General features: G+C 43.0%; 5 protein-coding genes across 13 annotated transcripts in view; 1 reads left to right on the top strand and 4 right to left on the bottom strand.

The window, feature by feature from the left end:
* The window catches only part of LOC137380089 (ERC protein 2), a 966,513-nt gene extending 947,486 nt beyond the window's left edge, over window positions 1-19,027 (bottom strand). For 2 of the 5 annotated variants that reach the window (XM_068051708.1, XM_068051713.1), the window contains exon 1: window positions 18,635-19,027. The gene's annotated coding sequence lies outside the window, so the exon portion shown is untranslated. Of the gene's footprint in view, window positions 1-17,698; window positions 17,741-17,999; window positions 18,080-18,634 lie in introns of those variants that run through there. The other 3 variants (XM_068051709.1, XM_068051711.1, XM_068051712.1) reach the window with 3 other exon arrangements.
* Window positions 19,028-54,630: 35,603 nt separating this feature from the next.
* LOC137380342 (protein FMC1 homolog) lies at window positions 54,631-54,939 on the bottom strand. The gene has a single exon (XM_068052270.1). It carries the CDS (start codon window positions 54,937-54,939, stop codon window positions 54,631-54,633), a length of 309 nt encoding a protein of 102 aa, XP_067908371.1.
* Window positions 54,940-66,937: 11,998 nt separating this feature from the next.
* On the top strand, window positions 66,938-158,782 carry ccdc66 (coiled-coil domain containing 66). 3 transcript variants are annotated; one of them, XM_068051705.1, is made up of 19 exons: window positions 66,938-67,062; window positions 76,791-76,855; window positions 79,494-79,519; window positions 81,071-81,500; window positions 82,433-82,634; window positions 88,781-88,899; window positions 113,230-113,372; window positions 117,112-117,291; window positions 118,459-118,590; window positions 121,785-122,056; window positions 126,328-126,412; window positions 128,238-128,399; window positions 129,652-129,796; window positions 129,929-130,054; window positions 134,000-134,511; window positions 139,844-139,902; window positions 156,126-156,379; window positions 156,853-156,980; window positions 158,003-158,782. In XM_068051705.1, exons 1-19 carry the CDS (start codon window positions 67,052-67,054, stop codon window positions 158,096-158,098), a joined length of 3,147 nt encoding a protein of 1,048 aa, XP_067907806.1. In that variant the 5' UTR covers window positions 66,938-67,051; the 3' UTR covers window positions 158,099-158,782. The 3 variants fall into 3 exon arrangements, with proteins under 3 accessions (XP_067907806.1, XP_067907808.1, XP_067907807.1); XM_068051707.1 differs by lacking the exon at window positions 76,791-76,855; XM_068051706.1 differs by lacking the exon at window positions 118,459-118,590.
* Window positions 158,783-163,002: 4,220 nt separating this feature from the next.
* On the bottom strand, window positions 163,003-236,557 carry LOC137380087 (protein TASOR-like). 3 transcript variants are annotated; one of them, XM_068051702.1, is made up of 23 exons: window positions 236,131-236,557; window positions 217,049-217,197; window positions 216,864-216,956; window positions 202,693-202,765; window positions 202,422-202,513; window positions 201,887-202,021; window positions 201,394-201,521; window positions 197,282-197,301; window positions 194,991-195,096; window positions 190,356-190,459; window positions 189,798-189,901; window positions 189,349-189,418; window positions 189,151-189,222; window positions 187,789-188,529; window positions 185,821-186,320; window positions 182,320-182,464; window positions 180,533-181,584; window positions 176,137-176,262; window positions 175,304-175,463; window positions 171,798-171,906; window positions 169,811-169,989; window positions 165,902-166,060; window positions 163,003-164,675 (listed from the first exon to the last, which is right to left on the bottom strand). In XM_068051702.1, exons 1-23 carry the CDS (start codon window positions 236,468-236,470, stop codon window positions 164,035-164,037), a joined length of 5,298 nt encoding a protein of 1,765 aa, XP_067907803.1. In that variant the 5' UTR covers window positions 236,471-236,557; the 3' UTR covers window positions 163,003-164,034. The 3 variants fall into 3 exon arrangements, with proteins under 3 accessions (XP_067907803.1, XP_067907805.1, XP_067907804.1); XM_068051704.1 differs by having other exon boundaries at window positions 180,533-181,542; XM_068051703.1 differs by having other exon boundaries at window positions 197,282-197,298.
* Window positions 236,558-259,190: 22,633 nt separating this feature from the next.
* On the bottom strand, window positions 259,191-259,841 carry LOC137380341 (putative nuclease HARBI1). Its single transcript, XM_068052269.1, has one exon. The coding sequence runs from the start codon at window positions 259,839-259,841 to the stop codon at window positions 259,191-259,193; it is 651 nt and encodes a 216-aa protein (XP_067908370.1).
* Window positions 259,842-288,358: the final 28,517 nt, after the last annotated feature.

Below are 288,358 nucleotides of genomic sequence, written 5' to 3'. Positions count from 1 at the left end.
GGAAAGGGCTCTGATGAGGAGCCACCATGTTGAATTGTGCCTTTCATATTGTCATGGAATGAGGTGATGATACTTAGTAGCTTTGGTGGACATCCGATCTTTTCTAGTAGTCTGAAGAGACCACGTCTGCTGACGAGGTCAAAGGCTTTGGTGAGATCAATGAAAGCAATGTAGAGGGGCATCTGCTGTTCACGGCATTTCTCCTGTATCTGACGAAGGGAGAACAGCATGTCAATAGTCGATCTCTCTGCACGAAAGCCACACTGTGCCTCAGGGTAGACGCGCTCGGCCAGCTTCTGGAGCCTGTTCAGAGCGACTCGAGCAAAGACTTTCCCCACTATGCTGAGCAGGGAGATTCCACGGTAGTTGTTGCAGTCACCGCGGTCACCTTTGTTTTTATAGAGGGTGATGATGTTGGCATCGCGCATGTCCTGGGGTACTGCTCCCTCGTCCCAGCACAGGCATAGCAGTTCATGTAGTGCTGAGAGTATAGCAGGCTTGGCACTCTTGATTATTTCAGGGGTAATGCTGTCCTTCCCAGGGGCTGTTCCGCTGGCTAGGGAATCAATGGCATCACTGAGTTCCGATTTGGTTGGCTGTATGTCCAGCTCATCCATGACTGGTAGAGGCTGGGCTGCATTGAGGGCAGTCTCAGTGACAGCATTCTCCCTGGAGTACAGTTCTAGGTAGTGCTCAACCCAGCGGTCCATCTGTTTGCGTTGGTCAGTGATTATGTCCCCCGATTTAGATTTGAGGGGGGTGATCTTCTTGATGGTTGGCCCAAGAGCTCTCTTCATGCCATCATACATTCCTCTGATGTTTCCGGTGTCTGAGGCCAGCTGAATATGACTGCATAGGTGTTGCCAGTAGTCGTTTGCGCAACGCCTAGCTGTTCTTTGTGCAGTACTTCTGGCTGCTTTAAGTGCTGCGGATGTTAACTCGCTGGGGGCTTTCTTGTAGTTCAAAAGTGCAATGCGCTTAGCGGCTATGACAGGTTCCAGCTCTTCATTATGAGATTGAAACCAGTCTGCATTTCTCTTCGCACTTTTGCCGTAGGTGGTCAAAGCTGACTCATAGATGGCGTCTCTGATGTGGGCCCACTTGGTCTCAGCATCCCCTGTGGGAGTGTTTTGAAGGGCTGTTACAAGTGAATTTAGAAATTTTTGTAACAGCTGTGGGTGAGAAATTCTGCTCGTGTTGATGCGCGGGCGGCCCTTCTGCTTGGAATGATGCAACTTCTTTGGTCTGAGTCTAACCTTGCTGCACACCAGGGAGTGGTCAGTGTCGCAGTCCGCACTGTGGAAGCTGCGTGTGATTTGAACACTGTTTAAGGCGGCTCGCCTTGTGACAATGAGGTCTAGCTGGTGCCAACGACGTGATCTTGGGTGCCTCCATGAAACCTGGTGACAGGGTTTAGTGTGAAAGAACGAGTTGGTGATGCAGAGGTTATGATAGGTACACAACTCAAGCAGTCTCTGCCCGTTCTCATTCATCCTTCCAACGCCATAGCGCCCAAGGCAGGAGGGCCATGAGTCATGGTCGGCCCCAACCCTGGCATTAAAGTCCCCCAGCAGGAATAGGTGTTCGGTGTTGGGGATGCTGCTAATGATGTTATGGAGTTGTTCATAGAACTGGTCTTTAGCTTCAGGTGCGGAACAGAGTGTTGGAGCATAGATGCTGAGTAGGTGTACTGGACCAGAGGTGGTGAGCAGTCGGATGGACAGTATGCGTTCCGAGCCATTTGAGGGAGGCTCTATCATGCTGAGCAAGGAGTTTCTGATGGCGAAGCCCACTCCATGCTGTCTTGGTTCTTCAGGATCCCTGCCCTGCCAGAAGAAGGTGTAGTCTTGCTCTGCTAGAGAGCCACTCGCGGGGAGGCGAGTCTCCTGAAGTGCTGCAATGTCCACATTGAGTCTACTGAGCTCGTTGTTAATGATGGCGGTCTTCCGAGAATCGTTGATTTGTGTAAGGTCTTCCGACAGGCCAGGACACATAGTTCTGACGTTCCAGCTTGCAAAGCGAAGGGCTGGTACCTTCTTTCCTTTTTTCATGTTGTTTGGTGCGGTGTATCAGTCCACCTTTCGGGCAATGACCCTGAGCTCCAAGCACCCATTGAAGCAGGCAGACTGTGGCGGGACAGAACCTTATTGACCGGGGGCTGCCCGGTTTGAGGCGGGCGGTAGCTGTCCAGTGAGGTGCAATGACCTCTCCCACCGACAAAGGCAACCCGTGGCGCCCAATTTCTACGCCAATTTATCTGGACTTATAACCCGTAACTGCTGCCTTCCGTGTTGTTTCAGTCGCTGTGAGGCAACTATGGAGTGACCTCTCCATGGCGCACGCCTGGGCAAATTTATGGAGGTTGAGAGTTGCCCAGTCGTCAAAACCCCCCTCTCGGCCTTTCTGGTGGGGTCCAAAGGAGTGCAGGACACGACGTTTGGCACCAGTATGGCTGCAGGAACTGCCGGAAACATGCCAAAGGTGACACATGACCGCCTACGGGGTTCCGCTCCGGATTTTCTGTTAGGGTTTACTCCCTTAGCCTTGGTCTCTCCCGAGACGCCCACAAGGCAGTGGGGTTGTTGGGGCCCCTACACAGGTGTAGGATGGTGCCGGTGGGAGGAGGGGATGCAAGGGGGAGGGGTAGAGGGAGGGGGTGGGGGGTGAAGATGGTGCGAGGGGGGGGCGGGCTGGGACGGGGTTGTGAGGGGGTGAGCTGAGAGGGTGGAGCAGGGAAGGGGACGGGGGTGGGGGGGGGTAAAGGGGGGGGAGGGGGGGTGGAATCTGGTGCAGGTAATAAGCCATTTCCTCAGTGCCCACCATCGACGTCCGGAAAGCTCATCCACGTCCTTCGGGAGGTGAAGCATCATTTGGCAGACTTAGAGGTGATTACATTTGCTAAGGGTTTTTTTTTTTTGCAGTGGTTTAAATAAAGGCATGCAGCATTGCCGACAGTGCGCTGCAGATGCTCTCCGAGCCATCTCCCGCGGGCGCTTTGAAGTTGCGGCCGGGGGGGCCGTTCGTGGATGTTTTGGGTGTTCGGGGCACCTTTTCTCAGGACTTCTCTCGGGTCCCGCAGCTCCTTCTTCACCTCAATGGACTTACCGCATGCCGTGGCTGCAGACACTCTGGACTGTGAAGACAGCAGGATCGGAGATTGAAGTATCGGCAGCTGTGCTCGTCAGTTTCATCCGGATCAATTTCATTGAGAAAACAAAGAGCAGGTGTGGCTGGGGGAGGGCAGTGGGCCCAGGTAACATACACTAAACTAACTGTTAACTTTTAGATAGGGCTAAAATGAACTGATTTAAAGAGCCAGGGGAATTTAAACAGTTTAAGAGGGCAGATTGGGGGAGAAAACGTTAGGGATGGGAGCAGATGGCCATGGATAGAGTTGAACAGCAAGGGAGCTTCCTAGGGAGCTTCCAGCACAGGAGCCATCTTGTAGTCCTAACAGTGATAGTATCTATAGGAGTGGCAAGGCCACGTGAGATGACAAGATTGATGGGGTAGTCATGTATGTGGGTAGGAGATTTTATATGGAGGAAAGGAGAGAGAGAGAGAGAGAAAGAAAAAGGAAAAAGGAGAAAGAAAGAAAGAAAGAGAAAAAGGAGAAAGAAAGAGAAAAAGGAGAAAGAAAGAGAAAAAGGAGAAAGAAAGAGAAAAAGGAGAAAGAGAGAAAAAAAGGAGAAAGAAAGAAAGAGAGAAAAAAAGGAGAAAGAAAGAAAGAGAGAAAAAAAGGAGAAAGAAAGAAAGAGAGAAAAAGGAGAAAGAAAGAAAGAGAGAAAAAGGAGAAAGAAAGAAAGAGAGAAAAAGGAGAAAGAAAGAAAGAGAGAAAAAGGAGAAAGAAAGAAAGAGAGAAAAAGGAGAAAGAAAGAAAGAGAGAAAAAGGAGAAAGAAAGAAAGAGAGAAAAAGGAGAAAGAAAGAAAGAGAGAAAAAGGAGAAAGAAAGAAAGAGAGAAAAAGGAGAAAGAAAGAAAGAGAGAAAAAGGAGAAAGAAAGAAAGAGAGAAAAAGGAGAAAGAAAGAAAGAGAGAAAAAGGAGAAAGAAAGAAAGAGAGAAAAAGGAGAAAGAAAGAAAGAGAGAAAAAGGAGAAAGAAAGAAAGAGAGAAAAAGGAGAAAGAAAGAAAGAGAGAAAAAGGAGAAAGAAAGAAAGAGAGAAAAAGGAGAAAGAAAGAAAGAGAGAAAAAGGAGAAAGAAAGAAAGAGAGAAAAAGGAGAAAGAAAGAAAGAGAGAAAAAGGAGAAAGAAAGAAAGAGAGAAAAAGGAGAAAGAAAGAAAGAGAGAAAAAGGAGAAAGAAAGAAAGAGAGAAAAAGGAGAAAGAAAGAAAGAGAGAAAAAGGAGAAAGAAAGAAAGAGAGAAAAAGGAGAAAGAAAGAAAGAGAGAAAAAGGAGAAAGAAAGAAAGAGAGAAAAAGGAGAAAGAGAGAGAAAGAAAAGAAAAGGCCCAAAATTCCAACAAAACCATGTATACACATGGTTTATCCAGTACAGAGCTGAGGGCAAACCCTGATCCTGTTATTCAAGCTTAGGTTAAGAAGTTTTGCCACCAAACGAATGAAAATTCCTGTACCAGCCTCCCAGTACATTTTGAAGCCAGCAAAGGATGGTTCGCAAGATTCAAGAACTGGCACGCCATTTCACAAGTTACTATAAGAGGAGAACAACAGTCTGCGGACGAGCCAGCCGCAATATCATTTCCCACCAAATTAAAAGAAGATTTTAGATGAAGGAGGATACAAAGAAAAAAAAACTACGACAAGACGGCCCTATACTACACAATGTTACCAGAGAAGACACTAGCGACAAGAAATGACAAAAACATCCTGATTTAAACAGATAAAAGACAAGGTTGACAGTCCTCCTTTTCCACACAAAACTGGTTTACACAAGTTGACTCCACTCATCATTGGAAAATTTGCCAAACCACGCTGCATCCATCATCTAAATCTAAAAATCACTACCATGTCAATACTCAAGTAGCATCAAAGCCTGGATGACTTCATCAATTTTCAAAGGCTGGTTCCATCATGAATTCGTACCAATTGTCAGAAAACATCTCGGACATATCAAACTACTGAAGGTGGCTAACTTGCTGTTGACAAGTGCCCTGCAAACCCACCCCTAGAGAACCTGGTAACAAAATTGGAACAAACATGTGTATCTGCTGAAAATCACAACTCCGAAAATTCAATCCCTTAACAAAGGCATCATATTCGACCTTCAAACGTAACTATTCGAAGAGAATTGACCAAGAGAATAGTAGACAGAAAGGCCGAAGTGACAGCTTGCCTGAAGAAACTCAACATGAATGACGGAATCAACATATGCGGCTGTGCCTGGCAAGAAGTGATAATCAACTGTATCAAAAATCCTGGAAACAAGCCCCGGATGCTGTATTTGAGATGGAAACCAACAGCAACTACAAGGAGGATTTCAAAGGCTTTACGGAGGAAGAAATACAAAAAAAGTGAGAATTGAATTGCGGATTCAATGCCCATGATCTCAACAAAAGCTGGTCCGTACTTGAAGCCGAGCTAGATACTGAAGACATCAATGCATGGCTGAATACCGATGACCAAAGAAACTGAGACGATGACAGATGAAATTTTGTCCAGTAACAGATCCAAACCCTCTAGACGTCCAGAGAGCTGAAGAGGATGATGACGAAACCACCACTGCCGAGAGCGAGCCACTTCCATTATCTCATACAGTCAGCCATTACCTGGAAGAATTGCTGAGATGGTAGGAAGCCAACGAAAAATCAATTGTTGCAAGTGAACTTCAGAACATCCTACATCTAGCAAAGACAGAGGCAAAAGGTAGATGTAAACAGTTAAAAATTACTGATTTCTTGAACACCTTCATCCTTTCAATAAATGGACTACGATTTGGTCTCAAAATATCTTTGTGCAATCCGTAGAAGCGAGAACTGACCATCTGTGGATTTAAAATAGTCTGATTGTATATGGATATCCACTTTTTTGTTACAAGAAATAAAATTTATTTGAATTAACAGTCTTCATTTTATTACCAGAAGTCTGTTTATATACATCAGATTAGTTAGTTTATCTGTTTAACGAGGCTGTTTTAAATCGGTTTATATGTAGCTCTGCATCATTCCGGCTATTGGCTTGGTACTTTTGAAAGGACCTCAGCACAATGTTGTCTCACTTATAATGTGGTTTCAAGATATCGTCCCCATGGACTGCATTATAGCAGGGCCCCAGTGTATAAACATTTTAAATTGCACTTGAAGAGGTGAAGACACAACTAAGATATTTGAATTTTTTCCATACCTGAGGAATATCCATCAGGCTCAGATGCTGTGCACATAAATCAATTAGGAATATCTTTTACATGTGTGCTTAAACATCTCCTCTCCCCAGTTCAATCTTAGCAAATTGCTCTGGTATTTGTACTCGCTTTCTCTGAACATGCAAATACTGTTCCATTCAGTGCCAGTGGGTTACACAAAAGGAATGGAATTATTTCATTTCTGCATACAGTTTATCTGGGGGAGGGGGGGTGGAGAAACATGGAGTTGAGGGTACAATCAGATCAACCATGATCTTATTGAGTGGTGCAGCAGGCTCGAGGGGCCAAGTGGCTTCCTGCTGCTTCAAATTTCTATGTTCGTATGTTCAAACTTTCACTAATGAAAACAGGAGTTTGTTTCGGCTATGTAACATAACGCACCACATTAGTGATTGCTTGTATTTACAAAAGCAACATGCTCAGAACTCAGAAGCCCTGTGAACACCAGTTATGAAGGTCTTCATATCAACTAGAAACAAAATCCAAGGGACACAGTAGAGGTCTAATACTCTACTGACCACTATTCAGATCAGGAACAAGCTAGTCTGAAACAAAGTCCAACATGTGGACAAAAGGCACAGAACACTTGAGGTTATTCCACTTTTAATTTTCACTCATAACATAGCTTAACTCTACAGTCAAATACCAACACTCAAGAACATAAAGGATGCAAGCGGAAACACAGTACTGAGATACAGATCTGCACAATGATTACCAACATATGAAAAAATGGTCATAGCCTGTCCATCATGAAGAAACTGTTCACACAGCTGTAAAATACCTCAAAAGAAAGAAAAGACTTGCATTTATGTAGCACCTTTCATGACTTCAGGAAGTCCAAAAGCACTTTACAGTCAATGAATTACTTTGTAAAGAGAAGTTCCACTTATGCAGTCAAGCAACTATGGTTAACACGAAGCAAGCTGGAGTGTAAAACTGATGGAAATGGCTTACACCATGCCAAGAAAAAATGGTAATCCAGCAGACTGGGAAAAATATAGAAAGCAACAAAAGACACACAAAGAAAATATTAAGAGCTGTAATAAGAGAAGACAAAAACTTTATTAGTGCTTATTAGAGCAAGAGAGTGATGAAGGAAGATGTGGACCCCTTAAAGACAGACATAGCTGATACTGTAATTGATAACAGGTAATGGCAGTTTTCATAAACAAGTACTTGTCCTCTATTGTGAAAAACCCCCACCCCCCAAAAAAAAAAATCACCAGCAATAGAAACAAGTAAATCAAGGGGAGGAACTTACTTTATTCAATATAAGTAACATAGTGCCAATGGAAAAAATAATGGGACGTAAAGTAGATAAATCTCCAAAACCTGATGACTTCCACCCTCGGGTATGAAAAGAGGTAGGTCAGAGAATTGCAGAAGTGTTAGTCATAATCTTCCAAAAGGTGTTTTGATTTTTTTTTGATTATTCGATCATCGGATGTGGGCATCGCTGGCTAGGCCAACATTTATTGCCCATCCCTAATTGCCCTTGAGAAGGTGGTGGTGAGCTGCCTTCTTGAACTGATGCAGTCCTTGGTGTTTAGGTACACCAACAGTGCTGTTAGGAAGGGAATTGCAGAATTTTGATTCAGTGACAGTAAAGGAACGGCGATATAGCTCCAAGTCAGGATGATGAGTGGCTTGGAGGGGAAATTGCAGGTGATGGTGTTCCCATACATCTGCTGCCCTTGTCCTTCTCAGTGGTAGAGGTCGCAGGTTTGGAAGGTGCTGTCAAAAGGAACCTTGGTGCGTTTCTGCAGTGCATCTTGTAGACGGTACACACTGCTGCCACTGTGCATTGGTGGCGAAGGGAGTGAATGTTGAAGGTGGTGGATGGGGTGCCAGTCAAGCTGGCTGCTTTGTCCTGGATGGTGTCGAGTTTCTTGAGTGTTGTTGAAGCTGCACCCATCCAGGCAAGCGAACAGTATTCCATCACATTCCTGACTTGTGCCTTGTAGATGCTGGAAAGGCATTGGGAAGACAGAAGGGGAGTTACTCACTGTAGAATTCCCAGCCTCTGACCTGCTCTTATAGCCACAGTACTTATGTGGCTGGTCCAGTTCAGTTTCTGGTCAATAGTAACCCCCAGGATGTTGATAGTGGGGGATTCAGCGATGGCAATACAATTGAATGTCAAGGGGAGATGGCTAGATTCTCTCTTGTTTTGAGCATTGCCTGGCAGTTGTGTGGCGCCAATGTTACTTGCCACTTATCAGCCCAAGCCTGGATGTTGTCCAGGTCTTGCTGCTTTGAGACATGGGCTGCTTCAGTATCTGAGGAGTCACGAATGGTGCTGAACATTGTGCAACCATCAGCGAACATCCCCACTTCTCACCTTATGATGGAGGGAAGGTCATTGATAAAGCAGCTGAAGATGGTTGGGCCTCAGACACTACCCTGAGGAACTCCTGCAGTGATGTCCTGGGACTGAGATGATTGACCTCCAACAACCACAGCCATCTTCCTTTGGGAATTGTATCGTTAGATTGGACATTTGCTAAAGGCACATCAATATTTAAGATGGATGGGAGAGAAACCAGGTAAATACAAGCCCATTAATTTATCAGCAGGAAAGCTACTGAATCGATCATTGAGGGTAGAGTTACTAAGCACTTGAACAAATATGAGCTGGTCAGAGAAAATTAACAAGGCTCTGTTAAGGGTAGGTCACATCTGATATTTTCCCCTACCAGAGAACATAAGGGGACATAAACTTGATATTAGAGTTGGACCATTCAAGAGTGAAATCAGGAAACTATTTTTCCACAGTGATAGAAATTTAGAACTCTCACTCCCAAAAGGCTGTGGATGCTAGGACAATAGGCACTTTGAAGAATGAGATATAGATTTTTGTTAGGTAAACGCATCAAGGGATATCAAGCAAAAGGTGGGAAAATGGGGTTGAGGCGCAGATCAGCCATGATCGAAGCCAATGGCAGAACAGGCCAAATGGGCTGAATTACCTACTCCTGTTCCTAAAATCTTTTCCCATTGCTATCAGTTTCCTTGTTTCCATTAACCTTTCAGCTGCTTTAATAGCAACTGCAGTTATTTTTAACAAAAAAATTTTTTAAATCACATACTACATAATATTCCTGTTCACATTTTATCCATCTTTGTACATGAAAGGATTCCTTACACAGCAAGCTCTTGATCACAACCATACTGCTAAGGAATATTTAGTGGAAGCCAGGCACCTCCCTCAGAGAAAGGATGATACAAAAATGTTAGCCAAACACCATGGAGCACTCATACAATCCTCCTAGTGACTGTTTGCACAGTGCTAATGGCACGGGTTTGAGTAGATAGATCTGCTCAATGCAGGCAGCCTAATGCATTTGGCCATACACACTGAACTAGCAGAGATATCCTTAGCAACACAAACATAGGCATATCAATTTTGCTGCTATAGAAACAGCAGCAGAACAGTGGAAAGAAAATGAACAGATTAAGATACATATGGCAGGAGATAGTGTTACAGTTAAGGAACACTGGATACAAGACTAAAATCCCTGGATACACCCCTTATCAGCAATTTTTCTGTGCCATGATGAGTTGATTTTGCTTCAAGATAGCAAACATGCAGTTGGTTCAATGTATCCTCTGTGCTGACTGAATCAAGTAAGGTCCTGGATTTCATCCTTTAACAATGAGAGCAATTGGTTTGCCAGTCAGTTCACAACAGGACTTAAAATCCCCAGGCTTTAAAATAATTTTAGACCACCTAAATGTCTTGCAAGGTATTTTTTCTCCCTCAATTGAAAGCAATAAATGAATCCGGGTTGGGGTTTCACAAACAAAAGCAGTCAGCTTGTAGTTTGGCCATTCTTCATCCAAGAACCTACACAGCAGCTATTAGCAGACAACTGAACGCGAGGCCACCACAGCAAAGCCCAATCCTGTCCTTACGCATGTACATATCCACAAACTTTCCAACACAAAATAGTAGATAGTAATAAAGGCTGGGAACATTGGTTGCCTCTTTATCTTTCTAACTGGAAGTACTGTGAATAATTGCAGTGCCCCAACCACTGACTCAGCCGAGATCAACTACATTTAGCCATGGAGGCCCAAGATGAACCCTAGAATTTTATTTGTCTTCATAGCTTAGTCACAGAGTAATTTACGGCACAGTAGGACACCATTCGGCCCATTAAGTCCATGCCAGCTTTCCACTGAGCTATGCGGTCAGTCCCACTCCCTGGCTCGATCCCCGTAGCCCGGCAAGTCTATTTCTCTCAGGTGGCCATCCAACTTCCTCTAAGTCATTGATTGTCTCCGCTTCCACCACCCTTGTGGACAGCGAGTTCCAGGTCATTCCCACCTGCTGCGTAAAAAAGTTCTTCATGTTCCCCCTGCATCTTTTGCCCAAAATTTTCAATCGGTGTTCCCAAGTCCTTGTACCATTAGTTAATGGGAACAGCTTTTCTTTGTCTAACTTATCTAAGCCTGTCATAATCTCATACACTTCTATTAAATCTCCCCTCAATCTCCTTTATTCTAAACGAGAACAAACCCACCTTTTCCAACCTAACCTTGTAACTAAAATCCTCCATCCCTGGAACCATTCTGGTAAATCTCTTCTGCACCCTCTCACAGACCCTCACATCCTTCCTAAAGCGTGGTGACCAAAACTGGATGCAATACTCCAGTTGGGGCCTAACCAGAGCTTTAGAGGTTCACCATAACTTCCCTAATTTTGTACTCAACGTCTCTATTTATGAAGCCCGAGATCCCATATGCTTTACTAACCACTCTCTCAATATGTCCTGCCACCTTCAAAGATTGTTGCACATGCACCCCCAGGTTCCTGTGTTCCCGCACACTCTTTAGAACAATGCCATTAAGTATATATTGCCTCTCCCTATTCCTTCTGCTAAAATGCATCACCTCACACTTGTCAGTATTAAATTCCATCTGCCACCTCTCTGCCCATTCTGCTAGTCTATGTATGTCCTATTGCAGGCAGTTCACATTATCCTCACTGTCTGCTACACCTCCAAGTTCAGTGGGGTCAGCAAATTCTGAGATTCTATACTCTATTCCAAGATCCATATGCAGTGGTCCTAGTACTGACCCTTGAGGAACACCATTGTCTATCACCCTCCAGTCGGAAAAACAACCATTTTCTATGACTCGCTGTTTTCTATCCATAAGCCAAATTTTTTTGATCCAATTGGACACTGATCCTCCTATTCCATGAGCTTCAATTTTCTTAACCCACTTTTTATGTGGTACCTTATCAAATGGTTTCCTAAAATCCATATAAACATCCACCACATTTCATTCATCAACCTTGTTACTTCATCAAAAAAATCAATTAGGCTTGTCCAGCATGCTCTGCCTTTTTCAAATCCATACTGACCATCCTTAATTAACTCAAACCTCTCGACATGTCTGTTGATATTTTCCCCGATTATATTTTCTAAAACCTTACCCACCACTGATGTTAAATTAACTGTCCTTATAAAATCATTTTCTGCTTTTACACACAACCGTCTGGGAAATCATTAGCTATCATTTCTGAATAACACACAAATAGAAGAATGTCAGGTAATTCTCCATGTGAGGGGCCAGTAAAATATATGTCAGTGGGCAAGTTACTTCACATCATTCTTACTCGCCTTCTATCGGTAACATAAAATCAAGACTATAAGCCAATCCAATCTCAGTTTGTGAATGGTTCCTGTTCAAGCCTACCACCTTTTTGCTGTTATTTCTTACCCCATCCTCTTCAGTGTCCCTCCACCGTGTAATATTTCTCCAAGAGGAAGATACACAATATGATCCTAGGCTTCCATTGATCCCACTTTGTAACCAGCAAAGGATGACTCATATTTAACGGACTTTTCCTCTTCCACTTTGAAAAATATGTTTCGCTTCCTTGCAGCATCTCTCGGACAACACAAAGTTCAGCTGGTGGTGGGAATAAATGCTTGCAAGTACAAATCTAGATGGTACAGTTTGATTATGCACCACCTGCATCCACAATTATTTATCACTTTATGCAGATGTCAATGGATTTGTCATTTGATACATTTTTATATGATTGTGTTTTCAGTGATATTCACAGAATCACAGAATAATACAGTGCAGAAGAGGCCCTTCGGCCCATGGAGTCTGCACCGATGCATTAAAACACCTGACCTGTCTACCTAATCCTATTTGCCAGCACTTGGCCCATAACCTTGAATGTTATGACGTGCCAAGTGCTCATCCAGGTACTTTTTAAAGGATGTGAGGCAACTTGCATCTACCACCCTTCCAGGCAGGGCATTCCAGACCGTCACCACCCTCTGGGTAAAAAGGTTCTTCCACAAGTCTCCCTTAAACCTCCCTCCCCTCACCTTAAACTTGTGACCCCTCGTAACTGACCCTTCAACTGAGGGGAACAGCTGCTCCCTATCCACCCTGTCCATGCCCCTCATAATCTTGTACACCTCGATCAGGTCACCCCTCAGTCTTCTCTGCTCCAGCGAAAACAACCCAAGCCTATCCAACCTCTCTTCATATCTTAAATGTTCCATCCCAGGCAACAGCCTGGTGAATCGCCTCTGCACCCCCTCCAGTGCAATCACATCCTTCCTATAATGTGGCGACCAGAATTGCACACAGTACTCCAGCTGTGGCCTTACCAAAGTTCTGTACAACTCCAACATGACCTCCCTGCTTTTGTAATCTATGCCTCGATTGATAAAGGCAAGTGTCCCATATGCCTTTTTCACCACCCTATTAACCTGCCCTTCTCCCTTCAGAGATCTACGGACAAACACGCCAAGGTCCCTTTGTTCCTCGGAACTTCCCAGTGTCAGGCCATTCATTGAATACTTCCGTGTCACATTACTCCTTCCAAAGTGTATCACCTCACACTTTTCAGCATTAAATTCCATCTGCCACTTTTCTGCCCATTTTACCATCCCGTCTATATCTTCCTGTAACCCAAGAAACTCCACCTCACTGTTAACCACATCTTTGTGTCATCCGCGAACTTACTGATCCTACCCCCCACATAGTCATCTATGTCGTTTATATAAATGACAAACAATAGAGGACCCAGCACAGATCCCTGTGGTACGCCACTGGACACTGGCTTCCAGTCACTAAAACAGCCGTCTGTCATCACTCTCTGTCTCCTACAGCTAAGCCAATTTTGAATCCACCTTATCAAGTTACCATGTATCCCATGTGCATTTGCTTTCTTGATAAGTCTCCCATGTGGGACCTTGTCAAAGGCTTTGCTGAAATCCATGTAAACTACATCAACTGCACTACCCTCATCTACACACCTGGTCACATGCTCAAAAAATTCAATAGAATTTATTAGGCATGACCTCCCTCTGACAAAGCTATGCTGACTATTCCTAATCAAATTTTGCCTCTCCAAATGGAGATAGATTCTCTCCTTCAGAATTTTCTCCAATAGTTTCCCTACCACTGACGTGAGACTCACTGGTCTGTATTTCCCTGGCTTATCTCTACAACCTTTCTTAAATAGTGGGACCACATTAGCTGTTCTCCAATCCTTTGGCACCTCCCCTGTGGCCAGAGAGGAATTAAAAATTAGGGTCAGAGCCCTGCAATCTCCACCCTCGCCTCCCACAGCATCCTGGGACACAAATCGTCCGGACCTAGAGATCTGTCCACTTTTAAGCCTTCCAAAACCTCCAATACCTTGTCACTCCCTATGACAATTTGCTCAAGAACCTCACAGTCTCTCTCTCTAAGTTCCATATCTACATCCTCATTCTCTTGGGTGAAGACAGATGTGAAGTATTCATTCAACACCCTACCAATGTCCTCTGGCTCCACCCACAAATTTCCCCCTTGGTCCCTAATGGGTCCTACTCTATCCCTGGTTATCCTCTTCCCATTGATATACTTATAGAATATCTTGGGATTTTCCCTACTTTTACCAGCCAGAGCTTTCTCATATCCCCTCTTTGCTCTCCTAATTGCTTTCTTAAGCTCCATCCTACACTTTCTGTATTCCACTAATGCTTCCATTGATTTGCTCTCCTTGTATTTGCTGAAAGCCTCTCTTCTCCTTCTCATCATATTCTGAATGTTTCTGGTTATCCATGGTTCTCTGGGCTTGTTGTTCCTACCTATTACCCTAGAAGGAACATGTTGGGCCTGTACCCTCCCCATTTCCTTTTTGAATGCCCCCCACTGCTCTTCTGTAGATTTCCCAACAAGTCACTCTTTCCAGTCTACCTTGGCCAGATCCTGCTTTATTTTACTAAAATTTGCTCTCCCCCAATCCAAAACCTTTTTTTGCAACTTGTCTATTTCTTTCTCCATAACAAGCTTAAATTGTACCATGTTATGGTCGCTATCACCAAAATGCTCCCCCACCAACACATCAACCACCTGTCCGGTTTCATTCCCCAGAATTAGGTCCAACACTGCACCCTCCCTTGTTGGATCCTCTAAATATTGAGCTAAAAAGTTCTCGTGTATACATTTTAAGAACTCCACTCCACCTCAGCCCTTAACACGATAACTATCCCAATTAATGTTGGGAAAGTTGAAATCACCTAATATAATGACTCGATTATTTTTACACATCTCTGCAAATTGCACACGTTTGCTCCTCAATTTCCCGCGGACTATCTGGGGGCCTATAATAAACAACTAGCAATGTGGCTGTCCCTTTTTTATTCCTAAACTCTACCCATAAAGCTTCATTTGATGCCCCCTCCAAGATATCATCTCTCCTTACTGCAGTAACTGACTCCTTAACTAATATTGCAATACCCCCTCCTCTTTTACCCCCTCCCCTGAAGATTCTATATCCCGGGATATTGAGCTGCCAATCCTGCCCCTCCCTCAACCATGTCTCTGTGATGGCTACTTTATCACAATTCCACGTGTCAATCATTGCCCTTAACTCATCCGTTTTACCTGCAATACTCCTGGCATTAAAGTAGAGGCCTTCCATCCTGGTCTTACTCCCTTGAAACTTACTTCCGCTGTATTACCTCTGACTTGTTTGCTTTCCTGTGCTTAGCTGTGTCCCTATTCTGCTAGGAGTCTGCGTCCCCTCCCCCTGCCAAATTAGTTTAAACTCCTCCCAACAGCACTAGCAAACCCAACAGCAAGGATGTTAGTCCCCCTCTGGTTCAGATGTAGATCGTCCCGCTTGTACAGGTCCCACCTTCCCCAGAAACGGTCCCAGTGGTCCAAGAATCTAAAGCCCTCCCTCCTGCACCAATTCTTAAGCCACGCATTCATCTGTGCTATTCTCCTATTTCTATACTCGCTAGCACGTGGCACTGGGAGTAATCCAGAGATTACAACTAGAGAGGTCCTGCTTTTTAGTCTACTGCCGAACTCCCTGAATTCTTGATGCAAGACCTCATCCCTCTTTTTACCTATGCCATTGGTACCAACATCTACCATGACCTCTGCCTTATCACCCTCCCCCTTCAGGATGCCCTGCAGCCATTCAGTGACATCCCGGACCCTGGCACCAGGGAGGCAACACATCATCCTGGAGTCACATTGATGGCCACAGTAGCACCTGTTCCCCAGATTATAGAATCCCCTATTACTATTGCTCTTCCTCTCTTTCCCCCTTCCTGTGCAGACAGACTGCTTACGGTGCCAGAAGCTTGGCTCTGTCCACACTCCCTGGAGGAACCAGCCTCATCAGCCTCCAAAATGGAATACCGATTTGCAAGCGGGACCCCAGGGGACTCCTGAACTACCTGCCTGTTTCTCTTGGACTGCCTGGTGGTCACCCATTCCCTTCCTTCAAGTCCCTTCAGCTGCAGTGTGACCACCTCTCTGTATGTGCTATCCACGATCCTCTCAGACTCGCGGATGCTCCACAGTATTTCCAGCCGCCGTTCCAGCTCTGAAACCAGAGCTTCCAGGAGCTGCAGCTGGATACACTTCCTGCACACATGCTGATCCCGGGGACTGGAAATGTTCCCGGATTCCCACATGCAGCAAGAGGAGCAACTGCCATGACTAAACCATGCCATGCCAACAAGCTCTCCTGCCATGACTAAACCCTTTAAATGTAAAACTATAGAAGATTATAATTTAAAAAAACAATTAAGTCTTGCTAAAACAATGACTTACAATTCAATACACTTTGAAAAATACCCACCAGGACTTACTCACCAGTCAGCTGTGCTCTTTGGAAGATCTCGGTTCCCCTCACTCTGAGGACAGGTAGGAAATGAAAGGAGCTCCTCGCTCCCTCCTCACCGAACTTCCTCAGTTACCAAACTTCCACTTTAGCACTCTAATGCAACCCAAGTCAGCACTCTAGTGCAAACAAATATTGCTTTATGAATTGGGAAGTTTTCATGGGCCAGAGTTAGTATTATTAATTTTCCAGCGTCATATACTTCTGCAGTTACTTATTTTTCAAAAAAAGCTAGCTCATCTTTTTCGTGCCTTGCAGCATTGTTTTAACAGAAGGTTCAAGTTGCGTGGCAAAAGTGAGAGCTCACCATTGCAATTTTCAGGAATATGTTGGGCTGTGACAGCAGTGCACACAATGTTGCCTTGGTTACAGATATATGTGGCGCTGTGTGGTAGATTTTATGCAAATATTTTCAAGTGAATTTTGAGCTTACCAGCAGTGGTGCGATGTTGATTATTATTTACCTTTTTGTACATGCTAGCCCCCAAAGTTAAAAATACTCCCAAGACAGTTAAGTACGAATTAGATACAAGGTACAGCTTCTTTTACTCAGTATGGCGCACAGCCCCACCTCTGGTATCCACAGCTTCAACAAGCTCTGAGCCAGGCTGGCAATTAGCACTAAATAATGGAAAGGTGTGTATTGTGGATTTGTGACTATGAACTGGAATGTGATTGATCGGGCTCATATTTTAGGGCTTTACAGCCATTAGAAAAAAAAGAGACTGATTCATTCTACCCATCTGGAGTGGATTCAAATTTGGATCCCAGTACATTAAAAAAAAACATACAATCCCAACAATGTAAACAACCTTAATTCAAATGTTTTTGGTATCACAGCTTATAAGATACTGCACTTGCAGCATTTAATTATGTGGCATATGTTATGCGGTGGGTCTCATGCCCATAATGTACCAGGTCTCAACTGAAGCAATGTCATTATGTACCAGTTACCTGGGCTGTTTAAAAATCAAGGAAATAACCTTTTTTAAACATAGAATTCTATGTCTGCGACCACTATCAATGATTCTCATGAGTGATGCAGTATGAACATCCAGACTCCCAATGACTGCCAGCCATTCTTGTGGCATCACAAGATATTCACATGCCTAAGAAAAAAAATCACGTCAGTGAAACACTTAATAAAAATAGACTTGGAAATATTTTTCACACCAAAATGTTACACAGCGACTCTTTTATACACGAGAAAGACTTACATATTTGATGTGACATCCCACATACCTAAAGGTACATTTGATAAAATACAAAGCGTCTTGATCGATTAAACGATATAGAAATGACAGTCCATAAATGTTACCCAAAAAAAAGCCTTCAATGGGTTCACGCCAATATTGTCTGGAATGCTTTTTTCAAAAAGAGAGGACTCACTCGAAACCCAGATTGCAGCCAAACTTAACATCGGCCCACCCCGACCTCGTCGATTGGTCAAAACAAACTAGATCTCTAATTTTTAACTTGCTGAATTGTCCATGAAACGTCAATCAAAATATCCCTCACCATCCATATGTAGAAGCAGCAGATTCCGCGGACCCATCAAACACCATACTAGGTAGAGAGGGCTGTGCCCAGGAAACCGCCTAGAAATCAATACGTTGATTAAACCTTAGTTTCTTTGAAGCAAATGTGTTTTTTTTTTCAAAAAGCAAGAGTGATTATAGCAATGGCGATCTCAAATACATTTTAAAAAGCACCGTGATGTCCAACCATTTATTCTGACAATGGGCGTTTGCTGGTTTCATTTTGACTTAGCAATGTACTGTACATCTAATATAAAAGGCATTTTGAGGCCTTCTGTTGAAAGAAAATACGCACTTAAACGTTGATAAATTTGTATTTAACACACCAGCAAAATGTCACGTTCCCGCTGCCTTGATTTACAAAAGATGTCTCGCCTTCCCTTGAAGCTGCAATAATGAAAGCCAGTCGCTCACCTCCAATCATTGCATCTGTCTCCTCACACTACAAGCCAAATTCAAAATGTAAAAACCCCACAGCTATGTGGCACACCAGGACTCTGCTGCTTAAAAGACACTCGGCAATAGCCGCATTGAACCCGAATGCGGTCATCCCCTTGAGAGAGAGAAAAAAACGAGCTCAAAATAAGAACCGGTTCTTCAGAGAATTCTTTTTACCTCGGGAATCCCTCCTCAGTCCTTCACCATTCAGCTTATCCCAGCCAGGCTTGACTTAACATTCCCAGCATTCTACACCTTCTCTACAATTGGCTGGAACGACACCATCCAGCCAGGAAATTTAAAGAGACAGTCACATTTCCACTTCAACACTTTCATTCTGACCTCGGTCTTTTTTATTTATTTTTACTATATTCATTCACGTTGTGCATTACTAATTGTACTTGCAGTTTTCTTACGGCCGCTATAGTTCTGATTCAGAGCAAACTGGCAGTAAAATTTGACAATATACTACCGTCTACTTGTTTTAAAATCGCATGTCTTCACAAGCTGCAGTCGCCTTTTATTCTCCCTGGTTGAAGTTTTGACACAGTTACAGGGCGTGGGTTGGCAGTGAAGTAGAGGTAGCGCTACAGTATTATACTCCACCCTAAGATATATTTCTGCTTTTCGAAAAAACAATTGAGAAAAATTCATTGCTACCCAATTTTAGTCACATTACTATTTTTAGTACCCACCCATTTCCCCTCGCCACCCACGGGAAAGCAGTATTACACTCAGCCTTAACAAATATTTGCATATTATTAATGACAAAATCTTTGTTCTCCAGTCAATTTTTTTGGCTTTCTGTATTTTTAGCACCCACTACTATGGTAAATGAGGATAGTGAGGGGGATGGGATTGCTACTTCTCCCAAGTCTGTCCATGGCAAAATGACAGAAACAAAATAGATCAAAGAAAATTTAACAGGAGCACTTGCTTTTCCTTTGTAGTGATTTATTTTTTTTGATCGCATGGATGTCCAACACACACAAAACGCCAGGCAAACGAATCTCAAAATCAAGCTACTGAGAAATCCACACCATTAAATATGTGTCCACTTGGCTCACTTGGTAGTACACTCACTTCTGTATCAAATAATTTGTGGGTTCAGAGCTTATTCCAGAGCTTTAGTGCATAATCCAGACTGATACTGCAGGACTGAGAGAGTCCCATGTTGTTAGAGCTGCTGTCCTATGACAGAGATGATATATTGAGGACCTGTCTTCTGTTCAAGTGGATGTTAAAGATCCCAAGATGCTATTTTAAAAAAAGATAAGGAAGTCCCAATGGTGTCCTGGCCAACATTCTTTCTTCAACCGACATCACCAAAAATAGTTTCACTGGTCATCCATTCCTTGTTGTTGTGACATTTGGACACATGCAAAAAGGTTGCTGTGTTCATGACATGCAAAAGTACCTGCACTTAAAAGTAACTCATTTTATGGAAAGTGATTTAGGACATCCTAAAAGACTTGAAACAGTTCTCTAAAATTGTAAGTTATTTTTATTATTCTTTCCTGGTGGAGGTATTTTCACCCTTCAAGTTTCCTTTGTTTTTTCCCCCCAGTCTATTCCTTTTTTTAAATTGGTGACACATTGGCATATTGTTCCAAAGGTACAGATTGCACCTCAGCCAAACCGTTCAAGAAAGAGACTAAACTATAGAGCCAAGATTTTCTATTTGGGTAAGTTCCCAAGTGGAATAATAGTGGGACACCATTAGCCCCACCACAGTTTCTGATGTCAGCCTAGTTTTAATAATCTGGTAAACCCCCATCAGTACCACTACCACTCATCATTTGGTATGGAGGGCTGGGCTGAGGCTATGACTGGGGCAGGAACTTGTATCTTGCTACAGAAATTAAAGGTCTGCATCAGCTGAAAAAGGCAGCAAGACAAAAAGCTAAAGATCTGCAAGAACACTTCCAGTTCCTGCCTCTCAACTGCTTTTGATCAATATTAACAAATTAAAAACACATCAGGTGTCAGCATTAAGATGTACTGAGACTGATTTGCACAGCCCTTGATAGTGTGGTCAGAACATAGGATCATAGGAGCATAGAAACACCACATGTTCTTGGAACCTGTGCACCAATTGTGTGTTCAGCCCATTAAAGGCCCCATTCTCAAGCAAAAGATCCCCATAATGCAAGAGGAACAGCTCCACAGGCTAAGTGACCAAATATAACTATTGGTGAGAACACTGTGCTGATGATTTAATGGACTCGTCCACTCTCACCTGCTCCAGTACCTCAAATACATTCCCATTTAACACATAATCAACATCAACTTTCCCATTGCCAAATTTCATAAACGTAAATATCTCCATACTAAATTTCAATTGAAATTGCCACTTTTCCACCCATTGATTGAGTTTGTCAAGATGTTTTTAAAGTTTTTTGCACTGATAGTCATCATTTGCCATTGTCCCCAATTTAATAACATCTGCAAATTTGGATACTTTGGACTCAATTCCTTCGGTTAAAGTTAACATCTTTGGATACTTACCCTTGCCATTGATTCCATTCCCCTCATTGTCTCAGGTTGAACCGGACTGTTTGCAATCTTGCATCCTATTTGATCCCAAGCTGAGCTTCTAAGCCCATATATTATTCATCACGAAAACCACCTACATCAATCTCTGTGACATTGTCACTAAAATTCTCATCCCTGCCTTTGCCATTTCCAGACTCAGTTTTTTTAATGCTTTGTAACGTCCTACAGCCCAATAAACTCATTCCCCCAGAACTCTCTCCTTCTCTGACACTACCTCTTGTGGTAGTCTCCCTCCCTCCATCCCTAACATTCACAGTCATGCCTTCAGCCATCTAAGTCCCACACTCGGAATTCCCTCTTTAAACCTCTTCACCTCTCCATTTCCCTCTCCTCCATTAAGGCCCTCCTTAAAATCCATCACTTTGGTCGTCCCTCCTAATATCTCCTTCCTTGTTTCAACATCCATATTTATCTGATTGCACCCCTATGAATTGCCTCAGGCTGTTTTTCTATGTCTAAGATGCTATATAAATGCAAATTGTAGTTGTTGTTTAAGGTTTGATTATCTTGTAGGACAACAAGTACTCTGTTCTTATTGAGACTCCTAATTATGGAATGATGGCTAGCTGTGAAGAGTAAGCATTTTATTTAAACCATGGAGTGTTTGGTGAGAAGAGGCTGCTCTTTGATGGGCTGAGAGCCCCAAAAAATGATCTTTCCATCTGCAAAGCTGTCCCAAATGTTGTATGATTGCTTTAAGACTGATATCCCTTTAAGAACTCAGTATGCTAATGAGCTAAGTACCAGGATGTAGTCATGTTTATGTTTAGAGATACAGCACTGAAATAGGCCCTTCGGCCCACCGAGTCTGTGCCAACCATCAGCTACCCATTTATACTAATCCTACACTAATCCCATATTCCTACCACATCCACACCTGTCCATATATTTCCCTACCACCTACCTATACTAGGGGAAATTTATAATGGCCAATTTACCTACCAACCTGCAAGTCTTTTGGCTTGTGGGAGGAAACCGGAGCACCCGGAGAAAACCCACGCAGACACAGGGAGAACTTGCAAACTCCACACAGGCAGTACCCAGAATTGAACCCGGGTCGCTGGAGCTGTGAGACTGCAGTGCTAACCACTGCGCCACTGTGACTAGAAGCCATAGTCTCTCTGCACAACAACACCTTGGACAAAGGTTCTGTATATAGTTTGCTCTGTGTTGCACATACTAGTTTAGCTCTGAATAAACCTTCTAGAGATCTTCGAGGAACTGGAATCCATGTACCTCATTGTGTTGCTTAAGATAACACAAAGAAATTCATGACACCAAATAGTTTTCTAGCAGCACAAGCCACTGGGCCTCCTTCATGTTCTTCAGAAGCCTGTCTTTTACCTCAGCAGTGTCATCATTAGGCTCCCTGGGATCATCCAGGACATTTATCATCAGTCACTTGCTGAAATAGATTACATGTTACTTAAACATGTGAGGGGATGCTTTGTGCATATTTCAGTGCAACCCTAAGCCTATTGAGGGACTGGAATATTACTTTAAGCATCCCAATGGTTTGTTCAAGTCTAATTCTTGTCTTAATGCATGCTTCATTGTAGTACTCCTCTGCATACTAATAGTTGTTAAAAGGAGCATCATGAGCCATGGGAGCAGCAGTTGTCCCTTGTTGCGCATCAATCATTCTGTTCTTGTCCCTACTGTTGAACTATAGCTAGACTGGTGAAGTGTAAAAGTATCATGACAGCTCCCAGCATATTGCACCTCGTTTTGATTTGACTCGCAGATTTCCCACCTCATTTGTTGAACTAATGGGGAAACTCACCCACTTTTAGGGTGCAATTTACAGTGGGCCTGCACTGGGATATTTACAATGGGAATGCACCTCTTAAAGGGAAATTGGATTCCCTTCTGGCTGATTTGGTTGTTTGAATGGCGGAGGAAGAAACTACTGTAAAATAAGTCGCAGGTGAGCCCCAAACTTTCTAAAGCCTTCCCTGTAGAAGAGGTGAAGCTAAGAAGGGACGTTCTACTTCCAACAAATGGCTGGAGGATTCCTAAACGTGTTCATGCAACAGGCCTGGAAAGAGATTGCTGAAATTGTCAGCTCAGGAGCATCACCCTTCGGACATGGATACAGTACACAGAGTGCTCCAGATACCTTGTATGTGTCGCAAAGGTGAGTGCAGCTTGTTACTTCTCCATATATGCCAAAAGCACATGGCAACAGTCCTTTTCCCCTTCCCCAGAACTCTCAAGAATTCCCTCCATCACATCCTTCACCAGCTATCAGAGATGCACATTGTACCACCTCTCAATATCATTCCAAATGTAACATTGTCTCTTTTTGCTCACTTCAAAGCAGCTACTCGCAGCGTTTTCTTGCTTGGTAGCCTTTCCAGAATCAACAACTTATCTCATGACTCCTTCTTTGCTTCACATTCCGGACACCTAGGCCTCAATGTTTATGGGTAGGTGGAGTGGTGTGGACCACGTGTTTGTAGCTGGGAAACCCGGAAAGGCTGGGAACATGGCTATGGGGATCGAGCAGGGGAGTGGGACTGACAGAATAGCTCTGTGAGAGCCAGCATTGACTCAATGGGCCGAAAGGCCTCCTTCTGTGCCATAAATGACTCTATGGAGGACCTGTCAAATTTAACGGCAGGACCTTATTTGCATTTTTTAAAACTCCGTTTCCCACCCAGCAGCCAGTCAGTGAGAAGTTGGCCAAGTGCCAGGCGGGAAAGCCAGCCGCAGAAGGCCACAGCCAAACACCTCTGGGGGCGCAGAGAAGATCGGGGCATGAGGGATGGGCACAGAGTGTAGCAGCGAGGAGGGAAGGAGAGATCACATGTGGAGATCACGGGGAGAGAATGCGGGTGGAGAGATTGTGAAGGGGAGTCCTAAAGATCACAGATGGGGTCGGCCAATTACGTGGCAGCGAGAGATCATGACAGGTTTGTTTGAGGGGTAAGAGGAGGCACTCCTGCTACTCCTGTTCCCTAAGCAGATCTTGAAAAGCCTTTACCTGCTGGATCTGGCAGCTCCTACCTCCGTTTAGTTGCTGGGCTTCCTGAGTCCTGGAAACCTGCTTACAACCGTTAAATTCAAATGGTTCTCAAAATCTGAGGAACAGAGCCTCATTTAAAAATTGTAATTACAGACCTGTCTCTCCAGAGCAGGTTACTCAGATGTCTCCAAACCCGCCATGGTTAAACCAGAAGTAGGCACGTTTGTGGCAGATTGGGAGTTATCATATTTTTAGCGATTTAATCCACCCCTCCACGCCCCACCCCAACAACCTTCTCCTGCCTGTTGTGGGAAAATTAAAATTATCCCAGTACTTTCCATTCAACACCTCCCCATCCTGCTTGCATCTTCTCCCTCTCAGCATGGAAGCAGAAGTTCCACACATGTGCACTCTCCTTTGTAGTAGCTACTCTTTAATTCACGCCCCCTCTTGCTGCAGGATAAAACGGCACACAATACAGGGGAAAGGAATAAGATCAGGAGAGGACAAGCTAATATTATGGCCCTCCAAGCTGGAGCAGCAAGCATTAGAAATCAGTGGTCCCTTGTTACCTGTGAAAATAGGAGATTTTGAAGCCAGGTCTCCCCTGGCCATGGTCCTTGATTGCTACTTGTACCGTTTCATGAATCTCATAAAAAGGCACAATCAAGCAAATTGACAACATCAGGCTGCATTGTGATGCTTATTATCTATTACTGGCCAGCCTCTCTGTTCCATCCTAACTATTGCCCCTCTTTTCTTTCCTCTAGGTCATTCCCAACAGCCAGAACCCGCAGAAGAAGACCCTTCAGTTAAAGAGAATCTCTAAGGAGGTGCAGTCAGACGTTCCCGTGCTCAGATTGACACCCTGACTGGGTTACAGAGTCAGTTAGAGGGGTCTGCAAATTGGAAGCCAAAGAAAATACAACCAAATCAAAGTGGAGGCCATACAGCAAACAGCCATACAGTGATGTTTGAAGGTTGAATTCTCCCTGGACTTGTTTTAAAAAGTGGATGTTACCAGCAGCAGCAATAGAATAATGATTAATTAACTCCAGGCAGGGCCTGATGGAAACTAGTATATGTTGTGTATATCAGTTATGCACACATAGATTCATATATGACACAGAAAAGGCCATTTAGCCCTTTCAGTCTATGCTGACTCTCCGCAGAGCAATCCAGTCAGTTACACTCCCCCCACTCAATCCCTGTAGCCCTGCAAGCTTATTTCCTTTAAGTGCCCGTTCAATTTCCTTTTGAAGTCATTGATTGTCTCTGCTTCCACCACCCTCATGGGCAGCGAGTTCTAGGTAATTACCACTTGCTGCATAAAAAAGTTCTTCTTCACATTCCCCCTGCATCTCTTGTCTCCTGGTCCTTGTATCATCAGTTAACAGGAACAGCTTTTCCTTGCCTAACTTCTCAAAGCCTGTCATAATCTTGTACACCTCGATCAAATTGCCCCTCAATCTCCTTTGTTCCAGGGAGAACAACCCTAGCTTTTCCAACCTAACCTTGTAACTAAAAGTCCTCATCCCTGGAACCATTCTGGTAAATCTCTCTGGCAACCTCACAAGGGCCCTCACATCCTTAGTTTTCCCATTACAGAGCATGGGTTTGACATGCACCCTGCCATTTCTAAGTTATCAAATTCAATGGAATCTGGAATGAAGCCCTCAAAAATAAATAGTGCAAAAAGAGCCTGAAATAGCTCTCTATTGGATGTTCCACCTACTTTTGTTGAATGGCAATCCAAGACATGTAACAAGACAGCCATTAATGGAGAATTTAGAAATGTTGTGGCAGTAGTTTGTTCCATGCTTAACTGAGCAATGGTCATTATATGGATTCATAGAACATAAAAACAAAGAGTCAGTCTCTTTAGTCTGTTCCACTATTCTATTAGATCATGGTTGATCTGTACCTCAACTCCATTTACCTACCTTTTTTCCATATCCTTTGACACGCGTACCTAACAAAAATCTATTGATTTCAGCCTTACTCAACATCCACAACCAACAGGAGGATTAAGATCCAGATTTCCACTACCCTTTGTGTGAAAAAATGCTTCCTCATTTCACTCCTAACTAGCTCTAATTCTAAAATGATGCCTCCTTATTCAGTAGCAAGCACGTAGCACCACAAGGACAGATGTTTGCTTATCATGTGAAGCTGATAGTGTAGCAGTTCAAGTATCTGTGCAAGTGGCTCCTGATGCACCATTGCAAGTTCGGTTCTTCTAAACACAGCGCATGATTTTGTTTCAGTAGTTGCTGGTCCCTCAGGCTTAAACATCAGAGGTAATGTAGCAGCAGAATCTCAAGGAGTGACCCAGAAGACCTTGCAGTGAGCCCCAGCACCTCCCATTTCCATTAGGTTTTCACCATGGAGTAGGACATGACCATACTAGCATAGGATGTACAAAGGAACAGCATTCTCGCAAATCACTATATACATTGGCCTAGAAAATCTACAGGACAGAGAGGTGCCCTCCTGTGCTGATACCAGTGCAGTTAGTGGATCATTCGAGGTATGCAAGGCAAGTGGATTTACACTTTAGGTGCTCAGAAGGAGATACTCTCCATATAAAGACCAAAACATTTGCACGAGCATATGTCTGACAAGATCTTCATGTGGAGACAACAATTTATCAAGAAGGCCATGACAGAACTGTATGGTCCATTGCAGCTTGAAATGACTTTGAGGACAATTATGGCAGTTGATGAGCTGACTACTGCCTTGGAATTTACTCTACTTCTCTATCATCCAAAAAATAGTGCAAAAGTCAGAGCTCTTGAGTACCAATAAGTTTAATTGCAGAGCTGCTGGTGAGGAAGTAAAGCTGCATGTTAGTTCAATATTTTTAATTAAGTTTAGGGCTATCGAGGACCCTCCCTCCATCATGATGGATCATTGAAAACACTTCAGTGGCAAATGCAATTTCTTTTTAATCATACTTAGCTAACTCCTTTATCGAATTGAGGGAGAGGTACAGGGAGACCATAAAGGAAGGAAGGTAATGAATGCTGAGAAACAATACAAAATATCCATTTAATTTGAAAGATCAAATGCCCCCATGACATACGCTCCTGCCATTTCTTCCCTGTAGTAGAAGGATAGCTTAAAGGGTGAGCAGATAGCCTTTAAAAGAAATTGCATTTATGTAGCGCCTTTCATGTCCTTAGGACATCCCAAAACACTTCATAGCCAAGGAACTATTTTTGAATTGTACTCATTGTTTTATATAGGGAAATGCAGCAGCTAATTTTCACGCAAAACGAGCCAACAAAGGCACTAACAACAGTTTGCATTTATGTAGTGCCTTTAACATAGTAAGACATCCCAAGGTGATTCACAGTAGCATAATCAGAGTTGACACTGAACCAAAGGAGGAGATATTATGACAGGTAAATAAAATCTATACACAGTGGTAGGTTTTAAGGAGCGGGAGGTGGAGAGTCAGAGAGGTTTAGGGAGATAAATGAACAGTTAATCTTGTTTGGTGGTGTTGATTGAAGGATAAAAGTTGGCCAGGATGGAGGCATGGGAGGGGATAAGGTACTCCTTGACCCTGATACACTCCCAGTGAATTATTCACTGTGGTCCAAGAGTGTCATGTTATTATCTAAATGAGGTAAATTTGCATTATAGTATGAAGTATAGTATAGTATGCAGCACTACAGGCATGTACAGTGACTGGAATGTCTTCCAATGCATCACAACCATATTATTGGCCCCATAGGCTGGATTTTAGCCTGGAGGCAAGTTCTGTACGGTTGCTGTTTTGAGGTTGAGAATCCCGGAAGAGCGGAATTTAACTGCAGAGCTCCTTTAAGCGGGGTGCCTACCTACAGGCAGCCTGAATGACAGGCTGAAGGCCTTTTGGGCAGAAATCCTGCTCTACAGGGCCAAAATTTATTTCAGCAGGTATGTGTATCGGGGGAGTGAGAAAGGAAATGGGAAGAGGAGACCAGATCGCACGAGGGTAGGCAGAGTGGGTGGGTGGAAAGGTGTCCCATGGTGGTCTGGAGGATCCTGATCACACAGCAGGGCAGTGTTGCATGATGGTCCAAGGGTCCCAATCATGTAGGAGGGTCAAATGATGGTGCAGGGTCTGGATGGTCAGGGGGACGTCTGATGGTGGTTGGGAGAGGGGAACAGACAGATCATGGGGCAGGGGTTTACATAGTAGTTTGGTGGGCTTGGAGGAAGAACTCCTGCTTCTAATGGCCCACATGCAGTGCTGTAAAGACACTTACCTCATGGATTCTCACTTTCTTTAAGCTTCCTAGTTTCCCAGGCCTGGGAAATCCAGCTGTTTGTGGTCATAAATAGAATGACTGTTAAAATGAATGCACATAGCCTCATTACAATATTTAAATGGCTAACCCGCTTCCATGAGTGGGTTAGTCAGCCTCTGTTAAAACGAGAAGTGAGCGGGTTCGAGGGTTCAATTCCTGTTGCAGACTTTTGCATTTTAATCTCTTACAAGGCCCCTACCTACCTGTTTTTGGGAGTTAAGATTCAGCCTGTAGTTTCGGTGCTGCCTGTCTAGAATACTGCTTTCATTACTGGAATAAAAACTATGACCTAGGATATGCTTATTAATGTGGACAAATCAACTTATTGATATAGCTTCATGGTTTAATTTCTGTTTTGATTAATGAGTATACAGTTGCAATGCTATTTTCAGCAATGAATGAGTTAAGCGTTAACTTAAGAATCCATTGAACTTCCAGCTGTTACTCTCCATTGGCAGACAAACAAAAGGAGTGACCTGATCTGCCTAAAACAGTACACACTAATATGTGTTAAAAGCTTATATCGCTTTTATGGCTGTTATCTACTAATGGTAATAATGAATATTGTATATGTTTCACGTTTGATTCAAGGACAGAAATCCAATTAAGGCACTTGGCTGTTTTTCATGTATTAATCAGCTGTTTCTCTGACTCCAGCTTATAAGACTGGAACGTATATCACAACTGATGGCTGCACAAATCCAATGCTTTAAACTTCAGGAAGCAGGTCTGTAAAAACAATTACTGCTGTAGAAAATGGTCTGGTTATACTCCTGGTCAGTTTATATCCTTCAGACCTATATTAAAAATGTACTTATGAAAGATTCAGCCAATCATCCTAGTGATAGTCAAAAAATGTCACCACCCCTTCCTCAATGACAAATCGCTTGGAATGACATGGCTGTTGGATTAACGTCTTGTTGCTGTTGGAGCCAAAATCATCTCTTTTGGTGCAACCGTTACATCTGGCAGAACCTCAGTTAGTTTGCTGGCCTGCCGCCAACTTTGTGGCAGCTGTTAGCAGAAAAGCAACAAAATAGGTGCATTGATTGACTTGGAGTGATTGATCTGGAGTGCCACGTTCAAGCTATGGATCACTACAATCAAAAACAAATTCACATTTCTGATCGAGTCAATACATATCCAAAATACTGTAGAAACGAAGAACATGTTCTAAACTAATCCTGCTGCTAATGACTGCAGTGTGTGATTGAACTGTCTTTTCTTTAGTGGAAGAAACCTTGATTAAAATAATACTGGGAGAAATTGATATTTTTCCAGAAGTAAGATGGGCACATTGTATACCAATTTCTGAGCGGAAGGTTCTGCACCCGACCTGTGCCACCAGTATGGCCTTGACCCATTGGTCCTCACTGTTTTCAGGTGCCTGAAAGTAGCGTTGGCCCAGTTTAAATATGCAAAGAAGGGTCCTACACCTATTTCAGGACCTTTCTACATTTCAGGGCCCTTCTGCAATATTCAGCAAAAACCAGACAGAGCATGCGCTGTACATGTGCGACTATTTTTTTCAGATCAATAACAGCCTACTTAACGATCCTTAAAGGGACCTCTGGAGACTGTAGAAAAAAGATTGTTTTTAACTTATATTTATGTGGAGCCAGGGGAGCAGAAAATTAATTATAACTTTGAAATTACATGATGTAATTTAAATAGGACCATTATTCAAAACTGCTTTATTGAAAAAGATGGTTTATGAATTTCTTAAATGTAATGGACTGCCTGAAAGGACTTTGTCACCAAATTTGAAGTATTTGGGCAGAGCAAGTCTCAGCAAGGATGAGGAATGCCCATGCCCACTCAACTGAAAGTGCATACTGTTGATCACCACGTTAAGTATTTATTGTAGCAAAGGATATGTCTACCATTGTAGAAACTTTTCTGATCTGTTAAAATATAGTTTCCAATTATTTTTACACTTATGTATTCTTATGGTTTCACATCTATAAATGTATCTTTGCAAGCCAATTTACCAGATAATAATTCCTGTTTAAAGAAGCTATGTGCCTACACTTCAGAATCTGCAAATTTGCATAAAAATTAATTATTGTGTTTGCTTCAATTACAAGTAATGTAGTTCTCCTGCCACTCTGCCTTAGATGTAATTTTGATTTGGGTAGATTGAGCAGTGAGTTTCTGCAATAGTCACAATAAACCCACTGACAGAGTGAAGAGAAGTTGGACAGGTTGATTGAGGGAATTAAGAAGCCAGTTCCCATTGATATGGGGACTAATTGACTTATATAATGGCTCAGACAGCTGAAAAAGGACAACCAGAGGAAACCAGAAAATTCTCACCCAGAAATCATGTGGGGCTTTCACAAACTATAAATCAATACTAATTGATAGTTTTATTTAGGGAAACTGCAAGAATGGCTGGTGAACAAAATTAAAATGTTACACAGGTGGATTACGGGATGCTCTTCTAAGGTTGGGTTAAGGCACAATGCTGATCAGTGTTGAGGGTTTTACCTTGCATTCTAACCTATGCTGAGCATGATTTTGACATTGGATGTGAACATAATAAAAGATTTCATTCCCAATATAGAGATCTCTACTGAACACAAAATTGTCACCTCCCTAAATCAAACATCTAATAAGGCTTATATAATCAATATGCTGAATTATTTTGTAACTCAGCTGGAATGAAAAACACTGCATAGTCTACAGATTTTTAATCTCTGAGGAAACATGAAATACATGTAATTAAGGGCTTCTCTTATGTCGTCTGTACTGTAATTATGAACTGGCAGAAAGTACTCTACGCTTGCGGTTATGAAACCTGTTTATTTGTGGAAGTCTCAAGGTACTCACTTTGCATAATGACGAGGAAGGGTTATTCAGAGGACACTTTAGAATCTTATCTTTATATCAGATAAAATGAATTGAAAATATCTGAAACAAAAATTCCAATCTGCAAAAGTACATATTCCTGCTGTTGTGAAATTATATTAGGATACAGTACCGAGTGAGCGTTTACATTTAGTTAGTTCATTAGATTTTCAGACCATTAAACAACAAAAAAGTTACATTTTAAACATGAAACTATTACCAAAAATATTTTCCCACAATAGCCTTTACTACAAAAGTAATACTTCTCTTACCGCAGAAAGGAAATGTCACAAACAAGGAAAAATGCACTATTTTGTTTTGTAGAAGTCATCCATATTTTTCTTCAAAAGTGTTTAGTGGTTATTTACCATAGGTAAATGAATTTCAATCTTTTAGTTCTACATCTTTTCCACAATGCAATATACTAGGAGATGCTCAAAAATTATGCCTTTAAAGTTAATAGGAAAGAATTAATTTGTGAATAATACAATGGACAGCCCTCACATTGGTTCTTTGTTTATGGTCATTACTTACAAGATTTTCATTAGTGCTATGCAGCATCTTTAACTGTATCAGTATCAATGAAAAATATAGTTCAGTACCCTTAAGAAATACTGGACTGAATTTCAAAGTGACAGTATGGTTCTCGATGGCGGCGAAATGCAGCCGGCTGACTGTGATCATTCGGTGGCCAGCCAATTAAGAACAGGGAGGCATGGGGTCCGTGCAATCAAGTGCCTGAGGCGGGGAAGGGGAAACTGATGGTGCCATCATCTGATACAAGGGCAGGTGCTGGTGCCATATTTAAAGGGTTGCAAGCCCTGCATTCACTTCTGCTGGATGGAAAGATAACTTTCCCGAGGGCACTCTACACCCCCTGGTCCTTGCTTACTGCCTGTGTTGCCCCGGACCTTGTCTGTTGTCTATGCCACCCCTGGACCTTGTCTGCTGCCTAACAGGCAAGGAGCTAATCATGAGCCTGCAGTGACCATGACTGAAGGATGACCCCACCTGGCCCCACTGTTTAGCGATGTCTCCCTGCAGGTTCTCCTACAGGCTGCAAGGGGAAGGTCCTCTGCCCAGCGACAGTAGGAGACCTGCCTGCCTGACCAAGCAAGCCTGGACAGAGATTGCGGAGGAGGTCAGCAGCCATGGAGTCACCCCCAGGACATGGATACAATGCAGAAAGCAGGTCAATAACTTCATCCAGGCTGCTAAGGTGAGAACTTCAAATACTTTGGACCCTTTGGGCAATGCATGTTTTTCAGTGAGAGGGAAGGTTTGGTTTTAAGGGAGTGGCTAACAAGACATGTGCATTGGGGAAGGGCAGCAGGACATGATGCCTGTGGCTGGGCAGCATCTCAGTGAGGGGTGCATGTCAGTCAATGTTAAACCCCACATAGTCCCTCAAGAGAGGCCGCATGCAGGAGGTATATGTATGCTCCCATCATGGACCGCTGGACTATCATCATCAGAGGTCTGGGGCTTGTCCCCCGGGATACTAACTTTGTTCATCGTTGTGTATGCAGGAGAAGACAGCCCACAAGAATGGCAGTGGAGTGCCGTTCCTGCATGTCCTAAGCCTGATGGAGGAGGAGGGCATGAAACTTGCAGGGCAACAAGGTGGCCACTCCACAGCTGATGGTAAGGCAGGGGAGCCTACCCAAGAGAGTGAGTGAGCGTCTCCTGGGGAACAAGGGTGTATCTGGTACTAACGAGCGATGCTCTACATGTGGTCAGCACTGTATCAATGGAGCTGCACAGTAGGGTGATTAGAATGTCATGTTGGGCAGACACGAACACTTCAATGTCTATGTTCTCTCATGCAAGTCAAACTGAACGACAAGAGCAAGGAGCTGGAGAGACTGGGGGACAGCCAGCCATGGCTGAGGATCAGCAGGGAGCCTCAGAGTGTGCACAGTCACATTATTCCCCCGCACTCTCCATCAGCACAGATACTCTAATGTCTGTGGGTATCCGATCACAGTTAAATTCAGCACACAATGTGTGAGCACCGCACCAACATGCCTGGGCAGCTGACAGAGGCTGCAACAGCCGAGGCCAAAGGCAGTTGGAGGATTGTGGGAGGCCAGGCCCATACTGAGCCCAGGTTGATGACATGCCTCTGGTGTCTCCAGTGTCATGGCAAATGCTGCAGCTGCAGCAAGAGGTAAGGCAACATCTGGCAGAGACGCCAGAGGCAACACGTACACAAGCACGGATGATGGAAGAGTCCATCCAGGCCTTGGGTGTGGCACTGTCTCTGTCAGTTCCACATTGAGCTTCCTCCATTGAGAGATTGGCGACTTTCATGGAGAGCCAGATCCAGCAGACCAGTCAGTGGCTGCCGGAGATACGCTCAGACCTGCACTCCATTGCTTTGTCCATGAGCCCCATGCGGTGGTGGCAAGGTGAGAGGGGGTGAGGCACCTGGAGTCCCTCTCAGGTCAGCAGTGGGGTACAAGTGTGCCTTATAAGTGAGGAGAAGTGGCTGCCTTCTGCATCTAGGGGCTCCTCTCAAGATGCTTCTGGTGTGGACAGCAGCTCCAAAGCCCCTCTGCCAGTGACGCCAGCACCTCCATCAGTCTCGAAAACAGAGGGAATCCCTACACCTGTGCAGGAGGCCCTCAGTGTGCCGGGGCCCTGCAGGCCTCAGGCAGCCAGAGGACAGCTACCAAGGTCATCCCAAGCCAGAGGGCAACAAGGTCAGTAGCTTGTCTCCACCTCAGTTGACCGCACAGGGGGAGCATCACGAAGGAGCACCTGGAAAAGATTTAAGAAGAGCATCTAGAGGCACTTAGGGATCACGGGTGAAGATGCAGTCGAGATGGATAGCAGTGCGTTTGATGTGACGCAGAATGGACAAATGATGTTCACTCACTACGTCTCCTTTCTGTTGTTGATGCCCTTTGGGAATTCATTTAAAACACTTCCTCCCAAGGAGCTGGAGTGAGAGACCAAGGCAAGAGTGCTTATGCATCGGTCTTACCACTGTGCGATGTACATCTGGGTGCGGCAATGCAGAAGAAAGGAGCCGACAACAGGGTTTACAAATAGGTAAGCCTTTATTGCTGTGGTTGTAAGGCTCAAAGGAAACATGAATTTATAAGGGCATTTCATGCCTCTCTTGAGCGTATCTCCTGGTGCCTTTCCTGCTGAGCCTGGGGCCCTTCATTTGACTCTGCCTGGGCAATATCCTCCTCCGCATCCTTATCATCGGAGGAGGCATTGTGATCCACGATATCTCACTGCTCAACATGTTCCCCCTCTGTTGTGCCAGATTGTGCAGAGTATGGAAGACCACCACGCTATCTGAGACCCTCACTGGGGCTCACTGAAGGACTCCGCTGGATTGATCTCAGCACCTGAATCTCATCTTCAGGAGATCAATGGCTTGCTCGATGGTTACTTGGGTTGACCCGAGGCAAGTGTTGTCCATCTCCTCTGCATCCGTGCGCAGGTTCCTCACAGGCATCAGTAACCATGTTCTCAGTGGATATCCCTGGTCTCCAAGGTGGGTGGGGGTGGGGGGAATGGAAAAGGTCTGGCATCCTGGCATGTGGCTGCTTCCCGGGAATCGTGCAAACACCTGTAGGATCAATTTGCGGTGGCTGCAGACCAGTTGTACATAGAGTGAGTGGAAGTTCTTCCTGTTGATGAAAGTAGCAGGCTGCTCTGCGGGTACCTTGATGGCCACATGCGTGCAGTCAATGACCCCCCTGCACATGGGGGAATCTCGCGATGGCCCTAAATCCTTTAGCCCTCTCAGCTTGACTGTTTGGATCAGTGCAGAAGAGTACAAAGCCGCTGGTCCTCCTGAACTGGGCTTTGATGACCTCCTTGATGCACCAATGTGCCACAGACTACAAGATTCCAAACATTTCTCCAGTGGATCCCTGCAATGATCTGGTGGCATAGAAGTTCAGTGCCATGATAACCTTCAGTGCCACTGGCATCAGGTGCCCACTAGGTTCCATGGGGCTCAGCTCATCCTGCATCATGGCACGTAGATCATTGACGGTATCCCTGGAGAGGCGCAGTCTTGGTGAACAGTACTTCCTTCCACTCTGACCGCTATTACTGAGAATGACAAGCAAAGTCATGGAAACACCATCATGTCCAAGTCACGCACCATCCTGACTTGAACATATATCGCCACTTCATTGTCACTGGTTCAATGTCCTGGAATTTCCTACCTTACACCATTATTGGAGTGCCATCGCCACAAGGACTGCTGAAGTTCAGGGAAAGGCCCTTTTCAGGACAACTGAGAATGGCCAATAAATGCACCCTTGCCAGCATCACTTACATCCTGAGAATAAATTTAAAAGTGCTTACATATTTCATAATATTGTTAAATTTGAGAATAAAATTGCCTTCTGTATCTTCATTAATGTTTTTATTCAGTAGTTTTTGGAACAGAGAGGTAGAGAGACAGGAAGGTTTAGGGGGAGAGATGAAGCTGTCCAACTACTCGGTCATAATAACCTACATCCCAGGAAGATATAATTTTAAAAAATGTACTATAAAATATGTGCCTCTCCACAGATATGCCTATCTTCATGTGGTGCCAGGAAATGCATATTGCGTGGAAGGTATATTGTTGAAAACTAAGTAAATTGACAGTTAAACTTCCCAGTGTTGATTCTCTCTGTCCTTTTATGTTACAGTATACAATAAACTGCCATGTTTAAGCCAGATCTTTTGTGAATTTTTAAATGAGTTTAGAATAACATAGATGGTTTGAGGAACAAAGTATGAAAAATGAATTAAACTATGCAGAATCAGGTAGTTTTTACTTCTGTTATTACAAATGGGTCTATTCTGTACAGATTAGTGCTCAAGACTGTTTATGAAATTACCACATAATTTCTTTGCCAGGATGAATTTTTTCACAGAGTCCATGATCTACATGTTTATGAATGTGAACATGAGTAATTATTTAATGTGAATTATTTCCAAATTATTTATGGAGAAGGCATTCATGATTTAAGGATGAGTCAAGTATGATACACAGCAGTATTCAGTTGCATTAACAAAGTTAATCTGCTCCTGTAATTTATAGGTCAAATGCCTGGGTGTTCACTTCATGTGAATCATTGTCCCTGTGGTGTAACTCAGACACTATAACAAGCTGCTTATGCACAATAGATTCAGATTTTATCTCTTGGAACTTCATTAGAGGAAGCTTGAAATAATACTGTGCACTAATTTATTCTTATAGGTTGTAACTAAGTCTACAAAGTCAAATTTGTGCTCATCAGCAGAAATGAATATCAAAGATACTCAAACTATTTTAGACAATATATGTAGAAATGGTTTTGGCAGCATTGATGACCTGATTGAACTTTTGAATAATTATTATCTACATTTTATCAATTTTTATTTGCGTTCTTAAAAATGAACATTCATACATAAATGTTTGAAGCTTATGGATATTTTAAATACAGGGTACCTGTGAGCGGAGTGTATAGATACGTCCAGGTTTCTGGAGATTACTGTGCTTATGCTTAAAACAATGTGAGTCAAGGGGTTGAGGCAACTTGTTTGGTCTTGGTTTCTGATAATTAATTCGTTCTAGGGACAAGGTGGTCAGGTGAAGGCCAGGCTAATGCAAGTTGTAATCATTGTCCTTCATGGTCAGTGAGTGGCTGGTTGTGCTAGAAGGCGATTTACAACTGCACTGGGTGAACATCCAGACTGCTTAGGATTTCTCCAGTTGCTGGCAGAGGCCAGACAACAGTCATTTTGATTGGGATATGCTTCAGCCATAGGTTGTGGTAAAAGCTACAACTTGCAAATTAGTGGGATTCACCTTCTTGCAGTTAATAGAGATTGTTATACTATCCTGCTCGTTGGGAAGCCCTTGTTCTCCAGAAAGCATTGATCAGCATTGTGGTTAAAAGGCCAGTCATAGTGGTGTGATCATCTGGACAGTTGTCTGGAATGACTCAGTGTAGGAGCATAACTGGAGTATCTGTAGGGAAGTGGTCTTTTGGCCGCACCTTTTCTGGTAGTGGTCTGATACGGAGGGATGTAATTTGTGGAGCTTCTATGGGATGTAATATGTATAATGTATGTTCTTGAGTTGGCCTTTGAGTGATTTTGTGCAGCTGGTGGTTTTCTGTCTGCATATCTTGTACCATTGTACCTCATTTAACTTTGAGGTGGATGTCATATCTAGGCTTCCAAGTGTTTGCTTGATTCAATGTAAAACTCTTGCCTCTGAGTCAGAGTTCATCTGTTCAAGAACCATTCTATGAACAAGGAATACTTTAGTGCAACTTTAGAAGGAATGCTATATTGTCTCTGAGGTGCCACCCTTCAGATGAGACATTAAACCGAGACTGCACCCTCCCATTCAAGTGCGCATAAAACACTAGCAGGAACTTCTTCTAGTATCCTGGCCAATATTCCTCCCTCAATGAACAGCACTAAAACAGATTATCTGGTAATTATCTCATTTGCTATTAGTAGGACCTTGTGTGCTAATTGGCTGCTGCATTTGCACATGAAACAACAGTGACCACATTTCAAAGTATGTCATTGGCCGTGAAGCATTCTGGGACATCCTTCCCTCAGGTAACTCTGTCCTATCTCTTTGGCCATGGAGCTGGTTATTGCAGGGTCCTGGGATATTGTCTCATCCAGAGATAGTGGCCTTCGTCAAGCAGTGAGAGACGGCATTTGTTTGGTATAAAAAGCATTATCTTCCCTGCGTGGCAGGGTTTAGTGATCTGTTTTTCTTCCTAGACTCTGATTTCACCTGAGGAAGTCCTCCTGAGAACTCCTGTTAAACGGTTTGAGGTGAAGCTTATGAACCCAATGGAATCTTCAGGGAGTCACAGTCATCTTCCTGGATGAGAGGGTTACAGTGTCAATTGTATACTTCTCTTGGTCTTTTCTGAGGGTCTGTAAATGGTAATATACACAAAGGGGTTGGTAGGGAGGTTCTGGTCTCCATTGTCAGCCATGGGGTTAACTTGGAGGCCATGAACCAAGCCATAATCACTTGGATTTGGCTGCCTAGCAGTAGTGCCTGAAGCTTGGGAGGACAAGTCACACATGCTGTCATAGAGCTAGGTATTAGTATTATCTCTTAATCATAAAGGACATTGCATCTGCTTATAGGAGAGACTTGAGACAAAATCAAGTGCAAACCTGAGATCTGTAAAACACATATTGACAGAATTAAGCAGAAAGTAGAACAACATTCATTACCTTTGGTAATGAAAAGACAAAGTCAATAACTCTATTGAGGAAGATGGACTGTAATATTGCTCATCCGTCTCTGCAAGAATAACAAGTTCTGTTTCATTACAACTATTCTACAACTTGTATCGTTAACAATACCTGATCTGTTCTGGAGTAAACAGTTGGCAAATAGAGCAGGCAAAGCTGTTAAAAGAGTAGGAATACTTAAGAAATCCTAACCCTTTGTGTCACTATTACCCACTTCAATAAACTTTAGAAAGCCAACATTTGCCTTTTGATGACATGTTGCAGCCATGCTTGCCAGGCTGCAGATAAAAAGCATCTTTTTTTTGCCCAGGAATCAGTACAGTCAAAAATTATTCACCAGTAAATTTGATAAAGGGGACCTGTTTCATGTCAGAACCCCTCCATTACAATATCGGCAGAGCCATCTCTCACAAATTGAGCATGCTGCATATTATTATTCTTTTCATTGTGGCATTGACCTGGGGAAAATATTAATTCAAATTAAGGAAAAATACTTGCTTTAGAGAAGGTGCAGAAAAGATTACGAGAATGGTTCCAGGGATGAGGGACTTCAGTTACGAGGATAGATTGGAGAAGCTGAGGTTGCTCTCCTTACAGAAGAGAAGGTTGAGAGGAGATTTTTGATAGAGGTGTTCAAGATCATGAGAGGTCTGGACAGAGTAGAGAGAGAAACTGTTCCCAGTGGTGGAAGGGTCGAGAACCAGAGGACACCAATATAAGGTGAATGGCAAAAGAACCGACAGCAATGTGAAGAAAATAGTTTTTACGCAGCAAATGGTTAGGATCTGGAACGCACTGTCTGAGAGTGTGATGGAGGCAGATTCAATCATAGATTTCAAAAGGGAATTGGTTAAAAACCTGGAGAGAAAAAATTTGCACAGCCACGAGAAAAGGGCTGGGTAGTGTGAGTAGTTGATTTGCTCTTGCAGAGAGCTGGTACAGACAGGATGGGTTGAAAGGCCTCGTTCTGTGCTGTAACCATTCTACGTTTCTATTCTATGTGATGATGCGGCTGAGTCATATGCATGCATGCACCATTACCCATAGCATGATTACATTGTTCTTGGTTCTGTAATCCATAATTTATTTTTGCATACGCTCTGCATAGTAATTTAAGTTTTAAAGTAGTCTCAAACTGAAGGATAAATGGCCCCAGTTTGATTTCCATCCTGATTTAAACCACCAATTTTTGGAAGTGTTGCAATAAATCTATCTAAAAGAAAATCTCAATGTTTGTTTAACCTGCAGTTATTCTACATTGCAACAATATTTAAATGCAACAATATTTAAATGTCTTAAATATTATCCAGAAAAATGCATAAAATATGATGAATCCAAATGAATTCCTTGAAAAGTGTTTTGATAATGAATGTTTTATGTTGCAGGAATTCTTTCCCACAGTCTGCCCTGCTCCTACTTTAGCATCATTAGCAAACTTTAATATCTTTCTTCTTATACCTATGTTAGCATTATTTAAGCTGAGGAAGTCCAAATGCAGATCCCTGAAGCACACCACTACTCACAAACTGTCGATCTAAAAAAAAACTATCTATCACTAGTCTTTATTTTCTGTCTCTTTCCATCTCTAAATGGCACCTTACTAAACACCTTCTGAAAATATAAATTGCAACAAAGATGGTTTCTGGACAGGCAGTTTCTTCATTGAATTTTTCTTCTTTACAACTCTATCCATGGTCATCCATTGCATCCTTTATTTTTTACCCCCTGCTCCAATCTCCTCTCCTCCACAGCTTAAGATCCCCTGGCCCTAACAGTGGGTGCATGTTAACCTAAACAACAAGTCCATGCTACAAATTTAAAGCTATCTATACAGAGTATATTGCATTTTCCATCCCCAAACCTGCTTGTTCTGTGTCTTTACAGTACTCCTTTCAATGTCTGGACTCTGCTCAAATTTGACTTCCCGAGCTTCTGGATTTCTCTGCTATCAGGATTACGCGACTCTACCAGACTATATTGGAAGACATGGCTGCTGTGACTTTGCTCTACTACTCAGTTGCTTCAAGTTTTAAGATAACCTTTTCTAGCTACCTGCTGCTGTTACATCCTGAGCTCCTGACTCCTAACTCTTGCTCCTCTGGAGCCCACAAAAATAATTCAAGACTGGCAAGTCTCCATTCTTCAATGGAACTGATTGGAATGGAACAATGGAAGCTGCGCTGCGGAGGCACCAACTAGTTCATACTTAAAATAACAATCTGTCCAATTTTGATCATTTAGTAAGGAATCTTGTTTGGAATTCAGTGGGCTGAATTTTAAGGGACTGTTGGAGATGGAAACAGAGGTGGCGGGGGGGCATAAAATAGCGATGGAAGACATTCTTTCCGGATTTTACTCTCGACAGATATTATGGGGGGCGGACTTTGCACATCCATGAGGCGAGAAGGCAATTAAGGTACTTAAAAGCCCAATAGAGAGCAATTTTATTCTCCGTTTTACATTTAAATGATGGCACATGGGAACCATGGGGCTTCAGGACCTTACCTGGTGAAAGGAGGTCAATGTTGGCTTCACTGGGAAGCCATCGGGTGAGGCAACGTGCATGTCAGCAAGGCTGGAGGAGGGAGGGCATCAGGAAATACTGTTAGGAGTGGGGGACAAGATGCTATCTCAGTGAGGGAGCCACACCAGGGTGCCATCGGGGCAGTGCCACCTCATTGGAGATGACTAGTGAGAGGAGGTGGGGGCCGTTCGCCGTGAAAGCCTTGCACTTAAGGTCATGGACCTCATTCACCCTGGTTTCGAGGTCTCCATTGAGCAGAAGGAGCAGCAGAGAGGGAGGGAGGCACATGTACTGGCAGGGGCACCACTGCAGTCTAGGGACACAGAGGAGGGCCAGCCTTGGGAATGAGAGGCTGGGGAAGAATGTAGAGGGGCACACCAGCATCCTCCTGCGCACAGAAGAAGCTACGCTCCAGAGAGGGTCTACCGGCTGAGGCTCAACTTCAGATGCCTGAGCAGCAGTGTTTTCTGTTGTTTTCACCAAGTGACCTTGGTGAGTTGCTGCAGTGCATCCTGTAGCTAGTACATATTACAACCACAGTGAGCCAGTGATGTAGGGGTTGCTATTGGGTCTAGTGGCAAGAGTACTGATCCAATACATTTATTTTCTTGGATGATGTTAGCTTCTTGAGGTTTGTTGCCTGTACACCCATCATGGCAATTGGTGAACATTTCATCACACTCCTAACCTGAGCTTTCTAAAAGGTGGAGCGGCTCTGAGGGGTCATATGGTGAGTCATTGCAGAGTGCTCACTGTTTGCTCTGTTTTTTTTATTTACAATGTTGATATGGCTGGTCCAGATAAGCTTCTAGTCAATGATGACCCCCAAGATGTTAGTGGTGGGGAACTCAGCGATGCTGATGTTATTGAAAGTCAAAGGGAGAGGGCTGGACTTCCTCACATTCAAAATGCCTGGCCCTTATTTCAGCTCCAGCCTAAATGCCATTGAAGTCCTGCTCTAGGCTAACATGAGCTGCATCATTGCTGGATGAGTTGTGAATGGAATTGAATGCTATGGAATCATCAGCAAATTGTCCTATGTCTAACCTAGGTTGCAGGGAAAGTCATTAATGAAACATTTGAAGATGGCTGGAATGAGGATGCTTCCCTGAGGAACTCCTGAGTGATGTCCTGGAGCGATGCTGATTGGTCTCCGACAACCATAATCATCTTCCTTTGTGTCAAGGTTTTCTCTTTAACACCCATAGACCTCAGTAATGCTAGAAACATATTTGGTTGAATGCTGCCTTGATGTCATGGGCTACTCTCACCTCTCTGTCAGAATTCAGCTCCTGTATCCATTTTTGAATCAAAACTGTGACGAGGTCTAGCGGCTAGTGGTTCTGACAGGAACTAAACTGGATGTTATGAGTAGGTGATTAGTGAATAAGTGTCATTTGATGGCACTATTGCTGAATCCTTCCATCATTTTACTGATGCTTAGGAGGAAGCTGCTAAGGTGGTAATTGGCTGGGTTAGATTTATCTTTTCTTCCTGAAATACTTGGATAATCTGCCACACTGTCAGTTAAATGCTATTGTCAGAAACTGCCTGCTTTTCTCTCCACTGTGTTTTTCTGTCTCTCTCTTTCAATCACACTTTATCTTTCTATTTGCCTCTCTTTGTCTGACACATATTAGGTATTGATGTATGTTGCATGTGTGCAAACCATTAGCATTGACCTTTTCCAACTGTCACTCCAGCACAGGCAAGGTAATTAGATAGCTTTAACATTCAACTGTTTTTTTTAAATGAACTGATATTGAATGAAAAATGTCTCCCCCCCTGCCCAGGGAATAATTTTAACCTAACCCATCCGGCAGGAACCTGACAGATTCAAATCAGCCACTTGTTCTCCATCCCATTTTTACTCTCCATTAAAATTATAAGCGATGGAACTAACACCAGTTTTAAGCTAGTGCACTGGATGACTACAGGGTGCCCTAATCAATATGACATACAGCACATACCCAGGGCTGAATTTTATTATCCTGCTGCCGATAGCAGTGGCAAGTGCGCAAAATGGCGGCAGTCCCACCTGTGACATCAACGGCTGCGCTGCCATGATTATGCGGCGGGCAATTATTTAGCATTATGGAGACAGCTGTTCCCCTACCCCCCACAATCATGTAGCGGAGGCAGAAGGGGACACACCGTTCACTGCATCACCTGATGTTGGAGCAGGTGCTGGCGCCATCTTTAAAAGGTTGACAGCCCTGCATATATCATCTCTATTGGACCTTTGGCATCCTTCAAAAGCTAAAGTAAACCTGTCTGGGCAAGGAAGTGTGTAAATATTGGTTCCGCAGGATGCCCGCGGTAGCTCCGTAGAATGGATTAATGTTGGTCTGACAACTTTTCAATAAGTGCGAGTCATCATTACCATACCAACACCATTTAAACTACCCTGTAATGCCCTCCCCCAACGAACACAACCTATACATTCTCAGAGTACCCCACCTTCAAACACAATTCTCTTACAGAGTTCCCTCCCTTCACACACAATCCACTTGCAGTGTTCCAACACCGACGCACCCCCCCCCCACTCCACCTTCAAACACAATCCACTTGCAGTGTTCCAACACAGCATTGAATCATGGTGAATGACATTCAAATGTACGTACGTAAAACATTTAAATGATGATGCCATCATGTTGGTACTTCGCCACCTCCGACAAAATCGGAAACGAGCATTATGGCGCCAAGTTCCATGGCAGATGGCTCTGCACGATTCTCTGGCCCTTCTGGCAATGATCCCGCCTTCAACATGAGCATAAAATCCAGCCCCCAGTGTGGATTGAGCACATATATATTACACATCATATTGGTTCCTGCAGTGCTTGTTTATCACCTGAATTTCTATGCCCAGATATTTTCATGACAGCACATTATTCTTTTTATTACCTGTGTGCATTATCAGAACTCCTGACTAGTTTAGTAAATAAATACATCATGCAATATGGTGCTGAACATATATTGGGTTATCTGATGTCACTTGGGTTGGTAGTTGGCCATTTGTCCAGCCAAATCATTTCATTACTGCTGCTGTGCTGGGAGGAACGTACACTGAGAAAGGACAGGATCCAGGTTAACTTCAAAGTCTCTCTTCCCTGCCCCCCACCTTCCCCACCAATCTGCCAACACTGACTGACTGGGCTTATACACGAAGCAGATAGGTAGGTACTGGAGAACTGCAGGCTGCAGTGCCTCTGCAATTACACCTCAGCATAAATCCCTTCTTTAAGAAATGTATGGGAAAACAATAAATAATTCTCATTCTTCTGAAGTTTAAAAATTTCCTTTGGGAGATCACCAAACAAGTGCAGTAATAGCACACAGGCTGTCATTCTCACTTTTAGAATTTACTGGTTGGATTTTTCTTTCTTGCCCAGATATATAACTTGCAGCTTTTATTTAATTACTGTTCTTTCTTTGTCTTTTTTTTCTTTTCTCCATCATTGCTGATAGCCTCCATACATCATTCTGCCCTGTAATTTATTTGTCAGGAGCTCCATTTACTGAGTGTCAATTTTTTCATGAGATCCAACAGCCAGGCTGTACAGCATCAAATCACATCACACACATGGCTGGAGAATTCAATTGTCAAGCACCAGTGGGGCTTGAACCATGAAGCAAATGTCCTAACTGATACATAAGTCTATGTAAATTCATTAAATACTGAAACACAGAAATATAAAAGGAAATTGCAATTTATCAGGAAGATGCTTTATTTTAAAGTACAGATTAACAAAATATCATCATAGTTCAGTTTGATTAGATGGAAAAGCTTGCACTTGTTTGCTTATTGTAAGTTAACATTATTCATATTGATGAATAGGAATATAAAAATTTACATAAGCTGGAATCTTATCCTATATTGTATTGTTGGATTTGTTGTACTGTCTTCTCGGTATTTTACTTCCTGTCTGACTGATTATAGCTGGTGCTAAATTCAGTATGCTGTGCACTTATTGACAATCAGTTGAGCTATAATAGATATAAAATAAAGCAGTCATCTCTAGAAGTAAATAAACTTTACATAAAGGTTAATATAGTATTGGTCTTGCAGGTGAATATTAAGCGAGCAATTCTTCATAAATAAATAGACTTAATGACAGGGCACATCATTTAGATCTCCTAGTTTGCATCTAGCTCTGATAAATCTATTACTGATATTTAAATCCACCTTCCTTGGATTTTTCTTCACATGTGCTGAAACATGTCGTAAACTGTCTTGTATTTAGGGTAAGAAGTCATATAAAGCCAGCCACAAGTGCCCATATCATGCACAGATCTTTTCATCTAGTCACACATTGGGTTGCCTTTTATCATGAATCTAGAAAAAGTGGGCATTGGTTTTTTGATCATTTTTGCAACAATCCATCTGTTGAGATTCAACAAGCCCTATCAATTTCAAGCAATTGTTGCAGTTTTGGGACCCCACAACAATGTGAAAGTCTTCGTCAGAAAGGCATATTCATTAATGCTTTACAATCTCTTGGGAAAGCCATCACATTGAAGATTTTGTTCCTCATGGTCATAGAGAGATACAGCACTGAAAAGGCCCTTTGGCCCACTGAGTCTGTGCCAACCAGCAACCACCCATTTATACTAATCCTACATTAATCCCATATTCCCTACCACATCCCCACCATTCTCCTACCACCTACCTCCACTAGGGGCAATTTACAATGGCCAGTTTACCTATCAACCTGCAAGTCTTTGGCTGTGGGAGCACCTGGCAGAAACCCACGTGGTCACAGGGAGAACTTGCAAACTCTTCACAGGCAGTACCCAGAACCGAACCCAGGTCGCTGGAGCTGTGAGGCTGCGGTGCTAACCACTGCGCCACTGTGCCGCCCTTCAAATTTCACCATCTGGTGAGATTCGTACCCATATCCCCAGAGCATTAGCCTGGGTTCTAGATTACTAGTCCAATGACATTACCACTACACCACTGCCTCCCCCTGTATCAGTCATACCATGCCTCAGAGTATTTCGACTGAGTTTCCATCATCAATGTTTTCTATTTGAAAATCTTAATGTCGTTCATGCTTCCTGCTGATCTGGCACTGCTTATTTATAAAGTGTACTGCACAGATTATGGCTTTCACAAACAATGGCTGGAAGTGTGCAAAAGTTGCATACCAGCTTCGCATTGTAATAGATCTATTTGTATCCAAGTCTGTACCTTTAAGGTCTCTTTGTGGTATTCTCTTTGGCCTCCTTATCTCGAGAGACAATGGATAAGCACCTGGGGGTGGTCAGTGGTTTGTGAAGCAGCGCCTGGAGTGGCTATAAAGGCCAATTCTAGAGTGACAGGCTCTTCCACAGGTGCTGCAGAGAAATTTGTTTGTCGGGGCTGTTACACAGTTGGCTCTCCCCTTGCGCCTCTGTCTTTTTTCCTGCCAACTACTTTGTGGTATTACATTGAACATATTTACAACAGGTACTAGTGTAGATACATATTGTAGATTTATCAGTTATTACTAAAGAATCATATAAGTTTACAACAAAGAAGGACGCCATTGTGTCAATTGTGGCCATGCTGGCTCTTTCTTCAAGAAATCCAAAACTAATTTTGTTGCTCTGCTCTCTCCCCATAGTCTTGTATCTTTCTCTATTTTGAATATTTATCCAAATTTCCCTTAACAACAACAACATGCATTTATATAGCACATTTAACATAGTAAAACTTCCCAAGGCACTTCACAGGAACATTATCAAACAAAATTTGACACTGAGCCACATAAGGAGACTTTAAGGCAGCTTGGTCAACCAGGTAGTTTTTAGGGAGTGTCTTAAAGGAAGAGAGAGAGGTAGAGAGGTGGCGTGCTTTAGGCAGGCAGTTCTAGAGCTTAGGACAGCTGCCAATGATGGAGAGAAGAAAACCAGGGGTGCATAAAAGGCCAGAATTGGAGGAGAGCACAGATCTTGGATGGTTGTAAGGTTGGAGCACTGGAGGAGGTTATAGAGAAAGGGAGAGGCAAGGCCATTAAGGAAAGAGGTTCTGCATAGTCAGTATGAGGAACTAGGCACCAAATTAAGAAGCAGAACCTCAAAGGTAATAATCTCTGGATTATTACCTGAGCCACGTGCAAATTGGCATTATAAAGATTAGAGAAATTAATGCGTGGCTCAAAGACTGGTGTGGAAGAAGTGGGGTCTGGTTCATGAGGCACTGGCACCAGTACTGGGGAAAGTGCTGGCTATACCATTGGGATGGTCTACAACTGAACCATGCTGGGGCTGGTGTTCTAGCGAGCCACATAACTGGGGAAGTATAGTGGGTTTTAAACTGAATAGTGGGGGCAAGGGATCAAATTTGGGAAGATATGGTAAATCAAGGAGTAGGGACAAGGCAAGAGCGAAAGGTATTAATATGGGAAATGATTAACAGACTGTGACAAGAAGGGACAGAGCGTACAAATCTAAGAGTAAATCAACAGATAAGGCTAGAGGTTACAAAAATAATAAAAGGACAAAACTAAAGGCTTTGTATCTGAATGCACATAGCATTTGAAACAAACAGATGAAATAAGAACACAAATAGAAATAAATAAGGACGCTTTGGTAGCCATTACAGCGACATTGCTGCAGGATGACATAGATTGGGACCTGAATATTGAAGGGTACATGGCATTTAAGAAGGACAGGAAGCTAGGAAAAGGTGGAGGGGAAGCTCTGTTAATTAATGATGGTATTAGCGCAGTAGAGAGGGATGACCTAAGTTCAGGAGATGAGGTTGTAGAAGCAGTTTCAATAGAGTTGAGAAATCATAAAGGCAAGAAGTCACTTGTGGGAGTGGTGTACAGGCCACCTAACATTAACCACACTGTAGGACGGGATATAAAGGAAAAAATAATGGCAGCTTGTCAGAAGAGTACAGCGATAATTATGGGAGATTTTAACCTACATATACACTAGAAAAATCAGATGGGCAGAGGTAGCCTAGATGAGGAGTACATAGAATGTTTTTGGGATAACTTCTTGGAACAATATGTTCTGGAGCCAACCAGAGAGCAGGCTATACTAGACCTGGTATTGTGCAACATGATAGGATTAATTAATGGCCTCATAGTTAAGGTGCCCCGAGTTAGCAGCAATCATAATATGATTAAATTTTACATTCAGTTTGAGGGAGAGAAGAGTGGGTCCAAGACTAGTATTTTAAACTTAAATAAAGGTAATTATGAGGGCATGAAAGCAGAGCTAGCTAAAGTGAACTGGCAAATCAGGTTCAGGGATAGGTCAATAGAGACGCAGTGGCAGATATTTAAAGGGATATTTCAGAATACACAGAATAGATACATTTCAACGAGAAAGAAAAATTCCAAGGGTGGGACCCGCCATCCGTGCTTAACTAAAACAGTTAAAGATAGTATCAAACTTAAAGAAAAAGCCTATAATTGCACAAAGATGGGAGGCAGGTCAGAAGATTGGATAGAATATAAAAAACAGGAAAGAATGACTAAAAGATTGATAAGGATGGTAAAATTAGAGTATGTGAGAAAGCTAGTTAGTTACAAGGGGTCATAAATTTAAGGTGAAGGGTGGGAGATATAAGGGGGATGTCAGGGGAAGGTTCTTTACCCAGAGAGTGGTCGAGGCATGGAATGCCTTGCCCGGGGAAGTTGTTGAGTCAGAAACTTTAGGGACTTTCAAAAGGCTTTTGGATAGGTATATGGATAAAGGAGAATGATGGGGTATAGATTAAATTGTCCTTGACAGAGGACAAAGGATCGGCACAACATTGTGGGCCGAAGGGCCTGTTCTGTGCTGTATGTTCTATGTTCTATGTTCTATGAAATATAAAAACAGATAGTAAGCATTTCTAGAGACATTTAAAAAAGAAAAGTTAACAAAGTGAGCATTGGTTCTATAGAAAGTGAGTCTGGGGAATTAATAATGGATAATAAGGAGATGGCAGATGAACTGAACAGATATTTTGCATCGGTCTTCACCAATGAGGATACAAGTAACATCCCAGTATTAGCTGTAAGTCAGGAAATGGAAGGGAGGGAGGAACTGAAGAAAATTACAATCACCAGGGAAGTGGTACTGAACTGTGGACTTGAAAGAGACTCCAGGATGGTATGTTGCCTCCCTGGTGCCAGGGTCAAGGATGTCACTGAACGGACAGGGGGCATTCTGAAGGGGGAGGGTGAACAGCCAGAGGTTGTGGTACACATCGGTACCAACAACATAGGCAGGAAGAGTGATGAGGTCCTGCAGAGGGAGTTTAGGGAGTTAGGTAGAAAGTTAAAAAACAGAACTCCTAGGGTTGTAATCTCGGGATTACTCCCTGTGCCACGTGCCAGTGAGGCTAGAAATAGGAAGATAGTGCAGCTAAACACGTGGCTGAACAGCTGGTGTAGGAGGGAGGGTTTCAGATATCTGGACCATTGGGATCTCTTCAGGGACAGATGGGACCTGTACAAGAAGGACGGGTTGCATCTAAACTGGAGGGGCACAAATATCCTGGCTGCGAGGTTTGCTAGCGTCACTCGGGAGGGTTTAAACTAGTGTGGCAGGGGGGTGGGAACCAGAGCAGTAGGACAGCAAGTGAAATAAATGAAGGGGAACTAGTAAATAAGGGCAGTAAGACTAAGAGGAAGAGCAGGCAGGGAGATGCTGCGGAGAACAGCGGGACTGGTGGTCTGAAGTGCACTTGTTTCAATGCAAGAAGTATAACAGGTAAGGCAGATGAACTTAGAGCTTGGATTGGTACTTGGAACTATGATGTTGTTGCTATTACAGAGACTTGGTTGAGGGAAGGACAGGATTGGCAGCTAAATGTTCCAGAATTTAGAAGCTTCAGGCGGGATAGAGGGGGATGTAAAAGGGGTGGGGGAGTTGCATTACTGGTTAAGGAGAATATCACAGCTGTACTGCAGGAGGACACCTCGGAGGGGTCATGCAGCGAGGCAATATGGGTGGAGCTCAGGAATAGGAAGGGTGCAGTCACGATGTTGGGGGTTTACTACAGGCCTCCCAACAGCCAGCGGGAGGTAGAGAAGCAGATATGTAGACAGATTTTGGAAAGATGTAAAGGTAACAGGGTTGTAGTGGTGGGTGATTTTAACTTCCCCTATATTGACTGGGACTCACTTAGTGCTAGGGGATTGGATGGGGCAGAATTTGTGAGGAGCATCCAGGAGGGCTTCTTGAAACAATACGTAGATAGTCCAACTAGGGATGGGGCCGTACTGGACCTGGTATTGGGGAATGAGCCCGGCCAGGTGGTCGAAGTTTCAGTAGGGGAGCATTTCAGGAACAGTGACCATAAGTTTTAAGGTACTTGTGGATAAGGATAAGAGTAGTCCTCGGGTGAAGGTGCTAAATTGGGGGAAGGCTAATTATAACAATATTAGGCAGGAACTGAAGAATTTAGATTGGGGGCGGCTGTTTGAGGGTAAATCAACATCTGACATGTGGGAGTCTTTCAAACGTCAGTTGATTAGAATCCAGGACCAGCATGTTCCTGTGAGGAAGAAGGATAAGTTTTGCACGTTTCGGGGACCTTGGATAACACGGGATATTGTGAGCCTCGTCAAAAAGAAAAAGGAAGCATTCGTAAGGGCTGGAAGGCTAGGAACAGACAAATCCCTTGAGGAATATAAAGACAGTAGGAAGGAACTCAAGCAAGGAGTCAGGAGGGCTAAAAGGGGTTATGAGAAGTCATTGGCAAACAGGATTAAGGAAAATCCCAAGGCTTTTTATAAGTATATAAAGAGCAAGAGGGTAACCAGGGAAAGGGTTGGCCCACTCAAGGACAGAGAAGGGAATCTATGTGTGGAGCCAGAGGAAATGGGTGAGGTACTAAATGAGTACTTTGCATCAGTATTCACCAAGGAGAAGGACTTGGTGGATGATGAGCCAAGGGAAGGGAGTGCAGATAGTGTCAGTCATCTCATTATCAAAAAGGAGGAGGTGTTGGGTGTCTTGCAAAGCATTAAGGTAGATATGTCCCCAGGGCCTGATGGAATCTACCCCAGAATACTGAGGGAGGCAAGGGAAGAAATTGCTGGGGCCTTGTCAGAAATCTTTGCATCCTCATTGGCTACTGGTGAGGTCCCAGAGGACTGGAGAATAGCCAATGTTGTTCCTTTGTTTAAGAAGGGTAGCAAGGATAATCCAGGAAATTATAGGCCGGTGAGCCTTACGTCAGTGGTAGAGAAATTATTAGAGAGGATTCTTCGGGACAGAATTTACTCCCATTTGGAAACAAATGGACTTATTAGCGACAGGCAGCAAGGTTTTGTGAAGGGGAGGTCGTGTCTCACTAATTTGATTGAATTTTTTGAGGAAGTGACAAAGATGATTGATGAAGGAAGGGCAGTGGATGTTATCTATATGGACTTCAGTAAAGCCTTTGACAAGGTCCCGCATGGCAGACTGGTACAAAAGGTGAAGTCACATGGGATCAGAGGGGAACTGGCAAGATGGATACAGAACTGGCTCGTTCATAGAAGACAGAGGGTAGCAGTGGAAGGGTGTTTTTCTGAATGGAGGGATGTGACGCACGGATCATTGCTGGGACCTTTGCTGTTTGTAGTATATATAAATGATTTGGAGGAAAATGTAGCTGGTCTGATTAGTAAGTTTGCGGACGACACAAAGGTTGGTGGAGTTGCGGACAGTGATGAGGATTGTCAGAGGATACAGCAGGATATAGATCGGTTGGAGACTTGGGCGGAGAAATGGCAGATGGAGTTTAATTCAGACAAATGTGAGGTAATGCATTTTGGAAGATCTAATGCAGGTGGGAAGTATACAGTAAATGGCAGAACCCTTAGGAGTATTTACAGGCAGAGAGATCTGGGCGTACAGATCCACAGGTCACTGAAAGTGGCAACGCAGGTGGATAAGGTAGTCAAGAAGGCATACGGCATGCTTGCCTTCATCGGTCGGGGCATAGAGTATAAAAATAGGCAAGTCATGCTGCAGCTGTACTGAACTTTAGTTCGGCCACACTTAGAATATTGCGTGCAATTCTGGTCGCCACACTACCAGAAGGACGTGGAGGCTTTGGCGAGGGTACAGAAGAGGTTTACCAGGATGTTGCCTGGTCTGGAGGGCATTAGCTATGAGGAGAGGTTGGAAAAACTCAGATTGTTTTCACTGGAACGACGGAGGTGGAGGGGCGACATGATAGAGGTTTACAAAGTTATGAGCAGCATGGACAGAGTGGATAGTCAGAAGCTTTTTCCCAGGGTGGAAGAGTCAGTTACTAGGGGACATAGGTTTAAGGTGCGAGGGGCAAAGTTTAGAGGGGATGTGCGAGGCAGGTTTTTTACACAGAGGGTGGTGAGTGCCTGGAACGTGTTGCCGGGGGAGGTGGTGGAAGCAGGTTCCATAGAGACATTTAAGAGGCATCTTGACAAATACAATTATAGGATGGGAATAGAGGGATATGGACCCCGGAAGTGCAGAAGGTTTTAGTTTAGGCAGGCATCAAGATCGGAACAGGCATGGAGGGCCGAATGGCCTGTTCCTGTGCTGTACTGTTCTTTGTTCTTTGTTCAAATTGTTGGAGCTACGGGCTGACAAGTCCCCAGGTCCTGATGGACTTCCTTCTAGGGTCTTTAGGGCGGCACAGTGGCGCAGTGGTTAGCACCGCAGCCTCACAGCTTCAGGGACCTGGGTTCGATTCCGGGTACTGCCTGTGTGGAGTTTGCAAGTTCTCCCTGTGTCTGCGTGGGTTTTCTCCGGGTGCTCCGGTTTCCTCCCACAAGCCAAAAGACTTGCAGGTTCATAGGTAAATTGGCCATTATAAATTGTCACTAGTATCGATAGGTGGTAGGGAAATATAGGGACAGGTGGGGATGTTTGGTAGGAATATGGGATTAGTGTAGGATTAGTATAAATGGGTGGTTGATGTTCGGCACAGACTCGGTGGGCCGAAGGGCCTGTTTCAGTGCTGTATCTCTAATCTAGTCTTGAAAGAAGCAGCTAGTGAGATAATTGATGTGTTAGCTTTAATTTTCCAAAACTCCCTAGATTCGAGTAAGGTTCTGTTAGATTGGAAAATAGCGAATGTAACTCCTTTATTCAAAAAGGGAGGGAGACATAAAGCAGGAATCTACAGGCCAGTTAGCTTAACATCTGTCTTAGGGAAAATGATAGAAGCTATTATTAAAGACTGTTTGACAGGGCATTTAGAAAAATTCAAGGTAATCAGGCAGCGTCAACATGGTTTTGTGAAAGGGAAATCATGTTTAACCAATTTATTGGAGTTCTTTGAGGGAGTTACATGTGCTGTGGATAAAGGGAAACCATTGGATGTATTGTACTTAGATTTCCAGAAGGCATTTGATAAGGTGCCACATCAAAGGTTATTGCAAAAAATAAAAGCACATGGTGTAGGGGGTAATATATTGGCATGGATAGAAGATTGGCTAGCTAACAGGAAGCAGAGAGTAGACATAAATGGGCCATTTTCTGGTTGGCAAGATGTAACAAGTGGTGTGCCACAGGGATCTGTGCCGGGACCTCAACTTTTTGCAACTTATGTAAATGACTTAGATGAAGGGACTGAAGGTATTGTTGCTAAATTTGCTGATGACACAAAGATAGGTAGGAAAGTAACTTTTGAAGAGGACAAAGGGATATAGATAGGTTAAGGGAGTGGGCAAAGACTTGGCAAATGAAGTATAATGTGGGATAGTGTGTAATTGTCCACTTTGGCAGGAAGAATAAAAAAGAAGCATATTATCTAAATGGCTACAAATTGCAGAGCTCTGAGATGCAGAGGGATCTGGGTGTCCTAGTGCATGAATCGTAAAAGGTTAGTATGCAGGTACAGCACATAATTAAGAAAGCTAATAGAATGTTATCGTTTATCGTGAAGGGAATTGAATACAAAAGTAGGGAGGTTATGCTTCATTTATACAGGGCATTGACGAGACCACATCTGGAGTACTGTGTACATTACTGGCCTCCTTATTTAAGGAAGGATGTAAATGCATTGGAGGCAGTACAGAGAAGGTTTACTAGACCAAAAGCTGGAATGGGCGGGCTATCTTATGAGGAACGATTGGACAGGCTAGGCTTGTATCTGCTGGAATTTAGAAGAGTAAGAGGTGACTTGATTGAAACATATAAGTTCCTGAGGGGTCTTGACAGGGTGGATGTGGAAAGGATGTTTCCCCTTGTGGGAGAATCTAGAACTGGGGGTCATTATTTAAAAATAAGGGGTTGCCCAATTTAGACAGAGATGAGGAGAAATATTTTCTCTCAGAGGGTCGTGAGTTTTTGGAATTCTCTTACAAAAAGGTGGTGGAAGCAGTCTTTGAATTTTTTTAGGCAGAGGTAGATAGATTCTTGATAAGCAAGGGGTGGAAGGTTTTCGGGGGTAGGTGGAAATGTGAAGTTATCAGTTCAGCCATGAACTTATTGATTGGCAGAACAGGCTGTAAGGGCCGAGTGGCCTACCCTTGCTTCTAATTCGTATGTTTATATCTTTTTTTAAAAATTGAATCTGCTTTTATTTACTTCATGAGCCATTAAGAAACTGAGAGCTCCACAGTGCACAAGAAACAATGACTTGCCACTGGTACATATCCACTTTGTCAGTGAGTAACACCACCACAGTAATTACAATAACTTTCTCATGAATATGATGCACTCCAGAAAGTGGGGCTACACAGAACAATGTGACAATGGATCCAGCAAGGCTCCTGGAAGTTCTCATTCCTTCTCACTTTTCCCATCCTCTGCCTCCAGGTTGCTATGGCAGTTTGAATCCGACAAGCTGTGCCACTTCATGGGGTGACCGTTCTCCCTTGCTGTGGTATTCTTGGTGTAGTGCCAGGTGCTGCCGGACACTCTGCAGCAGGCACATGTAGGTGGAGGCCTGGTGATAGAGCTCCTGCTGGGCACGGCACAGTTTTTCACTGGTAAACTGTTTTTTCCGGAATTGATCCATTATATATTTATAGGCGGTGGAGTCGCGGTAAAAGCGGCCCGGGCCCGGGCTTTGGCTCCTCAATTCCTTTAAAATTCCTCTCAACAGTTGCAGCGGAGACGCCGTCACCATCTTCAAACCCGGCCCGACCAATCAAATTCGTATGTTTGTATCATCTTGGTGAATGTATGTGGAATGTAGACGTGCTTCATGGCTTTAATGTCCTTTCTCTAAATGGAATGTCCAAAACTGTACACATTACTGTAATTGTGGCCTAACCAATATGTGGTTTAAATTCATCATTACTTCTTTATTCTTGTACTCTATGCTCCTATTTCTAAACTTTAAAATGTTATGTTGCACGAGTTCACCATTAGCATGCAAAAAAAAACTTTTAAAAATTCACTAATCATTTTTGGAGGAGTAGGAAACATTGGAACAACCCCAACTCTGAATAAGTAGTCCTTTAATGCTTCCTACCAACATTGCACACTTTTTATCTTATCTTTTTTCTTGCTAAAATTATTGAAAGAATACATGGCCAATTGTAGTTTAAATTGACTACTCCATCTTGAAGTGCAATTGTTGACACTGTGTAATTCAGATAACATTTTATGGTGCATTGCAATGAAATATTTATCTTTCTCTAGCCATAGTATTGCTGCCTACGTAAGCTACTTTAGCATTCCATTTCAGCAATTCTAGTTCATAAGGAGTCAGATGCTATCAAGTCAGCTACTGGCTGCATACTGTGTCTGTACTGACTAAAAGCAGACTAGAAGTGACATCTGTCTTGACATGATAAATCTTTCGTTATACAAGCTGAATCACTGAGCTATAATCTTAAACAGTACTTGCAGTGGATATTCAACACCAAGCTCTTATGAGGAAACCACTTCTATTGGTAGGCTATGTCAACAGATTTATGTTTCCAGTATTATTGTTTATGTTGCTGCTTGCTTTGCCGATGAAAAATGTATGCAAAATGCAATAAGGTGGTTACATAGGTAATATCACAGAACCTTTTCTCATTCAATGTTCTGATTGACATCAGTAACATTTATCAGTTGTGTTGAAATAGCTTTTCCCTGCATTAGATTGCAAGAATCATTCCCAGCGAATGTAGGTGTGAATCCTCCCACAGAATTGTGTGACTGTTAAAACTCCAGGTCGGATTTTTTTCATGCAGATTGAAAACTGCAATTACTGGTGAATGTACTTAAATTGAGATAATTGCCATCATTCAGACTCACTTGTAATTTAAGAAAAATTAAGTCTGAAACACATTGAATGGTTTTGCTGGACATGACAGGAAATATGTATAAGGGTAACATGTGTGGTGACAGTGGAGAATTCTTTTCAGAATATATCCAGGTATGTTTTTGAGATCAGTATTTTTATAGTCCAATAAGGAAAGAAGCTTTGCTGAATTTTGTCCTTGGAAATGAAATGGGTAAAAAGCTGATGTGAGAGTCAGGGAACCATTGGCAATGAGTGGTCACATAATAGAATATAAAAAGATAATGACGTCAAAGATAAGGGTGTTTTATTGGAAAAAATACAAATTTCAGTGACATAAAAAGGGATCTGGTCCAAATTAACTGGACAAAAAGTTAGAAAACATTCCAAAATCGGCAATGGGAAAACTTCAAATATAAGATTCAAAGTAAAAAATAAATATATTTCTTTCAGGCAAAGAGGAGGTGCAGAGAAATATAGAGCTCCTTAGATAAATAGAGATCAATATTAAACTGATATATTGATCTTAGAAATGAAGTAGTGGGATGAAAATGGAGATTGGAAGAGTTAAAAGGCATATGAAAATAGACTTGCAGAAAACATAAAAGAAAGCAATAATGGATTTATAAGCACATTAAAAAATACATTAACATTTAAAGTGAGGCCAAGACCACACAGGGAATAAGGAAGGCATCTAATTACAGAGGATGAAGGTCTGGTGGATATATGCTGCAGTCAAGCGAAACTTAGAAGGACTCCAAGTACAACTTCTAGAAAAATGTATAAAATTAAATACTTCCATGAATTTAGAAAAAAAACTGTTTCATGAAACAAATTGATTGGAATTGGAAGCAGAATTTTTGGGGGTTATTGATGAGCAAGTGTTTCTTGATGGTACTATTGATGACGCCTTCTGTTATTTGCTGATGACAGGAGCAGGCTGAGATGTCAGTAATTCGCCAGGTTAGATTTATCCTGCTTTTTGTGGATAGCACCAACCTGGGCAATCTTTCACATTGTTGGGTAGATATCAGTATCATAGCTGTACAGGAACAGTTTGGTAGGGAGGAGAGGGCATCTAGTTCCGGTGGGCAACAGTCCAGCTGGGATGTTGTCAGGGCCCATTTCCTTTGCTGTATCCAGTGCATTCAGTTTCTACTGAAGGGCATGTGGAATAATTCAGGAGTCAACTAAATCAATGGTGCTTCTACCATGCCATTCTTGGTGAAGTCCCCAACTAGAATATATTCCGTGACCATACTTCCCTCAATGCTTTCTCCAGGTGATCTTCAATATAGAGAAGTGCTGATTCATCAACTGATGACTTTTCATAACCTTTGAACAGGTTGCTTTGGGTTTGACAGTGCTAAATATTATCCATTCATAATGACTGGGAGGAAATGATTCTACAACACATCGCAAGTCACCCAGTCCAAATGGGATGCATCCTAGGTTGTTGAGGGAAGCTAGGGTGGAAATAGCAGAAGCTCCTACAACAATCTTTCAATCCTCCTTGGTTATGGGAGTGGTGCCAGAGGACTGAAAAATTGCAAATGTTACACTGCTGTTCAAAAAAGGGGAGGGGAATAAACCTGCTAACTACAGGCCAGACAGTCTAATATTAGTGGTGGGAAAATGACTAGAAATAATTGTAAAGGAAAAAAGGCATGAGTTAATAAGGGGCAGCCAGCATGGATTTGTTAAAGGCAGATCATGTCTGATTAATCTGACTGAGTTCTTTCATGAAGTAACTGAGAGGTTGCTGAAGGTAGGTTGGAAAAAGGACGCATGTGGCATTAAAAGGACAATGATAACTTGGGTACGTAATTGGCTATGGATAGGAGGTGTGGAGTAGCAGCGAAAGGGTGGATTTCTGACTGGAGAGAAAAATGCAGTGAGGTTTCCCCCAGAGGTTGCTATTAGGACCATTGCTTTTCTTGTTATATATAAATGACCTGGACTAGGGATGAGAAAGTAAAATTTCAAAGTTTGTGAAGGATACAAAACTTGGCAACGGAGTAAGTGAGCAGGAAAGTAGCAGACTTCAAGAGGACTTCGACAGACTGGTGAAATGGGCAGACACATGGTTGATGCAATTTAATGCAGACAAGTGTGAAATGATGCACTTGGAGAGAGTGAACACAGAGAGGCAGTATAATCTAAATGGTACTATTTTGAGGGACGAGCAAGAGCGGAGGGGCTTGGGGGTACATATTCACAACTTTTTGAAGGTGGCAGGGCAATTGATAAGGCTGCTAAGAAAGTGTATGGAACCATTGGCTTTGTAAATAGGGGTAATGAATATAAAAATGTTTACAAATCTCTGGTCAAGCCTCAGCTCAAGTATTGTGTACAATTCTGGGGGTGCACACTTTAGAAGGGATGTCAAGGCCTTGGAGAGGGTACAGAGGAAGTTTAGCAGGATGATACCAGGGATGAGGGACTTCAGTTATGTGAGGAGATTGAAGAAGCTGCAATTATTCTTCTTACAGCAAAGGAGGTTAAGAGGAGACCTAATAAGAGCTTTGCAAAATTATGAGGTTTTGATACAGCAGGTAGGGAGAAACAGTTTCCTTTAGCAAGAGTCGGTAATGAGAGATAATAGATGTAAAATAATTGGCAAAAGAAATAGAGGGGAAATGCTCTCAGATCTGGAACGCACAACCTGAAAGGGTGGTGGAATCAGATTTCATAAGAACTTTCAAAAGACATTTGGACTTGGTGAAGAATAATTTTCAGAGTTCTGGGTGGTGGTGGGAGGGTGCGAAAGCTCAGGTTTGGAACTAAATTGGACAGCTCTTTCAAACAATTGGCATAGGTCGGTGGAATGGCCTCCTTCTCTGATGTGAGATTCTATGGTAATCTAAGAACACAAAATGTAAAATATGTGACATTCTTGGTATACAATGTTTTTTTTTCAGCATGTGGCCTTTAATTAATTGGCTACCCTTGTTCTAAAAGCTGACCTCAAGTCTTCAGACACAAAGAATGGCAGTGGGTTTTAGTTCAGGCTCCATCATTTTTCTTGTCTAAAACAAAAATGGAGGTGAGTTTTAAACACACAGTTTCTACCAACACCTTGGAAAATCTCAACCAATAGATAATATATGGGTTAATGTGAGCTAGAATATTCTGATGCACCATTCTAATTTACTTATGATTACTAGTGTGAAAAGCTGCAACTTTTAGTATATGAAATAGTAGAAGTGTACAAGCAAGATAACAAGTCAGTACCTGCAAAGAATGGAGGAGAGAGAAGCATAGGTATCAGCTAGCAGGGTGGAGATGGCTGATCTATGTGACAGTGTAGAAAATCTAAGGCAAGGAAGTCAGCAGTTAAAAAATACAATACAATGAGCAAATCTGATTGGAGAAAAGGAAGATGCAATAGAGAATCCTAGGAGAGTAAGGAGGGCATCAAACTAAGTGCAAAAGAGTAGGAATGAGGAGAGAGATAAAGACAGACCGAGTATAAGTGTCCACTGGAGTGAAGAGTGCTTATGAGAGCCCCAGGCACAGGAAAGAAAGCAAGGCGGTGATTACCAAGTACTAAAGATCCTTGAGTGTGACAGAGGCAAAAAGACCAAAGTACCTGTTGTGGGCCCTGAGTGCAGAGACCTCCCGTGAGACTAAATAAGCCAGCCTAAACAGCTCTTCATGCCCAGGTAATTATTGCAGGGCAAAAGTGAAAAGTAGGAGAAACAAAAGAGAAATGGAGAGTTAAGTGGATAAGGGGAACAAGAGAACCAGAAATGGAACAGAAGACAAACATATGTGAAGGAGAAAAGCAAGAACAGTGAACAAGATTTTTATTAGCACTTAATATTAATTTTATTCTTCACTACTACAATGTGAGATGCTAAGTTCTTCAACAGGGCCCAGATTAAAACCATTGAAGAAGCACTGAACAAAGCAGTTTTCTATAAATTTATTGGTCAAGAATGAAAATTAGCTTGAGCCAGCCCAGAGTGAAGTCATGTGATCATTTAATTAGATTGCCTGTAAACAGGCCTCTAGTGTCCTTATCATGATTTTGTGGGTGGTTGTGCTTTTGTTTGAATGGATGCACTGGCAAAGCCCCTGCAGGCAGACCTGCTTGAACAACATGCTGTATTTAAAAAAAAATGCAAGGACTTTTCACGTTGTCGACTACTAAAGTCACCAGATAACCAGCTCCAAAACTGAATTCTGTTTAGAAACCAGGTGAGTCGCCAATTGAGGTACCAGATGGCTGTCGGTCTAAGAAAGATTTGCACTACCACATTGCATCCAGGGAGACAATGAAGTGGTGGTAATGTCACTAGACTAGTAAAATATCCTCTGGGGACACTGGTTCAAATCTTACCAAAGCAGCTGGTGGAATTCAATTAATTAAAAGCTAGTCTCAGTAATGATGCCAGGGTATATTATAATTATTATTGACTATCACAATTGTCATAAAAACCCATCTGGTTCACTAATGTTCCTTTAGGGAAGGAAATCTGTTGTCCTTACCTGGTCTGGCCTACATGTGACTCCAGACCCACAGCAATGTGGTTGACTCTCACTGCCCTCTGAAATGGCCGAGCAAGCCACTCAGTTCAAGGGCAATTAGGGATGCATGTTAAAGACAGGTGAGAGATCATTCCAGCTCTCCACTGACTGAAGACAGCCTTTTTTAAAAAAGTGTTTTTTTTTTAACCCTCTGAGCACTTTAATTATCAAGAACAGACAAATTACAGGTTTTCTCATAAGTTTAAAAAGATAAATGTTTATTATACAACACCCACTCACACTCGTACAGATACACACAGTCAAGAAAAGATAGAGAAACATGCATTAGGTCTGATGATTTGTAAAGAGGTCTCTGTTAAACTTTTTTTTCCCCCAGGTGAAGACTTGAAATAGTGCAGGCCTGTAATCTTTTTCCTTGTTCACAGAAGAAAGTCTTGGGAGGTTCAGGAAGACGGATGCGCTGCTGCAGACTGCTCATTACATTCCAACCAAAAGTCAAAGAACAAAGAACAGTACAGCACAGGAACAGGCCATTCGGCCCTCCAAGCCTGCGCCGATCTTGATGCCTGCCTAAACTAACACCTTCTGCACTTCCGGGGCCCATATCCCTCTATTCCCTTCCTATTCATATATTTGTCAAGATGTCTCTTAAACGTTGCTATCGTATCTGCTTCCACCACCTCCCCTGGCAGCAAGTTCCAGGCACTCACCACCCTCTGTGTAAAAAACCTGCCTCGCACATCCCCTCTAAACTTTGCCCCTCGCACCTTAAACCTATGTCCCCTAGTAACTGACTCTTCCACCCTGGGAAAAAGCTTCTGACTATCCACTCTGTCCATGCTGCTCATAACTTTGTAAACCTCTATCATGTCGCCCCTCCACCTCCATCGTTCCAGTGAAAACAATCTGAGCTTTTCCAACCTCTCCTCATAGCTAATGCCCTCCAGACCAGGCAACATCCTGGTAAACCTCCTCTGTACCCTCTCCAAAGCCTCCACGTCCTTCTGGTAGTGTGGCGACCAGAATTGCACGCAATATTCTAAGTGTGGCCTAACTAAAGTTCTGTACAGCTGCAACATGACTTGCCAATTTTTATACACTATGCCCCGACCGATGAAGGCAAGCATGCCATATGCCTTCTTGACTACCTTATCCACCTGCGTTGCCACTTTCAGTGACCTGTGGACCTGTACGCCCAGATCTCCCTGCCCGTCAATACTCCTAAGGGTTCTGCCATTTACTGTATACTTCCCACCTGCATTAGACCTTCCAAAATGCATTACCTCACATTTGTCCGGATTAAACTCCATCTGCCATTTCTCCGCCCAAGTCTCCAACCAATCTATATCCTGCTGTCCTCTGACAATCCTCATCATTATCCGCAACTCCATCAACCTTTGTGTCGTCCGCAAACTTACTAATCAGACCAGCTACATTTTCCTCCAAATCATTTATATATACTACAAACAGCAAAGGTCCCAGCACTGATCCCTGCGGAACACCACTAGTCACATTCCTCCATTCAGAAAAACACCCATCCACTGATACCCTCTGTCTTCTATGACCGAGCCAGTTCTGTATCCATCTTGCCAGCTCACCTCTGATCCCGTGTGACTTCATCTTTTGTACCAGTCTGCCATGCGGGACCTTGTCAAAGGCTTTACTGAAGTCCATATAGATAACATCCACTGCCCTTCCTTCATCAATCATCTTCGTCACTTCCTCAAAAAACTCAATCAAATTAGTAAGACACGACTTCCCCTTCACAAAACCATGCTGTCTCTCGCTAATAAGTTTGTTTGTTTCCAAATGGGAGTAAATCCTGTCCCGAATAATCCTCTCTAATAGTTTCCCTACCACTGACGTAAGGCTCACCGGCCTATAATTTCCTGGATTATCCTTGCCACCCTTCTTAAACAAAGGAACAACATTGGCTATTCTCCAGTCCTCTGGGACCTCACCTGTAACCAATGAGGATGCAAAGATTTCTGTCAAGGCCCCAGCAATTTCTACCCTTGCCTCCCTCAGTATTCTAGGGTAGATACCATCAGGCCCTGGGGACATATCTACCTTAATGCTTTGCAAGACACCCAACACCTCCTCCTTTTTGATAATGAGATGACTGAGACTATCTGCACTCCTTTCCCTAGGCTCATCATCCACCAAGTCCTTCTCATTTAGCACCTCGCCCATTTCCTCTGGCTCCACACATAGATGCCCATCTCTGTCCTTGAGTGGGCTAACTCTTTCCCTGGTTACCCTCTTGCTCTTTATATATGTATAAAAAGCCTTGGGATTTTCCTTAATCCTGTTTGCCAATGACTTTTCATGACCCCTTTTAGCCCTCCTAATTCCTTGCTTAAGTTCCTTCCTACTGTCTTTATATTCCTCAAGTGCTTCATCTGTTCCTAGCCTTCCAGCCCTTACAAATCCTTCCTTTTTCTTTTTGACTAGGCTCACAATATCCCGTGTTATCCAAGCTTCCCGAAACTTGCTAAACTTGTCTTTCTTCCTCACAGGAACATGCTGGTCCTGGATTCTAATCAACTGACGTTTGAAAGACTCCCACATGTCAGATGTTGATTTACCCTCAAACAGCCGCCCCCAATCTAAATTCTTCAGTTCCTGCCTAATATTGTTATAATTAGCCTTCCCCCAATTTAGCACCTTCACCCGAGGACTACTCTTATCCTTATCCACAAGTACCTTAAAACTTATGGAATTATGGTCACTGCTCCTGAAATGCTCCCCCACTGAAACTGGGCTCATTCCCCAATACCAGGTCCAGAATGGCCCCATCCCTAGTTGGACTATCTACATACTGTTTCAAGAAGCCCTCCTGGATGCTCCTTACAAATTCTGCCCCATCCAAGCCCCTAGCACTAAGTGAGTCCCAGTCAATACAGGGGAAGTTAAAATCACCCACCACTACAACCGTTACCTTTACATCTTTCCAAAATCTGTCTACATATCTGCTCCTCTACCTCCCGCTGGCTGTTGGGAGGCCTGTAGTAAACCCCCAACATCGTGACTGCACCCTTCCTATTCCTGAGCTCCACCCATATTGCCTCGCTGCATGACCCCTCCGAGGTGTCCTCCCGCAGTACAGCTGTGATATTCTCCTTAACCAGTAATGCAACTCCCCCACCCCTTTTACATCCCCCTCTATCCCGCCTGAAGCTTCTAAAGCCTGGAACATTTAGCTGCCAATCCTGCCCTTCCCTCAACCAAGTCTCTGTAATAGCAATAACATCATATTTCCAAGTTAATGGAGAAGTCCCAGTACAATTTCTCAGGTAGGGAGTTCAAGGCCAACTCCGGTCACTGCTTACATTTAGTTCAAAACTTGTGATCTTAGGCAGGATCCTTCCTCTTCCCTGGAATAGCTTTTTCACTTTTGAACTAATAACTGAATTAACCAACACTGATTCTGCTCCAAGTATTCCAGGGCCCGCTGCCATAATCCTTTCTCCTGATTGGTCAGTTTGAATCCAGACCGCTTTGGCGCACCTCAAGTCCATTTGGGTTTGTTTCATAAGTCCGTGATATAGTATATAATTTCTCCTTGCGTGAGTGTGACATGGGCAACAAATGCCGGCCTACCAGCAATGCCCACATCCCATCCTTTTTTTGAGGATGTTACTTGTAACATAAAGGGGAACCAGTGATGTGGTGTATTTAGATTTTCAGAAGGCTTTTGATAAGGTTCTACACAGCAGGTTCGGAAACAAAATTAGAGCACATGGGATTAGGGGTAATATACCGCAATGGATTGAGAATTGGTTAAGAGAGAGAGAGTAGGAATAAATGGGTCATTCTCTGGATGGCAGACTGTTACTAGTGGGATACTGCAAGGATCAGTGCTTAGCCACAGCTGTTTACAATCTATATAAATGATTTGGATATGGGGACCAATTGTAATATTTCCAAATTTGCAGATGACACAAAACTAGAAGGGAATGTAAGTTGTGAGGAGGATGCAAGGAAGCTTCATGGGGATTTGGACAGGCTAAGTGAATGGGCAAGAACATGGCAGATGGAATATAATGTGAAGTGTGAAGTGATCCACTTTGGCAGAAAAAACAGAAAGTACAGCACAGTATTTCTTAAATGGTGAGAGGTTGGGAAGTGTTGATGTCCAAAGAGACCTGGGTGTCCTTGTTCACGAGTCACTAAAAGCTAGTATGCAGGTGCAGCAAGCAATTAAGAAGGCAAATGGTATGTTGGCCTGCATTGCAAGGTGATTTTAGTACCGGAATTAAGATGTCTTGCTGCGGTTATATAAAGCATTGGTGAGACTGTATCTGGAGTATTGTGTACAGTTTTGGTCTCCTTATCTAAGGAAGGATATACTTGCCATAGAGGAAGTGCAACGGAGGTTCACCAGACTAATCCCTGGAATGGCTGGCTTGTCTTATGAGGAGAGACAGCAGAAACTGGGCCTGTATTCTCTACATTCGAAGAATGAGAGGTGATCTCATTGAAGCTTACAAAATTCTTACAGGGTGTGATAGGGTGCATGTGGATAGGATGTTTCCTCTGGCTGGAAAGTCTAGAACAAGGGACCTAGTCTCAGAATAAGGGGCAGGCCATTTAAGACAGATGAGGAAGAATTTCTTTTACTCAGAGGGTGGTGAATCTATGGAATTCTCTACCCAGAGGGCTGTGGAAGCTCAATCATTGAGCATGTTCAAGACAGAAATGAATAGATTTCTGAATACTAATGACAGAAAGGGATATGGGGATCGTGGGGAAAAATGGATGGATTAAAGTAGATGATCAGCCATGATTTGTTTGAATAGCTTACTCCTGCTCCTATTTCCCATGATCCTTTATGAACATACGAATTAGGAGCAGTGTGTGCCACTTGGCCCCTCAAGCCTGCTCCACCATTCAATAAGATCATGGCTGATCTGATTGTAACCTCGATTCCACATTCCTGCCTACCCCGATAACCTTTCACCCCCTTGCTTATCAAGAATATATCTACCTCTGCATTAAAAATATTTAAACACTCTGCTTCCACTGCCTTTTGAGGAAGAGAGTTCCAAAGACTCATGACCCTGAGAGAAAAAAATTCTCCTCATCTGTCTTATGTGGGCAACCCCTTATTTTTGAACAGTAACTCCTAGTTCTAGATTCTCCCAAATGGGGAAATATCTTTTCCACATCCACCCTGTCAAGACCCCTCAGGAATCTTATGTTTCAATCAAGTCACCTCTGAATCATCTAAACTCCAGTGGATACAAGTCTAGCCTGTCCAACCTTTCCTCATAAGACATGAAAGAATTAAAAAAAAGTTCTGGTCACCAGACATTAGGAAGGATGTGAAGGTCTATGAGAATATGCAGAGCGGGAAATGAACTTGCAAAGCTACTGGGGTAGAGCGGGGGAACGGGACTGACTGGATTGCTCACAAGAAAACTGGCATGGACTCGATGAGCAGTGCTGTTGTGACTCTGAGATGTTATAGCACCTTTCAGGACCACCGGAAGTTTCTTCACAGCTAATGAAGTGCAGTCAATGTTGTAATGTAGGAAACAGCAACCAATTTGCACATAGCAAGCACCCTCAAACAGCAATCTGATAACGACCAGATAATCTGTTCTTGTGATGTCGATTAAGGGATAAATACTGGCCATGACACCAGAGATAACTACCTTATTCTTTGAAATTGTGCCATGGGATCTTTTACCACCACCTGAAAACGTAGACGGGGCCCCAGTTTAACGTCTCTTCCGAAAGACCACACCTCTGACAAGTGCAGCACTTTCGCAGTACCGCACAGGAATGTCAGTCTAAATCTTTGTGTTCAAGTGCCCAAGGGCGGCACAGTGGCGCAGTCGTTAGCACCGCAGCCTCACATCTCCAGCGACCCGGGTTCAGTTCTGGGTACTGCCTGTGCAGAGTTTGCAAGTTCTCCCTGTGACCTTGTGGGTTTCCGCCGGGTGCTTCAGTTTCCTCCCACAGCCAAAGACTTGCAGGTTGATGGGTAAATTGGTCGTTGTAAATTGTCCCTAGTGTAGGTAGGTGGTAGGAAAATGGTGGGGATGTGGTAGGGAATATGGGGTTAATGTAGGATTAGTATAAATGGGTGGTTGTTGGTCGGCACAGACTCGGTGGGCCGAAGGGCCTGTTTCAGTGCTGTATCTCTAAATAAAATTTAAAAAAATAAAATAAAACACCGGCATAAGAGGGGAAACTACTACCAGCGATACTACTCGAAATTGTTAAAACTGTTCTTCGTGAGCGACAGCAGGAAGATTATCACCACTTTCACATGGACTACACACCGCCATCTCTGCCCATGCGTGTTTGAACATGGGAGTATCTAGGTTGCTGATTGGTAGGAATTGAGCAGAGGTCAGGACCAATCAAAGAGTCGCTTATTATGTGAGGCCAGTAACGAGATGCGGAGTTTGTGACGGGGCCGGGTTCACGATCTGGGGCTGAGGGAGGAGCCGCCGCTCCAATTGCCCTTTTCCCAAATAGCTCATATGACGATTGTGCCATGAATTTGGGGTAATTTGTGACTTTCTAATATCATGTTGCTTACCAATCAATAGCCCGCCTGTTGTAGAGATGTTCCGCCGGGCTTGAAGCCAGCGGCGACGGTTTTAAGGGGCGGTGCGAGGGGATGGGTTGAAGCCGAGGTTATTCTGTATACTGCTTATGAGGGAACAGATTTACTTAGTAAATCCAGCGTAATGAACTGGAGCGCGATATGCGACAGTATTGCAGCTGAAGGATCTGTTGATGAGCTTGTCTGTAAAAGAAGAAAGTAATCGCATTTATCACGTCCCAATGAATTACTTTTGGAGGGCAATTGCATTTTCGTAGTCAGTTTGTGCACAAAATCTTAACAGTACACAAGGAGGCTATTTGGCCTGTCGTGTCCGTGCCAGCTCTCTGCAAGCTCTTTCAATCAGTCCTACTCTCCTGCCCATTTCCTTTACCGTGCAATTTTTCTCCCTTTAGGTGCTTATCCAATTCCTTTTGAAAGTCGCAATTGAATCTGCGTCCACCACCTTCTCAGGCAGTGCATTATAGATCCTAACCACTCGCTGTGGCAAAAAAAAGTTTTTCCTCTTTGGTTCTTTTGACAAATGTTTTAAATTGTCATTATTTGGTTTTTGACCCTTCAGCCACTGGGAACAGTTTCTCTCTATGTAGTGTCTAGACCCCTCATGATTTTGAACACATCTATCAAATCTCCTCTCCTCCTTCTTTAAGGAGAACAGCCCCAACTGAAGTCCCTCATTGCTGGAAGCATTCTCAAGCTTTTTCTGTAAGCTCTCTAAATGTCATATCCTTCTTAAGGTGTGGTGCCTAGAATTGGACACAGTACTCTAGTTGAGGCTGAACCAGTGCTTTATAAAGGTTCCTCATAACTGCCTTGCTTTTGTGCCCTATGCCTCTATTTATTAAGTTTAGGATCCCATATGCCTTTTTAACCACTTTCTCAACCAGCCCTGCCACCTTCACTGTGCACATATACCCCCAGGTTTCTTTGTCCTTGCACTCCCTTTAGAATATGTACCCTTTATTTTATATTGCCTCTCCTTCCTACCAAAATGTATCACTTGGCACTTCTCTGCATTAGATTTTACCTGCCTCGTGTCCGCCCATTCCACCAGACTATGTCCTCCTGAAGTCTATTACCGTCCTCCTCACAGTTCACACTATTTCCAAGTTTTGTGTCATCTGTAAATTTTGAAATTGTCCCTTGTACACCCAAGCTTAGGCCATTAATGTATATCAGGAAAGGAAGTGGTCCTAGTACTGCCCCTCGGGGAACCTGGTTTATTTATTTATTTTAGTTAGAGATATAGTGCTGAAACAGGCCCTTCGGCCCACCGAGTCTGTGCCGACCAACAACCACCCATTTATACTAACCGTATAGTAATCCCATATTCCCTACCTACCAACACTAGGGGCAATTTACAATGGCCAATTTACCCATCACCTGAAAGTCTTTGGCTGTGGGAGGAAACCGGAGCATCCAGCGAAAACCCACGCGGTCACAGGGAGAACTTGCAAACTCTGCACAGGCAGTACCCAGAATGAGGGTAAAGCGGTGGATGTGGTGTATATGGATTTCAGTAAGGCGTTTGATAAGGTTCCCCACGGTAGGCTATTGCAGAAAATATGGAAGTATGGGGTTGAAGGTGATTTAGAGCTTTGGATCAGAAATTGGCTAGCTGAAAGAAGACAGAGGGTGGTGGTTGATGGCAAATGTTCATCCTGGAGTTTAGTTACTAGTGGTGTACCGCAAGGATCTGTTTTGGGGCCATTGCTGTTTGTCATTTTTATAAATGACCTGGAAGAGGGTGTAGAAGGGTGGGTTAGTAAATTTGCAGATGACACGAAGGTCGGTGGAGTTGTGGATAGTGCCGAAGGATGTTGTAGGGTACAGAGGGACATAGATAGGCTGCAGAGCTGGGCTGAGAGATGGCAAATGGAGTTTAATGCGGAAAAGTGTGAGGTGATTCACTTTGGAAGGAGTAGCAGGAATGCAGAGTACTGGGCTAATGGGAAGATTCTTGGTAGTGTAGATGAGCAGAGAGATCTTGGTGTCCAGGTACATAAATCCCTGAAAGTTGCTACCCAGGTTAATAGGGCTGTTAAGGAGGCATATGGTGTGTTAGCTTTTATTAGTAGGGGGATCGAGTTTTGGAGCCACGAGGTCATGCTGCAGCTGTACAAAACTCTGGTGAGGCCGCACCTGGAGTATTGCGTGCAGTTCTGGTCACCGCATTATAGGAAGGATGTGGAAGCTTTGGAAAGGGTGCAGAGGAGATTTACTAGGATGTTGCCTGGTATGGAGGGAAGGTCTTATGAGGAAAGGCTGAGGGACTTGAGGTTGTTTTCGTTGGAGAGGAGGAGAGGTGACTTAATAGAGACATATAAGATAATCAGAGGGTTAGATAGGGTGGATAGTGAGAGTCTTTTTCCTCAGATGGTGATGGCAAACACGAGGGGACATAGCTTTAAGTTGAGGGGTGATAGATATAGGACAGATGTTAGAGGTAGTTTCTTTACTCAGAGAGTAGTAGGGGCATGGAACGCCCTGCCTGCAACAGTAGTAGACTCGCCAACTTTAAGGGCATTTAAGTGGTCATTGGATAGACATCTGGATGAAAATGGAATAGTGTAGGTCCGATGGTTTCACAGGTCGGCGCAACATCGAGGGCCGAAGGGCCTGTACTGCGCTGCAATGTTCTTAAAAAAAAAACCCGGGTCCCTGGAGCTGTGAGGCTGCGGTGCTAACCACTGCGCCACTGATTGTATACCTTCCTTCAGTCCAAAAAACAGCAGTTCACCACTGCTGTCTGTTTCCTGTCACTCAGCCAACTTCATATCTGTGCTGTCACTTTCCCTTTTATTCCAGGGGCTTTAACTTTGCTAATAGCCTATTATGTGGCACTTTTATCAAATGCTTTTTGTAAGTCCATGTACAGCACATCAACTGTAATGCCCTCATCAGCCCTTTCTGTTACCTCATCAAAAAACACAATCAAATTAGTTAAACGTGATTTGCCTTTATCAAATCTTTGCTGGCTTTTCTTAATTAATCCACATTTTTCCAAGTGAATGTTAATTTTATTCCAGATTATAGTTTCTAAAAGCTTGTCCACCACCAAGGTTAAACTGACCAGCCTGTAGTTGCTGGGTTTGTCCATGCATGCTATTTTGAATAAGGGTGTAACATTTGCAATTCTCCAGTCCTCTGGCGCCACTCCTGTATTTAAGGAGGATCAGAAGATTATGGTTAGTATCTCAGCAATTTCCACCCTTATGTCTCTCAGTGTCTGAGGAGGTATCTGATCCGGTCCTAGTGACTTATCAACTTTTAAGTACAGCCAGCCTTTCTAATACCTCCTCTTAATCAAATTTTAGTCCATTCAGTCTCTCAATTACCTCCTCTTTCAATATGACTTTGGCAGCATCTTCTTCCTTGGTAAAGACAGATGCAAAATACTTAGTACCTCAGCCACCCCCTCTGCCTCGATCCGTAGATGCCCTTTCTTATTCCTAATTGGCCCCATCCCTCCTTTTTATACCCTTTTACTATTTATATATCTATAAAAGACTTTGGATTCCCTTTTATGTTGGTTGTCAGTCTCTTCTCATACTCCTGCCTTTGCTTTGATTTTTTTTTTCACTTCTTCTCTTGACCTTTCTATATTCAGCCTGGTTCTCACTTGAATTATCAACCTGACATCTGTCAAATTACCCCTTTTTCTGCTTCATCTTACTCTCTATCTTTTTCGTCATCCAGGGAGCTCTGGCTTTGGTTGCCTCATCTTTCCCCCTCATCGGAATGTACCTTGATGATATCTCTGAACCATCACTCCGTTAAAGGAAGTCCATTGTTTCGTTACAGTCTTACTTGACAATCTTTGATTCCAGTTTACCTGGGACATCAGTTTTTAGCCCTCTGAAATTGTCCACAGGGGTCAGTGCTGGCACTTCAACTATTTACGATCCATATTAATGACTTGGATGAAGGGGCTGAGTGTATTGTAGCCAAATTTGTGGACAATACAAAGATAGATAGGAAAGCAAGTTGTGAGGAGGACACAAAGTGTCTGCAAAGATTTATAAATAGATTAAGTGATTGGGCAAAATTTGGCAGATGGCGTACAATGTCACAAAATATGAGGTTGTCCACTTTGGCAGAAAGAATAGAAAAGCAGAATAATATTTACATGGACAACAACTGCGGAATGCTGTGGTGCAGAGGGATCTGGGTGTCCTTGAACATGAATCACAAGAAGTTCGCAGGCAGGTACAGCAAGTAATTAGGAAGGCAAATGGAATGTTGGCACTTATTACAAGAGGGATGGAGCATAAATATAGGGAAGTCTTGCTACAACTGTACAGGGCATTGGTGAGACTGCACCTAGAGTGCTGGGTACAGTTCTGGTCTTACTTGAGGATATACTTGCATTCAAAGCAGTTCAGAGAAGGTTCAATTGGCTGATTCCTGGGATGAAGGAGTTTAGAAGAATGCGAGGTAGTCTTATTGAAACATATAAGATTCTGAGGGGACTTGACGGGGTAGATGCTGAGAGAATGTTTTCCCTTGTGGGGGTATCTAGAACTTGGGAGCACATTTCAAAATAAGGGATCTCCCATTTAAGATCAAAATCAGGACAAATTTCTTCTCTGAGGATCGTTAATCTTTGGTATTCTCTTCCCCAGAGAGCATTGGAGGCTGGGTCATTGAATACATTTAAGACTGAGTTAGATTTTTGATTTACAAGGGAGTCGAGGGTTATTGTGCGCAGGCAGGAAAGTGCAGTTAAGGCTACAGTCAGATTAGCCATGATCTTATTGAATGGCAAAGCAGGCTGGAGGGGCTGAATTGCCTACTCCTGTTCCTATTTCTTATGGCCCTCCTCCAGTTAAGTATTTTTACACTAGATTTCTCCTTGTCCTTTTCTATGGCTAACTTAAATCTTATAACACCATGGTCACTATCCTCTAAATGTTGTCCCCTGTCCCGCCATAGGGGTTCCACCTCTCCCAAAACCTGTCCCAATGTCTTAACCCTTCTCTCCTGCACCATCTTTCCATCCATACATTCATCTTCTCTATTCTATTTCTTTTACCCTGCTTTTCTTTTACTCCACTTCCGCTCCTCCTGGTCTCTGGCTTGCTCTGCGGCCTTGTCTTTTATCCTGGTCCGCTCTCACTCAGCTCCCACCTCTTCTGATCTCACTCCCACCCCTCCTGGTCTTGCACTGACAACATCTTATTAACAGTGAGATAAATGGACAATTATTTTTATTTGGTGTCTTTGTAGATACTAGTAGGATTCTTTGCACATCAAACAATGTAAATGTTCTGCGGAATTGGCAGGGCCTTGAAATATCATCCAAAAGTGACCACCTCACGCATTCCCTCAGTATTGCATTGAGTGTTATCCTAGCTAATGTGCTCAAGTCTTGGAATAGGACTTGAATCTACTGCCCTAAGATTCAACTAAGAGAACGATCGACTGAGCCATGTTGACACATGGGAGGAGTGGCAAAGTATTTTTTCGACACTTTGGCGAGGTCTAATTTGGATTGCACTATATGGATACTGGTGTAGGACAGATATTATTTGCCTGATGAAAGTGCCATCTGAATTTTGGAAACCAATGGGGTCTGAGTTAGTCGTCAGAAAGAAATAAAAACACTATGTGCTTGAAATTATTCTTTCCAATGATTGGTACAAATGCTTAGTGAACTTAGCAAAATTATTACTTCTGCTGTTTTCCCCAGCGGTTATAGGTTATTTAAAAGAAATGGGTTAACCAATCTGCTGGAATAGTAAAGAAAGAAATTTTAGACATTGGCATTTGTACCAATTATCAAGGCCACTATCTTTAGAATTATTTATTTTTTGATCTACTGGATGTCTTTCCATGCTTAAGAATAGCTAAACAAAGCTGCTGAGAAAACTACACAGGAAGAAATCTGTATGCACTGTGTGGAACAGCATGCATGGCTGCAGCATTTATTTCATGTCTTCAACATTTATTTCATGTCTTCAACATCAAGAATGCTTGCAAGCATGACATGAAGGCCCTAAGTGTCAACTATCGCACCTGGGAGTCACTTGCTGTTGAAAGAGGGAAATGGCCACACATCCTGTGGACTGGTGTGCATTACCATGATGCTCAGTTGGTACAGCTGCTTGGCAACAGGCACCAATGTCAAAAATTCAGTGTTACTTGTCAGCTTCACGTACAGTACTTATGGCAGATCCTGCCTCACAAGGATTGGCCTTCACAGCCATCAGCAAAGGTGCACCAAGAGAAGACCCCTCCCAAGATGCCGACCAAGATCTTGAATTCAGCTTTTTTTGTCCATGTTTGGGCCAAGGCTGTAATGAGGTCAGGAGCTGAGTGGCCCTGACGGAATCCAAACTGAGCATCAGTGAGCGAGTTATTGCTGAGTAAGTGCCGCTTAATAGCCCTGTCGACAACATCTTCCATCACTTTGCTGATGATCGAGAGTAAACTGATGGGGTGGTAATTGGCCGGTTTGGATTTGTTTTGCTTTTTGTGTACAGGACATACCTGGGCAATTTTCCACATTGTCGGGTAGATGCCAGTGTTGTAGCTGTACTGGAGCAGCTTGGCTAGGGGTGCGGCCAGTTCTGGAGCACGTCTTCAGTACTATTGTCAGAATGTTGTTAGGGCTCATAGCCTTTGCAGTGTCCAGTACCTTCAGCCGTTTCTTGATATGACATGGAGTGAATCCAGTTGGCTGAATCCAGCACCTGTGATGCTGGGGACCTCGGGAGGAGGCTGCGATGGATTATCTACTTCGCACTTCTGGCTGAAGATGGTTGCCAATGCTTCAGCCTTGTCTTTTGCACTGATGTGCTGGGCTCCCCCATCATTGAGCATGGGGATATTTGTGGAGCCGCCTCCTGTTAGTTGTTTAATTGTTCACCACCATTCACGACTGGATGTGGCAGGACTGCAGAGCTTGGGTCTGGTCTGTTGGTTGTGGGATTGCTTAGCTCTATCAGATGCTGCTTCCGCTGTTTGGCGTGCATGTAGTCCTGTGTTGTTGTTTCATTTTTAGGTGCATCCACAACCCTCTGGGGTAGAAAATTCCAAAGATTCACAACTCTTTCAGTGAAGAAGTTTCTCTTCATCTCAGTCCTAAATGATCACCCCCTTATCCTGACACTCTGCCCTCATATTCTAGATTCCTCAGCCAGGTGAAACAACTTCTTTGTTTAGCCTGCCAAGCCCCTTTAGAATCTTGTATGTTTCAATGAGAGAGTATAGGCACAATTTACTCAGGTTTGTCCAGTGATAAAAGCCTTTTGTCCCAGGAACCAATCTAGTGAACCTTCGCTGTTCTGCCAGTGCAAGTATAGCCTTCCTTAAATATGGTGATGCAAAACTGTACACAGTACTCCAGGTGTGATCTTAACAAAGCCCTGTACAATTATAGCAAGACTTCCTCATTCTTGTACTCCAATCACCTTGAAATGAAGGCCAACATGCCATTTGCCTTCCTAATTGGTAGCGGTATCTGCAGGCTGACTTTCTGTATGAGTACATCCAAGTCTCTCTGAACATCATTTAGAAATGTCACACCTTTTTAAAAAAAAAAATCTGTTTTTTTGTTCTTCGGACCAAAGTGAGTAACCTCACATTATGGTCCATCTGTCACATTGTTGCTCATTCATTTAACCTATCTATATCTCTTTGGAGCATCTGTGTCATCCTCACAGCTAACATTCCCACCTAGCTTTGAATTGTCAGCAAACTTAGGTACATTATTCTGTCTCTTTGTCTAAATCATTAGTATAGATTGTAAAAAGCAGAGGCCCCAGTACTGATCTTGCAGCACTCCAAGTTACAGCCTGCCAACTTGAAAATGCCTCGTTTATCCCTATGCTCTGCTTCCTGTCCGTTAACCAATCCTCCATCCATGCAACTCCATGCACTCTTATCTTGTGTATTAGCCTTTTGTGTGGCACCTTATTGAAGGCATTTTGGAAATCCAAGTATACTATATCTACTTGTTGCATCCTCAAAAAACTCGAATAAATTTGTCAAGCATGATTTCCCTTTTGTAAAACATGTTGACCTTGTCTGATCATACTATGATTTTCTAAGTGCATTGTTAAGACTTCCTTAATAGATTCTAGCATTTCCTGACAACTGATGTCAGGCAGTTGGCATGTAGTTCCCTGTTTTCTCTCTCCTTCCTTTCTTTAATCAAAATGATTCCTGACAACGCTGGCCGCCACTGATGTCATCAGGCTGTGCCACAGTGCGCACGTGCGCAGACTGTCTCCTGCTCTCTGCGCATGCGCTGCGTTCCGGCTTGCCAGTACTGGTTAGTGCATGTGCCGATGACGTCATCGCGTGACGTGTGCATCGTCGGGACAGTTGAGAAGTAGGGGAGAAAGCGGCTGCATGGGGGATCTGCATCTGGAGGAAACGGCTGGATGGAGGGGGCCGGAAGCGAGAGGCCGTAGACCTTGGTGTCGCCTTATTGAAGGCATTTTGGAAATCCAAGTATACTATATCTACTTGTTGCATCCTCAAAAAACTCTCTCTGGCTCTCTGGCTGCTCCGCTCCCCCAACCCCCACCCCCGCCCCGCTGCTCTCTCTGGCTGTTCCCCCACCACCGGCCCGCTTGCTCGCCCACTCCCCGGCCGCTCCGCTCTCCCCAGGCCCACTCCACTCCCTCCCATCCCCGGCCCGTTCACTCGCCCTCCGCTCCGCTCCACCCCCCCCACCCCCTCTTCCCCAGCCCGCTCCACCCTCCCTCCCTGGCCCGCTCACTCACACTCTCACTTCGCCATTGTGTGCTGCCATGTGTTGGTTAGGTTGCCTCCGTGTGATTATTTGAGCAGCGCCATCTTTAGTCCTGGCAGCTGCCTAAAGTCGCAGACTGTGACGTTTTAGTGGCACATGCTGCATTTGTGCATGTGCCACGGCAGCGCCACCTAGCGGTAGTGTTGTCAGCAAATGCAGCCTTCTTTAATAGCGATGTTACATTTGCTAACTTCCAAACAGCTGGGACTGTTGCGGAATCTAATGAATTTTGGAAAATCATAACCAGTACATCCACTATCTCTGCAGCTACCTCTTTTAGAACCCTGGGATGTAGGCCATCAGGTCCTGGGGATTTGTCAGCTTTTAGTCCATTAAGTTTTTCCAGTACTTTTTCTCAGCTGATATTAATTACCTTAAGTTCCTCACTCCCCTTGGTTACCCTCTATTTCTGGTATATAACTTTTGTCTTCTACTGTGAAGACCAACACAAAATATTTGTTCATCGCTGCCATGGGAAATGAGGAAATGGTCATTTTTCCTGTCTTTGCCTCTAAGGGGCCAACATTTATTTTAGTTATTCTTATTATATACTTGTAAAAGCTCTTACAATCTGTTTTTGTATTTCTGGCTAGTTTACTCTTATATTTCTTTTTATCAGCTTTTTGGTTGCCTTTTGCTGGTTTCTAAGACTACATATTTTAAACAAAAGTCATGCCTTCATTGTGCACACTTTAATTTAAAGACTAGATTTTGGAGTTGTGGCTCCTTACACTCTATACCAGCTTTACAAAATGTAATTGCAGAAAGTATGCAAAAGACCTTTGTATCAACCTGGATGATATTTCCGTGTAAGTAACTATTTTCAAAGAACATATTCTAAATAAGGGCAGCTTTGGTAGATGTGCTTTGTTATGCATACTAACAATTTATGCTTGCTTGTAGGGATGGTTTGAAGCTTGAAAGACAGTTTTTGAATGGAAAGCCTAAGTTAATTTTAGCACCTTATGGTAAGTGTTAATTTAGTAATTGGTTTTGTATTGTACACTGTTCACCCATAATACAAGTCACTGTTTTGGTTACATAAAGGCCATATTTTCCTTGCTGAAATAGGATAATCGTATTTTATTCTAGTCCTCCCCTGTGTTGTTTATGACATGTTTGCACTGTATTTAATTTTCCAGATCCAGACTTCACTTCTATCTTCTTAAAAATGGTAGAATTTGATCTCAGCCGTAAGGTTCCACCTGTTCATTGCCATGTAGATTTCTGAAGGCAAAGTGGGTGGGGGGTGCGGAAAGCATCCTGGGAGAGTTAACTGATAAATTTTGAAATCGGGCCATCTGTGGGAGAACTGTGTTCTATTATATACTATGCACGTCTAGTTTAAACTGTTAAGTTTTTAGACTTTTACTACAGATATTTTTCTTGGGTTCAGCATCTCATCCTACTTCTGTCGACAAGCTCTTGTTCCATATACCAGGAACATTTTAAATGGGTTGTTATTGGTGTTGATGACTGGGAAGAAAAAGATAGGTGACTGCATCTGAACAGGTATCTGAGGGAGGACCCAAACTACTCAATTCAAATAAAAGTATCCTATGGGCGCTAATCTTGTACTAATCTGAGCGTACATGATAACATTCACAGTCTTCTTGGCATTCCCTGATGGATGTCTGGCATGACGCTTGCTGCTGACAAAAATAAAAGGCAGATTACCTGAAAAAGGACAGAACAATGCAGAAATTTCATATAATACATTGTTTTTAAAGGAATTGATTTCAAGTCTCTAATCTCCATTCAAACGAGTTATAAATTCAGATGGCTTGGCATGTAAAGCCCTGAATGAAATCACAAGATAATCCAGTCCCAGTTACTCATTTTCTGTGGGAAGAACTTGCAACTTTAGGCAGTAGTGGATGGGTGGCTGATTATACACACTGCCAGAAGTCAGTGGAAAAGAAAATCGAGCGGGCCATACAATGTTTGGCAAATTTGTTACCGCCTATTTTATTATCTCGCTGTCATTGGAAAATCTGCCCCATTGGGGTCAATTTTAACTGTTGGACAGTCAGTGGAACCTGTCAGCTGGCCTGATAGACCTCAACTATTTTGAGGGCCAAACTTCTCTCATATGGTGGGCGGGCACCAAATGAATGCCCTGCTGCAGCTCCAGGCCGGCAAAGTATCAGGATAGCACATTATCATCAAGGCAGATCCGGGGGTTTGTGGGGGAGGGGAGTAGGCAAAGTGCGGCAGAGCAGAACAGAAGTTAACCCAATGTGGCAGTGGCCCATATTACTTTTGTGGAGCTACAAGGAGCATTCCTGCTCCTCCTAGTCCCACAAAATAGTTAAAAATGTTATTTTTTGGTGTCCTTTTGACTAGACTGCCAGGTGAAACTGGGCAAAGCGTGCATAGCACACACTCCACCCAAAATGGCAGTTGCTGTTCTAAGTACATCATTGGACCCCACTTTGCATAGTAAAGGGGCCTATTGATTGAATCAGGCAAGAGTTCTGGTGCCTAGTGATACGCCTTTCTGATAATGGCGTCAGTCAAATACAGAGCGGGACTGTAGAGGTAAGCTTTTCCCTGCCATTATAGTGGTACTACTACTCTGTTTCCACCTAATGGTGACAGTAAAGCATGTCCTTTATGTAACTTAATCGTTACTGTTGCTAAATACTATAGTACAACCTAAAGTCTTCTATTTCATGGTTTTATTTCGCTTTGTGGGTGGCAACATTTCCACTGAGGCACCAAATTTGTCAATTTAGTAAAAACGAGACATTGTTCAAAAGCCCATTTACAACTATTTTGTGACATCTGAAGCTATACTCGGAAAGACGTATTCTTTAGTCCTTGTTGTAGTGTTTTCACCTGTCAAAATTTTGATTGGAGGCAGGAAACAGACACTTTAGGGTGGATTTTAACCCTCCCACAAGTGGGATTGGTACTGCTTTTTCATGGTGCATTCCATGTGTATTCCTGCACCCCTCCCCCCCCCCCATCATTTTTAATGGCCTGAATACCAGAGAAATGGCATTGTAAATTAGATGGAAATATTACCTGCTGATGGCTTCATTTGGTGTACACACTGTTTTAGCAGCGGGTCAGACTCAGGCTCATACAGTCTCCAGCCTAACAGTGAAAGCTGGTGGCAGCAAGGATCCAGGCCACAGAAGGTCAGGTAAATGGGTTTTAATTTTTTTTTTAAAGGCTCCTTTTGGGCCATAGGAGCAGGTATGCTGCTCTTAGTCCCACATGAATACCTTGGGCAGCCCCTGTCCTGGGCTAATCCACCCACCCATGATCACGGCCATGCCAACCTGTACACCTGCCATTTGACAGTGATGCCATTCTTAACAATTACGTCCTCGTACCACCAATTGCTGATGTGTTAAATTTGACCCTTTTCTGTATGCAACCTTCCCCTCTCTATGGTTTCTCTTCTGAAGAAATGTAATTCAGAGGAAAAAAAACACTTTTTCATTTTTGAGAAACTAAGGAGAACGGCCAAGCCACATAGTACAGTATGCTACCACAATTGAAAAGAGTAATCAGTTACAATAGAATATATTTAAGCTGAAAACTGATCCTTCTTACTGTTACACAGTTTTCATGGTTGGTCTAATCTTATTACAGATGCTTCATCAAAAGGTGCTGAAAGGGTAAGTAATCCAAATTCATTTGTCTATTGAACATCAGAAAAGATCTACAGTTACAACATTCCATCCCCTCGCCATTGATGACAAAGATCGGGCTATGACTACCACCCACTCGGTTATGACAGAATTTTAACTATATCTCAGCTGAAGCAAAATTTGGACCCCATATGTTACTTCTCTCCTGCCCCTGCCCGCCCCCACCCCTGCCACCACCCTGGAAGTCAAAATAAGGTGCTGATCCTGCTGAATCTGAAAAAAGTACTCCCATGCCACTCCCCTCTCAGACAAACTGACAAATCCTACCTCTTGCTGATGCAACAGTTTCCCCCTTGCTGTGCTTATCATTCTATGATTCTCGAGCTGAGGTTGTCACTTTCCGACAGTCCCTCCCATTTAACGAAGAAACCTCCAAGATGAGAAACATTCGCACACAGGAACCCCAACCCCGCACCACCGCTAATGCAAAAGTCACCCATCAGAATTCCTCATATGAATAAATATGGGAAGCATCCAGCAGCACCATATGGCCCAACTGAATCAGATGTCAACTCCCATCTCTCCTCCTTTCCCCTCTTGCTTCTCCTCCCAGTTCCCTCCACCTTCCTCTTTCCCTGTCCCTCTCTTCAGTTTCCACCTCTCTCCCCCTTCTCTCTCTCTTGCCCTTCATTGTTTTAAGAAACTTAATAAAAGTGTTTTGGGAAATACACAGATTGCTTTTGTTGGTCATGGGCTTATGAGTATAAATGACAAAACCTCGGCGGTGATTCAGGAATTTTAAATTATGAAGAAAGTTGAAATGAAGTTGGGTTTATTTTTAGAAGAAATGTTGAGGTCACTGAATTGAAGTTACCAGATTTTGAAGAAAAGTTGACCATGTTAATCCAGGTAAATGGTACAAAAGTAGGAACCTAAAACAAGTAGCTCAGCAGAATGTTTGCACAGAGGGATCTTGTGGAATATGTTACCATGGAAAAATTTTGAAACAGGCAATATATACGATGGAGATGAGGAGAATCTTTCTCTCAGAGGGTTGTTAGTCTGTGGAATTCTCTTCCCCAGAAAGCAGTGGAGGCTGGGTCATTGAATTTATTCAAGACCGAGTTAGATTTTTGATGGACAAGGGAATCGAGGGTTATTGCGGACAGAGAGTAAAGAGTTGAGACCACAACCAGATCAGCCATGATCTTATCAAATGGCGGAGCAGGCTCGAAGGGCCAAATGGCGTACTACTGCTCCTAAGTCCCAGACCTATGTGTTTAAAAGGCAATTAAGTGTGTTTTTAGAGTGAATAGATTGAAGGATATGGTGAAGAGGTGGTTAATTGTGTAGCGATTGGAACCAGTAGCTAGTTTTTAGACATTAGTTGAACTGCATATAATTTTCAAGCGTTTTTATTTCTGAAATGTGATATCTCTTCTTGATGGGCTTATCGAAGAAAATATAAGCTGTAACCTGACGACATTCTACAATGCCATATCTGAAAGCATTTTTAAACTTTGGATAAAAAGGAGCATATTAATACCATATCTGCTCACAGTTTTAAATATTTGTCAGATAAAGTACAAGAGCAGAAAAACACATCTGCAGACATCTAAACAAGTTTTACGTGAAGTTCCTTCAACCCATGAAAGTAATTCTAAGACTGAGAAGCCTTTATTGAAACATTCTGTGATGAACACTATCCTTACATCTGGGAAAGGAGAAAATGCAGAACGGTTGATTGCAGATAAAAAGACAGATAATAAAACCAAAGCCAATGGTGAAACAGCTCCTAAAAATTGTCAATCTGGAAACAAAACTACTGTGAAGAAACTTGTCATAACCAAGCAACAGCCATCAAAGAAACAAAAGATCTCCTCTGAGGTGTTAAAAGAGAGCTTGGTATGTCTGACCCAAGAGCAACTCCAGAAAATTTTAGCATCTATAAGTCAAGTGAATGAAAATTCCAATCAAAACCAGGAAAGAGTCGAAAGTACAAAACCAGGTAGGTGTCATGGAGTGCTCTCTACCCATAGCTTTGGAGTCAAATATGTAAACAACAATTTATATTCACTTGCAATTCTCTTCTGTATGCAGTGGCATTCACAGTTTTCCTCTGATGCTTCCCCAAAATGGCCATTCTTCACATGTGAACTTGGGCTTAGTATCAGCAGACTATTCAGTTGGGGGTGGGTAGGAAAGAAACGCTGCTAAACCTTATCCTGGTGTCTACACATCCTTTTGAAAAGGAGCCACTGGATGATTGATTAGGAGCAAGACCCCCCAGCTAATTGTGTTTACCCTACCTTCCAGTTGAGAGTCCAATTGCAACACCAAACAGTAACACTTTGGCTGAAATGAGGTAACTTGGCAAAAGCCTGGATAACATCTGCAATCCTTCTGATCAGTATCACACTATGACAGCTGTGAGCCATCCTTTTTAGAAGCTGATAATGTCACTTTACTGTCCAAAATGTAAGCATAACTGTTCAAGCAGATCTGAGAGGATTCCAGGTAGTCTCAGATTTCTGTAGTTTACTATCTTTGGTTGCACAAAGCATTTGATTGCACAGCAACAGGAATAATGTGCTAATCAGTCAATATAGTTCTGTTTTTGTTTGTGTAACTGATCAATTTGCAGAAGGTATCCCAGGAGTGTCAATGTTTGCAGGGGGTCCTCTTGCTCAACATTCTGAAAGCAGTGTTCTAAAGTGGGTTGCTGTTTTTCCCTGTAGCATAAGAAAGCATCAACATTAAAAAAAAAATTGTTGGACTTTTTGCCAAATGTAATATTTTCAAGAAAAAAGCAAAAAATATTTTTAAATGTGCTGATCGATCGCATTTATTTTTACCCAACTGAAGGAAGGAGAAGCAGTGCAACAAGGATAGGAAACAAAAGTTTTTGCTTTGAACTACTGATGTTTTGTTCCTTAATAGGTAAAGAAGTTAAAGAAGCTGAGGCCACATGCAAGGAACTTAAAAGGGAAGATAATGCAACCCTGCCAAATGGAGTTGGCTGTGCCAATAATGAGGCCTCACAGGGCAATAGTTCATCCAAAAAACCACAAACAACTAATATATCTGGAGAAAATGTTGAACAAGCAAACCCTCTGCAAATTGAAAAGACTGTGGCTGTTGGGTAGGTATTGGAAACAAAGCAATACAGTACCATATGACTATACTAAATCAAGTACCTCAATTCTAGTATCATAACCTGCAGTGTGAAGTTGTACAATTGGTCTGTATTGTGGTATATTACACATGTAAGGTCAGGTAGGGAGTTGATGATGGCATTGTTACAGTGAGTGACCTGTGCTATCAGTGCTGCTCTATAATTAGCAATTAGTAGCTCTACAACAACATAAGCTTGCATTTATGTAGCATCTTTAATGTATTTAAACATCCGAAGTCAATTCACAGGAGTGTTATCAAACAAAATTTCGCACTGAACCACATAAGGAGCTTGGTCAAAGAGGTAGGTTTTAAGGAGCGTCTTAAAGGAGGAGAGGGGGGCATAGACGATTACGGAGGGAATTCCAGAGCTTAGGGCCTTGGCTGCCATGCTGGATTGATTAAAATCAAGGATGTGCAAGAGGCCAGAACTGTATGAGCACAGGGATCTTGGAGGATTGTCGAGCCGGAGGAGGCTGCAGAGATAGGGAGGGATGCAGTTATGGAGTGATTTGAAAACTAGAATTCGAAAATTGCCCCAGTTGGCTAGTTCTCTGGGATTTATTTTTTCCTGCTTGCTTTAGAGAGCTGCCATCCCCTAAAATCCAACTGACATTACAGCAATTTGCATTTATATGGTATATTTATTCTAGAAAAGCTTGGTTGAAGAGAAATCCATAGAGTTTAGGAAACTAGTTCTAGATTTGGACTAAGATGACCGAAGACTTTTCTACCAATGGTGGAGCAGAGTGAGGGAAGCAAGGACACTTATGAGAGTAGTGTGCAAGGGTTGTGTGGCGTAGGAAACAATATAAAACTGGTGGTGGTTGTAATAGTAAAATATGCCAAGGCCATGGAAATATATATAGGCAAGGATGCACGATAGCTTATTGGCAATGGAATATTGGATGTTACAGGCTGTGTAGGTTAAGAGGCTGGTCAAGCTGCAAGAGGATTGAAACTTTTTATGTATTCTCAGAATTTCATTCTGTCATTGAATGAATTGAAGACCCATGTTTGCTATGTTAAGTGAAATCCATTGTGATTTGTCCCATTGGAATAAATGGAAATATGAAATTCAGAATGTTATTTTTGAGGTGCGCACCATGCTGAAAGCCTTTGTAAGCAATTAATATCGTGGCATATTTGAGTGCTTCTGTCCTCTAGTCTCTTATTCTCTTGAATGTGTTTATTCATCTCTCCTGTCTGTTGCCAAATTTACCATTTTTCATATGTGATGCTATGTGGTGAATTTTGGCTGTTCAACTGTAGAAATTTGATCTTGCGTACAACTTCCAACAAATATTGATTGTATAGTTATCGTGACTGGAAATCTTAACTGCTTTTTCTCCTCCCCTACATTTCTCCCCTCCCCCCGCCCCCTTCAGGAAATCAGGGCCACTGTGACTGCGGCTGGAGAGGAACCTGGAGTGGGAGGGGCCAGTTGTCGTAGTCCATGTGGGAACCAATGACATAGGTAGAACCAGAAATGATCTGCTTGGAGAATTTGAGGAGTTAGGGTCCAAACTATAATGCAGAACAATAAAGGTAATCATCTCCAGATTGTTACCTGAGCCACGTGCAAATTGGCACTGGGTCAAATAGATTGAGCCACGCATTTAGTTCTCTAAAGAGTGATGTGGGAGGAAGGGGTTTCGATTCTCGGGGCATTGGCATCAGTACTCAGGGAAGAGGGAGCTATTCCGTTGGGATGGGCTTCACTTGAACCGTGCTGGAACCAGTGTCCCGGCCAATTGCATAACTCGGTCTGTGGACAGGTCTTTAAACAAGCAAGGGAGGGGGAGGGTTTGGGTAAAAGGAAATTTAGAAATCCAAAGAGAGAGGTCAGGGCATCTGAGCAAGATAGTGATGTGGGTAACTTCCAACAGAATGGGACAGAGAGTTTTACAAAAATTGTACATTGGCAAATAAGGTCATCGCAGGGAATAGAGGTAAAAAAATGAAATTGAAGTTCCTTTATCTGAATGCAGAAAGCATCTGTAATAAGATAGATGAACTAGTGACAGGAATAGAGGTAAATGATGTAGATCTATTTGCCATTACCGAGACACAGTTACAAGGAGATCAAGGTTGGGAAATAAATATTCCAGGGTACACAATATTTCGGACAGACCGACAGAATGGCAAAGGAGGAGGGGTAGCCCTGATAGTAACAGATGGCATAAGGGCATTAATAAGAAGGGATCTGGCCTCAGAAGATCATGAAGTAGAATCAGTTTGGGTGGAAATTAGGAATAGCAGGAGTCAGAAAACACTGGTGGGAGGAATTTACAGGCCCCCTAACAGCAGTTATATTATTGGACAGCTCATTAAATGGGAAATTATTGGAGCATGTAAAAAAGGTAATGTATTAATTTTGGGGGACTTTAATCTGTAGATAGACTGGAACAATCAGATTGGCAACAGTGGTCCAGAAGATGAATTTGTAGAATGTTTTTGTAACAGTTTCTTGGAGCAATACGTTGTAGAACCAACTAGGGATAAAGCTATCTTCAATCTCGTATTGTGTAATGAAGCAAGGTTAATAAGCAATGTCATAGTAAAAGATCCACTGGGAAATAGTGATCATAACACCATTGACTTTCATGTTAAGTTTGAAGGTGACACATTTCATAATCACAAACAAGAATCTTAAATTTAAAGCTAATTACAAAGGTATGAGGGGAGAACTGGCTAAGGTTAATTGGGTAAATAGACTGGAAGGTATGGCGGTAAATGAACAGTGGGAAACAGTTAAAGAAACAAATCAGTGTTCAACAAAAGTACATTCCGTTCAAAATCAAAAACACGTCCAGAAAGACCCATCCGTGGCTCACTCAGCAAGTTAAGGAGGGTATTAGACAAAAAGAAGAGGCTTCCAATGTTGCAAAAAAAAGTAGCAAGTCTGAAGATTGGGAGTGTTTTAGAAACCAGCAAAGGACCACCAAAAAGTTGATCAAAAAATAGAATGAGAGTAAACTAGCCAACAATATAAAACCAGATTGTAAGAGCTTTTATAAGTACATAAAAAGGAAGAGAGTAGCTAAAGTAAACATTGGTCCCTTAGAAGCAGAGACAGGAGAAATCATCATGGGGAATGGGGAAATGGCAGAGGCATTGAACAAATATTTTGTGTCTGTCTTCACAGTAAAAGACATAAGTTCCATACCAGAAATAGGCAGTAACCTAGGTACTAAAAAGAGTGAGGAAATTAAGGATATTTATATCAGTCGTGAAAACGAATTGGAGAAACTTGAGGGATTAAAATCTGACATCCCTGGGACTAGATGGCCTACATCCTGTCGTTCAAAAAGAGATTGCCAGCACATCCACTATCTCTGCAACTATGATTTTCCAGAATTCCTTAGATTCAGGAATGGTCCCATCAGATTGGGAGTTGGCAAACGTTACACCACTTTTCAAGAAAGGAGTTAGAGGGAAAACAGGGAACTACAGGCCAGTTAGCCTAACATCCGTCGTTGGGAAGATGCTGGAAACTATTATTAAAGAAGTCTTAAAATTGCACGTGGAAAAGCATAGTATGAATAGAACAAGTCAGCATGGTTTTACTAAAGGGAGATCTTGTTTGACAAACTGAGTTTTTTGAGGATGTAACTAGTAGGGTAGATAAAGGGGAATCAGTAAATGTAGAATACCTGGATTTTCAAAAGGCATCCCATAAGGTGTCACATAAAAGATTAATAGGCAAGATAAGGGCTCATGGTGTTGGAGGTAATATATTAGCATGGATAGAGGATTGGTTAACAGGCAGGAAGCAGAGAGTGGGCATAAATGGGGCATTTTCAAGTTGGCAGGCAGTGAATAGTGGGGTGCTGCAAGGATCAGTGCTGGGGCCTCAGCTATTTACACTCTATATTAATGACTTGGATGAAGAGACAGAGTAATGTATCTAAGTTTGCTGATATAAATTAGGGTGGGAAGGTAAGCTGTGGGGAGGATGTAGAGAGGCTGCAAAGAGATATAGACAGGTTAAGCGAGTGGCCAACAAGATGGCAGATGGAATATAATGTAGGGAAGTGTGAAGTTGTTCACTTTGGTTATAAAAATAGAAAAGCAGACTTTTTTTAAAAGGTGTGAAATTGGTAAGTGTTGATGTTCAGAGAGACTTGGGTACTTGTACAAGGAACGCACAAAGTTAACGTGGGTGCAGCAGGCTATTAGGAAGGCAAATGGCATGTTGGCCCTTTATTGCAAGGGGATTGGAGTACAGGAGTAAAGAAGTCTTACTAAAATTGTACAGGGCTTTGGTGAGACCGTACCTGGAATACTGTGTACAGTTTTGGTCTCCACATTTAAGAAAGGGTATACTTGCACTGGAGGCAGTGCAGCGTATATTTACTAAATTGGTCCCTGGGATGAGAGGGTTGGCCTATGATGAGAGGCTGAGTAAATTGGGCCTATATTCTCTGAAGTTTTGAAGAATGAGAGGCGATCTAATTGAGACATACAAGATTCTGAAAGGGCTTGATAGGATAGAAGCTGAGAGATTGTTCCCACTGATCAAGGAATCTAGAACACGGAGACACAGTCTCAGGATAAAGGGCTAATCATTCATGACTGAGATGAGAAATTACTACACTCAAAAGGTTGTGAATCTTTGGAATTCTCTACCCCAGAGGGTTGTGGATGCTCCATCATTGAATACATTTAAGGCTGGGATATATAGATTTTTGGTCTCGCAAGGAATCGAGGATATGTGGAGCGGGCAGGAAAGTGGAATTGAAGCTCAAGATCAGCCATGATCGCATTGAATGGCGGAGCAGGCTCGATGGGCCATATGGTCTATTTCTGCTCCTATTTCTTGTGTTCTTGTGACTACTTGTTGTGCTTCACCGCTATCCAGAGTGAATGAGATAATTTATCTGAGATCATCCTGGTTTGCATGGCTGAGCCACTGGGGGAGTTGGGGACAGTAGGAATTGCACAGTGTTTTTGGGGGTTATGGTATTATTATGACGTCCAGTACTGGTTGAGCAGAGGTTTCCTCAAGTTTAAATATTAGGATGACTAAGGCCATTGTTTTCTATCCCTGTTCCAGACATCGTTCCCTGGCTGCTGACTCCATCCCTCGCCCTAGCACAGTCTGAGACTAAACTGGTCTGTTCGCAATCTTGGTGTCATATTTGACCTTGCATTGAGCTTCGACCACGTGTTTGTGCCATCATTAGGACCACCTGTTTCCACCTCCGTGTCACACCTATTTCGTCCCCGTCTTGGCTTATCTACTGCTGGGACCCTCATTCATGACTTTGTTGCCTCTGGACTTGGCTGTTCTGGCGCACTCCTGGCTGGTCTCCCACATTCTACCGTCTTTAGACCTGAGGTCATTCAAGGCTCTGCTACCTGTGTCTTGGCTCATGTTTGGTCCTGTTCACCTATTGCCCCTGTGCTCACTGACTTGCATTGGCCCTGGTCAAGCAACGTCTTTGATTTTAGAATTCTCATCCTTGTTTTTGGGTCCCGTCGTGTCCTCGCCCCTCCCTGTCTCTCCATCGGCCCCAGTGCATTCCAGGATGTCTGCACTCATCTAATTCTGGCCTCTTGAGCATCCTTGGATTTGGTTGCTCCAACATTGGTGGCCATGCCTTCGGTTTCCAGGACCCTGGGCTCTTGAGTCCTCACCTTGCTTTCCTCCTTTAAGACATTCTTTTTGGAACCTACCTCTTTGACCAAGTTGTTGGTCCTCTGACCTAATATCTATGTGGCTCTGTCTTTTATTTTATAATGCTCCTGTGAAGTGCCTTGGGACATTTTATTATGTTATCAACTTATATTTATATAGCGCTTTTATTTCTTGTTATCTCTCTCTCTGGTTGGAGATATTGACAAGCAATTTTTTTCTCCTTTTTGTAGCATTATCAGTTGAATGTTTTCCCTGTACATTATTCCCAAACTTTATACTTTGCTTGGATGTTTTGTGAATCATCTAAATTGCATGGCTTCTTTGGATTGAGTACAATTCGTCAATAGCATGTGATAAAACTGCCTTAACCCACAGAGACAATTGCATTGATTTTAGAATTGTATTTCAAGTTTATAATTCTTTAAAACAAGTCCAGAAAAAAATACTTCTGGTTCTTTTTATGTGAACAGCATTACTTTGAACAGTGCATCCAGCCAAGTCAGAGATGGTCTTTTCACGCTCCTTGGAGAACGAGAAAATGAAAAGGATCAGCTGGAAGCCAAGAGAATCCAATGGAAAAAAGAACTAGGTACTTGATATTCCATGTCTGGGGAAAAAATTGTTGCTTATTTAAAAAAAATAAAGGCCCGGATTCTGTATTGACTATAACTGAGAGGCCATCAGCTCTCACCGTTAATATGGAGTAAATCGGACAGAAACATCCAGCATCCCCACATGCACATTTAAATGCAAAAATGTGGAAGTTGGTGTCGGGGTTACCCTGCTCCTCCGCAGGCTGTGCTATAACTACTTTGTCGATCAACTTGACATTAAAATCCATGTAAAAACATGAATGTGTTGTACTTAGCCACTAAATCAGGCAGAGAAAGTTAGGAATGGAGCAATAGTGGTAAGTGAATTTATGACCCTGTGATAAGTCATAATTACTGCAACGCAACCTCTCTGGCACTGAGAATTTAATTTTACAAATGTGGAAACTTGATCCTTCAGAACTTAGTGTTGGAGATTTTAAAGTAAAAATTGAACAATTTTCCCACTTTTTTTCTGTCTTATCTCTCAATTTCATCTTTCTTTCTCCATCTCTCTTTTTTCTTTTCTGTACATGATTTTACATTGAATTAAACTTTAAATTTTTCTTCCTGGTTTAGACTCTGGGCCCTATTTTAATTCTGTGTTAAATGGGCATGCTTTAAATGAGTTTAAAGCTTGCCCTTTGTGTCTCTCTGCGGATTCCTCAATGTGGTTGGTTGAAGAGCCACACTGTTGCTTTCTTTGCTTACACAAGCCTCATATTTCTTGTTGAGGGCACCGCGCTAGATCAGACGTCTGATGACAGCAAGTTGCTGCTCAAAAGCCTGCGAAAATCATAAAAATTTTAGAACATGGATGGAGGATAGTCGGTCTATCTTGTCCAAGGCAGCCAACAATTATCCGTCCAACCTAATCCCCCTTTCTGGCTCTTGGTCTTTAGTCTTGTATGTTATGACACTTAAAGTGCATATCCAAGTACTTTTTAAATGTTACGAGGCTTTCTGCCTCTACCACCTTTTCGAACAGTGAGTGCCAGATTCCTACCACCCTCTGGGTGAAAAAAATTCCCCTCGAATCCCCTCTAAATCTCTTACCTCATACCCTAAATCTATGCCCCCTGGTTATGACATTTCATAATTTTATACACTTCAATTAGGTCTCCTTTCAGCCTCCTCTGTTGCAAAGAAAACAACCCTAGCCTGTCTAATCTTTCCTCATAACTAAACTTCTCCAGTCCAGGCTACATCCTTGTAAATCTTTTCTGTACCCTCTCTAATGCAAACACATCTTTCCCATAGTGCTGTGACCAGAAATGCATGCAGTACTCCGGCTGTGGCCTAATCGGTGTTTTATACAGTTGCAGAATAACCTCCCAGCTCTTATATTCTATGCCTCGGCTAATAAAGGCAAGTATTCCATATGCCTTCTGGACCACCTTATCTGCCTGTCCAGCCACCTTCAGGGATCTGTGGATATTCACTTCAAAGTCCCTCGGTTCCTCTGCACTTCTCCGTATCCTACCATTAATTGTGTGTTCCCTTGCCGTGTTATGATTCCCCAAATACATTACCTCACACTTTTCCGGATTGAACTCTATTTGCCACTGTTCTGCCTACCTGACTAGTCCATTGATATCTTCCTGCAGTCTACAGCTTTCTTCTATATTATCAACAACGCAGCCAATTTTTGTAATGTTTACACACTTCCTAATCATACGCCCTACATTCAAATCCAAGCCATTGAGCTATACCACAAAAAGCAAGGGACCTAGTACTGAGCCCTGCAGAACCCCACTGGAAGCAGCCTTCCAGTTATAAAAACAACCATCGACCATTACCCTTTGCTTCCTGCCTCTGACCACTTTTGGACTCAACTTGTCACTTTGTCTTGGATCCCATGGGCTTTTACTTTCGTGACCCATCTGCCATGTAGGACCTTATCAAAAGCCTTGCTAAAAAATTCATATAGACTACATCAAATGCAATACCCTCATTGACCCTCCTTGTTACCTCCTCAAAAAATTCAATCGTGTTAGTCAGACACGACCTTCTCTTAACAAATTCATGCTGACTGTCTTTGATTAAGTGTCTTTCTAAATGAAGATTTATCCTGTCCCTCAGAATTATTCCCCGTAATTTTCTCACCACTGAGGTTAGGCTGACTGGTCTGTAATTACTCAGTCTACCCCTTTCTTCCTTTTTAAACAATGGTAGAATGTCCTCCAGTCCTCTGGCACCACACCAATAGCCAGAGAGGATTGGAAAATGATGGTCAAAGCCTCTGCTATTCCTTCTCTTGCTTCCCTTAACAGTCTAGGATATATTTCATTAGAGCTTGGGGATTTAATCACTTTCAAAGATGTTGGGCTGGATTTTTTGAAGACAGTGGTCCTGGTGGCGAGCCAGAAGGCGGGGGAGACCCTGCCTTGGCCTTCCATTGGATTCCCATTGAAGTTACACGGTGGCCAGGCAATTAACTGTCCTCAGCACCTCAGTCCCTTTAAGGGTCGAGCTCCCACCTCCAAGAGCTGCTGGCCAATTGGAAGGCTGGCAGCTTTGCAGTACCAGCAGCACCACTGGCTGCAGGAGACCCTGCAGTACCAAAGAGTCTGGAGACCCTTGGAGAGGTGAATGGGGTCGGGGTCACTAGAGCCATTCAGGCAGGCCCCAGTGATAGAGTGGGGGAGGGGCTAGTGAGGGTGGGGCCGTCCTCCTGGGGGGAGGGGGGGTGTGGCATTCGCTTCCAGGGGTGCCCTGGATTGCTACCCAAAAGAGGGAACCCCCACCCCCTGACCATGCTTGGAGGTTGCCAGGTTTTATCTGGTGGTGTCTCCCTACAGCAGCGGGCCCCTCTGCCTTATGTTAAATGGAGGCGGGAAGATACCCTTTAGCGGCCCTTAGTTGGCCACTTAAGGGCCTCAATTGGCCTGGAGCGGAAAGGCCTTCTCGGCCTTCCCTGCCACAGACTAAATTGGAAGGTGTCGGGAAGGTTGTGGGCACTCTGCCCTCTGTCTTTCGATGCAGTTTTATGGCCCCCCCGGCCTCTGTTCCAATCCTGAGTGGGGCCATAAAATTCAGCACATTTAAATCTCTTAATTAAACTTCTCTCACTATGTTAATTTCATCTAATATTTCACACTCCTCCTCTCTGATTGCAATGTCTGTATCGTCCCACTCTTTGTTGAAAACAGATGCAAAGTATTCATTAAGAACCATACCAACATCCTCTGCCTCCACACATACATTACCTTATGTCCCTAATAGACCCTATTCTTTCTTTAGTTATCCTCTTGCTCTTTTAGTAATTTTTAAAAAAAATCTTTAGGTTTACATGATTTTACTTGCCAATATTTTTTCATGCCCTTTCCTTTGCTTTCTTAATTTCCTTTTTAATTTCACCCCTGCACTTTTTATACTCCTAGATTTTCTGCAGTATTGAACTCTCTGTATCTGTCCTAAGCTTCCCTTTTCTTTATCCTCTCCTTTTTAAGCCCCTTGACATCCAGGGGGCTCTGGATTTGTTGGTCCCATCCTTTTACTTTAAGGGAACTTACTTGCTCTAAACCCTCACAATGTATCTCTCCCTTGAATGCCTCGCACTAATCTGGCACTGATGTACCTTCAAGTAGCTGTTTCCAGTCACTTTAGCTTGGTCTACTTTTGTCCTTTTCTATAACTCCCATAAGTCAAACTGAATAATGATCACTTCCACCAACTGATACCTCTTCTACCTGTCCAGCTTCATTCCCTAAAACTAACTCCAGAACCATCCCCTCTCTTGTTGGGCTGCTACGTATGGGCTTAAAAATGTTCTCCTGAATGCATGTTAAGAATTTTCCTCCCTTTGTGCCTTTAACACTAAATCTATCTGAGTTACTATTAGGGTAGTTGAAATCCTCCACTATTACTGCCCTATAGCTTTTGCAGTTCTCAGAGATTTGCCTACATATGCACGGGCAACAGCCAGTGTGATGAAGGCTGAGCACTTTGCAAAATCAGGCCAATTATGTTTGATACTTCTTAAAAGAAATAAACTGTTCTAGTAAGCCTATGTACTGTAGGTGTGATTTTAGTTTACTTTGATAAGTTTATGATTGATTGCATTTAGTATATCGTAGAAGTCAGTGTGAAGTGAGGAAGAATTTTTAGATGAACAAAAAATGGTGGAGGTATTTAATAAGTACACTTTGCATCAAGTTATACTGATTAGATAAATCCTGAAGTGGTAGACAACAAGATGAACAATATTACGATGGATAAAAGAATATTTTTATACAAGTTAGTTAGGTTAAAGGAAGACAAAGCCCCAGGATCCAATGGAATACATCCTAGGACTCTGAGGGAGATGAAGGAGGAAATTGCTGAGGTCTTAGAAATGATATTTCAGGGCTCCATTGAGTGTGGCTGTCTGCCAGATGACCGGAGAGTGGCCAATGTACAAATTATCAAAAAGGAGGAGGTGTTGGGTGTCTTGCAAAGCATTAAGGTAGATAAGTCCCCAGGGCCTGATGGGATCTACGCTAGAATACTGAGGGAGGCAAGGGAAGAAATTGCTGGGGCCTTGACAGAAATCTTTGCATCCTCATTGGCTACAGGTGAGGTCCCAGAGGACTGGAGAATAGCCAATGTTGTGCCTTTGTTTAAGAAGGGTAGCAAGGATAATCCAGGAAATTATAGGCCGGTGAACCTTACGTCAGTGGTAGGGAAACTATTAGAGAGGATTATTCGGGACAGGATTTACTCCCATTTGGAAACAAACAAACTTATTAGCGAGAGACAGCATGGTTTTGTGAAGGGGAAGTCATATCTTACTAATTTGATTGAGTTTTTTGAGGAAGTGACGAAGATGATTGATGAAGGAAGGGCAGTGGATGTTATCTATATGGACTTCAGTAAAGCCTTTGACAAGGTCCCTCATGGCAGACTGGTACAAAAGATGAAGTCACACGGGATCAGAGGTGAGCTGGCAAGATGGATACAGAACTGGCTCGGTCATAGAAGACAGAGGGTATCAGTGGATGGGTGTTTTTCTGAATGGAGGGATGTGACTAGTGGTGTTCCGCAGGGATCAGTGCTGGGACCTTTTCTGTTTGTAGTATATATAAATGATTTGGAGGAAAATGTAGCTGGTCTGATTAGTAAGTTTGCGGACGACACACAAGTTGGTGGAGTTGCGGATAATGATGAGGATTGTCAGAGGATACAGCAGGATATAGATCGGTTGGAGACTTGGGCGGAGAAATGGCAGATGGAGTTTAATCCAGACAAATGTGAGGTAATGCATTTTGGAAGGTCTAATGCAGGTGGGAGGTATACAGTAAATGGCAGAACCCTTAGGAGTATTGACAGGCAGAGAGATCTGGGCGTACAGGTCCACAGGTCACTGAAAGTGGCAACGCAGGTGGATAAGGTAGTCAAGAAGGCATACGGCATGCTTGCCTTCATCGGTCGGGGCATAGAGTATAAAAATTGGCAAGTCATGTTGCAGCTGTACAGAACCTTAGTTAGGCCACACTTAGAATATTGCGTGCAATTCTGGTCGCCACACTACCAGAAGGACGTGGAGGCTTTGGAGAGGGTACAGAGGAGGTTTACCAGGATGTTGCCTGGTCTGGAGGGCATTAGCTATGAGGAGAGGTTGGAAAAACTCAGATTGTTTTCACTGGAACGACGGAGGTGGAGGGGCGACGTGATAGAGGTTTACAAAGTTATGAGCGGCATGGACAGAGTGGATAGTCAGAATCTTTTTCCCAGGGTGGAAGAGTCAGTTACTAGGGGACATAGGTTTAAGGTGTGAGGGGCAAAGTTTAGAGTGGATGTGCGAGGCAAGTTTTTTTTTTTACACAGAGGGTAGTGAGTGCCTGGAACTTGCTGCCAGGGGAGGTGGTGGAAGCAGATACGATAGCGACTTTTAAGAGACATCTTGACAAATATATGAATAGGAAGGGAATAGAGGGATATGGGCCCCGGAAGTGCAGAAGGTGTTAGTTTAGGCAGGCATCAAGATCGGCGCAGGCTTGGAGGGCCGAATGGCCTGTTCCTGTGCTGTACTGTTCTTTGTTCTATTACCATATATCTAGATGAAGACAAAGCAGAATCAGCCAGCACAAATTGAAAATTTGATCATGCTTCATAAACCTTGTAGAATTCTTTTGGGGAAACATGACAGTTTGGGGAAATGCAGTCATTGTAGTGTACTCATTATAGAAGTGCCTTGGGCAAGGTACCACATGATAGATTATTAGAGAAGATTAAATATTAGAGGGTGGATAGCAAGCTGGCTTAAAAATTGGTTTGAAGGATCACACAGAGAATAGAGTGAGGGGTAGCTTTTCAGAATGATTGGAAGTGGGTATTAGTGCCCACAGGCCTTAATCTGAGTCCAATTCTGTTCACTTTGTGTATCAATGATATGAATATCTGCTTAGAGGGAATGTGTTGAAATTTGCATATGATAGCAAAATACAGCATATAGTTAATTGTTTAGAAGCTGCAAAAGGATATTGATACCGTAATAGGCTAAAGTAGATGGAATTCACTGTTGGTAAGTGAGGTTGATAAATTGTGATTAATAAGAAAAAGTAATCTGAAAAGAAGTGGGCATGATACTGTGGAACAACAGAGGGAGTTGAGGGTACAGAACCACAGGACATTTAAATGACCTTATCAACTTGAAGTGCTGCCTTTTTTTAAAAAAAAGCTAAGGGAATTCCAGGTTTTATGATGTTTTTGAAAAAAAAAAGGTAAGTTGTATAAGGTATAAAATATATCAGCCTACATTGACCCTTATCACCTCAGTTAGAGTGCTGTGTGCCTAATTGTGGTCCGCGCTATTTGAAGAATAATGAGGCTTTCGTGGGGGTACACTGCAGATTTACTAGGATGCAAATACAAAAAAGGGTTTGCCAAATTGTGTCAATTTTCATTCTCACAACCCAGACTACAGGACAATATGGCAGAAATGTTTATGAAAGGATAGGGCACGGTAGATAGAAGCAGACTGTTTCGAATACTAGAGGGCATCTGGAACTAAGGATTATAAATACAGATTAAGTGTAAGAGAATTAGAATAGAGAACAGAGAGCCATAAAATGTTCTTCGCATAGGTATGTCATGACCAAGACCGGAGGAGTGCACTGTTAATTCAGTCCCACTTCTCCACTGGTCACAATATATATTTAAATTTTCTCACTTACCAAAACAGTCAATCAGATACTCTATTTGTCCCCAGAATAAAGCACACCAACCAGGTTTCTTTAATAAACAACTAAATTATCTGTATATTATAAGCCAAGTCTTAACCAATAATGAAGTAAAACATGCGCGCAAATGAAAATATTAAAGCCCCATATTTTATCCTAGCCCTCATACACAGACAGTCACATACACAACCGGTTAACCAGGAAAAAAAGGGATTTTTGTTTGCAGCTGTGACAAAGAAATAGAAGGAATTAAAAAAAAACTTAGACTGAAGAGAAGATATGGAAGTCCTTTGTTTTGGCAAGGTATCCCAAAGGTGAATAGGTGGCTGCCACTAGGAATCTTCCGAGAACAGTTCTTTCCAGGCAGTGTTGATGAACAGTCTGGGTAGGCTTTCAAGAAATGCAGCTACAGAAGGCTTCACATAGGTCTTACATCAGGTGTCCAGCAACAAAGGTTTCAATTCTCACACGTTCAATGTAAAATTCTTTCAAAGATGCAAAGTTTCTGCAAACATGCAAGATTTCTTCAAATACAGGAGGCTATAGTATATACAACTTGACATGGGATTTGCTTTTCAAGAGAAAAAGATGGGCTGGCTGGATCTTCTGTTCCCCTGGCAGGTCAATAATTAAACTCCAACTGCCTGTTTTTAGCCAAACCAGCTGGCTTTTTTTAAAACAGTTCAAAATGAAACCAAAACCTTTCCAGAAGCAAGTTCTATGACAGCCATAAATCCTGACGTGTCAATAAGCAAACAGCTCTTCAGGTCAAAATACAACCCCTGGCTGTGTTTACTTGAAATCAGATGCTTTCCAGTAAGATTTGTTTACTGTTCAACCTTCTGTTGACCTTTCTTTTAAGAAAAACACCCAAAGTTTAGCTTCTTCAGGATTCCAGCATCCATGAAATCTTTCAGTTTTTAAAAATATAGATTCTCAAGTTTTAACAAAAAATGGAACCCCTCGTAACAGCTATCACTGTGACACTTGTCATGCTAGGCCCCCACCTGCCAAGAATGAGGCATATGAATTTTGTCATGAGCATTGATTTTAAACTGTTACTGGAGATGAAGAAAGGACTTATTAAACAGATCAGCTGTGGCTGGAAAAGATATTTGCATATTAACAGACAGTGTTTGGAAGGACAAAGCAGCCATTTTCTGAAACATTCAGCCCACAATGGACTTTTGATCACTAGCCATTAAAGCTGGAGAGCTCGTGTTCCAGGTTGACTGCTAAGATGGCCGAATACACAAACTGATGTGGTCAAACCAGCTAGTCACATGACTAACCTGCTGGACAACCTGAGTTTTTTGAATTTGTATAAATGGTTTGGGCAGAAAGTCTGTTTGCTCCTGGACTGAGAAGATCTCTCTCCTGTCTGCCTGCTCCCATCTCTTTTTCACAAGCCTTTGAATCCACTGAAGACACATGCATCCCAAGAGAGAAAAGTGTCCTACAGCGAACAAGGTTTAAGAGTAATACTGGGCCCCAACGAAAAGCAAGATCTACCCACAATCAAGGACTCTACAGTGAGCTCGAAGAACCGTAATAAAAACTCTTCAGATATTGCCTCAAACCTTTCCACTTTTTTTCTTCTCTTTTCTGTTTCTATTTGCATGTGTGTATCGCGTATGCATGCTAGCGTGGGCCGTCGTGTATTCGTAGGTGTCAGCCAAATTAGAGTTTAAGTTTAATAAATTTCAACTTTTCTTCTTTAAACCTAAGAAAGCCTGTTTGTGCTGGTTTCTTTGCCTTGTAATTGGAAAGTGATGAACAAGGTGGAGCTAAAAACACTGTGTTTAAAATTAAACTTTGTTACGGTAAGACCAGGTGAAGGCTGAGAGGGATTCCTAGACACCTTTCTCACTTGGTCGTAACACATTGTACAAAATCATAGTGATTATATTATTGGACTATTAATTTATAGATCTGGACTAATGATCCAGAGATGTGAGTTCAAATCCCATCATGGCAGCCTAGGGATTTAAATCAGTTAATTAAATAAATTCTGAAACTAAAAGCTAGTATCAGTAATGAAATGACCATGAAACTACCAGATTATCATAAAATCCATTTTGTCCACTAATGTCCTTCAAGTAAGGAAATCTGTGGTGCTTGCCCAGTCAGGCCTATATGTGACTCCAGACCCACAGCAAAGTGGATGACTCTTAACTACCTACTGAAAAACAAGCCTTTCAGTTATGTCAAACCGCTACAAAAACAATAAGAAAATTGGATGGATTACCTGGCATCAACCTAGGTGCCGAAAATGACAAAGGCACCTCCAGCTCTCTCAACCTTGTAAAGTTGTCCTCTCTAACATCTGGGGCCTTGTGCCAAAATTGGGAGAGCTGTCCCTCAGACAGCCTGACAATCATACATACAATAACCTTTTAGTCAATGTTCCAGACTCATTCATCACCGGCCCTGGGTATGCCCCGTCCCACCAGACTCACCAGAAGTGGCAGCACAATGGTATACAGTTGGGAGATCGTGGTCCTGGGAGTCCTCAATATTGGCTCTGGACCTCCTGATGTCTCATGGCATCAGGTCAAACATGGATAAGGAGACCTCCTGCTAATGACCATCTGATGAATCAGTGCTCCTCCATGTTGAACGCCACTTGGAAGACATACTGGGAGTAGCAAGGGCACAGTGTAGTCTGGGTAGGGAACTTAAATGCCTACCATCAAGAGTGGCTCGGTAGCACCACTACTGACTGGAGAGAGGAGCGGACCAGCGGGAAGAACATGGAGTGGGGAGCAGTTAAATAAAGGCCGAGGATCGCGGCCCAGAGCACTTACCTTCTGGGAGAGCAGTGGAGAGGAGTCCAGGCACGCCAGAGTTTGAAAAGAAAGTGAACACTGACATCACAGGAAAGCTGCAAGGTGATTGGTTGGTGAGTAACTGCTGTTGAGGAGTATCTATAAATAGCTGGGTTAGTACATTACTGTTAGGGTGCTTGTGTAAATAGTTATAGTGTCTCAACAACTGGCATGCTAATAAAGAGTAAAAAATTAAGTAATAAGGAACAAGTGAGTGGTGAGTATTGTTTTCGAGTAAGTTTTATTTTAATTAGTGAACTGTATTGATTTTTAGTAGGATTTATCAGTACTAGTAAGGTTTTATTAATAATTCTAAGGTGTTGTAGTATTGGTAAGGTTTTTTTTTAAGCAGTAGAACAGAGTCAACTAATAAATAAAGGAATGGCAGGGGTGCTTCCACCTCGAGAGTGCACCTCCTGTGCTATGTGGAAGCTACAGGATATTTCCCATATCCTGGAGAACCATTTGTGCAGGAAGTGTTGTCAGTTGTGGCAGCTTGAGCTCCGGGTTTTGGAACTTGAGTGGCAGCTGGTGACACTGCAGTGCATTTGTGAGGATGAGAGCTATGTGGAAAGCACGTTTATAGATGTAGTCACCCCTCAGCTTAAGAATATGCAGGGAGAGAGAGAATGGGTGACCACCGGGCAGTCAAAAAGAATCAGACAGATGGTGCAGGAGACTCCTGAGTGCATCTCACTCTCTAACAGGTACTCAGTTCTGCATACTGAGGAAAGTGCATACTGCGGAGTGCAGCCAGAGTCAAGTCCATGGCATCATGGGTGGCTCAGCTGCGCAATAGGGTATCGGGAAGACTGGAAGATTCATAGCGATAGGTGATTCGATAGTCAGGGGAACAGACAGGTGTTTCTGTGGCCGTAGACATGAATCCAGGTTGGTGTGTTGCCTCCCTGTTGCCAAGGTCAAGGATGTCACTGAGCAGCTGCAGAGCATCCTGAAGGGGGAGTCGAACAGCCATCAGTCGTCCACATTGGAACCAACAGCATGGCTAGAAAGAGGGATGTGGTCCTGCAGTCAGAATTTAGGGAGCTAGGTGAGAAGTTAGCAAACAGGACCTCAAAATTAGTAATCTCTGGATTACTCCCAGTGCCACGCGCAAGTGAGTATAGAAATAGAAGGATAAGACAGATGAATGTGTGGCTGGAAAGATGGTGCAGGAGGTAGAGCTTTAGATTCCGGGGAGATGGGACCTGTACGGGCCAGACGGGTTGCACCTGAACAGAGCCAGGACGGAGTTCCTTGTGGGATGTTTTGCTAGTGCTGCTGGGGAAGGTAAGAAATTAGCAAGCGGGACCTCAAAAGTAGTAATCTCGGGATTACTCCCAGTGCTACATGCAAGTGAGTACAGGAATAGAAGGATAAGACAGATGAATGCGTGGCTGGAAAGATGGTGCAAGAGGGAGGGCTTTAGATTCCTGGGACATTGGGCCTGGCTCTGGGGGAGGTGGGACCTGTACAGGCCGGATGGGTTGCACCTGAACAGAACTGGGACTGAGTTCCTTGCGGGACATTTTGCTAATGCTGTTGGGGAGCGTTTAAACTAGCTTGGCAGTGGGATGGGGACCTGAGGGTAGACTCAGTTTGGACAAAATCAGAAATGAAAATGGAAGGCAGAAAATTAATGGATGAGTCTGGAAGACAGAGGAAACAAAGGTTAGAAATTTTAAAAAAAATGTTTGGTAGTGTTCAAGGGTATTTATTTCAATGCAAGGAGTATAACAAAGCAGATGAGCTGAAAACACAGACACCTGGCAGTGTGATATCATGGCTATTACAGAAACCTGCCTTCAGGAGGGACAGGAATGGCAGCTCAACGTTCTTGGTAATAGGGTTTTCAGACACGATCGTGGGGGGAGTGGGAATTTTGGTCAAGGAAACTATTACAGCTGTGAGGAGGGATGATATGTTGGAAGGTTCATCAAATGAGGCCATATGGATTGAGCTAAGGAGCAAAAAAGGGGCAATCATACTGCTGGGCGTGTACTATAGACCCCCAAACAGTCAGAGGGAGATAGAAGAGCAGATATGTAGGCAAAACTCTGAAAAGTGAAAGAACAATAGAGTAGCAATAGTACAGGATTTTAACTACCCCAATATTAACTGGGATAGTTTTAGTGTGAAAGGAATTCAGGGAGCAGTGTTTTTGAGGTGCATTCAGGCGAACCTTTTTGGCCAGTATGTGGCAAGTCCAACAAGAAAGGGCGCACTTTTAGACTTAATTTTAGGAAATGATGATGGGCAGTTGGAAGGAGTGGCAGTAGAAGAGTATTTTGATGGTAGTGATCATAATTCAGTCAGGTTTAACATAATTATGGAAAATGACAAGGATAGAACAGGAGTTAGAGTTCTCAATTGGGGCAAGGCCAATTTTACTAAGCTGAGGAGTGATTTAGTGAAAGTGGACTGGAAACAGCTACTTGAAGGTAAATCCGTGTCAGAGCAGTGGGAGGCATTCAAAGGGGAGATTCAAGGGGTTCAGAGTAAACATGTTCCCACAAAGAAAAAGGGTGAGACGGCCAAATCTACAACCCCATGGATGTCAAGAAGCCTACACTGTAAGTAAAGGCAGAAAAGGAAAGTTTATGTCCGATACCGAGAACTCAATACTATAGAAAGCCATGAGGAGTATAGAAAGTGGAGGGGTGAAATCAAAAAGGAAAGTCGGAAAGCAAAGAGAGGACATGAAAGAATATTGGCAAGCAAAATCAAGGTGAACCCAAAGATGTTTTATCAATACATTAAGAGTAAGAGGATAACTAAGGAAAGAGTAGGGCCCATAAAAGACCAAAAAAGTTACCTTTGTGTAGGGACGGAAGATGTTGGTATGGTTCTTAATGAATACTTTGTGTCTGTCTTCACAAAAGAGGGGGACAATGCAGATATTGTAGTTAAGGAGGAGTGTGAAGTATTGGATGTGATGAACCTAGGGAGAGAGGAAGTATTAATGGGATTAGCATCCTTGAAAGTTAATAAATCACCAGGGCCAGGTAAAATGTATCCTAGGCTGTTAAAAGAAGCAAGAGAGGAAATAGCAGAAGGTCTGACCATCATTTTCCAATCCTCACTGGATACAGGGATGTTACTGGAGGATTGGAGAACTGCTAACATCGTACCTCTGTTTAAAAAGGGAGCGAAGGATAGACTGAATAATTACAGACCAGTCAGTTTAACTTCAATAATGGGCAAATTATTGGAATCTATTCTGAGAGACAGGATAAATTGTCACTTAGAAAGACACAGGTTAATCAAAGGGAGTCAGCATGGATATGTTAAGGGAAATCTTGTTTGACCAACTTGATCAAATTATTTGAAGAAGTAACAAGGAAGATAGATGAGGGTAGTGTAGTTGATGTGGTCTACATGGATTTTAGCAAGGCTCCACAAGGTCCCACATGGCAGACTGGTTAAAAAAATAAAATCCCATGGGATCCAGGGAAATGCAGCAAGGTGGATACAAAATTGGCTCAGTGACAGGAAACAAAGGGTAATTGTTGACGGGTGTTTTAGTGTCTGGAGGGCTGTTTCCAGTGGCGTTCAGCAGGGCTCAGTACCGGGACCCCTGCTTTTTGTGGTATATAAACGATTTTTACGTAAATATAGGGGGCATGATCAAGAAGTTTGCAGACGACACAAAGATTGGCCGTGTGGTAGATAGTGAGGAGGATAGCTGGAGGCTGCAGGAAGATATTGATGGTCTGGTCAGATTGGCAGAAAAGTGGCAAATGGAATTCAACCTCGAGAAGTGTGAGGTGATGCATTTGGGGAAGTCAAACAAGGCAAAGGATTGCACGATTAATGGGAAAATACTGAGAAGTGTAGAGGAAGTGAGGTACCTTGGGGTGAAGGTCCACAGGTAGCAGGACAAGTCGATAAGGTGGTTAAGAAGGCACATGAAATACTTTCCTTTATTAGCTGAGGTATAGAATACAAGGGCAGGGAGGTTATGCAGGAACTGTATAACTCATTGTTTAGGCCACAACTTAAATACTGGGTGCAGTTCTGATCATCTCATTACAGAGAGGATGTAATTGCACTAGAGAGGGTACAGAGGAGATTTACGAGGATGTTGCCATGACTGGAAAAATGCAGTTACGAGGACAGATTGGATAAGCTGGGGTTGTTCTCCTTGGAACAGCGAAGGCTGAGGGGAGATCTGATTGAAATGTACAAAATTTTGAGGGGCCTGGATAGAGTGGAGGTGAAGGGTCTATTCACATTAGCAGAGGGGTTAGTGACGAGGGGGCATAGATTTAAAGTGATTGGTAGACAAATTAGAGGGGAGATGAGGAAAAACTTTTTCAGCCAGAGGGTGGTGATGGTCTGGAACTCACTGCCTGAAAGGATAGTTGAGGCAGAAACCCTCGACTCTTTCAGAAGGAGTATGGATATGCACCTCAAGTACAGTAATCTGCAGGGCTACGGACCAAATGCTGGAAGGTGGGATTAGAATAGGTGAATCGTTTTTCGGCCGGCATTGACACGATGGGCCAAGTGGCCTCTTTCTGTGCCTTAAACTTTCTATGATTCTATGACTGATCTGGCTGAGTCATGTAGGACATAGCTGCCAGACTGGGCCTGCAGCAGTTGGTGAGAGAATCAACAAGAGTGAAAAATCGATTTTAACCGTGTCCTCACCCACCTACCTGTCACAGATGCATCTGTCCATGACAATATTGGTATGAGTAGCCGCTGCACAGTCCCTGTGGAGACAAAGTTCCATCTTCACACTGAGGACAGCTACCATTGTGTTGTGTGGCACTACTACCATGCTAAATGGTACAGATTCAGAGCAGATCTAGCAGCTCAAAACTGAATCCATGAGATGCTGTGGGCCATCAGCCACTGCAGAATTGTAATCCACCACAATCTGAAATCTTGATGCCTGGCATACTCCTCAGTCTACCATTACCATCAAGCCAGGGGACTAACTCAGGCTTAATGAGAAGTGTAGAAGAGCATACCTGAAAATGAGGTGCCAACCTGGTAAAGCTACAAGACAGGACTACATGCATGTTAAATAGCAAAAGCAGAGCTATACGATCCCATAACCAATGCTTCCGATCAACGTTCTACAGCCCTGCCTCATTCAGTTATGAATGGTGGTGGGCAATTAAACAATAAACTAAAGGAGGGGGCTCCATGAGCTTCCCCATCCTCGATGATGGGGGAGCCCAGCATGTGAGTACAAAAAGCAAGGTTGAAGCATTTGCAGTCACCTTCAGCCAGAAGTGCCAAGTGGATGATCTATCTTTGCCTCCTGCTCAGGTTTCCACCATCACAGAAGCCAGTCTTTAGCCAATTAAATTCTCTTCTTGCGATACCAATAAGTGCTGAGCGGACTGGATACAGCAAAGGCCAATAACATTCTAACTAGTGCTGAAAACTTGTATTCCAAAACTAGCCACACCTCTATCCAAGCTGCTTCAATACAGCAACAGCATTGGCATATACTTGGCAAAGTGGAAAATTGCCCAGGTGTGTCCTAGTCATAAAAAGGACATTTTCAACCCAGCCAATTACTGTTCCATCAGCAAAGTGCTGTCAAGCGGCACTTACTCACCAGTAACCTCACTGATGCTCAGTTTGTGTTCCACCAGGACCACTCGGCTTCAGCTTTCTTCACAGCCTGAATTCCAGAGTGAGCTAAGAGTTACGACCCTTGGCACCAAGGCAGCATTTGATCAAGTGTGACATCAAGAAGCCTTAGTAAAATTGAAGTCAGTGGGAATCAGAGGGAAAGTCATATCTAGCACAGAGGAAGATGGTTATGGTTGTTGGAGGCTAATCATCTCCACTGCAGGAGTTCCTCAGGGCAGTGTTCTAGGCCCAAACATCTTCAGCTGCTTCATCAATGACTTTCCCTCCATCATATGGTCAGGTGGGGATGTTCGCTAATGATTGCAAAGTGTTCAGTACCATTCACAACTCCTCAGATAATGAAGCAACCCATGCTCGCATGGAACAAGGTGAGACAGGCTGATTACTGGCAAGTAACATTCATGTCGCACAGGTGCCAGGTAACAGCCATCTCCGACGTGAGAGAGTCTTAACTACTTCCCTTTGACTTTCAACTGCCTTACCATTGCCAAACCCCTCTGTATCAACATCCTTGGGGTTGCCATTGACCAGAAACTTAACTGGCTACAAGAGCAGCTCAGAGGCTGTAGCAAGTGACTCACTTGACTCCCCAAAACTTTTCCACCATCTACACTAACTGTGATTAAGAACCACTCTACCACTGCGTTAGTTTGACATACCCTCTTTTGCCCCATAACCTTAATAACTTTGGTTAACTAAAATCTGTCAATCTCCGTTTGAAATTTAACAATTGATCTAGCATCATTTGATCATTTGCAGAAGAGCGATCCAAACTTCTACCACTCTTCACATGAAGTGTTTCTTAATTTCACTCCTAAAAGGCCTGGCTCTAATTTTTAGACTACGCCCCTTAGTCCTAGACTCCTCAACCAGCAGAAGTAGTTTCCCTCTATTTATTCTATCTCTTCCTCTTAATATACTGAAAACTTTGATCAAATCACACCATAATTTTTAAATTCAAGGGAATATAACCCTTGTTTGTGTAATAATTCCTTGTAATTTAACTCTTGGAGTGCAGGTATCATTCTGGTAAATCTATCCTGTGCTCCCTCCAAGGCTGGTATTTCCTTCCTAATGTATGGTGCCCAAAACTGTTCATAATACTCCATGTGTGGTCTAACCAGGGCTTTGCATAGCTGAAGCATGACTTGTATTCTAGTCCTCTAAATATAAAGGCCGGCATTCCATTAGCCTTTTTGATTATTTCTGTACCTGTTCATAATATTTTAATGGTCTACGTACCTGGAGCTCCAAATCTTTTTGGACGTCCACTGTTGCTAGCTTTTCACCATTTAGAAAGTACCCTGTTCTATCTTTTTTAGGTCCAAAGGGGATGACCTTGCATTCGTCTATGTTGAAATCAATTTGCCACAGTTTTGCCTATTCACTTAATCTATCATTATCTCTTCATAATGTTACACTTCCATCTCTACTGCTTACTATATTTAAATAATGCCACCTATCTTTGTGGCATCAGCAAGTTAGGATATGTGACTTTATACCCTAACGTCGCAGTCATTAATAAATAGAGTACCCGCCCATTATCCGTACTCTGTATCCTGCCACTGTGGTAAACAATGAGAATTTTAAAGGAGAGACAAGACTGGGTCAATAATTTGCCTTCTCTTCGATGAGCTTCAACTTTATAACAGTTGCATATGAGGGACTTTATCAAATGCTTTCTGGAAGTCCATACAAATAACATCCTTAGACATTCCCCTGCACGCTACCTTAGTCACCTGTTCAAAAATTTCAATCAGATTCATCAGGCATGACCTACACTTTATAAATCCATGCTGGCTATCTCTGATCAGCTGAAAATTTTCAAGGTCACCCTATCCTTTAATTATAGTCTCTAGTAATTTCCTGACTACAGATGTTGGGCTAATTGGTCACAGAGTCATACAGCATAGAAACAGGCCTTTTGGCCCACCATGTCCATGCCGACCGGTCTATAATTCCCTGGTTTCCTTCTTTCACCTTTCTTAAATAATGCAGTGACGTGCAGTTTTCCAAATTGAGCGAACGTTTGCCGAATTGGAAGAACTTTGGAAGATTATGATTAGGACATCGGCAAAGTTCTCACCCATGTCCTTTAAAACCCTGGGGTGGAAATCATCTGGTCCTGGGGACCTGTCACTCTTTCGTGGTATTTTCTTCATTACTGTTATTTTGCTTATGCTAATTTAGGTGAGTCCCTGATCCTGATTCAATTATTAGTTTCCTTGGGATGTCTGGCATGCTGACCTCTTCCTCTACTGTAAATATTGGCCCAAAGTAATTATTCAGCATGTCTGTCATGTCCATATTTTCATTGACAATATCACCGTTAGCAGTTTTTATGAGGCCCATCTTGCTCCAGACCATCATCTATCCTAAAGTAACTGTAAAAATTTTTGTATTGATTTTGATATCCCTTGCAAGTTTCTTTTATAGCTCTTAATATCTGTTTTGTCACCTTTTGCTGTTCTTTGTCTCGTTCCCTGTCGCCAGGATCTGTGCCTTTTTTTTTTGCATTTTTCAATGCTTCTTTTAGTTTTGTTTTCCCTTAACTTTTTTTTGTCCTTGACTTTTTTTTGGCAAGTAGAGCTCTAGCCCCTTCGGGGTATAAACTGGTTCTGTATTACATTAAATTCTTTTTTGAACATCTCCCACTGATCATCTGTCATTTTATGCCTTAACAGATTTTCACAGTTTACTGTACACAGCCTCTGTCTCATCCCATTGAAGTCAGTCTTGCCTAAATATAGAATCTTAGTAGCTGTTTCCCGTTTCTCCCTTTCAAACACTGTTGAGTTCTCATCATATTATGGTCACTATTAGGTAAATATTCACACATTGCTAGGTTGTTAACTAAATCTGGCTCATCACTTATTACTAAATCTAATATGGTATACCCTCTTTTTGCCTCTAGGGTGTAATGTTGAAGAAAACTATCCTGATGCACTCATGCAATTCACTACCTTTCTGACGTGCTAGTCTACTTATTCCCAATCTACATGAAAGTTAAACTCCTTCATTAAAACCACTCTGCCTTTGTTGCATGCTTGTCTAATGTCTGAACTTGTACAATCAATCACTTCACAGCTGCTACCAGGGGTCCTATACACAACTCCCACTAGAGTTTTAAATACTTTTCCATTTCTTAATTCTACCCATAAATTCTCCACCGCCTACTTACCTCATTATATCTTCTCTTATCATCACAGTGATTTCATCCTTAATCAGAAAGACTTGCTCCTCCTCGTCTGCTATTTTCCGTGTCTCTCCTCCAGACCTTGTAACATGGTATGTTTAATTTCCAGTCATGACTGTCTTGCAGCTATGTCTCAGTAATGGCTACCATTTTTCTATCCTTTTAGTTTTATATTGCGCCTTGCCCCTTTTGTTGTCCATGGCTGTCTTTTTGGCAAGTAGAGCTCTTGCCTCTTTGGGGTATCAACTGGTTCTGTATTACATTAAGTTCTTTTTTTTTGAACATCTCCCACTGATCTTCTGTCGAAATTGAATTTGCACCTGCAATTCATTCAGTTTGATCCTTGTACTCGACAGTTGTATAAAGTATGCTTATTTGGGCTGTACACCCTAACCTGCACTTTCACATGTATTTCTTATTTCTCCCTCCTGGTTTAATTACTTTACATCTTTTAGCTTTCCTTTTACCTGTAGTGCCTAAGACACAATTTCTGACTGTTAGGCTACACTCTTCCCTTTTTGTTTTTTTTGGTACTATTATTTATACTACCTTTTGCCACCTGAGCTCTCCATTCCCCGTATTATTTAAAGTTGTGGCCCTAGTAACATGTGCCACTCCTTGGAAATAATTGCTAGCAGTGAACATATAGGGAGTATTGCATTTGTACATCTCATGTTGAAGAGAGGGAAAAATTGTGAATGGTTAGCTTCATTTCTCCTTCAATCAGAGCTGATCATCAGAGATATTGACCAAGTGGTATTAGAGCAATTTGTGACTGAGACTGTCCTGTTCAACTAGCTACAGGAGACTGAGTGGCGGCAAGAAGCAAAAGTAATAAATACAGGAAAATATCTGCTTTCTTGTGAGTAAGGCCCTTGCCATCCATGACCTTATTGCAGATGATCATATTGGCATCCAGACTTTGAAACCTAGTTTACAGGTGGCAATGCTTATCATCTTACTGAAGCCTCCCTGCATGGCTACACTTTCCATCATCTTCCCTGCCAAACCGTCTCTGTGGTGGAGTGACTTCTATTGTCAAGTCATGCCTTGGCCTTTTTTTTTATCCACTGCCATTCCCCACCCCCCATCATCAGTCCTTCGATACTCTCCCCTCCATGGGGCATCTCATTCTCTTATTGCCTTTTCTTTAACATTCTTGTTGACTAGAACTGCCCCTGAGCCTCAGCCTTGAGTTTCTCCCTGGGATATCTTCTCTCCATTCCTCGCTCAGCCTTTGCACCAAGTGACTCCTTACCATTTGTGATTTCATTCTCGATCGCTGCTCCTCTTGCCCTCTCTGTTCCAAATTTGCTGACCTCCTATCCTCCCTAAATCTCTTCCTCCATATAAACTCTTCTACACAGATTTGCGGCCAACCTTTCGACCTCACTTCCTTCTGCATCTTTCTCCTCTTCTAGTCACTTACAGTTACACTCTCAAGCTCCTTATTCGTTCAGGAGATGTGGGCGGTGCTGGCTCTGCCAGCATTTATTGCCCTTGAGAAGCTGGTGGTGAGCTGTCTTCTTGAACCACTGCAGTCCTTGCTACCTCCCTTTTCTCCTTTAAGATCCTCTTTAATAAACCCACCTCTTTTTCAAAGTGTTTAATCAACCCTCCTAATATCTTCTTTGCTCTATGTCCATTTTCATTTGTTTATGCTTCAGTGAAATGCATTGAGATGTTTTTCTACATTAACAGTACTATGTGGGGAAAGCCAACTTCAATGGGGTAAGAATGGAACTGGGGCGAATAAATTGGTGTCAGAGGTTGGCAGCAAAATGGTAGCTGAACAAGGGCAACCTTCAAAGAAGAGATAGTTTAAACACAGTGAAGGTATGTTTCCTGGAAGGGGAAAGGTATGGTAAACAAATCCAGAGCTCCCTGGATGGCAAATGAGGTAGAGATTAAGATGAAGAAGAAAAAGTGTGCTTTTGACAGATGCCAGGTCGAAACTACTCTAGAGAACCAGGCTGAATATAGAAGATCCAGAGGGGAAGTGAAAAAGCAAATACGAGAAGCAAAGAGAGAGCATGAAAAGAGACTGGCAGCTAACATTAAAGGGAATCCCAAAGTTTTCTATGGAAATATAAATAGTAAAAGGGTGGTAAAAGGAGGAGTGGGGCCAATTATAGACCATAAAGGGGATTTACGCATGAAGGCAGAGGGCATAGCTATTATATTAATAGATTATATTAATATAATATTATATTAATAGGGCATAGATATTAACCCAGGCAATGGTGAAAGAGGAGGTAATTCAGACACTAGAAGGGATTAAAATTGATAGGGAGGACATATTAGGCTGTATTTAAAGTGGATAAAGCACCAGGACCAGATGAGATGCATCCAAAGACACTGAGGGAAGTGAGGGTGGAAATCGCGGAGTCACTGGCCATAATTTTTCAGTCGTCTTTAGACTTGGGGGTGGTGCCAGAGGACTGGAGAACTGCAAATGCTACGCTCTTGTTCAAAAAAGGGTGTAAAGATAAGCCAAGCAACTACAGGCCAGTCAGTTTAACGTTGGTGGTGGGGAAATAATTTGGGACAAAATTCATAATCATGTGGACAAATGCGGGTTAATTAAAGAAAGCCAGCATGAATATCTGGAGCAAAAATCATGCTTAACTAACCTGCTGGAGTTTTTTGAGGCGGTAACCGAGAAGGTCGATGAGGGCAATGCAGTTAATGTGCTGTAAGACTCTCAAAAGGCGTTTGATACAGTGCCACACAACAATCTTGTGAGCAAAGTTGTAGCTCGTGGAATAAAAGGGACGGTAGCAACATGGATACGGAATTGGCTGAGTGACAAAACTTAAGAGTAGTGGTTAATGGATGTTTTTCAGGCTGGTGGAAGCTTTGTAGTGGAGTTCCCCAGGGGTAAGTGTTGGGACCCTTGTTTTTCCTGATATATATTTTAATGACCTAGCCCTTGGTGTACAGGACACAATTTCAAAGTTTGCAGATGATACGAAACTTGGAAGCATTGTGAACTGTGAGGAGGGTAGTGTAGAACTTCAAAAGGACATAGACAAGTTGGTGGAATGGACAGACAGGTGGGAGATGAAGTTCAATGCAGAGAAATTTGAAGTGATTCATTTTGGTAGGAAGAATGTGGAGAGACAATATAAAATAAAGGGTACAATTCTAAAGAGGGTGCAGGAGCAGAGGGACCTAGGTGTATAAAAGCAAAATACTGCGGATGCTGGAAATCTGAAATAAAAATAAGAAATGCTGGAAATACTCAGCGGGTCTGGCAGCATCTGTGGAGAGAGAAGCAGAGTTAACGTTTCAGGTCAGTGACCCTTCTTCAAAACTGGCAAATATTAGAAATGTGAAGGGTTATAAGCAAGTAAAGTGGGGTGGGGCAAGAGATAACAAAGGAGAAGGTGTAGATAGAACAAGGTCACAGAATAGCTGACCAGAAGGTCATGGAGCAAAGGCAAACAATATGTTAATGGTGTGTTGAAAGACAAAGCATTAGTACAGATAGGGTGTTAACGGACTGAAAATTGAACAGCCGCAAGTACAAACATGAAAAAAAAGTGGGTAAGCAAACTGAACAAACTAAGATGAAATAAAATAAATGCACAAAATGTATAAAAAAGAAAAAATAACTAAAAATAAAAGTAAAATAGGGGGCCCGTCATGCTCTGAAATTATTGAACTCAGTGTTCAGTCCGGCAGGCTGTAGTGTGCCTAATCGGTAAATGAGATGCTGTTCCTCGAGCTTGCGTTGATGTTCACTGGAACACTGCAGCAATCCCAGGACAGAGATGTGAGCATGAGAGCAGGGGGGAGTGTTGAAATGGCAAGCAACCGGAAGCTCAGGGTTCTGCTTGCGGACTGAGCAGAGGTGTTCCACAAAGCGGTCACCCAGTCTGCGTTTGGTCAGTGTAGAGGAGACCAAATTGTGAGCAGCGAATACAGTATACTACATTGAAAGAAGTACAAGTAAATCGCGGCTTCACCTGAAAGGAGTGTTTGGGGTCTGGGATAGTGAGGAGAGAGGAAGTAAATGGGCAGATATTACACCTCCTGCGATTGCAGGGGAAGGTGCCATGGGAAGGGGACGAGGTGGTAGGGGTGATGGAGGAGTGGACCAGGGTGTCGCGGAGGGAACGATCCCTTCGGAATGTTGACAGGGGAAGGGAGGGGAAGATGCGTTTGGTAGTGGCATCACGCTGGAGGTGGCGGAAATGGCGAAGGATGATCCTTTGGATATGGAGGCTGATGGGGTGGAAAGTGAGGACAAGGGGATCCCTGTCGTGGTTCTCGGAGGGAGGGGAAGGGGTGAGGGTAGAGGCGCGGGAAATGGGCCGGACACGGTTGAGGGCCCTGTCAACAACAGTGGGGGGGGGAATCCTCAGTTGAGGAAAAAGGAAGACATATCAGAAGCGCAACCTAGGATCTAGGTGTATATGTGCATAAGACATTGAAGGTGGCAGGACAGGTTGAGAGAGCGATTAATAAAGCATACAGTATCCTGGGCTTTTTTAATAGGGGCATAGAGTACAAGAGCAAGGAATTTATGTTGAACTTGTATAAGACACTAGTTTGGCCTCAGCTGGAGTATTGCATTCAGTTCTGGGTGCCACACTCTAGGGAAGATGTGAGAGCATTGGAGAGAGTACAGAAAAGATTAACGAGAATGATTCCGGGGTGAGGAACTTCAGTTATGAAGATACATGGGAGAAGTTGGGACTGCTTCCTTACAGAAGGGAAGGCTGAGAGGTGATTTGATAAAGGTATTTAAAATCATGAAGGGTCTGGACGGAGTAGATAGGGAGAAACTGTTCCCACTCACGAAAGAATCGAGACCGAGAGCACACTGATTTAAAGTAATTGGTAAGAGAAGCAAAAGTGACATGAGGAAAACGTTTTTCACATAGCGAGTGGTTAAGGTCTGGAATGCACTGTCTGAGTGTGGTGGAAGCAGGTTCAATTGAAGCATTCAAAAGGGAATTAAAATGTTCTATAAAAAGGAAGAATGTGCAGAGTTACAGGGAGAAGGCGGGGGAATGGCACGAAGTAAATTGCTCTTTCAGGGAGCCGGTGCGGACATGATGGGACTTCTGCACTGTAACAATTCTGTGAAATGAATGCATGTTGTTGAAATATTCTGGGAAGATGATTAGTGCCCTATAAAAGCAAAGCCTTTTTAACAAACTGCAGTTGTTTCATATTGTCACTTTTTTGCCTAACTTTTATCAAAGCTGGCTAGGAGTAAAATGACAGACTTTTGTGTTTGTGCTGTTTGGAGGTTGCAACTAAGACAGGTTGTTGGGATATTGTTTGGAGATTTAAATAGTGTCCATCGTGCTTGCACAAAAAAAGTTTAAATATTCTGTTTTCCACTACTACATCAACTGTCTTGAGCAAAAAAAATCATCTTTCTCTTTCAATCTTTAAAAAAAAAATGGAGACTGAACCTTGGTCAGAAAATTGATTTTCAAGATCAATCATGCTGCCAATATGGCTGTCAGACCTGATTGACAATTTTTTTTAATTATTGGAAATCTGCAGATGAACAGGTAGCTTTTAAGAAACTGTTAAAGAAAGATAACACAGCTTCAGAATTTTTGGAATGGAATCCATGGGGAAGGCCTGGTGCAGGGGCACCCCTGCAATCCAACACAGAGAAGATACTTGCAACATATGAAGCACAGGTAGGGGTTTAAAAAAAGTTTACTGCTTTTTTTCTCCTTTTACATACTTTCCCTGTTTGTTTCTCTCTCCTTGCCTGTTTTTTCTTGTTTTCTTTCTTTCCCTGATGAAAAGTAGGCAAATGTTTATTCTTTAATTAAATCTATAGTCTGGCTTAAGTTGCCATAGCATTGCTTGCTAATGTAGCTGTAGTTTTGTTTTGCAAATTGTTACAGAATTTCTATTTTTGTGGTAAAATGTGGGAATCTGTATTTTAAAAAACTAAAAAAAAAAGAATTTCATGCACATTGAAACATCTGGAGATAGCTGAACTTTATAGATGCTTTTAAAAGAAAAAAAAACAAGGTCAACAAGAGGTTCCTGGTTTTGACCAGTAAATAAATACTGGAAACCGGGTGCTTTCAAGTAAACCCCAGGGAGTTTTGACCTAAGAGCTACCCTTTAATGTGACAAGAGAGAATTTATGACTTAGCATGAGACTTGTTTGGAAAAATTAATTTCACTTTGAACTGTTAAAAGATGCTAGTTTTTGGACTAAAAGCAGGCAGTTGGAATCTGCATATGGACCTGCTAGGAGACGAGAGGAAAAAACCGGATAACTGTTAACCTCTCTTTTTGAATCCATGCTAGTGAAAAGCAAAAGCCTGTATGAAGTGGTACTGTTGACTCCTGCATTTTGGAAGAAATCCTGAATATTTACAGAAATCTTGCATCTTTAAAAGGTCTTTTACATCAAATGTGGGTGAGAACTATTACCTGTTGCTGCACGCCTGATGGAAGACCTATGTGATCCTATCTGATGATTATAGTTGAACCTATAAAATTCTAACAGGACTTGACAGGGTAGATGCAGGAAGGATGTTCCCGATGATGGGGGTGTCCAGAACCAGGGGTCATAGTCTAAGGTTACGGGGTAAACCTTTCAGGGCTGAGATGAGAAATTTCTTCACCCAGAGAGTGGTGAGCCTGTGGAATTCGCTACCACAGAAAGCAGTTGAGGCTAAATCATTGTTTGTTTTCAAGAAGGAGTTAGATCTAGCTCTTGGGTCTAAAGGGATCAAAGGGTATGAGGCGAAAGCAGGAACAGGTTACTGAGTTGGGTGATCAGTCATGATCATAATGAATGGTGGAGCAGGCTCGAAGGGCTGAATGGCCTACTCCTGCTTCTATTTTCTATGTTTCTATGAGTGCCCACCCGAAACTGACTGTTCAACAACCTCGCCTGGAAAGATTTCAGGTGGCATCCAACTATTCGACTTTGGTACACCTCGCCAAGCCAAAGGACTTCCTTCAAGATAATTGCAGTCTAAGTTTCTTTTTTATTCCTTCTATTTCTTTGTAACAGCTGTAAACAAAAATCCCTTTTTTTCCCAGTTAACTGGTTTTTGGATGTAAGTGCGGGAGGGCTAGGGGAAAAAATAAGGAGCTTTATTATCTCAATTCATATATATATTTACTTCATTATTGGTTACACTTGGGGTGTTGTAATGAATTTTTGTTTATTAAAGAAATTTGGTTAGTATGCTCTATTCTGGAGACAAATAGAGTATTTAATTGGCTGTTTCAGTTAGTGGGAAAATTTATTGATATACTGTGACCTGTGGACAAGTAGGACTGAACTAACAGTGCACTCCTCCCACTGTGGTCGTAACAAAATACACACATAGAGAAATGTTACTTTGCCCAATGTCTTTTAGTGTGATAAATAGGGAAAATATCTGAGATCAGGAAATGGATTTGAGCCATGATAATCTAGCAATAAAATAATTATCTGTTCAATCACAGTGAAAGAGGAACATTGCCTGAAATGTACTGTATGATCACAAAGTGTTATGACACTTTTTACTTCTCTCATCAAAGCATAAAATATTTCTGCTCCTGTATAGACCGTTGCTGAAAGTGCACTTGTTAGACATTAGGTGAGGACAGGCTTGATTGATGGTTCTCTAATGTTGAGTAACTCACTATGAAACGTAGCTGCTTGGGTGAGACACTGAGAAGGCCTTCGTCACTGTGGGTATTAGAGCATTGATTTTAAACCTTTACTATTAGTAACAGCATATGGAGGGTTAAAAACAGGTTTATACAGAAAATGACCAGGCAGTATGCAACTGCGAGAACCTAGACAAGTTGTCTGTATGGATGTTGATGGACTATGTAAATTAGTAATCATAAATCTACTACCTAACAGATAATAGAGAGCTTAATATGCTAAAGTTGACTGATTACAAACTCAGGTGTCTTTGATAACTTGCTGGTCATTGCTGGTATTCAAAGTACTCGGTAGTCAAGCAATGTAAAAAAAGAATGAACTTGCATTTGTATAGCATCTTTTACAACCTCAGGACATACCAAAGGATTTTATAAACACAATGCCACCCTCTGAGTGAAGAAATTCCTCCTCATCTCGGTCTTAAATGGCCTACCCCGTATTCTGAGATTATGTCCCCTGGTTTTAGACTCACCAGCCAGAGGAAACATCTTCTCTACACCCACCTTGTCATGCCCTGTAAGAATTTTGTAAGTTTCAATGAGATTACCTCTCATTCTTTGAAATTCTAGAAAATACAGGCCCAGTTTCCTCAATCTCTCCTCATAATACAATCCCGCCATCCCAGGGATTAGTCTGCCGAACTTCCGTTGCACTCCCTGTATGGCAAGTATATCTTTCTTTAGATAAGGAGACCAAAACTGTACATAATACTTCAGGTGCAGTCTCACGAAGATTCTATACAATTGCAGTTAGACATTTTTCCTTCTGTACTGAAATCCCCTTGTGATGAAGGCCAACATACCACTTGTCTTCCTAATTGCTTGCTGCACCTGCATGCCAGCTTTTAGTGACTCATGAACAAGGACACCCAGGTCCCTTTGGACAGCAACATTTCCCAACCTCTCACCATTTAAGAAATATTCTGTCTTTCTGTTTTTTCTACCGAAGTGGATAACTTCACATTTATTCACATTATATTCCATCTGCCATGTTCTTGTCCATTCACTTCGCCTGTCCAAGTCCACTTGAAGCCTCCTTACATCTTCCTCACAACTTACATTCCCACCTAGTTTTGTGTCATCAGCAAATTTGGAAATATTATGATTGGTCCCCACATCCAGATCATTTATATAGCTTGTGAACAGCTGTGGCCCTAACATTGATCCTTGCGATACTGCAGGAGTACCGTTTCATGTCGGTGACCTTTCATCAGATCCAGGAAACGTTAGCTCTGCTTCTCTCTCCATAGATGCTCCCAGACCTGAGTATTTCCAGCACTTTCTGTTTTTATTTTGAATTTCCAAGGTGGTACATTTTCTGTATAGTTGCCCAAATTCCAGATTTGTTTAGAAGTTTGAAATGTTTTTTGCAAAGGTTGTAAATTTTCAGAAAATTTCAAAAGCAATAAACTTAAACACACAAGATGGCACATAGTTAATTGTTGTTTAAGAAATAAAGTACCTTGTAATTGTCCTTTTCTGACTAATATATAGCTTTTTGATGATGCATTGAAAGCTTGCTCAGGATCTGAACAAGTGCCTGTAAAAGTTTCTCCATTGTGGAAACCTTTTTAGGTGGAAATATACTTGTCAAACATTTCTCTCAAATTGGGAAGGAATGTTTCTTTTTTTTTAGTCTTGTAGAACAATAACGCTATGACCTTTCTGGCATAATCCAGTATTATGCAGAAAATGCTGCTCTATGTTATAAGATTACAATGAACAGATTGTTGCCTCCTTTTTTCTTAGTCGCAAGCAACTTTACCAGCTGCATCTGGTCCATATACTGATCGTCGAGTGATTAGCACCGCCCCCACTGTGGCAAACACTGTGAATACAACTGTTCCTTCAAATGGTAACGTTGGTAAAGCTTCTAGTTTTAGTTCTCCAGATTTACCTGCTGCCATCCGTTCAGCCTTTGTCCTTGGGGTAAGTGGTACTGTTTCTCTTTATCCCCCTAATGTCACATGAGAAAAATAAAGATTCACTTACTGAAGAATTCTAATGGTGAAATGCACATTATTACTTGGGAAGCAACTAATTATCAATAACTAATTCTACCTATTGAGAATAGTTCATTTTATTGAGCTGAGCCAACAGAAAAATCTATTTGAGAAAGCATTTCTGTTGCTATGGAAGAGTGAAAATCTGACTTGCTTATGTGTTGAGCTTTTGATTAAGTACAACTGGTAGTCGAAGGTAATTATTTTTCTATCTTTACACTGTTCCCTTGGAGAGCTTTTAGGGGAAGGATTCACAGGCTGATTGACAGTCTGAGAGGCAGGTACAGGACCACTCCTTCCATGATCTTTATACTAGGTAGCCCGATATGAGTGGCTTATGAGCTCCCACAATCCATAAAATGGCAGGATTGGGGGCAGGGGATGGTTGGTGGGTGGGGGTGGGGGCATCCATTCTCACTCCCACTGGATGAGAGTATCCTGCAGAATGGCAACCCAGAATTCAGAGCCAGAGTGATGGTCTCCACTTGCCAGGACTGTTTGAAATGCGGGTTGAACCCTGCACCTTCTGACGCGGAGGCGGAAATACTACCATTAAGCCAGAAGCTTATTCCTTAGTTCAGTATATGAACAATGCAGTACCTTTATTTATCAAAGCTGCGTTGATGTCATAATGCTAAATTGCCATCAAATATAATGTATTTTATTACATTTATACCACAGTAAACCCACCAGTCTAAACTGGTATGAAAATTCACTGCTCTAGCCCAGGTTGCAGTTGTATATTTTATATTGATATATCAGGAATATGACTCCCTATATGGATATCTGGACTGATACCAATGTGCATCCTTTGATCCATCCTGCTTGTCTTTAGGCAACAACAGATGCTAGTTTTATGACTTAAAGTTGTTGCTGTAATGTATTTATACTGTGCCTACAGAATTGAACTTCAGTGACCTAAAATATGCACCAGTGCAACCATTGCAGAATGAGAGCCTATCTTTATCTATATCAATATAGTTTGATAATTTAACACAATTAGATCATATGTAGGATAATTTATGCATGTTTTTGAGTTAATTTAGCCTATGAGAGAGAGTATGATTTTTAAGTGCTTTTTGGTATCATGCAGGAATCTGCACCACTAGAGCATCCTTTCAGTGCAGTAAAACGCGAACAACAAAAAAAGTGGCTCCAAGAGCTGGATAAACAAAGAGAGGAAGAAAAAATTAGGAAGCTGCAAGAAAAGTTAAAATATTCAGAGGTATATCTTAATAAGCATAGTAATACATCTGGAAACAACTTGTCTATCCTTAACTATTAAGATATTTCTTGCTATGCTGCATTGTGGTCATACAATGCTACTTGTGTTTTATTTTACTTGCTGAAATGGAAAACATCTACTTAGACATGCCTACAGAACATACAGGTTTCATTTCTATTTGCTCCCAGTTCCTGAAGACTTAATATCCCCTTCGAAGTGTTATGCTTATTTATGCCACTGAGACTCCACATCAATGTCACAAATTACGTTGTGTGAGATTGCGATCATTGCTTACTGTCTCTCTTCAATCTCCTTGGTCTCTATGAAACCTTTGACACAGCCTTCATCCTTCTCCAGTATCTCCCTTCTTGCACACTACTGTGGCACGCATCTTTTCTGGTTCTGCTCATATTTGACTACAGGCATTACATTACCTCAAACAGCTTTTTCTTCCCTATCTGCACGGTGCCTTCTACCCTAGATCCCTGATTCCTCTCGTCTTCACATGCTATCCCTCAACAATATTACCTAGAAACATAAGACAGGGTTTTCCCAGCCCCAGGGTAGCGGGGTGGGGGCATGGACAGTCATAGCGGGGACCATGTCAGGATGGCTCCCAGACGCATTCCTGCTGTCAGGAAGTTTCCCAACGGCAGGACTGGATGCAAACGGGTTGACTGCCTCTGTTTGGCAGGCAGCCCATTCAAGTAATCAAGGCCCCTATTAGGGACAATTTTTCTGGTGGCAGAGCAACTCCCCGTCACATTGGGAGGCCACCATATTCATGGAGATAGCCTCATTGCTGCCATCAGTGCTGCAGGCTCCATGTTCCAAAGAGGGGGCTGCGGGCAGGCAAGGCTGCCCCCGCAACCCTATTGGATTGGGCCATCCGGAGGGACCTGCCTGCTGAGCTCCTCTATTTTTTATTTAATTTTAACGCTCTGAGGGCACCTCCATGTTGAAGCACCCTCTTGCTCCCAGAGCTGCCACAGCAGCGTCCACCTCTCCTGATGAGGCTGCTTAGGCTCTAGAGCTGTAGGCCCTCTTATTGGGCTGACGGCAGCATCAGAAGCACGCCTGATGCTGTTAATTGGATGGTAAGCCTGGAGATGGCCAATTAGGAAGCCGCCTCTGGTGAAATTGCTGAGCTGGTCCTGCTGCTGGTACGTGCAAGCTCAGGACCCCCATTTCGTCCTGACAGTGGGGTTCCAAAGCCTGTAGTAAAATTATGCCCATTGGGAGAGCTTCTGTATGTACACTGATGGCACCCAGCTGTATCTCCATATGCTCCACCAATCAAAGGCTGTTGCTAGCTTCTGTAACGGTCTTGCAACTATTAAACCTGGATTAACTAACATTTCTTTCACCTAATATAAGCAAAACTGCAGCCATCCTCATCAGTTAACACCAGCATCTGCCTTTCTCTGGCCTTGACTTCAGCCTTCTTGGCTTCTGTCGCAAACCATGTTGCCATGTGCAGAACCATAGTGTACTGTTCAATCCCAAGCTGAGCTTTCTTCCCCCAATTCCATTGTTAACCATACCACTTGTATCCACCGTTGCAACATTGCCTGCCGGTTACTGCTGAAGTTGTACTCCACAGCTATATTACTTTGAGTCTTAGCTTCTCTTAACATGCTTCTGCACCTTCACCCTCTCCAAGCCGAACTTGCTTCCTGTGCCTAGCTTGTTCTTGCTTTCACATTTTGTTATAGGCTTAACCCAACCTACTTTAGCAATTGGCTTCAGTTGTACATGCTTCAACACCTATCCATCTCACTTATTTAACCTGCTTACTCGTGGTTTCTACCACCTCCTGATCAACTAGTGGTGACTGCTGCTTAAGTGGTTCGGCCTCTGCCCTGTGGAGCTCCTTTCCTCTATCTTACCACCTTTCTCCATGCTTTGGAAAACCTTTAAAACTCTAACCTTTTGACCATCCATTCATCTCCATCTCTTCTCAGTTTTCTCTATTCATCTCTTGTATCTTGTCCTTTTTCCCCTAATGTAAAGCATTTTGAGACAGCTTTCAGTGTGAGAGGAATGCTATGGAGAAATAAATTGTTGCTGTTTCTTCCTAGTTTTTCTTAAGGCAGCTTTGTTGTATATTCAGCTCTGATTACTCAAGTGGCAAAATTCGATGGAGTATAAAATGATTTCCCAATTTACAAGCACAGTGTTTTTTTCTTTGCTTCCATTAGTGACCCATTTTATCAGTAAACTCATTCCTACTAATGCTTATTATTCCCATTTAGTATTTTCATGTTCAGATGGACTTTTTTGTTTTCAGGCAAATTTAAATGTATTGTCAGATATTCTTTAAAAAAAATTCAGGACACATCTGACTGCCTGAATTGGGTCCTTGGCATTTCTGAAGTGTTGATCTAAGTAATTCTGAATTCCTTACTTTATTCCTGAACCAACTCTCTAGGCACTGAGTTGCAATAAATTGCAACCACAAATGGGTACCAAAAGAAGAAAAAATATTATTTTGCTTTATAGAACAATAAGAGACCTTTGGGCATTTTTTCCTTTACACCAGTTGTATATAGTCCTACGTAAGCCACATTTGCAAACTCCGTAAGCTCCTCTCCTCTGCTTTAATGAAACTGTCATTGCTGATATCAAGAGTTGCTTACAGGATGCATGAAAATGAGAGTCTCCAATGCTGTCAGGTTCTGTAAAGGTCACCAGTGCCATTGATAGTGAGGGAAATACACATTTGCTGTCAACTGCATTTCTTTTAATATAAAACTGCCTTCAGAAGCCTTATTTTTTCAGACTGTAGAGTTGCTGCCTGGGGAGGGAAGTACAAATGGAAAGTCCATGTATGTTAATAATTTTATTTTGGGTTGAATATTGATTATAGTTCAACCGTGTGATATCAAATGCCCTTTGTGGCTCTCAAAATGCCTGTATGTCTTTAATACTGTAAAATTTCAGTGAATTATAAGATAAAGATAAGGATCCCTTTTGCATTTATTAATGAGGCTCCAACCTGAGTCAGATAGACACTTCGACTGCTTAAAAACAAGGCTCAGTTCAAATAGCAACATGCAGGAATCGAGTAGGAATAGGTGGTATGTCTTTACACAGCTATTTTGAGCGCCACCTCGATCCAGCTGGCTGGGGTGGGTTAAAATTTTTCCATTTCTTTCTAACTATCAATCATTGCATGTCTTCTGTTTTAATAGGGTGATGATCACAACAGATGGGCTATGCACTTTGATTCTTACCAGAAAAATCCTAATCAGCAGAGTCCAATTTCTGTGAACACTTGTGGATCAATACTGGAAAAATCATCTGAATCAGGGGATGGGCAGCAAAGTGCATTATCTGAATTGCAGCAATTTCCAACTCGGACTGTTCCTGCACTTAGTCATCGTAACTCCTCCACTGGAGAAAATACAGGGAGCATAGGTGTTGACACGGGATCTGATCTGTTGTCTAACACACAGAAGACCAGGTTAGGTTCAGTTGCGGTTCCTTCATATTTCAATGTAATTGAGGTAGATAGTGTTTAATTTTTCAAATAACTCCTCTTCTTAAGTCACATTCCATATAATGTACTTGGAATCAAATGAATTTTGATTTTTTTTTTGAGGGTGAAAACTGAGAAAAGAACTGTCGGCAGTTTTCAAATGTAGACAACACCTGTCCAAGAGTTCACAGGCAAATAAGGACTAAAATGTTTTGTGTATTTTGTCAAACCCATCTCAATTGCACACTTTGTAAATAAAAAGTAGCAGACATCTTTTTAAACATTTCATGATGCATGACAATTTTCTTATTTCCTCTTTTGAAATAATGACTTCTGGTGGGGCATCCATGGACAACAGCAATCATCTGGGACTTCTGGATTGCAATCAGGAGTTGGAACGCTGGCTGATGCCAGCTCAGAGGTGCTGATAATTATTGTTGTACCCTTATTTCCATCCCAACTGAGATCAGCTTAAGGCTCACTCATTAAGACCATGTTTTCAGTTGATGGGCTGGATCTAACTGACAAGATTTGGTTTGCAAGGGTCAGTAAATTATTTCTGTCCATTCACACCAGGATTTTAAAGTTGAACTGTTGAAGTGACATCGGCTTTTTGGGTAGGATTTTTATTTGGTTTTTGGATCAGAACACAGGGAAATATTATTATACAATTAGCTGAATCAGTGTTTCCATTATCCTGTAGGGGAAAAAAAGTATTTTGAAGAGTTTAGCAGAACTAGAAAATCCTTTAAAGAAGAGAGGGACCTGTAAAGCAGTTCCTACAGTACCAAATATCACGCCACCTTTAGAGGGCTGGGACGCCTAATTGCAGACTGCAGAGTTGAGTGCTGTTTGGCAAGTCTTTGTGAAATTAGTATTTGGGGTTGCCTTTCATGGCTTCAGTGGCACAAGATGAAAGATGACATTTGCTGGCAGTTTTTTCCTGCACCAACAGAAAGAAACTCTAGACAAAATAATAAAATAAACCCAATTTATTGTCCAGCAGTGGTTAACGCATGTGTGCTTAATGTTTTTTTTTAACCCATTACTTCATTACTTTCCTGGATTGTAAATGTTTTGGGTGTTCTACATCTTAATCTTCATCAGACTGTTCACAACGTTGTTGTCATATTGACCTGAGGTGAGTTTCCAAAAACACGCCATGCTAAGACAGCCTATTTTCACCTTTGTAACATTGCCCGACTCAGTCCCTGCCTCAGCTCATCTGCTGCTGAAAGCCTCATCCATGCCTTTGTTACCTTCAGACATGACTATTCCAGCACACTCCTAGCTGGCCTCCCACATTCTGCCCTCCATAAACTTGACGTCATCCAAAACTCTGCTGCCCATCTCTTTATTTGTGACAAATCCTGTCCACTTATAACTCCTGTGCTGCTACCTTAGATTGGCTCCCAGTCAAGCAACACCTTGATTTTAAAATTCTCATCCTTAGTTTCAAGTCCCTCCATGGTCTCATTCTTCTTTCTTTCTGTAATCTCCTCAGCCCCACAACCCTTCAAGATATCTTCACTCATCCATTTCTGGCCTCTTGAGCATCCCTGATTTTAATTTCTCCACCATTGGTGGCCATGCCTTCAGTTTCCTAGGGCCTAAGCTCTGGAATTTTCTTCCCAAACCCCTCCACCTCACTATCTCATTTCCTCCTTTAAGACACTCCTTAAAACCTATCTCTTTGACCAAGCTTTTGGTCACCAGTCCTAATATCTCTTTGTAGCTCAGTGCCAAATTTTGCTCCTGTGAAGCACCTCGACATTTTATTGCATGAAAGGTGCTATATAAATGCATGTTGTTGTTAATCTTGTACTCTTTCTAAGTTTTCTTCAGTGGCAAGAATAAGTGAGTTGGTTGGCTGCTGGGTTCAGTGGGAGCCTGCTGGGATTGAGATGGCCCTATATGTCCATGTGCCTGGCCACCATGTTTAAATGTTGCAATGGATAATCTTTTCTGTCTGTTTTTAGGCACATCTTTTGTCATTTGTGGATGTGGTTAGAAATTGTTTGTGTTAGAAGCAGCAGCCTAATTCATGCCAAACCAGCCATGCTCTGCTGCTGGGCACTGTTTTAGCATGACCAGTGACCCTATGTGTGTAGATCTCTGGGCAAGTATTAGGGAAGGGTAGTGTAGCTCTGCGTAATGGTTTTCTATCTGACCTCCAGCATGTTGAAACTGGCTAAAATAGCCTGTTGTACTTTGGAACTTAAGGATTATAGAAGCAGCTTGAGCATTCACGAGAGGTGTTCCAATGAGATTTAGGACCTTCATCATTGGGTGTAATTATGGTATGACCTTGGAGTTCACGTGATCCATAGAAGATTTTAGTTTTATTCAGTGGTCATCCGTAACTGCAGACATACTTTGCAGGGTAAACTCCAGAACTGCAAATAAATGTACAAATGAGTGCATATGAACTGGTTATATAGCAGTTTTTTATGCACTCCATCATGCATGTGAACACATGTATTTGCACCATATGCAACTACATTTTGTTAGAAATTTTTGGGTGCAGGTATTTTAAAATAGCAGTCTGCCAAGAGTTTCAATTGCAATTTGTGACCTCCTACTGAATGAGTATGCATCTGAAAAATTCAAATGGCTCTTAGGGACTCTGAGTGGGAGGAAGCACCTTGTGGTATGCAGACTCCACTGATTCATTTGGTATGATATAACGATGGGCAGCTTTGCTTTGATCTTGTCTGGGCTGCAGTTTTTGTACCATTTTGAATGGGGAATATATAATTATTCTTTTATGTCCTCCTCCCAGGCATTTTGGAGTTCACTGCGATAGGAGGGTGTTCTGCAGCTCCAAGAAGGATAAGTTCCCTGTGCCTCGCTTCTTCTTGCAGCATCTCTACAGCTGCATCAAGAAACTTTGATGTTTGGACTTGTTATTCCTCCATTCTGATATCTGAGTTTCAGCAAGTGTTGCAAATCTTTTTGTCACCAAAAACCCATTCCCACTAATTATAGAGTACATTATATATAGCTAGGGGAGGCGGTGGCATAGTGGTATTGTCACTGGACTAGTAATCCAGAGGCCTGGGCTAATGCTCTGGGGACATGAGTTCAAATCCCACCATGGCAGATGTTGAAATTTGAATCCAATTAATAAAAATCTGGTATTAAAAAGCTAGTCTAATGGTGACCACGAAACCATTGTCGATTGTTGTAAAAACCTGTCTGGTTCACTATTGTCCTTAAGGAAATCTGCCATCCTTATCTGGTCTGGCCTATATGCGGTTGACTCTTAAATGCCCTCTGAAATGGCCTAGCAAGTGACTCCGTTAAGGGCAGTTAGGGTTGGGCAATAAATGCTGCCCTAGCCAGCGACATCCCATGAACGAATAAAAAAAAAAAGTAAAACTGAGAGCGGCCACTCACCGACAGTTTGCACAGTGAATGTGTAATAAAACCTCTGTTCATTGAAGTTTTCTGTGTCTAATTCAGGCAGGCAGAATTCCCACTGCTGCAATTTTCAACTTAGAAAATTAGTCCAATTTGTATTTAATGACATTTTGCTTTTGTTTAGTGGTCAGTTGTTTGTGTCAACAGAAGCACTTTTCTATCTAGTTCCGATCTTTTCTAACCTTCTGTGAGGTATATCGGTTGTTGACCAGCAATGAGTTTGTAAGTCGTTTCAGAATGGAATGCATTTTAATTTGGCCCAGACAACAGCCTTTTCATTTCTAGGAAATAACGCAATAGTATTTTGACAAAATCCTGAAGCTACCTATGCCATTAAGTTTATTGTTCTAGGAATAGATCACAGACATTGGAATATGGTTCCATTCATAATGTTGACTCCTTGCAGCTTGAATTGGGGGGGGGGGGGGGGGGGGCGGAGGCATATGACCATTTTATCCCAAGTGCACCAAAATGCTGTTGCTCCTTTCTCTCCCACCCCACCACCCCTCAGCCCTGACATCAGCAAGTGGCAATACTGACAACAATAGAGAAATTGGCAACCAATAATATCCAACTTGGCCAACCAAAAGAACAACTATAATAGCACCAGTGAACTATGGTGAGCCAAAAGGGTTAAAATGTGATTGCAGATACTTACATCTTGAGGCAGTTATTTTTTATCAACTGGCAAAATATGTGACCTTTGGCACCCAATTGATAGTCAACTAATACATTTATCTGATGGTACATATTATTCATTCATTTTCCCAAGCTTTCAACATTACAGGTTCTACAGAGAATACTAGAAATTTTGCATTATTGTTACATTTCAGTTTTTTAAGATCCATGACTGCCTTATTGGACCCAGCACAGATTGAGGAAAGAGATTTACGTCGAAAGAAGCAACTAGAACACCAGGTAACCAGTATTATCCTTTTTAATAAGCAATGATCTCAGGCCAACAGAATTTAAATTGTACAATTTTTTATAGCTGATTTTTTTCTGCTATTTATAATTTATTGTCACAGTTTTTATTGTCAAATATCTTTTGCTCCTGTATAACATTAAGTTAAAGAATCCCATTTTATGGAATTGGGCAGGAATTCAGGAAAGGGCCTAGAAAGTGACATTGATGTCAAAAATTTCTAGCAGATTTCTCTCATTTTCTTCTTTGGTTTCTGCACCCATCTCCACATCCCAGTGACAAAACAATATGTGTTACAATCTCTGCATAAGTCTCTGGCCAGTATGTCAAAGAATCATAAAATCGCACCGCAGAGCGAGACCATTCAGCCCATCATGCCTATGCTCACCCTTTGAGTTATCCAATTAATCTCACCCTTCTGCTCTTTCCACATAGCCCTGCAAAGTTTTCCTTTTCCTGTGTGCGTGTGTGCGCGTCTGTGTATATTTTTTTTTTTATTCTGTTCATGGGATGTGAGCATTGCTGGCAAGGCCAGCATTTGTTGCCCATCCCTAATTGCCCTTGAAGATGGTGGTGAGCCGCTGCAGTCCATATGGTGGAAGTACGCCCTTAGTGCTGTTGGGGAGTTCCAGGATTTTGACTGTGCGACAGTGAAGGAACAGCGCATATAGTTACAAATCAGGATGGTGTGGGGCTTGGAGGGGAACTTGCAGGTGGTGGTGGTCCCATAAGTCTGCTGTCCTTGACCTTTTAGGTAGTAGAAGTCGCGTGTTTGGACGGCGCTGTCGAAGGAGGCTTGGTGAGTAGCTGCAGTGCGTCTTGTAGATGGGTACACACTGCTGCCACTGTGCGCCGGTGGTGGAGGGAACAAAACCTGAAGGTGGTATATGGAGTGCCAGTTAAGCCGTCTGCTTTGTCCTGGATGGCATTGAACTTCTTGAGTGTTGTTGGAACTGCACTTGTCCAGGCAAGTGGAGAGTATTCCATCACACTCCTGACTTGTGCCCTGCAGATGGTTTGGAGGGTATATATTCGATTCTCTTTTGAAAATTACCATTGAATCTACTTCCACCACCCTTTCAGCCAGTGCATTCCAGATCATAGCAACTCACTGCATAAAAACAGTTATCAACTCCCCTCTGGTTCTTTTGCCAATTATCTCAAAACTGTGTCTTCTGTTTACTGACCCACCCACCAATGGAAGCCAATTTTCTTTATCAAAATACCTCATAATTTTGAACACCTCCATTAAAACTATCCTTAACTTTCTCTGCTCTAAAGGGAACAATTCCAGCTTTCTAGTCACTCCACTTAACTGAATATGCTGCTGGCACATATCCTTGGACAATTTTCCCCTTTTCAAGCAGTTGAGCACATCACTTAAATCTGAAGAGATATTTCTCACTTTTACACATTATAGACCATATCTCCAAACTCACTGCTTGAACAACCTTGACATTCCTCCCACTTATGATAAGCTGAGTTTCTGGAGGTTGGTACGATAAAGACCTTGGATGCCTATCACAGTTATTTAAGTATGCGCTTTTCATTCCTGACACCAAGGAGCAAAAACCACATGGTTGCTCTCGAAAGTGCAAATAAAAGGAATTCTGGCAAAGAAGTAAAGGTTGAAATAAAAATATGAAAAATAAACTAAAATCTATTTTTCCTTCTATTTGAATAGAAAAAGGTATCATCACTCTTTACGTTCTTTGGAACTTGTGAAAACCTATGTAGTGATATTTAAAAGGAACAACAACAGAAGGTTACAATTTCTTATAACATGATAGCTAATTTTTTTTAAATCTTGTGTTCTAGAAAGCTATAGCTATTCAGGTGGAGGAGCGTCGCAGACAGAAGCAGCTAGAAGAGGAGCAGAAACGAAAAGAAGAACAGAAAGAGGAACTTCGTTTGGCAAAGGAGAGAGAAAGGTTGAGACAACAATATGAGGAAGAAACTCGGGCACAAAGGGAAAAAGAGGTAAGTGTTAACCATTTAATTTAATATTATGGGAGGAGCTACCGTTAAGTAATATCTATGGTACTTGGTGATTAAATGGTATTACTTGGCCTGCACCCAAATCGCTATTTTTCATTTAAATCTTTTTCGAGATATCATAGTGATCAATAATAATTACCTGCTGGTCTTGATTTTCTGACTTAAAATCAGATTGTTGTCTCAACGCTTAACTCAGTACTCAGTTTTTAAATGTTAGCTGGCTCAGTTGGTAGCATTCTTGGCTTGCTGTCCGTTGACTTTGGGTTCTAGCCCCATTCCATGACTTGAGCGTAAAATCTAGCTGAACGCATCAGTGCAGTCCTAAGACAGTACTGTATTTTCCTTAGGATGAGGTGTGGAACTAAGGCCCCGTTTACCTGTTCAGATGGAGGGAGTTCTTCCAGTGTTCTTCCTTACATTCTTCCCTTTAACAACACTACTAAAACAGATTAATGGGTCATTTACCTCATTTGTGCTGTATTTGCCTACAAAACAATGGTGACTGTACTTTAAAAGTAATTCACTGGCTGTGAAGGACTTTGAAATGTCCTGAGAATATGAAAAGCACAAAATACAACAAATTGTCTTTTGTTTGTAGTGCAAGAGACTCTGGGCAGTGGAAGGGCCACTTAAATGTTAAAGGACCAAAAAGCCTATATAATTGATTGAATAGGCTTAGTTGTGTTCAACTTTTGAAAAGCATTTTTAAAAAAAATAAGAATAGGCAGCAAAAAGGCCCCCAATCTCGCTATGCTGTGGAAGGCCTCCACCTATTGTAGCCTATTCTGGACCCATCCAGCTGGACATTGCGTAGAGGTCGGGGAGCCAACCTTAAAAAAAAAAATACAAATAGTCTGGATAGTGCATAAATTACCTGAGGTCAGGAATATAGCCTTATGGGACATGGAGCTCGCAATAGTGAAAAATCAAGGCTAAGATGTCCATTTATTTGCTTCTGTTGCTCTGGAAATAGTGCCCAAGGTCTTCCCTAGTGCTTTTCTATCACCAGCAATGTCTGAGATTGTACTTCCTATGTCAAAGTCCAAATCGATATGCATTGAAAAGTGCCACTATGTCTGAAGAATATATGTTTGCATTTTATTCATTGACAACAGAATGATTCTCAAACCAATTAATTTTGAATTTCTAGTTAAAACTTTAGAATAATGACTCCTTATTCATTGCAAGCAATACAAAAAAGAAATCTGGTCTGAAGGTATCTTTGGTCTTCTAGGAACTTCATAATCGTAAAACCAGTCTGCTTTATGAAACTGTGCAGAGGGCACAAGAGGAAGCACAAAGGCAGAAACAGGAACAGCGCATTAGAGAGTTGCTTCGCAAAGGACATGACATTTCAAATCTTCAGAAGAATGTAGAAGGCACGTAACAGATAATTGGCAGGTTTTAGAGTTTGTGGTTGTTACTATGCCATTGTTGAAGAATTTAGTAAATACCGTTCTCATCATTTTTTTCACTTCATGTTAATTGACAACATTATTTCTGACTGACAGGTCCTATAAGTCGTGTAAGCTCCTGTGCAGCACCTAATAGTCTTGCTTGTGAAGAGGTTAGTGAGGTACTGGGCCAAGTCTTGATGGCAAAGGACTCTCCTAGAAAAGACAGAGGCATCCAAACTGGTCAGTATTTGTTTAACAAAAAACTTGTCAGCAAATTTTATGAAACTGTAAGACTGCCTAAGTATGACTGTAATGTCATTTTGTAGGCTAAGCCTGGTCAGCTTACAAGAACACTGAATTTTTCTCTCATTAGCACTTCAACCCATTAATCTGCTATACCAATAGATGTGGAAATGTTACTTGCCAGTGAATTGCCAAGTGCAGTATGTTTATATACTGATCATTTTAAAGCAAAATTTTGCATTTTTGTGTTTGAGTTAAACATTGCAGTTAATAGTTCGCTGTACTTTATTGATCCCATTTTCCTATTCAACATGCATGAACAAGGATACATGGTTAATGTCAGGAGGAGCAACATAGAATCATAGAATAGTATAGCACAGAAGGAGACCATTTGGCCCATCAAGACTGCACCGGCTCTTTCGAAGAGCAATCCAGTCAGTTCTACTCCCTCGCTCTTTATATCTCTGCATTTTTTTTCTCCTTCAGGTATTTATCCAATTTCCTTTTGAAGACTACTTTTGAAACTGTATCCACCAACCCATCAGGCAGTACATTCCAAATCCTAACCACTCATTCTCTACATATAGCCTTGGGCTCTTGTCAGTCACCTTAACTCTGAGTCCTCTGGTTATCGACCCTTCGGCGTTGGAAACAGTTCTCTTTGTTTACTCTATCTAAACACTTCATGATTTTAAACATTTCTATCAAATTCATTCATCTACTCTGCTCTAAGGAGAACAACCCCAACTTAATTTCTACTTTATCCACTTAATTGTAACCCTCATCCCTGGACCCATTCTAGTAAATCTCTTCTGTACCCTCTCCAAAGCCTTTACATTCTTCTTAAAATGTGGTGTCCAGAATTAGACACAAAACCCCAGCTGATAGTAAAGAGGTATTAGGACAGGAACTTGGTCAAAGTGCTAGGTTTTAAGGAACACTTTTAAAGGTGAAGGGAGGGAGAGGCAGGGAGGCTTAGGGCCTAGGCAGCTGAAGGCACAGCCACCAATGGTGGAGCGATGAAAATCGGAGATACACAAAAGGCCAGAAATTATACTCTGCAACTTTAGCAGACAATCTTACAACACATTCCTATGATACTTCTCTGCTGTTTTAGCGCAGATTGTTAACCCATTTACGCATGTTGCTGCCGACAGCTAAAATAATGACCGGAGAAATGTCATCCATTATCATTGTGTGAAATAGTAGCATTTAGCAAAAACAAGTCTTCTGATGAAGCTACTGGCTGTACACTATTTCTTGCCTCTCCCTCCCCGTGGAAACATTTCTGATTGGAGTTGTTTTTAAGGTTTATAGAACAATGGTGCATAAATGGAGTTGAAGTACAGATCAGCCATGATGTGACTGAATGACAGAACAGGCTTGAAGGGGCTGAATGGCTTACTCCTGTTACTCTGCATGCACCAGAAACCAACACAGCACTGGCAAGAGGACTTTAATGAGATGCAATGAGAACTTGTTACTAGTGGTTACATTACAGAAGGAGGGGTGGGTAGGAGAAAGGTGAAGATTTAAGTAAATGTCAACATTCGAGATTAGGTCAGATAGATGGATGAAGGCATATAGAACAGGATGGGTAAAGTGATTCAAAGTCTTTGCTGACATGGAGGGAAAATACCAACCAAGACTGGTTGGGCTGAATGGCCAGTTGCTGTGTTGTAAGTACAGAAGTGACCAGACATTACTTCTATTAGTGAACAGATTTTAGCTATAGCGAGGATAATGGTATGATCACACTAATGTAAAAGTGCACCAATTGTTATAATTCCCTTCTTAAGTGCAAAGAAAATGATGTTCGTTTTCAGAATTTGAGAATTTAAGCGTTGGAAAATAGCAGGTGACTTATTTACATGCAACACAGTGTAAAGCAAGCAGTTCAGAAGCTGCACTGGGCATTCAATACTCCAGTTGTTATTTCGCATCTCATATAATTCTTTGTATTCCTACATGAACCTTCTAACTTAAATTTATCCGATCCCAACACTGGGTGGTGAGGAGCTCCCCTCCAGGAATAAGTTATTTTACTAAACGCCCATGTTGTAAAACAGACCAACTGCCACTTCAAAAATAAACACCACAACCTGAGCTGCACCTTTTACACAGCTGGGTCTCGCTGGACCTTCAAATCTTTCCATTATTTTCTTTTGAAATAGTGGGTTATTCCACGATGTTTCCTAAAAGATTATTTTTGTCTTTTTATATTGAATAGAAAGGATTAGCTGCAACCTACTGTGGAGTAGGTTTATACCCAATGCTGGGTTTGGCAAACTCCAAAGATATCAAGGCTGATCTGGCAGTATAGAACATTTTATCAATTGATCAGATTGAAAATGAGCAACCTTTTGTCTTAATGACATCTTGTACTATAATTGTCACCATCCTGAATAAAAGAACTCTTATTTCTGTAGTGCCTTTTGGAACTTTGGGACATCCCAAAGCGTTTCACTGCCAATGACGTCCCTCTTGAAGTTTAGTCACTGCCTTAGGAAAAGTGACACCTAACCCATGCCTTGCAAGATCCCACAAACAGCAATGTGGCAATGAGCAGACAGTACAATTTAAAAAAAATAAGTAATGTTGGTTTAGGGTCAAACTCTGACCAGGCCACTCATGAGAACCCCCTGCTTCTCAAACAGTGTAATGAGATTTCACTGGGACTAGGACCTACAAACCCCTGACAGAGGCGAGAACACCACCCATCGAGCCACAGCCAACACCAGTAAATCCATTAATCCCAATTGAATTCTTCACTAGTCACCGCATGGGCCAAATTATCTACAAAAATAACTACATGATTCCATTTATAGATGCACTGTGAAGCAAAAGCACATTCATTTTCAGATAGATATCCTGCAAGAGTGAAGGAAAAGAACGGAAAACTCAATTAACTTTCTGATGTAATGGCTGGATAACTAGTAATTCAGTGCTTCTCCAACAAAAATATGAAAAGATACCAATTAAACACATACATTTTTTGAAGTGAGACCTGTTTTATGACTAATTACTCCTCCCAGTAATTTAACTTTTGATGACAAATTGCCACAAAAATCCATGTTTGCAGAGTAGAATTCAAAAAGAAACTTAAAAAAAAAACCTGATCCACTTTACAGGATTATAAAAGTGACTTAATGTATGTTTGAATTACAAAAATCATTTTTAACATGACAAACTAGATTTACAGTAATATCTACAAGGAAACAGTACTATGAAATTCTGTCATAAAATCCTGTATGAATTTTATCTAATTGAAACATTGCCGTGAGTTCAAAATTTCAAGATCCTGTACATAGTTTGAAACAATACCTATATTTATCATAAGGTTGTGAAATCTCGCTTATGGAAGATAGATACCTGGAAAAACAATAACTGTAGTACACTTATGTTGCTAGTAACTGTTCCAAGTGAAATGGTATATAAAATAGCTTATCTACTTCCGGATTATTAAAAAGACTGCCAGAAATAGTGTGTGAAAACAGTGCTCAATGCCCTACTAGTGGAAATATAATTTTAAGGGTCATGTTTCATATTGTTAGGGAAGGTGATGTGGCAAAATATAACATCAGACAAGAAATCTAGCAGATTTGTACACTTGGTTGTATGATATTCAAGCAGAAATCAGACCTAGGTCTGAGGCTGTGAAAATGTCAGTTTCTGAACAATTAACAAATCAATTGTTTCACTAAATTACTTGCCCTGCATATTGGCTGTGTGGAAAGTACACATTTCAATAAAAAAAGTTGGCTTTGTAATTAAACTTTAAATTAGCATTTGTTTACTTCCTTTGCTTTGGTTCACTGCTTCTCTACAGTATCATTTATAATCCTCTTGTATTTCTTTCACAGTATGATTTTGTAACTATAGGAAATTCAATTTAAATGTTAGCTGAAGTTGAGAATTGCAACAATTTTTGTGTTTTTCCAGAGGATTTTGAGTTGATTGGGAAAGTTGAGTACAATGCGCAAGTTACTGATCACAGTGTAGTGTCTTACACACCAGAAAGAGTTGAAGAATACAACACTCCATCAAACACAAAGAAACCCAAAAAGAAGACAAGTGAAAAGATGGTGGTAACTGGAAAAGAAAATATTTCACTATATGATGACTCATACAATCAGTTTGCAAGAACGAAGAAAGGAAAAATTGAGAAACGTCCAGAATGGAATACAAACAAAACAAATAAAAGGTATGTCCCTGCTTCAGAACGATATCCTAAAGGGCTACAAAGAGAGAGAGAAGAGAAAAAAATGAGGAGACAGATGGAACTCTTGCAGTTGTTGGAAAAGAATGCTCCTGAGCATCGAGCCAAGAAAAAGCAGCCCTCAAAAGAGCCGGCAGCAGAGAGACTGCCTTCACCAGTGGTGCCAGCACTTCAGGCAAATGTTGGTGTGTCACCTCACCCTGTGGAAAAACGAGGACTATCTGTTCTGCAGAAGGTAATGAGGTCAATTTATGGCTATATAGCAACATGTTCAGTACAAGAGTGAGAAAATGCTCATTTTATTTACCCGTAGTATGGAAACTGGAGATCATTTCCATGCTTCTGCACTTGTGATTCGCAAAATATCTCATTTTAAAATGTTAAACCCTAATGTCTACTGGGTAAAAGTGATGCTTAATATGGAATTGAAACATATTGAAGGAAGTTCTTGGGTTGCACCCTTAACCTATACTGTGATGGCCAATCCAAGCCAGGATAGTTTTGGGATGCTGTTAGTGACATCCCTGTCCCCAGGCTAAGTTTGGGGGGTGGGCAGGGAATTGTATAGGGTTCCAGCTTTGGATTACTATCCAGTAGCTCCTACTGTTGAAAGGTTAGCTATTTTCCAGTATTCACTGTCCCAGCTCACAAATGAGGAACGGCCATTTGGTTAGTGCACCAGAGGGTTGCTGAACTCAACTTGAGTCACAGCTTTCTGGAGTGGAGGGGTGGGGGGAGAAAGTAAACATGATCTAAGCAACCATATTGTGGTTGATAGAGAAATTTGGCTGTTTCTCAAGCTACATGAGGTTTGTATGCAATCTTATTGCTACTGTGACTTACCATATATTAATTTTTCATAACACTTTATTCTTAATGAAAAGAAATACAATTATAACCACTCAATACTTCTGGATAACAAATAACTTCTGAAGGGTTTACCATGAAACCAAAGCTTATTTTTTATCATAAACTTACTCATTTTCTGAACGGCATTAGCTCTTTCGAGTCAAAGGAGTGCCACAGTTTATTTTTTTTAAAGAAGTGTTGAAATTCAGGCTGATTAGATTTAGTTGAACAGTAATGCTGAAGTCTAAATTCTGCCACTTAAAAAAATAAAAGGTATAATGTTTATTGGGAACTACATATGGTTGTCAGCATTACTATAGCTAATAAATGGAAAATGCTTCAAAGGTAGATAATGTTGGCAATGTAGCATTAAATGACAAATTGGAAACAATGGGGACAGTAGATAAAGTCATGTGAAAATTGAAGCAGTATTTTAGGTTTATCCTCAAATTAAGATTATAAAGTGATAGGATAGATAACATCAAACATAACCTACATAAATAGAAAGCAGCTTAAAAAATCATAATTATAATGTGCCATGTCTGCAATCCCCGCCCCCTCCCCCTCCCCTCCCGCCATGAGCAAGTCTGCACACCTCCATACTGAGCATGTTTTGGGCCATATCTCCTCCAATTCCTAGCTGGCCGTGTCACACCTCCACCCTGACTACTACTGCAAATTATCATCATTCACTGTTGGATATACCTCTCCTAACAACACCTCCTTCTCCATCCAATTTTTGTTCCAACCAACCCATTAGTTGCCAATCACTTAGATTTCTTCCCTCCCCCTCCCACTGACTACAGCTTCCCCTCACATGCTACTCCTACCCCCTACTGACTTCATTTTCCATTGAAACCTCCACCCCTATCCTGATCGCTGGTTGTCCTATCTCTCAATCCCCCTAGCTCCATTAATCATGCTGTTCCTCATCCTCCTCCTTCATCCCGATCTTTCTTTCTTGGCCCCCTACTCAATTTCTTGCCTTCCCTCTATTTCCATTGGCTCCAGTCTGTACTCTTTCCTTTCCCCCCAACCTCTCTCTGTTTCCCACCTTTGTTCAATTATCCCCTCACCCCCTAAATATGCTTGAATGAAATACTAGCTTCCTTCTTGACTCCCCATGTGCACCATGCAGGAGAGATTTATATATATGAATTGTGAGTGGTTGCAACATTCTAATGGTACTGTGCCTGTAGGTGATGCTGTGAAGGTCGCGTTCTGTGATACATTGGCCTGGTACTGCAACTGATTGCAGTGTTCTTTACTGGGCATTTACAATGTGAAGCTGGAGTGATATTATCAGGCTGTCCAAGCAGCGATCATGTTAAATCAGTGAATTTATATATGTGCCACTGGAACATACTTCTTAGGTGAAGGTAGAAGCTAAAATATTCTGGAAAAAAAGTTTTAGATAAAAAAAAAAGAAAAATTAGCTTAAAAAATCTACTAATTAATCATTTAACAGCACTCCATGATAGAATTATTTTTCATGGCAAGTTGTGTTGTTCATCAAATTTTATTAATTGCATGCAGTTAAAAACCCAGTTACATCTGATTGAACAAGGTGTAAATTTTTATGGGGTTTCGACCAGCAACAAGGGAACGGGAAAGTTGAAGTTCTGACTGATTTCATAATTTCCAGCTCTGGGGGAGTCCACAGCACAGCCTATGACGGAGTCCTGAGTGACAGACCGCAATGTCAGGATTTCCATATTAATCTGCGCATGCCCCACATCCTGAAATTGCAGTCAGTTTCAGAGGGGTAATGATAGCAAATGCTGACAGCTCGACATCAAGCCTCCCCCACAAAATCTGTCCCATTAAGTATGCTGGGACTCCATTAACATTATGTGAAAGTACCACCATATTGACACTGAACAATCCATTGTTTCCCAACTGCTTTAACATTTCAAGTCAAATTGCTTTACCTGTTGCTATCCTGTGGAATTTGTAATGAATTTTACTGTAAAGTTTTGCTTCCCAGTCATGAGTTGAAGATCACCTTCAGCCTGCAAGCAGCATCTAATGATTGGGCTGTCTGACAAAAGCATCTTCAAAGACAGGAGACAGAATGCTAAGAACCAAAACAAATCACTTCAGGACATGTACCAGCAACAAAGGCACTATTGTGTCCAAAAGTTTTGGAGGACTCTGAAGTTTACCAATTCTTTTATTTCTCCACATAACCTCTCCCACTCCCCACCTCCACCACCGCCTCCCAGGTTTGCATCCTAGATCCCAGTATAATTTTGAAGATCTGTCTTCACGGATACACTCACGTAGCTGGCAGATGAATGCTAGTGAACTATTCTGACATTGTGGTTTTCCAAGAGAGTTGTTGGCAGGGTCCACCACCAACCCACTTCCATTCCAAAACCCCAGGGCTGACACAATCATTCTTTAGGTAATCCAGGATCAAGAAGAGTAAAGCATACATCAACTAATCGGCGAATGGCCATTCGCCTTGCAGTATCCTCTTTCAGCAACTCCGCCATCGTTTATGAAGCTTTTTCTGTAAGCGCCCCTGTGGTATCAGTGTCGAATGTGGTAGGGCAACAGTGCAACAAGAATCTGTTACAATTCAACTTTAAACTACCCTGCTTGCACTAGCAGTCTTTTAGCAGCTAAAATAATTTTGGTTCTTCACTACCCCTTATTCCTTCCCCCCTCACCATCTCTGCCCCTTCCCTACTTTTGTATCCTTTTCCCTCTATTTCTTCCCTCCACCTTTCTTTCTATGCTATTTCTCAGTCCTCTCCCACTCTTTTTGCTCATGTTCTGCTTCCCACTCCCTTCTCTCACATTTCCATTATCCCTTATTGTCTAACACTGCTTGACCTGAAAAATTGGTCTTAATTACCTGTGTGCAACTCCATGGGAGATTGACTGGTAATATACTAAATCTGGTACATGACGCTTAAATTCCATTGAAAACTCTGTTAACCTGGTGTATGAGAAATTCCATTATATAAATGCCCATTTTTTCCTCTTTGATCAGTAGGCAGCACTGTGATGCGACTTTGAATGTTAGAGCTATCACATAATGCCTTCCTGTCACACAATCATTTGCTGTTGTACTGATAAGAAGAAAAAAAAAGTTGGTATGAAGTTGCAGGCTCTGACCACCAGATGGTTCCACTGTGCAGTCAATATTCTGCAACTGCTGCATATCATCAGGCTACTTTTCCTTAACCAAATAAGCATCAGGTGCTTTTTTTATATTTTAATTTCTTATTTTTTTCCCGAAAGTGTTTTTGTACCCCAAATGCCTCTTAGGCTATTGATGTGTTCTTTTTGATATGATGACCCAGCCGGAAGACAAGTTCTTTTCTATACTCTAATAAAAGCAAAATAAATAGTCGTTTGGTAGTGCAGAACTTGAGTATTGTTGAAAATAGAGACATGTTGTCGAAGCTTTTCGTCTTGCACTCATCAGGACAATCCGCAAGAATACCAATGTAAGGGAAAACAACAACTTTATACTGTATGAGAAGAGAGTGCTCATTGGTTGGCAAGTGAACTCTGATTGGTAGAGGCGTTGCCTTGGAGAGTGTATCAGTTTATAGTGACTGACAGTTAACTGCTAAGCTTTGTTTGAAATTTAAACCCCAGACAGCTTGACTGTGAATCCTCAAGGCATTGCCCTGAGGAATGAACCAGCGAATGGCTGTCATTTATTTTGTTTAGCCGAAACAGGCGCAGTGTTTGTACATGTCCTTTCTGTCTGCAAAGATCAGGGTCTTGTGTATTAATATATGTAGCTTCCAGTACGCACAAATGCACCACACTGCTAGCCCTACTGACTCTTCAATTGGTTGTCAGTGTAATTCTTAGCACACTGCAGATTATTTAGCAAATGTGATCCAATCGCGGAATCACATGTAATATTGGACCTGTGTTTTGAGTTTTGCACGCACGGCCTGGTTGGGTATGGCCTGTACCTTGCCTATTGCAAAGAGCGGAAGGGACATGTTTTTGATACGATCTGTCAGTCTTTGGGATGTACGGTTTATATACTTAGCATCATGCTGCCGTTGAAATTCATATATCACATTACTCATTAGTGAGATAGGCAAAACGTCTTTTTGGCTTGACGGCAGCATCCCGTTAGTGGCGAACACCACACGTGTTGCTACTGCATAGCAGCAGCATGAAACAGCTAGCTTTACCTGTTGCTTAAATCCCCAACAATTCACTTTTTCCCCGTTTCCCTCTTGCCCTCTTTGCTTCCACTCTTGCCCCCACCCTCTTGCAACCTCGTCCCCTCTTCCTCTTTCCATCTCCTTTCTAACTCTCCCATCTCCCCATCCCCCTCTCACTTTTTCTCTCCCTCTTTTTTCCCTCTCTCCTGCAATCTTTTCACTCTCTCCAGGATTCTGCAAGAAGCCAATTGGGTTCAGTGAAGAAATAGAGAACTTTGGGAGTTTTACAAATCATTGTAGCTGAGGGTGTAATAATGATGCATTCCTCTGCTATCTTCAAAATAAGTTCACGGGCTAGAGGGTGTATTTGATTATTCAGATGGAAATTTTGTTTAATAACTATGCTTGCAAATGTGTAAAGCATCATTTTCTACTTCACTGAATACTTTAAATGAAAATTGGATAAATCAGTTTTCCAGTATATTCTGTTTTTGAAAGTCCACACACATTCAAAAAAGGTATTTTCAAATTGTGCAAATAATTGTTTAACTTGATTGATAACTCTGTTTACAGGAAGACCCTGCCCTAAGAAGCAACTCAAACTGTGGATTACCTGCTGACAAAGGTTACAGGTTGGTTATGCTGAAGTTTTTGATTAGATTCGGAGAACAGTGTTTTTATTGAGTCGTGATTGAAAAACAGTGCTTGGAGCAAGAAGTAATTTAGTACAGAAAACATTGAGGGAAAAAAGTAGTCTGGTGTTTATTCCTTATTTCTCGAGACAGTAACACCTGTACAAATGGACATGCAAAAATCGGAGCTTATTGATGACAGTCTCAAATAACTTGCATTGTAATAGACACAAGCTGCACCTTGAAACCAAAGACCCTCACAAACTACAAAATGCAGACAGCCTTCAGTGCACCAAGTCTGTTTGCAACTTAAACCATCGGTCCTTTACCCAGCCCCCATAGTGGCAGAGAAAGCGCTCTATCTGTTGAATTGAATGCTATATCCCAGAGATAGCTATTAGGGATGATGGATAAATAACTCCCCATTCGACAAAAGCGGGAACTGCATCAGGCAACACCACATCTCACTTCATCAGTATGTCGGGTATTGATGAGCTGCTAGCAGTCCCCTATCCATCCCCCAGTATATGAAATATTAGCAGCTGCAGCACGTGGAGGGAGGGTGTCCTGGACAGGGGTCTGCAGGACATTAATCGCCCCAGTTTGGCTGGGACCTTTTCAGGCATTTTGGCCCTACAGCAGACACCTCACCATGTGCAGCCTGCCAGTGTAGCAGATTCCAGGATTAAAACATTCCTCAATGGAAAAGGACCCTGGGAAACCCAACAAACAGAAAATGAACTGAAATCAACCTGCTGGCAGAGCTCCAGAATTGGGCACAATCTGAGCTGAGGGTGAAAACAATAAAGTACAATGGAGGAGATACAACCAATCTCAGAATCTTTGGCTCATCTGGTCACTACATACAATGACCTTTTTGAAAATAAGGTAACCTGCAAATTACGGAGTTGCTTAGGTGTCCCTAATTTAGCACTTTCACTGCTATGGGTTTGAGTCCCAGGGTGGTTTTCCTTGTAGATAAGACTGGTGGTACCACTGCTGCGCGTGTCCTTTTTAAGGAAGAAAATGTACATGAAAGATTGTTTTTTAAAAAAATCAATTGACTGGGATTTGGATCTGTTCTGCAACATGTGGCGACTGCAGTGAGGGTATAACCCAAAGATTTGTTTCTATGATTTTCATTGCAGTGCAATCAAATTAGTGAAGTCTTTGGATAACTAGCACATACTTGGAGCCTGATTTGAACTCTCGATCAATTTTAGGCAGATAAGCTGCGGTGTAAGTTAGAAACTCTATTCCAGAGGAATGGAATTCAAAAGCAGAGAAGTTGTAGAACCTTGGTTAGACCACACTGAATACTGTGCACAGTTCTGGTTTGCATATTACAAAAAGGATATAGAAGCACTGGAGAAAGTGACAAAGATTTACAAAGATGGTACCAGAACTGAGAGGGTTCAACTATCAGGAAAGACCGAACATACTGGGGGTCTTTTCTCTAGAAAAGAGAAGACTGAGAGGTGACCTGATAGAGATTTTTAAAATTATGAAGGAGTTTCTCTTCTGTTTCCCCCTCCTATGTTTTCCGTCAATCTTTCCTTCCAATAATTTTCTATCTACCTTCTGCTCAAATGATGTGACAGAAATATTGTATCTTTCTCGTTTTATGTTTTCTCCAGCCATTTCCAGCACTTCATTAGTGTTTGTCTGTATAGGATATGCAGAATATCCTCCAATATGTCCACATCTCAAATGCATTTAGCTTATCAGTAGTCTCTTTGTTGTTCATATCTCCGAGACATATAACATAGATGACAAAATGTAGCACCTCAGCATTCTTTTCCAAAGATTCATGTTCAGTTTCTTTGATAACACGCCCTTCATTCTGATAAAGTTGGTCTTGGCTACCTCAATTCTCCTTTGGATCTCACAATCACACCTTCCATCATCTGATAATCTGCTCAAGGCATGTGAACCTTTTCACTTGTTCCGGGACTTGTCCATTTACTTCAATTTTCACTTCCATGGTTAGGTGTGTGCTGATCACCATTGTCTTGATCGTCTTCACATTCATTCTTAATCCATGTTCCACACTCCTTGCTTTCACTTTGTTCACAATTTCCTGTAATGCCTCTTCTGACTCTGCAATCAGTGCATTGTCATCTGCATATCTCAAGTTGTTGACGTTCAACCCACCAATGTTGCAACCTGGTAGATCTTCTATGTCTCTGAGGATAGCTTCACAATACCGGTTGAACAGTTTTGGGGACAGAACACATCTCTGGCGCACTCCTCTTTTGTTTGGGAAGCTGTCTGACAAGCTGCTATCAAATCTCAACACCGCTGATTTGATTCCAGTATAGATTCTGAATTATCCTTTTATAATTTCTGTCAATTTCTAGTTCGTTTAAGCACTCGCATTATTTTCGAATGGTAGGCTATCAAATACCTTCTCATAGTCTGTAAAGCGTATATACGCAGGTTTTTGCTCTTCCAGGTAACATTCAATGATGACTCTCAAGTTAAAGATGCCCTCTCTTGTTTCTTTCTTTGGTCTGAATCCTGACTATCATCTATCTCTGCTTCTATAGATTGGTCACTTCTTTCCAAAATGATGATCAGAATCATTTTCAACACATGGCTCATGAGGCTTCTTGTCCTGTGCTCTGAACTCTCTAGAGCTTTTGGTTTCTTTGAGAACTTAATGAACACTCACTGCATAAGATCCACAGGTATGAATCCTGTTCTGTAAATTTTGTTGCAGTGGTCTGTCAGTTTCCTAATGCTAACATCATTCAGGGCTTTCAGGCATTCTGTTGGTATCACATCAATTCCAGGTGCTTTTTTTGCTTTCATCTTTTTGATCATTGCACTGACTTCTGCCTCTATTATCTCTGGTCCTTCTCTTCCCTCTGATGGTACCAATTCACTTCTGTCTTCGTCATTACAGCTCTCTGTACTCCAGCCATCATTTCTCTACACTTTCCTTTTCAAAGAGAAGTTCACCTTCCTTGCTCCTTATACAGCCACTATTTGTAGTTATGTTCTTATGTCAGTGCTTTAACTTTCTCATTCAATGTTCTTGTATTGTCCCTATTCTCCAGTTCTTCTGTTTCCTTCTACCGCTTTTCATTGGCTGCTCTACGTGCTTTTCTTATCCGTTTTTCTATTTCATCATTTTCTTATTCGTTTTCCTTTGCTCCATCATATCTAGTATTTCATCAGTCATCCACTCTTGATGTTTCCTCCTCTCATTCTTCGGGACAATCTCCGTTATTGCATGTTTTATGTTCTGTTTCAACCTCTCCCAATACCTTTCTGTCATTTCCTTCTCATTAGGATCTTGTTCTGTCACTTCCTGAAGTAAAGTTTCATACTTATTAGTAATCTCCACAGCATACTTCATCACATCTTCCTCTACCAGTCTGTTTAGGTTGATCTTTCATGGGATTTCTTTACGGGATTTTCAGCTTAATCTTCATCTTCATTACAAGCAGGCAGGGCTCCTGACACTGGGTCGAGAAGGCAGGGAAACCCTGCCTTGGCCTTTTCGTGCTTCCCCCCGCGTGACCTTCTGTTGATTCAGAGGCAAAGTTTCTGGCATTGGGATCTCCCATCCCTATAAAGACGGGGATCCTGCCTCCAAGAGCTGTCAGCCAATCAGAGGGCTGGCAGCTCAGCAGTATCGGCAGCACTATTGCTTGTGGTGGCCACTGCTGGTACTGCAGAGGCCTTGGGGCCCAGGCCCAGCGCTGGAACTCTGGACCTCAGGTAAGTGAGGTGGGGTCGTCGGGGCCAGTCTGAAAGGCCCCGGCGAGGGGGATGGAAGGTGGGCTTGAAGTCCAAGGGGTGGAGGGTCCATGGAGATGGAGGCTTTGCCGGTGGGGGCCATCCGCGTTTCCTCCATGTTCCACAAGGTTGCCCACTTTAAGGGCCTCAATTGGCTTCTGGGCTGTCATTGGCCTATACCACCCCGGCAAAGTCACTTGGTGACGGAACAGCAGCGGGCCCACTCGTCATGATTCTATGGGCTCCCCCACCTCGGGCCCGTAAAATCCAGCCTGATATCTGCACCTGAGTAAGCGAAGGCATTTTTGATTTCTGTGCACATCTCCTGGACTCTTCCAGGTGTACAGTCTTCTTGGGTGTTGTTTGAAGAATGTATTCAAGATGACCAAGTTGTTTTCCTCACAGAGCTGTATCAGATGTTCACTTCTGCTGTTCTTCATTCCTAGTCCATAAGCTCCTACCACATTTTCACAACTCTCTCTGCCGACATTTGTGTTCAAATCGCCCATGACTATCAAGATGTCTGCAGTCTTCACATGCTTCAATGCTTTTTGCACCTCCTCATAGAATACTTCCACTTCTTGGTCACTGTGATCCTGCGTGGGCCCATACAGTTGTAAACTGTTTCCCTTTAAGTTTTGTCATAATCACTCTCTGATGTTGGCCAATATCCCTGCATGGTTCTTACTACCTTCTTAGTCTACATTATTCCAACTTCATTCTTATGTTCACTGACACCTGCTTTCCTATGTCTATTTTCCCAGATTCTGTCCATCTAAATTCTTGCAATCCTAAAATGTCGATGTTGAGTCTTAACATCACTTTCATGCAGTTGCCTAATTTATCACTGATAGAGTGTCCTCCCATTCCAAGCTCTGATTTTCAAGAGTTCTTGTCTGGGTTTGAGAGTAGCATCATCAGATGGTAGTCTTTCTTCCAAGTTTGGGCTGCCCTCGTCATTCACCAGGCTATTCCTTCTGCCAAGCAAGTCCTCCTCTTCCCTGTTCCTATTTGCAGGGGGCCTAGGTCTGCCTACATCACTACTGCTGTTTAAACTAGATTCCATGACTAACTATGGGTGATACTTGGTGAGTACCCTGACTCTTCCAAGGTAACTGGCCATTTGTCCTTAGGGGTCATGACTCTACTGTAGATGTGACACGCATTTTCATGTTACACCTTCTGAGCCATTGACTCTGAGTAGTGAGTTCTTCTGCTTCAACCGCCGGTCCAGGCTTCGTGCACTTGAAAAGGGTGACGCCTCTTGTACAGCATCTTGTCAAGTTGCTATTTCCCCTCATTTAGTCTAGCATGCCAGCCGAGGCGAGGTCCCAGGGTATGCCCACTGCTGTGCACTACCAGCTCCTTGGAGGCATAAGTGAGAGTTGCATAGCAGTGGGAGACCAGTGCTTGTTGTCCACACCCATGCTGTCATGGATGTGTGGCTGACAAGGGTATTTTTATTTATCTAGAGATACAGCACTGAAACAGGCCCTTCGGCCCATCGAGTCTGTGCCGACCAACAACCACCCATTTATACTAACCCTACAGTAATCCCATATTCCCTACCACTTACCTACACTAGGGGCAATTTAGAACAGCCAATTCACCTATCACCTGCAAGTCTTTGGCTGTGGGAGGAAACCGGAGCACCCGGCGAAAACCCACGCGGTAACAGGGAGAACTTGTAAACTCAACACAGGCAATACACAGAATCGAACCCTGGTCCCTGGAGCTGTGAGGCTGCGGTGCAAACCACTGCGCCACAAAGGGACTACTACTCACATACTACACCATACACCCTATAAATATAAGATAGTCATTAACTAATCGAACAAGTAATTCAAGATAAACTTCCTTACTCAGAGTGTTTAGAATGTGGAGTGATTGAAATGAATTTTGTAGATGTATTTGAGGGGTAGCTTGATTATGTGCATGAGGGAGAAAGGAAAAGAAGGATATGTTGATAGGCCGAGATGAAGTGCAGTGGGAGGAGGCTAGTGTGGAGTAGAGGCACTGGCATAGACCTATTGGGCTAAATGGACTGTTTCTATGCTGTGAAATTCTATGTATGTAAAACCCACCTGCTGCTCAGAGATGAGGCCCAAGCTCTTGAGCTTCATTTAAGTTCTGGCCGCTGACTTCCCGCCTGTTCTGGGCAGCGGTTGGTAAGTGATGGAAAATATTGTGGCCTGGAGGCTGCCTGCTTAGATGAAGCAAGTGTTGAGCTATCCTGCTAGGGCTGTCATAGAACCATAGAGAAATTACAGCACAGAAGGAGGCCATTCAGCCCATCGTGTCTGCCCCAGCCGAAAAAACTAGCTGCCCAAACTAATCCCACCTTCCAGCACCTGGTCCGTAGCCTTGCAGGTTACAGCACTTCATGTGCATGTCCAGGTACCTTTTAAAAGAATTGAGGGTTTCTGCCTCCACCACCATTCCTGGTAGTGAATTCGAGACACCCACCACTCTCTGGGTGAAAAAGTCTTTACTCATGTCCCCTCTAATTCTTCTACCAATCACCTTAAAACTGTGCCCCCTGGTAATTAACTTCTCCACTAGGGGAGACCGGTCCTTCCTCTATCTAGGCCTCTCATAATTTTGTACACTTCAATTAAGTCACATCTGTTCTAAGCAAAACAACCCTAGCCGATCCAATCTTTTCTCATAGCTGCAACTTTCAGGCCCCAGCAATGTTCTTGTAAATCTCCTCTGTACTCTCTCCAGAGCAATTATATCCTTCCTGTAATGTGGCGACCAGAACTGTACGCAATACTCCAGCTGTGGCCTAACCAGCCTTTTATACAGTTCCAGTATTACATCCCTGCTTTTGTATTCTATACCTCGGCTAATAAAGGAAAGTATTCCATATGCCTTCTTCACCAGTCTATCTACCTGTCCTGCCACCTTCAAGGACCTGTGGACATGCAGTCCAAGGTGTCTCACTTGTACCCCTCTCAATATTTTTAAAATTCATTTTCATGGGATGTGGGCATTGCTGGCCAGGCCAGCATTTATTGCCCATCCCTAATTGCCCTTGAAGGTGGTGGTGAGCTGCCTTCTTGAACCGCTGCAATCCATGTGGGGTAGGTATACCACAGTGCTATTAGAAAGGGAATTCCAGGGTTTTGACCCAGTGACCGTGAAGGGATGGTGTGTTGCTTGGAGAGAAACTTGCAATATCCTCCCGTTTATTGTGTATTCCCTTGCTTTGTTTGCCCTTCCTAAATGCATTACCTCACACTTTTCTGGATTGAATTCCATTTGTCACTTTACCGCCCACTCAGCCAAACCATTGATATAATTCTGGAGTCTACACCTATCTTCACTATCAACTACGTGGCCAATTTTTGTGTCATCAGCAAATTTCCCAATCCTGCCTCCCACATTTAAGTCCAAATCATTAATAAATACCACAAACAGCAAGGGACCCAACACTGAGCCTTGTGGAACGCCACTGGAAACCGCTTTCCATTCACAAAAACATCTGTCGACTACCACCCTATGTTTCCTGTCCCTAGGCCAATTTTGGATCCAACCTGCCACATTCCTGTGTATCCCATGGGCTTTCATTTTTCTGACCAGTTTGCCATGTCAAATGCCTTACTAAAATCCATGTAGAGCACATCCACTGCACTACGCTCATCAATCCTCCTTGTTCCTCAAAAAACTCAATCAAGTTAGTAAGATAGGACCTTCCCTTAACAAATCCATGCTGACTATCCCTGATTAATCCATGCCTTTCTAAGTAGCAGTTTATCCTGTCCCTCAGATTTGATTCTAATAATTTACCCACCACTGAGGTCAGACTGACTGGCCTATAATTATTTGGCCTATCCCTCGCATCCTTTTTAAACATGGGGCTTTTCTATTGGGAAGAGGGTTTGGAGTTGGCAGGGGAGACTGAGCTTTACTTGTAGAGCTGGGAGAGCAGTTGTGGTTTTCTTGGCCCCACAAGGAAAGCTTTTTTAAAAATGTAACAACTTAGCTTTTTGGGCCTCTTTTGGTCTTGATGCACTTCACCACTAGGTGGGTATTTACTGTGGCATCCCAGTCAGGGCAGCAAGTTAAAGTTGCCTTTGTAAAACCAGCCCTCCCAGTTTTGGGTGTGTGACCTCACCTGTTCAATTGAGCAGGTTAAAATTTTAATCTCAGCAGCACCAGGGTGGTTAAGTAACCTGTGCAATTTTAACTGCCCACCCACCTGATTTCAGCTGGGTAAGGAGGGCTACTAAGATCACCTCCTTGAAACCACTAATCTAAACAGTAGGAATAAAAGATTTCTAAAGTACTCCAACATTTTAAAAAATGATCTGGAATTCAAAATTTGTGAATGTTACTGAAATAAGAGGTGTAGTTAAGAGGGGAGGCAGTGGTATAGTGGCAATGTCATTAGTAAACCAGATCCTAGGCTAATGCTCTGGGGACATGGGTTTGAATCCCATCACAGCAGATGATGAAATTTGAAATCAATTAATAAATCTGGAATTAAAAAGATAGTCTAATGGTGACCATGAAACCATTGTCGATTGTTGTAATGCGATGTGGATAATTGTTATTTCACTAGGCCGATGCAACTTGAGTTTTCTCTGTCTATTTGTGTGCGTGTTTTGGTTGCGGTTCCAAACCTGAGCCCATCACTACTTCTTGCTCATGTTTACTTCATTTTTCTATACTCCTCCTGGAACTCTCTCTCCTGTTTCTTTAATTAGAATTAGAATATTACAGCGCAGTACAGGCCCTTCGGCCCTCGATGTTGCGCCGAGCTGTGAAACCATCTGACCTACACTATTCCATTTTCATCCATGTGTCTATCCAATGTCCACTTAAATGCCCTTAAAGTTGGCGAATCTACTACTGCTGCAGGCAGGGCATTCCACGCCCTTACTACTCTCTGAGTAAAGAAACTACCTCTCACATCTGTCCTATATCTATCACCCCTCAACTTGAAGCTATGTCCCCTCGTGTTTGCCATCACCATCCGAGGAAAAAGACGCTCACTATCCACCCTATCTAACCCTCTGATTATCTTATATGTCTCTATTAAGTCACCTCTCCTCCTCCTTCTCTCTAACGAAAACAACCTCAAGTCCCTCAGCCTTTCCTCGTAAGACCTTCCCTCCATACCAGGCAACATCCTAGTAAATCTCCTCTGCACCCTTTCCATAGCTTCCACATCCTTTCTATAATGCGGTGACCAGAACTGCACGCAATACTCCAGCTGCGGTCTCACCAGAGTTTTGTACAGCTGCAGCATGACCTCGTGGCTCCGAAACTCGACCCCCCTACTAATAAAAGCTAACACACCATATGCCTTCTTGACAGCCCTATTAACCTGGTTAGCAACCTTCAGTGATTTATGCACCTGGACACCAAGATCTCTCTGCTCATCTACACTAACAAGAATCTTCCCATTAGCCCAGTACTCTGCATTCCTGTTACTCCTTCCAAAGTGTATCACCTCACACTTTTCCGCATTAAACTCCATTTGCCATCTCTCAGCCCAGCTCTGCAGCCTATCTATGTCTCTCTGTACGCTACAACATCCTTCGGCACTATCCACAACTCCACCGACCTTAGTGTCATCTGCAAATTTACTAACCCACCCTTCTACACCCTCTTCCAGGTCATTTATAAAAATGACAAACAGCAATGGCCCCAAAACAGATCCTTGCGGTACACCACTAGTAACTAAACTCCAGGATGAACATTTGCCATCAACCACCACCCTCTGTCTTCTTTCAGCTAGCCAATTTCTGATCCAAAGCTCTAAATCACCTTCAACCCCATACTTCCGTATTTTCTGCAATAGCCTACCGTGGGGAACCTTATCAAACGCCTTACTGAAATCCATATACACCACATCCACTGCTTTACCCTCATCCACCTGTTTGGTCACCTTCTCATAAAACTCAATAAGGTTTGTGAGGCACGACCTACCCGTCACAAAACCGTGCTGACTATCTCTAATGTACTTATTCTTTTCAAGATGATTATAAATCCTGTCTCTTATAACCTTTTCCAACATTTTACCCACAACCGAAGTGAGGCTCACAGGTCTATAATTACCAGGGCTGTCTCTACTCCCCTTCTTGAACAAGGGGACAACATTTGCAATCCTCCAGTCTTCCGGCACTATTCCTGTCGACAATGACGACATAAAGATCAAGGACAAAGGCTCTGCAATCTCCTCCCTAGCTTCCCAGAGAATCCTAGGATAAATCCCATCTGGCCCAGGGGACTTATCTATTTTCACACTTTCCAAAATTGCTAACACCTCCTCCTTGTGAACCTCAATCCCATCTAGCCTCGTAGCCTGAATCTCAGTATTCTCAACAACATTTTCTTTCTCTACTGTAAATACTGACGCAAAATATTCATTTAACACTTCCCCTATCTCCTCTGATTCCACACACAACTTCCCACTACTATCCTTGATTGGCCCTAATCTAACTCTAGTCATTCTTTTATTCCTGATATACCTATAGAAAGCCTTAGGGTTTTCCCTGATCCGATCCACCAATGACTTCTCGTGTCCTCTCCTTGCTCTTCTTAGCTCTCCCTTTAGATCCTTCCTGGCTAGCTTGTAGCTCTCAAGCGCCCTAACTGAGCCTTCACGTCTCATCCTAACATAAGCCTTCTTCTTCCTCTTGACAAGCGCTTCAACTTCTTTAGTAAACCACGGCTCCCTCGCTCGACAACTTCCTCCCTGCCTGACAGGTACATACTTATCAAGGACACGCAGTAGCTGCTCCTTGAATAAGCTCCACATTTCGATTGTTCCCATCCCCTGCAGTTTCCTTCCCCATCCTACGCATCCTAAATCTTGCCTAATCGCATCATAATTTCCTTTCCCCCAGTTATAATTCTTGCCCTGAGGTATATACCTGTCCCTGCCCATCGCTAAGGTAAACCTAACCGAATTGTGATCACTGTCACCAAAGTGCTCACCTACATCTAAATCTAACACCTGGCCGGGTTCATTTCCCAGTACCAAATCCAATGTGGCATCGCCCCTGGTTGGCCTGTCTACATACTGTGTCAGAAAACCCTCCTGCACACACTGGACAAAAACTGACCCATCTAAAGTACTCGAACTATAGTATTTCCAGTCGATATTTGGAAAGTTAAAGTCCCCCATAACAACTACCCTGTTACTCTCACCCCTGTCGAGAATCATCTTCGCTATCCTTTCCTCTACATCTCTGGAACTATTCGGAGGTCTATAAAAGACTCCCAACAGGGTAACCTCACCTCTCCTGTTTCTAACCTCAGCCCATACTACCTCAGTAGACGAGTCCTCAAACGTCCTTTCTGTCGCTGTAATACTCTCCTTGATTAACAATGCCACACCCCCCCCTCTTTTACCATCTTCTCTGTTCTTACTGAAACATCTAAATCCCGGAATCTGCAACATCCATTCCTGCCCCTGCTCTACCCATGTCTCCGAAATGGCCACTACATCGAGATCCCAGGTACCAACCTATGCTGCAAGCTCACCCACCTTATTCCGGATGCTCCTGGCGTTGAAATAGACACACTTTAAACCAGGTTCTTGCTTGCCAGCGCCCTCTTGCTTCCTTGTAACCATATCCCTGACCTCACTACTCTCAACATCCTGTACACTGGCACTACAATTTGGGTTCCCATTCCCCTGCTGAATTAGTTTAAACCCCCCCGAAGAGCACTAGCAAACCTCCCCCCCAGGATATTGGTACCCCTCTGGTTCAGGTGAAGACCATCCTGTTTGTAGAGGTCCCACCTACCCCAGAAAGAGCCCCAATTATCCAGGAAACCAAATCCCTCCCTCCTGCACCATCCCTGCAGCCACGTGTTCAACTCCTCTCTCTCCCTATTCCTCGCTTCGCTAGCACGTGGCACGGGCAACAACCCAGAGATAACAATTCTGTTTGTTCTTGCTCTAAGCTTCCACCCTAGCTCCCTAAATTTCTGTCTTAAATCCCCATCTCTCTTCCTACCTATGTCGTTGGTGCCTATGTGGACCACGACTTGGGGCTGCTCCCCCTCCCCATTAAGGATCCCAAAAACACGATCCGAGACATCACGAACCCTGGCACCTGGGAGGCAACATACCAACCGTGAGTCTCTCTCGTTCCCACAGAACCTCCTATCTGTTCCCCTAACTATGGAGTCCCCAATGACTAATATTCTGCTCCTCTTCCCCCTTCCCTTCTGAGCAACAGGGACAGACTCTGTGCCAGATATCTGTACCCCATTGCTTACCCCTGGTAAGTCGTCCCCCGCAATTCTTTCATTACTTCCCCTGTTGGGTATTCTGCCTTCCCAAGTCCCTACCCCAACTCTTCAGTACTCATTGACCGTCCTGCTCTCCCGTAGCTGTCCCAGGTTTGACTTCCTCTTGGATAAGCCACAACTTCTCTCTGTGCTTCCTTTGGCATCCTCTGAATGGCCTATCAAAGCACTTGTTTCTGCTTCCTTACAAGCAACAATCCCAACTGCCCCATCCTAGTCTCTAGTTGACCTTCCTGCCCAGTGGGGACTAATCTCACCTTCCTGTTCAACCCATCCCTTTTAAATGTTGACCCTATGGACTCAACCAATGGATCAGCTATCACTGCCCCTCTCCCTATCTTCCTCCAGAATGTTTGTGCACTAGTGAACAACACCCTTGCCTTCCTTGAGCTTACTGTAGATGATTGAATCGACATCATGGCTTGATAGACACCTGGAGATGGTTGATGACATCTCTTCCCCTAAATGAAGCCTCCCCATCTGGCTATACCTTCCACCACTTGTCCTGCCCAGACCTTCACTATGGCAGTATGGCTTTTACACCAAATTGCATCTTGTGCTCCGAATCTTCTGACACATTCTCCTCCTTTTGATATCTCACTTTGCCCCACCCCTATTGTCTCTCATTTAAAATCCTTGTTCTCTAACTCCCATCTAAATATAAAAATTTTCTCGCTGAGATGTCTTCACTGCTTTCCTCCCTCAGCCTGTGCACCGAGTGACTTCTCCTACTCAATGATTTCAACCTCCATTTCAAATCATCATGGTCCCTCTCCTCTGAGTTCACTGTCCTCCTATCTTCTGTTAATCTCTCCCTCTATATAAACTCCACAACCCATATTCACAGCCATGCCATTAACCTTCCCATTTCACATGGTATCACTATCCCCATTTAGTCATTCGCAGCTAAGTCCATCATTGATCATTTTCTATGTTGCTCTGCTCCCACATCCCCATTTCCTTCTCAACCCTACTTCCTTCTGTGTCTGCCCCAGATGAAAACTCACTCCTAATTCACTTACAACTGCACTTCAAAAATTTCGACTGTCTAACCTTTGGTCCTGCATTCACTACAATGTTTCTGCAGCTGCCAATCTACTCAACTGCACCCTCACCTTTGCCCTACTACCCATTAAAACCATTACTCCCTCTCACTCTGACCATTCCCATTGGTATGACCCTCTTTGCTTGCTTAAGTTCAAGGGATACAGACGTGAACAGATATGGCAGACAACTGTTTTAACTACTCACTGATCTGGCTGGACCATGTAAAATACTTAGGTCCTTCTCTCCTCTACCAAAACTGCTCCTTATTCCAGGATAATCCTGGAATGCAAAAATAACCCCTTGCTGCTTTTCTGTACTTCAAACTACCTTCTTAAACTCCCCTCCAGGTCTTCTCTATCCTTGCCTCCAACAAAGGGCTCATGGACTTCTTTGTCACTAAGATTGAGACCATATGATCAGCTGCTTCTGTTGCTTCCCCTAGCCCACCAGGGCAAACTTCCTCTAAGGTCCCTCCCTCCCCTAACCCTGAACTCTCATCTCTCTATAATTGCTTTCCTATCTTCCCTCATCCCCCTCCCAGCTCATCTTGTCCAGGAGACCCACCACCTGCTTCCACAATCTTATTTCCACTAAACTGGTGACCACCTAACTTCCCTTCCTGGCTCCTTACCTGATATTAACTGTTCTCTCTCCTTCAAATCTAGTCATCACCACTCTTCTCAAAAAAAAAATTCCCTTGACACCACCATCCCAGCAAACTACTACCCCATTTCCAACTTCCCTTTCCTCTCCAAAGGCCTTCAATGTGCTGACACATCCCAAATCTGTGCCTGTTTGCCAGAACTCCCATGTTTGAATTCCTCCAATAAGGTTTCTGCCCCTCTCATAGTACTGAAATGACTCTTGTCAAAATCACAAATAACATCCTATGTGACTGTGATAAAGGTAAACTGCCCCTTTCATCCTTCTCAACCTGTCTGCAGCCTTTGCCACAGTTGCCGCACTTTGCCAGTGTTGTCACACCATCCTCCTCCAATGCATCTCTACCATTGTCTAGCTGTGTAGGAGTACACTCGCCTGGTTCCATTTTTGCCTTTCCTGTGATGGTCAGAGAATCACCCTGTAATGGCTTCCCTTTCCACTTCTGCACCTTTACCTGTGGTGGCCCCCAAATATTTATTCTTGGCGCCCTCCTAGTTCTCAACTATGTGCTGCCCATCGGCAAAGTCATCTGAAAGCAGTTTTTTTACCCATACGTACTTTGATGACATCCAGCTCTACCTCACCACCACCTCTCTCAATCCTTCCTCTGTCTCTAAATTGTCAGACTGCTTGTCCAACATTCAGTGCTGGATGAGCAGAAATTTCCTGCAACTAAATATTGGGAAGACCAAAGACATTGTCTTTAGTCCCCATCATAAGCTCTGTTCCCTAGCTGCCAACACCTTCTCCCCGGCAACTGTCTGAACCGAGCTGTTTGCTACCTTGGTGTCATATTTGGCCCTGATATGAGCTTCTGACCAAATAGCCGCACCATCAGTAAGACAGCCTATTTCCACCTCTGTAACAGCGCCAGACTCTGCCCCTGTCTCACTCCAACTGCTGCTGAAACCCTCATCTATACCTTGGTTATCGCTAGGCTTGATTATTCCAATGCACTCCTGACTGGCTTCCTACATTCCTGCTTAAACTTGAGGTAATCTACAACTCTGCTGCCTGTATCCTAACTCACAAGTCCTGTTCACCCATCACCCCCTTTGCTCATTGACCTACATTGGCTTCTGCTTAAGAAATGCCTTGGTTTTAAAATGGTCATATTTGTCTTGAGATCTCTCCATGGCCTCACCCCTCCCTATCTCTGTAATCTCCTCCAGCCCGACAACCCTCTGAGATATCTGCGCTGCTCCAATTCTGGCCTCTTGGCATCCCTGATTTTAATTATGATTCTACTCTATCATCGACAACCATGACTTCAGCTACTCTGGAATTTCCTCTCTGAACACCTCTTCCTATCTACTTTACTGCTTTCATGCTCCTTAAAACCTAACTCTTTGACTAAGCTTTTGGTCATCTGCCCTAATATCTCATGATTTGGCTCGGTGTCACATTTTATTCGGTAATGTTTCTGTGAAGTGACTTGGGACATTTTATTATGTTAAAGGTGCATGTTGTAGCTGATGTAAATCAATTACGGACAAAGAACAGGCAGATAGATTACAGAATTAGGGGGAGTTGAGTCAGAAAAGGGATCTTGCGTTATACTTGATGGACTGCTCAAGAAATCAAGCATTGGCAATTGTCAAAAAACAAATAGGATGTTAAGTTAGATTGCCAGAAGAATGGAAAGTCGATCAAAGAAGTAATCGTACTGTTAAATTGAGCATTGGTCCCAGTTATTTGTCCCACCTAGGGTATTCTGTGCAGTTTTGGAATGCACACTACCGAAAGGATGAGGCTCAGCTGGGATAGCTACAAAAAGGATTGGATCTGGGGATCTTGTTGGAAACTAGTCTAGAGCCTGAATATTATTTAGGTGTTCAAAATAATAAGACTCTGAGGTAGATCAACCAGAACTCTCTTCAATTGGCTTGTTTTTAACAGTAGAATGAGGGGGTGTTTGTTTGAACTGAGAAGTAATAGATTGAGACAGAATGTAAAGGAACATTACTTAGAGGGTAGTTAGTAAATTGTTGCATTATGCCTTCAGGATGAGGAAAGACCATCAGACCCATAAGCACTTATTGGTTATTGAGAGAGTTTACTGAGGGAGATTGTAGGGGCATGTAATTTAGATATTTGAAGGCAATATCAGGCAAGTACCGTGAGGAGAAAGACACTTGAGAAACACAACTGCTGGGATAGTAGAAAGGCACACTCGATGAACCTTTTTTTATCCTTGAAATTTCTACGTTTGTGCTAACTTGAGATAATCAGCTTTGCCTAAAATGCAATATGAATTCTAGTCCACATAATACTGAAGCTGTTCATGAAGGAACTGAACTTTATAATGTTGGGCTGATAGTAAAATATTTTCTATAGTTTAGCCTACAGTATTACATTTAAATCACATCCAAAGCAAATAATTACCATTTTACAGCAGAAGTTTTAAAAAGTACTAGAATGAATGAAAATAATTTTGCGAGCATAAATAATGTGACGAGAAATGGCGAATTAATAGTTTTTTTTTGCTGTAGGTGTGAATCTCCACCAGTTCCTGCACTGAGGAACAAACATCTCCAAATGGAGCAGACGGAGCTCCATACAGTTCAAAACGTGAATGCAGGTGAATGGTGCCAAAGGGCTCAATCTGCGAATGGATCAGATAATGTCAGACCACCATCATCAAATTTTGTTCCTTATGTGCGCACAGATGAGGTGTACCATTTGGATCCTGATGCCCCAATGTCAAGGCCTTCAACAAATGACCCACAGTACAAACATTGCAATGGTATTTATGCAGCCTTGTTTCTAATTTAGGAGTTCATTTAAAAAGTAGTAAACATATAGTACCGCCAGTCACCAGTTTACCACATACACCTCCTTTCTCAATTTGGATTGTACTTAAAACTGCTCCAGTTTGAAGTGCCTCTCTTGGCTTATTGTCCTGTAATTGTAATATTCTTTCATCAGATCCATTAAAATGTAAATAGTTCTGTCACAACTTGTAGTAAATTCTGAATCTCAGGACCAATTAAGCATTTCTAACAACCTCTGCACTAATGTAAAATTTTCTTTAGAATATGTTTAGAGGGTAAGTTTTGTAGATTCATATATACACAAAATGGTTGATTTCTATAGTAAGAATGCACTGCATTATTAAAACATTTTGTAAGGTAATGTGTGTGAATCTGGGAAACTGTACAAGTCCAGTTTTAACCAGGTAATATCCAAGCTTTATGTTGCATCCTTTTTTTTTTACAGTTGCCATACACCTGCAGCATCAAAGCTTTAGTTCGGACCATCCAAGAGATCCTCTTCTTAACCCTGATCTGGTGAGAAACAGGGAACGACAGCAGGCTATTCTCAAAGGGCTTTCAGAGCTTCGCCAGGTAAGACTCCATTCCATACATTAGATATTAATGTATCTGCATAAATTTTAAAAGTTATGTCTACTAACTTGCTATTTCAAGCAATCTTATTGCTCATCACAACTGTTGATTGCTTCCTGCCAAACCAAATGCAATGAATCAGATGTGATATGAGATCCAAATTAAGAGGATGTTGCTCCTTATCTGTGGCCAACCAGTTGTGGCTTCCCAGTCCTGACGTTTTTTATAATTACACTTGACACAAATGTCTGCGTCCCCACCTCCACCCTCCACATATTGTAACTTTCTCCCAGCCCTGGCATAAGCTCGTTTTCAGGCCTCGCAGGTCCCCTGTAGCCACAAATAAGCTGCAACATTTGATGGAGCTCCATAAAACAAAATAGCCTGGGCTATAACTCCGAACTGATATATAACTAATTTTAAACTGGAAGGCTCTTTTAAAATATGTGCGGTTGGTATTTTTTTTTATACTAAAACCATTGGTACTTGGTTATTCTTTTGAATTACGGTGACATTCACAAAGTACTGGAAGAGAAATTATACAACATAATATACCCAGTAATGGGATAAACCTGGGAAATGCTAGAAAATATAAAGCATGACATTTTTGAAAAGCCAAGGAAAAGGTCAGTTAACTTTGGCCAGGTTATGGCTGAATGGGTCAAGAGTGGGTGGCAATCTTGATCAAGAAGGTAACTGAAGTATGTCAGAGGACTGAGTGCAATAATGGGACTGATTGAATGTAACCTGCTAATGAAATAAGGGGTTTTGAAAAATAGAAATTTGCATCCTCAAATTGTAAGTCATTAATTAAGGGGATATGTTTAAGGGGAGAATGTAAACCTGGAAAATCACTTAAGAATGGTAGAGATGTGTTGATGCTATATTTTTGTTTGAAGACCAAAGTGACAATTCAAAGATGAAGGAGCACAAACATTGCAATGAAGAATTTGCATTTTAAATATTTAATATACAAAGACCACAAGTACAATTGCCTGAATCAATATTATTCTTTGTTTTAGGGTCTAATGCAGAAACAAAGGGAGTTGGAAACTGGCTTAACATCTAGTCCTGTACATCAAGATGACCAATATTGCGTACCTTCTCAACATTTATGATCAGTTAGCAGTACTTACACCTGCCTCCGCCACCCCACCCCACAGCAGCTAAATGATATCCTCAAACGAATCAAGCTGATGTTTATGAATGAAATAGTTAAAGCACTTTCATAGCACTAGGTATCCGAAGCCTGTTAGAAATTATTGTAGGCTGCTATTTTAGGTTTTTTGTTGGTTATCTACAAATTTTAAATACCAGAATATGCAAAAGATACATCCACCGTCCAGCAATACTCAGTTGTTGTATACAGAGTGATATGTAGAAAGTTGTATACTTTTTAGGATCACTACATAAAGAAACTTGCATTTACAAAGCACCTTGTTGAGCGTCTAGAATGTCCCAAAGTAGTCCACAATCAATCATTTACTTGGACAAATTGTGTCAATCTTTTGCAAGTTCCTGCATGCTGAACAGGAAGTTAGCCATTGTCATGCCACATCATTTACTGATGCAAATGACAGAGAGGCTGCTTCATTATTTGATGGCACTTGAGAGTTGCAGCTTCCAGGTAGTCTTTGGTTATGCTTTCCCAAGTTGAATAAAGTGGTGAGGGGCTGATGGAAACTGCTAAGTATATTACTCCCAAATATCTCTCACTCTTGTCAGGATGTGAGCAATGCTAGAAGGGTTGCATTTATTGCCCAATTTTCATTACCCTCAGAGGGGAGGGGAGGGGGGGGGGGGGGGGTGGTTGCTTTCTTGAACTGCTGTAGTTTGTGTTATGGTGCGCCTACAATGAAAGGTCACTGACCTGAAATGTTAACTGTTCCTCTCTCCACAGATGGTGCCTGACCTGCTAAGTATTTCTAGTACTTTCTATTTTTATTTAAGGGACTGAAGAGCTGGGAGATTATAAAAATGGCAGAGGCATATTTCACAAACATTATTCAATATAAGTACCTGTAATTTTGAGCTTTTTAAGGTACAACTATTAAATGTGTTGACAGCCTGTTTTATAAAAGGTTATATTTGAAGGGAACTTCAATTTGTGTGATTCAACTGCAAATGTTTTATTTATGTATAAGCATTGTTTTAACTGTTCAATGAAGCAGAGTGCAATAAATTGTGCTAATGATCTTTAAAACCACAGGACTTACAACTGTCTCTTTATAATATATAATCTATTTAGCATTTTTCTCTGGAGAAGGATCTGTCTTTCTCTTCCCCCTGCCTGCCCCCCCCCCTCCCCCTAGAATTATTGATGTGAATTGCATAGTCATTTCTTTTATATAATTTAGAAATTATATTGTCTGTCTTCTGTATGGCTAACTCATGAACCCATCTCTATACACTGTTTGGTGGAGAGGTATACTGAGGAGAGATTCCCATAATATCCATATTATAATCTGGCTGAAACTTGTTTTGAAAAAACGCTATCTGGAGGACGGTAATATTCTCTGCTGGTTCCTTTCAGTAGTCTTTAGCATCTGTCTTTTTCAACCTTAAGTTGAGTGATCATCTGAGAAGTGTGCCTGATCCAGGAAAGCTCCCAAAAGTGGCAAGGATTATAATCCACTACAGTTGAAGTTTGGAACTTTCTTCAAATGGCAATTGATGCTAGATAAGTTAATTTTAGATATTCAAAGGCAATAAGCGATATGGGGCAAAGGCGAGTATGTGGAATTTGGTTGATCTACAACCTTAACTTCACTGGATGGCAGAACAGGCTCATGGCAATGTAAATAGCCTACTCCTATGAAAGTCTCTAGCAGAAAACACAATATCCAAACTAACACTTCACCATAGCAAAGTGTAAAACTTGCAATGCTTTAGTGAATTGACATGGTTGTGATGTGAAAAATGTCCCATAGCATAAATCACAGCTCAAGTTAAGAGTTTTATTGCTGAGGAAACATCCAAAATGCATGTTGAAGGCTTACCTGCAGAGAAAGCAAACTGCTTTGTTGAAAAGCTGTTTTACATTCTGCAAGAAACAGATTCCATAAAGGTATGTAGCCCTTTGTGATGTGTTGCTTCAGTACCGTGCTCCATCTTCCTGTTTCTATTTAATCTGAAAATAAGTCTTAGCAAGCACTTTTGCCTTGAATATTTTATTTTCCTTTAGAAGCATCATGAAATCTGTTAATTAACTGGAATCAACTAGCTACCTGTTCAGGTTGAGGATCTGTCCCAAAAACAGAGGGCAACCATTACAGTAATTATTTACATACAGTTGCACAGCACAATCATGGTTGGATCAACATTGATTTATCTTATAGCCTTATACTTTTAATTACGATGGCTGGTTGGTCCCTCTTCTGTTGGTTGGGTGCTGTTCTTTTTGGAACAGCAGGAGTTCATTTAGCCCTGAGCCTGTTCTGTGACTTAAATCCATAGTACCTGCCTTTGCCCATATCCATTAACGTCTTTAGTATACAATTGGATGTGGTGCTGTAGAGGCCTCAAGAATTACTCTGGTCAAAGAAAGCTCCAGATCATCTACCATTTCCAGCAACTGGAATCAGTATTTATTTTTAGAGATACAGCACAAACAGGCCCTTCAGCCCATCGAGTCTGTGCTGACCAACAACCACCCATTTATCCTAACCCTACAGTAATCCCATATTCTCTACCACCTACCTACACTAGGGGCAATTTACCTATCACCTGCAAGTCTTTGGCTGTGGGAGGAAACCGGAGCACCCGGCGGAAACCCACATGGTCACAGGGAGAACTTGCAAACTCCACACAGGCAGTACCCAGAATCGAAACCGGGTCCCTGGAGCTGTGAGGCTGCAGTGCCACCCAACTATGTTGAGCAGCCCCTGGCCTAAATGGACTGAGGGTAGGGAAACTTCAATGTCAATCACTGCATGACTTCATAGTACCACCACTGACCGAGTCCTGAAGGACATAAGTAGCTGCAAGATTGCATCACATAGTATGGGAAATATGAGCATATAATCTGCTTGATCTCATCCTCCATCTTATCACATCTAGCCATCATAATATTAGAAGTCCTTAAGAAGATAAAGTCTCAGCTCACCTGTGAAGACAGTGCCACACTGCAGTGGGTAATGAATGAAACAGATTAAGGGCAGATTTAGCAGCCCAAAAACTAGGAATCCATGGAAGTTGTGCGAGACATATGTAGAATTGTAAACCATCAAATTTAACCTTACTCCTCCATCACCATCAAACCAACACTGATTGAGCATGAAGGGCGTGGCAGAAGTATTAGATATGCTTTAGAATGAAATATGAACCTGGTGAGGCTGTTAGAGGGGGCCATCTATACTAAATGGCAAAAACAGCAGCCTACAGTCAGTTGATCAGATCAAAATTATGTAGCCCTACCACATCTAGTAGAGAATGGCCATGGACAGTCATGTAACTAATAGAGCTTGAACTTCTTCATGCTGAATCATTGTGGAGCCTAGCATATGATTGCAAGAGACAGCTGAAAAGTTTGCAATTGTTTTCAACTTAAAGTGCCAAATAAATGATTTCACTCTGCTTCTGAGGCAAAAGGGTCCAGGTTCAAATTGCACTCCAAGACCCAAGCACAAAAATCAAGGCCGACATTCAAGTGCAGTACTGAGGGAAGCACTACCTGAGATGCTGTCTTTCAGATGAGACCTTATAACAAAAGCACTGTCTGCTCTCCCAGATGAATGTAAAAGATCCTATGGCACTATTTCAAAGAGCAGGGGAGTTTATCCCACAATCACATTACACACACACACACAAAAAAAATTTGTTGTTGGCAAATTGGCTGCCAAGTTTCCTACATTATAGTTTCTACATTTCAAAAGTACTTCAATACATCTGGTGGCCATGAAACCGGCTATATAAATGCAAGTCTTTCTTTCCTATCAGAGATACTACTGTGCAGCCAGTTTTGATCACACCACATCACCTTAAGTGGCTAAGTGCACTGACAGGAAAAGACTGGGTCCAGACAATGGCCATGATGTAGTGAAAAACTGTGCATTAGAGCTGATCAATTCCCTATCCAAGCTATTCCAGTAGAACTATGACACATACATCCCAACAATGTGGAAGACATATCTGGTCTTCCCTATCCAAAACAGCCCAACTCTAATCTGGCCATTTACTGCCCTATCCACCTCCTCCCAATCATCAGTAAAATTATAGCAGCATAAGTGGCATACTATAATAGCTTTCCAGTGCAGGTTCTGCCAAACCCATTGCTTCAGGACTGATTGTAACCTTGATATAGACAAGGATGCAAGATCTGAATGCCAGAAGAGGTGATGCTACCTACCCACAACATCAAGACAGCATTGAACCAAATATAGCACCAAGGAGTCTCAACACCGAAGTCAATGGACATCAAATGGAAAAAGGTGCAAAGGAAGATAGTTTGGTTGTCAGAGGCCAATTACATGACTTTACAGGAGGAGCTCCTCAGGGAAGTGTCCTCAGCCCAGCCAATTTCAACTGCTGCAATGACCTTCCCTGTCATACAGAATGGGACTGTTTTCTATCTGGTGTTCATCTCCATAAATAATCCAACAAATTGGTGGTAATTTTGTGCAATGAGACTCGGGTCGAAAACACATTTTGTAAAACTGAATAAAAAGTGAATGAATACTATGATACAATTCACAGGATCAGAATCCTGATCATAACTTTGAATTGCCATCATCCTTGATTTGGCACACACAAATGAACTTTCCAGTGCATTTTGGTAAATAATCCACTGGTGGTGAATTTAACAGACTAATTGAGTTTGGGTCCAAAGTGCTGCTTGAACAAATTCTAGGCTATTTGGAGTACTGCGAGTTAGAATTTATATTTCACTTGTGGTGAGCGTAAGTCTGATGGAGTCAGATTATCCTCTATGCAGCAGTCACTCCTCAAACCTATTTTGCCACAAACCACAAAGGCCAATAAAATTTCAAATTAGAGTTTAAAAAAAAAACTAGTTGGACAGGTTTAAATTTTTAATATACAACAGTATAAGAAAAACAATTTTACTCTCTATATATATATATATTTACAATACACACAAACATCCTCAAGTTAATTTTATGCAAGTGTTTTATTTAATGCTCGATTGAACAAGTGGCAAAAAAGGCTCTACACTTGAAAATGAGGTATATGAATATGTCTAGTTAACAAGCAGTCCAGTGTACTGCTGTAAGGCCATTAAATAAAACACTATTACCAGACAGCAACCACACAACTTGAATAATAAAAAAAAATTAACCAATGGTTCATGAAACATTTGTACAAAATAAATTAAATCTATATCAAAAGATTAACTGCAAGTCAGAAGTATTTCTTTGTGGCATTTTTCTGTAAAATTACAAATATCCTTTTAACCAAAAAGGTTAATCTAGATAAGTTTCAGATTTTTTTTAAACATAGATCAGGCTGCTAACATGAAATGGATCAAACAGCCAATAACCATTATACTTAAAAGTTTACACAAACTGATCTACATCAGTGTAACATGCTTCAAAGAAGTGCTTACAGTACAGTTGTACTGACGTTTACTCAGTTCCTCTTTTAAAAAATTATATGTATAAATGGACAGCAGTTACAACATAGCAGCTGTAGCCAAGATCCAGGTCTTTGCATAATTCTGACTGCCAGACCTGAATTTGCTGTTTTAAGAAAGAAAATGACTGAAAAACGTTTTTTAAAAAAGAAACGTTCAGAAACAAAAAACTGACTTTGAGCAAGTAAAAACAATTGTAGGACAAAAGTCCTAAATCATTTTAAGTAACAAACTGAAGGGACTATAGTTACCCGAACAGAAATGAAAACAAGTCACTATAACCAATATATACAGGGTATGCTTATGAATTAGCCCATGACAGAAGTCCTTTCAGCACCAAGCATAGGATGAGGAACAAACCCAGAAATGCAATGGTGTCTGGAAACATGAATCCAGTACAGTTCAAAGGTAAGCACCTGCATAAGTTTACAAAGTTCTCCATGAAAAAGACAGTAAAGTTGGATTTTAGTGATACCGCTGCTGATGTTGCTGCTGGTAAGACAGGCTTGGTGCACTGCCAGCATTCCAGGAATTTTCCCAGTTATTGTTATTATAAGCTAGGTTTTGACTGTATCCAGATGAATAGTAACTACTGGTGTCTTGATTATTCTGGTTCAGAGGAGGAATGTATGATTGCCCAATTCCACCCGTTAGGAAACTCTGATGAGTAATTACATTAAAGTTCCTGTGGTCTGATTTAGTGTGCAAATGTGAGTAGAATGAATTACTCTTGTATGTAAATCCTCCTTCTCCTTCTGAATCTTTACTACCTCCCTTGACCAGTTGCAAAGTGGAAGCAAGAACATTGTTTGAAGCCAGTTCAGAAGTTACATCTACTGATGGGGTGATTGGAACATCACCTGATGCCTGCTGTAAGGACTCCTCTGGATGGCGCAGAGTTCCTTCTGTTACCTGTAACTCAGTTTGTGAGCTATTAGCAACATTCAGATCTTCAGATTTCTCACTACAGATTTCTATCTGTGGTGAATTATCTTCAGAGTCCAATGACATATCTTCCTCTTCATTGTTTCCTTCATTTCTTCCCAAGTTTTCTGCATCAACACTTTCCACTTCTGCCAACTCCAATGAGTTGGAAAAAAATGTACCTAGCCATTAGAAATTACTGATGAAAACATGTCAAATCATTCAGAATAAAATTTAAACTGGAGGGGGATTAACATCAGTACCTCTTTAAAACAAAATTGCAACATTCTTCATTGGAAAAATTTTAATAGGTTATGCCAATACTACGAGAACCTAACTGAGCCAGTTACTAAATTACTTATTCTTTGTACATAACAATGCACCCTGCTGCTTTCTTTAGGTATACTGCATTCCACTTTTAACTCAGAAAGCAACCATATGGGACCAGTTTCACACTTTCACATTACAGAAACTGGCCTTTCCTGAAATTACAAGGCTATTAATTATGGGAAGCTGAACTCGTTTACTCTATGGACTGCGATGGACGGAGGAGGATCCACAAATCATCAGCTGGCTTTTTCCCAACAGTCAAGACTGTTTCAGCAATCATGTTAGTTCATTTAGGTCTGTTGCTTGATGAGGCTCAGAATTCCAATTATGGCAATTTCCATAATTAGGAAGTAAGTACCATTTAAACAAAAACTATTCTAAGAACCAGTCTTTTCTGGTTTAGATTATTCTAATAAACCAGAGGGGAAAAAACTTCCCACAGACAATTTTAAAGCTTTAGCAGCTTCATTCTACTGGGACCAAAATATTGTTTTTCAGATAAGTGCTGTCTTTCAAAGATTGTATGATGCAATGCTTTGAGATTAACTGTATCCCGGATGTTAAAAAACCTCACCTTTCTAAACTTTCCGCATATTTCATCTGTATGTGCAGGATTAGTCTTGGTTTTTCTCTATTCTAATTATTAAAGCGTATGTTTGTGGCATAAAGCTGAACATCCAATTCTAAGTGTGGTATGACTAGTGTAAAAGTTTTAGCTTTCGAAGTGAAAAATTTTCCATACAATTCATTGAAAACAATGTGCCCAGCATTCCCAGTTCTTTTCCAATATAGTTGATATAACCGAATGCAATTCATTGTATAGTTGTGTCCCACACTTCTTACCCGTGCAAAAAGATGCAAATGCACTACATGGTTGCTCAATTTCACATACAATGTAAATCTTTTTACTGCATCAGGTCTATGGCTTTCTTTACTTTTGTCCAGCAAACTCACGCAATTTAAATTCAGGTCATTTATGTAGATTAGAAGCAATACAGGTTCGAGCATTAACCTTGTGAGACGTCATTCAACACTTCCTTGTAGCATTAAAATAAATTTCCAGGCACATTTCACTTGCCTTGCAAGTTATCTTGAGATCCTAATCCTAGCAGTCGTTTATCTTCCATGCTTGAACTATGGTAGCCAATAATGTTACTAAATTTTTTCACAAGATCATCGATGCTGGCCACGACCACTCCACACTCTGAGTAATTGGAAAGAGGCTCCATATTTTTCTCTGGAAAAAAAATACCCCCAAATTACATTAATAAACAGTCTATATCAGGATTGTACAAACATTTCACGTGGGCGGCCACATTACAATTTTCATCTTACATGGGGAGCGGGGAGACAATTTTGGAAAGATAAAGGAATTAAAAGGTATATTATTAGTCAAAATAAATGTGCATTTATGTGAATAAGCTTTAAATGAGAAGATTAATTTACTGACTTACTTTCTCACCATGTTGGACACTGATTTAGTGAGACACCTAGCATTTTCTTGCTTGCACAAATAGTCATTGACTGCCCGCACACTTGTAGCGATGCAAAGTATTGAGACAGATATCCATCTGCAGGGGTGATCTCTGTGTTCTATCCCTCTTTCCCACACCCTCTCTGCCCCAGCAACCCCCTCTCCCCATCGCTCCCCTCCAACCCCCTCGCTCACCCCCACCCTCGTTTTACCCCCTCCTCCTCTCCTCGTTTCCCCCTCTCCCTCCCATCTCACGTTACCCCCCCTCCCTCCCTCCCGTTTCCCCCTCTCCCTCCCATCTCACGTTACCCCCCCTCCCTCCCTCCCGTTTCTCCCCCCCCTCTCGCGTTCCCCCCTCCCTCCCTCCCGTTTCTCCCCCCCCCTCTCGCGTTCCTCCCCCCCTTCTCGCGTTCCTCCCCCCCTCTCCCGTTCCTCCCCCCCCCTCTCGCGTCCCCCCCCCTCTCGCGTCCCTCCCCCCCTCTCGCGTTTCTCCCCCCCCCCTCCCGTTTCTCTCCCCCCCCCTCCCGTTTCTCTCCCTCCCCCTCCCGTTTCTCTCCCTCCCCCCCCTCCCGTTTCTCTCCCTCCCCCCCCTCCCGTTTCTCTCCCTCCCCCCCCTCCCGTTTCTCTCCCTCCCCCCCCTCCCGTTTCTCTCCCTCCCCCCCCTCCCGTTTCTCTCCCTCCCCCCCCTCCCGTTTCTCTCCCTCCCCCCCCTCCCGTTTCTCTCCCTCACCCCCCTCCCGTTTCTCTCCCTCCCCCCCCTCCCGTTTCTCTCCCTCCCTCCCCTCCCGTTTCTCTCCCTCCCTCCCGTTTCTCTCCCCCCCCCTCCCTCCCCTCCCTCCCCCGTTTCTCCCCCCCCCTCCCTCGTTTCTCCCCCCCCCCCTCCCTCCCTCCCCTCCCTCCCCCCCTCCCTCGTTTCTCCCCCCCCTCCCCCCCGTTTCTCCCCCCCCTCCCCCCCTCTCCCGTTTCTCCCCCCCCTCCCCCCCTCTCCCGTTTCTCCCCCCCTCTCCCGTTTCTCCCCCCCTCTCCCGTTTCTCCCCCCCTCTCCCCCGTTTCTCCCCCCCTCTCCCCCGTTTCTCCCCCCCTCCCTCCCCCCCTCTCCCCCGTTTCTCCCCCCCTCTTCTCCCCCCCTCTCCCGTTTCTCCCCCCCTCTCCCGTTTCTCCCCCCCTCTTCTCCCCCCCTCTCCCGTTTCTCCCCCTCTCCCGTTTCTCCCCCCCTCTTCTCCCCCCCTCTTCTCCCCCCCTCTCCCGTTTCTCCCCCCCTCTTCTCCCCCCCTCTCCCGTTTCTCCCCCCCTCTTCTCCCCCCCTCTCCCGTTTCTCCCCCCCTCCCTCCCCCCCTCTCCCGTTTCTCCCCCCCTCCCTCCCCCCCTCTCTCCCGTTTCTCCCCCCCTCCCTCCCCCCCTCTCTCCCGTTTCTCCCCCCCTCCCTCCCCCCCTCTCTCCCGTTTCTCCCCCCCTCCCTCCCCCCCTCTCTCCCGTTTCTCCCCCCCTCCCTCCCCCCCTCTCTCCCGTTTCTCCCCCCCTCCCTCCCCCCCTCTCTCCCGTTTCTCCCCCCCTCCCTCCCCCCCTCTCTCCCGTTTCTCCCCCCCTCCCTCCCCCCCTCTCTCCCGTTTCTCCCCCCCTCCCTCCCCCCCTCTCTCCCGTTTCTCCCCCCCTCCCTCCCCCCCTCTCCCGTTTCTCCCCCCCTCCCTCCCCCTCCCTCCCGTTTCTCCCCCCCTCCCTCCCCCCCTCTCCCGTTTCTCCCCCCCTCTCCCGTTTCTCCCCCCCCCCCCTCCCCTCGCGTTTCCCCCCCCCTCCCGTTTCTCCCCCCCTCCCCTCCCGTTTCTCCCCCCCTCCTCTCCCGTTTCTCCCCCCCTCTCCCGTTTCTCCCCCCCTCTCGCGTTTCTCCCCCCCTCTCGCGTTTCTCCCCCCCTCTCGCGTTTCTCCCCCCCTCTCGCGTTTCTCCCCCCCTCTCCCGTTTCTCCCCCCCTCTCCCGTTTCTCCCCCCCTCTCCCGTTTCTCCCCCCCTCTCCCGTTTCTCCCCCCCTCTCCCGTTTCTCCCCCCCTCTCCCGTTTCTCCCCCCCTCTCCCGTTTCTCCCCCCCTCTCCCGTTTCTCCCCCCCTCTCCCGTTTCTCCCCCCCTCTCGCGTTTCTCCCCCCCTCCCTCCCTCCCCCCCTCTCGCGTTTCTCCCTCCCTCCCCCCCTCTCGCGTTTCTCCCCCCCTCCCTCCCTCCCCCCCTCTCGCGTTTCTCCCCCCCTCTCGCGTTTCTCCCCCCCCTCCCCCCCTCTCGCGTTTCTCCCCCCCTCTCGCGTTTCTCCCCCCCCTCCCCCCCTCTCGCGTTTCTCCCCCCCCCTCCCCCCCTCTCGCGTTTCTCCCCCCCCCCTCCCCCCCTCTCGCGTTTCTCCCCCCCCCCTCCCCCCCTCTCGCGTTTCTCCCCCCCCCCTCCCCCCCTCTCGCGTTTCTCCCCCCCCCCTCCCCCCCTCTCGCGTTCCCCCCCCCCCCCCCTCGCGTTTCTCCCCCCCCCTCCCCCCCCCTCGCGTTTCTCCCCCCCCCTCCCCCCCCCTCGCGTTTCTCCCCCCCCCTCCCCCCCCCTCGCGTTTCTCCCCCCCCCTCCCCCCCTCTCGCGTTTCTCCCCCCCCCTCCCCCCCTCTCGCGTTTCTCCCCCCCCCTCCCCCCCTCTCGCGTTTCTCCCCCCCCCTCCCCCCCTCTCGCGTTTCTCCCCCCCCCCCCCCCCCCCCTCGCGTTTCTCCCCCCCCTCCCCCCCTCTCGCGTTTCTCCCCCCCTCCCCCGTTTCTCCCCCCCCCTCCCCCGTTTCTCTCCCCCCCTCCCCCGTTTCTCTCCCCCCCCTCCCCCGTTTCTCTCCCCCCCCTCCCCCGTTTCTCCCCCCCCCCTCCCGCGTTTCTCCCCCCCCCCTCCCGCGTTTCTCCCCCCCCCCTCCCGCGTTTCTCCCCCCCCCTCCCGCGTTTCTCCCCCCCCCCCCCCGCGTTTCTCCCCCCCCTCCCGCGTTTCTCCCCCCCCTCCCCCGTTTCTCCCCCCCCTCCCCCGTTTCTCCCCCCCCTCCCCCGTTTCTCCCCCCCCTCCCCCCCTCTCGCGTTTCTCCCCCCCCTCCCTCCCTCTCGCGTTTCTCCCCCCCCTCCCTCCCTCCCTCCCTCTCGCGTTTCTCCAGCCCCCCTCTCTCCCTCCCCCCCCCTCTCGCGTTTCTCCCTCCCCCCCCCTCTCGCGTTTCTCCCCCCCTCCCTCCCCCTCGCGTTTCTCCAGCCCCCCTCTCCCGTTTCTCCCCCCCCTCCCGCCCGTTTCTCCCCCCCCTCCCGCCCGTTTCTCCCCCCCCCCACCCTCTCTCTCTCGTTCAGCAGCTGTCAAATTGACAGAGCGATGTTTTTAAAAAGGTCAGTCTGCAAGACGACAAGGAAATTTTCCATCTCCAATTGTGGGGCCCTGGCGACGATCAGGAACAGCCCCAGGTACAGTTTGGGAATATATATATATACACACACACACACAAAAGGTAAAAATTATAGCTGGAATTCAATACTCACCTGTCAGGAACACTGCATGTCTGCGCTGTATGGTCTGAGCTTGAAGTTTGATTAAACAGTCTAATTCAATAGTGTTTCTTGATCTGGAGTCACAATCATGGTAAGATAGAACTTCCACTAAATTACACTTCTGATACTTATTCACAAGTGATAGAATATTGAAGGCTGCTGTATTTGTCCTGTAATAACATGTAAACAAAAATACTGGTAATTCATAATACATAGTAAAAAAGCTAAGTACCATTGTAGTTTGAACACCTTGAAATCAGTTCACACTGACAAGTGAACCATGCAGGAAGTTATACTGACAGACTCTTAAGTTGCATCTTCAGTTTCAGTATTGTGTGTTCTATACATCCACTACTTTGTTGGGGCAAAGGAAAAATATTGCTTTAAAAATTTCTAGTCCCATTTGGCGTTTGGTAATTTTTACTTGTGTACTAAAGCCTGGCTCGGGTATAAAATTAAAACCCGACCCGGGCCCCACCCGACCACAGCCAACCCGAGCCCGAGCCCTTTAATTTTTTTTGGCGTCCGAACCGACACAAATCTCCTTCATCTGTTCCAGCAGCTAACTATTCCTGCAGCTGGAGTTGTGGGGAATCATAGGTAAGCCTGATCCCATGACTGCCCAGAAGCAGTGTCCAGCCCGACCCGACCCAAACCAGACATACGTAGTCAGGTCTAGTCGGTTTCGAGTCAGGTAGCCAGGCTTTATCGTGTACCAATAATTCTGCACTACATCACAAGTTAAAAAGCATGAACACAACATTATTCCTTTCAGGATCTTCGAAGACAAAATGTCATGTCAACTGTAGCAATTACATGTCAATTGTGAAAGAGACATAAGCTGTTTCTTTATATAGCCAGTTTTGCATTCAAATCTGTTTGGTTATATATTGCAATATTCTTCTACTTTATAATCAAGGCATTTTAACATAAATGATATACTATTGGACCTCCCACCATTAACCATAGGATAGTTGTCTCTCTTGCATGTTTTTATTTTGAAGCTTCTCTATATGCTCGTCTAACTGTACATCTCGTTTTCTGTTATCTGCACTATTTCCTTGTTTATTTTTGTATTTTAATGCCTTTTTAATTTTCCTGTGTCAGTGTCCTTTAGGTTGGGAGGTAGTTGGTAGCATTGTGGTAGTAGGCATGACATTTGAAGGTTTGGAAAACATCTGGCTAGGGACTACAGGCTGCTAAGTTGTGTATACTTCACAGGCTGGGGAGGGATCCAACCCAGAGTCTCAATTTTATGATGGTGAACCGGGGTAACAAGTCAAGGATTAAAAGAAGGTGGCAAGAAGAAAAACACAGGCAAGGAAGGGCAGATGCTTAAGGAGGAAATGAAGGAGATGTCAGGTGGAGAGGTAATAGGAGGGATAGCAGGAATATTAAACTATCTTGCAGTTGCAGATTTTGGGCAAGACCCAGTTACTTAAACTTGTGGTTTAAACAACAGAGATTTCTACCACAGAATATTTTCCCTTTTATAATTTGGAAGTGGCTCTCGAGCCTTTACTGGGAATCCACTTGTGAAGCGAGGGGGTGCAGGATTCCCCAACTGGCCTCTCTGGAATATCTGGGAAAGCCCCATTAAAAATTAACACGACTCTTTCTCCAATAATCTAAGGAAGCCTCATCCACTTACATTTCAAAAACCAAGAAACAGTGCTATGCTATTGGTGGCTTAAGCGAGGCCATGAAGGGCTATCGGGCTTAGAGAGAAGCAGGGTAATTTGTTCAAACAACCAGTCAAGGTGAGAAGGAAAGAGTCAACCCACACAGAAGCAAAGCACGGGAACATGAGAATTCTGTAGGAAGTGGTCACATAAATTTCAATGGTGCACATGATCTGTGTAATAATAATATAGACATATTTACTAAAAGTCAAATTTCATCAATATTTAACCATGGCATTTGAAATATTATTCTGCTTTGTTATTGTTCAACAGTATGAACTGAGACACAAACTAACCTTGCCAGCTCCTTTAACTTTTTGTGTATTTTGCAGTGAACTTTCCAGACCCACTTGCTTTCAGGAGTGCTCAAATCTTTAAGGAAGTCCAGGAATATCTGAAGTTTTTCTGGAAAAAAAGTGTTATATTGTTAAACGGAACAGGTTAAAATGTCAACCCTATCATTTGAACTTAGCACAACAGAGCAAGAGGATTCAGATTCTCAAGCCATGCCATCTTGAACCTTGAAAGCTGAGGTGGAGAGGGAAGGAGAGTGAAGGGAGGGAGGAACTGAACCATGCCATTCATTTTAAAACTTCCTATTGTTAATTTTACTTGGTTTTGCCGAGTGTTTTCTGAAGTCTTTACAAGCATCATTCATAATTCTTCATTTTCTAATTTAAAACTAGGATATTGCCTAAACTATGGCACCTAATACTATATTCCAACCATGTTAGACATAAAACAAAACTCAAGTGATTAGAACTGGCAGTACTGTCCTTTAGGGAAGGAAATCTGCCGTCCTTACCTGGTCTGGCCTACACGTGACTCCAGACCCACAGCAATGTGGTTGACTTTTAAATGCCCTCTGAAATGGCCTAGCAAGCCACTCAGTTGTATCAAACCGCTACGAAGTCCAAGAAAAGAAATGAAACCGGACGAACCATCCGGCATCGACCTAGACACTGGAAACGACAATGGCAAAGCTAGCCCTGTCGATCCTGCAAAGTCCTCCTTACTAACATCTGGGGGCTTGTGCCAAAATTGGGAGAGCTGTCCCACAGACTAGTCAAGCAACAGCCTGACACAGTCACACTCACAGAATCATACCGTACAATGTCCCAGATACCAAAATCATCCCTGTGTATACCCTGTCCCACCGGTAGGACAGACTGTGGTATACAGTTGGGAGGGAGTTGTCCTGGGAATCAACATTGACTCTGGACCCCATGAAGTCTCATGGCATCAGGTCAAACATGGGTGAGGAACCCTCCTGATTACCTCCTACCGCCCCCCACAACCACCACCATCACCCCTCCACACTTCGGCTGATGAATCAGTGCTTCTCCATGTTGAACACCAACTGGAAGCACTACTGACGGTAGCAAGAATTCAAAATGCACTCTGGGTGGGGGACTTCAATGTCCATTACCAAGAGTGGCTCAGTAGCACCACTACTGACCAAGCTAGCCGAGTCATAAAGGACATAACCACTAGACTGGGTAAGGGAACCAAGAGGGAAAAACCTACTTGATCTCATCCTCACTAATCTACCTGTTACAGATGCATCTGTCCATGACAGTATTTGTCGGAGCGACTACCTCACAGTCCTTGTGGAGACGAAGTCCCATCTACACACGGAGGGTACCCGTCATCGTGTTGTGTGGCACTACTATCGTACAAAATTAGATAGATTTCTAAGAGATCTCGCAACTCAAAACTGGGCATCCATGAGGCACTGAAGGCCATCAGCAGCAGCAGAATTGTATTCGACCACAATCTGTAACCTCAACCAGTTATATCCCCCGCTCTAGCAATACTATCAAGCCGGGGTACCAATCCTGGTTCAATGCAGAGTGCAGGAGGGCATGCCAGGAGCAGCATCAGGCATATCCAAAAACGAGGTTCAGCCCGGTGAAGCTACAACACAGGACTACATGCATGCCAAACAGCGGAAGCAGCATGCGAAAAGCAGGACTAACGGATCAAATCTAAGTTCTGCTGTCCTGCCACATCCAGTCGTGAACGGTGATGGACAGTTAAACAACTAACAGGAGGAGGAGGCTCCACAAACATCCCCATCCTCAACTATGGGGGAGCCCAGCACATCAGTGCAAAAGACAAGGCTGAAGCATTTAATGAGTGGATGATCCATCTCTGCCTCCTCCTGAGATCCCCAGCATCACAGATGCCAGTTTTCAGCCAGGTGGATTAATTCCACATGATATCAATGGCTGAAGGCACTGGATACTGTAAAGGCTATGGGCCCTGACAACATTCCAGCAATAGTACTGAAGATTTGTGCTGCAGAACTAGCTGCACCCCTAGCCAAGCTGTTCCAGTACAGCTACAACACTGGCATTTACCTGGCAATGTGGAAAATTGCCCAGGTATGTCCTGTGCACAAAAAGCAGGATAAATCCAACCCGGCCAATTACCACCTTATCAGTCTACTCTCAACCATCAGTAAAGTGACGGGTGGGTTCGTCGACAATGCTATCAAGCAGCACTTGCTCAGCAATAATCTGCTCACTGATGCTCAGTTTGGGTTCCACCAGGGCCACTTAGCTCCTGACCTCATTACAGCCTTGGTCCAAATATGGACAGAAGAGTTGAATTCCAGAGGTGAGGAGAGAGTGACTGCCCTTGACATCAAGGGAGCATTTGACGGAGTATGGCATTCAGGAGCCCTAGCAAAACTGAGGTCAATGGTAATCAGTGGGAAAACTCTCTGCTGGTTGGAGTCATACCTAACACAAAGGAAGATGGCTGTGGTTGTTGGAGGTCAATCATCTTAGTCCCAGGACATCACTGCAGGAGTTCCTCAGGGTAATGCCCTAGGCCCAATCATCAATTACCTTCCCTCCACAAGGTGCGAAGTGGGGATGTTCGCTGATAATTGCACAATGTCCAACACCATTCACGACTCCTCAGATAGTGAAGCAGCCCGTGCCCATATGCATCAAGACCTGGACAGCATCCAGGCTTGGGCTGATAAGTGGCAAGTAACATTCGTGCAACACAAGTGCCAGGCATTGACCATCTCTAACAAGAGAGAATCTAACCATCTCCTCTTGATGTTCAATGGCACTACCATCGCTGAATCTCCCACTAACAACATCCTGGGGGTTACCATTGACCAGAAACAGAACTAGACTTGCCACATAAATGTTGTGACTACAAGAGCAGTTCAGAGGCTGGGAATTCTGTGGCGAGTAACTCACCTCCTGCCTCCCCAATGCCTGTCTACCATCTACAAAGCACAAGTCAAGAGTGCGGTGGAATACTGTCCACTTGCCTAGATGGGTGCAGCTCCAACACTCAAGAAGCTCGACACCATGCAGGACAAAGCAGCCTGCTCGACTAGCACCCCATCCACCATCTTCAAAATTCACTCCCTTCACCACCGAGACACAGTGGCAGCAGTTTGTACCATCTACAAGATGCACTGCAGCAACTCACCAAGGCTCCTTGGACAGCACTTTCCAAACCTACGACCTCTACCAGCTTGAAGATCAAAGGCAGCAGAGACATGTGAACACCACCACCTGCAAGTTCCCCACCATTCTGACTTGGAACTGTATCACTGTTCCTTCACTGTCACTGGGTCAAAATCCTGGAACTCCCTTCCTAACAGGGTGTAGGTACACCAACAGTACTAAGGACTGCAGCAGTTCAGGGAGGCAGCTTACCACCACCTTCTCATGGGCAATTGGGGGGTGGGCAATAAATCTAGCCTAGCCAGCGATGCCCACATCCCATGAACAATTTTAAAAAAATACTGAGCTGTAGCAGACCAACTTACCGACGGTAATACACTCTGGATTCAGGACGGTTTCATCTGACACCATAAATCCACCAGACACAAACAGTTCATTGTATGTGTGGTTCTGTACATCATCCAAACTATCTACTCCAGCAAAACTGACACGAGACAACTTCTTTAAAGAGGTCAAGGATGGGACCTGCAATTAAATTAAACCTTTCAAAGTACCTCTCACAAATACTTCCATATTCACAAACCTAAAGGCAAATTAGCAATAACCCTAGTTATAATGTAAATGCAGCCTAAATCTGGTATCAGGGCCAGAATGGACACTGGGACAAAGTGAATGAGATTCACTACAAGGGAGAGTTTCAACATGCTTCATTCCAGAGTTAGGTTGGGCTTTATCTTTGGACTAACACTGCACAAATATAGCACCTGTGTGAAACAGAAACTGCTTTACATCAATGCTAAACTCTACTTAAAAACAGAAGTGCATGTAAAAACACCTTCCTCAGACTACAAATACTACAAAAGTGCCTTTAGTAATGTGTGTGAATAAAGTGAGTCTGTTTGCTAATTCCAGGAAGTTCCATTCAAATGTTGTTCACGTTTTTAAAAAATGCTTAATTTGCATCAAAATGTATATCAAAAGCATGACACTATTTAGACATATACCTCAAATCTACAGTAAATTACTTTTTTGTAGAACTAAGTTTGGAAATTTAAAATTTAGAAATTCCCAGTATTACATTTTTCTTTGTACATTTCCCCAGATAACTGATCACAATTTACATCTGGTTGCACTTCTTCAGTGAGTAGAAAATACCAGCAATTAACTGAAAAAGATTTTTGAAGAGGGATTTCTTCACCTTATGAATGTGAGATGCAATGTCTTCATTTTGAATAATAATCAGTAATTTATCCATAGAACAGTCTTTTCTTTTCAAAAACTCCTCTGGATGACACTCCTTATTACCCAATCCGGTCAAATATTCCTGTATGTTTCAGAATGAAGGAATTATTCACAAATTGTGTCACAGTTCGGAACACATTAAAGTAAAATTCTATTGCAAACAAACCTTATGAGCCTATGCCCTCCCCATCATTTTTCCACTTCCTCTGGCTCTGTTCAGTATTATCTCATACTAACACCAGGGTACTTGCCACATTGACTGGGGATACAATTAGTAAATTGGACTTCTCACATCTCCTTACTAGTATCAGCTGATTACAATATTAAGCAGAAGGATGCACACACGTTAAAAAAGTGAACATTTGTAAAATGTTAGAAAGTTATAATATCCCTACACCTATGCTCATAAATCAAACAAGCAAGAACAGGTCTAACAGAAGAACATCCTCAATCATTAAAAATTGAGATGGAGCATGCATGAAGCAACTTATTTCCCATGCCATGTCATTTTGGTGACCGAAGTTCCTCAAATTCCTTCCAACTCCAATAATCATTCCCCAAATGAGAACATGTATGAGTGAGTAATTGGAAGAATTTACAGACTCCCCACGTCGCTTCTCTTCAGGAAACACTTTGCAGCTGCCTGCATTGCCCAGACAGCCTGGAGAAGATCAGCAGCTTGTGGGGAAGGATGTGATTTCCAACAGCACAGCAGCTTAGTGCATTGCAATATGACATCAGTAGATTGAGATAGTATACAGAGACATGACTCACAGCTACAGGAATGTTATGCTTCAGTGTAACTAACCTTCTATTTGCAAAATACAGAAATTCAAGTGATTTTAATACAAACAATTGTTAAAGAATCTTGGGTATTTCAACAGGTATTACTATAAAGAGAACATCTTATAATTTAAACTAAACAAATTAAACTGTAGAACAACCAGTCCAGTTGCTTCTCACTAAGTTGTTAGGTGCAAGCTGCAGCACCGCACATCTTGTGAACCTGCCAACCTAAATTCTAAGTTTCACTGGAATGTAGTTAGCCTTTTACATGGAGCAATCTGAAATAATGGTACAAATTGTTGTTTACTGAGATGAGTGTCAGTGGTAGCTGTGCTAACGCTAAGATTTCAGCAAAGTGTCAGATTTTCATACATTTCAACTCTGAACAACCTGCAGTAATTTAGAATTGGTAGATTAGCCATGATCGTATTGAATGGCAGAACAGGCTGAAGGGGCTGTGTGGTCTATTCCGGCTCTTATTTCTTATGCTGTTATGTATAGTATTTAGAAGAGAAGTACAAATAACTTACAATTATATGGAGGCTTTACATAGCAAAATAAATGTTTCCAAGGAACATCTGTAGCCATTCAACGCCTTGAGCCCATTCTGCCACTCAATTAGATCACGGCTGGTCAGTTACCTTAACTCCATTTACCTGTCCTTCCATATCCCTTAATGTCCTAACTAACGAAAATCTATCAATCTCAGTTTTGAAGTTTTCAACTGACTCAGTATCCAGACTTCTAGGGGAAAGAGAACAGATTCCCATTACCTGGTATATAGAAAAAGTACTTCCAGATTTAATTCCTGAATGGCCGAGCTTTAATTTTAAAAAGATTGTCTCCCTTTATCCTGGAATCCCCCAAAGAAAATAGCCCCTCTGTATCTACCCTATCTAATCTGTTCATGATTTTAACACCTTAAATTGCCCCTCAACTATCTAAACTCATGGTTCCTCACTTCATTTAAAATCCTCATTCTCTACTGCCCACCCAGGAATGATAAAAATGTAGTCACCAAGATACCTTCACTGTTTTCGTCCCTCAGCCTCTGCACAGAACAATGTCTCATTGTGATTTCAATCTCCATCTCAACTGATCATGCTCTCTCTAGAGCTCTCCTTCCATGTACACTCCTCAACCCATATTCATGGCCAACACCTTAACCCTGCCATCACATGTGGCCTTGCTACTCCCATTGTATCAGTTATGGCCATCTTTGATCACTTTTCTGTATCACTCTCCACCCACATCCTCAATCCGTGCCCCTGCTTTACCTCCTTCTGTGTCCACCCCAGGGAAAAAAACAACTATCCTCCAATTAACTTATAAACGCACTTTCAAAATTCCAACTGTCGAGCCTTTGGCCCTGTTTGCTAGAGCATTTCTGCAGCTACTGATTTGCACAACCCTACCCTCACCTCCACCTCTGATGTATGGGTCCCCAATAAACCATTACTCTCTTGCTCACCCTGGTTATTCCCCTGGCATGGCCCTCATCTCTGCTCCCTTAAGTCCCAGGAACACAGATTTGATTGGATATGGCAGACAACTGGTTAGCCATTCACCACTGTCTGCTAAAACTGCTTACTATTCCAGGATCATCCTGGAAAGCAAAGATAACCCCCAGCTTCTTTTCTCTACTGCAGAACATCTTAAACCCTCTTCCACCTGTCTTCTCCACTCTCACCAACAATAAGCATGAGATACTCGTGGTCTTTGTCAATGAGACCAACCCTTCAGCTGCCTCAGCTGCTTCCCTCCCTTCCACTAGGCCAAACTTCCTCTAAACCTTCTCCCCACCAGCCCCCAGCCCTGAACTTGCATCTTTTTCTGGTTTTCCCTCATTTCCTCTTATGCCCTCTGAGGGTTTGTCCACAATATACCCACCTCCTGCTCCCTTGACCTCATTCCCAACAAACTGACCATCCAACTTAACTTCCTGCTCCCCATGTTAGCTGATGCTAATGGTTCTCTCTCTTCAGGTACTGTCCCCCTATCCTTTAAACCTGCACTCATCACACCCTACACAAAAAAAACTCTGACCACACTGACCTTGCAAACTACTACCCCATCTCCAACCTCCCTTTCCTCCCCAAAGTCCTTGAACGGGTTGTCACCTTCCAAGTCCGTGCCCATCTCTCCCGAAACCCCATGCTTAAATCCCTCCACTCAGGTTTCTGCTCCTGCCACCATAATTAAACGGCTTGAATCAAAGTCACAAATGGCATCTTATGTGACAGTCACAGAGATCAACTGTTCCTCCTTGTCCTTCTCAACTTGTATATAGCCTTTGCATTGTTGACACCATTCTCCCCCAATGCCTCTCTGCTGTCAATCAGCTAGATGGGACTGCTCTTGCCTGGTTCCATTTTTATCTAGTCGTAACCAATGTATCATTTGCAATGGCTTCTCTTCCCACTTTCACAGTTACCTCTGGTGTCCCCCAAGGATCTATCATTGGCCCCTTCTATTTCTCATCTCCATTCTGCCCCTCTGCGACTTCAAAAACAATTAGTTTTCAAATGTATGCTGTCGACACACAGCTCTACCTCACCACTTCTACTCCCCCACTGTTGCTAAATTATCAGACTGCTTGGCTGACATCCAGTAACAGAGAAGCAGAAATTTCCTCCAATTATATATCAGGAAGACTGAAGCCATTGCCTTCGGTTTCCGTTACAAACTCAATTCCCTAGCTACTGGTACCATCCTCTCCCTGGCAACTGTATGAGACTAAATCAAATTGCTCACAACCTTGGTGTTATATTTGAGCTTCTGACCATATGTCTGCATCATCACCAAAAGTGGTTGTTTCCAGCTTTAACATCATCCAATCCCAGCCCTGCCTCAGCTCATCTACCAAATGAAACCCTCATCCACGCTTTTGTTACCTCTGGTCATGAATATTCCAATGCACTTCTGGCCAGCCTCCCACATTCTACCCTCTGTAAACATGAGGTCATCCAAAGCACTGCTGCCCATGTCCCTACCTGCACCAAACCTGTTCACCCATCGCTGACTTACAATGGCTCCCAATCGTGCAATGCCTCAATTTTAAACTTCTCATCCTGGTTTTTAAATCCCTCCAGAGCCTCACACCTTCCTATCTCTGTAATCCCCTCCAGTTGCACAACCCTCCAAGATATCTGCACTCATCTAATTCTGGCCTCTTGAGCATCCCCAATTTTAACTGTTCCACTATGGCAGCCAAACCTTCAACTATCTAGGCCCCAAACTCTGGAATTCCCTACCTAAATCTCTCCCTCTCTCCCTATATATATATATTGCTACTGTATGGGAATATAAACCAAGTATATGCAACTAGTCCTTATAATTTAACCCTCCTAAATGCTGTATCATTCAGGTGATCCTACATTGCAATACTCCAGATCGGGTCAGACCAAAAGCTCTTTACAACTCTGTATACCCATGATAGAAAGAGACAAATTCTTCCTGTGAGACATAGGACAACCTAGAATTTTTAAGATTGTTAACCTCCTGGTTTACTGAAAACATGAGAACCAATTTCAGTTCAATGTGACATTATTTGAGTGTTATTGTACCTTTATTTCTGCACAGACAGACGTCTTCTCCATCTCATAAATGTAAAACTTCACTGTGTTCTTCTGGACATCCTTAATAATTTCAACTAAGCTGCAGAAGACTTCAGGATTTAACTGCTGAATTAAGTTGGTTAAACATGGTTGTGCTCCAGGAAGCCCCACAGTTCCACTAGGTTCTTGCAATGGATGCACTATCTTCTGTTGGTTCCCAAAGCTTGGGGTTTGCTCCGGTAACAAGCTTTTTTCTTCCCCTACTGAAGCTGTGCAATCTGAATCAACTGAGCTAAAAGTAAAACTAGTTTGTCCAGAGGTTTGTTGTGATTGCACTATAGTCTCAGATAGGGTAGCACCAGTTTTGGAAACCTTTTCTAGTCCCAGAGTCTTTTCACAGGGAATCGGTTCTTCATACACAGAGTTGTTACAGTGGTTAGACTCTTCTGTTGTACACACTAAGGTATTTAACTGAGAACCCATGGGTGGGAATGGCTCTTCTATGATGCTACTGCAGGTTGCAATCTTATTTTGTATTCTCTGAGCTAGTTCTGGAGATGATGGATAAAGATGCAAATTTGTACGAGACAAACTAGAGCATGCATCAGCAATTACACAGTTCATCCTCTTCCGCAATTTATTTATATAACTCTGGACAGGGACTTGGTGTGACTGGACATTTGAATACCTGGAAAGTGCCGGAACCTTTTGTGGTGCAGAAAATATTGGCCTTTTGTTGTCAGGACCATATCGGACTTTTTCCTTCTTAAGCAATTGCTTCATTTTGTCTGAGAATTTGCTGTACTCCAATAGAACTGTATTTTCAATTGCTGAGGTTGAATCACCTTTCAAATCAAACAGATGGCCATTGGTCTCATCAGTTGCAAAATAGTGCTGGAAATCCTTAGTATATTCCTTTAAAATGCTGCCTGCTCCAGTGTCGGAATCAGAAGGCGACTGATAATGATTAATGTTCGACTGACGATTTATGACCCGTGGATCATCAGGACATGAATCCTCTGGTGGTAAATAGAACAGTTGTTCAATCCGTGATTTCATATCTACAAATGAAGACAACTATTATCGCACATTCTATAATCTAGGCACACCAGGTGTTCTAGTAACTTATATGGTTTGGCGTTAATCATTGTGTCATTCGATCAGAATACCAACAGCGCAGATCACAACTTTAAAATCAACATTTCAGTGAATTTATGCTGGAAGAGGAGACGGCATCTTCTCTGAAGGGGTGTCAATGTTTCTTTGGAAGTTCTCAATTAATTCATGCAGCACCTGAGAACCTTCTCACTTGCTCAAAACCTTTGCTGCAGTGCAATTCCAGTAAATTTTAAAGAAAGCCCCAATGATAAACAGCATGGCAGTGTGTAATTTTTGATAAACCAGTTAGAGTCAGAGGAGAAGCACATTATCTTCATAACACGACTCCACGTTTTTAAACGAGCTCAAAACAATGAATTCCATCATAAGACGCTGGAACACTAATTTTAGTCAATCACCAGGAGGCAGATTATGTTAATTCTTACAATCTATCAGCCATAAGAAGTTAAATGCCTTCAAGAAGGGAGAAGAGAAAAATTGTTATAAAGTGAGAAAGTTCATAGGATAATCAAGCAGCTTGGAAAGCTGGGGAGAAATCAGAAAATTTGAATGGCATCCACTTTAAAAGAAAATCAGAACTCCTTTCCCCCACGTTAAACATTTAATAACTTTTAAGTATGAAGCGGTGAACACAATCACTATATAGTTTCACAAATATTAATTAGACAAAGTCTTACCAGTTATGGGAATAAGTTTCCAGTTAATTTCACTATCACTGGTACAATCCGAGGTGGTCATCTTCTTGCTGTACAGCTGATCAAGGGAGGCATTTGTACATGGACTACAACTTAGGGCACTGCCTATACTTCCTGTGCTCTGCTCCTTAACGACAGACAGATGAGCATAAGAACAAATTCAGCAATCTGAATAAATTTTGACACCACATTACCGTATTTTCTCTGTTCTGTAGGAGTTGATTCTTTTCCAGATGAGCTCAATATTCCACTCTAGCAATTTAGCAGCTCATCTTTCTTCAGAAGGCGACTTAAATAGTTATGGCCATGCAAAGATCCCACTTATTCTCAATTTGTTGTTATAGGTTGAACTAATTACCCATCACTACATATGTACACCTTGATTCGACTAATGTGAACATGTCCCTAAAAGGAGTATGGAAAGACAAAGCCAAGGTGGCTGACTAGTCAATTACGAAGGCAAATTAGACACGAACAAAACATTTTCATTGATTATTTTCCTGTGAACTAAACAATTTTTAAGATATACATTACACACAATTGAAAGAAAACAAAACTACAATTAGAGCAACTAAAAGTCACTGAAGAGGATAGTAGACAACCATACTAGCAAGGGTAAAAGCTTTTTTTTTAAAGCTACATTAACAGACTTATGTTTTGTAAGAACTGCATAGGGGTACTGAATGCTTCCCAGGTAGAGGATTGAATGGAGCCACAGGAAGTGGCAAGAGACAGCTAGTGAAGCTCGAGGAACAGCACCTCATCTTCCGATTAGACACTCCACAGCCGATTGGAATCGGAATTTAACAACTTCGACTGCCATTTTGATTTTTTTTTTTTAAAAACCACATGCCAGCCTTAAACTTGTTTTTCAGGTTTTTGCTTTCAGACAGCTGTGCATTATGTTGCCATTAAAGCTCTCTCTAGACAAATTATTTGTCTTTTACTACGGCTATTACTACTCTCTTTGCCTTTTATCACATGACATCTGTCATTTAATCTCTCCTGCCCTCCACCCTACCACAGACCTTCCCTTTTGTTGTTCTTCACCCCTCCCCCTCATCCCCACCATTTTCACTTGCTCAAAGCCTACTACATTTCCAACCGTTGCCAATTCGAAAGGCCACAGACCTGAAACGTTAACGGTTTCTCTCTCCACAGATGCTGCCAGACCGGTTGTATATTTGCAGCATTTTGTTTTTATTTCAGATTCCCAGCATCCACAATATTTTGCTTTTGCATTAAATGTTACAAAGGTTTCCATTCTTTTTTGTTAAAATTTGAGAATTTATATTTTAAAACTGAAAAGAGATTCCATAGATGCTGGAACTGTAAACTGTTACTGGAAGGTTTGGACTGAGAAAGGAACTGTAAACAGTTACTGGAAGACATCTGTTTTCAAAGAACCCATCAGGGGTTGTTTTAACTTGGAGATGTTTGCAGAGAAGTGACAAGCCAAGATTTATAGAGGTCATAAGACTGGACTTCTGGAACGCTTTTGTTTCAATTTGAACTGTTAAAAAAGGACATTTGGCGTTTCTGCCTGGACAGAAGAAAAACAGCTCATCTTTCTCTTGAAAATAAATCTTGCATCAAGGGATTCCTATTTCCTCCTGTATTTGAAGAAAGCCTGCACGTTTTAAGAACTTGCATGCCAAATGTGTGGAACTGAAACCCTTGTTGCCGCACTCCTGCTGTAAAACCTATGTGGAGCCTTCAGTAGCTGCAACTCTTGGAAAGCCTACTGGACGGCACAGTGGTTAGCACCGCAGCCTCACAGCTCCAGCGACCCGGTTTGATTCTGGGTACTGCCTGTGCGGAGTTTGCAAGTTCTCCCTGTGACCACATGGGTTTCCGCCGGGTGCTCTGGTTTCCTCCCAAATCCAAAGGCTTGCAGGTTGATAGGTAAATTGGCCATTGTAAATTGCCCCTAGTGTAGGTAGGTGGTAGGGGAATTGAGGAGATGTGGTAGGAATATGGGATTAATGTAGGATTAGTATAAATGGGTGGTTATTGAAAAGATGGCCCTGCCATAGTAATTTGAATGATTTTTTTTTGAAGTCACTGGATTGGTGGATCAGGGTTGACACATTGTCTACCTGAATTATCAAAAAAAAATTAAAATGTTACTTGAAATAGGTTACTCCACAAGAAAAAATCTTGTGGAATTAGTGAGAAGCTGCTACAATGGATTAACTGGTTGCATACTTGTAGGCAGCAAGTTATCAATGGCCGTGGATCTGCTTCGAGACCAGTTTGCTGTGATAAAGCCTTCACTGTTTACTATCTATTAAATGACGCAAATGATGTTGAGGAATAATTTCCAACTTTGTGCAAATGTTAGAACTGTGGACCAGATGTCGCTCAGTGTCAAGATTGGTTAGCATGTACAGCTCGCCTCAATCCAGTTCCCCTAATGTTTCTGGAAATTGGCACCTATGGTTGTCTCTGGAATGAGATTGTTCAGCTATCTGATAATAGGACTACATACATGCTGGCTACTGGTCTATCAGTGGTGGTAGTACTGGCAGTAATTTGAAGGATTAAATCACACAAAAAGATTATGCAAGTGCATCTGCTCCTCTTTTCACCCCACTCTTTCTCAAATTAGCACCAATAGATTAAATAAACCCAACAACACAACCATTCCAAAAACCCCACCGTAGAGCTTCCTTTCTCATGCAATGGTCTGGATTCTGCTGTGGCAATGACGGTGAAACTATCACTGAAACTGATAGCAACTTCAGGAGTGCGCATATGTTAAACGCAGAAATCTAGAAGTTACGGTCAGGGAGTCTATGCTTCTCCATAGAGAACACTGTAAAGGTTCCCACAGACTGCAATCATCAATGCAATCATGATTTGACTAAAACTTCCATTTCTATGCTGTCAGTCTGGCTGTAAAAACCATGAAAAAATGTTACACTTTGTTGAATGAGATGTAACTGGGTTTTTAAACAGCATACTAATTTCATAATTACTGAACATCCTTATTGGCCTTGAAAAGCTAACTTTATTTGTGGAATGCCAAATTTCTCCATGATAAAAAAAAATCCACTTTAAGAAATTCTTTAAGTAGTTTCTCTATATTAGCTTCCACCTTGATCCAATCAAAACCACTTATTTCACTACCAAAATAATTAAAAGTAAAGGGATTCAAGGGTTTTAAATTCCTGGCTTTCTGTGTGTGAATGAATACTTCAACGTGACTGGCTCCTTACCTGCTTGTTTACATCACTGCTTCTGCACACCAAGACATCCCCTCGACTTGGCACCAGATTTAATCTGCTGTCGGGGAAGGGTAAATCCCACCACAGAGATCATTAGATCTGTGTGGGCAGCCTCCTTTGAGATCACCAATGAGCATGCTTGCTTCACCACTGACTGCGAAATCCAGGCCAGTGAACTGGTTATTAGCAGTTCTCTACTTAATACATTGCTAAGCAGTAGACAACTAGAAAAACACAGAATAGCAAGCCTCACCTCCAGGTACTCTGCCCTCAAATTGTACTGCAATGAATGTTCTCCAGAAGGCTGGTCAGCAACATACGCTAAACCAGAACCACTTTCACATAATCTAGGACTTTCTTGCTCAAGGCCAAGTACAAAGCCTTCCTGGGAATGTTCCTGTTTTATTGCTTCATTCTGTGGGATGTGGCCAATGTTTTGCTGATCCAGTTGTGCTTTCTCATTAATCAAGGTATTACTTTGGTCCCAGCAGTAATCCACATTGTTTCTTTGTAGATCATCACCACCGGGGCAAACCGACGTCCTTATTTCCTGGTTTAACTGAACTTCTGAGCCAGAGTTCTGACAAGTGGAAGATTTAAGTACTTCAAGCAACAAGCCAACTAGTTCTTGAGGATCTGGAGCCGATGCTGTGGCAGGATCACGCTGCCTTAAATCAGTATCACTGAAGCCAAGCCCATTTATTACTTGAGGGCTTGTATCAGATAACCTTGATCCATCCACTGTCAATGGCCCTGCAAAGAGATCACTTTTTTAAAAAAAAAAGAGAACCTGGTGTTCACTGTATATTAACTGAGCATTTAGTTACATTCAGGTGGTGGACATTAACTGGGGATTCATTTGTGCTCCTATATATAGGAGCAGAATGAATGAACCTGCGTTGGGTTTGGAGATGCAAGTTTGTAATGTGTATCTTTAAATGAAAACCTTATAAAGCATGTAAAGCTTAGGATCCAATTCCATCCCTCACCATCTGGCTTTCAAAAATCTTAGTGGGCTGTGCAGAGTGGAGCGGTCTAACTCCATCACACTTGGTGAATGAACAAACAACTCATGACTATGTATGAAGAGAAGGAAAACCAAGAATTCCACAGGAGAAGAAAATTCTGTCCCAATTTCTACAGAAAAATGCTGGCAATGTACTAGTAAGTTTTCCAAGGTAGGACAATATACTCTACATTAAGGAGCTCAGGTTAATGTACCTCCATCAAGGCTAGTTCAACTCACTGACACTGGCAGGCTCAGTATTGTTTTAAGTCAGATCATTCACTGTTTAAACAAAGCCACACCCAAAAGAAAGCCAAAAAAAATTTACACATTTAAGTAACAATGATTAAAAAAACACTATTTGAAAAGGAAGGATACTTGGATGTCAAGCCTCCTTCATTAAAAACATGCATTCAAAGAGGATGATTCAAACCAAATAAATGTGCAGCTTGGTTAAATTGCAAGATTATTAAAGTAGAATTTTTACACTTGTGACTTTTTTTGAAACTTGTGTTCAAGATGACATACCAGTATTGAAAACTGGATCAGTTTTGTAAATTGTAGGGACGTAGTTTGAATATCAAGTGCTCCCAGGTCTGATACAGCAGACGAGATGCAGGACTCCTTCTACTCTGCCCAAAAAATGCATTTTAGTTACAAGCTCTGAAATGCAACCATTACCACACCAGTGTACAAGCTTCCAATTATTCTTCCCCTCCATCACTTCCAACCCCAAATGTATGTATATAGAAATACTCAAGAGGTCAAGCAGCATCTGTAGAGAAAGTTAGTTAACATTTCAGGTCTGAAAAAAGGTCAGAGACCTGAAATGTTAGCGGCTTCTCTCTCCACTCATGTAGCCTGACCTATTCCCAGCACTCCATTTATATTTCAGATTTCTATCAGCAGTATTTTGCATGTCTATGGATGGTCCTTATGAAGTCACAAAACCAAATCACAGTTATCTTGTGTCTAGCTGGGTACTTTTTGTCCTTGCACATGTTAAGTAACTGGTTTTGAAACTAGCCAAACCCATTTCACACAGAATCTTTAGTCAGGGAAGAGAATTTTCATCCCATTGGTCAGGGCTACATTCAAATTAATTCCCCACCCAAAAGTGAAAAGTCAGTTGATAACTCAACACACTACCCATAATATTGTATGAAGTTTAATATTAAATACAATTTAAATTAAATGCTATGCTGTTTCTATTACCTTGAGTGGTCTTCATGTGCTTGTGGCTTCTCTCAGAAACAGATTCTAATTTTCTTTTCAATCCAAGGTTATTTTTGTCAGATATACAATGCGCAAGTCCTTCAATATGTGTTATACCAGCTTCCCCTGGGCCATGCCTTTTCCTGCTGTAAATCAAGTCAATAAGCTCTTGGATTTTATCGGGATCATAATCAGCCATATTATCGGAAGGCATCACAAAGTTATTGTCAGCTGTAATGCTACTCGTTTGAGGAACCATGGGTTCCTGAGCAGTGATCTCTGGCACTGGATTCTCATATTCCTGCTGCTCTTCGGCACACACAGGAGAGCTGAGTAACTCAGTAGTATCAGGCATTGGATATTGGTCTAACATTTCTTTAGCTTTAGAAACTTCAAATTGATAGCGAAGAGGGTGAAAAAAGTAGGAGCGCAAGATTCTTGATAAGTTTGACCTCTTTTGCCTGGTTGAAGAGAATCTTTTCTCATCGTAAGTGGGAATGATGAATTGAGTAGGCTTCCCATTTTCAGCACAAGCCTCTTTTCCCAGAGAATTCTTCAGGTAACCAATTACATTATTTTCAAATGCAGCATCGATGGTTGAATTCTTTAAGCTACATGGCAGCTCTTTTCGAATTTTATCCAGAGCAAAGTGCAGTGCAGGTACAAGCTTGGATAGCTGGGGCATGACTTCTGGGTCACTGTGTACAGTTAACACAGACTCTGTACTTCTCCTGATCTCATCTAAGGAACACAAACAAGCACCAACTTATTAAGCATTTACATAAACAAAGCATCGACTAATATGCTTTATTGTAGGACTGGAAGAATGTAGAAAGGAAAAGAAAAATTGTGGACTATTTTGCAAAGTTCATATTTCTTTAAAAACAATTTTTGCAAAGTTACCAAATTTCACTGATTTAAAAATTGTACCTCACATCACCTGCTTAAAAACTTGAGTGAAATAATCTTTACATTGAAAAGATTTCAAAGTTTTAAGATGCGAGGGTCAATTTATAGCGCAACATGGGGATTATCCAATTAAATAAATGACAGCAAAGACGGTCTAAAAATGATAAGGAAACATTTTCACATATTAATGCATCACCTGACACAGGCCAGGCTATTACTCCTGCTGCATTCAGTCCATCCAGCCACATTGCCACAAAGTTCTGCTTTGCATTGACAAGATGGTGGATACAGTAAAATGCAATAACAGGCAAAGTAGGTACTGATTACATGACTTAAATGACAACAATTTCAGATTACAAGTAACTTGCATATTTAAGAGGGCTTAATTTATATATTCACTGTATAAGTTGCTTCTGGATTTATCTGACACTACCCCATATTGATTTAACTTACCAACACCAATCAGTCTAGACTCTGGAAACAAAAAGAGTGCTTGAAGAAACTTGGGCTTTGAGCTTTGAGATTCTGATTTAAACATAAAAATACATTCAAAATGAGAATTATGAACCAATACAGTGTAGTTAGCTGTACTTAAATTTGAGATGGTCATAAACCCGATGACAATATATAAATCTGACCAATCACACTTACCATTATCTGCCATCTCTACTGGAGAAAATAAAAGCAGAAATCCCCGATCACCCAATGGCTTGATAAGAACCTATGTGTAAAGAGATGAGTCTTTAAAATGCTACAAATATGAAGGTGAGGGGATGGGTCCAAGGGAAACAGCCCTGGGGGTGGCAGGTGTGACAAAGTGACAGTGGCAGGGCACCAGGCATGAAAGTACATGAGCAAGAGTGACAGCGTACATGCATAAAACTTTTTTTTTTTTTAAACTTTTACTCTTCAGTTTATTAACTGAAATGCAGGCATGCCTGAGCTGAAAAAACTAACCAAAATGAGCTGAGCTTCAATCATCACAGCCATTCTCTAAGCAACACACGAACATATACAAATGACAGCTGCATTTTAAACAAATGCTGAATTCTTTTCAACACATCACCACAAAACCTCAATAGAATTAATGGTTAACTCACTAGTTTTTCCACTTCTAGTTTATGAAGCAGAGACTCCAAATGGCTTCCTGTTTTTCCTTGTTCCACAAGCTCATACAAGCTATAATACAAGCCATTCTTCAGTGCTGGTGGGGGAAGAATTAAAATATCTCTAAACATCATTTAGCAGAACTTATGAGCCTGATGTTTTAATAAATGAGGCACTAAGAAAATTTACAAGTTAACTCTCTTTAAAGATAACATGCTTTTTGAAATGCCTTTATTGGGGGATACTTCAGGGGGAGGGGGTGCAGAGGAAGGCGACAAAGAAAAAGCAAAATTTTACGTTTTCATTCCGGTCACAAAAATGACAGCTTTCTGTGGAAATGTTCCAATTTTGAATTGGAAAAGCAAGAAATAGACATTGATTTGCTATCCCCTCCCTCTCCACTCCAATTACACAGCAACAGAGAGCACATTTGGAGGAGCCAACTATCTAGAATCACAGCTAGCTAAATGATGTGCAATCCATGAAAGGCAAGAAGGCAAATTTTAACTAAAAAGGTCAACAAATATTTAATCACAAGGTTAAGGTCTCACCTTCTCTTGTCCCAGAGAAAGTGGTTTTCTGGAACACAGTCATTGGTACTTTGTTTTTCAAGCAATCAACATTCATAACCATTTCAATATCAAGTTTTTCAGGTCTAAAAAAAGGATATACTTGATAAAAAGCAAGACCTACAAATTCAACTGCAGCGAAATATGCATGAAGTTCAGATATTTTATTTAAACAATTACATATCAGAATATTTAATCATACAGCTCTACATTAATGGAATGATCCCAGTTTCACAGTAAATTAAAATATGTAACAAAATGTTCAGACAGGTTCTTCATTATAAACATGTACCACAACAAGCATAAATGGATAATCACTTTTAATTTGGGTGCATAGTGTCAATATTCAAGGCTGAGAGAAGAAAAAGTGATTACAGCCCAGCACTGCTAGTTCAAGGATAACATCTAGCATTTTGCATAGCATATTCTTCCTTTCTGGGAATGAAAGGCAGCATGGTAATTAAGATTGGTGAGTTACAGGCACAATTTGCCACATTGGAATATGATACAGTGCCAACAGAGATCTGGTCGAAAGAAGGGGAGAAATGGCAACTTAATATTCCTGGCTACAATGTATTCAGGTAGGAAAGCGAGGAGGGAGACAGTACTGATCAAATAAACTATTATAATACTTGAGGGGTCAAAGGCAGAGTTTATTTGCTTAGAATTGAGGAAGAGGAGAGCGACTGCACTACTGGGGGAATTCTGCCGGTCACAAAAGATAAAAGAGCAAATTTGTAGACAAATTACAGAAAGATGCTATGAACTATCAGTAGTGATAAAGGGGACTTTAACTATCCTAACGTAGACCGAGGTAAGAATGTGGAGGGCAAAGGGGGAGGAACTCCTAGAATGAGTACAAGGTGAACTTTTAACCCAAAGAGGAAGTAGTGCTAAATCTAGTCCTGGGAAATTAAGTGGGGCATGTTTCTGTGAGAGCATTTGGAGAACAGTGACCATATCAGTTTAGAGTAGAAATGGAAAAGGATAAGATACCATCAAGTAAAAAAATACTCAACTGGAGACGGATTAACTTCAGCAAGCTGAAAAGGGATTGGCCCAGGTGGACTGGAATCAAAAACTGGTAGGCAAAACAGTAATTAAAAATTACTATCAAAGCTATGCCCACATTGAAGTAAGGCCTTCAAAAAGATGGTTTGAGTACAGAGCAGACACATACCCATGAGGGGGAAGGGTATCCAAAGGTAGAACTCTCTGGATACTAAAGATATAAAGGTTAAAATGCGACAGAAATGGAGGCTTATGACAATTGTATGGTTCATAATACAGTAGAGAACCAAGCTGAATATAGAACGTAGAGATGATCAAAGGGAATAAAGGGGGAGGATACAAAAATAGATTAGCAGTCATCGTAAAAGGGAATGCAAAATTTTTTTTATAAACGTATAGTAAATAGGTAGTCCAAACAATTTGGGGGGAGGGGGGTGTGGGGAGAAGACGACACGTTGATTAGGGACCAAAAAGTAGATAATCTTGAGAGTGGGAAAGCTTAAGGTACTAAATGAGTACTTTATATTTATCTGCACCAGTGATAAGTGCTGTCATTGTTATAAAAGTAACTCTGTTTTGTTAAAAATACATTTTTAAAAAAAAGTTTTTAGTTAAGCTAAATAAATGTTGTATCAGTTTTTAAATCAAGGGGGCAGTGAGAGCCAAATTGGCAACAGTGTTGATGTTTGTCACATGGCTCGGGTTAAACAGGAGCAGAAACCCTGGCAACAGGCAGAAATTGACAAGCAATCCTTTGATTGGACAAGCAACAGAACATCTGGGTGGGCAGAAAACAGACAACTTCTGGAAGGCGAAAAAAGTCAAGTGCTGCTTAAGTGTCAAAAAAGGACAGGAGGAGGAGAGAATTCCAAGAAACAATAGAAGACTACAACCCAGCTTGTTTTCTTGCAATTCCCTAAAAGACAAGGTTCAGTGTGTCAATTCGTCTTGTTTCTTGTATTTCAAGAGAGCCTGCTAAATTACTTTTCAATGCCGCCCGAAGAGTGCTAATTCTGGAAGATTCTAATGATCCCGTCTGCTCTTGGAGGTTGCACGGTGTGCCAGTTTGGTGCAGTGTGTCTTGTCTGCTATTTTTTCCCCAGAGTGGGCAAATGATCTGCCCCAGAGTGTGTTTTTTTTGGTCTGTAATACAGCTCTGATCTAAAAATCCTTTTTTTTCCGGGTTAACTGGAATGTGTGTGAGGGAGAGCGAGAGGGAGAGGGACTAAGGTAAAGGGGACTTTTTAAAAAAATTTAATGTTGGATATTTAAAAATTTGATATTGTTTTACTTCATTCCTAGTTAAGACTTGTTTTATAATAAACTGTTAATTTTATTGTGCAGCAAAGAAACCTGGCTAGTGTATTCTATTCTGGGGAAAAGTGTATCTAATTGATTGTTTCAACAAGTGGGAAAACTTTAAAGAATATGTTGTGACCTGCAGAGAAGTGGGACTGAATTAACACCGGTCGTAACACCATGTAGCAGTAAAAGGAGACAGTACCAATATAAGACAGGATAAAAATAGATAACAGAGGAAGTACCTAAAGGGTTGGCAGTCCTCAAAGTAGAAAAGTCACCTTTTCCAGATGGGATGCATTCTAGGTTATGGAGGGAAACAAGGGTGGAAAACTGCTGAGACTCTGGCTGCAATTTTCCTTGGATATGGGAGTGATGCCAGAGGATTGGGGAATTGCAAATGTTAAACCCCTGCTTAAAAAGGGGGCAGGGGATAAATCTAACAACTGCAGACCAGCCAATCTAATGTCGGTAGTGGGAAAACATTTAGAGACAATAAGCCAGGACAAAGTTTACTGGCACTTAAATTATGAGTTTACAGATGAAAGTCAGCAGAGATTTGTTAAAGGTGAATCATATTTGGTTAATAGATCAAGTTCTTTGATGAAGTAACAGGGTTGATGAGGGTGGTGCGGTTGTCTTTGTGTATATACTTTCAAAAGGTGTTTGACAAAGCACCAGTTAATAAACTTGCTAGCAAAATTAAAGCATTGGGATTAAAGAGACAGCAGAAGCATGGATACAAAATTGGCTAAGGGACAGAAAGCAGACAGTAATGGTGAACATTTGTTTTTCAGACCAGAGGGAGGTACACAGTGGTGTTCCCCAGGATTGGCATCAGGACCACTAATCTTTGATATATATTGATGTCCTGAACTTCGTTATACACGGCATAATTTCAAAGTTTGCAGATGACCCAAAACTCAAATATAGTAAACTGAGGATAAGCAACTTCAGGACGACATGGACTAGTGAAATAGGCAGATACATGGCAGATGAAACTGAATGCAGAGAAATGTGAAGTTATGCATTTTGGTAGAAAGAATGAGATAATGTAATATAAACTAAATGGTACAATATTAAACAGGGTGCAGGAACAGAGACCTGGGGGTTTATGTACACAAATCCTTGAAGATGACAGGGCAAGTTGAAAAGGCTGTTAAAAGCATGCACGATCCTTGGCTTTAATAGACTACAAAAGCAAGTAAGTTATGCCAAACCTTTATAAACTGGTTAGGCCTCAGCCAGAGTAGTATGTTCAAATTTGGGCACGTTTCAGGATGAATGTCAAGGCCTTGGAAAGGATGCAGAAGAGATTTACCAGAATGGTATCAGGGATGAGTGACATCAGTTAGTAAAGGCACTGGAGAAGCTGGATTTGTTCTCCTTAAAAGGAGACGGGCAAGAGGAAATTTGATAGAGGTGTTCAAAATCATGAATGGTTTTGATAGAGCAAATGAAGATGAACTGTTACCAGTGGCAAAAGATGGTAACCACAGGACATATTTTATGATGAGTGGAGCAAGAACCAGAGGCAATGAGGGAACATTTTCTTTACACAGCAAGTTGTGATCTGGAATACATTGCCTGAAAAAGCAGTAGGGGGGTTAGATCAATAGTAACGTTCAAAGGAGAATTTACCAGTCTTCTTCTGTGCTGTACCATTCTGTGACTCACTACAGAAACAACCCATTATTTAGCAGAAACCATTTTGCTTCATTTAACCATTACTGCAGTTTCCTGCATAGTATGTTTTGTGTTGAAGTACTTAGGGTTTTTCCCATGTAAAATTTCCCATCTCTGTGCGCCCACATAGTGCAATAGCAGTTATTTTATATTATAGCAAAAGTCTTCAACTGCGCCTAATGAATTAAGTGACCCTTTCAAACAGACTTAAACTGTTGCATAATTGTAGTCATGGTGAGAAGTCAAAATTATACAACGTGCACACTACAGATGTTGTCAAAACACCAGTCCATGTACTATTTTTGACAGGCTTTGCTTTGTAAAATTATTAAAATTAAACTTCACAGCTAAACAGTAGTTAAAGTGCCAAAATTCCACTTAGAACTAGGACATTAGCAAATTCTTCAATCTTAACCCTTTACAGAATCTTTGCACTTCAGTGCTTTGTAGGTTCTCTTTCCAGAGAACCCTTTCAAAAACAGTACAACTTAGGAAAATAGAATACTGCTTCATTTTAGACCAGAAGTAGGCTTCACCATTCTATATAGTCACTCCCAAAGTTAATTCTTCACAAATTTCTTCAATGAATAAAATTATAATGCATAAAGCAATGTTACTCACAGTTTGAATGGCAAAAATGGCTGGGTAGCTGACCGTAAAAAGCCGAAGCACAGAAACCTCCCTTTGTTCATAAGTTGTCCTTTCCAGATGGTGTAGTAAGACTTTCCTAAACAGACACAACTGTTAGCTTCTTACCTGAGAGAGTTAAGTTAAACTAAACAAATGAGCAAATAGCTTTTGTTAACCATGGAGAATAAAGTTATTCAGAAAAATGTAGATTATTTTTTTTTAAAGTAAAAAAAAAAATCAGGACACTGGAAAGGAGAGTTGTGCCTGAAATGAGATAATTGTAACTGGCCAGAAAAATGATCAAAAACCGAAAAGGATGAATGTTAATCTCAGAAAGCTCAGTCGTGAGTGAACGTAAAAACACAGGAGCAGCATGAATAATAATGGGTGCTGTGAAAGTTACCAAAAGAATAGATTTGCTTTAGGTGGTGGGGATGCCTGTCGCTACAAGTTACTTCAGAACAATAGTTCTAGCAGACAGATGGACAGTTTTTAAAATGTGTAGTGTAGTTTTAGTATAAATGCCATACGTCCCACACACCCCTTCTCAATGAGAGTCACTGTGGGAATGTTTTTGTGCATCCAACCAATATTTAGCCTGCAAGGCAACTGGACTCCTAGTCTGTGCCACATGTTGGCAGGAAAACCACAAATTCTTGGATCAGTGTTCAAATCATGTGAGGTGAGTTTATAGAACGTTCTATTGCTGGAAGGTGGCATTAGATTGGGCAGCTAGTTTTTTCAGCAGGCACTGACATGATGGGCTGAATAGCCTCCTTCTGTGCTGTAACTTTTCTATGGTTCTAACTGGGCAGGTACATTAGAAATGCTGATCAAACCCAAATTCAAATACATGCACATTACGCCATGAAAACTGGGCATAGAAGTATACAGGTAACTGAATATCGGATACAAGTTACTGTACTTCTGTTACAAACATCTGTAATAATTAAACACACTCAATAAAAGCAAATAAAAGGTTAGAGCAGAATAGAATGTGATAGATCCTGAAAACAATGGATATGGGTGATCTTGCTACAAAAAAAATGGTGAAACATGATATAGCTGAGCAGTGCTAAATGTTATTAAACAGACTATAACCAAGCCCTTTCAAGTTTCATGTGTGAAACCCTTTGAACTAACTAACTTAAACTATTTCAAGAGTCTCACACTAAAAAGGGGCATGTGTGCCATGTACACCACTATTATTTCAGAACTAAGCTGCAAAAAACAAATACTGCAGCCAAACATTTCAAACCCACTCTGAAAAATATGAAAAGGCTGAATATGTAAGACTTTAAAGGAGTACTGATGATTAGACCCCAACCATTTCTTTAACCTTCCCATGCAAAATGTGGAAATCTAACTATGGCTTTCTGGAGAGGGGACAAAGCATGGTTTCATTTACCAGTACTATAACTACAAAGGCACAGAAGGAATGAATGCTTACAACTAACAAGTAATAGAATAGATATCCTAAGAAAACTACTGCAAACATTAAAGATTGCCACAAATTTAATGCCTGAAAGCAAGTATATTGAAAATAACCACAGAGCAACACAAATTCTCTATGAAACAGCAGAGATCTACAATATTGACAAATGAGTGCAATGTTCTTTTAGAGCCTGTGTTTACATAAATATTTATTTATTATTTAGATACAGCACTGAAACAGGCCCTTCAGCCCACCGAGTCTGTGCCGACCAACAACCACCCATTTATACTAATCCTACGTTAATACCATATTCCCTACTGCATCCCCACCATTCTCCTACCACCTACATACACTAGGGTCAATTTTACAATGGCCAATTGTCCTATCAACCTGCAAGTCTTTGGCTGTGGGAGGAAACCGGAGCACCCGGCGGAAACCCATGCGGTCACAGGGAGAACTTGCAAACTCCGCACAGACAGTACCCAGAATCGAACCCGGGTCGCTGGAGCTGTGAGGCTGCGGTGTTAACCACTGCGCCGCCCTAAAAGGTATAAGATATAAACAGAACTTATTCCAGTGTATGTGAAGGATTGAATTATAAATCAAAGTAGCCCTGCCGAGATTCAGCCAGATAGAACAATACAAGTTTGATGTTTGAATTGGATATTTTAAGAGTAGATCTTAGAACATAAGGAACTGATTGACAATTTATTAGATTTATCTGGTCATTGCTGCTCCCAACTCAAAAATGAGATTCTACCTTGGTTTTGGTCACATCATGGAAACACACCAAGTACATATTGTTATGATACTCTCCAATCAAACATGCAAATGAGAATGAACATACCTGATTGGATGCCGTCTCTGCTGCAAAAGCAAGAAAAGCACATTACTATCCATTATAAGTAATCCAGCCTCTCAAATAATCTGAACTGGAACAGGATCACAGCCTGTCCTGTGAACTCTGCAGATTATATCACCAAGAAACTCTTAACAGTGACTTGTTTTACACGTCATGCAACTATTTTCTCCAGTTATTCTTTCAGAAAAATATCCAACTTCTGCCATCCTTTTCAAAGGCATGGACTCCTTATTGCGTAAAGTCCTGGGTTTCTCAAATCACCCTTTTATTTCTCACCCAAGTGGCCATTACTTATGACAGCAGGTGTTAGCAGACTACTCAACTGCTGGAGTTGGAAGAAGTTACAGTTGAGCCTAATCATCTCATCCAGCATCCACAAACACTAGCAGCAAATGCTGTAGGATATCAATCAACAATCTTGCCAGATTTCTGCCTCATCAATCTAGAGGTGATGAGCTCAAAAGCGGCACAATGTTGTTACCCTGCAGGCGACCAACAAATACAGCGCAAGCTATGGACTGAATCTTGATCTTGCAGGCCTATGTCACTACTTTCTGGAGAAACCAGTGTAGTAAAATACATGAAAGACTAGTTTTATCCAAAACAAATAAAATTTGCTTCATGCAACCAGAAACAAAAATGTTAAGTTACACCTCATTAAAAATCGTAATAGAACCAGAGCAATTTCCAGACTTGATTCCAAGTCATCTTAAGGCATACTTAATTTGGCTACATAAAAACACAAAAAAAACAAAATGGAGCATTAATCATTCTGTGAGTTATACTTGAATAAGTTTATTTTTGGCAAGCAACCACCCAGAGGTTTGGTTCAAAATTAAAAGGGCTAAAAATCCAACCATGTAAAGGAAGAGTTCGCTTCATCACTGCTCTGCTACCTTTCTGCTTTCCACCTGGATATAAGCTTATAGATTTGTAGTCAGGTCAGCCATTCCAGAACCAGAGAAAACCACGTCCATCAAAATATTTAGACGGCCTCAACAAGACTGAGCAAAACAAACAGTATGTGAACTTCTGTAAGGGAGTTAGTCCAAGATAAACTTTTGTTCAGAGACAGTATGCATTTTGGAGTCAGGTGTTTTTCTTTGTTAGCTACTCTAAAATTATGTGTAAACTGAATATTTTAATTCTGTCAATTTTCTAGTATATAAATCATATTTTCTTAATAACAAGGTTGTGTGTATTCCTGAAGTTTCCTGGGGGGGGGGGGAGAAAAGGGGGAGAAAAGTGAAATGGGGGAAAGATCATTAAATCAAATATAAAATTAAACCATGGAGATAAAAAGGCATTTCCCCAAATTAAAAAAGACAGACTGTACCTTTTACCCCTACACCTGCAAAACTATTACGCTGCACGAACAACATATTTGCACAAATTCTAGGGTAAAATTTACAACTCCATGTCAATACTGGGGATTATGCACAATAGCTATGCACTTATGTGTACAGCACTATATATCTGATCAAGTTACTTAAATTTAAAAAAAAACTCATTGGGGAGGATACAGTGGAAATAACAGATTGGCACATCATGATGTGTCACAAAATGCAGCATTACTGACAAAAAGGTGAATATTTAAAAAGAACTGATAAGCTTGCATTCAAACAAGACCTGCATCGCCCTCCCACTGGACATAATGAATAAACTCCTGAGCTTTCTCCCAACTATAACCACTCAGGCGGCTGCAACACAGGACTATCTGCGTGCAAAACTGTAAGCAGCATGCAATAGACAGAGCTAAGCGATCCCATAACCAACAGTTCAGATCTAAGCTCTGCTTAGTCTTACCACATCCAGCTGTGAATGGTGGTGGATATTTAAACAACTAACTGGAGGAGGTGGCTCCACAAATATCCCCAACCTCAATGATGGGGGAGCCCAGCACATCAGTGCGAAAGATAAGGCTGAAGCATTTGCAACAATCTTCAGCTAGAAGTGCCGAGTTGATGATCCATCTCGGCCTCCTCCTGAAGTCCCCAGCATCACAGATGCCAGACTTCAGCCAATTCGATTTACTACGCATGATATCAAGAAACGAACGAAGGCACTGGATACTGCAAAGGCTATGGGCCCTGACAATATTCCGGCAATAGTACTGAAGACCTGTGCTCCAGAACGTGACACGCCCCTAGTCAAGCTGTTCCAGTACAGCTACAACATTGGCATCTACCCGACAATGTGGAAAATTTCCCAGGTATGTCCTGTACACAAAAAGCAGGACAAGTCCAACCTGGCCAATTACCGCCCCATCAGCCTACTCTCAATCATCAGTAAAGTGATGGAAGGTGTCATCAACAGTGCCATCAAGCGGCACTTGCTTTGCAATAACCTGCTCAGTGATGCTCAGTTTGGGTTCCAGTCAGGGCCACTCAGCTCCTGACCTCATTACAGCCTTGGTTCAAACATGGACAAAAGAGCTGAACTCAAGAGGTGAAGTGAGAGTGACTGCCCTTGACAGCAAGGCAGCATTTGACAGAGTTTGGCATCAAGGAGCCCTAGCAAAACTGAGGTCAATAGGAATCAGGGGGAAAACCCTCCGCTGGCTGGAGTCATACCTAGCGCAAAGGAAGATGGTTGTGGTTGTTGGAGGTCAATCATCTGAGCTCCAGGACATCACTGCAGGAGTTCCTCAGGGTAGTGTCCTAGGCCCAACCATCTTCAGCTGCTTCATCAATGACCTTCCTTAAATCAGAAGGTCAGAAGTGGGGATATTCGCTGATGATTGCACAATGTTCAGCATCATTCATGACTCCTCAGATACTGAAGCAGTCCGTGTAGAAATGCAGCAAGACTTGGACAATATCCAGGCTTGGGCTGATAAGTGGCAAGTAACATTCGTGCCACACAAGTGCCAGGCAATGACCATCTCCAACAAGAGAGAATCTAACCATCTCCCCTTGACATTCAATGGCATTACAATCGCTGAATCCCCCACGATCAACATCCTCGGACTACCATTGACCAGAAACTGAACTGGAGTAGCCATATAAATACCGTGGCAACAAGAGCAGGTCAGAGGCTAGGAATCCTGCGGCAAGTAACTCACCTCCTGACTCCCCAAAGCCTGTCCACCATCTACAAGGCACAAGTCAGGAGTGTGATGGAATACTCTCCACTTGCCTGGATGGGTGCAGCTCCAACAAGAAGCGCAACACCATCCAGGACAAAGCAGCCCGCTTGATTGGCACCCCATCTACAAACATTCACTCCCTCCACCAATGACACACAGTGGCAGCAGTGTGCACCATCTACAAGATGCACTGTAGCAATGCACAAAGGCTCCTTAGACAGCACCTTCCAAACCCATGACCTCTACCAACTAGAAGGACAAGGGCAGCAAATGCATGGGAACACCACCAACTGCAAGGTCCCCAAGTCACACACCATCCTGACTTGGAATTATATCGCCGTTCCTTCACTGTCGCTGGGTCAAAATCCTGGAACTCCCTTCCTAACAGCACTGTGGGTGTACCTACCCCACATGGACTGCAGCGGTTCAAGAAGGCAGCTCACCACCACCTTCTCAAGGGCAATTAGGGATGGGCAATAAACGCTGGCCTGGCCAGCGATGCCCACATCCCATGAATGAATAAAAAAAAAAACACTTTCTGGAAGAAGTTTCTATAGCTACAGTAGGTTGAACTGCAACACATCACCTAGCTGCTTCCATGCGTACTCGCCAGCAACTTATTGACACAAAACTAAGCACATTTATGCTCATTACACATTAGAAACATTCTCAATTGTGCACTGAATGGTAGGGTCCAATTTACAACATAACATTCAGTACTCACTTTATTACTACAAAGAATCTGATTCTTAACAAAAGCAACTACCCTTGCTTTAAAATCCAGATTAAAAATAAAAGTCATAAAAATCAGTTAAATTGACATGTATGCCCCCATATCCACAAATGAACTTTAGGACGAGTGTACAAATTGCACTTCATGGAGATATTGCTGCAGAAATAAAGTTAATGTTAGAAAATACTTAATTGCATGGGCTGATACGGTGCACTACTCTCTAGGAAGTCCATTTTCAGACAGTGTAAAACACAAGCAAAAGCACACCTTGCTTACCTGAGCACAACTGGTTTGGGTACTTTGGGAATTTTATTTTCCTTGTAAACAAAGGATACCACAGCATAGGGGCAAACATGTCTTGGATACTGTCTTATGCCTTCATTTCCAAATTCATAAAGATAAAACTGAAAAATTAAAAAGGGACAATGCTGATAAGTTAATGAAGCAAAAACTGTTCATATGCCTGTCATAAAGACAAGAAATGCTGGAAATACTTTGGGTCACAGACTTGAAACATTAACTCTGTTTCTCTCTCCACAGATACTATCAAACCCGAGTATTTTCAGGAATTTGTGTTTTTATTTCAGGTTTTCCGTATCCGCAGTATTTTGCTTTGGTGTCATGTTAGTTTACATCACATCTGCATCAACTGTAAATGGAATTCGCACCTATCAAAAAGTACTAACAAATTAAGTCAAGTATTTATTATTTCAAGGAATGGAAATTACAATACATAGTCTTTAAGATAAATAAAGTTTTCAAAAAGTACCTGTGTAAGGTCAAATGCTCTGTAAGTAAACAGTGAAATGACCCGATTAAGATTTCTAAAAACATGGCAATCGTGCTTTGGTGTTGGAGGTGTCAAATTCTTGGTGGTGTTATCAAAAACAGCTTTTACCCTTCCCTGAAAAGTTAACATTAAACAAGCCAAAGTTAAATATTTGTGTTAGAGGCATCAAATGGTGCACAATTTTCAAATGAGCAATTTGACAGGGACCAGGTCGTAGCCCTCTGGCAATTTTGCTCTAATTGATCACAGAAGAACAACCTGCCCTTTTTATGTGAACTTGGACCAGCAGCTAGCCTTGTCAGATAGCCACTGAAGATTCACCATTTGCCATATCAGAAATTACAAGGATCATTCCATTACAAAATTCTGTATTTTAACACAAATTTTTACTCCTCTGTCTTCTGAAAACTAACATTTAAACAGATAGAAAAAGTACATTTTATCACATAGCAATGAAGTTGAGGTTGGGACAGGGTGGGGAAGAGAAAGGAAAAGAAAAAAAAGGAGACATTACCTTTATGATTTTGAAAATTATCATCTCTGCCTTCCTTCCACTATCTAAAGGATTGGGTTGAAGTACATCACAGTACTTTGAAAGATAAATGCCTGGCCGGGGCAAGAGGGGGAGAAAATGATTACATCCTCAGTCATTGCTTTAATGGCTTCCATTAGGTTAATGGAGAAAAATTACTTAATGTCAGCAAGAACTTAAGCAAGATAATTATACAACATTATGCATCTTTAAAAATACCAATTACTGCTTCAGTGAAGAAAGTTTTTTTTACCCATTGTAGGATTTCCGAGAATTGTTACTTTGGAGTGTCCCACAGACAACCCTTTCTCACAAATAATGGGAATCTAGCAGGGAGAAAAAAAAGTTATTGAAAAGCCATAGATTCATTTTTGAACATATAAATAATAAAATATATACAGTACCTACTTTGTAGGGTTCTCACTATATGCATCTTCCACATAATGTAGAAATAAAGCTTCCCTAGCTGATTCTGGGGGCAATAATGGTTATCATACTCATAAATGTCATGACATTGCAAGTAGGTAGGACCACATGTGATCACCAAAAGCACACAAAGCGCAGGGACCTCCAATCAATCTATTTTGGTCTGAGGTGAAACTGAAAGACCAGTCACTGGATGCGCTGCAGGAATGAAACAAGGAAACCAAAATTGCTCCATTGGAGTCAACTGCAGAAAGAAAAAATGCATACAGAAATGCAGTAAGGTAAAGGAGACCATCAGGTTTACAGGCTGAGGCAGCATTCAGTTTCAAACAGAAATTTTGTCTACAAGGCAATATCATCTATTTTGGGGCATCCTTAAATCCTGAAAATTTACTTGAAACATCTTTGGGTATGAAATGTCTGGGCAAAGGGAATGGAGCCGATGCTGTGAACTGCTGCAGTGCTGGCTGGTCAAACATGACTATCTTGCCCTATATTACAGTCTGAAAATCAGATCTAACTTTAGCCCCCTAAATGACAGACAAAATGTCATACTTTGCTGAAAAGCATTTATTTAACCATCACAAGCACCATTTGGATTTGTTATTGTATTTTGTCTAGTTTTTAAAGCTTTTGCAGATGCTGGTACATAGGAACAGCAGTGGGCCATTTAGCCCCTCAAGAATGTTCCGCTGCCAATGAGATCACAGCTGATCTGCAGCCTAACACCATATACCTGCCTTTATCCCATATCCCTTATTATCTTTGGTTAACCAAAATCTATCAACCTCAGCTTTAAAATTAACAATTGATCTTGCAACAATTGCAGCTTGTGAAACAAGAGTTCCAAACTTTTACTGGTCCCTCAATTTCAGCCCTGAAAGGGCAGTCTAATTTTTATACAATACCCCCTGGTCCTAAACACCCCAACCAAAGGTAGTTTCTCTCTATCCATCCCCCTTACCAGATTAAAGGCCTTGATCAACTGCCCTCTTAACCTTTTAAATTCCAGGGAATATAAGATACATTTGTGTAATCTCATCTCTAATTATCATCATTCTGGCAAATCTCTGCAACTCCCCAAGGCCAGTATAGCCTTCCTAAGTTGTGGTGCCCAGAACTGAACACAGTACTCCTGGTGTGATCTAACTAGGGCTTTGCCTAGCTGTAGCATAACTTCTACTATTTTGTATTCTAGTCCTTTAGTTATAAACGGCAAGCATTCATTTAGCCTTTTTGATTATTTTCTGCACCTATTCATGATATTTTAATGATCCATGTACCTGGACCCCAAGTCTCTTTAGACCCCTCACCATTTAAAGCTTTTCACCATTTAAAAAGTATGCTGTTATATCCTTTTAGGTCCAAAGTGGATGATCTCACATTTGCCTACATTGAAATTCATTGGTCACTTTTGCACACTTGATCTATTAATATATCTTTGGAATTTTATGCTTCCAACACCGCCCATCTTTGGCATTGGAAAACCTGAATGCGCGGTTTTCTATCCCATTGGTTGGCATCTTTCCATCTATGAAAGATGATGGACACGCAGCAATCAATCCATTTAGGTGGGGTGTCTTCTTGGTGCACCTGTGCTGATGGCTGTGATGGGCAATCCTTAAGAGGTAGGTTCTACCACAAGTGTCACACGTGAAGCTGCTGTGGTCACAAGTTGCATTAGTGCACGCCAGTCCACAGGAGGTGTTGCCATTTCCTTCTTTCGCAGCTAGTGACTCTCCGGTGCAATAGTCGACATTTAGGGTCTTCCCGTCACGCTTGCAAGCATCCTTGAAGCGGAGCTTTGGGCGCCCCACAGGTCGTGTGCCCCGGCTACCTCACCATGCAGAAGGTCCTTAGGTATGCAACGGTCTTCCACCCCGAGGACGTGGCTGATCCACCGAAGCCACCTGTGTTTGATTAGTGCCAACACAATTGAGAGCTTTGCCTTTGAGATTTTGTCCTGCCAGGATATACCCATAAAGCAGACAGCGAAGATGAAAATTGAGCTTCTTTTCTTGGTGTAAGTTGCCTATGTTCCACAGCCATACAGCAAGGTGGAGAGCACAGACCTTATAAAGCATCAGCTTGGTGTTATCCCATAGGTGTATTTTGAAGTCGGACAAAGGTGGTAGTTGCTTTCCCTATACGTATATCAAGCTCTGCATCAAGGAGCAGATTCCGTCACTGTAGACCCAAGGTAGCAGAATTTGCTAACCACTTCCAGTGGAGTGTTATTTAGTGAGATCAGGGCAGGAGATGCAACACCTTGTCCCATGACCACAGTTTTCTTGATGTTTATAGTCAAGGAGAACAAGTTACAGGCATGGGAGAGAGAGTCCATGAGTCTTTGTAGCTGAGTTTCCATGCGAGCAACTAGCGCAGCATCAGCATAGGGGAGCTCTTTGATCAGGGCGTGATGTGTTTTTTGTCTTCGCTTTCCAGCTTAGATAGATTGCAGAGCTTGCCATCTGGCCAATGTGCAAGGAGACTTCAATATCTGCAAGAAAACGGAAGTCCGAAGCGTGGAGAACAACCACGGCTCGGACACAACCCGGTTTCATTCCATTCTTCACTCAAACTGTCGGAGGTGAAGCTATCAAACTATCGCATGCTGTAGGAGCGCATGAGGCTGAGGAGCTTTGGTAGACAGCCAGTCTTTGAACTCTGCTCTGCAAACAGCGTCGAATGCCTCAGTGAGATCTGCGAAAGTAAGGTAAAGGGGTATAACTCTGTTCCCTACACTTCTCTTGTAGCTGGCGTATGGAGATCATGTCCATAGGAGATCTGCTGGCATGGAAATCGCACTGTGCTTCCGGGTACACTCTGTCTGCAAGTAAATGGAGTCTTTTGTGTATGACCCTAGCAAAGGCCTTCCCCTTGACAGAAAGGAATGAGATTCCCCTGTACTTGTTGCAGTCACCTCTGTTGCCTTTCTTACTGTATAGTGCAAAGATTTTAGGGTCTTGCGTCTCCGGTGGAACAGGGCCTACTTTCCAGCAGAGAAGGCGGCCATATAGGTATGTGTGACGCCAATGTGTTTTGCTGAATGATAATTTTCTTCGGTCCACCGACCGGAGATTTGAATTTGTTTTTTTTTTTAAAAAGACATTAAAGAGACAAGCTGCCAGCAAAGTCATCCTTTCAGCTTAAGACGACCACCTAGTTTATTGGCTACACTGTATCCTGCACAGCAATGCTTGTGAAAAGACGAAATGTTTGCTAATACCCCAGCAAGAAGCAAGACCCAGAATGTTTAAAGGAGCTACCTGTTCTCTCAGCAGGCAGAGAAATACTGCTAACTGCGATGTTTGAATGACTGAGTGATTGTCATGTGACAAGCCCCTCCCCATGTGTGGTTTTCCGCTGGTGTTTTCTCTGCAGCAGAGAAGCAACTGGACTCTGACATGTGCAGACCCTAAGTGGGGGTCCCTCTCTCTCCCCATTCCAGCTTGAAAGCTTTCAAATCCTGCATGATGAATGACCACCTTTGCATACTCTGACTATAATCTGAAATTGCGTTGTGGGAAATCATCCACATCGCTATCTCCAAGAAACTCACCAATCTAGTTATCTACTTCTACGAATTAAGCCTCAGGACCACCGAATTCAGCTAGAAGCCAGCCAAATCACCAAACTCCACAGACTGTACATCTTATTTCTATGGACTAACTCAACCAATCTACCTTTCCCAACTCTGCGTTTGTGCAAAGCTCGAGTGTGTAAGTTGATGCATTATTATTTTGCTTTAGGTACAATAACGTTAACCCCTCTCTTTGTTAACTCAAGAAAACCTGTCTGATTACTTACTTGCTATGATCCTAACAAAAATCAAACACCTACTGAATTTGTGAGGAGCATCCAGGAGGGCTTCTTGAAACAATATGTAGATAGTCCAACTAGGGATGGGGCCATACTGGACCTGGTATTGGGGAATGAGCCCGGCCAGGTGGTCGAAGTTTCAGTAGGGGAGCATTTCAGGAACAGTGACCATAATTCCATAAGTTTTAAGGTACTTGTGGATAAGGATAAGAGTAGTCCTCGGGTGAAGGTGCTAAATTGGGGGAAGGATAATTATAACATTAGGCAGGAACTGAAGAATTTAGATTGGGGGCGGCTGTTTGAGGGTAAATCAACATCTGACATGTGGGAGTCTTTCAAACGTCATTTGATTGGAATCCAGGACCAGCATGTTCCTGTGAGGAAGGAGGATAAGTTTGGCAAGTTTTGGGAACCTTGGATAACACGGGATATTGTGAGCCTAGTCAAAAGGAAAAAGAAAGCATTCGTAAGGGCTGGAAGGCTAGGAACAGACAAATCCCTTGAGGAATATAAAGACAGTAGGAAGGAACTTAAGCAAGGAGTCAGGAGGGCTAAAAGGGGTCATGAAAAGTCATTGGCAAGCAGGATTAAGGAAAATCCCAAGGCTTTTTATACGTATGTAAAGAGCAAGAGGGTAACTAAGGAAAGGGTTGGCCCGCTCAAGGACAGAGAAGGGAATCTATGTGTGGAGCCAGAGGAAATGGGCGAGGTACTAAATGAGTACTTTGCATCAGTATTCACCAAAAAGAAGGACTTGGTGGATGATGAGCCTAGGGAAGGGAGTGCAGATAGTCTCAGTCATCTCATTATCAAAAAGGAGGAGGTGTTGGGTGTCTTGCAAAGCATTAAGGTAGATAAGTCCCCAGGGCCTGATGGGAAATACCCCAGAATACTGAGGGAGGCAAGGGAAGGAATTGCTGGGGCCTTGACCGAAATTTTGCATCCTCATTGCCTACAGGTGAGGTCCCAGAGGACTGGAGAATAGCCAATGTTGTTCCTTTGTTTAAGAAGGGTAGCAAAGATAATCCAGGAAATTATAGGCCGGTGAGCCTTAATGTCAGTGGTAGGGAAATTATTAGAGAGGATTTACTCCCATTTGGAAACAAACAAACTTATTAGCGAGAGACAGCATGGTTTTGTGAAGGGGAGGTCGTGTCTCACTAATTTGATTGAGTTTTTTGAGGAAGTGACAAAGATGATTGATGAAGGAAGGGCAGTGGATGTTATCTATATGGACTTCAGTAAACACTTTGAAAAGGTCCCTCATGGCAGACTGGTACAAAAGGTGAAGTCACATGGGATCAGAGGTGAACTGGCAAGATGGATCTGTCATAGAAGACAGAGGGTAGCAGTGGAAGGGTGCTTTTCTGAATGGAGGGATGTGACTAGTGATGTTCAGCAGGGATCAGAGCTGGGACCTTTTCTGTTTGTAGTATATAAAAATGATTTGGAGGAAAATGTAGCTGGTCTGATTAGTAAGTTTGCGGACGACACAAAGGTTGGTGAAGTTGTGGATAGTGATGAGGATTGTCAGAGGATACAGCAGGATATAGATCGGTTGGAGACTTGGGCGGAGAAATGGCAGATGGAGTTTAATCCGGACAAATGTGAGGTCATGCATTTTGGAAGGTCTAATGCAGGTGGGAAGTATACAGTAAATGGCAGAACCCTTAGGAGTATTGACAGGCCAAGAGATCTGGGCGTACAGGTTCACAGGTCACTGAAAGTGGCAACGCAGGTGGATAAGGTAGTCAAGAAGGCATATGGCATGCTTGCCTTCATCGGTCGGGGCATAGAGTATAAAAATTGGCAAGTCATGCTGCAGCTGTACAGAACTTTAGTCAGGCCACACTTAGAATATTGCGTGCAATTCTGGTCGCCACACTACCAGAAGGACGTGGAGGCTTTGGAGAGGGTACAGAAGAGGTTTACCAGGATGTTGCCTGGTCTGGAGGGCATTAGCTATGAGGAGAGGTTGGATAAACTCGGATTGTTTTCACTGGAACAATGGAGGTGGAGGGGTGACATGATAGAGGTCTACAAAGTTATGAGCGGCATGGACAGAGTGGATAGTCAGAAGCTTTTTCCCAGGGTGGAAGAGTCAGTTACTAGGGGACATAGGTTTAAGGTGAGAGGGGCAAAGTTTAGAGGGGATGTGCGAGGCAAGTTCTTTACACAGAGGGTGGTGAGTGCCTGGAACTTGCTGCCGGGGGAGGTGGTGGAAGCAGGTACGATAACGACGTTTCAGAGGCATCTTGACAAATACATAAATAGGATGGGAATAGAGGGATACGGTCCCCCGAAGTGCAGAAGGTTTCAGTTTAGGCAGACATCAAGATCGGCACAGGCTTGGAGGGCCGAATGGCCTGTTCCTGTGTTATACTGTTCTTTGAGTTGGCCAGTACATCTACTTCAAGAATTAAACCTGTTGCCATCAAACAAGGACAGGGAAAAGAGGGAAGCCCTTTGACCCCTCCTCACTTGACTTTAGCATCAATGGCAACAGATGGGACTTTTAGTGCTCGAGTATTTCAGCTGGGATTCCATCCTTGCCGGGTGCCCTTCTGTCCGGTAGGTGGATTGTGGCCTTCTTGAGCTCCAGTGATGAGGATTCTTCACCTAACTCATTCATGACAGGAAGCTGTAGGAGAGTGTCAAGCACTGACTGGGAGATGTACAGGTGAATGAGGTATAACTGGGTTTTTAAAATGGTGTACTAACTTCAGAATTACTGAGAATTCCTGTAAGAATAGTTTTATTTTTGTGGAATGTCACATTTTTCATAATGTTGAAAATTCCACATTTAATATCCAAGTCATTAATAAATATGGTGAATAGTCGAAGCCCCAACACAGATCTTTGTGGGACAACACTAGTCACATTCGGCAAATTAGAGTACCTGCCCATTATCCCTACTCTGTCACCTGCCACTCAGCTAATCTCCTAACTAGGTCAATAATTTGCCCTTAATTCCATGAACTTCAATTTTAGCTAACAGTCACATATGAGGGACTTTATCAAATGCCTTCTGAAGTCCATATAAACAACATCCATGGACATTCTCCTGTCCAATACTTTAATCACCTCTTCAAAAAAAAAGATTTAAATCAGGTTTGTCGGGCATGAGAAACCCTTTACAAATCCATGCTGGCTCTCAGATCAGCTGAAAATTCAAGGTGTTGTGCCCTATCCTTAATTATAGACTGGTAATTTCTCTGCAACAGACGTTTGGCTAACTAGTCTATAATTCCCTGGTTTTTACTTTTCTTAAATAGCAGAGTAACATGTGCAACTTTCCAATGTAAACGTATGGTTCCCAAATTGAGAGGTCTTTGGAAAATTATAGTTAGGGAATCTGCACTGTTCTCACCTACAGCCTTTAATACCCCTGGGATGGAAACCATCTGGTCCTGGGGAGTTGTCACTCTTTAGTGCCATTATTTTTTTCATTACAGGTATTTTGCTTACATTCTAAATTCTAAATGAAGTGACATTATGTATACTGGAAGCAAAATTTAAATATCAACTAGACTGAGCTAGCAAATAATAGTCACTTTTCCCCCCTTCTAAGCCACAACTCTGCTTTAAAAACTACTGGAATGCTTAAGTCATGAAATTAAACTGACTTAGCTTCATGAGGAAAATCCTTTTCATGCAGCGCGTGGTTAAGGTCTGGAGTGCACTGCCCGCGTGTGGTGGAGGCAGGTTTAATCGAGGCAGTCAAAAGAGAATTAGACAGTTATATGAAAAGGAAGAATGTGCAGGGTTACAGGGAGAAGGCAGGGGAGTGACACTATGTGAAATGCTCATTAAGAGAGCCAGTGCAGATACAATGGGCAATTCTGAGATTCTGATTAATTTTGGCGAGTCCCTGATTCAATATCCTTGGGAGATCCAGCGTGCTAACTTCTTCCCCTACTGTTAACACTAGTAATTATGCCACAGCCCAGATTTTGTAGCAGTAATGGCAGCAAAATGATCAGTGCATCCGTCAGTTGCTTTCAGCGATGCTGCGCTTCTCTAGACAGTGAGTTGTGGAGGTACCCACTAACCCCCACAAATTCTGCCCCCTCCACGATTGCAAACAAGAACTTGCACCCTTACTCTGTTCACCTTGTAGAAACTTTTTTTTTTAAATGGTGTACTAACTGCAGAATTACTGCTAAACAATATAATTGATCCTGAAAGAATAACTTTATTTTTGTGATGTCAAATTTTTGCATAATGATGAAAAATCCACATTAAAAAAAAATTTTTTTTGGAGAAAGTTGTCTTGATTTTAGCTTTCATCTTAATCCAATTATTTATTTCGCTACCTGAAAGTTTAAACTGAACGTGAAGGATTGTAAATGTTTTTGAACTTCCTGGTTTGCTCTGTGTGAATACTTCATTGTGATTGGCTCCTTACCCGCTTGCTGAAATCACTCCTCTTGCACGCCAACACGTTCCTTTGATTTGTGGCACATTTAAACTGCCATCAGAAAAGGAGAAAATCACGCTAGAGATTGCATGATCTTTGTGGGAAGATTTCTTACAGGTTAGCAGCGAGCGCCCTTGATTCACCACCAACTGCTGTATGATCGTTTAACTCTTCATTTATACATTGTATCACTTGAGCTGCTACTGGGAGCCTGTACACAGCTCTTAATCTTAATTTAAAAAACTTCTAGCCATATAATCTCCACTATCTGCTTGCCTCTCATATCTATATATGAGAGAGATATAATATCCTCCATCATTGAAGTAATTTCATCCTTAAATCACAAAGGCTACTTCTCCTCCTCTACCATTTTGTGCATCTTTCCTGTAGACCTTATAACCTGGTATATTTAGTTCCCAGTCCTGACTGTCCTGCAGGCATGTCTTATTAATGGCCCTCATGTCATACCCTCCCCCACCACCGCACCCCCCCCCCCCCACCAAGTTGAATTTGTGCCTGCAATATGTTCAAATTGTTCTTTATACTCCGTCCTTTTGTATAAAGAATTTGTTTTTGGGCCACACACCCCAGCTTGTCCTTCTAGTCCAATGTTTCATTCACACGTTTATTTCTCTCTCCCAGTTTAATAACTAAAAGATGTAAAGAACTCACTTTACCTGTAGTGCTTAAAGCACAATTTCTGACTGTCAACTCTCCTCTCTTCCCTTTCATTTGATCTCAAACTATTTACACTACCTTGTCCACCTGAGCACCTCTCCCAATCACCCACACATCCCCACCACCCAACACCATTTACTAGTTTAACATATTCAAAACTGCTCTATTTATTCCTTCCACTAGCAGCTAGTCCCAGCCTGGTTCAGGTGGAGTCCATCCCAATGGCACAATACCTTCCTGTCCCAGTGTCGCATAAAATGGAATCCCTCTTTCTTATTTTCATGTTCAGATCCATAATCTGTTCATCCCTAAGAAAAATAGCACATGGCTAAGGTAGTAATCCAGAGATTATAACTCAAGGTGCTGTTCTATAATTTAGCTGCTAGTTCCTCGAGTACTCTCAATAGGACCTCTTGCCTATTCTTCCCCAATTTGTTGGCCCCAACATGGATCACACCGACTGGTTCCTCCCCCTCGCCATACCCTTTCAAGCAGTTTGACAGGTCCTTCCCCCTAGCACCAGTAAGGCAACATACACTGTTGGACTCACGATCCTGCTTACAAAGGAGTATATCCGTTCCCCTAATTACTGAATCCCATACAACCACATTATGTTCACTCACCGCTCATCCCACACACCCCCCCCCCAACCTTTGGGCAGCCTCCTGCTCCAAGATACCATGGTCAGCATTCTGGCTGTCCTTCCAACAGTCTTTATCCTTATCCTCTCAGGTAGAAATACATTGCACTGGTTAGATAAGATCAGTTTCTGCGGACCCTCGTTCTCTACCTCACCTGGCTCACTTTACTCTGTACACTATCCAAACCAACCCCATCTAATCTTACACCTCTCTACAAGGTGTGACCAAGATCTGGAACAAACTGTTCAGATACTTCTCCCCCTTCTTTGGATCGGAGCGTCTCAATGACTGAGCCAGAGACATCTACTGTAGATGCGTTCACTTGGGACAAGTCTCACTGTCCACAAATTTCCACACACTGCAATCCAGACACAACCTACTCTGCCATATCTTCAAAGAAATAAAACAAACTAAGGCTAGATTATTTTAAGTTTTTTTTTCTTTTTCTACCCACTAACACTCACAAACTAACAGTAACATTTGTGCCACCCAACAGCCAGGCAATGACCATCTCCAACAAGAGAAAATCTAACTATCGCCACTTGACATTTAATGGCATCATAGTCGCTGAATCCTCCTGAAAGTTGCCATTGGCCAGACACTTCACTGGACTGGCCACAAATACTGTGGCTACAAGAACGGGTCAGAAGCTTGGATTTTTGCAGCGAGTAACTCACCTCCTGACTCCTCTAAGCCCGTCCACCATCTACAAGGTACAAGTTAGGAGTGGGATGGAATATTCTCCACTGGCCTGGATGAGTGCAGCTCCAACAATACTCAAGAAGCTCGACACCATCCAGGACAAAGAAGTCTGCTTGATGGTAGCCCATCCACGACCTTAAACATTCACTCCTTCCATCACCAGTGCTAAGCGGTAGTAGCGTGTACCATCTGCATGAGAAACTGCAGGAGCTAGTCAAGGCTCCTTCGCAGCACCTTCCAAACCCACAACCTCGACCACCTAGAACAAGGGGAGCAGTCGCATGGGAACATCAGCCGCAAGTTCCCCTCCAAATCACACACCATCGTGACTTGGAACTATATCAATCGCTCCTTCACTGTCGCCAGGTCAAAATCCTGGAACTCCCTGCCCAACAGCACTATAGATGTATCTACAGCACAAGGACTGCAGCAGTTCAAGGGCAATTAGCGATGGGCAATAACGCTGGCCTTGCCAGCATGCACAAATCTCATGAATGAATAAAAAAACCTTGCACTAAGCACAGAAATACTGGACAAAAATTCTAAATGCTTACTGCCTCAAGTTTACACAAACCAAAATACTGGAGGAAAAAATGTTTAATCATGGCCGGAATTTTACACGACTCCAGTGACCCAGATGGTGACGGGGGGTGGCATAAAATGGAGCCAGAGGCTCCGGGAGGCCTTCCCGACCCGCTCCCGTCCAACTTTATGCAGGGCATTGGGGGGTTGATAAACAGGCTTCCCGCCCCAGGCTAATCAAGGCTGTTAAGTTGCCAATTAACGCTCACTTAAAGGCCTTCGCTCACTTCCACGGGGATTTTACCCATGGCAAGTGGGCGTCCTGGAGCCGGGAAAGGCTGCTGGTGAAAGCTGGAGGCCTCTCAGCGCCCCAGGGGTGGGCCCTGACAAACGGGCACAGGGTGCCCAATTGAAGGCCGTCCCCGCTCCCCAAACCACCTCTAGGACCCAAGACGCCCCCCTTCCCCCCAAACGACCACCTTTGCCTCACTGAGGCCCGACCAATTACCCCCAGCAAGGCAACCCAAACTTACCTACACTCCTGGCTCCATGTTCTCAACCGGTGGCGCTGCTGGGACTAGGAGCTGTCGGCCCGATGATTGGCCGGCAGCTTAATGAGGTGGGACTTCCTCCCTCAAGCAAGTGGAAGTCCCACCTCGGAACAATTAAAGCCCAGGGACCTGTAAAATGCAGGACAGATTCCCAGGCTAGGCGGAAGCAGGTTTGCCGCTGACTTTTATGTCGGTGGCCCGCTCCCATCCGCCTGACGTAAAATCCAGCCCCAAATGTGCAAAGATTTATATATTTTTTAATGAAATATTGTGTGGGACTGTACTAAATGGCATCACATCACAGCCCAGAGGAGAAAACGCACACTGTACTGTGGTAAAATGATTTGTGCTACCGTCCCTTGTATGTTCATTCACTTTTGCTTGTTTAATGTTACCATAAAGGTTAGGAAGCTCAGGATTGGATGTATAGCTTTGCCTGCTTTCTCCCACCAACCTGCTTTTGTACTCAATGCTTCATAAATAGAGGTACATGTACAAAGCAGGGAAGTTATGCAGAACATTTATAAAGCTCTGGTTAGGCCACAAGTATTGTCAGATTCTGGTCACCACGCTTCAGGAAGGAGATGAAGGTGGTTGAGGGGCACAGAGATTTACCAGATTGGTTCCAGCAATGAAGGAATTTAGCTAAAAGGTAAGGTTGAAGATGGAGTTGTTCACCTTGGCGCAAAGGTAGTTGGCAGGAGATGGTAGAGGTGTACACGATAATGACATGTTTAGATAAGGGAAGCAAAGAAAAGCTATTATCTGATGGCGAAAGGACTAAGGGACACCGATTTAAGGCTTTGGGCAAGAGACGGGGCAATGTGAAGAACTCGGTTTTAAACGCAGCGAGTGGTAATGACAAACTCCCTGCTTACGAGGGTAGTCGAAGCGGAGATGATCAATAATTCCAAAATCAAATTGAATATGCACTTGAGGGAAATAAACTTGCAGGGCTACGGGAATAGAGCAGGGCAATGGGACTGACTGGATTGCTCTACACAGAGAGCCAGCGTGAACATTATGGGCCAAATAGCCTCCTGTGCTCTAATGTGTAAATGTGCAGACAGACAATCTGGAGTTAATTTTAACTTTGTTTCTCTGAAGGATTAGTGACTAATACATTTCTATAGCATTTGCCACAGACACCTGCTTTAAAACACTTCACAGGGAGATATAGATGCAAAAGGACAGAGAAGAGAGATTAGAAGGAAGTAAAAGCAAAATCACAGATGTTCAGAGGCATTTAAAAGCAGGGAGGAAGCACAATGTTTAAAAGAAGCCGTAAACAGCAAAGAAAGGAAAAAGAAACATGCAGGCTTTACGAGAGCAGAGGGTGTGCAAAGGGACACAATATTGGAGAGGAATGTGGTGGGTGGGGAAATGAGGGACAAAGATCTTGAAGCTAATTCTCTGGGGTATAGGGAACTAAAGAGAGAAGGCCTTTGGAGACGAGGGGGGGGGAAAAAAAAAAAGCATACAGGGAGAAAGCAATATCTAAGAATGAGCAACTTTACGCTTGTTCCAAGGTGGTGGCCAAGGAGGTCGACAAAGGAATGCAGGTGTTTTCAGTAGCTGAAATGGATGTATTCAGTTTTGTCAACAATTAGCTGGACGATCATTTGGCCCATCCACACACTGTCATTCTACAATTGCTCATCTAGCATCAGTCCTGAGTTTGATGGAGAGTGGAGTTGAATGTAGTCACATGCTGGATATTAATACATTTGATCAGCAATGTCTTAGGATTGTAGGTAGGGAAGAAGTTTGATTTGGACAGTCTAAAAATAGGAAGTAAATGGAGTGAAATTAAAGCAAAAATACTTCCAGGACTTTAGAAAGAGAGGAAGGTAATAGTGGGGTGGAGAATAGGTTTTTTTTTAAAGAGGAAGTGTTTATACTTTTTAATGACCTGTGTCAGATGATTGATGTCATTAAACAGAGGGAAATTTTGGGAGCAACAAGAGGAGCAGGGAATGCAAATTAGCGTCCAGAAAAAAAAACTGGCATCATGGTATTGGACCTGGACTTCAAACGAAACATGATTAAACCATGTGCAGCATCTCTTACCTGCAATGTCATGACATTTGATTTCCACAGAACAAACCAAGCTAGGCTTCTCTACAAAGTGTGAAGGATGCTTAAATGAATAGTAATTGTTATGCAATTCCAGATTTTCAATTAGGTAACTACACTCCACTTAACAGACCATAAGTACATCAGTATAGACACCTGGAACAGTTAACTGTTAAGTTCCAAAGTGGACACTTCCACTTGCTGGCAGCAGTCATTTATAGGCATGTGTAGACTTACACTTAGTTTTGTCACATTGTTTGAAGTATATGCAAATACTAGTCTTTTTGAATTGGCTTGGGACAAAATTAATACAAAGAAAACATCTCAAACTTAAGTTAAAGGTCCCCTGTGCTACTTATGGAGCAGTGCAATCCAGTGGTGATTAAAGTCCAACAATGACTCAGACATATTTATAGTTGACATGAAGCATGTGAATATGCCAGGAACTAAACACTGAAACATGTGCTCGTTTCACAAATTTCAACTGCCTATAGGTAGCTTAGTGACAATACGTTGCAGCACATGTAGCAGCGCTCAGCAGGCTAGTTTTTTAAAAAATCACTTAAAATAAAGATGTGATACACACCTGTGATGCGTCAACAAGTAAGAATGCATAAGATTCTGCCAACTCCTTTTCTGTTCGACCCTCATTTCTAAGCTCCTTTCTTTTTTCCACATACTGGAAATTTAAAAAAATACATTTCACTCACATGGTGCAACCTGGAAAAAACATACGCAATAAATTAAGTCAAAATGATGAAATACACCAACCTCTTTTTCTAGTCTTTCGTTGTGAATCATATTAGCTTTCACGTATGTGAAGTTAGCACTGGATGAAGTATCCAAGCAAGAAGAATTGAGGATTTTCAAAATGTCTTGTTTAAATTCTCTGGGACCCACTGGTACAAGTTGACAGAGCTCTGAAAGCAAATTTATTCAATTAATACAACAGTACATTCCGAATTACATCATATTTTTTCCTAGCGTGCAATGTAATTTTTTTTTTAAAACTGTAGACTGCAATGCATTAGTAAGCATTGTACTCTTTGCTAAAAGACTTGATGCACGAATCAACGTTGAGTAATCGTGACAGAGCACCTAGATATCCAAAATGTGCTGCTGTATCAGAATGTGGTCTACATCCACAACTCTCTACAAGCTAAGTTCCTGAACTGAGCCACACCACCAAAAAGAAGAAAAGGCAACTAATTCAATATTGCACACAGAACATGAAGTCAATAATTCACCTGCTGGCCTTTTAAAACCAAAGGCAGGGGAAACAAAAGCTTTTTATTAAAAAAAGAGAAAATATTACAGGTCGGCGCAACATCGAGGGCCGAAGGGCCTGTACTGTGCTGTAATGTTCTAAAAAAAAAAATCTACTTAAACACTGTTTCAGTAGTGAATAAAGTTCAAGCCATATTAGACACAAGATTAACTGCCACCTAGAAAAATATGGCTTAACCACAGCCAGTGCAGAGTTGTTGAAGACAAATCTTGTTGGACTAATTTGATAGAGTTCTTTGAAGTCACAAAGAGGGTTGATGAAGGTAGCGAGGTTGATGTGTATATGGACTTTCAAAAAGCTTTAGATCAAGTACAATAGGCTTATTAGCAAAATTGGAGCTCATGGGGTTAAAGGTGCAGCAGCAACCTAGATCCAAAATGGGCTGTGGGACAGAAAGCTGAGCATAATGGTGAACAAGTGTTTTTCAGACTAGAGGTAAGTAATTTAGTGGTGTCCCCCGGATCAGTATTAGGACCACTAGTATATATATTTTTTATACATATACATATAAATAAATTCAAATTTTTTTTATTCGTTCAGGGGATGTGGGCGTCGCTGGCGAGGCCAGCATTTATTGCCCATCCCTAATTGTCCTTGTGAAGGTGGTGCTGAGCTGCATTCTAGAACCACTGCAGTCCTTGGGGTCTACACCAACAGTGCTATTAGGAAGGGAGTTCCAGGATTTTGACCAAGCGACAGTGAAGGAACAGCAATACAGTTCCAAGTCAGGATGGTGTGTGACTTGGAGGGGAACTTGCAGGTGGTGGCATTCCCATACATCTGCTGCCCTTGTCCTTCTAGGTGGAAGGGGTCACGGGTTTGGAAGGCGCTGTCAAAGGAGCCTTGGTGCGTTGCTGCACTGCATCTTGTATATGGTACACACTGCTGCCACTGCGCGTCAGTGATGAAGGGAGTGAATGCTGAAGGTGGTGGATGGGGTGCCAATCAAGCGGGCTGCTTTGTCCTGGATGGTGTTGAGCTTCTTGAGTGTTGTTGGAGCTGCATTCATCCAGGCAAGTGGAGTATTCCATTACACTCTGACTTGTGCCTTGTAGATGGTGGTCAGGCTTTGGGGCAATCAGATGAGTTACTCACCGCAGAATTCCCAGCCTCTGACCTGCTCTTGTAGCCACAGCATTTATGTGCTGATCCAGTTCAGTTTCTGGTCAATGGTGAACCCAGGATGTTGATAGTGGGGTATTCAGCGACGGTAATACCACTGAACATCAAGGGGAGGTGGTGAGATTCTCTCTTGTTTGAGATGGTCATTGACTGGCACTTGTGTGGCACAACTGTTACTTGCCACTTATCAGCCCAAGCCTGAATGTTGTCCAGGTCTGGCTGCATGTGGACACGGGCTACTTCAGTATCCGAGGAGTCACAAATGATGCGGAACATTGCACAATCAGCGAACATCCCCACTTCTGATCTTATGATGGAGGGAAGGTCATTGATGAAGCAGCCGAAGATGGTTGGGCCTAAGACACTACCCTGAGCAAATCCTGCAGTGATGTCCTGGAGCTGAGATGAATGACTTCCAACAATCAAAACCATCTTCCTTTGTGCTAGGTATGACTCCAACCAATGGAGCGTTTTCCCCGATTCTCATTGACTCCAGTTTTGCTAGGACTCCTTGATGCCATACTCAGTCAAATGCTGCCTTGATGTCAAGGGCAGTCACTCTCACCTCTGGAGTCCAGCTCTTTTGTCCAAGTTTGAACCAAGGCTGTAATGAGGTCAGGAGCCGAGTGGCCCTGGCAGAACTCAAACTGAGCGTCAGTAAGCAGGTTATTGCTGAGCAAGTGCCACTTGACAGCACTGTCGACAACCCCTTCCATCACTTTGCTGATGATCGGGAGTAGACCGGAAGGGCGGCAATTGGCCGGGTTGATTTGTCCTGCTTTTTATGCACAGGACATATTTGGGAAATTTTCCATATTGCCAGGTAGATGCCAGTGTTGTAGCTGTACTGGAACAGCTTGGCTAAGGGCGCAGTTAGTTCCAGAGCACAAGTCTTCAGTACTATTGCTGGAATGTTGTCACGGCCAATAGCCTTTGCAGCATCCAGTGCCTTCAGCCATTTCTTGACATCACATGGAGTGAATCGGATTGGCAAGTATACAAGGCAGAATTTCAAAGTGAAATGAGAGGCACATGGCAGATGTAAATTAATGCAGAGAAGTGTGGAATGAATCATTTTAGTCGGAAGAGGGGCAATATAAACTAAATGGCATAATTTTAAAGGGGGTGCACATACACAAATCTTTGGTGGTAGCAGGATAGGTTCAGAAGGCTGTTGAAAAAGCATTTGGGATACTTGGTTTTGTAAAGACGCAGAAGTACAAAAGGACGTATGCTAAATGTTTATAAATCACTGTTTAGGTCTCAGCTGGAGTACTGTGTCCAAGTTAATGATGATTTAAACTCCGTCAGATCCTTGAAGTTTTACAGTATACACCTAAGTAGCCAATGGCTAAAACCTTTTACACCCCTGGCTGACTAGCAGATAACATGTCAGTAAAAAGAGTCACAAATCTGATGACCACAGGAAAAGGCTTAAATAGCTGTGATCTATGCTGAATTCACTGATTCAAATAGTCCACGATAACCCAGCCTCAAGGTTCCAAGACAAAAGAAAAGTTGCCATTGTATCTAGAGCATTATTTAATAACTCTCGCTCGTAATGGATTGGATGTGGACAGAATCTAGCACGACAGTCTAGATAATTAAGAGCTAGCAGGACATGCACTAAGCTGACCAGACTGGCTATTTTAGTTTAACACTAGCTAGCACAACATATGCACCCATACCCAAGCAGTGTGCAGAAACTCGTGTTGTGTGGCACTACCATTGCGCTAAATGGGACAAAATTCAGAACAGATCTAGCAGCTCAAAACTGGACATCTATGAGGTGCTGTGGGCCATCAGCAGGAAAAGAATTGTATACCACCACAATCTGTATCCTTATAGCCTTACATGTCCCTCGCTATCATTACCATCAAGCCAGGAGACCAGCTTTGGTTCAATGAGGGATGCAGGAGAACAAACCACCTGGCATTCCTAAAAATGAGGTGCCAACCTGGTGAAGCTACAGCACAGGACTATATGCTAAAAAGTGGAAGCAGTGTGCTTAGCAGTCAGCTAAGCTATTCCACAACCAACAGATTAAAGCTCTGTAGTCCTATCACATCCAGTCGTGAATGGTGGAAGACAATTATATAACTAACAGGAGGTGGAGGATCCATGAACATCCCTATCTTCAATGATAACAGAGCCCAGCACTTAGCGCAAAAGACAAGGCTTACGCATTTCCAACCAGAAGTGCCAAGTGGATGATCCAACCCTGCCTCTTCCCGAGATCCCCACCATCACAGAAGCCAGTCTCCAGCCAATTCGATTCATTCCACGTGATGTCAAAAATGGCTGAGCACGCTGTAGACCGCTAAGGCTATGGACTCCAAAAACATTCTGGCAGTAGTGGTAAGGACCCATGCGTTAGAACCAGTCGGACCTCTTTCCAAGATGGTCCACCACAACTGCAACACTGGCATCTACCCGACAAAGGTGGAAAACTGCCGAGGTCTGCCCTGTCCACAAAAACAAAGACAAATCCAACCTGGCCAATTACCATCCCATCAGCCTATTCTCAAAGTGATGGAAAGTGTCAAGAGCTCCATTAATGGCAAAAGCAAAATACTGTGGATTCTGGAAATCTGAAATAAAAATAGAAAATACTGGAAATACTCAGGTCTGACAGCATCTGTGGAGAGAAACAGGTAATATTTTAGGTCTGTGACCCTTCATCAGAACTGGAAAGAGTTAAACGTAATAGATTTTGAGCGAATGAAAGGGGAAGATAGAAAGAACAAAAGGGACAGTCTGTGATAGGGTGCAGGTCAGGAGAGATTAAATGCCAAAAAGGTTTCATGGTGCAAGGAAAAGGGAATGGTAAAGGGACAAGTGATAAAAGAGGTGTCTAAAGGAAGCGTGAACGTCAGGATCCTGAATAGCTGTCGTCCAAAAGCAAAGCCAAGGAAATGAGAGAAACCAAACCAAAGAAAAACAAAACAAAAATGTGGGCAGAAGTTATGATCTAAATTTGAAGGCAATGTTCAGTCCAGAAGACGGTAAAGCATGCAGTTGAATGAAGTACTATCCCTTGAGCTTGCTGCAAGCTTCACTAGAACACTGCAGCAGGCCAAGGACAAAAAGGTTTTGAATTCTATTCTTGACTACTTACTCACCAATAACCTGCACACCAATGCGCATTTTGGGCTCTGCCAGTACCAGCTTCAGACCTCATTTCAACCTTGGTGCAAATATGGACAAAAGAGCTGAATTCCAGAGGTGAAGTAAGTGACTACCCTTAACATCAAGGCAGCATTTGACCAAGTATGACATCAAGGAGCCTAGTAAAACTAAAATCAATGTGAATCGGCAGAAAGCTCCACTGGCTGGAGACACACAGGATGACGGCTGTGATTGTTGCAGGTCAATCATTTCAGTCCCAGGAGATCACTGCAGGAATTCAAAAGGGCAATGTCCTAGGCCCAACCATCTTCAGCTGCTTCAATGATCTTCCCTCCATCATAGTGTCAGAAGTCAGGATGTTCACTGATGATTAGTGTCCATTTGCAACTTCTCAGATAACGAAGCAACCCATCGCAACATACAGCAAGACCTGGACAACATTCAGGTTTGGGCTGATAAGTGGCAAGTGACATTTGTGTCACATAAGTGTCAGGCAATGACCATCTAAAACAAGGGAGAGTCTAACCACCTCCTCTTGACATTCAACACCATCATCTTTACCAAATCCCTCAACACCACCCTGGGGATTACCAGTAACCAGAAACTTAGTTGAACCAGCCACATAAATACTTTGGCCACAAGAGAAGGTCAGAGGCTGGGTATTCTGCTCTGACTGACTCAACTCCCAACTTCCAAAGCCTTTCCACCATCTACAAAGGCACAAGTCAGGAGTGTGAGGGAATACTTCCACTTGCCTCGATTAGTGCAACTCCACAACTCAAGATGATCAACACATTCGAGGACAAAGCAACTCACTTGATTGGCACCTCATCCACCACCTTAAACATTACCCCCTCCACCACCATACTGTGGTAGTGTATACTATCTACAAGATGCACTGCAGCAACCCAGCAAGGCTTCTATGACAGCACCTCCAAAACCTGCAAACTCTGCCACCTAAGACAAGGGCAGGAGGCTCATGGGAACACCAGCACCCACTGATTTCCCTCCAAGCCACTCACACCGCCTTGGAATTATCATTCCTTCAAAAATTGCTGGACCAAAATCCTAGCACTCCCCAACAGGACTGTAGGAGTACCTTCAACACACAGACTGTAGCAGTTCAAGAAGGCAGCTTGCTACCATCTTCAAGGGCAATAAATGCTGGCCTTGCCAGTGACACCCACATCCCATAAATGAATTTTTAAAATCTAAGCAACTACATTTACAAGTTAACTTTGCAAATGAGCAGGCTAGATTTGATTTAAATCTGTAGTGTTGCAAGGAACTTAAGTTTAATATTAAGAATCTGTTGCATGTCAGAAACTACATTTCAGAAAAAATGTAAAACAGATGGAGAAAAGGAAAGACCTATTCCTCAGAGCACAGTGTACCTAGCAGTGTATCTATCATACGGATATCGCCTAAAGCAAAATTCAAAAATGTCAACTTTCATCTTAGATTATAGATCCTGTTCGTGTTTGCTGGCAGATCATTTTTAACGAAGAACGTGGAACCTCGGTGTGTAATTCTGCTTCAAAAATACTTGATTGGCTGTAAAGCACTTTGAGATATCGTTAGGGCATGAAAGGCACTGTACAAATGCAAGCATTTTCTTCTTTTGAGTGAAGGTTAGTTGACCATATCCATTCCCATGAACAGATGACTGCAGCAACTGCAACTAAATTAAGTTACAGGTGAATCTGAAGGCTTAAACGGTTTGCTACTATAGTCATAATATAGATAGCATTAAAAATTTCAAATGTAGTCCATCAACATTTATTCTTATAGAAATAGAAGTGCATAAGGTTCATAAATATGATTGAACTAGGATTTACTTGCACATTAAATTACATAAATTTTACAACACAAACAGGGCATTTGGTCAATGATGCTTATGCTCTATACAAGCTTCCCCCTACCCGACTCCATCTAACCCATCAGCATATCCTATTTATTCTCCCTCATGTATTTATCTAGCTTTCTCTTAAATGCATCTATGCTAGTCGTCTCAACAATTCCATATTGTCACTCATGGCACAGAAAGAGGCCATTCGACCCATCGAGTCCATGACAGTAGTAAGTTCCACATTCTAGCCGCTCTCAATTCATAACATTTAGCAATGACTATTATATTTATGAGGCCTAGTTTTGGACTCCCCAACAAGTGGAAACATCTTCTCTACAATTCCATCAAATCTTTTTATAATTTTAAAGACATCTATCAGGTCACCTTCAGACCTTTTCTTTTCCTCCAGGGAAACGAGCCCAAGCCTGTTCAGATTTTTTTCTTGATAATTGTAACCTCACAGCTCCTGTATTATCCTTGTAAATTTTTTTGCACCTTCCCTATTGTCTCTATATCAATTTTTTTGTAATGGGAGACCAAAACCATGCATAGTACTCCAAGCATGTCTAACCAACATTCTATACATGTTTAATATAACCTCCATGTTGCTCAATTCAATTACACTAGGAACATTCAAATAATGGGTTACCACCATCTCTGGAAAAAGTACAAATCCAGTAGAGTAATGCGGGAAAAAAAAAAACTCCTTGCTGACTATGCACATCATTGAAGTGAAATTGGGCAGCCTTTGCAATAAGCCTAAAGCATAGAATTCAGCAATCTTACTCAGGCCATAGGGATGCTGGTGTAGCAAGCAGAAATGTATCTATGTCATAGAGTCGTACAGCATAAAAACAGGCCCTTCAGCCCATCCCAACCATAATGCCTATCTATACTAATCCCACCTGCCTGCATTAATTCCATATCCCTCTATGCCTTTCTCATTCAAATACCTGTCCAGATGCCTCTTAAATGTTGCTACTGCTCCTGCCTCCACCACCTCCTCTGGCAGCTCATTTCAGATACCCACTATTCTTTGTGTGAAAAATTTACCCCTTTGATCCCCTTTAAACCTCCTCCCTCTCACCTTAAATCTATGCCCTCTAGTTTTAGTCACCCCTACCATGGGAAACAGACTCTGGCGATCTACCCTATCTATGCCTCTCATAATTTTATATATCGCTATCATGTCCCCCCTCAGCCTCCTTCACTCCAGGAAAACAGACCCAGCCTATCCAATCTTCCTTCATAACTCAAGCCCTCCAAACCAGGCAACATCCTTGTGAATCTTTGCTGCACCCTCTCTAGCTTAATCACATCTTTCCTGTAGTGCAGCCACTAGAACTGCACACAGTACTCCAAATGCGGCCCAACCAACGTTATGTACAACTGTAACATGACGTCCCAACTCTTGTACTCAATGCCTCGCCTGATGAAGGCAAGAATGCCATATGCCTTCTTCACCACCCGTGTTGCCACTTTGAGGGAACTGTGTATTTGCACCCCAAGGTGTCTCTGCTCAACAACACTCCCCAGGGCCCTGCTATTCACTGTAGATGTCCTGCCCTGGTTTAACTTCCCAAAATGCATCACTTCGCACTTGTCTGCATTAAATTCCATTTGCCAATCCCTTGCCCACTTTCCCAGTTTATCTATATCCTGTTGTAACCTTAGACAACCTTCTTCACAGTCCACTATACCACCAATTTTGGTGTCATCTGCAAACTTACTAATCGTGCCCCCTACATTCACATCCAGGTCATTAATATATAAGACAAACAACAGAGGGCCCAGCACCAATCCCTGCGGCACACCACTGGTCACCGGCCTCCAATCTGAAAAACAACCCTCCACTACCACCCTCTGCCTCCCATCACCAAGCCAATTTTGTATCCACTTGGCTAGCTCACCCTGGATCCCATGTGTTCGAACCTTCTGGACCAGCCTACCATGCGGGACCTTGTCAAAGGCCTTGCTAAAGTCCATGTAGACAACGTCCATCGCCCTGCCCTTGTCAATCCTCCTGGTCACTTCCTCAAAAAACTCAATCAAATTCGTGAGACATGATTTCCCACGCACAAAGCTATGCTGACTATCCCTAATCAGACCTGCCTTTCCAAATGCATATAAATCCTGTCTCAGAATCCCTTCCAATAACTTCCCCACCACTGATGTAAGGTTCACCGGCCCGTAGTACCCTGGCTTACCCCTGCTGCCCTTCTTAAATAAAGGTACAACATTAGCTATCCTCCAGTCTTCTGGTACCTCACCCGTGGCTAACAATGATACAAAAATCTCTGCCAGGGCCACAGCAATCTCCTCCTATGATCAATTTATTTTTATGGGGTAGATAAAACGATTTTTATTGTGCATTATAAGCGAGCTGAACAGCAAAAATACAAGATCTTCTTCAGATACGGGGGGTGGGGGGGGGGGGGGGGGGTTTGCATTAAATTCTATTATCCTCTCACCAATGCACTTCCCATTTGTGGAACATCTGTGATTCACTCACTATTAGGGAATACAAAGTTTCACTACTAAACCTCCTCAAACCTTACCCAATACTGAATTTATACTGTACTTGCACTGCAGCATGATCAAAAGCAGAACACCAATATTCAAATATATTCAGCCTGACTACAGTCACTTCTTAAACAACTTTCCAGGCACCTGTGAGTCAGGTCTTTTCAGCTGGTAGATTAAAAGGTAGCCTGTTGCGTTACTCTGAACGTTTTGAAGGACATCAGTTTTAAAAAATGAGCTTACATAGTATTGTTTGCCAATAATTTGGGGGGGGGGGGGGGGGGGGGAAAGAAAATCTCTTGGGACTCTTGCTTACTTAATCCACAGCAGCTTTATATAACCTTTCCATGCCAGCATACTGAAAACTCTTAGAAGTACCAATGCTACTAACACTATTAAAAATCTCCCTCCTCAACCTCACTGAAGCACAATACATGCTGAACAGAATGCTGGAAATACTCAGCAGGTCAGGCAGCATCTGTGGAGAGAAAGAGTTAATGTTTCAGGTAGGTTGTGTATCTCCAACCTTTTCAGATTTTGTTTCAGATTTCCAGCAGCATTTGTGAACATTCTGTTTTTTTTTTAGAGATACAGCACTGAAACAGGCCCTTCGGCCCACCGAGTCTGTGCCGACCATCAACCACCCATTTATACCAATCCTACACTAAGCCCATATTCCGACCACATTTTCACCTGTCCCTATATTCCCCTACCACCTACCTATACTAGGGGCAATTTATAATGGCCAATTTACCTATCAACCTGCAAGTCTTTTTTGGCTGTGGGAGGAAACCGGAGCACCCGGAGGAAACCCATGCAGACACAGGGAGAACTTGCAAACTCCACACAGGCAGTACCCAGAATTGAACCCGGGTCGCTGGAGCTGTGAGGCTGCGGTGCTAACCACTGCGCCACTGTGCCGCTGTACTTTTGGATCAGCAATTGATCAGACATACTCCCATTACTCCATGCATTATTTGAAAATAGTGAATTTTCAATCACAAAAACACAAACCCTCCATTGAAAAAGTACCAAAATTATACTTCAGAAGTCAAATAGTCTTGACCAGTTACTGTGCCACACATCATGCCCCAGAAGCAGCTAACAAGCAATGCTCAGCCATATCCATTTTTCCAATTATTCACTTTTCCCTGTAACATTACAATGAACAGGATTGGAACATGAAACCATGATATGCAATCCACTGAATTTTGCATGGTGCATATTAAAACAATGCTCAATACTAGCCTCCTTGGGTTACCAGAGAGGAGGTCTACTGTATGAAATGAGGCCACAATTTCTGTCCAGATGCTTGCCTAATTAATTTCTCATTTAGAGATATGCCAATACTAAAATAATTTATGATCTGGCTTCCAAAACTTGTTATAAGCAGATACATCCCACACCAAATCTCTCAACATTACTGGAACCTCTCTTTTGGAATCAAGACCCCATGTTGCTAGGATATACCAAACAATTAACAGAACAGCTTAACAATGGTTTTCAATAACTCCTCAGTCAAATGTAAAGAATGCCAAAAAGCCAAACAGATTCAGTTCACTTCCTGTTGATGCAAAGTTTGTGCACAAGTTCCCTGTAATTTGGTACTAATTAGCAGTCTCACTCAGAGCTCTTAAGTGTGATATGGAGAGATTTGGCATTACCACATTACTAGGACAATGCAGGTGGGCCCCTATTTTGTGTTTTTACCCCATCTGCACCGGATGTAATTGATCCAGACACTGGACAAAAGTAACTTGTCTGAATATTCCTCAACAAGATCATACAATTGACACCTCCCCAAAAAGCTCAGAATGGAATTAAAGAGGAAAACAAGCTAATTACGATGTGTTACAACAGACTTCTAGTTAAAGCACATTTCTGAATGAACATTATCTGAAATTAATGCTATTCAGAAGCTTACTATTTTTGCATCTTCATCAATTTAATACAATATTCAAAATCTTGTGCAAGACACTTACTGTCTACAAACTAATTCCTGCTGTCAAGATTTTTCATTGTGCTTTGTCAACCTTACAGCGTCAACATTTGTCTTTAATTTTGTTAGATGAACAGTCATGATGTAATGACAGATTCTGGCCACTAGTAGGCATTGAAAGAACTTTTGAAATTTCCCTTCCAACGGTCATGTTGATTTAGGACCAACCATGTACATAAGGCTGATATGAAGATAATGCTGCTGGTCTTGGTCTGTCTTAGGATCATAGGAAGGAGGAGGCCATTCGGCCCGTCGAGCCTGAAAACAAATCATGGCTGAGCATCTACCTCAAACCCATTTTTATCTCTTGATGTCATTAGTATTCAGAAATCTATCAATTTCAGTCTTGAACATGCTCAATGTTATTGACCCAGCCATGGCCTTACTTGGCCACTGTACAACTCAAATAAAATAAAATCTTGAATAAATTAAGTGTCCACGTGAAGTAACCACATACAATAAAAAACTGAATGGGCAACACTATCAACATACTAGTCCTTCATGTCCTACTCAAGTCAACTAGAGCATTCCATCAGGAAAGATAACTAGCTAACAAGCTTCTGACAAATTCTGGTTTGTAGCCAACTGTTTAAATGTACCATTTCCACTGCACAGAGAGAGATCAAAATTTCTCTCAGAGAAGTATCTTTATGGTTGGCTGTGTAAACATACCAAACTGCCTGCAATGTACCAATGAAGCACTTTGAATTGATGGAGTGCTTATGAAAATGTAAACTACAGAAATTTGTATTTGAATACGCAAGACCCTTTGGAGCAATGCAAATGCCCGAAAAGTAATGTCTATTTTTGGAGGTGGCAGGAGAAGCTGATAAGGCTAAGAAAAATAATATGGGATCCTTGGTTTTATTAATAGAGGCATAGATTACAAAAACAAGGAAATTATAAATGTTTATAAATCAGCCGGATTAGTGTGCCAAATTCTAGGCACCACACTTTGAGAAGGATGTCAAGGCCTTGGAAAGGATGCAGAGCAGATTCACTAGAATGGTACCAGAGATGAGGGATTTCAGTTAGGTGGAGAGACTGGAGAAGCTGCGGTCATTCTCCTTAGAGCAAAGAAGGAGGGGTGATTTAATAGAGGCATCCAAAATAGAGAAAGGTTTTGATAATTCCATGTTTTTCTTTTAAAAGGGTCAACAACCAGAAGATTTAAATTTAAAATATAATTGGAAACACAGCCAGAGATTAGATGAGTACTGTTTTTTAAATAAATGCAGCAAGTTATCTAATAGTAACTTTCAAAAGGTAATTGGATAAATACATGAAGGGAAGAAAATTGTAGGGCTTTGGAGAAAGAGCAGGGGAGTGGACAATTGAGTAGACCTTTCAAAGGACAGAATGGCCTCCTTCTGTGGAGAGGTTCGACAAGATGGATTTCAAACTAATTCTAAGACATCTACTAATAGGTGAAAAGTGTGGACATCAAGTGACAGCTCAATTGCTATGGTTATGGTACATCTGAAGTCTGGAAATTAGTGCAAAACCATTTTGCAAATGAGGCAGCTAACATACATAATCTGTAATACAATAATTTAGATACAACAGATTTTAAGCAATACTTTCCCCAATTTTGTGTTACTATTGATTTTTTTTTTACTAAACTGTAGTGCATGCACTAATAACAGAAATTATAATTTGCATTTATATAGCACCTTTCACATTGACAGGATGTTCCAAAGCAAATCCCAGAGAAGGTATTTCTAAAATGTAGGCCAACATGGTAGTCAAATGCACACAGCAAGATCTCACAAAAAAAAGAGATAAATAACCAGATAATCTGCCTATTTTTAGTGATGTTGGCTGAAGAATAAATGTTGTCCAGGAGACTGGGAGAAATCTCCTGCTCTTGTTTGAATAGTGTCAAAGGATTTTTGTCTCCACCCAAGATGACAGACGGCACCTTAGATCATCTCATCTAGAAGACAGCACCTCCAACAGTAGAGTTCCTACTCTGTACTACATTGCAATAGGATGGAACCCACGACCTACTGTCTCAGAAGCGAGACGGCTACCTCTGAACCAAACTCAATATTGTTCTAAGGCTTAAAGATCAGAAGGTGTTGGATTCAATGTTTACCTCTGCCAAGTACATCAATATTAGCTGAGGTCACTGTTGACTTGACCTGAGTGTCCTGGAACAAGATGGACAAGGAAACTGTTCCCACTCACGATTCCCATCCAGTCACCCTTACAGACATTTCATGAACGTGTTCAGCAACAACAGCTTCCATTAAACAGTCTGCTAACTCACTACTTAGGCTCAAATCGTTAATGGTCATCTGGACCAAGTGGGCAGTCAGCATCTGTTCCTTTAGTTGTAGACACAAAAAATATAAAGTTTGTTTTCTGAAGGGGTTTTCAGTTGACTGTATAGAATCTTTGATAAATAATAATCTAGACAGTCTACTTTCTCAACATCCTCCTCCTCCTCCAGTTAAGTATCACTGGAGGACTGCATCAATTGAATATAATGTAAATGGAGAAATTTAAATGGGATTGCTAGCAATATTGTTGTGCAAAGGTAATGTAGCACGGACCCTCTTCATAATTTAATTCCACCCAAATAATTGTCTTAAACTTATAAGTCAGACATTTAATTGCAAATGAGGCTCCCAACAAATAAAAGTTAACTGAGTATCTGTGGCAATGATACAGTTGCTATAATTTTATAACAAAAATCAATTTCCACTTTCTTAAAGGATTGATGCGTACACAAGTGCTTTATGAGTTTTTAATACTGGGTCACCTTGTAGGTGAGCCAGAAAGGTTTCAACATACCATCAAAATCTTTTTTCTTAGCATGAAGTTAATGTACAAGCAGATGTACAGTGAAACTAGTGTTAAAAAATAAATGAGGTTCAGGTAAGAATGTGGCATGCAAGAAGAATAATTTGAGTTATGCTTAAAATATGTTTATATTGCACACTGTATTGAAACCCAAAGACCAGGTGACAGCACTTAAATCAAGGAGGCTTCTGGGTCAATAAAAGCAAAAAATACTGCAGATCCTGGAAATCTGAAATAAAAACAGAGAGTGCTGGAAATACTTAGCAGGTCTAGCAGCATCTGTGGAGGGAGAGAAACAGATTTGACATTGCGAGTTGGATATGACTTCTTCAGAACCAAAGGAAGGTAGAAATGTGATGGGTTTTAGGCCATTGAAAAGGGATTGGGGGAGGAAAAACAAAAGGGAAGGTCTGTAATAGAGTTGAGGGCGGGAGAAATTAAATGATAAAGATGTCATGAACAAAAGGCAAGGGAGTGGTAATAGTTTTTGTAATTTTGTAAGACAAAACAATAGCCCAGAGAGTGTTAATAGCAGAATAATGAACAGCTCCATCCAAAAGCAAAAACATGAAAAGCAAGTTTAATACCAACACATGGCTTTCAAAAAACAAATCAAAATGGGGGTCACAGTCTGAAATTATTGAACTCAATGTTGAACCCAGAAGGCTGTAAAGTACCTAATTGGAAAAATGAGGTGCTGTTATTCGAGCAGGCTGAGGACAAAAATGTGGGTGAGAGAGCAAGATGGCGAATTAAAATGGCAAGCAACCAGAACCTCGGGGTTCTTGTAGATTGAGCAGAGGGGTTCCACATTTCTACTTCCTTCAGTACTGACGAGTCATATCAGACGTGAAACATCAACTCTGTTTCTCTCTCCACAGCTGCTGCCAGACCTGAGTATTTCCAGCACGTTGTGTTTATTTCAGATTTCTAGGTCATCTTATTTATATAGTGGTTTCAGTCTCAAAACACTACATGCACTGCTTTGAAGTGCAGTGCCTCACGTTGGCACATACCATAGCTACTTTGTAAACAAGAACCAACAAACAATGAGATGGATATAATCGGTTGAGGGTTGGCTTGGACACAAGATAACATCCCACTCTCTCTCAAATAGTGCCATGGGATCTTTAGCTTACATCAGAACAGGCAAGAGGCCTTGGCTTAACATCTCATCTCAAGGACAGTATGTTTGACAATGAAGCACTACAGAATTCCGGCCAAGTGTGCACTCAAGCCTGGTGTGGGGGTCAAATCCACCATCAAATTCAGAGGCAAGATTGATCCAACTGAATTGAGCTGAAAACTTACTGAAATGGACCCACAATGTACCTTTAGTTACAACCACTCAGTATATGCATAACAATTTATCCATTCATTTTTCAGTGCTAGTATAGACAATTTAGGTTTCTTGTATGGTGGAAGGATGCCATATGTGACCCAAAGAATATTATACTACAAACACTAATCTACATTACAAAGAAAAGTTCAGAAACACTTGAATCTCAATTTAGATGCATTGGTTTCACAATGTTGAACATTAGAATTATGTTCAAATTGTAACATAGTTGTGACAAATATTAGCAACATGCTTAACAACTTACGATTGCTCTGAAAAAAGTGGAATGATGAGTAAAAGCAGTCACTGATTAAGAGCCCAACCAAGTGTTAGTTAATAACCAATTAACCACATCTCAATTCCATGAGTACTCTGAAAGGCTAACAAACTATCTGCTCAATAACACTATATATTTTCAATAATATCCACTAAACAAAGATACAATATCGCTTAGTAACACCAGATTTATCTAGTACACTAGCAACACAAATTATAACTGCACAAAATCAAATACAAAGAGTCGGTTTAGCTATGTTACAAGAAGGTCTACCATCTCATGAGCAATAAAAATAAAACAGCATTAGTCTTTAAAGTATATGCAGATTCCAAGCAGCTGGCTAAAATAAATGATCCCATTTCACTGCAGTCAGCAATCAAGCACAAACTGTATTGACTAATTTGTTTACAAGCAGGGAATTATCCTGGCTAACATTCATCCTTCAACATCACCAAAAATAAATCAACTGGTCATTCATCTCAATGCCCCAGAAATTGCTGGAGCAGCACATTTCTCGCCAAGCACCATGAATTTGATTTTTATTCCCCGACCCTTTAGATCATGTTATTTTTGTGCCAAATTGCAAAGAATGCAAATTGAAAATGGAAAAACATCAACAGGGTATTTAGGACCTCATCAGCGTTGGGTTTAATTGTCCATCTCCTTAACCAATGAAATTTAAAGAATAGAGAAACTGGATGACTGAGAAGAAAATAGGGTGAATTAGAGTCAAATTGGATGCAGAAAGAGAAATAGAGAGAAGGTAAGATTGGATTGACAGAGATAAAGGAATTTTTTTTTAAAAAAAGCACCTCTAAGATTAATTTACCACCTGCAGGAGTGAGACGTTTTTATTTATAATTGATAAACTAAAGAAATGCTGGAAATACTCAGCAGGTCTGGCAGCATCTGTGGAGAGAGAAGCAGAGTTAACGTTTCAGGTCAGTGACCCTTCATAAGAGTTCTGATGAAGGGTCACTGACCTCAAACATTAACTCTGCTTCTCTCTCCACAGATACTGTCAGACCTGCTGAGTATTTCCAGCATTTCTTGTTTTTATTTCAGATTTCTAGCATCTGCAGTATTTTAGTTTATCAATTGTTCCCTTTCTGGGCCTCCAAGATTGGGTTTCATGTCAGGACACATAAAACACATTAACCAGGTCCTTATTAAATGGAATACCAGCCCTAAATATCTGATGAGATTCATCTGCATTTAAAGTATAAGAAGCTCCCATTTCTGTGACACCAATGGCGAAGTGTAGCACATTGGCCAACTATTTGTGGCAATTCACAACGCATGGCATGTATTTCTTCCTAGCCACAAAATTCTTTTCTTAAAATAAAAAACTGGCCAATAATAGTGGGTTCTATGAACTTAGTTTTACAATTTCAGGGCCAGTGTTGCTGTACATAAACTGACTGCCAAATTTGCCACTGAAGTTATGTTTCAGAAAAGCGATTCACTGAAGTGCATTTGGACATTGAGGATATGGAAGGTGGTGTATGAGTACAAGTTTGTCCTTTATTTACACTGTTTACATTTCTTACACTGTTGTCGAGTTGGGCAACAATACATCAATATTTTAATGTATTTTCATCTTACAGAATTTAATCAGGTAACTGGGAAAATGGGGAAATTCATTGTTTCTTAGCTAGAACCCAGCACTAAGAGTCAATGGTAATTAACCTCAAATGTAGGTTTACTGTCATGTTGTACTCCAGACATAGAGATAAAATTAATAAAGCTCCATTCTATTTTGTCATGGCCAACTGGCTTTCATGGTTGCTTGCCAATCAGTCCAGATACCAGTAGCGGTACACATGTAGGTTATCAACTGGTCAAGTATATAGTTCGTTATTTACTTCAAACAGATACTTACACAGAGCTCATAAGCAATGAAACTCATGCATGCTATATCCAAGACCATCTTTCAGTACATGACATTGTAATCTAAAAATAATGTCTACTAATCTTTCAATAAAACAAAAGATCCAATGGGGAGATTGAGAATTTTAGACACAGCAAGTTGTTATAACCCGGAATGAAGTGTCATAGCCTTAAAGGGTGGTGGAAACACATTATATAGTACCTTTCAAAAGGGAGTCAGTTATACAGCACAGAAACAGGCCCTTCGGCCCATCATGTCCATGCTGGCCATCAAGCACCTAACTATCCTAATCCCATTTTCCAGCACTTGGCCCGTAGCCTTGTATGCTATGGCATTTCAAGTGCTCATCTAAATACTTCTTAAATGTTGTGAGGGTTCCTGCCTCTACCAACCCTTCAGGCAGTGCGTTCCAGATTCCAACCACCCTCTGGATGAAATTTATTTTTCCTCAAATCCCCCTGCCTCTTACCTTAAATCTATGCCCCCTGGTTACCGGCCCCTCCACTAAAGGAAAAAAGTTTCTTCCTATCTAACCTATCAATGCCCCTCAATTTTGTACACCTCAATCATGGCCCCCCTCAGCCTTCTCTGCTCTAAGGAAAACAACCCTAACCTAATTGAACATCTATTTGAAAAGGGAAAATTCGTAGGTCTGTGATAAAAAGCAACAGTACGGGACTAATTGGATAGCTCTTTCAAAGGAGCTGGCTTTGGCACAATGGGCTGAATAGCCTCCTTCTGTGCAGTATCGTTTCAAGAGTTATGAAACAGAATGGAATCACCATTTCCTCCAACAGCTTATGTCAACAGTACACAAAACATTTTATGGCTCTAAGCCCACTGCATAACTACATCTTGTATACTACTGATGTGATAAGGTAACTTATAATTTTATAAAGCAGTTACACTTCGTTACTTTATGTAATACACCACAAAAATAGTCTTTAGAAATGAAGCTGATGTCCCAAATTTAGTAACTTTCCAAAAGTGCATCTTTGAAAATAAAGAAAACTAACACCAAGTTAGTATTCCAAGTTAAGCCAATTCCAATGGCATCTGAGGAATGACATACAGCAAAAAGAAACTACTTTCAAGAACATTCAGATTAATAACCAAATGCTTCTAGGGGCTTCCACCAAGCCCAAAACCCTACATAAGGCCAGGAGGAACTATCCCAACTCATATGTCGGATTAACAAGAAATAATGGATGTTCCGCCAAACAAAACCCAATGAAAGGGGAGCAGTAATGCCCCCATTGTCCACAGCATCAATGTGGATGAAGAAGAAATCTGAAGTGTAATAGGTAAGAATCTCTCCAGAAGACCTTGTATAAAGGCAAGTACGAGCGCCCAATAGGCGTGGAGATACAATGAAGGTCTGGCCAGGTAACAAGTGATAAGTACCGAATTCCACATTTTTGACCACAGACCACATGCTGGCCATATGGTCCACTTACCTGTTCCAAGAACCAGAAGTAGAAACAAAGATTGTTTATTTATTTTCTTATTTGCGAACGTTCCCTATCAAAAAATGGTTCCCAGCCACTTTCCAACAAGGGGCAAATGACTCAGAGTTGATGGCCAGCATCAAGAAGCAAACAGCGCTGTGTGTTAACAAATTAATGCACCTTTTTTTTCTTTGTTCTTCTTGGGAATCTGAAAACTCTTCCGAACATGATCTTCGGCGGTTTTCTGAACGGCTGGGGCTCCGTGCTCCTCGCTTTCTGCAGCGAATTCGTGAGGAGCCGCAGCCGTGTCGGCTCGGTGGAGCCCGGGGCCGCATCCTGCCAGCGGCCCGCTCGTTTGTTCGCCATTTTGTTGTTTGGATTTCGAGGCGTTTCGGAGGAGAAATGATGGCTTCGCCTTGCCGCCAGCTTTAAGCCCGCTCTCACTGCTTGGGTGCCTCTCCCGACTATCCTCTTTCAAAATCGGGACTCGTTTCTCCTCAGTATCGCTACAAGAAGCCATTTTAGTGGCGTGAGAGTGGCTGTGTGTGTCTGTAAACAGCGCGGCCAGTTCTCTAATGTTCCTGCGCCATGCTCTTTCTGCCTCTTCTCCTCGCGCATTGGGAGGCGGAGCTACGCGGCCCGGCAGCCAATCAGCGAACGCCTGGCTCCGACGGTATAAAAGGTGCTGCTGGCGCAAGGAGGGCATCATTTGAGCGGCCTTGCAAGGCTGGTAGTGGTGGGTTAGTGATGTAGCAATTCTTCAATTTTTTTCTTCTTGTAAAAGCCCAGATCTGCAACACGAGATAAATAATTTACCAGTTCTTTTACGAGAAAATAATATGGTTTTTAAAAATCCATGACATTATAGGTGTCAAGATAATAGTAACTACCAAAGCAATACCACCAGAATAATAACTAAGTAGCTCCCAAATAATCTATTTTACAACATCAAGGTGGTATCAGCAGAAGAATAGTCATGCAGATTTCTATCAAGAAATAAGATTGTAACATTAGAATAGTAATGTGATAGTTCCCTAACAGGTTCTGGTGAGCACTATATAATATTATGATTTAATTTATTATGTTTCCTTTCTTTGTATCATTTGAGTTTTATTAGTGGAGTCTCTACAATGGGAGGCACTTTGGTTGGATTTTTGTGGGTTGATGCTATTGTGCCAACTCTGTCTCAATGGTTCAGTTAAAAGGATGGTAAATCTCCCACTTTTGTGATGTAGATTTGTAGAAAAGGGACAAAAGATCCTCTAATGTACCTTGGTTTAGATTCTTTATATACTTTGTTTTTTCCCACAATGGTGTCAGTTTTGCAAGAGAAATAATCCAGCAGTTCAGTGACTGCTCGGAGGATCTGACCTGTTTCAGAGCATAAGAATCTCTACTATCATATTAAAGTTCTTGCACATGGTGGGCTGAATTTAGTGAGCTTGTTGTGGGTCCGGGTGACGGAGCTGGAAGTGGGGACCATTGGCATTTGTCACATCTGCAGCCGGCCCACTGCAATCGCGTGGCAGGCGGACAGTTATAATAATGGTGGCATGGAGTATGGCTAATTATGGGACAGGGGTGGGGTTAGAGTGCTGAATCTGGTGCCAGATGACTTCATAGCAGGTGATGGTGCTGTGTTTAAAGCCCTGCCAACCCTGCTTGCATTGCTGACGTATACTCATTTGCTGTTTTGTGGTCTCTGCTGCAGTAGTTGTTGAAGAAACTCCTGAATGCCCCATCACCTGGTGAAGGATGCTGCAGTGTGGCAGAAGCAAGACATAGGGTGACCCCACAGTTTAGTGCTACCTCCCTAGAGATTTTCTGCATGTGGGTCCTTTTCCCCAGCGATGGCAAGAAGAGGTCCCCTTGCCTGACCAAGCAAGCCTGGATGGAGATTGCAGAGGAGGTCAGCAGCTATGGTGTCACCACCCCCCCCCCCCCCCCCCCCGAACATGGGTCCAGTGCTGCAAGAGGGTCCATTACCTTTGTTCTGCCAAGGTGAGTGCTCCATACCTCTCTTTTTAGGGATTGCATGTGGTTACACAGGAGGAAGCGGGATATGGAGGGAGAGGCACCACAAAGGCGCTGGCAAAGGGGGTTAGGTATATCTCCATCCTGACAGATGCATGGCTGCATCTTTACCACAAGCCACCTTCTTGCACAGTTCACCCCCATTAACTCCCCTGAGAGCTGACATGAGGATGAGCTATATAGGAAACCTCAGCAGGGGATGAGGGGCTGCCACTAGCATAACTGTCATGTTGAGCTTTCTGCTTGGTTTGACTATCTCCCACTTTCCACTTGCAGGACAAGAGGGCCCATAACAGCAGGGAGACATCGTGGACTAGCAGGAGAATACCAGACATCTGGCTTCTCTTGACAGTTGAAGAGGAAGCACTGAAGTTAGTGGGGACTGCTCAATAGCAATGGTGAGACTGGAGTCTCTGCGTGAGAGTGAAGATTGTCTTCAAAAGACATACAGCATGCTTCTAGACATACACATGCATGGTTGGCATGACGAGATCTGCACAGCCTAATGCACACGTGTTTGTGTTCTCTCATACAAGTCAGGGACTGGAGGAGACTCCAGCAGAAGGGGGACATCATTCAACCTCTGAGGAGGAGGGGTAGCACTCAGAGGATGCACCATTGCATGACGTTCCCACCTTAGTGGGTTTGTGCTTGGCTTTAGAATCAAGATCACAAGCTGGTGACAGCACCACACACGCGCCTGAGCAGCTAGCTGAGGCGGTGTCATCCGAGGCCTCCAACAGTCGGAGGACTGTGTGTGGCCAGTCCTATGCTGAACCCCAGGCTCATGGCGAGCCTGTGGTGTCGACAGCACAGGGCATGCTGAAGTTGCAGAGAGTGGTAAGGCAACACCTGGTGGAGATGCCAGAGGCCATCTGCAGCCATGAGCGGATGATGGAGGAATTCATTATGCTGCCATGTCTCAGACGTGCGAGCGCATAGCTTCTTCCATTAAGAGGTTGGTAACCCTCATGGAGAGCCAGATCCTGCAGATGCACACAGACCTGCAGACCATCGCCTTGGCCATGAACTCAACATCGCAGTGGCAAGTTGAGAGAAAGACGAGGCGCCTGGAGTCTTCTCCGGTTCATTGTCTCTCTAATCAGCAGTGAGATTCAAGTTAAGCTTTGAAAGGGAGGAGGAGAGGCTGCCCTCCGTAGCTGGAGGCTCCCCTCAGGGCGCTCTGCGTGTGGACAGTGGCTCCTCAGCCTCTCCACCAGTGAGCCCAGCTCCATTAGCCACGACACCGGAGGAGAGTCCTGCACCAGTGCAGGAAATCCTCAGGTAGCCAGAGGACGGCTACTGAAGTCATTCCAGGCCAAGGGGCAGACTGATCAACAGCCTGACTCCAGGTCAGTTGCTAGCGCAAGGGTTGCACCTCGTAGAAGCACTCAAAAATGTATAAAGCAAAGCACCTAGACGCACTTAGGTTTTCACAGGTGTTTGACATTTGCCATTCGTTTTGTCTTATAAAGTTTTATTGTTATTGAAGTTAACTTTCATTGTGGAAAATGTTTATTCTTTCATGCCTTAATTGTGAGATGATGCCTTTACCCTTCTCCCTTAGCGGCTGCCAGTGTAGGCACAGCCCTCTTTTGGTTAGCGTCTCACATGGGCCACTATGTGTGATTAAGCCGAGTGCTATGCATGCAACCCAAATAGAAAGGAGGCAACAGACCGAATGCGCTGAGGTGAGTCTTTATTGATTTCACTCTGAGTGGCCATCATGGCGGCTGGAAGCGGGTAAGTATGAGACTGTCTCTTGTCATGTGCCTGGCCTACGGGGCAAGGGATTGAGCATCCAGTGCTGCCTGCTCATTACTCTCCTCCACATCCTCCTTGTCACTTGAGGAGTAGCAGTCAATCATGTCCTCGTCATGCAAGGCCTCCCTCACTCTGCAGTGCTAGATTGTGCAGAGCACAGCAATGCCCGAGACCCTCACTGGGGCATATTGCAGGGCTCCACCGGATCAATCCAGACAACGGAATCTCAACTTCAACAGCCCAATGGCCTGCTCAATGGTCGCTCACGTGGAGCTGTAGCAAGTGTTATACCTTTCCTCTGCTGCAGTGCGAGGGTCTCACAGGCGTCAGTTGCCATGTCTTCAATGGATATCCCTTGTCCCCGAAAATCCATCCCTAAAGGCGAGGGGGGGCCCGAAAAGCTGCAGTATCTGAGACTGTCGAAGTATGTAGGCGTCGTGGCTGCTTCCTGGGAAGCGGGCACGTACTTGAAGGAAATGCTTTCGGTGGTCACAGACCAACTGAATGTTGATGAAATGGAAGCCTTTTCTGTTGATGAAGGCGGCTGACTGGTCCGTTGGTGCCTTGATGCTCACATGCATACAATCTTTCACACCTTGCACCTGGGGAATCCAACAATCGCTCCGAATCCAGTAGCTGTCACGGCCTGACTGTCAGGATCAGTCTGGTTGCGCACATAGTCGCCGGCCCTCTTGAACAAGGCATTGGTCGCCTCTTTGATGCAGCAATGGGCTGCTGCCTGGGAGACGCCACGCGTATCCCCAGTGGATCCTTGGAATGATCGAGACGCGTAAAAGCTAAGTACCATGCTAATCATCAAGGCCACGGGCATAGGGTGACCACCAAATCCCATTGGACGCTTAAGTCAGTGATGGCCTCCCTAGAGAGCTGTAGACTTTGCTGAAAATGCTGCTCGGACATTTGAAGGTAGCTGATTCGAGTCCAGTACAGTCTGTGGGGCAGGTGGGCCTTTCTTGGCATAGTCACCTGCTGCTGCTGTCGTTGTGGAGCTTCACAGGCAGGCGCAGCTGCCTCCTGGTCCTCCCTCCATTGGAGGTGCTGAATCACGCCAAGGGGGTCCAAAAATACAGGGAGTATAGTGTAGTATGTGAGTAGTAGTCCGTTTTTACCATTGTCAGCCGCACATCCATGACAGCATGGGTGTGGACAAGGAGCACTAGTCTCCCACTGCTATGCAACTCTTACTTATGCCTCCAAGGAGCTGGTAGTGCACACCAGCGGGCACACCCTGGGACCTCGCTTTGGCTGGCATGCTAGACTAAGTGAGGGAGAGCAGCAACTTCACAAGATGCTGTACAAGATGCGCCACCCTTTTCAAGTGCATGAAGCCTGGACCGGCAGTTGAGGAAGAAGAAATCACTACTGAGAGTCAATGGCTCAGAAGGGGTAACAGCAAAATATGTGACACACCTAGGGCAGTGTTGTGACACTTAAGGACAAATGGCTAGTTACTTTGGAAGAGTCGGTACTCACCAAGTATTCACCCATAGTTAGTCATGGAATCTAGTTTAAACAGTGGTAGCGATATCGGCATACCTAGGCCCCCTGCGGAGATGTCTATTGTAAATAGGAATAGAGAAGAGGACTTGCTAGGCAGTAGGGATAGCCAGATGAATGACGATGGCAGCCCAAACTCTGAAGAAGGGCTACCATCTGATGATACTACTCTTAAACCCAGACAAGAGCCCTTGAAAATCAGAACATGGAATATGAGGCCACTCTACCAGAGTGGTAAAATAGACAACTGCATGAAAGTGATGTTAAGACTCAACATCGACATTTTAGGATTGACAGAAGTTAGATGGACGGAATCTGGGAAAATAGACAAAGGAAAGCAGGTGATGATCTTCTCAGATGATACAGAACATAAGAATGGAGTTGGAATAATTATGACAAAAAAGGTAGCAAGAACGATGCAGGGTATTGGCCAATATCAGAGGGAGTGATTATGGCAAAATTTAAAGGGAGACTGATGAATATTGTGTGTTTACAATGTATGGCCCATGCAGAATCACAGTGATGAAGAAGTGGAAGCATTCTAAGAGGAGGTGCAAAAAGCATTGAAACATGTGAAGAGTGGAGAGATCTTGATAGTCATGGGTGATTTGAACCCAAAAGTTGGCGGAGAGAGGCATGGAAATGTGGTAGGAGCTTATGAACTAGGAATGAAGAACAGCAGAGGCCTGATACAGTTCAGGAAGATGAGTTTGTACAATGCTTTCATGACAGTTCCCTAGAGCAACTGTGAAACCAACAAGGGATAAAGCCATTTTAGATCTAGTATTGTGCAGTGAGTCAGGCTTATTTAATAATCTCATAGTAAAAGATCCTCTGGGAAAAAGTGATCATTATATAATTGAATTCCATATTAAGTTTGAAAGTGAGATACTCCAGTCCCAAACAAGAATCTTAAACTTATACAAAGCCAATTACATAGGTATGAGGGGAGAGCTGGCTAAGGTTGATTGGGTAAATAGACTAAAAATTATGGCGGTAAACAAACAGTGGGAAACATTTAAAAAAAAAATTCAAAGTGTTCAACAAAAATGCATTCCATTAAAACACAAAAACTCAGCACGAAAGATCCATCTGTGGCTTGCTAGGGAAGTTAAAGATAGTATTAGATTAAAAGAAGAGGCTTGTAACGGTGCAAAGATTAGTAGTAAGCCTGAGGTTGAGAGTGTTTTAGAAACCAGCAAAGGGCAGTCAAAAAGTTGATAAAAAGGAAATAATAGAATGAGAGTAAACTAGCTAGGAATCTAAAAACAGCTTGCAAGAGCTTTTACAAGTATATAAAAAAGAGGAGATAAGCTAAAGTAAACATTTACTCCCTTAGAGGCAGAGACAGGAGAAATTATCACGGGAAATGAGGAAGTGACAGAGATGTTGAACAAATATTTTGTGTCTTCACAATAGAAAACACAAATTGCTTACCAGAAATACAGAGCAACCAAGCGCCTAATTAGCATAAGGAATTTAAGTTACTTAACAGCAACAGAAAAGGTATTGGAGAAATTTAAGGGACTAAAAGCTGACAAATCCACAGGACCTGACGGCCTACATCCTCGGGTTCTAAAAGTGGTAGCTGCAGATACAGTGGATGTGGTGGTTATGATTTTCCAAAATTCCCTATATTCTAGAATGGACCCAGCTGATTGGAACTTAGCAAATATAACATTGCTATTCAAGAACGGAGGGGGAGTGAATACAGAGAACTGCAGGTCAGTTAGCCTGACATCAGTCATCGGGAAAGTGCTGGAATCTATTATTAAACAAGTCTTAACAATGCACCTAGAAAATCATAGAATGATCAGGTGAGAGTGACTGCTATGACATGAAGGCAGCATTTGACTGAGTGTGGCATCAAAGAACCCTAGCAAAATTGAAGTCAATGGGAATTAGGGGTAAGCTCTCCACTGATTGGAGACATACCTAGCACAAAGGAAGATGATTGTGGTTGTTGGAGGCCAATCATCTCAATCCCAGGACATCGCTGCAGGAGTTCTTCAGGGTACTATTCTAGGCCCAAACATTTTCAGCTGCTTCATCAATAAAGTTCCCTCCATCATAAGGTGAGAAGTGGGTATTTTCGCTGATGATTGCATGTTTTCAATACCATTCACAATTCCTCAGATGCTGAAGCAGTTAGGAGATCGCAATGGCAGCGGCCCACCATGGAACCCGACGCTGGGATTGCCAGGCCCGATCTTCCCAGTGGCAGTGAGGCTCCCTGGCGACAGGATCTGACTTTACATATGCAAACAGCCTCTCTGCATCCATTTTACTTTTATTTTTAGTTATTTTTTCTTTTTCATTTTTAAAAAAATATTTTTTTTGTGTTCATTTTATTTTATTTCATCTTAGTTTGTTCAGTTTGCTTACCCACTGTTTTATTTTTCATGTTTGTACTTGTGGCTGTTCAGTTTTCAGTCAGTTAACACCCTATCTGTACTAATGCTTTGACTTTCAACACACCATTAACATAGGTTCATGTTTGCCATTGCTCCACGACCTTCTGGTCAGCTATTCTGTGACCTTGTCCTATCTACACCTCCTTTGTTATCTCTTGCCCCACCCCTGCTGTACTTCCTTATAACCTTTTATATTTCTAATATTTGCCAGTTCTGAAGAAGGATCACTGACCTGAAACATTAACTCTGCTTCTCTCTCCACAGATGCTGCCTGACCTGCTGAGTATTTCCAGCATTTCTTGTTTTTATTTATGAAATATGTAGTAACTGAGATGATCCATAAAAAGAGAGGAGGAAACACCAAGAGTGGATGACTGATGAAATACTAGATATGATGGAGAAAAGGAGACAGAATATAACAATAAAGAAAAATATGACAATAGGCAGATAAGAAAAGCATGTCGGGCAGCCAAGGAAAGGTGGTATGAAGACAATTGCAAGGAAATAGAAGAACTGGAGAAAAAGCATAATATGAGAGCATTGCATAAGAAAGTTAAAGCACTGACAGATAAGAAGAAAATGACTAGAAGTATTCGCTGTATAAGGAGCAAGGAAGGTGAACTTCTCTGAAAAAGAAAGGGTAGAGAAACAATGGGTGGAGTACATTAGTGAGCTGTATGATGGTGAAGACAGAAGTGAATTGATACCACCAGAGGGAAGAGAAGGACCAGAGATAATAGAGGCAGAAGTCAGTGCAGTGATCAAAAAGATGAAAGCAAAGAAAGCACCTGGAATTGATGTGATGCCAACAGAAAGCTCGAAAGCCCTGAATGATGTTAGCATTAGGAAACTGACAGACATCTGCAACAAAACTTACAGAACAGGATTCATACCTGTGGATTTTATGCAATCAGTATTCATTAAGCTCCAAAAGTGTTCCCAAAGGCCTACAGTGTTCAGAGCACAGGACAATAAGCCTCATGAACCATGTGATGAAATGATTTGAATCATTTTGGAAAGAAGTGACCAATCTATAGAAGCAGCGATAGATGATAGTCAGGATTCGGACTAAAGAAAGGAACAAGAGAGGGCATCTTTAACTTGAGAGTAGTGATCGAAAGAAATCTGGAGTGCTTGAACCAACTAGAAATTGACAGAAATGATGAAAGGGTAATTTGGAATCTATATTGGAAGCAATCAGCTGTGATGAGACTTGATAGCGGCTTGTTGGATATCTTTCCAATCCAAAAAAGTGCGTCAGGGTTGTGTTATGTCCCCAAAACTGTTCAATCTGTACACTGAAGCTATCTTCAAAGAAATAGAAGATCTACCAGGTTGTAACATTAGTGGGTTGAACATCAACAACTTGAGATATGCAGATGACTCTGCACAGACTGCAGAGTCAGAAGAGGCACTACAGGAAATTGTGACCTAATGTAACCCCACTATTTAAAATTTAAAAAGGGAGGTAGAGAGAAAGCAGGGAATTATAGTCTAAGGATATGGGGTAAACCATTCAGGACTGAGATGAGGAGAAATTTCTTCACCCAGAGAGTGGTGAGCCTGTGGAATTCGCGACCACAGAAAGCAGTTGAGGCCAAAACATTGTATGTTTTCAAGAAGGAGTTAGATATAGCTGTTTGATTTAAAGGTATCAAAGGATATGGGGCAAAAGTGGGAACAGGTTACGGAGTTGGATGATCAGCCATGATCATAATGAATGGCGGAGCAGACTCGAAGGGCTGAATAGCCTGCTCCTGCTCCTATTTTCTATGTTTCTCCCCGTATCCCTTGATCCCTTTAGCCCTGAGAACTATATCTAACTTTCTTGAATATATTTAATGATTTGGCCTCTACTGCTTTCTGTGGTAGAGAATTCCGCAGGTTCACGACTCTGAGTGAAGAAATCCCTCCTCATCTCAGTCCTAAATGGCTAAGTGAATGCAAGGAGTGTGGAATATGGTCTAAGAATGACTGTGAAGAACACCAGGACAATGGTGATAAGTAGGGACCTAACCCTGGCTGTAAAAGTTGAAGTAAATGGACAAGTCCTGGAAAAAGTGCAAAGGTTTACATGACTTGAGCAGGTTATCACAGATGATGGGAGATCTGACTGTGAGATCCAATGGAGAATTGAGATAACCAAGACCAGCTTTGTCAGAATGAAGGACTTGTTAACAACAAAGAAACTGACCCTGAATCTTAGGAAAAGAATGCTGAGGTGCTACATTTTGTCATCTATGCTATTGCCTCGGAGACATGGACAACAAATAAAGAGACTACTAATAAGCTGAATGCATTCAAGATGTGGGCATATCGGAGGATGTTCTGCATATCCTACACAGAAAGACTAATGAGGAAGTGCTTTAAATGGCTGGTGAAAAAAAGGAAACTAGTGCATAACATCAAAGGGAGAAAGATACAATACTTCGGTCACGTCATTAGAGCAGAAAGTAGAACAGAGACAATTATTCGAAGGAAAGATCAATGGAAAACGTAGGAGAGGGAAGCAGAGAATAAAATGGATGACAGATATAATGGACTGGATGCAGTTGGCCTATGCAAAATGTGTAAGGACAGACAGAGGTGGAGAAGAAGATGACACCAACAAAGGAAACAAACGAGACCCATGCCAGGTGATCAGTAGGCCTCCAGAGTGCTGCCCTTGCAGAGATGAAGTCGCCTTGGCAGCTTTGGTTTTGCTACTCCTCTGTCTCGCTAATGGCCCTCTCACCCGATAGTATGACCATCCGACCCTTTCACCTAGCACTTTGTCCAGGAATGTGTCAGGGAGCCGTCCTGACATGTCTCTGTTAGCCACCCACCCCCCCCCCCCCTCCTCACCCTCCTGTATTTTCCCAGCTCCCCCAACTCCAAGCCCAACAACACAGAGTTGGGAAAATTCAGCCCCATGAGTTAAGGATATAGTGAAAACTACTGTATATTCTGACAGCTGCAATGAGCAGACATTCCTTATCTGAGTGATAGAACCAGCATATTTCGTTATCTCTCCCTTTGCAAGGCTGACTCATTGTACCAGCTTGCTAATTATGATTAATCACTAACTAGATCATCTGATTCTAACACTATCTTCCTGTGTGAACAGGCTTGACAACTGTCACTTCTATCCTGTCTCTCCTGAACTGTCTGATTCTGTCAGTATATTCCTGAATTGTTTGGCCCTGATAAATACATTGCCAGTTGTCAGGGGTCTTGTGGGGGTTGTGGAGTGGTGAGGTTGGTGGTGGGATGTACTGACCTGCACATTAGGCAAGAATAATTACACAAGGAAGAAGTAATTTAGGTGATAATATGTTATCAGGATGTGGTTTCTTAGAGAAGTTGAGTAGCTTGATGTATGTGGGTTAGAGTTAAGAACTGGAGGGCCAGTTTATCCCAATGCATTGTTTGCCTGCAGAAACATAGACATATGTATTGTCTGCTTGTTTATTGTGTTTAATATCTGAAGTAAAGAAAGTCGACTGCAGATACCACTGTCCGAATCTGATGATTATTTGAGATATCAAGACGACATCTTATATTGCTGTCTTCTGGACTCCCTAAACATGGGTGAAAACAAAATGGCCTCGCACTGCTGGTTTTAGATAGATGAGGCTCGAGTCCCAATTTGAGCAATTCCTTACTGATCAATGTCTTCAGACTTGCATTTGAAATGGAAAACTAATTTCCCAGCTATTCATTCTTTTGCTTTGTCCTAGAGATCACTGGGGCTAAATTGGGATAGCCCCTGAAAACTGGCACGGGGATTGTGATGTATGTATCCAGGAGGCCCTCCAAACTTGGGCTTGGGCCCGATTTTAACTCTGTAAGTGAATGGGTTTTGAATGAGTTAAAATCGGTTCAAAAGGCAGTGGGAGCAGGTAGTCGTAAAGGCCAATGCCAGGAATCAAATCCTGAGGACCTGGACACAGTGTCGTAGGAAGTTCAGTGACCTCACATGAGAGGTGAAGATCAATGAATGCAACTTCAAATGCCATATCTACCATGTGAACTACTAGCTTCAGCCACTACTCAATTTACCATACCCCTGTCACTCACCTACCGACAATCACTATCAATCAGGCCTCATATCTAACATTCATATGCTTCACCTCTCCCTTGCACACTTAGCACTGGTACAAGCCTCGCACCCACATCTCACAGTGCCAGCTATTCAACCAGACACCCTCATCACGCATGACACAATGTTCACAGACCCACTTCCCTCTCTCTTTCAGGACAAGGTGGCACACAACCATAGGCAACAGGAGCTAACTGAAGGGGGGCAGCGCACCTGCATGTCCTAACCCCAATGGAGGAGATGGCATTGGTCAATATTAGAATAGTCATTGTGAGGTTGTAGCCAAGGATGGGGCTGAAACCATCAAAGGTGACAATATCTTCATTCCCAATCCTCCTCCTTACAGGCCAAGTATCCCGCATCCCACAATTTCTTATTAACAAGCTGCAGATGGTGTAAGCATGCACCACTTACTCCCCCAATAACCTTACCCTTGTGCCTTTTTCCTTTCAGATACCCAAGAGGTGCAATCTTCTCAGGCAGTGGAGGAACACCAACAAAAGAGTGATGATGAAAACACAGCACTGTCACTTGATTTCACACTCACTGCCACCAGCTCAGGTACTGACAATGTGCATATCTTAGAGAATAGATTAAAGGTGGGATCTGCATATGGTGAGACACTGGGCATGAGTGCGCTGCAGCCAGGGCAGGGGATAAGCTTAGCGCAGGTGCCAGCTCACCGAAGGGCAAGGTCACACATGGGTTCTGCTGCATAGGACTCAGATGAGGACTTTGATGGAACAGCCTGAAGAAGAATGCAAATGGTTATGCGCAACAAAATGCTTGGTGCATTGGAAAGCCTGCCAGAAAGCTTGCATTCAATGTCAAGGAGCATGGAGGAGTCCAGCTCCAACTTGGCACAGGGCTGTGCACAGATCTTGAAGCCCAACCTTTCCAGCCTGGAAGCAGTGTCCAACTCTGTTCTCACACTTGTGGACTCAACCACGATGCAGTGTCTGATGGCCGATGTTGCAAGTTTCATTGCAACACAAGCAGCAGCCACCCAACATCTGAGTGCTGTGGTGGAAGCTCAGACTACTCACTCATGCAAGGTTAGATTGCTGCCACCCTGGTTGTGGATTATAGTCTTTAAAGGGGCTTGCAGGATGTCACAGCAGTTTAGCAATCTGTCCTCCAACACACTACTAGGATTGCTGAGGCACCGTCCCAGGGGAGTGGCAGTGGCTCCAAAGAGCACGAGCCTGTTGCCCTCTCTCTCAGTAGCAGTGTTCATCCTCCCATCCCTGTCACTTAACCAGTGCCATTGCTGTTGCCTTTCAGCCACAGTCCAGACATCTGCAGCCCAAGCTGTGATGGTGCAGTCCACAGCCACGCCTTCCAAGGCCATCTGCAGTCTCCTTCACTGAATGTCAGCAGCCTTCCACCAGCCATGCTGCAGCCACTGGGGTAGCACTGCATAGGTGCACTAAGACAGGCAAAGGTACACAGAAGGCGGTCGTCAGACGTGAGAAGCGGAATGTAGACTGGTTTCAATCTCACATTGAAGAGCTGGAACCTGTCATAGCTGCTAAGCGCATTGCACTGTTGAACTACAAGAAAGCCCCCAGCGAGTTAACATCCGTAGCACTTAAAGTAGCCAGAAGCGCTGCACGAAGAACAGCCAGGCGCTGCGCAAATGACAACTGGCAACACCTATGCAGTCATATTCAGCTGGTCTCTGACACCGGAAACATCAGAGGAATGTATGATGGCATTAAGAGAGCTTTTGGGTCAACCATCAGGAAGATCGCCCCCCTCCCCCTCAAATCTAAATCAGGGGACACGATCACTGACCAATGCAAGCAAATGGACTGCTGGGTGAAGCACTACCTAGAACTGTACTCCAGGGAAAATGTTGTCACTGAGACTGCCCTCAATGCAGCCCAGCCTCTACCAGTCATGGATGAGCTGGACGAACAGCCAACAAAATCGGAACTCAGTGATGCCATTAATTCTCTAGCCAGTGGAAAAGCCCCGGGAAGGACGACATTACCCCTGAAATAATCAAGTGTGCCAAGCCTGCTATACTCTCAGCACTCCACAAACTGCTTTGCCTGTGCTGGGATGAGGGAGCAGTACCACAGGACATGCGCGATGCCAATATCATCACCCTCTATAAGAACAAGGGTGTCCGTGGTGACTGCAACAACTACCGTGGAATCTCCCTGCTCAGCATAGTGGGGAAAGTCTTCGCTCAAGTCGTTTTAAACAGGCTCCAGAAGCTGTCTGCGTGTGTCTACCCTGAGGCACAGTGTGGCATTTGAGCAGAGAGATCCACCATTGATGTGCTGTTCTCCCTTCGCCAGCTACAGGAGAAATGCCACGAACAACAGATGACCCTCTATGTTGCTTTCATTGATCTCACCAAAGCCTTTGACCTCGTCAGCAGACGTGGTCCCTTCAGACTACTAGCAAAGATCGGATGTCCACCAAAGCTACTAAGTATCATCACCTCATTCCATGACAATATGAAAGGCACAATTCAGCACAGCAGTGCCTCACCAGACCCCTTTCCTATCCTGAGTGGTGTGAACAGGGCTGTGTTCTCGCACCTACACTGTTTGGGATCATCTTCTCCCTGCTGCTCTCACATGCGTTCAAGTCTTCAGAAGAAGGAATTTTCCTCCACACAAGATCAGTTGGCAGGTTGTTCAACCTTGCCCGTCTAAGAGCGAAGACCAAAGTATGGAAGGTCCTCATCAGGGAACTCCTCTTTGCTGATGATGCTGCATTAACATCCCACACAGAAGAGTGTCTGCAGAGACTCATCGACAGGATTGCGGCTGCCTGCAACGAATTTGGCCTAACCATCAGCCTCAAGAAAATGAACATCATGGGACAGGACATCAGAAATGCTCCATCCATCAATATTGGCAACCATGCTCTGGAAGTGGTTCAAGAGTTCACCTACCTAGGCTCAACTATCACCAGTAACGTGTCTCTCGATGCAGAAATCAACAAGTGCATGGGAAAGGCATCCGCTGCTATGTCCAGACTGGCCAAGAGAGTGTGGGAAAATGGCACACTGACATGAACACAAAAGTCCGAGTGTATCAAGCCTGTGTCCTCAGTACCTTGCTCTACGGCAGTGAGGCCTGGACAACGTATGTCAGCCAAGAGCCACATCTCAATTCATTCCATCTTTGCTGCCTCCGGAGAATCCTTGGCATCAGGTGACAGGACCGTATCTCCAATGCAGAAGTTCTCGAGGCAGCCAACATCCTCACCATATAGACCCTACTGAGCCAGCAGCGCTTGAGATGGCTTGGCCATGTGAGCCGCATGGAAGATGGCAGGATCCCCAAGGACACATTGTACAGCGAGCTTGTCACTGGCATCAGACCCACCGGCCATCCATGTCTCCGCTTTAAAGATGTCTGCAAACGTGACATGAAGTCCTGTGACATTGATCACAAGTCATGGGAGTCAGTTGCCAGTGATCGCCAGAGATGGCTGACAGCCATAAAGGTGGGGCTTAAGAGTGGAGAGTCGAAGAGACTTAGCAGTTGATAAGAAAAAAGACAGAAGTGCAAGGGGAGAGCCAACTGTATAACAGCCCTCACAACCAATTTTATCTGCAGCACCTGTGGAATAGTCTGTCTCTCTAGAATTGGCCTTAATAGCCATTCCAGGCACTGCTTCACAAACCACTGACCACCTCCAGGCACTTCCCCATTGTCTCTCGAGACAAGGAGCCAAAGAAGAAGAAGAAGGTGCACAGAAGACAGGCACCGTGGGAATGCACAATGGTGGTTAGTTTATATTTGTATGCAGTGTGGCACGATTTCATTTACGAATTTGGTTTGGAATGTTTATTTTGTGGTGGCTTTCATTTTTGCATTGTGGCTAGAAAGTTAAGATATGAAACTGTTGGTCAATGAGGAATTGGGGGTGTGGTTACTGGTTTCGCACTTGAATTATCTCCTCATGGATGGTCCTGGCAGAAAGGGACTGTGTAGGTAGATTGCCTCCTTTCTCCTTCCTCTTCCTCCTCCTCCTCCTCATGCTTCTACTCTTTCTCATGCTCCTACTCCTCAACTCCTCACTGTATAGCTGATGCCACAGGAAACTGCTGCAGAATGAAAGCATCATGACTGCTGCCAGGATACTGAACATTTTTCTGCTTGATTCCCTGCCTAAAGTAGCACACCAGCTGGATGTTGAGGGATTGGAATCCCTTTCAGTTCCAGTATATGGCAGAGTTGATGTACAGCACCTGTAAAGTGATGTGTGTGCAGTCAATGGCACCCTGCATCATGGGGAAGCCTGCAATCCAAGCAAAGCTGCCTGCTCGTTCTGCCTGCTGGCCTTTGGCAAGAGAGAATAAAATGTTGTTAGCTCTCTTTAAATAGAGAGCTTCAGTGACCTCCCTTATACACTAGTGGATGCAGATGTATAAAAGTGCATCGCCATTGTCACGAATTAGGAGCAGGAGTTGGCCACTCGGCCCCTCAAGCCTGCTCTACCATCCAATGAGATCATGGCTGATCTGATTGCAACCTCGACTCCACGTTCCCGCCTACCCCCGATAACCTTTTACCCCCTTGCTTATCAAGAATATATCTACCTCTCCCTTAAAAATATTTAAAGACTGCTTCCACTGCCATTTGAGGAAGAGAGTTCCAAAGACTTACGACCCTCAGAGAAAAAATTTCTCCTCATCTCTGTCTTAAATGGGCGACCCCTTATTTTTAAATAGTGACCCCTAGTTCTAGATTCTCCCACAAGGGGAAACATCTTTTCCACGTCCACCCTTTCAAGACACCTCAGGATGTATGTTTCAATCAAGTCACCTCTTACACTCCTAAACTCCAGTGATACAAGCCTAGCCTGTCCAACCTTTCCTCATAAGACAACCTGCCCATTCCAGGTATTAGTCTAGTAGTCTGTCACCTGCAGAGCCACTGGCAATGCCATCCATGCACTGCACTGAGGTTGCAGTTATGGCTGCAGCAGGTGACAGATTTCAGTGAGGATGTCTTTACTTAAGCACAGACATCTGGCACATTGTTCCTCGCTAAATACGGTGGCTATGACCTCCTGCTGAGTGAATAACCTCACACTTCCTAACATTATACTTCATCTGCCACCTAGTTGCCCACTCAGTTAATCTATCTATATCTCTTTGCAGTCTCTTCATGCCCTCCTCACAGCTTACATTTCCACTTAACTTGGTATCATCAGAAAACTTAGATACATTACTCTTGGTTTCTTTGTTTAAGTCATTAATATAGATTGTAAATAGCACTGATCCTTGCGGCACTCCACCAGTTACAGCCTGCCAACTTGAAAATGCCCCATTTATCCTTATCCTCTGCTTCCTGTCTGTTAACCAATCCTCTAACCATGCTAATATGCTACCCCCAATTCCATGACCCTTATCTTGCGTATTAACCTTTTGTGTGGCACCTCGTCGATGCCTTTTGGAAATCCAAGTACACTACATCTATATCCCCTTTGTCTACACTCCTAGGGCTGAATTTTATTCTCCCGGTGGCAGGGCAAAAAAAAAAAAACAATGGCTCACACGCATGGACTGCACGCCACCACTCCGCCGCGATCCAGCGCGCGGCTGCTCATTTGAATACACTGGGCGGGCCGTCCCCCTGAATCACATGGTTGGGATGGCCTCAGAGACGCCGTGAACGACATCAGCTGATTCGTAAGCAGGTGCTGGCGCCATCTTTAAAAGGCAACCAGCCCTGCATTCAAGCACTGCCTTCATTGTCGCTATTATGCTGGAGCAGAAAGGCCAGGAGTGTCTGCAACACCGCACCAGCCTTCAAGGAGCACCCCGGGAACCCCTGTGCCAACGGCAGACATCCAAGGAAGGGTGGCCCCATGGTTTCGCGCTGCCGCCCTGCTCACTCTCCTCCAGCCTGCACGAGAACGCCAAAACGTCCTTTTACCCAGCGATGGCAAGAAGAGATCCTCCCGCCTGACAAAGCAAGCCTGGACGAAGATCGCAGAGGAGATAAGCTGCCGTGGGGTCATCCGACGAGACAGGGTCCAGTGCAGGAAGAGAGCTAACTATCATGTGCGCTCACCAAAGGTAAGTGGCACGTTGCAGAACTGCTCGGTTTGACCTGGGTGTCCCTACACGATATGCCACATGGGTGCTAGTGCCATAACATAGGAACAGGAGTAGGCCATTCAGCCCATCGAGCCTGTTCCACCATTCAGTACGATCATGGCTGATCATCCACTTCAATGCCTTTTTCCCATACTATCCCCATATCTCTTTGTCATTGGTAATTAGAAATTTGTCAATCTCTACTTTTAAACATGCTCAATGACTGAGCTTCCACAGCCCTCTGGGGTAGAGAATTCCAAAGATTTACAACCCTCTGAGTAAAGAAAGTTTTCCTCATGTCTGTTCTAAGTGGCTTCCCCCTTATTTTGAAATTGTGTCCCCTGGTTTTAGACTCCCCAACCAGGGGAAACATCTTACCTGCATCTACCCTGTCTATCCCTTTAAGTATTTTGTAGGTTTCAATGAGATCACCTCTCATTCTTCAAAACTCTAGAGAATATTTATTTATTTAGAGATACAGCACTGAAACAGGCCCTTTCGGCCCACCGAGTCTGTGCCGACCAACAACCACCCGTTCTACTAACCCTACAGTAATCCCATATTCCCTACCACCTACCTACACTGGGGGCAATTTAAAACGGCCAATTTACCTATCACCTGCAAGTCTTTGGCTGTGGGAGGAAATCGGAGCACCCGGCGAAAACCCACGCGGTCACAGGGAGAACTTGCAAACTCCACACAAGCAGTACCCAGAATTGAACCGGGTCCCTGGAGCTGTGAGGCTGCGATGCTAACCACAGCGCCACTGTGCAGGCCCAGATTCCCCATCTCTCTTCATAGGACAGTCCCGCCATCCTGGGAACGAGTCTGGTGAGCCTTCATTGCACTCCCTCTATGGCAATAATATCCTTCCGAAGGTAAGGGGACCAAAACTGCACACAGTACTGCAGGTGCAGTCGAACCAAGATTCTGTACAATTTAAGCAAGACTTCACTACTCCTGTACTAAAATCCTCTTGCGATAAAGGCTAACATAGGAGCAGGAGTAGGCCATTCAGCCCATCGAGGCTGCTCTGCCATTTAATAGAATCATGGCTGATCATCCACTTCAATGCCTTTTCCCCACACTATCCCCATATCCCTTATGTCATTGGTATTTAGAAATCTGTCAATCTCTGCCTTAAACATACTCAATGACTGAGCTTCCACAGCCCTCTAGGGTAGAGAATTCCAAAGATTTACAACCCTCTGAGTAAAGAAATTTCTCCTCATCTCTGTCCTAAGTGGCTTCCCCCTTATTTTGAAATTGTGTCCCCTGGTTCTAGACTCCCCAACCAGGGGGAGTATCTACCCTGTCTATCCCTTTATTTTTTAGGTTTCAATATATCATTAGCCTTCCTAATTGCTTGCTGCACCTGCATGCTAGCTTTCAGTGACTTATTGACGAGGACACCCAGTTCCCTTTGTACATCTACACTTTCTAATCTCTTACCATTTAAGAAATACTCTGCAGATCTGTTCCTCCTACCAAAGTGGATAACCTCACTTTTTTCCACATTATATTCCGTCTGCCACGTTCTTGCCCACTCACTGTCTTTCTAAATCCTCTTGAAGCCGCTTTGCATCTTCCTCACAACACACCCAGTTTTGTGTCATCTGCAAACTTGGAAATATTACATTTGGTCCCCACATCCAAATCATTGATATATATTGTGAACAGCTGGGGCCCAAGTACGGACTCTTGTGGTACCCCAGTAGTTGCAGCCTGCCAGTGCGAGAATGACGCGTTTATTCCTACTCTCTGTTTTCTGCCTGTTAACCAATCCTTAATCTATGCCAGTATATTACCTCCTATCCCATGTGCTTTAATTTTGCTAACCAACCTCCTGTGGGGAACTTTATCAAAAGCCTTCTGAAAATCCAAATATACTACATCCATCGACTCCCCTACATCAATTCTGTTGGTAACATCGTCAAAAAACTCCATCAGGTTCGTCAAACGTGATTTCCCATTCATAAATCCATGTTGACTATGCCCAATCAGATCATTATTATCCAAGTGTCCATTTATCACATCCTTTAGAATAGATTCTGACATTTTCCCTACTACAGATGTAAGGCTAACAGGTCTGTAGTTCCCTGTTTTCTCTCTCCTTCCCTTCTTAAATAGTGGGGTGACATTTGCTACCTTCCAATCTGCAGGAATCATTCCAGAATCTATAGAATTTTGGAAGATGATCACAAATGCATCCATTATCTCCATAGCTACCTCTCAACACTCTAGGATGTAGAATATCAGGTCCTGGGGACTTGTCAACCTTCAGAGACAGAGTGGTCGGGGAGGATAGATGGCACATGACTGGCTGCATATGCACATCATGTCACCCACGTTTGTACCTCAGCACATGACACGGAGAGTCCGTATACCAGACAAAGCATCCCCCAGCTGTTGTCGAAGCACTCATGTTGTTATAACTGTGATGTTGATGTTTGGTAATGTTCAATATCTGCATCCTTGCTCTTCCAGGCAAAGATGGCCCACAATAGTAGGGAGGTGTGCAGGACCGGGGGCAGGATGCCAAACTTGAGCCCGCTCACGCAAGCTGAAGAAGAGGTGCTGGAGCTAGCTGGCTGCCAGGGAGCACATGTCGTTTCGGATGTGGAGCTTGGTGTGTAGATTGAACAGAGTGATTATTGCCAAACACAGTGATTCCTAATTACATTGCGTATGCAGATACTTCTTCTTTGCCTCCTTATCTCGAGAGACAATGGGTAAGCGCCTGGAGGTGGTCAGTGGTTTGTGAAGCAGCGCCTGGAGTGGCTATAAAGGTCAATTCTAGAGTGACAGACTCTTCCACAAGTGCTGCAGATAAAATTGGTTGTCGGGGCTGTTACACAATTGGCTCTCCCCTTGCGCTTCTGCTTTTTTCCTGCCAACTGCTAAGTCTCTTTGACTCGCCGCACTTTAACCCCGCCTTTATGGCTGTCCGCTAGCTCTGGCGATCACTGGCAACTGACTCCCACGACTTGTGATCAATGTCACAGGACTTCACGTCGCGTTTGCAGACTTCTTTAAAGTGGAGACATGGACGGCCGGTGGGTCTGATACCAGTGACGAGCTCGCTGTACAATGTGTCCTTGGGGATCCTGCCATCTTCCAATAGGCTCACATGACCAAGCCATTTCAAGCACTGCTGGCTCAGTAGGGTGTATATGGTGGGAATGTTGGCCGCCTCGGAAACTTCTGCATTGGAGATACGGTCCTGCCACCTGATGCCAAAGATACGCTGGAGGCAGCGAAGATGGAATGAATTGAGTCGTCGCTCTTGGCTGACGTACGTTGTCCAGGCCTCGCTACCATAGAGCAAGGTACTGTGCTGTCATCATTGCGACATTTGTACCATAAAACTTAAATGTCTGTTCTTCACATTGTATCTTGCAGGGTGATGCTCTGAGTCGGCCTAGGAGGCCCTGGAAACATCGAGCACCACTGAGGAAGAGGCAACCTCAGAGGATGTACCGTCCCATGACACTCCAAACTTTCCACCAGCGCAGATGCACTCACCTCAGTGGGTAATTGATTGGTATTATATTCTGGGTCACAAGCTGGTGAGAGCACCACACATGTGCCCGAGCAGCTGGTTGAAGCTGAGACAGCCGAGGCCTTTGACAGTCGGAGGACTGTGGGTGGCTAGGCTCAGGCTGAGCCCCAGGCTGATGATGAGCCTCTGGTGTCAGCAACACAGGACATTTTGGAGCTGCAGGGAGAGGTAAGGCAACATCTGGCCATGTGCAGGCAGGGGAGTCCATCCAGGGCATGACAGCTGCCATGTCCCAGGCATGTGAGCGCATGGCTTCATCCATCGAGAGGTTGGTGACCCTCATGGAGAGCCCGATTCCACTGATACATGGAGACCTGCAAACCCTGGCCATGGCCGTGAGCTCAATGCAGCAGTGGCTAGGCGAGAGAGGGACTGGGAAGTGGAGACTGTCTCTGCTCCTGGTCCTTTTCGGGAGAGCAGCGAGGTTCCTACGAGTCTTGAGAGGGAGGAGGGGAGCCTGCGCTCCACATCTGGGTTCCCCTCTCAGGGTGATTCCATTGTGGACACTGGCACCTCAGCCCCTCCGCTGGTGAGTCCAGCTCCAGCAACCACGACGCCTGAGGACAGGAGGTCCTCAGGCAGCTGGAGCTCTCCAGGCCTCAGGCATGCAGAGGATGACCACCAAAGTCATCCCAAGCCAAGGGGCATCCTGATCCGCAGCCTGCTTCCTGACCAGCAGCTAGCACAGAGGGCACACCACGAAGGAGCACCCGCAAACGTTTTAAAAAGACACCTTGACACATATGGGTATTCACGGGTGAGATGGCTATGTCACGTGCAATTTAAGTAAATGTGCTTTTCTGACACCTGTAGTCTTGCCTGTGAGAATAATGCATGCCAAATGTACTGACTGTGTCCTCCCATTACATCATTAGCATGACAGTACTGCCAATGTAAGGAATAACATCATTGCCATGCCAATATGCATGACATGGCACTGCATGGATGCAGTCACATGGGCAATAGCTCAGTCAGCTGCTGCCAGTCATGCTGGAGAGACAAAGGCGGAAGACTTCAGACGAGGTGCAGGATGGTGGTGTGAGGAGCATATATAGCACTTCAGGGATTGTGGAACTGCTCAGGCGTTGGCTTGCATCCCTTGCTTGCTGTTCAGCATGTATGTACTCCCATCAATGCTCTCTGTGCTCCCATGCGTGGCTGTTGCTGGATGCGCTCTGTGTCCTCATCATCCAAGGATGTCTCCTGCTCCCGTACCTTATAATCCTGCAAGGCCTCCCCACTCTGTACTGCGATGTTGTGCAAACTTTCCACCAGCGCAGATACACTCATCTTAGTGGGTAATCGATAGGTATTAGATTCTGGGTCACTAGCTGGTGAGAGCACCACACATGTGCCCAAGCAGCTGGCTGAAGCTGAGACAGCCGAGGCCTCTGACAGTCGGAGGACTGTGGGTGGCTAGGCCCAGGCTGAGCCCCAGGCTGATAATGAGCCTCTGGTGTCAGCAGCACAGGGCATGCTGGAGTTGCAGGGAGAGGTAAGGCAACATCTGGCGGAGATACCAGAGGCCATGCACAGGCGGGGGAGTTGTGCAGAATGCAGCATACAACAACGATGCACCCAACCCTGTCTGGTGCCGGTGAGGAACCCCAGCAACAATGCAGAAGAGCACTACAATGCCTGCCACAGCTCCACCTGAGCTACCATCAAGCAGGCCATTGGCACGTTGAAGAGGCACTTCCACTACCTCTATACATACTGTCGGGCTCCACCCGATCAATTGAGGTAGTGGAAGTGCATCTTCAACATGCCGATGGCCTGCTTGATGGTAGCTCAGGTGGAGCTATGGCAGGCATTTTTGCGCTCTTGTGCATTGCTGCTGGGGTTCCTCACTGGCGTTACAAGCCATGTCAGCAAGGGATAGCTCTTCACCCCAAGAATCAACCCCTGAATCTGAGCCGGTGAAATGAACAGTAGCGGCACTTGGGACTGGCGCAGGATGAAGGAATCATGGCAGCTGCCGAGGAAGCGGGGACACACTTGCAGGAAGTGTTTCCTGTGGTCACATACGAGCTGCACGTTGAGCGTGTAAAAACCCTTTCTGTTGACGTATGTGGCTGGTTGTTCCGTTGCAGCCTTGATGACCACATGTGTGCAGTCGCTGAGCCCTTGCTCCTGTGGGAATCCTGCAGTGGTCCCAAATCCAATGACTCTCCTGGCCTGACTCTCAGGGTCTGTCCTGAAGAGCACATAGTTGCCGGCTGTCCTGTACAAGGCATTGGTGACCTCCCAGATACAGAGGTGTACTGCTGATTGTGAAACCCCACACAAGTCGCCGGTGGATCCCTGGAATGATGCGGAAGTGTAGAAGTTTAGAGGCACTGTCACTTTGAGGGCCACAGGCATAGGGTGTCCACCAAAGCCCAGTGGCTGCAGGTCGTTATTCAGCAGTGCACAGAGATGTGTTACCGCCTCGCTGGACATCCACAGTCGTCTCTGACTCTGGCCTCTGACAGCTGCAGGTAAGTCATCCGAGTCCTATAGACCTACTGGCATCTCTGGGCTAGAATGCGCCTTGGTGGCTGCTGCTGCTTGCGCCTGGGAGCTGTCACGTGCTGCGCCTGTCTCTTGATTCCGTCTCTGGCGGATATGCCTCATCACAGCACGAGGATCCAGAAAGACAGGTTGGACTATCCTCAAGGTCAACTCGGTTCCTTCACAAGGTCCATGGCACCTAACTGGGCACAGAATGATGTAAATTCATGCTTCAGCTGTGTTCCGGTTTGAGCTGTATGGTATGGCCCTCATAATTTTGTATGCCTCAATCAGGTCCCCCCTCAGCCTTCTCTGCTCCAAGGAAAACAACCCTAGCCTTTTCAGTCTCTCTTCATAGCTGAAACACTCCAGCTCAGGCACATACTGGTGAATCTCCTCTGCACCCTCTCCAGTGCAATCACATCCTTCCTATAGTGTGGTGACCAGAACTGTAGACAGTACTCCAGCTGTGGCCTAACTAGCGTTTTATACAGCTCCATCATAACCTCCCTCCTCTTATATTCTGTGCCTCGGTTAATAAAGGCAAGTATCCTATATGCCTTCCTAACCACCTGATCTACCTGTGCTGCTGCCTTCAGTGATCTATGGACAAGTACACCAACGTCCCTCTGACCTTCTGTACTTCCTAGGGTCCTACCATCCATTGTACATTCCTTTGCCTTGTTAGTCCTCCCAAAATGCATCACCTCACACTTCTCAGGATTAAATTCCATTTGCCACTGCTGCACCCATCTTACCAGCCCATCTATATCATCCTGTAATCTAAGGCTTTCCTCCTCACTATTTACGACATGCAAGGGATGCAGAGACGAAGTGGGCCCACATCAGAGATGCCATCGATGACTCAGCAATGACCACCTTTGGCAAACGTGAGAAGCAGAATGCAGACTGGTTTCAATCTCACTTTGAAGAGCTGGAACCTGTCATAGCCGCTGAGCACACAGCACTGTTGAACTACAAGAAAGCCCCCAGCAAGTTAACATCCGTAGCACTTAAAGTAACCAGAAGCGCTGCACAAAGAACAGCCAGGCGCTGTGCAAATGACTACTGGCAACACCTATGCAGTCGTGTTTAGCTGGCCTCCGACACCGGAAACATCAGAGGAATGTATGATGGCATTAAGAGAGCTTTTGGGCAAACCATCAAGAAGCTTGTCCCCCTCAAGTCTAAATCAGGGGAAACGATCACTGACCAACGCAAGCAATGGACCACTGGGTGGAGCACTACCTAGAACTGTACTCCAGGGAGAATGTTGTCACTGAGCCTGCCCTCAATGCAGCCCAGCCTCTACCAGTCATGGATGAGCTGGACGTACAGCCAACAAAATCGGAACTCAGTGATGCCATTGATTCTCTAGCCAGCGGAAAAGCCCCTGGGAAGGACGGCATTACCCCTGAAATAATCAAGTGTGCCAAGCCTGCTATACTCTCAGCACTCCACAAACTGCTTTGCCTGTGCTGGGATGAGGGAGCAGTACCACAGGACATGCGCGATGCCAATATCATCACCCTCTATAAGAACAAGGGTGTCTGTGGTGACTGCAACAACTACCGTGGAATCTCCCTGCTCAGCATAGTGGGGAAAGTCTTCGCTCAAGTCATTTTAAACAGACTCCAGAAGCTATCTGAGCATGTCTACCCTGAGGCACAGTGCAGCTTTCGAGCAGAGAGATCCACCATTGACATGCTGTTCTCCCTTCGCCAGCTACAGGAGAAATGCCGTGAACAACAGATGCCCCTCTACGTTGCCTTCATAGATCTCACCAAAGCCTTTGACCTCGTCAGCAGACGTGGTCTCTTCAGACTACTAGCAAAGATTGGATGTCCACCAAAGCTACTAAGTATCATCACCTCATTCCATGACAATATGAAAGGCACAATTCAGCATAGCAGCGCCTCATCAGACCCCTTTCCTGTCCTGAGTGGCATGAAACAGGGCTGTGTTCTCGCATCAACTCTGTTTGAGATCTTCTCCCTGCTGCTCTCACATGCGTTCAAGTCTTCAGAAGAAGGAATTTTCCTCCACACAAGATCAGATGGCAGGTTGTTCAACCTTGCCCGTCTTAGAGCGAAGAGCAAAGTACGGAAAGTCCTCATCAGGGAACTCCTCTTTACTGACGATGCTGCATTAACATCCCAGACAGAAGAGTGTCTGCAGAGACTCGTCGACAGGATTGCGGCTGCCTGCAACGAGTTTGGCCTAACCATCATGGGACAGGACATAAGAAATGCTCCATCCATCAATATTGGCAACCACGCTCTGGAAGTGGTTCAAGAGTTCACCTACCTAGGCTCAACTATCACCAGTAACCCGTCTCTCGATGCAGAAATCAACAAACGCATGGGAAAAGCTTCGGCTGCTATGTCCAGACTGGCCAAGAGGGTGTGGGAAAATGGCGCACTGACACGAACACAAAAGTCCAAGTGTTTCAAGCCTGTGTCCTCAGTACCTTGCTCTACGGCAGCAAGGCCTCGACAATGTATGTCAGCCAAGAGCGACGTCTGAACTCATTCTATCTTTGCTGCCTCCAAAGAATCCTTGGCATCAGGTGGCAGGACCGTATCTCCAATGCAGAAGTCCTCGAAGTGACCAGCTTCCCCAGCGTATACACCCTACTGAGCAAGCAGTGCTTGAGATGGCTTGGCCATGTGAGCTGCATGGAAGATGGCAGGATCCCCAAGGACACATTGTACAGCGAGCTCATCACTGGTATCAGACCCACTGGCTGTCCATGTCTCCACTTTAAAGACGTCTGCAAATGTGAGACCAAGACCTGTGACATTGACCACAAGTCATGGGAGTCAGTTGCCAGTGATCGCCAGAGCTGGCGGACAGCCATAAAGGCAGGGCTAAGGAGTGGCGAGTCGAAGAGACTTAGCAGTTGGCAAGAAAAAAGACAGAAGTGCAAGGAGAGAGCCAACTATGTAACAGCCCTGACAACCAATTTTATCTGCAGCACCTGTGGAAGAGTCTGTCACTGTAGAATTGGCCTTTATAGCCACTCCAGGCACTGCTCCACAAACCACTGACCACCTCTAGGCACTTATCCATTGTCTCTCGAGACAAGGAGGCCAAAGAAGAAGAATTTATGACACCACCAATTTTCGTGTCATCCGCGAACTTACTGATCATATCTCCTATATTCACGTCTAAATCATTAATGTATACTACAAACAGCAAGGGTCCCAGCACCGATCACTGCGGTTCACCACTGGTCACAGGCTTCCACTCGCAGAAACAACCCTCGACCATCACCCTCTGCCTCCTGCCACTAAGCCAATTTTGGATCCAGTCTGCCAAATTGCCCTGGATCCCATGGGCTCTTACCTTTTTAACCAATCTCCCATGCGAGACCTTATCAAAAGCCTTACTGAAGTCCATGTAGACTACATCAACTGCTTTACCCTCATCTACACATCTAGTCATCTCTTCGAAAAAGTCAATCAAGTTAGTTAGACACGATCTCCCCCTGACAAAGCCATGCTGACTATCCCTGATTCATCCCTGCTTCTCCAAATGGAGATTAATCCTGTCCGTCGGAATTTTTTCCAGTAGTTTCCTAACCACTGATGTTAGTCTGACCGGCCTGTAATTACCTGGTTTATCCTTGCTACCCTTCTTGAATAATTGTCCCACATTTGCTTTCCTCCAGTCCTCTGGTACCTCTCCTGTGGCTAGAGAGGATTTGAAAATTTGTGTCAGAGCCCCTGCTATCTCCTCCCTTGCCTCACATAACAGTCTGAGATACATCTCATCTGGGCCTGGGGATTTATCCACTTTTAAGCCTGCTAATACAGCTAATACTTCTTACCTTTCAATGTTAATATGTTCAAGTATATCGCAATCCCCTCCCTGATCTCTACACCTACAGCATCCTTCTCCATCGTGCACAAAGACGAAAAGTAATCATTTAAAACCTCATCTATGTCCTCTGGCTCCACACACAGATTGCCACTTTGGTCCCTAATGGGCCCTACTCTTTCCCTGCTTATCCTCTTGCCCTTAATATACTTATAAAATGCCTTAGGATTTTCCTTTATCTTGCCCACCAGTGTTTTTTCATATCCCCTCTTCACTCTCCTAATTACTTTTTTAAGTACCCACCCCCCCACCACGTTTTCTATACTCCTCTAGGGCCCCCGCTGTTTTCGGCGCTCTGAATCTGCCACGATTCCTTTTTTTTCCTGATGCAATCCTCTATATCCTTTGACATCCAGGATTCCCTGGACTTGTTGGTCCTACCTTTCAGCTTCACAGGAACATGTTGGCTCTGAACTTTCCCTATTTCATCTTTGAATGACTCCCACTGGTCTGATGTCGACTTCCCTACAAGTAGCTGCTCCCAGTCCACTTTGGCCAGATCCTGTTTTATCATACTGAAATCTGCCTTCCCCCAATTCAGTATCTTTATTTCCGGTCCTTCTTTGTCCTTTTCCATAACTACCTTAAATCTTAGAGAAATGTAGGGGCTCGTCCAGGATTGACCCACACCAGAAATTGGAAGTGGGAAGCCAAATTATTCCCAAGCAAAAAAGAGCAAGATTTCAATCCAGGTTTTCTTGTGGTTGTGTGTGCATGAATACTAACATGTCTGCAACTGAAGCTAGTAGCTCACCAAGGATGAAGTAACTTGGGATAAGTTAAAAGCACTGTCTATGGAGGAATTGAGGAAAATGGTTGAGCAGTGTGGAATCATTGGTCGTGGCAAGGCTCGCAAGTCTGAACTCCTATGGCTAGTGGCCAACCATTTTTCCCTTGAATCTGAAGAAGCAGAAACAGGGTTAGGAGCAGATTCCGACAGGGTATTGTTAGCAAAGATAAGTTGGAACAGAGGAAACTTGAATTTGAGGAGAGGGAGAGAGACGGAAGGAATGCGAAAAAGTGGCTTGAGTTAACGAGGGGGCGACAGGGTATCCCCAGTATAAGCATGGCCAATATGGAGGAGCATAATTCAGGGCTGGGTACAAAATTGTTAAAACTAGCTCAACTAATTCCAAAAATATTTTGTGTCCTTTGAGAAACTGGTAGTGCAGCTAAAATGGCCAGCTGAGACCTGGCCTCTTTTACTACAAAGCATGAGGTTTATTCCCTGTTGCCAGATGAGAGTTCATCAAATTATGAACTAACCAAAAATGCTATCCTCAGGGTATATGAATTAGTACCTGAAGCCTATCGCCAAAAGTTTAGAACCCTCAAGAAATAAGCTAATCAAGCTTATCTGGAGTTTGAAAGAGGTAAGCAGCTGGCTTTTGACCAGTGGCTGAGGGCTCTGAAAGTACAGCTCAGCTATTAGAATCTCAGGGAAGAAATTCTATGAGAGGAACTTAAACACTCTCTTCCACTCTCCATAAAGACCCATGTAGAGGAGCAGGGGTCCAGTGAGCCCAGCAACGGCCGTCCTGGCCCATGAGTTTGCTTTAATTTCTCAGTCAGTTTCCCAGGGAGAACCTTTCCAAGTCACCCCCACAATTCCAAAAGGGACAAAGGGTGGGAAGGTGATAGGAACCCAAGCAGTCCTGCATGAGAAAGGAAAGCAGGAGACACAGGGGGCCCTCCTCCAGCCAAAAAGGAAAGGGTTGTGAGCAAGAGTGAGACCCGGAGACCTGTGTGCTTCCATTGTAATAAACCAGGGCATTTAAGAGCTGACTGCTGGAAACTAAAGGGAAAACCTGCAGGGATAATCAGGGCACACCCGCTCAGTGAAGACAGGAAGCTGATGGAAAGCACAGCAGAACAAGGTGTGGCTTTAACTGCAGTAAGAGGGAGACCCAGGAAGTCTACTGCTGCAAGTGCAGAAAAATTTAATAGGGTTCCTGAGGGTTATCAGGGTTTTGTGTCTGAAGGGAGAGTAACCCCATACTCCTCGAGTGGGGCAAGAATGCCCATAGTGATTCTCAGAGACACAGGGGCCACTAGATCCCTTTTACTGGGAAAAGGCCTGACCTTTCCCTCAGAGAGTGCAGTGAACAGCAAAATGGTGGTGAATGGTATTGGAGGGCAGTGTATGCCTGTACCTGTACACTGGGAGCACCTGGAGTGCGACCTAGTTTTGGGACCGGTGACCGTAGGGTTTGTCCCCACTTTGCCTGTGGACGGGGTTGACCTGCTCCGAGGTAATGATCTGGCAGGGGTGAGGGTGGTAGGCACCCCCCCCCTCCCCCCCAGTAGTGAAAGAGAGACCACAGGAGGTCAGAGAGACAGGGCAGTGGCAGGAGATGGACACCTGCAGTTTCCCTGAATGTGTAGTGGATCAGGCCATGATCAAACTAGCTCCCCCAGAGGAGACTGCATTGGCACTGCAGGCAGATGACCGTGAGGTCTGCCTGTCCGAGACTTTCTTTGGAAAGTTAGGAGACCCAGGGAATGAATTAAATGGATTTTCCCTAGCTGAGGTGCAGCGAGCCAAGCCAGTATTGCAAGAGTTAACACAGGCTGCCCAGTCTGAAAGTGAAGCAGAGGGAGTCCCTTATTGCTACTATTTAAAGAAGGTAATTAGGAGGAAATGGAGTTCTCTTCACAGAGCTGAGAGCAAGGAGTGGGCAATAGTTCACCAGTTAGTGGTGCCGCAGAGGTACCGGGAAGAAATATTAAGAAGGGCCCACGAGACTACAGTGGCTGTACATGCCAGTGTACGAAAGACCAAAGCCCGCATAAGACAGCAGTATGACTGGCCTAAACTCCACAAAGATGTGGTGGAGTACTGCAGGAGTTGCCACATGTGCCAGGTTGAGGGGAAATCCCAACCTACAGTGAAACCTACACCCCCAAGTCCTGTACCGATGTTAGGAGGACCCGCCATCAGAGGGCTGGTGAACTGTAAGGGAGCCCCCGCCGAGAACAAAAGGGGACAGGCAGGCACAAGGTTAGACAGAGAAGGGGAAGAAGTGACCAAGATGGCAGGTTAATGGAAGCCCGGGAGGAATCCTGGATGAAAACCCCTACTGTCCGGTCAGCCAACCCCGAAAAATGTGATAAGTTAGACTTCACATCCTCCAATGTAAATGCAGACACTAGAAGCACCCCACCAGAGTTGCTAACAGCATTTACAGGAACCTGCAGAGACAAAGAAATACCCCTGGGGGGGGGGCAGAGAAACTGTGAGGGTGATGCCTCACCTAGTCAAACTGCCACAGGGGAGTTCAGTAGAGTCTGCACAAATACCTGCAGGCAGGAGTGTCCTCTGGGACAAAGGGGAGATTAGCAAAGAATCCTCCCCCATAGTCTGAAAAAAAGCAAACCATGCCCTGAAGTCAAAAGCCTTTGCATGACTCAGCAAAGCACTGAAAGAGAGTTCAGGATAGACCCGGCCACTACTGACTTGTTTTTAAAAAATTACCTCAGCAGGAACAAAAACCCTAGGCATCCATGGAAATGGGTAAACGGAAGAGAAACTTCTAAAAAAAAAGCACAGTGGCGCAGTGGTTAGCACCGCAGCCTCACAGCTCCAGCAACCCGGGTTCTATTCTAGGTACTGCCTGTGTGGAGTTTGCAAGTTCTCCCTGTGTCTGCGTGGGTTTTCACCGGGTACTCCGGTTTCCTCCCACCACCAAAAGACTTGCAGGTTGATAGGTAAATTGGCCATTATAAATTGCCCCTAGTATAGATAGGTGGTAGGAGAATAGAGGGACAGGTGGGGATGTGGTAGGAATGTAGGATTAGTATAAATGGGTGGCTGATGGTCGGTACAGACTCGATGGGCCGAAGGGCCTGTTTCAGTGCTGTATCTCTTTTTTTAAAAAAAATGTTTATTGGGATGCCGAAAAGGGGGCAATTAAACCAGCACTGGCACCAAGAGAAGACATGCTGTAATAGGTTTTAGGATTTATGAATGAATGGGAATGAATGAGAGAAATGCATAGTTTTTTCTGTATCTCACATTTTTCTCTTGACCCTTTTAATGAAGTGCGCTTTTCTCAAATCGCATTTAATTCTACTGGGTGTGGAGGTATGTTTAAAATTAAACGCTGTTACGCTAAGACCAGGTGAAGACTGAAAGGGAACCCTAGACCTCTTTCTCACCTGGTCGTAACACTATTAAGTACCTTAAATTGCTTACGCTAATTAGGCGCTTGGTTACTCTGTATTTCTGGTAAGCAATTTGTGTCTTCTATTGTGAAGACAGACACAAAATATTTGTTCAACTTCTCTGTCATTTCCCATGATAATTTCTCCTGTCTCTGCCTCTAAGGGATCAATGTTTAGTTTATCTCCTCTTTTTTTATATACTTGTAAAAGCTCTTGCAAGGTGTTTTTATATTCCTGGCTAGTTTACTCTCATTCTGTTATTTCCTTTATATCAATTTTTTGACTGCCCTTTGCTGGTTTCTAAAATACTCCCAATCCTCAGGCTTACTACTAATCTTTGCAACTTTATAAGCCTCTTCTTTTAATCTAATACTATCCCTAACTTACCTAGCAAGCCACAGATGGATCTTTCTTGCTGAATTTTCTTGTTTAATGGAATGTATTTTTGTTGAACATTTTGAATTGTTTCTTTAAATGTTTCCCACTATTTGTTTACAGTCATACCTTTTAGTCTATTTACCCATTTGCCCAATCAACCTTACCCAGCTCTTCCCTCATACCTATGTAATTGGCTTTGTTTATGTTTAAGATTCTTGTTTGGGACTGGAGGATGTCACTTTCAAACTTAATATGGAATTCAATTGTATAATGATCACTTTCTTCCAGAGGATGTTTTACTATGAGATTATTAAATAAACCTGACTCATTGCACAATACTAGATCTAAAATAGCTTTATCCCTTGCTGGTTTCATAGTTGCTCTAGTGAACTGTCATGAAAGCATTCTACAAACTCATCTTCCTGACTACCTTTGCCAATTTGATTTGTCCAGTCTATATGAAGATTAACGACCCCACAATTATTACATTGCCTTTATTGCGAGCTCCAATTATCACTCGCTTAATGCTTTGTCCAACTATAATGTCCAATGGTATAACTACTGTTAGGGTTCCTATAAACTACTCCCACTGGTATTTTCTGACCCTTGATATCCTAATCTCCACCCATACTGATTCTACTTCCTGATCTTCTGAGCCAATATCTTTTCCAAGTCTTGTCCTTGTGTCATCCTTTACTGTCAGGGCTACTCTTCCTTTTGCATTCCGTCCGTCTCTTCGAAATTTTGTGTACCCTGGAATATTTATTTCCCAACCTTGGTCACCTTGTAACCATGTCTCTGTAATGGTGATTAGGTCTAAACCATTTATCTCTATTCGCACTGCTAGTTCATCTAACTTATTACAAATGCTCCGCGCATACAGGTAAAGAGCCTTTAATTTTTTTTTACTACAATTCTTTGCATGAACCTTGATTGCTATTGCACTATTACCATTAAACTCTCTGTCCCTTCCTTTTCCACTCCACGCGACACTGCTCTATTGCCTTGACTTTTCTCTTTAGATTTCTAAATCTCCCTTCATCTGACCCTTCCCCACATTTTAGTCTTTTAGTTTAAAGCCTTACTTACAGCCCTAGTTATACAATTTGAAAGAAGAGGGATCAGATACAGTTGGAAGTCACTAAGGATGAAGAGTTGCTCAATGAGGACATGAGTAAGCAAATTTCAGCAAGGATAGCACAGTGGGAGAAGAGGCAGTAGATGGAGAGATTGGTAGGTATTTGGAGAAAGGTGTTCAATTAATGGAAAGATGCTGAAGCAGTTTGCGTGCATGCCAAGATGAGATTTGGTGGTTTGGGCAGGCCATTTGGTGGAATCTGTAACTGATCAGAGTTTCTTTGCTCCCTCCTCATATGCTGATATCTTCTCTTTAAATATTTATCCATTCTCCCATTTTGCCCATATGCTGTTAACACAGGTGAACTATTTAAACACCTCATTATCAGTAAGAGTACAGCCTTGGCACAGAAAGATCTCTGCATTCTCGGGGTCTCAGGGTAAATTCCAGTGATTCGAAGGTGGCTGATGGCTCTACCATCAACAGTGGGAAGTAAGTCATGAGCAGATGAACAAAAGTTTTTTATAGTGCCTTTAACATAATAAAACATACCAAGGTGCTTCACAAGAATGTTATCAGACAAAATTTGACTCCAAGTCATATAGAGATATTGGATCAGATGACCAAAAGCTTGGTCAACGATGTATGTTTTAAGGAGTATCTTAAAAGGAGACAGATGTAGCAAGCACAGAAGTAATTGGAGAATGGGATCTGGTGCAAGAATCTGGAGACTGACAGGTGCAGGACAGAGGTTTGCTGAGAGAGGGCAGGGCAAGGCCACAAAGGGATTTGATGAGGACAAAGATGTTAGATTTAGTGCTTTGGGCTTCAAGGAGCCAATGCAGATTCATGAGCGGGACTGATAGAGGTGACAGGAAACAGACAGCTGAATTTTGAACAATTAGCTTTCCCACTTAAGCATCAATCTGTACAGATTGAATAAGAACAGGTCCTGCCACTTGGACAAGGAAGGAGCGTTCCAGAGGGATAGTCTGGACGTTTTTCAGGTCAAGATAGATGCCAACCTGAGTGAGAGCTAGACAATGCAAATCAGGCACATTAACACTGGTAAGTGCAATGAAACAAATTGAAGAGCTCTCCGGGTGAGGGGGAGGTGAAGCAATGATCCCCGACCTACCAGCTGGACATTGAATTTGCTCAGTTCTGCATCCGCTTGTCAGGGCTTCGTGAATTGGGTCTGATAATTACACAATGGAGCCATTGGGAATGACTTGGGCAGTGTGTAAGTACTGTTCCTCCAGGTCAAAAGAGGACGCCAGTTGAAAGCACTACCTACTGGGGCATTTGGTCTTGGGATAGTCTTAAACCCTAAAATGGGGCCCAAACTGGATGTCCTCATTCACAGTGTGGGCCATTCACCTTCCCCCAAACACCGCTCTGAGGTTTCTAGCTGCTTGGAATTGATGATGCAGTAAAAGAAAGACTTGCATTTATTTAGCAGCTTTCGCAACCTCAGGACGGCACAAAATGCTTTACAGCCAGTGAAACACTTTTAACATGTAGTCACTGTTGTAGGAAATGCAGCAGCCAATTTGCACACAGCAAGCTCCCATATACAGCAATGTGATAATGACCAGATAATCTGTTTTTACTGATGTTGGTTGAGGGATAAATATTGGCCAGGACACAGTGATTAACTCCCCTGCTCTTTGATGTGATATCGTGGGATCTTTTACATTCATCTGAGTGGGCAGATGGAGCCTTAGTTTAAAATATTGTAAGGTTTGTGATTTGTAAAAGGCAGATCATGATTAACTAATCATATTGAATTTTTTGATGAAGTAACAGAGAAGGTTGATGAATGGAATGCGGTGGATGTTGTTTATGTGGATTTTAGGAAAGTATTTGATAAGGTACCATGTAAAAGGCTGATTACCAAAATTGAGGCTCATGGAATAGGAGGATCAGTGTCCGTTTGGATAAAAAATTGGCTTAAGGACAGAAAACAGCAAGTCCTAGTAAATGGTTGCTTTACAGACTGGAAGTTCATAGACAGTGGTGTTCCCCAAGGGTCAGTACTGGGCCCACTGCTTTATTTGCTATATATAAATGACTTGAATCTTGGAATACAGAGTAGAGTTTCAAAATTTGCCAATGACACCAAACTTGGAGGTGTGGCAAACAATGAGGATGGTATAAAGTGCCTGCAACAGGACAAAGATATGCTAGCACAATGGGCAGAGAGGTGGCAGATGGAATTTAATACTGACAAGTGTGAGGTGATGCATTTTGGCAGAAGGAATAGGGAGAGGCAATATATACTTAATGGCACAGTTCTAAAAGAGTGTGCAGGAACAGAGAGGCACAGGGATGCATGTGCATTGATCTTTGAAGGTGGCGGGATATGTTGAGAAAGTGGTTAGTAAAGCATATGAGATCTTGGGCTTCATAAATAGAGACATTGAGTACAAATGCAGGAAAGTTATCCTGAACCTTTATAAAGCTCTGGTTAGGCCCCAACTGGATATTGTGTCCAGTTCTGGGCACCACACTTTAGGATGGAGGTTGAGGGTCCTTGAGAGGGCACAAAGCAGATTTACCAGAATGGTTCCAGGGTTGGAAGTTTTAGTTACAAGGTTAGGTTGGAAAAGCTAGTGTTGTTCACATGAACAACACATAATTGGTCGGAAAAGCATGCCCAGAGCATGACCACCATGAGGATGGCATATTGAGAAGTGGGAGGGGTTAACTGTATAAAAGCCGGGATAAAAGAGACCCTACCAATCGGGTATGCACAGTAGAGAGAACCAGAAACAAGAAGAGAAAGATAAAAGAGAAGTTTGAAGAACAAAAAGCTGCAATAAAAGATGTGCGCTCCTCACCCAGGACTAATACTACCGAAGACGTGCTGCGCTGTCAGAGTTGCTGATTTCGGATGAGACATGAGGGAGTTTTATGCTCTCCCCCTCAGTGAATTTGGAGGCGGTTAGAGCATATAAATCAGGTGGGATGGTAGCTGGGCGCAGGGGACGGGACCCCATCACCTTCCCACCTCTGCCAAAATTAATTCGAGGGCAGAAGGTCTGTGAACGGCCTTCCCGCCCCACTGCCGATTGAGGCCCTTAACTGGGCAATTAATTCCCAATTAAGGGCCTCATCCTGCTGCCGCTGCAATTAGCCATGCCGTGGGTAGCCCTGTCGCAGTACGGGAAACACGGCAGGAAAAAACATGCGGGCTGCTTGCCGGCTCTTGGCGGTGGGAGGGGGGGTCACTTGTTAAAAGGCACTCGGTGCCTGAACGAGAGATCCAGCATCAGGAAGAGGAGTGCCTGCTGAAAGCCACCCCCCGCCCTTGCTACCGACCCCCCTACACCCCTCTCCCCCGCAACTCACCCATTAACCGATGATACAAGGACTAGGAGACACAGATTGAAAGTTTTAGGCAAAAGATACAGGTGGACTATGAGGAAGCTCTTTTTTACGCAGCGGGTGGTAATGACCTGGAACGAGGGTGGTGGAAGCGGAGACAATCAATGACTTCAAGAGGAAGTTGGATGGCCACTTGAGAGAAATAGACCTGCAGGGATACGGGGATCAAGCCAAAGAGTGGGAGTGCCAACATAGCTCCATGGAGAACCGCCATGGACTGGATGGGCCAGTTGGTCTCCTTTTGTGCCATAAATGACTATGATTCTATGAACATGATCTGATAAGGTTTTCCCATTCTGCTTCCCTTATCTTGAGCTGCTACATCCTGTGGTTTCTTATCTCATTGAGATGCCCCTGCATTCCTGCTTTTCAGTTTACACAAGCAGTCTTCAAGGACTCTAACTTCCAGCTGCAGTAAGTTTGTTGCAGCTTGACACAATTTCCCATGATCCCTCTACCTTGAGATTATTTAATAGTATGGTTTGCTTCTGTATGCTATCCTAATAAACCCATAGATTCTCTACAGCATCCTTAATTTCCTACAATATTGATGTTAAGAGGGACTTGGGTGTACTGGTACAAGGAACACAGAAAGTTAGCACGCAGGTACAGCAAGCAATTAGAAAGGCCGATGGCATGTTGCCCTTTATTTCAAGGACTTAGGAGTACAAGAACAAAGAAGTCTTGGTACTTGTACAGGGCTTTGGTGAGACCATACCTGGAGTACTGTGCATAGTTTTGGTCTCCATATCTAAGGAAGGATACACATGCCTTGGAGGCAGTACAGCGAAGTTTCACTCAATTGGTTCCTGAGATGAGAGGGTTGCCCTCTGATGAGAGGCTGAGTAAATTGGGCCTATGCTGTCTGGTGTTCAGGTGATCTCATTGAAACATACAATATTCTGAAGGGGCTTGATAGGGTAGACACTGTTAGGTTGTTTCCCCTGGCTGGGAATCTAAATACGGGGACACAGTCTTGGGATAAGGGGATGATTATTTAGGACTGAGATGAGCAGAAATTTCTTCTCTCAAAGGGTTATGAATCTTTGGAATTCTCTACCCCAACAGGTTGTGGATGCTCCATCATTGAGCATATTTAAGGCTGAGATGGACAGATTTTTGATATCTCACGGAGTCAAGGGATATGGGGATATGGAGTCAAGGGGTGGCAAAGTGAAGGCAGAAGATCAGCCATGATCCTATTGAATTTGGAGCAGGCTTGAGGAGCAGTAAGGACTACTCCTCCTATTTCTTACGTTCTTATGGAGTGAATGGTGGGGGGGCTGAAGCATGGGAAAGGTCGGAATCTTCCCGGTTCTGTGGGGGCGGGCTTGAAGGTGGCACCAGGAGGAATTTCACCAAAGTTGGTGTCTGGTAAGCATTCCCACCTCAGGGTGATCTTCCCAGAGGTGGGTCATCACTGGCAGAGGATACCCGCTGGGCAGATGCAGTGATGTGATGGAAGTAAGCAGTCTTGGTGATTGATAGGATGTAGAAGTTATAGCGTAACCCTGGGATGAACAGGGGGTCAAGGTTTTAGCCTGGTTCAGTCTGAGCAAGTGGTGAGAGATAATAGAGTGACATGGTGGGGACTGAAAAAAATGGGGAAATTTAACTTGGACGAGTACATCAGTTTGAATGCAATTGGGGTAGAAAATCGAGAAAAATGTGGGCACGTCAGGAAACCGCCAACCTGCTGACTTCATTGTTTAACTTGAGCATGTTAGGTTTCCTGCAAATAACCTCCTCGGGAGAGGCAGGTTACCTGTTAACATAAGCGAATCACTCAATTGGACCATGATTTCAACTCACTTTCAAATTTAACAGCACTTCCACGGATTTCCCAGGCTCTGTGAAACTCACTAGTGAAAGCAAGACGAGAATACAGCAGCAACTGAGAAGGCTGATTCACACTCATGGAAATACTGCAATAAATACTCAGTATTCACAGATGCTTTCTTAGCTACTAGTGGGAAAGGATTTGTTCATAGTATTTTTGCTGAAAGATTACTTTCTGCATTTTGGAGGTTTTCTGAATCATATCAGGATGAGTGGCATCTTGGCTGTCTTAGATTGGGCCTCAGAGGAGGAGCAAAAATCACCAGTACCAACAGCAGAAACCTGCTCTTGAACCTGTAGCCAGACAGTAGAGAGGGCAGCAGCACGGGGAGGGGAGCAGCGGAGGGCTGCATCTTACAGGGGGCACTACCTGAGACATAGGGTCTACAGGCAGAGGCTGAGTTTCCTTGACCTATTCGAACAGAAGTGTTTCAGGAGGCTAAGGTTGTTGTGTCAGGTGGTGGTAGACATCTATGCCTTGCTGGAAGAAGACCTTCTCCCTGCTGGACCTGGTAGCCACGCTTCACCAGTGGCTGTCGAAGTCATCACTGCCCTCAACCATTTGCCTCCATTTCTTTCTAGGGCTCTGCCGGAGACATATCCAGGATCACCTAGCAGCCCACAAAGGCATAAGACAAGTGACTGAAAGGACCGGCAATTATGTGCACTTTGCCTGAAATTGTGCCAGTCAGAATGAGTGGGCGCTTGGGTTTGCATCGCTGGCTGGCTTTGTACAGGTGCAGGGTGTCACTGACTGCACACACACATAGCAATCTGGGCACCCTCAGATCAACCAGGAGTATTCATCAACTGCAAGGGCTTCCAGTTCATCAACGTGCAACTGGTGTGTAACCACAAAAAGATAGTTATGCTGGTGTGTGCAAGATTCCCAGGGAGTTGCCATAATGCTTCCATCCTGTGGCAGTCCATGCTCCCTGATGTCTTCCAACCTGGAAGCATACAGCTGGCTGCTAGGAGACAAACTTGGCTGATGCCATCCATCAGAAACCTGACCAATGAAGTCCAAAAGAGCTACATTGAATACCATATGGCCAGCAGATGTGTCATCAAACAAACCATCAGCATGCTTGGGATGTGCTTCAGGTGCATGGACGGATCTGGAGCTGTCCTTCAGTACTCACCAGTCAGGGTCTCCAGAATGGTCATGGTGTGCTGCACTCTGCACAACATTGCGCAGCAGTGAGATTTGGACCTTCTGGAGAAATAAGATGCAGAACTCAGATACTCTTTTGACGATTCCAAGGAGGAGAAAGGTGATGAGGGAAATGCAGCACCAGCTGCTCACTTTGCTACCCAGGATGCCAGATCACTTAATACAATGTCATGTAGGTTGCATCAGTAGGCCAATGTCAGAAGCAGATGTCACGGCCAATTTTCCCTTGGCTTCACCCCCACAATGCAACAAACATAAAGCAGTTCTGCAAACAACCAACCACCCATTGCACATTCTGCATTGGTCTTGGTCAAATCATGTTTTCCCATTCATCATCAAACAAGTTAGAAGGTGACTTGCCACCCAGCATCCAAGAATGGGAAAAACAAGAAAGTGGTGCAAAAGAATAAAATGAATGTGATTGAACAATAGGATACAAACTTTGCAACATAACATTCTGTCGTACACCCGACACAGATTGTCCATTGCTGTCCCTGTCACCACCATCTGCTCTTGCTCACTTGTGAAGTGTGAGTCACCAGGTGAAATTCCAACTATCTGTCTAACTAGTCCCACCAAAGTGCAAGTATCTGAGTTGGTACATGGCATGCATGAGTTATGTGATGGTGACCCTCAGAAGGTTGAGCATCTCTGAGGAATCATTGTCCATGACACCCAGTGAGTGCTGCTGCACACTTCAAGGCCCTGTCAGAGATAAAAATATGAATTAGTAGCGAGAACGTAAGAAGTGTGCAATTTATCATTTATGAAGATGATCAGATTTCACTTGCAATTGAAATCAAGTCAACATGACTGAGTGCTATATGACACATGGAGCGCTAATATTTAATTGTCACCTGCTAGCTCAGAGATCCCCGCTCTAATGGCAAGGGATGCCAAAATGCCACAGATCTTTAGTATCTCCTCCTCTGCAGTTGTAATCAGCGAGATCTGTGAAGATCCACCTCTGGTTCTCTCCTTCCCCCTCGTTCTTTGCTGTCTTCTGCAGCAGGGGAAAGAACAGATCTATGAATGACTGTAATGCCATGTGTTCACCTGGTGGATACACTGTATTTGGTGAGGGTTACTATCAGGAAGATACATGAAATTGCATGAGGGTCAGTGGTGGATTGTTAGGGATGTAAATACATAGAAAGAGACGATGGGTCTGTGCATGCAAGGTAAGTGGGTATGAGGACTGATGTAATGCAATAGGCTTGACAAGGCAGAGTGAGAGGGTGGGGCGATACGCACAGTAATAGGGGAATTGTATAATTGTATTTACCTTTCCTGTCCTCGGTAGTCATTAAAGCAATTCATGCACTGCAGAACTTAAATAATCTTGTTATTCATTAAACTGATGTTTGTTTTATTGCTTTGTAAGACTATCTGTAGGGCTACCAGGATTACTTTACATACAAATAATCTTGTTATTCATTTAACTGATGTTTGTCTAACTGTTTGTACTGATGTATGATTCAGGTAAATTTAAAGATACAGCTGCTTGAATGATTTTTTAAGTGTGAATCACCAGTCTGAGCAGAGGTTGACTTTAAACCCATTATTCAGACAAATTGGTGATTTTTAGAGAAGTGTTTATGATCAGTGCAGAAGTAACTACCATTGTTTGTGACAATCTGCTAAGTTAGGCTGTTAACCGCCACAATGTGTGGCCGTTAGACTAGACGAGCTAAGACCACAAGGCTCAAAAGGCAGGAAAATGAGATAAAAGAATGATGGAATCCATTGGGTCATGTGGCCAAGGAATAAAGTTATAGGGAGAGGGGATTTCTAGTGAGGAATCATAGAATGGTTACAGCACAGAAGGAAGCCATTTAGCCTGTCCTGTCTGTGCCAGCTCTCTGTGAGAGCAACTCAGCTGACCAAAAGTTTGGTCAAAGAGATGGGATTTAAGAAGTGTTTTAAAGGCGGAAAATGAGGTAGGTGTAGGGAGGAAATTCCAGAGCTAGGGCCAAAGCAACTGAAGGCGTGGCCACCAATAGTAGAGCGATTAAAATTGGGGATGTTCAAGAGGTCAGAATTAGATGAGTGCAGATACCTCGGAGGGTTGTGGGGCTGGAGGGGATTCCAGGATAGGGAGGGGTGAGGCCATGCAGGAGTTTGAAAACAAGGATGAGAATTTTAAAATCAAGGCGTTGTTTAACTGGGAGCCAATGTAGGTCAGTAAGCACAGGGGTGATAGGGGAACAGGACTTGATGCGAGTTAAGACACGGGCAGCAAAGCTTTGGATGACCTCAGGTTTACGAAGGGTAGAATGTGGAAGACCAGCCAGGGGCACATTGGAATAGTCAAGTATAGAGGTAACGACTGGCATGAATGAGGGTTTCAGCAGCAGATGAACTGAGACAGGGATAAAGGCAGGCGATGTTATGCAGATGGAAATAGGCGGTCTTGGTGATGGTGCGAATATGTGGTCGGAAGCTCATCTTGGGGTAAAATATGACACCAAGGTTGGGAGCAGATTAGTTTAATCTCAGACTGTTGCCAGGAAGAGGGATGGAGTCAGTAGCTAGGGAACGGCATTTGGAGAGGGGACTGGAAACAATGGCTTCAGTCTTCCCAATGTTTAATTGGAGAAAGTTTCTGCTCACCTAGTACGGGATGTCACATAAGGAGTCTGATAATTCAGCAAAAGTGGAGGAGTCGAGAGAGGTGGTGGTGAGGTAGAACTGGGTGTCATTAGCGTACATGTAAAAACTAACGCTGTGCTTTTGGATGATGTTACAACCATTCGTACATATGAATTAGGAGCAGGAGTAGGCCACTCGGCCTCTCGAGCCTGCTCCACCATTCAATAAGATCATGGCTGATCTGATGGTAACCTTGACTCCACATTCCTGCCTACCCCCGATAACCTTTCACCCCCTTGCTTATCAAGAATCTATCTACCTCTGCCTTAAAAATATTTAAAGACTCTGCTTCCACCGCCTTTTGAGGAAGAGACTTCCAAAGACTCATGACCCTGAGAGAAAAAATTTCTCCTCATCTCTGTCTTAAATGGGCGACCCCTTATTTTTAAACAGTGACCCCCTAGTTCTAGATTCTCCCAAAAGGGGAAACGTCCTTTCCACATCCACCCTGTCAAGACCCCTCAGGATCTTATATGTTTCAATCAAGTCGCCTTTTACTCTTCTAAACTCCAGCGGATACAGGTCTAGCCTGTCCAACCTTTCCTCATAAGACAACCCACCCATTCCAATTATTAGTCTAGTAAATCTTTTCTGAACTGCTTCAAATGCATTTACATCCTTCCTTAAATAAGGAGACCAATACTGTACACAGTACTCCAGAGGTGGTCTCACCAGTGCCCTGTATAACTGAAGCTTTACCTCTCCACTTTTGTATTAAAATCCCCTCGCAATAAACAATAACATTCTATTAACCTTCCTAATTACTTGCTGAACCTGCATACTAGCCTTTTGCAATTCATGCACTCGGACACCAAGATCCCTCTGCATCTCAGAGCTCTGCAATCTCTCAGCATTTAGATAATATGCTTCTTTTTTATTTATCCTGTCAAAATGGATAATTGCACATTTTCCCACATTATACTCCATTTACACGATCTTTGCCCACTCACAACCTATCTATATCCCTCTGTAGCCTCCTTATGTCCTCTTCACAACTTACTGTCCTACCTATCTTTGTGTCATCAGCAAATTTAGCAACCATACCTTCGGTCCCTTCATCCAAGTCATTATATCAATTGTAAAAAGTTGAGGCTTCAGCACTGATCTCTGTGGCATACCACTTGTTACATCTTGCCAAGCAGAAAATGATCCATTTATGCCTACTCTCTGTTTCCTGTTAGCTAGCCAATTTTCTATCCATGCCAATATGTTACCCCCGACAACATGAGCTTTTATTTTACACAATAACCTTTGATGTGGTATCTTATCAAATGCCTCTGGAAATCTAATTACAGTACATCCACCGCTTCCCCTTTATCCACAGCACATGTTACTTCTTCAAAGGACTCCAATAAATTGGTTAAACATTATTTCCCTTTCACAAAACCATGTTGACTGTGCGTGATTAACCTTGAATTTTTTCTAAGTGCCCTGCTATAACGTCTTTAATAATAGCTTCTAACATTTTCCCTAAGACAGATGTTAAGCTAACTGGCCTGTAAGCTTCCTGCTTTCTGTCTCCCTTTTTGAATAAAGGAGTTACATTTGCTATTTTCCAATGGAACCTTCCCTGAATCTAGGGAATTTTGGAAAATTAAAACCAATGTATCAACTATCTCACTAGCCACTTTTCGGGCCATAGGATGAAGTCTATTAGGACCCAGGGACTTGTCAGCCCACAGCTCCAACAATTTACTCAGTACCACTTTTCTGGTGATTGTAATTTTCTTGCATTCCTCCCTTCCTTTCATTTCCTGATTTACAGCTATTTCTGGGATGTTACTTGTATCCTGTATAGTGAAGACTGATGCAAAATACCTGTTCAATTCATCTGCCATCTCCTTATTTTCCCTTATTAATTCCCCAGAATCATTTTCTATAGGATCAATGCTCACTTTGTTAACTCCTTTTTAAAATATCTCTAGAAGCTCTTACTGTCTGTTTTTATATTTCTAGCTAGCTTTCTCTCGGACTCAATTTTTTCCCTCCTTATCAATCTTTTAGTCATTCTTTGCTGCTTTTTATATTCAGTCCAATCTTCTGACCTGCCACCCATCTTTGTGTAATTATATACTTTTTCTTTAAGTTTGATACTATCTTTAACTTTTTTAGTTAACCACAGATGGTGGGTCCTCCCCTTAGAATTTTTCTTTCTCATTGGAATGTATCTATTTTGTGTATTCTGAAATATCCCCTTAAATGTCTGCCACTGCATCTCTAATGAACTATCCCTTAACCAAATTTGCCAGTTCACTTTAGCTAACTGCTTTCATGCCCTCATAATTGTCCTTACTTAAGTTTAAAATACTAGGCTGGACCCATTCTTCTCTCCCTCAAACTGAATGTAAAATTTAATCATATTCTGATTTCTGCTACCTAGAGGTGTCTAAACTATGAGGTCATCAATTTATCCTATCTCATTGCACAATACCAAGTCTAATATAGCCTGCTCTCTGGTTGGCTCCAGAACGTGCTGTTCTAAGAAACTATCCAGAAAACTTTCTATGAACTCCTCATCTAGGCTACCTTTGCCCATTTGATTCTTCCAATTCATATGTAGATTAAAATCCCCCATGATTATCGCTGTACCTTTTGGACAAGCTCCCGTTGTTTCTTCCTTTATACTCTGTCTCACCGTGTTAGGGAGCCTGTACATCACTCCCATGAGTGACTTTTTGTCTTTATCATTTCTCATCTCTATCCAAACCATTTCTACATCCTGGTTTCCTGAACTTGGGTTATCCCTCTCTAATGTGCTAATACCATCATTAATTAACAGAGCCACCCCTCCACCTTTTCCAAGCTTCCTGTTGCCAAGGGGCAGCATGTAGATGAGAAATATGAGGGGCCCAAGGATAAATCCTTGGGGGACACCAGAGGAGCAGCAAGAGAAGCCATTGCAAGTGATACTCTGGATACGATAGATAGACACGAATGGAACCAGATAAGGGCGGCGCAGTGGTTAGCACTGCAGCCTCACAGCTCCAGGGACCCGGGTTCGATTCTGGGTACTGCCTGTACGGAGTTTGCAAGTTCTCCCTGTGACCGCGTGGGTTTTTGCCGGGTGCTCCGGTTTCCTCCCACAGCCAAAGACTTGTAGGTGATAGGTAAATTGGCCATTGTAAATTGCCCCTAGTGTAGGTAGGTGGTAGGGAATATGGGATTACTGTAGGGTTAGTGTAAATGGGTGGTTGTTGGTCGGCACAGACTTGGTGGGCAGAAGGGCCTGTTTCAGTGCTGTATCTCTAAATAAATAAAATAAGAGCAGTCTCACCCCAGCTGGATGACAGTAGAGACATGTTGGAGGAAGATGGTGTGGATAACTGTGTCAAAGGTTGCAGGCAGGTCAAGGAGGGAAAGTTTACCTTTGTCACAGTCACATTGGATGTCATTTGTGACTTACATAAGATCTGTTTTGTTACAGTGGCAGGGGCAGAAATCTGTTTGGAGTGATTCAAACATGGAGTTCCGGGAAAAAGAGGCACAGATTGGGAGGTGACAACACATTCAAGGACTTTGGAGAGGAAAGGGAGGTTGGAGATGGGGCAGTAGTTTGCAAGAATGGTGGGGGTCAAGGGTTGGTTTTTTGAGGAGAGGGGTAATGATGACAGATTTAAAGGCGAGAGGGACAACAGCTGAAGAGAGGGAACTGTTAGCAATATTGGCTAACATGGGAACCAGGAATGGATGCTGGTGGTCAGTAGTTTAGTAGGAATAGAGTCGAGGGAGCAGGAGGTGGATCACATGGACAAGATGGGCTTGGAGAGAGCATGAGGGGAGATAGGAGCGAATAGCACTGAACACAGTACTTACACTATCCCTGCACCAGCAAAAGAATGTCGAAAGCACCTCACCTGAAGCTTGCTTGATTAGCCTTTTAAATAGCACTAGCGGGGCAGAGGGTGCCCTCGTGCATGTTCAGCTGAGGATGATTAGGAAAGGGCATTAACTGGACTAGTGTGGTCCAAAATGGTAGGTTGTGCACCAAACCAGCATTAGAGGCTGTTTGACATCACATTCTTTCCACTCTGCATGCTTTCAGTACATGCACAACACACCCACACAAGTTAGGCCACACCGAAGTGCTCTGGACAATATTTTTTGAGTTTGGACCAAACTTCACAGCTAATATTTCCACATGGAGCAATCCCAAACTAGGGGCCATAGATTTAAGATAGTTACTAATAAATTCAATAGGAAAGTAAGGAGAAATTTCTTTACTCATTGAGTGGTTACAATGAGGAAGTTGCGATTACATAAAGTGGTTGAGGCAAATAGCTTGGATGCTTTCAAAAGGAAACCAACCAAATACATGAGAGAAAAAGGAATAGAAAGACATGCTGAAAAGCTGAGATAAGATGGTTGGAATGGGAGGAGACTCGTGGATTGACCTATTTCTGTGCTGTATATTCTATTTAATTCTGTGATGCGACAGGCAGTTTGGCTACACAAAGATGGTTAATAAAATGGTAGAGGAGGTAGAACTGGGTATCAGCAGCATATCTCTGCAAGCTGACCCTGCACCTGTGGATGATATTACTGAGGGGAAGTATATAGGGCGAACAAGAGAGGCAAGGATGGATCCTTAGGGAATGCCGGCAGTTATGGTGCAGAGGGAGGAAGAGGAACCATTGCTGGAGATGCACTAGCTACATTCAAACCAGTAGGAGTAGACTCTTAGATAGAAATATGATATTTGTAAAACTCTCACAAATACAACTTTTGTATTTAGGGTCCTTGTCTTTGGAAAATAAAAAAACTCTTTGAAGATTACCCAGCAGAGGGCAATATCACACTATGGAATTTTACTACTATCAGAACACATTGAATTCCATCCAATGCTTGGTATTTGGACATTGCTGGAAAGCTGGCATTTATTGCCCATCCCTTGTTGCCCTGAGAATGGGCTGGTGGGCCGCCTTCTTGAACCACTGCAGCCTGTGCGTTGAAGATGCTCTCACAATTTGTGCTCAGATCTATGCCTATATGAACCAGCGTCAATCCAGTTCAAGTACAAAGTGCACATATACATTTGGAATTACAATTGTGCTTCCTTCAGACACTCAAGAAAGAAGGCCAACAGTGCATTTCTGCTGTGTTAGCTTCAGTCTAACAACTGGAGCTGAAGTACTGGAGTTAGGTCACAGATCAGCCATGATCGCACCGAATGGTGGAACAGGCGTGAGGAGCTAAATGGCCTACTCCTGTTTCTAAATTCCTATGGACGTAATCTCTGGCTAACTTAATTAATATTATGAGTCATTCCTCCCTCAGGCAGGTATAAGAACATAAGAAATAGAAGCAGGAGTAGATCATACAGCCTGTTCTATGTGGGGTTTTCTGGATTTTTATTACGTGATGTGTTTTGGGCCATTTGATATTAGTCTGTTTGTTATTGCTAATGAGACTTTTACTAAATCTGAATTTTATTGGTATTTTTATTTGATAAAATAATAAATCACCAATTTGCACCTCAAAAGCTGGTGCAGCTGTCTTCAACCAATAAGGTTGGGCATTGATCCTTTGGATCTTGTGCAACTGAAACCACTTCCCTTACAGGTTAGAAACCAAAGCACTCAAATGGCTAACAGTTGCTGCCTCACAACCGTGGTGTTCACTCTCCATACTGATATGCTCAGTTGAGGTTCTGCTGCTGGAAATTGATTGAGTGGAGCAAAGATGTCATTTGTGTTGAACAACATTGAGTTCCACTGAGCAATAGTCAGCTCATGTTAATAAAAATTACATTTTGCTGGAAACATTCGAATTCTCCAGTAATCTAAATTAAGCAGTTCAAGTAAAACAGCACAGAAACAATGCTTTGCATGATTTGAATTAATAGATAATTTGAATTAAGAGGAGTAGACTGTACATCACAATACCAACACAGCAAGGCAGAGAAATACAGGTTTTCAAATCTCAGTTTGCCAGATTTAATCCAAATTTGGTTGACTGACATGGTGTTGTAGGATAAATACTGAAATCCTACTCATACGGTAACTTGATATACTATGTATGCAGCCAGGAACGTTCTCTTTTTTTGGAATGTGCAGGTGATTTTAGTTAAGCTCGTGGCCCCTTTAATTTTTTTGCACAGCCACTCACACACAATAACTTAAAGGGGCCGACCTGTGCATGAATTGCATGGGGACTTGCAGGTTGCTGCGCAACCACACGACCGCGCAGCTTAAGGGGAACATTGGCAGCCAGTGAGAGCAAGTCACAGATCGAGGGCTAGAATTTTATGTGTCCCCATTTTTGGGTGCAGGGTTCACAATTTGCAACCTGTCTGTGCCGATTCCAAATGAGGTGGACAGCATATAAATTTGGTGCACCCTTCTCATCTGCATATGTGGGGTCGAGTGGGTCCCGTATTGCTTCCTCCTTCTTCGCGCTGATGGCTGCCTCTGTGTTCAGCAGGGGGGAAAACAGTGTTGTGCAGATACCATGTGGTTTAGTCAGCCTGCTTTTCTTAAAGGCAAGCTGTCCCTCTTAAAGGGAAGCTGAACTGAATAATATTGGTGGAATTTAAATGATGGAAAATTGAACAGCATAGCAGAGAGAGGGTTCCGGGGTGATGGATAAGGTGCTGGAGGCATTAGTGGTGCAGCAGCGCAGAAGGAAAGAAGGTATGGTTCTGCAAGGGGCCAGGCGGCCCTCAAGAAGCACCCTCAGAAGGGGGTGGGATCAGGTGGCCCGGGAGGTGAATGCCTGCTGTCTGGACCGAGGACCCCGTAGCAATGCCACAAGAAGTCTAATGACTTCACGTGGGTGGTCAAAGTCAGTGAATGCATCGTCACATGGCATCTCCTACCCAATCACAATACCCGTCACTCACTGCTCAATGACCACATACCTATCACTCACCAAGCCACAATCCCTGGCACTTAAGACTCACACCTAACATCCTGATACGCCACCTCATCCTCACACACCTACCAATGCTGCCAGCCTCTCACCCACCTCTTGCTGCCTCCACAAACCTCCAGCTATTCAGCTATGGCAGGAATGTCACCCAAACACAGTGCTACGCAATCACTGACATTCTGCCCTCTCCCTTCCGGAACAAGGTGGCACACAATAGAAGAGAGCTGAGCAGAACTGGTGGGGGACAAGGACACCTGCATTTCCTGAATCCTATGGAGGAGATGGCTGTCGGAGTCGTGGAGACAGCTGCGACTGAGCATCCAGCATCTCTGAGAACATTGAAAATAATGTTATGTTACTGCCTTACGCCCCCCCTCTTCTCAACTCTCAGCACACCCTTATCCTGCTATTTGGCAAGATGTACAAGCTGATGAGACCATGATGGTGAGACCATGGAACTCTTGCTTACCACTTCACCTTTCTGATTTCCTGCTTTCAGACACTCAAGAACTGCCACATGCCCAGCCACAGCAGTCCAAGGAGAAGAAAAGAGCAACAGCACAACACTAATGTAAGGCCCCATCATTTGATTTGACACTTGCAGTCACCAGCTCTGATACTGACACTTCCCAAACCTTGGAGGCTAGTATAGAATTGGGATCAGCACGTGGTAAATCATGCGGACACAAATGGGCTGCAGCCAGGCCAGGGGTTATGGGTGGTTCATTTGCCTGTTCCCCGGAGGGTGAGGTTGCGGACAAATTCTGCTGCAGAGGACTCAAATGAAAACCTTGTTGGGGCAGCACACAGGAGAGTGTTTTTGGACATCCACACTGAGATGTTGGGTGCATTAGCTGGTCTGCAGACAGCCTTCTGTCGCTCTCAAGGAGCATGGAGTCCAGCTCCAAGTTGGCAGAGGGTGCAGAACTTCCCCTCTCTGCAGCCTCTGGCCCATCTCCCTGTTGTACTGCAGACCCAGAAGCACTGGCACTGCTGCTCCCACACCAGTTGAATCCTTTATGTGGACAGGTCACCTGCTCCTCTGCCATCCCTGTGAGGATGCAGCAACACTCTCTGGCAAATTCAGGAACCAACCACAAAATCTCCCAAAACACTCCAGAGCACTTCCAGACAGTTTGCAATAGCAGAAGTTCTTAAAAATTACTTTACCTGTAATTTGAGTGCCTGGCCCTTTAAGGAATGCTATTGCAGGACTATCTTGCAGCTTCACACTTGTTTGCTGAATAATTGACAAATTCATCACTTGGACCTGTGTGGTCCAAATTTGGTATCCTGGCATTGCATCAGCCGGTTGGGCTGTGTGACATCAGGATAGCATGCATTCACTACCTTCCGGCACACACTAGACGTCCCCGCGTGTGCCTTTTCTTGATAGAATGCCACACGGGCTGCGCAGGAACCGTTCAGCGATGCATCATGTTCCAGCCATGCGGTGCTAGGTCTCTGTAGTGACACGAGCAACTATGACAATGAATTTCACACCCAGTGTGTTTGCACAGACACAGCTTTCTGTACAATAACATTCAAAATCTTGTGAAAGAAAATAGTGAACATTTAAAAAAATGTAGCAAACCCTGAAAAGACATTGGTTTCAATAGCTATCACTGACCGAGAAGGTGGAATGATCATGTAAAATATTCATCATGCTTAATTTCTTACTAAGTTTATTTGTGAAATGTATGTGTATTTACACTCAAACTGCATTCAATAACAGATGTCTCCTCTGCTTTCAGTTGGACTACCTGACCTTCAGCTTAGTTGGGGATTACCCAAGTGCTTTTTACATGCCAACATTTGATATAGTATCACATAACAGCAAATCTGACCCACATCTCCATTTCATTACTTAGCATTGATCAGATATTTTGTACACAGCATACCTTTGTCCATTAAATAATTTGATGCATTATAATTTAATTCTAAATAAGGACCTCTCAGGAAGATTGCAATGATCCGAAGAAGTATGCTAAATGGTCTGCTACAAGCAACCACAGCAGCCGGAACCTAATTAAATTGGTGAAGGTCTTGCAGGCAGCATTATAACCACTGTATTCAGGTACTGAATGAGCGTATTCTAAAACACAATACGTGAATGAAAAATAATTACACTTTAAATAGGAAGCTTATTCATAATAAAATGTTATTCCATTCTAAAAAGTAATTAATCTTTGAGTCGTTCATAAATCTGTATCTATTTGTTATGTTTTGCAAAAGATCCTGGCCAATAGTTATCCCTCAACCAACACTTAAAAACTGATTATTTGATCATTGTCACATTGCTGTGTGTGGGACCTTGCTGTGCGCAAATTGGCTGTCGCGTTTACTGCAACAGTGACAAAAAATGTATTTCATTGGCTTGAAAAGTGCTATATAAATGCAAGTCATTTTTTTCTTTCATCCCAATACATCAATCTTCTTTGCCCTTATATGACGAAGCCAATAATAATCATCTGATTGAATACATCAACACAAAATAAGTACACCCTTTCCTCTATGACTCTAATCTTTATGAACAACAAAATAAGTGCATCTTCTGAACAGCAACAACAACTTGCATTTTCAACCACCTTTTAACGTAGGAAAATGTCCCAAGCTGCTTCACAGGAGCACAATCAGACTTTAAGCTGGATTTTACCATCAGCAGCAAATGAAAGGCATTGTTAATTACACTTGCATTTGCTCATATTCTTTCTATGGGTTTTTGCACTGGAAATTGCCTTCAGCCAGCAGTTAAAAAAAGCATAGCACTCGCCACAGAACATCTGGAACCGGTGCGAACTGCGCAAGCAACTGTTTTTCTTTCCTTACCAATCAGTTAGAATATTTAATACCATATCAAATCAGGTACAGCAAGTGAAATAGAGAGAAAGATTGGATTGAAGAAGAGACAGAAATTTAAAAAAAATAATTATTTATTTTTCTTATATCTCCAACAACAATTAAAACCTAAAGGAATGAGACTCTACACTTAATAAAGTTCATTTGCAGTTCCAGAGAGGTTGTTTGGCAGTAATTAATACT

This window comes from Heterodontus francisci, chromosome 19 (assembly GCF_036365525.1).
Source record: "Heterodontus francisci isolate sHetFra1 chromosome 19, sHetFra1.hap1, whole genome shotgun sequence".
Lineage (NCBI taxonomy): Eukaryota > Metazoa > Chordata > Chondrichthyes > Heterodontiformes > Heterodontidae > Heterodontus > Heterodontus francisci.
The sequence above is the reverse complement of the archived record's forward strand: the minus strand, read 5'-3'. Positions and strand labels throughout refer to the sequence as shown.

Bases quoted from the DNA above. Each gene is read 5' to 3' on its own strand.
- LOC137380342 (XM_068052270.1), bottom strand. From the start codon at position 54,939: ATGGTGACGGCGTCTCCGCTGCAACTGTTGAGAGGAATTTTAAAGGAA.
- ccdc66 (XM_068051705.1), top strand. The intron at 113,373-117,111 runs GTAGGGGTTTAA...CTTTTTTCTTAG, and splicing joins TTGCAACATATGAAGCACAG to TCGCAAGCAACTTTACCAGC. The intron at 139,903-156,125 runs GTTGGTTATGCT...TTTTTGCTGTAG, and splicing joins CCTGCTGACAAAGGTTACAG to GTGTGAATCTCCACCAGTTC.
- LOC137380087 (XM_068051702.1), bottom strand. From the start codon at position 236,470: ATGGCTTCTTGTAGCGATACTGAGGAGAAACGAGTCCCGATTTTGAAA. The intron at 201,522-201,886 runs GTACTTTTTGAA...TTAATTTTTCAG, and splicing joins GAGCATTTGACCTTACACAG to TTTTATCTTTATGAATTTGG. The intron at 164,676-165,901 runs GCAAGTGAAATG...TCTAATGGCTAG, and splicing joins ATCTCAAGATAACTTGCAAG to GTACATTTTTTTCCAACTCA.
- LOC137380341 (XM_068052269.1), bottom strand. From the start codon at position 259,841: ATGTCCAGCGAGGCGGTAACACATCTCTGTGCACTGCTGAATAACGAC.